The sequence below is a fragment of the Gopherus evgoodei genome, chromosome 7, assembly GCF_007399415.2.
Source record: "Gopherus evgoodei ecotype Sinaloan lineage chromosome 7, rGopEvg1_v1.p, whole genome shotgun sequence".
NCBI lineage: Eukaryota > Metazoa > Chordata > Testudines > Testudinidae > Gopherus > Gopherus evgoodei.
In genome coordinates this window covers 123,125,300-123,413,657 of record NC_044328.1, presented here as the reverse complement: position 1 = coordinate 123,413,657, position 288,358 = coordinate 123,125,300, and the positions used below count along the sequence as shown (strand labels likewise).

Below are 288,358 nucleotides of genomic sequence, written 5' to 3'. Positions count from 1 at the left end.
TAGCTGTTGGCTGAGACAGAGTCACCTGAACCAGTAGACCTAAGTTTACCAGATGAAGGTGTGAGATATTCTAGCAAAGCCTACCGTCCTGCAAAGACTGTGACCTTGTATTTGATACATGGAGGGACACATTTGCAAAATCCCATACATTTATCTGTGCAAAGCTTAGATGTTAGAAATGGAAAAGACCATCTGGACTATCCAGTCCATCTCCAGGCCAATGAAGGATTGTTCCTTACACTACGTGTTCTGGTGTTTTGTCTAATCTGGCATGAAAAGTTACAGGCATATAATCTCCCACTTCCTTTGGGATAATTCTCCACTTTTGAGCCCTCCTCATTCTCTAGGAGGCTTTCCTGTTATTCAGCTTAAATTTGTCCTTTCTTACTTTACCTTGGTACTCCTAGTTATAACTAGTTTTTGTTGCCAGCTGTTTTCCTCCTAGAGCATAGCTTTTTATCTACGGGTTGGCAAGGACTCTGTCTCTGGTGCCTGGGCTCCTGCCACATTATCTGATACATCCTCACCTTTCCCGGCAGCAAGAATGGATTGATGGCTAAGCCAACTTACATAATTGACTGAAAATACACTTACTAGAAGTGGCAATTTTGTTTGGGTCTCAGAACTAGTGAGTCTGTTAAAAATCAATTTTCCCTATTAGCCCATCACTAAACAGAAGGCAGTTTAGAGGTCATTGGAGCATTAATGTTATTCTCTGTGCAGAAGGCTGATATCATGATCAGCAGGGAAACCAAGGTTCTTGACATTAGTGCCATTTTAACCATCACCAAAACAAACAAAATCCCTTTTGTCAGTAAAGAGGGAACAAGCAATGTGAAAGGGTCTTGGTTGTTCAAATAAACTATCTTTGTAAGACGTATCAGTACACAGAAAAATACACTGCTCAGCTGTGTTTTCTCCTGATTTGCTTTCCATCTTTTCTAAGTGTATTCCACAACACCCTTCCTTCTCCCCTCCCATCCCCCTTACCCAAGCTACTCATGATTGACAACCCATCAGGTTGCTCTAGAAGGAAGGAGAAAGATGGTGAGACCTAGTGTTATATCTGATGTGTCACTTCAAACACAGCTCAAGGCTTCATGCGTTCCATACCTGAAGGGGAAGTAGGCAAAGTAAAGGACTACTTTTATGTGACATTGAGTTGGGCTTTTACAAACACGTGGCTAGTCTTTTAAAAATGTGGTGCTTGTTCTGAGCTGAAGCTGTGATGAGCTTATCACCACAAGGAATTGGTGTATGTGTTTGTAGCAGGGTGTGGGGTGTTGAAGGACTGCGCTCCTTCCAGAGCACATATGAGGGTCGTGGAGATCTCTGGTAAGCTTATTAGCATGCAAATAGGCTCTTTTACTGTTTTTCATGTTTTCTCTGTAATGCTTTTTACTTTAAGAAACAAGTTGTCTTGTATAGGAAGTACTGCATGGTACCTCATAAATGCATCAATTACATGCTCGTCTCATAACGCAAACCCACAAGGGAACCAAATTAAGGTTGCATAAGGTTGAATCATTTCTGGCATCTCCTAATTTTTGAGTGCTTGACGTTGCAATTCTGGATGTCATATGTAGGTAGCAACCTCTTCCTGGATTGATTGACTTCTTGTGGGCACTGGGAAAGAAGTGAATCACTAGAAGGGACATGAATGAAAAGGATCTTCAAAATGAATTCAATTCTGTCACATAAAAATGGGCCCATTCTCCACTGGAAAGTTCACAGATAGTTTCTGAACTAGTTTTGGTGGGCTGGGCCAGTTTTTTTACCTGCCGCGTCAGCAGGTTCAGCCAATTGCAGCTCCCACTGGCTGCGGTTCGCCATCCCAAGCCAATGGGGGCAGCGGGAAGTGGCACGGGATGTGCTGGCCACGGCTTCCCGCCACCCCCATTGGCCTGGGATGGCAAACCGCAGCCAGTGGGAGCCGCGGTCCACCGAATCTGCCAACACGGCCGATAAACAAACTGGCCCAGCCCGCCAGGGTGCTTACCCTGGCAAGCCACGTGCCAGAGGTTGCCGACCTCTGTTATAACCAGTCAACAAGGCAAATCTCTGTGGCCCATTCATTCTGTGAACTCTCTGCAGAGACTTCCAACAGCAATACCAGTCGCAGTGGCATGGAACCATTTTTCTGTCCCTTTTCTGTCTATGCAGCTGTTCCCTTAACTGATCCTTCAGTTCTTCATTGGGCTTTGGTTGTATTTCATCCCTGCTCTCTCAGTTTGTACTTTGTGCACCTTCTCCCCAGGGAATGGTGATTTTGCTTTTTCCTGTCTCTGATCAAGGACTCTTATCTCACCCCTTTCCCTTCTACTGTAGGGAATTTACCAAATTTCCATACAACATGCAAAGCTTCCAATTAGAAACACATGTGGGATACCCCACAGCCCCGCTGAGGGACGAACCTCCCCTACCACCACCGTAGGTGGAGCCACTGAGTCCTGTGCCCGCCCCTCAGAGGTCATGGTGCAGACCTGGAAGTATAAAAGCTCACCTGCAGAGCTCAGTCGAGGCCCAGCCACTGCAGGGGCCAGATGTCTGAGGCCGCTGCCAGCCGGAGCTCATACCCGGCCAGCTGAGCTTGCCCTGCCCTCCCTACCCCAAGGAGGACTGGCCGAGCCTGCCCCGCGCCTGCTACCCCGAGGAGGACTGGCCGAGCCTGCCCCGCGCCTGCTACCCCGAGGAGGACTGGCCGAGCCTGCCCCGCGCCTGCTACCCCGAGGAGGACTGGCCGAGCCTGCCCCGCGCCTGCTACCCCGAGGAGGACTGGCCGAGCCTGCCCCGCGCCTGCTACCCCGAGGAGGACTGGCCGAGCCTGCCCCGCACCCGCTACCCCGAGGAGGACTGGCCGAGCCTGCCCCGCGCCAGCTACCCCGAGGAGGGGCCAAGCCTGCCTCTTGCCAGCTACCCCGAGGAGCTGCTGAGCCTGCCATCGGCTACCCACCCAGAGGAACCGATGGTGTTTGAGACCGCTGGTGATGCTAAGATGACTCAGGTACCCTACGAGGGGAAGTGTGGAAGTAGCCCGGGGGCAGCCGACCCCAGTCTGGCTGCAACACTGCCAGAGCCAATGTCAGTGTGTTGCGGCCAGGATCCCCACTGACAGCAGCGAGTCTCTGCCACTGCAAGGGCCCCGGGCTGGGACGCAGTGGAGTGGGAGGGTCTGCGTCCCCACTGCCACCCACTCCGGGGTGGCAGACTCCCCCTCCCCCTGGCCTGAGGAGGCCGAAGCCTGTGAGTACTGCTCAGCCCTGCCTAAGGGCCTGAGCACCCTGACTCAGCGGTTGTTATCCCGCCCTGACCTAGGCTGGTTTCGGACTATTGACTCAGCTCCGCCTCAGGGTCTGAACCCCCCTAACCGAGTGTGCGTTATTCCCCATGGCAGCAGAGCCACCGGCCGGTGAACTAGAGCGAGGCGGTGGGATACCCCACAACCCCGCTGAGGGACAAACCGCAGCCGAGCCGCACTACAGTAACTAAGTGAATAAGTTCCCTGCCTTCGATGTGCTCTTTTCTAGTCCTGAAGTTTGCCTCCTCTCCCTTGACTCCATTTGTTCAGGGCATTGGTTACGCTCCCAGTAAGAAGTTAAATGTTGCATTACAAACTTCTGGTTGCCAATAATGAATTTGTTTTGGCTTTGCCAAAATTATATAAATGGCAGCTTTTGCTCTGAAAGCAATTTCATACTCAACTAGGAGCTGAATATCAGATCTGACTTTTGAGAGGCTCAGATCTGATGGGCCCAGATTAGTAACACCGCTAGGTGGGAGACCGAGGTTCAACTTCTATTCAAGGCCAAACACTTGAAGCCCAGAGAGCCAAACCCAGCCAAATGCACAGGTGAATCTAAGAACTGTAATTGGTGTAATGCGCGCACACACACACACACACACACACACACACACACACACACACACACACACACACACACACCCCACAGCATGTAGGTTACATCGACTTAGTCTCTCTCAGATTCAGAGGGCCTGATCCTCTTCTTCCTTTCCATCAGCTTTACCCAGATGTAGCTTTGTTTAATGCAATGGAGAGTGGCACTGGTATAAAAAAAGGTGTGAGTGAAAGGACAGCCAAGCGTACACTCCCTTACATGCCAAGCATACACTCCCTTACCATTCACCTAGTGGTCCGTAATTTACACATCAACTCGGAGTGGCCAATGTGGTGTAATTTACATGCTGAGAGGTTGAAATAGAGGGGTGCAGCTGTTGTTAGGGCACTGGACTGGGACTCAGGAGAACTGCTTTAAATTCCCAGCTCTGCAATAAACATCCTGTGTGACCTTGGGAATGTCACTGATTCTCTCTGTGCCTTAATTTCCCATCTGTAAAATAGGGATAATACTACTTTGGTTTCATTTGCTATCTGTTTTGTGTGTTGCTCTTTGGGGCAGGGTTTCTTTCTCATTATGTGTATATGCAGCATCTAGTATAGGGGTGGGCAATCTGGGTAAGGAAATTGTATGGGGGGTCATGAATGCTCATGATTCCCAACCAATGAGAGCTGCGGGGGTGGCACTTGGGGCAAGGGCAGTGTGTGGAGCCCTCTGGCTGCTCCGACACATAGGAGGCCGAGTGGGGACATGCTGCTGCTTCCGGAAGCCACGCAGAGCCATGGCATGTGCAGAGCAGGGCAAGCTCCAGACCCCATTTCCTGTCGGGAGTTTGAGGGCTGGATTAAAATATCTGAAGGGCTGGATGCAGGCCCTAGTACAATGGGGCCCCAATCTCAGTTGAAACCTCTCACACTACACAAGGAATGAGAATAAGAATTCTATAACAACAGCGCTGAGTCTGTGGGGTTTTAATGGGCTCTAGTTAACTCGATATTAGATTCTAGGGCTGGAAGGGACCTCAAGAGGTCATCGAGTCCAGTCCCCTGCCCTCATGGCAGGACCAAATACTGTTTAGACCATCCCGGAAACACATTTATCTAACCTACTCTTAAATATCTCCAGAGAGGGAGATTCCACAACCTCCCTCGGCAGTTTATTCCAGTGTTTAACCACCCTGAAAGTTAGGAACTTTTTCCTAATCTCCAACCTGAGATTAGTGTTATCTTCTGGTGGATGGGCTCCAAACAGCAAATATTGCAATACGTACTAGACACCCTTAGATTCACCTCTGAATTTGTTCATGTATACTTAATCCCTGCGAAAAGGAATTCATCTTCCAAAACTCAACAGCACTCACTTCTGGAGGATTAAAAAATGAGAGACTGCAGCTATTCCACAGTTCTACCAGGTCTTTCTTATTTGGAAAGATTGTGGCCACAATGCATGGCTTCTAAGAAGACCAGCATCTGTTGTAACTTACATTCAGCTCATGAATATTTGTATGGGCCTAGACAAGTGGCCAGGGTAGGAAATAAAAGCAGATCTGTAAATATACCACGTCTAATATATTAGTAACAGAGTAAAATTGCCCAGGGTCTTTGCTGGGATCACTGGAATGATTCAACTAAAAGTGATTCATGGCTATTGCCCCGGTCTCCTGCCAAATAAACATTTTGTGTCTCATCATCAGACCCAAGCATCTGATGCAAAGATACAGTACAGAAGAAAAAAGCATAATTTGGCCATAAAGATGTTGCAATAAGTGTTGTTATATAACTGAAATGCCAGCTTCTTTAGTGCATCCACCCACTCCTTTTACAACCTGTTAATATTTTTCTGAACTTTCATGTTGTATTCTATGCTGCCGCCTCTGCAATCTTTTTGCCTATTTTTCCTGCCAGAGCCACAAGAATAAAGCTGTCAGCATTGCTACTAAGCCATCTTTCTTGTCTGGCAAATTGTCTAGTGGAGACTATAACCTCCTGGATGCTCCACTGTATAATATAACTATCCTGTCTTAACAAAACAGAATTTAAATATTCTTTAGATACACAATATCTGCAAGCATCTGTGCAGAAACAAGCTAAATATATTTCCTTGACATTTTTTTCCTTTTTTTTTTCACTTTTCTCCACTGGGAATGGCCTAACCATTCATATTAAGCTGAACACACATCGACATGCTTAGAAAGATGTTATATAGCTTTTCAACTGAAATATCTCAAGGTGTTTGAACTGCAATAATAAATATGGCTGCTCCTCAGGGAAGAAAGAAGCAGCAAGAAAATTCCCCAGAAGACTCTGATTAAGAACCGCAATGAGCCAATGGCAGCAGTAGTTATGCTTTGAATGTGATTGGGATTTATGATTTCAATTAATGCTTGAGAGCAATTTTAGGAAGTTATTAGCAAGCTACTGGCTATACAGAATATGGTTCATTTGTGTATTCCTCTAATTTATCTGTTTACAAACACAGGGCGATTCCAAAGTGGGGTAAATTGGCACTGCTCCCTTCAAGCCAATGGAGCAATGCAGATTTACACTGGCTGAGGATCTGACCCATATAATGGATGGTAGGTTTTATTATATCAGAGGAAATTGAGCTGTACCTTTATATCTGAGGGATCCAGTAGGAGAAATATGTAAGGGCAGAAAGACCAGTCTGTCTTTCTCGTTTCTTTCCACTATGTGCTCCAGGAAAGGCCTAGGGCCTTGTCGTCAGCAGGAGTAAATCAGGATAGCTCAACTGAAAGCAATGAAGCGACACTGATTTACACCAGCTGAGGACCTGGCCCATAATGCGGTCCTTTTGCAATTTAAAAATTAACTGGAGAGGTGAGACAGATATATAGATTGAGCTTTAATGTATTTTAAATGAATACATTTCTCCACGCCTGCCTCATATTTAAGAATTAAAACTTGCTTTAACACTTAGTATTCTGTACTTAGTATGATTAACTATTTTCTTATTATTGCAGTAGTGCTGAGAAGCCCCAGTCGGAGATCAGGGCTCCATCAGGCGAGGTGCTCTACACAGAGTCCCTGCCCAAAAGTGCAGGTCTGGATCCTGCAAACAACTCATGAACATGCTTAACTACATGCACCAAGTAGTCCTATTCAGGGGCAACTCCAGGCATTTTGCCGCCCCGAGCACGGCAAGCAGGCTGCCTTTGGCGGCGTGCCTGTGGAGGGTCCGCTGGTCCCATGGCTTTGGCGGACCTCCTGCAGGCACGTCTGCGGGAGGTCCGCCGAAGCCACAGGACCCGCAGACCCTCCGCAGGCACGCCTGCGGGAGGTCTGCCGAAGCCGCTGGACCAGCGGACCATCCGCAGGCAAGCCGCTGAAGGCAGCCTGCCTGCCGCCCTCATGGCGACCGGCAGAGCGCCCCCAGTGGCTTGCTGCCCCAAGCACGTGCTTGGCGTGCTGGTGCCTGGAGCTGCCCCTGGTCCTATTGAACTGAATGGGGCTATTCACATATGTAAAGTCACATACATGCATGAGAACCTGCAGGACAGAGGTCATAATTAGGGCCCTACAAAATTCTCAGCTGTAAAAAATGCATCATAGACCGGGAAATCAGGTCTCCATCATGAAATCTGGTCTTTTGTTACTTTTACCCTATAGTAAGTAAACAGCGTTTCTCAAACTGGGGGGTCCTGGCCAAAACAGGGTCACAAGAGTCTTCTTTTGCACTGCCTTCAGAGCTGGGTGGCCGGAGAGTAGCAGCTGCTGGCCAGGCACCCAGCTCTGAGGATAGCCTCCCACCAGCAGCATAGAAATCAGGGTGGCATGCTATGGCATTTCCACCCTTACTTCTGCACTGTTGCTGGTGGCAGCACTGCCTTCAGAACTGGGCAACCAGAGACTGGCCACTGTCCACAGCACATAGCTCTGCTAATCCCTCTGAATAGCCAAGCAGATGTCCTGACAATTGTTCCCATAGCTTGAAGTAGGACTGACTGCTTCTTGGATCCCTCCCATGATTTCTATTGAGCATGCACAGGACGGGGTAGGCAAAAGGTAGTAGGATCCTGACATGGGCACCAACTGAGTAAGGGTAGGAGAGGTCCAAAGGTCTGAGGGATCCCAAGGATGCTTAATGTTCACCTCACTCCTGTAAACTCAGCAGGGCTTCTCAGCCCGACAACTGGCTGGGAACTCTCTGACGTGAGCCTTGCTACCCCGCTCCTGCAGCTTCCCCTACAGAGGGGTGTCTAGTCATTTCACCATTCTGAATCAAAGGTGGATCATTCAAGCCAATACATTGTCAGACACGATAGGGTTCTCTGTTTCCTGTTACTGTCACAAAAAGTGACTAAGAAAGTGGCACATTAGGTGCGCACACTGTTACCCAAACCACCACACTGACCTCTTGTGGCTACACCTTGTCCTCACTTCGCCCTTCCTGCTCCTTCCTACCCATTTTCACTAAGGCTTTTAAAACACATACAAGATGGCTAAGGCTCTGACTGCCAGATGCTGGGACTGGATAACAGAGGATGGGTCACCTGATCATTGCCCTGTTTTGTTTAACTCCCTCTGAAGCATCTGGCATTGGCCACTGTCGGAAGACAGGATGCGGGGCTAGATGGACCATTGGTCTGACCCAGTGTGGCCGTTCTTATGTTCCTTATCACTTTAACAATACTGGAATAGTTAAAGCAATACAACCCTTCTAGGGTGGGTGCAGTTCTATCAGTATAAAAGTATAGTCTAGTATAACTTATTCCCATATGGGAAGGGGGAAAGCTATATTGATATAATGCCTTTATACTGGTGTAACTGCCTCAGCATACATATTTCAGTAAAAAAAAAGTCATACCCCTAGCCAAAATACTTATACCAGTATACAAACCCCGTGTATATACCAGACCTCATTGCGTCTGATCTGTTTATTTTGTAAGCTCTTTGAGGCAGGGACTGGGTTCTCACACACTTTTGGGGATCACAGAAATAAATATAATGATAAGAAGGTTATCATCTGCTAAGGTCATTACTGCCAGGGCTGAAAAACATCTCTGTCCTCATTTGAATGCAACTAGTTTTCTCTGAGGAACATTTTACTTCTCACATGTATAGAGTTGCTAATTTTCTAATCGCACAAAACTGAACACCCTAGACCCATCCCTTCCCTGAGGTCCAACCCCCCACTCACTACATTCCCCCTTCCTTGGTGGCTCACTCTCCCCCATCCTCACTCACTTTCACTGGGCTGCGACAGAGGGTGGGGGTGCGGGCTCTAACTGGCGGTGCGGACTCTGAGCTGGGGCCAGAAATGAAGGGCTCAGGCTGTGGGACGGGGCTCCAGGCTGGGGGGGTCAAGCCAAGAGATTCGGAATGTGGGAAGGGGCCAGAGTGTGGGAGGGGGTATGGTCTCTAGGCTGAGGCTGAGGGATCTGGAATGTGGGAGGAGGCTGTGGGTTGAGTCAGGGGGCTGGGGTGTGGGGGGTATGGGCTCTGGGCTGGAGCCGGGGATGAGGGGTTTGGGGTATAGGAGAGGGCTCCAGGCTGGGGGGAGGCAAGGGATTTGGAGTGTGGGAGGAGGCTGCAGGTTTAAGCAGGGGGTTGGGGTGTGGGAGGGGGTGAGGACTCTGGGCTGGGGCTGGGGATGACGGGTTTGGGGTGCAGGATGGGGCTCCAGGTTTAGGGAGGCTCAGGGCTGGAGCAGGGGGTGGGGCTCGGTGTTGGATAGCTGGCTTACCTCGTGTGTCTCCCAGTCAGCGGCACAGAGGGGCTAAGGCAGGCTCCCTGCCTGTCCTGGCTCTGCGCTGCACCCCGGAAGCAGCCTTCAGGTCCACTCCTAGGCAGGGGCGGCCAGGAAGCGCCGCACACTGCTCTCACCTGCAGGCACCACCCCCGCAGTTCCCATTGGCCACAGTTTCCAGCCAATGGGAGTGCAAAGCCAGTGCTAGGGGTGGGGGCAGCGCATGGAGCTCTGTGGCCTCCCTGCCTAGGAGCCGGACCTGATGGCCGTTTCCGGGGCACAGTGCAGTGCCAGGACAGGTAGGGACTAGCCTGCCTTTGATCCGCAGCACTGCTGACCTGACTTTTAACGGCCCGGTGCTGACCAGATCTGCCAGGGTCCCTTTTCGACCAGGTGTTCTGATTAAAAAAACCACACACCTGGCAACATGGGTGCAAGAGAAATGTATCAAAGCTTTGTGACAGTTTTGAACTAGTACGGTGGTTGCCAATGAAGAGTCAACATTACCCAAAGTTACCATGGAATGGTGTCTTGGGCCTGGTCTACACTGGGTCTGGGGGAATCAATCTAAGTTATGCAACTTTAGCTACGTGAATAACGTAGCTGACGTTGACTAAGTTAGATCTACTCACTGCAGTGTCTTCACTGCAGTGAGTCGACTGCTGCCACTCCCCCGTCGACTCTGCCTGCACCTCTCGCGGAGTCAGGAGAGCCCTCGGTTGTTGATTTATCGTGTCTAGACTAGACACGATAAATCAATCCCCACTGGATTGATCGCTGTCCGCCAATCTGGCCGGCAGTGAAGACATACCCTTGGGGCTGACGGTATTTGCCAGTGCTTAAAAGAAAAAAATAAGTATCGGCAGTATTTCAGACACCACTTCATAGGAACTGTGTTTAATAGATATCTTTTTAATGGTCACAGTTCTAATTTATGTAATAAATGCAAGATGACCCCTTTCCATTCACTGGTGAGGTGTAACTCCTCAAACTGCAGAACAAGGTCATCTGGGCCAATGTTTTTAAACTTGAGTGTCTACAGTTAGGCACCATAATCCATATTCAGGCCCCTAAGAAAACGATCAGATATTCAATAGTGGTGATTGCTCAGATCCCCTGTAGAAGTCCATGGGAATTGTGGGTTCTAAGCACTTCTAAAAATCTGAGCAAATACTCAGAAGTCTAAATCCCACTCTGAATGCTATACCTGAGGGACCCACCTTTGAAAGTTTGGCCACAGCGTGTCATGTACATTTAGGCCTCATTTCAGCAAGGTACTTAAGCACATGTCTAATGTTGATCCCACTGACTTTGGTGGGGCTACCAACACGCTTAAGGTCAGAAGCCAAAGGATAAAGGGCCAAATCCAGCTTCTTCTGCAGCCATGCAAAGCTGCTTAGCAAATCAGCCACTGGTGATAGTTCTTTCTTGTCAGAGACTGGGACGTAGGTGGTAGAGGTTAAAGCCAGCGTAAGTAGACAGGAATCAAAGGCCAGATGCCAGAGCCAAGGGTCAGAGCCAAAGTCAGGAATCAGAGCTGCGGGACAGAGCCAGGTTATCTGAGTGAGATGAGGCGAGGCAGTGCAGGAGCTATCACAGGCATAGGCAAAGGCTTTGAGCAGTCACTGAACTGGTACTGCGGGTGGGCTTCAAAGCTGGTCTGCTGACTCTTCCAACCAATTTAGGGAGCGTGGCCAATCAGGCAGCTGACTACAGGCCAGCTGGGATCATTAGATCACCTGGAGACTGGCTCTGGTGCAGGCCCTGCTTCCTGACACCTCCCTCTTGACAAAGGTACCAATGGACACACAGGAGGAAACAAAAACTCCTTCTGTGATTAAAGGCCATATGGCCTCTTCAAGGTCCCAGTCAAATCTCCACCCACCCACTTAGATTTCACTATTATTCTCCATTATTTGCAATTATTTCAGAAACCTGAAAAAGCCAGTTCATTTTCCCTCCTGATTTTTGTTTGTTTTGTTTTGTTTTTCCATATGGCAAACACGTAGATGTCCCCCATGTTTCCGATGGAGCTGACATTGACAAGGCTATTTTTCTTTAGCAACTCATATAGCACCTTGTTCTGCCAAGACATCTCTGTTTGTGCATCAGCCCCATCAAACGTTGTTAGCACAGGTCTGGGAATAGAGTTTATTAGTTAACTGCAGCTGCAGAACAAGCAGACGGAGTAAAGCCCATTTTTCTGTGAGGATCACAACAATAATGACTTTTTGTTGGTGCTTTTTATTTTTTAATCTATCTTTCCCCCATGTTGTAGTGATAGATTTAAAAAAAAGCATATAACATATCTTTGTTAAGAAATCATGGCTTCTATCATTTAATTATTCCTGCTGTTTGCTCAAAGAGAGGCTGGATTTTAGTACATTGAATGATTTTCCCCTGCAGTTTACTTGATAAAGGTGCATGGTAAAAGTGTAACTAAGTGTAAATTTGTCTAAAAGATCTGCTCTAGGAATTATTTTGGGGAAGTACTGTGCCTTGTGTTACAACGGAGGTCAGACTAGACAGTGGGTCTCAACCTTTCCAGACAGCTGTATACCTTTCAGGAGTCTGATTTGTCTTGTGTAGCCCCAAGTTTCACTTCACTTAAAAACTACTTGCTTACAAAATCAGACATAAAAATACAAAAGTATCACACTACTACTGAAAAATTGCTTACTTTCTCATTTTGTCTGCATTAAATTTTAGTTTGTCCTGACTTCATTCATGCTTTTTCTGTAGCCTGTTGTAAAACTAGGCAAATATCTAACTGAGTTGATGTACCCCTGGAAGACCTCTGCGTACCCCAAGGGATACACACACCATAGATGATCACAATCTATGGAAATCTATGAACTGTCAGCAGGCTACTAAGCAGGTGCAGATTCTGTTATAAACTGATTGAGGGCAGTTACTAAGGATGGCATCTAAACAGCACTTACAATCTGTAAGACTTTCTCCAATCTCATTTGACACGTAAGGCTGAGGAACCTATGGGAGTTAGGCACACAAATCCCTTTGAAAGTTGAAGGGATTTAGTCCTAAATCCTTTTCAAAATTCCAGCCTCTATTCAATGAGCAAAACCCAAGATGGTAACTCAGGTCTGATCCTTCAACGTGACTGCACGGGGATGTATGCTGTTTTCTGCAGGAGTGCACCTGTGCACAGACAATTGCATGATTTGAGCTTTTTGTTTAAGAAAATTCCCACTGACTTTACTGGAAGTTTCTCTGAGTAAAAACCTCAGTCCTTGCCTTCATAATCGAGTCATACACTGAAATAAGCATGTCTGTATTATATCCAATGCTAATTCCATGGGTTATTCTTGCACCAATTCCTTTCTTATCTTATCTTATCTTCCTGCTCTCTTTAAAGTCTTTGCCCTGAACCAATAGCTCTCCATACGTGGACCTACCCTTGACTTCTAAGGGAGTTCTGCACATAGAAGAACCTTTTGTCACAATAGTCTGGTATCAAAACTGCAAATACCTGAGGTAGCTTCCGGATTGTAACTGTGGATTTCATTGCCCTATTCAAAGCTCAGCCGTTTAATTGTGTCTCCATTGTGCACCTTTCTCTCAGGTCACTACACCTGTCCGAAGGGAAAGGGAGACAATCAGATACTCGCGTTATAGAATATTAAGAATCCAAAGCACTATATATTGCTCTAGCTCTCACAAACACATGGCATTAAACTGCTGATTGCTATGAGACTCATAGTCTAGGAAAAGAATTTAATCCAGTCAGGCTTTTGATATTAAAAATGCACCTAAGAAACATCCTGGTTAAGAGGGAAAGGGGAATGGAATTTTAACAGAAACAAAAGAAAATCCTGAAGCTAAAGCCAGAGGGACTTTTGCAGTGCTCTTCTAGGGAGTGTTTTACAATGACAGTAAAGAGGCAGCGTGGTTTAATGGGTAGGGCATTGGACTGGGACGAGATTTTGTTCTCAGCTCCGCTGCACGACTTTCAGCAAGACACTTCATCTCCCTGTGTCTCCATTTGACCTGTTACCCTTTGTCTGTCTTGTCCATTTATACTGTACAGAGTAGGGATTGTCTTACTGCATGTCTGTACAGTGCCACCTCAGTGGAACCCTGATCTCAAAGCACTTTCCCTGGAGAATCAACATGATCCCAAATGCTCTCCAGGAAGAGAACATTTATGTCATGAAGTCACAAGAGACTTTACATCCAAAGAACAAATTATTCAAGCATTTAAGCCATCAGCTGCTCAAGGTGCCAGGTTCATCATCAGACAGTGGCTGCTTTGCACTGCTTCAGTGACACCAAACACCCATAGCCCAGTTTAGCAGGCCAGTTCAACTAGCTGTATGGTGCTTTGCATTGGCAGAGCAGTGCAAAATGGCCAGGCTGTATGACTGACTCTGGCCCCTGTTGTATCTCTTAGATGTTACTGGGTCACTGATCTGAAGATTAGAAAATGGCTAGAGATTTCAAAAAAGACTAATACAATGACAGGTGTACAAGAATCATGGAAAGATCTGGACCTATTATTACACTGGTAAGTTGAAGCTAGAATGAATCCCCACCCACCACCATTTCTTCACTAACCTGACACAACATTCCCTCACACTACCAGGTATGTCTACTCCTCGTGAACCAGCTAGTACACGGTTGGCCCTATACAATTAATTCAGATAATATGACAAAAATGTCCTACCATAAGTACATGGAATTACTGTGGTACCAGCCATCACCACAGCAATGCTGATTTAACCTTTATCGCTTTCTCAACAGGGAAAAACATCACTTCCTGTATAGGCTAAGTGCTATTGTTCACCACATTTAAGCTGCAGTGCCTGGTGATGACAAATTGTAGCTCATGAGGGAGTTGGTACCATCCACCTCTCACCCATTACTTCTTTTTATAGAAATGTATTTAGTTATGTCAAGAAAAATAAAGGAAACGCTGCAAAGATCAGAAAGATGATTCAAGCCCAGGGAACCCAGGAGGGGTGATGGCACATTTCTCTCTCTCATTACAATGTATATCATGAGCACCTTCAGGTTGGGTCATAAACAATGTACACAATAATCTTTAAGGAGTGGGGTTTTTGTGTTTAAAGTCAGTGGAGCTATGCTTACTGACGTTAATGAAGCTACACTGATTTGCTCCAGCTGAGGATCTGGCTCTACCTTTTTCTACCTTTGACTGGCTGCTTTTCCACCCATTTCCAAAGGTTTGTTGTTTAGCCACAGAAAGAGGGCATGCAATAGCCAGCCGATCAAACTACAAAATATTGCAGTAAGTCATAATACAGCAAAGCACCATTAATAACAGAATACCATACACAACTCGTTAAATCTTTGATGCCTAATTTTTATGACAAAGATTACAATGGGATCCTAACATTGTATATTATTCTTCCAATCCACTGATAAACACCACAGCCTGAATGACGAGTGATGGAAACTTAGTCTGCTCTCAGATTGGATTTCATACCAGTAATATAAGCAATTTTCTTGGAAATAAATTGTTCTTTCTGAAACAAACAAATGCTCAGCAGGGAATGGCAGACTCTTGGAAGCAGAGATCTGTAAACAAAAACTGAAGCGGTCAGTTTGAATTTATTTGTATTTGACTTCTATGTCTAATAGAATCCCACAATCTCCAAGTGGCTGTGCAAGCCAAGTTTATCAGTCTGAACCATCTTTAATTCAGGAATTCTAGAAGCCAATCAAAAGCTAACACAATATGTAGGGCAGATAAATCTTAAAGGACAGTTTGCAGAACTCTTTATTCTTGAAATAAAATTGACTAGTACATCCATATCCCAAAAGGTGTTGTTTTATATCTAGATTTAACAGGTCTCTGTAGAAGAGCAGGTACAAGAATATTTTTCAAATTTAAAAAAATGCCAAAACTTTTATTAAATGAATCTAGAAATGATCAGACTGAAGATATTTAGAATACCCCAGTATCAACTACATGTATTGAACAGTCCGAATATATGAGTCTATCTATACTTTTTTTAAAGTGTCATCTCTAATTTCACAATAATTACTGGTACTACACTTTATACAATCTTAAATAATACAGGACATCAGTTTGAACTTCAGTTCTCTGCTAAAAATAATAGCCCCAGTAATTCCTAATTCATAAAAAATAGCTGACAGGTTTATTATGCTATAGATTCCTGAGTACACAGAAATTCTCTTATTAGGACGACTTATAGGGTCTGGGATGAATAAGAGATAATCTGATTTATTGACTTTTAGAAGGGCATTTGTAAAAGGGAGTTGGAATAGTTGCGAAATGCCATGAATCTGATGATATTATTGGACAGCCTGGAAGAGAGAGGGAGAGAAAGAGAGACATAATGACTTTTAAACCCAAATGTAGACTGAGAAAAAAAATCCGCCAGCTCATCCAGCATTGATCTTTTGTACATATTAAAAATATATCATAACTGTAGAGTTTAGAAATGTGTGTGCAGACACTATCATACCCATGTGTGCAGATGTGCTATTGAACAGCTGGGTGTCCAGATGGCCTTTTCCATGCATAACTGCAATAATTGCACATATAAATTATGCACACATTTATTCATGCACAATTCATAAACAGGAAATACTAAAAATCTGGTCCTTAATTTTTAAAAATCTTTGGGACAGCTACTAAATGATTCTCCCCCCCCTCAATTTCCCACTCTTTGCAGAAGCTGGGGAAACCTTCAGAAAGAGGGATCTTTAATGGTAAAAGACGGTTACTCACCTTTGTAACTGTTGTTCTTCGAGATGTGTTGCTCATATCCATTTCAGTTAGGTGTGCAGGCGCCGCGTGCACGTTCTTCGGAAGACTTTTTACCCTAGCAACACTCGGTGGGTCGGCTGGGCTCCCTCTGGAGTGGCGCCGTCATGGCGCCGGATATATACCCCTGCCGACCCAACCACCCTTCAATTCCTTCTTGCCGACTACTCCGACAATGGGGAAGGAGGGCGGGTTTGGAATGGATATGAGCAACACATCTTGAAAAACAACAGTTACAAAGGTGAGTAACCATCTTTTCTTCTTCTAGTGCTTGCTCATATCCATTCCAATTAGGTGATTCCCAAGCCTTACCTAGGCGGTGGGGTTGGAGTGAGATGTGGCAGAATGCAAAACTGCTGAGCCAAAGGCTGCATCATCTCTTGACTGTTGAACCAGAGCATAATGCGAAGCAAAGGTGTGGACCGAGGACCAGGTCTGCGCGACATATTTCCTGGATTGGTACCTGAGCCAGGAAGGCAGCAGATGAAGCCTGAGCCCTGGTAGAATGTGCGGTGAGATGGCTCGAGGGAATATGAGCCAAGTCATAACAAGTGCGGATGCATGCCGTCACCCAAGAGGAGATCCTCTGGGAGGAGACAGGTAGGCCCTTCATTCGGTCTGCCACTGCGACGAAGAGTTGGGGCGATTTACGAAAGGGCGTCATCTGTTCGATATAAAATGTGAGCGCCCTATGGACATCTAGGGAGTGCAATTGTTGCTCCCGTCGTGATGAGTGTGGCTTTGGGAAGAAGACCGGAAGGAAGATATCCTGATTGATGTGGAAGGCCGATACCACTTTAGGGAGGAACACTGGGTGTGGTCGCAACTGCACCTTGTCCTTGTGAAACACAGTATACAGTGAGTCCACCGTGAGAGCCCGAAGCTCGGAGACTAGTGTGGCCGATGTAATGGCTACAAGGAAAACTGTCTTCCAGGACAGGTATAGCAGCGATCAAGTTGCTAACAGCTCGAATGGTGGAGACATAAGTCTGGTTAAGACTAGGTTGAGGTCCCAGGTAGGGACAGGGCGACGTACTTGAGGATATAGGCACTCCAAGCCCTTGAGGAACCTGGAAACCATAGGGTGTGAAAACACAGAGCAGCCACTCTCCCCTGGGTGGAAGGTAGAAATGGCCGCCAAATGCATCCTCAATGATGATACCGCTAGGCCCTGCTGTTTGAGAGACCAGAGGTAGTCCAGGATGGTGGGGATCAAGACCTCGGTGGGAGTAACATTTTGCGTTTCACACCAGCAAGAAAAACGCTTCCACTTGGCCAGATACATAGACCGAGTGGAAGGTTTCCTGGTATCCAGGAGTATTTGTTGTACTGAGGCAGAGCAGTGTAACTCTGACTGGCTTAACCACACAGGAGCCATGCCGTGAGGTGAAGGGACTGCAGGTCTGGGTGGTGAAGTCTGCCGTGGTCCTGAGTTATGAGGTCTGGGTGAAGAGGCAGGGTAATTAGGGTGGCTATCAACAGGTCGAGCAACATGATGTACCAGTGCCGCCTGGGCCACGCTGGGGCGATCATGATCAATCAAGCTCCGTACCTGTGGAGCTTTAGCAGGACCCTGTGAACCAGCGGGAACGGTGGAAAGGCGTAAAGCAGTTGGCTCGTCCACAGTATCAGGAAAGCATCAGAGATCGAGCCCGGAGAGAGACCTTGGAAGGAACAGAACATCTGGCATTTCCTGTTCTCGTGGGAAGCGAAGAGGTCTATGCGGGGAAATCCGCACTTCCGAAAAACAGAATGAATAATGTCCGGAAGGATTGACTACTCGTGAGAGCGGAAGGATCTGCTGAGTTGATCCGCCAGAGTGTTCCGAACCCCTGGGAGAAAGGACGCTACCAGGTCTATCGAGTGGGCTATACAAAAGTCCCAGAGTTGAATGGCTTCTTGACAAAGGGGCGAGGACCGTGTGCCCCCCTGTTTGTTTATGTAATACATGGCCGTTGTGTTGTCTGTGAACACTGAGACACAACGGTCTTGCAGATGCTGTTGAAATGCTTGGCTTGCAAGGCGGACTGCTCTCAACTCTCGGACATTGATGTGCAAGGCCAGCTCCTGAGATGACCAAAGGCCTTGAGTGCGAAGATGTCCGAGGTGAGCACCCCAGCAGAGAGATGACGCATCTGTCGTCAGGGCCATAGAAGGCTGGGGCAGATGGAATGGCATCCCTGCACACACCAGGGAGGGCATCAACCACCAGTCGAGGGAGCCTAGGAGTCCCGGGAGAACCATGAGGATCCTGTCTATATTGTGTCTCCCTGGGTGGTATACTGATGAAAGCCAAGTTTGAAGGGGATGTAGGTGTAGCCTGGTGTGCTTGGTCACGAACGTGCAGGCAGCCATGTGACCCAGGAGGCCAAGACAAGTTCGAGCTGAAGTGGTTGGGAATTTTTGTAGGCCTTGTATAATAGATATCATTGCATGAAACCACGGCTGTGGTATGCAGGCCCTGGCGAGATTGGAGTCCAGAATGGCCCCAATGAACTCTATTATTTGTGTGGGAACCAGAGTAGATTTCTCTAGGTTGATCATCAGGTCTAGTTGGATGAATAGGTCCTTGACGATGCCCACATGCCACGTTACTCGGGTCTCAGAGGCCCCGCGAATAAGCCAATTGTCGAGATACGGGAAGACGTGTATGCGTCGACGACGGAGAGAGGTGGCGACTACGGCCATACACTTTGTGAACACTCTTGGAGCTGTGGAGAAGCCAAACGGAAGGACCATAAATTGGAAATGTTGATGGTTGACCACAAACCTGAGGTACCGTCTGTGCGGAGGATAAATGGCAATGTGAAAATATGCGTCCTTCATATCGAGGGCGGCATACCAGTCTCCAGGATCCAAGGATGGGATGATGGTCCCCAGGGATACCATGCGGAACTTCAACTTTATCAAGAACTTGTTGAGTTCCCGCAGGTCTAGAATTGGTCTGAGACCTCCCTTCGCCTTGGGGATTAGGAAATAGTGGGAGTAGAACCCCTTTCCCTTCAAGTCCTCCAGTACCTCCTCTATAGCTCCCATGGCAAGGAGGGACTGTACCTCCTGCAAGAGGATTTGCTCGTGAGAGGGGTCCCTGAAGAGGGACAAGGATGGGGGTTGGGGAGCCGGGTGAAATAAGGTGAAGGCGGTATCCAAATTCTACTGTGCATAAGACTCAACGATCTGAAGTTAGTTGGGTTAAGGCAAGGAGGAAAGAGGAGAGGTGGTTGCAAAAGGGAAGGAAAGGATCCTGTTGAACAACTGGTACATCGCCCTCGGGTGCACCTTTAAAAGTTTGGTTTAGGTCCCGCGGGTGATTTGGCCGTGATTCTGACCCCCTTAGGGTCCGGACTGCTGTTTACGATTGCCTCGGCCACGCCTCCTGCCGAAGTCCTGCTGCTGTCTAGGCAGGGGTGTAAGGGCACTGAGGCTGGGGCCGGAAGGGTCTGTGCTGAGTCTGCGGTGTGTGCATCCCGAGCGAGCGCATGATCACCCTATTGTCCTTCAGACTCTGCAGCCTAGGGTCAGTCTTTTCCGAAAATAGGCCCTGACCTTCGAAGGGCAAGTCCTGTATCGTATGCAGCAATTCAGGTGGAATGCCTGACACCTGAAGCTATGATAATCGCCTCATGGTAATTCCTGAAGCAGAGTTCTGGCCGCGGAGTAGGCTGCGTCTAAGGAGGCCTGGAGAGAAGTTCTCGCCACCTTCTTTCCTTCCTCCAAAAGGGCCGCAAACTCTTGATGTGAGTCTTGGGGGACTAGCTCTGTGAATTTCTCCACCGCCACCCAGGTGTTATAGTTATAGCGGCTAAGCAGGGCTTGTTGGTTTGCCACCCTGAGTTGGAGACCCCCCTCAGAGTAGATTTTACATCCCAATAAATCCATGCACCTAGCCTCCTTTGCTTTTGGGGCAGGGGCTTGCTGGCCATGGTGTTCCCTTTCATTAACCGACTGGACGACAAGGGAGAAGGGAGGAGGGTGTATGTATAGGCACTTGTACCCCTTAGAGGGCACCATGTACTTCCTCTCAACTCCCCGAGCCATGGGCGGAATAGATGCTGGAGACTGCCAGATGGTATCAGCCTTCCCTTGGATCATCCGAATAAATGGTAAGGCCACCCTTGTGGGAGTGTCAGCCGACAAAATATCTACCACCGGGTCCTCTATCTCCGGAACCTCCTCCAGCTGGAGGTTCATATTCAGGGCCACCCATCTCAGGAGGTCTTGATGTGACCTTAGGTCAATTGGAGGAGGGCCGAGGAGGATGTCCCCGCCACCACTTCATCTGGAGAAGAGGAAGAGGGAAAGGCCAGGGACAATCGGGTCCTCCATTGTCTCATGGACTTGGGCGACATCCAGCTCCGGTGGGACCTGAGGGTCTGGTGCCCGAATGGGAGTGTCCTCCATAGCTGCAGGAGGGGAGCGGCTAACAGTAGCCTCTGGCACTTGGTGCTCCGATGGTACGGAGCGTGATGGCACTGGAGGTCCACCTTGGGCTTGGTGATATGTCAAAGGCATCCAGAAGGACCACTGATGAGGTCCTTGGTCTTGAGCCTGGGTCTCTTGGAAGACACGGCTGGGGACATCTAAGTCATGGTCCTGTGCATAGGAAGCACTGTCCGCATTGGATGACATAGATGCATGGTGAGACAGCCAAGGAGGAGCTGAAAACCTCTGAGAATGGTCTCCATCCCAGGGTAGTCTGTCTGTACACTGCAGCGGAGAGCGGTACCTGGCACTATACCAGTACTGGGAACGAGGCCGGGACCTGCGACTGGAACGGTGCTGGAAGGTCGACCGGGACAGCTGCGAGAGGTGCGGTGCCATGAATGGTGCGTGAGCTTGATCGGTACCAAGAGTACCGGGCTGGCGAACAGGGTCTTGAATGGTGCCGCAAGTGTGACCAGTACTGAGATGGAGAACGGTACCGGGACTGCGAGGGGCGTCGGGACCGGGATCGGTGATGGGACCGAGAACACCGGCGGGACCGCGATCGTGATCGGTGCCTCTCAGCAGTGCCGACGGAGGATAGTCTCAGTAGGGCAGGCTTGCCTACGGACTGGATAACCTGCACTGGCGGTGCCGGGGGTTGAGGCAGCGCAGACTCCGTCAGCGCAATCAGTTCCCTTGCCATAGAGAAAGTCTCCTGCGTGCAGGGAATAGTAAGCTCAACCACTGCGCGTGCCGGGGAGCTGTCAGGCACCGGATTTGACGGCTCTTGCAGGACCGGAATCGACGGTGCTGAAGATGTCCGTGCTACAGCAGTTGTCGGTGCCGGGCAGTCTGACTTAGGCGGGTGCTCCGACTGTGGAGTGGACACAGAAGCCGCAGGAGTCTTATGTTTTTTTTACCCACGGGGAGAGGGAGCAGTGCTGAGCAGACATCTGGGCCGGCGATGGTTGGTGCCGAGGGGCCTTAGCGGTACCAGTGCGATCCGGTACCGAAGATGCACTTCTCCCCAGTGTGGACTGCCCGGCGCTCGGTGCTGATGGTGGAGGAGTAAGAGCTGCCTCCATCAGGAGCTGTCTGAGACGAAAGTCCCGCTCCTTTTTGGTCCACGGCTTGAAGGCCTTGCAAATGCGGCACTTATCTGCGAGGTGGGGTTCCCCGAAGCACTTAAGGCAGGAGTCGTGACGATCTCCTGTAGGCATCGGCTTGTGACAGGCCGAGCACTGTTTGAAACCTGGTGAACCGGGCATGGGCCTCAGCACCGGGTGAGGGGAAGGGGCTAATCCCCGAACCCCTCTTAACTATATACACTATGTTAAAGAAAATAATAAACTAACTGCAAGTATAGAAATTTGAACTATATACACAGTAACAATGGGAAAACTACAAGTAACTAGGGAGGTGGAGATCAGCTAAGCCTCGCTCCACTTTTCCAATGACCGACCAGGGCGGTAAGAAGGAACTGATGGGCGGTTGGGTCGGCAGGGGTATATATGGCACAATGGTGGCGCCACTCCAGGGGGCGCCCAGCCGACCACCGAGTGTTGGTAGGGTAAAAATCTTCCAACGAATGGGCATGCAGCGCATGCACACCTAACTGGAATGGATATGAGAAAGCACTCAAAGAAGAACCCTAAGTACCAGAGTCGTCATCTTCCATATGTGTTCAAATCCTTCTCTTGGTGGAGTAGGGCTCTGACATTTGCTAAATCACACTGCAGCACATCCATAGTACCAGATCACATTCTGATGTCTACCACAAAACATCAGTGCCTTGCTGGCAGATGACTTATTACAGGTATCCAGCTTGGCATCATCATCACAGCAAATCCCAGAGGGATGTAGCCTCCTTGCAGCTGGACTGCCAGTCAGATTGACCTCTAGCTAGGTCCTTAAGATGAGCTGTCTGGATGATCGATCTGTGTCCATCATGGCATGGGTGAGCTTATCATACCACTGAAGCTTTTGGCAACCACATTACCACCAACCATGCAGCAACATTCCCTTGGCCAATGCACTTTGTAATTTATTCGTCTTCTATCCTAATAATACATCCACATCAAGGAAGCCATTGAAACTGAGCTGTTGCTGATGAAGGCAATTGTTGGGTTCACTTTGGACTCTGGAAGGAATAGGGTTGGAGACACTATAGACACCATTTTTTATTTCATGGAAATGGTTTGTGGAGTCTAAATCAATGAGAAAAAGCATTTTCCATTTAAACCAGAACAGTATGGCTTTTTCTAGGGATTATTATGTTAAAGTGATCTAATCTCGTATTTGGCCTCTAGCCTTTACCAACACAGCTAAAGGTAACGTGGCTGCTGATCCTAATTTCTGCTGTGAACTCAGAAGAAATTTTATTGTATAAAGTGTGAGCATGTCTGAGATTGTGTGTAGGGAGAATGATTTCATTTAACCCAGTTATAGGTTTCCTATCCCAACATAGCTACATGCAGTACAAAAAAAGTCAATATAAAAAGCACTGAAGTCAATCAAAATGAACCCAAGCAGCCTGAAAACATAGCTAGGGAGAAGGCAGGTGCAGGAGGAAGCCCAATAGTCTTCTAGGTCACAAAGGTGTGAATAACTGAGGCTAGGTCATTCTCCACCAGAATGTGATGGAGTCTCCTAGCCAACTGGAGATGGCAGAAAGTGTTACTTGTAGAAGCAGTGAATGAGAGCTTAGCAGCAGCAAGGAATCCAGGAACCCTCCTAAGATACAAACTGAATTGACAGTTCTAGGTGTGTACCAAAGGAGACCGCACCATGGCTGCAAATTCTTCAAAATGCTTTCCTCTATCCTCCAGTTTTTTATTCTTTTTGCCTTCTGTTGACAGTTTCTCGGTTATCGGTCATGCTACATTCATGCAGATTGAATGGGTATGGTGTTTATGGGACAACACCACTGTAGTTCATTCACTAGCGTAGTTCATTCCCTTTTCAAACAATTGGAACAGACATCATGAAATCACAAATTTACTCTATTTGTCCAGTCTCTGGTGTGAATGATCTGGTACAATTCCCCATATGAATTCAGTGTCCTTCATGATCTTCAAATAATTGAGGCTCTACCAGGTTTGATATTCTAAAGTGGCTAGTGATTTTTATGTGCCTCAGTTCTGTGGTACCCAGTTGGAGAAAAGTTACAAAGGCTTGAGGTTCAGAGGGTGGGACCTCCCAGAAACAGAGGCACTCAGAATCGCCAGTCATGTCAGGAAATATTGGCCAGGAAGACTGTCAATGATTCGATGTTCATGGAGGGAATTAAAAATTTTGGCTTATGATTTCCAAGCAAATATTTATGTAGATCAGAATCTAATTATCCTGCAAATATTTTGTGCAAATGAAGACTTTGTTATCTGTCCAACCGCTATAATAAAAATTGCAAAACCTGTGAACAATGCTTCAAAGTAGAACGCTAAGCTGCTATTATCTCGATGGCAGATTGCTGATTTTTACAGCCTTCTAAGTAATAGGTCTTTCAAATGTGTAAAAGAAAGCAATATTTGCACTCCAAGGACGTGTTCTGTTAGTTTGAAAATTCTGTCAAAAAGCTCCTTTCCTCAGAAACATCCCTACCAACCAATGGTTATCCAATCACAATTCATTTACTCAAGAACTGCAGTTCTGCTAGAGAGCAGAAACCATTCTGCCTTGATAATAGTCACTCCTATCTGGGGGTAATGTGTAAACATGGAGCGAGTACTGACCTTTCAGGATGCTTTAGCCAAATGAAAGATCAAAGCTGGGATAATTGCAGCCAGAATATTTCTTCTAGTGTGTTCAGTGTGAAATGAAAGCTTCTTCTGGACTAATGTTAAGATATTGCACCTGATCCTTACTAAATACAGCCCATATTGGGAAAGTAACTAATGAAGCATCTTGCTATTAGTTTGGATTAGTTGCACGTGCTTTGGCCTTCCACAAGCACAGAGAGCCTATGGATTTATGTAATGAGAACCCTTAAAGAGCTCAGCTCTCCTTTCATGTGCTAGACTGTACATCTCTAATACTGGACAGAAAATTATTTAAAACCAAAGAAGAGGAAAATAGCCTTGATTGTCTCTTCCCCAGGGTGAATCATAGCCAGGAATAGGACAGTTCATTATTTATTATTATTCAAATGGCAAGAGTACCTAGAGTCTCCAGTCAGGTATTAGGGCCCCACTGGGATAGGTAGTGGTAACAGGGGGCATTCACCTCTTGAGTGCCTTCTTGCAGCTGGCTGTGGTGCTGCAATCTTTTCCCCACTCGTAGGGCCCCCTGTAGGTTGCTGACCTTGCTAGGCGGGTCTTCAGTAGCTCAGCCCTCCAGACAAATCTCACAGTCAAAAATGGACGCTTTCCAGGGTAGCAAAGAGTCCATCAAACTGCTGTCACCAAAGTCTTCAGCTCAGTCTCTGGGCCCTGCTAATCCAGCCCTTCCTCAGGCTTCTAAAGTAGGTTTGTCCCCTTCTTGGGGTTTAGGCTACTTGGCTAGTGGGAGAACTCAGGCCCACCCACTACGCTGGGTCCCAACCCAGAGAGCCTTTAACTGGTTGCTGCTGCTTCCCTGAGCTTCTGCCTACCTAGTTTCTTTACCTTTAAATATTACTTTAGGTTTACGGAACTCAAGCCCTTTCTCTCCCAGGCTCAATAAATGCAGCCAGTCGAGCTCCTTTAGCCAGAGTGGATCACCCTGACCTGCCGGTCCCAGCCAGGGACAGATCATCTCAGGCCCTGCAGCTCTTTTTAACCGAGCCTGCTGGCTCTGATTAGATGCTTCCATTCAGACTCTCTAGGCCGGCCTGGACCCGACTTTGCTGCTTTTTCCCGGGGCAGGGTGTAGTTGGACAGCAAGGCCTCCAGCAGGGGGCCAGAAAGGGCCAGGTACACCCCTCCACAGTGCTGTGGATACAGGTACTAGAAAGACAGTCTTTGCCCCAGAAAGGTTACAATCTGGAATGTGGTGAGACACAACAGGCAGGGAAAAACAAAGAAACTAGGTGGAGGGTCAGGGTAACAATAAAACGATTGTACTTATATAATAAACAGCATTCAGTGCATAATGGCTGCCTACCTATTGTCAAGTGTTTTGTAGGCATTATGGCAAAGGTGAATTTTTAGGAGGGGTTTAAAGGAGGACAATGGGGTGGCCTTACGGGTCTTTATGGGATGACCTGGGTGGAAGAGCTGTGGTGGTAAATCAGCCAGTGTGGCCCATTTGATGGAGCACTAGACTGGGATTCAGGAGACTGGGAAATGTTCTGGCTTTGTTACTGGCCTGCTGGGTTACTTTGCACAAATCATTTCCCTTTGCTGTGCGTTAGTTTCCCCATCAGCAAAATGGGCATAATAATACTGATCTCCTTTGCAAAATGCTTTGAGATCTATGGGTGGAAAGTGCTATATGAGAGCCAGGTATTAATAATATAAAGTTGTTCTCAGTGACATACTGACTGTGGAAAAATTGATCTAATCACAAGATGGAGTAATGGCTAGCCCCACTTGCTCAGGTGTATCATAGCCAGAAATCCTGCATAGCTCAAGATTTCACGAAAGTTTGTACATAAAATCAAGGACTGTGGATACTCTGTGGGTCTTGCTAACTCTCCATTTGAAAAACCTTCCATTATCAACCCACAAACATCTTCATTTTAGAATGTTTTTTCAGCTACAATTTTCAAATTCCTCACAGCACCAGTATAATAATTTCAAAAATGATCTGAATGCCTGCTGTGTTTTCCTGTGGTGAGCCTCAACGTCACATTCAGATACATGACTGTGACAGAGTGCTGGGCAACAAGAGGTGAGCCAGCACTCTAGTCAGTGCTACTCTAACACTGAAGAACAGACCTTGTTAAGAAGAGCTGTGCCTACTTGCTGGGTGGGGGAGAGCTGGAAGGCTAATTAAACCATTAGGCAGAGGATACAGAAAGGCACAGGAAGGTAGGAGGAGGGGAAGAGGGAACAGACAGAGAGGAAGAGAGAGAATGCTCTTTCCTGTGTGCTTCAGGAGCTGAGGGCCCCCCTACGACAGAAGGAGCAAGGCTGTATGATGGACAAGGATGGTGGGAGCCAACATTATTCATAAACTGCATCACGTGTTTTACCAGTGTAAAGGTCTTTGAGCTGTTTGTGGACTTGAGCAGAGGCAGGAGCGAGTGGGCCCTGCCACACCTACATCAGCAGTAACCATTGACTTCCAGTCTTCAAGGCTGGGGACTATTCAGTTGAATGTCGTCATTCATTAGAGTTAAATTGTTCAGAGTGGCCTGATGCAGAGGTGCGGGACACCGTCACCACTGACCTAGAGAGTGTCTACACAACAAAATTAAGTTGACCTAACTTACGTCGGCATACAGTCACAGGAATGCCATCACTTGTGTGTGCCTACACTTTGCTTCTTGTGTCAGCAGTGCGAATCCCCACCAGGAGGGCTTGTCTTGATTGTACTGTCTGTGCGGGCTATTGTGGGATGGCTTCTGAAGACCAGTAACAGTCAAAGTAAACGACGTCTACATTGAAATTGTGTTGACCTAACTACGTCAACATTGACTCTATGCCTCTTGTGGAGGTGCAGTTATTCAGTCAGCGCAGCGGGGCAGTTATGCCGGCAGGAGTGAAATTTTAGTATAGACACTTACATAGTTAGGTCACCATGAGCTGCCTTGTGTTGACCTAACTTTGTAATGAGACCAGGCCTGAAAATGTAGGTGAGCAGCACCACTCAGGACCAGGCCCAACATTGTCATGGTTCAAATTGTGTGAATTAGCTTTAGGGCATGTAATTTTGGGCACTCAACCTCCTTGCCCCCTACCCCATTCACACACCCACACACACCAAAGCTCAGCAGCTAACCAATTAGAGACTCTGGGTGAAATCCTGGCCCCACTGAAGTCAAGGTTCCATAGGAGAATTCACTCTGGTCAAAATTTTGAACAGTGGCTAATGACTTAGGGTGCCCAATTTGAGATGCATTAAAAGAAAGATGATTTTTTATCACTCTGAAATTAGCCCCCTTTAAATTGTATCACATTGAGCGGCCAGAAATTGAGCTCCTCAATGAGGAATCAACTTTTGAAAATCTTGGCTTCTGCATTACAAAGGGCAGCTGTTAAATATTCTTATTGGAAATTATTTCAACTCGTTCTGAACAGAAAACAAATAAGGGGGAAAGGCTAGCACATAGCTCTGTGTGTTAAAAGTGAAAGCCTTGTTTTGAGGGGACAATGCTTACCTTTGGATAAAAGTAGCTGACCACCTGGTGTGTCAGTCTCTTTCTCCACAATGAGATAAAGCAAAGGAAATTGAAACAGCTCATGATCAGGCTTAGATGAATATGTTAGACAGCACTGAGATAATATCTCACATGCATATGCTACAGCACAGCTGCAAGTAAAATTTTTTTTTTAAACAGCAGCCTTATTTACTCTTTCATCAGCATGGTTTTTTTTATTATTTTTCCATAACGATTGATAATTATCTAATATATTTTGTAAGCTGCAGTCCATTTTCAGTGCCGAAATGGCACTTAGACACGGATTGACTCCGATTGGCTTCGCCACCTGCTCCATGGAGGAATGGCCATCATACGACTTTTAATCTTGTATGAAACAAAAAGATTAAACTGTCAATATTAGGATGAGCCACCATGACCGGTGCCCTGATGGAATGGCGCTTCAGAACAGCTCCTAATGATATGTACGCAAGGAATAGATTTTTCCTTATAATGCATATAATTAGAGTACAGAACAAAATGTTATGTTCAAATTCATGACATGCACAACTAATAAAGGAAGAGAGAATGAGGCCCCTGGCTATTTATTTGCATGAAAAAGCTTCAATATAGAATATACTTTAGAGAAATTAGTTTTTAATCTAGGTGACTAGATGAGATTTTGACCCTGAACTGTTTTTGAGTTGACCTGTGAGAATATATGCAGAAATAAAACTGAGATGCCTATAAGCCAGACAAGCATCACTTTTTTTCATTAATTTCTGACTGTCTCATGTACTCAAGAAAAGCAGAAAATCACTACTTTTAAAAGCTCACCTTATGTGAATTTGCTCTGATGAGACACAATCAAAAAAAGCTGATAGCAATCTTAGCAGGAATGTATTTTTTGCAAATGTGGACATTCAAGGAGTTAGATACATTGATTCAGCAGTGATTGCCCTCGCTTGACCTATATAAAAGAGAAATCTACAACTGTAGCTTTTTATGAATATATTAAGTACTGCAGCTTGCTCTCCGAGCACAAGTCTATTACGCAGAACTATTGTTCTTCAATTTTAATAATAACTGATTCAACAAGTCCTTGAAGCAAAGCTTCCGAGCACAACTGGTTTTTAAACACCATCATTTGTTTAATGGTGGATAGAGCAAAGACACAACAATGGTTTTTATACATTCTGAGTTGGAGTATAAATTTCACACGTCCTGAGGGACCTGCCTCCAAATGGGCCTGCTTCTCCACTGTGCTGCACCATGGGTAGTTAGTTGCACCAGTGCCAAGGGAGGAGAATAAAAGACTTTTTTTTTATGTGAATAGTGGTAGCAGCTGGATCATGGCCCAGGACCCCATTGTACAAGGGGATGTACAAAAAGATGGTCCCTGGCCCAGGGACACTACCATTCTAATTGACTAGGGTGTTTCTCTCATAAAGGGCAGCATTGTTCTAATGGGAAACATATGGGACTAGGGAAGCAGGAGGCCAGGGCCGTATTCTGGCCTTTGCCTAGGACTTTTGATGTTCCGAAAGTCACTTCTCTTTCAAAAGGAAGGACGTTTCAGTGGTGCTAGCATGAGACTCAGGAGTCCTGGGTACCATTCCTAGCTCTGCCATACACATCCTGTGTGACTCTTGATTTCAGTGGGAGTTAGGCACGAAATACTTTTGAGGATCTTGGCCATAGTCTCTCTATTCCTCACTCCCCCCATCTGTACGAAGGGGATGATAGCACTTCCTTACCTCACAAAGGTGTTGTGAGAATAAATACATTCAAGAGGGTGAGGTACTCTAATACTACAACAATAAGGACCATAGAAATAAGATAGGTAGATACACTTTCTGTGCCTCAGTTTACTCATCTGCAAAATGAGAACAGTAATTGTCACCCACATTCATAAAGCACTTGGAGTTCTGAGGATAAAAACACTATGTAAGGCCAAAATATTATCATGGAATCAGAAATGTAGGACTGGAAGGGACCTCAATAGGTCATCTAGTCCAATCCCCTGCACTAAGGCAGGATTAAGTATTATCTAGACCAATGCTTCTCAAAGCCGGTCCACTGCTTGTTCAGGGAAAGCCCCGGTGGTCTGGGCTGGTTTGTTTACCTGCTGCGTCCACAGGTTCGTCCGACTGCTGCTCCCAGTGGCCGCGGTTCACCACTGCAGGCCAATGGGGGCTGCAGGAAGGGCAGCCAGCACATCCCTCGGCCTGCGCCGCTTCCTACAGCCCTCATTGGCCTGGAGAGGTGAACTGTGGCCAGTGAGAGCCGCAATCAGCTGAACCTGTGGGCATGGCAGGTAAACAAACTGGCATGGACTGCCGGGGGCTTTCCCTACACAAGCGGCAGCCCGACTTTGAGAAGCACTGATCTAGATCATCATTACTTCTCATTATACTTTTTAAAATTTGTCTAGGAGAGAGGAAGGCTGGTCTTGTGGACAGGACAGTAGACTGGCACTCATGAGTCTCCCAAGAAATCCACCACCACCACCTCAACTACTGCAACATCCTTGCTGCGACTAATACTGAGATTTTATGGTTTCAGATGCTGACGTTGGTGTTGTTTCTGCTACCTGCAGATTCCCTGGCCATAGATTTGGATACACCTCTCCATTCTCTCTCAGTATTGATACAATGGAGTAATGACTACGTAGGGAGAACCAGGCTCAACAATTATTTCTGTAAAAATTGTCTAATTAGGGACTGGATATCATTTGCCACACATACCCATTCCAAATTCACACTGGTCAGCAATGTTTGGACTGAAGTGCATAAACAGTACCAAGCTGTGAGGTGTGGATATAGCAGCCATGAACTTGAATAATTCTCCGTAAAGCTCCATGCAAAGACTTATGACTCATGTACAAAACCAAACAAACTCAGAAGATCCTTCTTTCATATGCCAGCTTCTCCATCCACCATTGTGTCCCTCCACATATGCATATGAAGGGAAATGGATAACAAGAAATGAACCAGCACTGAAATTAGCAAAGGTGGCTGGATACCAGAGTAAGGGTTCAAGAAACTGTAGAAAAACTATCACCTCCTGCCAGTACTTGAAATATATACTATATTCCTAGAACTTTAAGAGACAAAGACTTTTCCTCCCAGAGCCTTGTAACATACTATTTGTTTATCTACTGAGAAAATATATGATCTACTTTATGCAACACTATCATGTTTGTCAGATCTGCACATGTATAAGTCCCTGGATCTCATTCAAATTGTTTTTGTGTTTGTCAAAGACAAAAAAATTACGTAAATTTAAAAGCAACCATATGATCCTATTTAACAACTGAATCACTGAGGACTGTTGGCCATCACCGATTGTGCAGGCCTGTGATTCTTTGGTAATCAACAGCATTACATGCAAAGACAATAAAAATCACAGGGGAGACAGGCCAGAGTGAGAACCACAGTCACGTTAGACCACAAAGGTGATGGCAATTCAAATATGTGCCCAAGAAAAGGTGCTACAATGCTGCTCATTAGGAGAAGTCCTGAAACCAGAGAATAAAATACAAAACGAGGACATGTATCCATCCCTTCAGACTCACACACACACTAGTTTTTATGCTGGCAATTCTGAGGGAGTGGTCTAGTCCTGTGAGGTAATGAGCACCCTCAGCTCTTATTGTATTCATTCTACCTGTCACGGCAGATCTTTGAGAGGTCCTGAAGGCCTTCTCAGAGGTGCTGTCAGACCTCTGTTCTGTGCACTCAAGTCTCACTGAATTCCCTGAGAGGTGGGGGAACTTAGCAACCTCTCAGAAAGGTTTCAGATTTTTTATTTTTGAAAAGTGGCACATTTTTGGTCAAAAATATATATATGAAAAAACCTTTTTGGTGGAAAAATTGTGGAATTCTTTTAGGAATTTCCAAGATGACTATCACGGTGGTAGTCAAATTTCAGTGGGATGTGAGGATGCTCAGCAGGAAACTCAGCTAGGCCCTAACGTGTTTCTAAGGCATCTCTTACTGCAGCACATTCAGTCCCTTAAAGGAGGGTAGCAGCACAGGATTGGGCCCTGGCTTGGATAATATCATCTCCCTCTTATACAGAGTTTTCTTCAGTAAATCTCAAAGCACCACACAATCCCTTTTATGTCTTTGTCCTCAATATCTCTGTAAGGAAGAGAAGTATTATCCTGACCATTTTACAGATGGGCAAACTAAGGCACAGAGAGGTTAAGTGACATGCCCACAGTCACACAGGAGGTCTGTGCTGGAGCAGAGACTTGAACCCAGGGCTGCTAAGGCATAGGCTAGTGCCACAACCACTGCCCAAATTGCCTCTCTTTTTGAAAACCAAAAGGCAAAGATTCATAGAAAATGTCTGTGGAAGAAAGCTGAAGGCTCAGCCTCACACTTTTTATTCAGGGCAGATATCAAGGGACGGAAGAAAACCATAATGTAGAATATCTGAAATGTCTGGATGAAAAAAGTCCTATTAAGTAAGCTGGTCAGGTACTGCAGGTACCTATGTGTATCCATGCCATGAAATTATTTGCTTTTTTCAGTTAACCCATGGTGCTTCTTACAGCACATCACTGGGTACTCAGTGTGTCTTTCTTGGAAAGCCGAGGTTATATAAAGCCAGCTTGTCCAGAAATGATCACTAAAAACAGAATACAGTGGAACATGAGGTTTAAGAGAGGTTTATTTTCAAAATGCGCTTGAAAAAAAATCTACATTTTTGTATTTCTGCCGGATGCAGTTTCTTTCTGACAGAGGCTGACATGGCAGTGTGGGATTGTACATCTGGTTTGAGGTAATGACGGGCAGCTTAGCTCAGTGTAACAAGATGTGTCAGACTGGGAAAAGCCCATAGTGTCTTCAAAGCAATTCCCCACTCCCATAAAATGGTTTTCTTCTAATCCACGGTAGTATCAGGGGAGTGCAGAGAGATGAGACCAGTTTAGCAAACCTGCCCGGGCTCAGAACCCTCCAGTCCCCAAACATTCCCTCTGTAGGGGTTCTTGCTTTTAGCATGTCACTGACTGGTCCATGTTTTCCCCATTCCCTTTTGCATCACATGGAGGGATCATTGGAATGGAATATCTGCATGTTGCCTCGTGGTATCCTCGCTGGGACAATGAGAGGATAGTGTAAGACTACACACCAAGCCCTGAGGTCACAGAGAAGTTCCAGTGTCTTTGGAGTCACTTGTGGACTCATCCAGGTGGAGGAACGGTAGCCTCGAGAATGGTAGAAGTCAGGCCAAGACACTAGGGTGGGGACCAGATCTCGGGCCCTGGTTTGGGAAAATGGCCAAAAAAAGGGCCCAAATGGCACCTCTTCCCAGCTGCTTTGTGACGGATGACACCCGACTCACAATTAGGCCCTGATTCAGTAGAGCAGATGGGCATGTGTTTGGACACATACTTAAGTCCTACTGACTTAACTGACATGGGCTTAAAGTTAAGCAGGCACTTGAGTGCCTCGATGAACTAAGCTTTTAGTTCATAGATTAACAGATTCAGAGATTCCAAGGCCAGAAGGGACCACTGTGACCATCTAGTCTGACCTCCTGTATAACACAGACCAGAGAACCGCCTAAGTAGGTCTTCAGGCAGAAGCCAGATAGAGCTCTCTCCTCCATTCCTAGGACTCCAGAGAGAAGAGAGAAGTCAAATCAAGGTCTCATCAAAACCAACGAGAGTTTTGCCTTCAGCTTTAATAGGCTTTCAGGACAGCATTTAAAATATAAAACCTTGAAGCTCCCTGGTTTCCTACCATAAAATGTCATGTATATATATAACCTGATCAGAATGACTAGCAAGCAGATGTGAGAGTTTCTGGGTATCCCTATGTGTCTGTACAGCACCTAGCACATTTGGGGCACTACTGTAAATACAAATAAGCAGTGGTAAACCTACGTCATTTTACATGGATTTAAAAATCATCTTGGCTTACAAAAGCAGGGTATGTAGACAGAAAATAGATTTGCAGCATTGTAATGAGGGTATATAAAGGGTTTACTAAAATGGTGTGTACATGCATTGTATCCACAGTTCTTTTATGGTCTAATTACTATGCAGGCTCATGTTTGAAGTCTGAACAGTAGGGAAACTAGTTGGAAGGTGTATGCTGGGGCTACATCGTCTCATTATGCCACATGCTTCCTCACTTGGAAAAATCATCTGTGACAAGCCACTTTCCTGGGTGCAGAGCTCAAAAGACACCAAGAGGCTTGGGGCTCTATGAAAGGTATTTGATGTCAATTGCATTTGACATATGCAGGTTTGATATGTTCCCTGCTCCTAAGTGATGCCAAAAATGCAGCTTAGGAGAATAATATAAAGAAAGAGGACACAGATATAAACCCTTTCAGATAATTGCTCTTAGTTGTTGCAAGGTGACCTTCATCCCCCCCACACAGACAGCTCATTGGTTAGAGGGCAAAACACAGATCCTTCTCCATCTCATCTGGGTATGCAAAATGTATGTGATGTTACTGAGAGAAAGTAATTATGACTCCGTGTATGCTTTTCAGGTAGACTACAGGGTAGCCTTTATTTGTGCATAAGTGTAATTGTCCTCATATTTCCCATCTAATTACTGTCTGAAGTGCTTAGCATAACCGTTCAGTAACTGCATACTAAGTAACCATAAAGATGGGTGATGAAATAAATACATTTCCAAAGGGAAAACACACCCCATTTCTTCCCTGGATGGTGCCCTTGATTCAGGGCATGTGGCCAGGCATCTACATACAAATATTTTACTGTTAAGGAACCACTCTGTTTAGTTTTATCATCAGATTATTTAGCAAGCAATCAGCAAGGTACTATGAGAACCATATCTGTGAATTCATATTTCCTGTACAAATGTTTGAATGAACCAGACATCTTCCTCATCTCATCTCTGAGCATTCCCTTCAAAGGTTTTGATTAAGTAAACCCTGTATTGGGCCATTAACTGAGTATAATTAAATGAGAGATAAGGCAGGACATTAATAAATTGAAAATACTCTATGGATACATTTTAAACCTCTAGATTTTCCCTGAAGTGCTTCCTTCAGGCAATTATGCAAAGACACATAGTAACATTTACATTTAAGGACCCTCAATTATTCTGCTGTGACACACAGAGTCTTGCTTTCCCCATAAATCTCTCATAAGGCATGAAATGGGCCTGCATTGCAAAACACACACAGGTGTGGCCTGGAGCAGGGTGGGAAATGCTGGAGAATTTCAGATTCATGGCTGCGATGATTCCTTTGCCTCTCAGTATAATGCACAAAACACAGATTGTACAGACACCAGGGGCATCAGCTGGGATTGAACTGCGAGTGTCAGTACCAAAAAGACAAGTGCCTACCAAGGCCCTGATCTTACACCCATTAGAGCCAATGGACGAGTTCTCAAATGAACGAAAGAAGTAAGAGTGAATTGTCCAAAACCACGTAAAGGAGGGACAGAGATTTTCAATAGGAGTCACCACTTTGGAATATCCCATCTTAAAGCCTTGGGTCTCTGAGTAAGTAACAAGCTAAATATTAATGAGCTGGTGGGTTTATTTGTTTGTTTTTGAAGTGATCACAGTAGCGTTGCAGAGCTCTTGGTAGCCTAAGGCAAATGGGTTATTATAATCCATTCATCCAATCCATTCCGTTCCTGTCACCTTGGTATCTAAGTATTGTTTCTTGTAGAGCTCACCTCATTCCCAGTGGATGGAAGGCCAAATCACAAACACCCACCACTCACACACCGGCACTTTTCATGGCAGTCTCAGCAGAGAAGCCAATGAGAGAATGAATGAGAAAACCCCTTAGGTTGGGGTCAAGAGACACCAATGCGGGGGCCTCATTCAAAGCCAATATGAGCCAAACCATTTGACAGATGTCAATGGTTGGTTTTAATATATGAAGTCAACTCTCACTGAAGCTTGGTGCCAGGACATTTCCACAAAATGTTGCTGTGAGGTGAAAAACTGCTTTTCACATAGAGTCCCCAAGCAGAGAAATAAATAGGAAAAATAAGCTTCTTATTTTTACTGTCTCATTTTACTTGGTGGCCAAGCAGTGCAGTGTCACAGATCCAGGATGTTACTACTGCTGTATCTGGGCTGATGAACGTTTCAGAGCCTCTTAGTCCCTCATCAACATGTCCATCAAATATAACGAGGTCAGAGGAAATAGATTTGTTTCTGTGTGTGTTTATCGTGGAGTGCAAGGAATATTTATTTACGTGCATCCCCAGCTGCTCAATGTCCAAGTGTAACTTGCCTAACATCAGTGACTTTTGTTTGTGACAGAATCCCTCACCAGAGGCCCTTAAGCAAAGTGAGCAGCCATGGGATAAGAGGGGAGGTTGTCTCATGTAGAGGCAGTGCATAGAGGGAGCATGGGCCTGCTGGGGGTGGTGAGGGAGAAGGGCTTTGTCCTCCTCTCCTTGCGCCTTTCCTCCAACACATTTGACTGCTCTCTCTGGCAGCCAGGCGGGGAGCGGGATGGAGCCACTTCTGCCTGAGAGAGCCTGGCTGGGAAGCAGCAGCCGCTGCTCCCTGCCTGTGCTCGGCTGCCAGGGACAGGGTCGAGCGAGCTGGAGGCCCCCACCCCCACCCCCCAGCATGCTTGGCCCCTTATTTATTGTTTGGTGAACAGGAAGTAAGCAGGTTAATTTGGCATTAGTGGCCAGACATCTTGGGATAAGATAGAAACCCCTTAATAGAACAGCAGTGAAAGGGGCTCACAACCTCTCTGAAACTTTTGTAACAGAGTCTTTGGAGATTTTGTTTGTCCTAACCTACTGCTTCATTCAGTCGGGTAAATATTCAGGATGCCTCATCTCTTTCTGTTCTTACACTGCACCCCTCACAGGAATAGCGCACTGCCTAGAGCCACACCAATTCCAGTTTTAAGAAAGGGTTAACAGCGCTCCTGCTGTAATGGTTTTCCATAAAAGCAAACGATACAGGATGGTACAACTGCAGATGAAAGTCCCGGCCCACACTTTCCCTTTTATAATTCAGCTTCTTCAAGAGGAGGCAACCAGTGACGCCATGGCTTTCAACACTGACTTGGACAGTTTAACAGTGCTGGTGTCTTTAAAAACTCACCATTCAAAGCAGTGATCCATTGTCCAAATCCATAACTCTTCAGGACCCCGCATAGGTTTTGGACCCAGGCTCTCCAGGGACCTCCAGGAATCTGCATTGGTTTAGCAGAGTATAGGATCTGCTGCTGCTACATGCATTGACTTCCAACCAGTTGGACCAGGCCAGTGAAGTGTGGAGCATTCTAGGTCTTCTGGCAAGCGGCCTAGCAGGGTTGGAGTCCTACGCCCTCTCTCTCCTAAACCAAAGCCTCCTCAAGGAACAGAGAAGGCGGCCTACCCACAAGCGCCGACTCCGTGGGTGCTCCGGAACTGAAGCACCCATAGGAAAAAAAAGTAGTGGGTGCTCAGCACTCACCATCCATAGCTGTTCAGTCGTGCTGCCAAACAGCTGATCAGTGGCCGCTGCCAAACAGCTGTTTGGTGGCTCAGGCAGGGACTTGGAGGACAGAAGTGAGTGATGGGTGAGTGGGTGCCTCAGGGGAAGAGGGTAGAGTGGGGTGGGAAGAGGTGGGGCAAGGGCAGGGCCTCAGGGGAAGGGGTGGAGTGGGGGTGGGTCCTCAGGGCGGAACAGGGGTGGAGCACCACCCCTGCAGAAAGCTAGAAGTCGGTGCCTACGGGCTTACGTTCTGGGCAGCATGGGAAGGGGAAGAAAAGATTGTTCATGCTGATCTGTGCTCCTGCTCAGGGCTGTGCAGAGGTTTTCGGGGCCCACAGCAAAATCTGAAACTGAGGCCCCCTTAGCCTTCCCCCCAAAACAGAGTAGACCGTCGCTATAATGAACCCCTGAGGATCAAAGCCATTTGTTCGCTATAGTAAAGGGTTCATTAGAGCAAGAGGGGCTAGGGGGCAAAATGCTCCCCTAGCCCTGTGGCCAGAGGAGATCTCTGCTCCGGCTGCAGCCCCAGGGCCAGAGGATCAGTCAGCCTCCTGTGGCAGCCCCATGGCTGGAGGAGCTCTCAGTCCCCACCACAGCAGGCGGGGCTGAAGGTGGGATCCAGGAACCAAAGTTCATTATTGTGAAGGGCGTTATAGCAAGGGCCTAGTGCATCATTGAGGGAAGGCGGAGGTGGTGGGTGCTGTCCTGTGAGCCCACATTGTACTCACCCTGTAGCGGTGGCTCAGTTCCTGTCCCACACGCTGGGCCGCACTCCCATTCCGAGACCCTGCATGCCAGGTTGCAACACCACTCAGTTTGGGGGTCCTCTCAATCAGGGGGCCCAGGACAACCCCCGCCCCCTAGGCAGCATTGGCTGCCAAAAGAACCCTGGAGAGCTAATAGCAGCTAGAGTAGTTTACAGCAACCTTCAGGGGGCTTGGCTGGCATAGGGAAGGCCCATGAAAGAGGCATAAAGCTAACTTTACCGCCACCTCATCTTGTGGCAAATGAAACTCAAGAGGAGTACAGGGTCTGACCCACTATCCTTAGATGAAAAATAAGTTTGAACTCCTGGAAAATATCACACATCAGTCTCTTTCTAAAGGACAAATTGAAGGACATAATAACAAACTCACTGCAGCAAGCTCGGCAGAGAAAAAAAATGGAAGGGTTCAGTCCAGTTTAGTTTCCTGTATAATGAGTTTCCAGATTCCTGCAGAATGAAGTAGAAGACTTATTCCGAATAAATAGAATACCCACTGCTAAGATGTTAAAGACAGATACTGATCAATCTGCATCACCTGAAAAATATCTAATTTGCCAGCAATTTATAGGGCTACTTGACAAACTGCAATTTGGCCTCATATATTGTCACAATGTATCGCAATGTGCTCTAGAATGATGAGCTAGCCTCTGGCTGTGCATTGGCAGAGTGTGTGTGTTGTGCGCTCAGCAATATGGATCTGAAATCTACAGCGCTCTTTCCCTCATCAAAAAAATACTACAAATGTGCAGCAATAATGGTCCAGAATTCCACAATCCTAGTTCTGACTTCATTTACCTGGGTACGATTCTCATTAACATCGTTCACTTTTCCCTATTCCAATTGAGATCAGGGCCCTCATGTAGCAGTCATTGTACATTTACAGCCTCTGTCTCAAAGATCTTACGGTCAAATAGAAAAGACAGACAAATGGTAGGAGAAAAGATACATTATCATCCCCATATTACAGAGGGGGAACTGAGGCACTAAGACCTACAGTTTGAAAACTGGCTAGTGATTTTGGGTGCCTCAATTTTAGGGTGCCCAACCTGAGACATCTTTAAAGGGCCTGATTTTCACTGGGCAGGTGCTCATATTGTTCTGAGAACCAGTGCCCTTTAAGGTGTCTCATGCTGGGCATCCAATACCTATTGGAAAATGTTAGCCAGAGAGAATAAGTTACTTGCCCCTGATCACACAGGAAGTCTGTGGCAGAGCCAAGGAGAGAAGTCAGATCACCCGAGGCCAATCTAGTGCCTTCAAGGCTATTCTTCCTGTAGGGTTGCTACTGAACTTCGCTTCATAGCTGTTTAATCATTACAATTGTTGGGCTTTCTACTCTTCTCTCTTAAAGATCTTTTAATAAATATTTTGAATATCAAAACATAGCAAAAATTCCATGTTGATGTTTCTTAGTTAGAAACTTTCTTAGAAGTTCACTAGAACAAAAACCTATATGTTTTCCAAGGTACAAGAAGTTTTCTATGCAAGCCTTCCTTATTATTCAATGTAATCACAAATAAAATACACGGCTGTTTCAGACTTGGTTCCTACCTGAAACATATCTTGTAGTTGAACAATGTTTCTTTTCTCCTGTATTTCTAGCTCCACAACGTTGCTTTTATTTGCCAGACTTTGAGAACAATGATCTATCCATCCCTGTCATGCATATTATGTCAAATTTATAACAGCAGCTTTTCAGCATATTTTCAGTCAAGGCTTCATTCTTCTTAGAGAGTCTGCAAATGAACAATAGTTTTAGTTACAAATGTTTCCCAGTGAGCCAGCGCTCCCGACAATAGAATTGAACTTACTGTATTTCTTGCAAAATTCTGACACTGATACAACTAATCATTATGACACATTGCTGAGAAATGTCATTTTGCTCTGCTGTAGATATATTACCAGCCCAAAGTGAGTAGGAATGATGCTGAAAGTCATTCAACTCTTGACTAGCGCTAGTAGTATATTTTCATATCCCAGTAGGGATGGGAGAACCCAAAGAATTAAGTCTCACATAATTAAAATCTGGACCTAAGCAGAGGTTTGCCCACAGAATAAACAACTGAAATATGAAATAGTTGATTTTAAATATATAGGTGTAGCACATACATCAATACAGAGAACTGGAAAATAGTATGCTTGCTTGAATTTTCTTAAATGAATTTCCTTTTATTCTATTCACACTCCCTTGAGTTGTGAACAGTTGTGAATTCACATTGGCCCCAGTCCAGCAAAGCATTAAATGCATGTTCAGTTTAAACATGTGAGTAGACCCACTAACTTCAGTGTGACTAGTCACATGCTTAAAGTTAAGCATGTTAAAGTCTGCTGACAGAAGTGTTCTAGTGATCAGTTCAGATCCTTATATGGCCCTCATCATACTAGTCCCTGTGGGTACGTCTACACTGCACAGCAAGCCTCTGACTCAGGCTGGAGCCCAAGTCACCTCTCTGTCCACACACAAATCAGTCTGACTCAGGTCAGCAAGCACTCAGAACCAGGTCCTGAGACCCTCCTAGGGTGCAGGTCAGAGCCAGAGTTCCTCTGTGACTAGGGTCCAAGCCCTGTCATTTCCCCCATGGATGTGGCTGAAGCCACAGATCCAAGTCAGAAGGTCTGCATAGTGCAGAATGGACGTGTTAGCACAGCAGTGAGACTCAGGTTTAGCAATTCTAAACCCAAGTTTACATACAGTGTGGACTCCCCCCTGAGTCTACAAGCCAGGGTCCATTGAACCTGTGTTTACAATGCAGCGTAGACACACTATGAATGTCTTATAGACAATAATGATTTTATGCTCATACTCTTCTGAAATATTACTTTCCCAGTGCAGAACTTAGGCAAGAGAAATCAAGAACCCAACCTGTACATTCTTAGCTTTAAACACACGAATAATGACACAACTAGGACTATTTTAAGTGTCAAGGGCGAATAATCAATAGTACTTGTCAGAAGAAGAAAAAAACCACCACCCATCTCTTCTACTGCACTTCTCATGAGTACACCTCAAAGGGATTTACAAAAGGAGTGCAGTATCATTTTCCCCATTCTACAGATAGGGAAACTGAGGCACAGAGAGGGCACATGATTTGCCCAGGTCACTCAGCAGGCCAGTGGCAGAGACAGGAATAGAGCCCAGGTCTCTCAAGTCCCTTAAGAGTCCTCTCCACTTTACCTTAACCCCTGAGGTTGAACATCCGCTACAGTTAGATGAACGAGAGATGACTTTTGCAAGGTGGTCAGCGCCTTCAGCTGCCATTCGACTCCAGAACAGAAAGGCCATGGGCTCACAGCTCAGCCTTGGTCATCTGCACCAGTTGCTGGGGCGATGGGAAGTTATCCCTGTGCAGAACATATTGCTGTAGGATATGCCTTCATAGCAGAGTTAGCCCATGCTCTTGCCCAAGCTCCTCTCCCATCCACACAGAAAACCCTATTGCCCAAGTCTAGTGCTGCTTTCCACCTGGGCAAGCTCGCATGGTGATGTGGTTAGAGCCTAGGCCCTGCTTTCACTTTGACTAGTAACTTTGCAATGAGGATTCAGGCTAAATCACTCCAGCTGATAATCCTCCCATGCCTTCCACAATTCCCCCTGTGTACCCAGGAAGAGAGACGAGTTCTTCCCATAATTTACTGGGAAAAAGAACCACAGAGCAGCTCAGTTACTGCAGCACAAAGAACCCTGGGATGTGCCCCCAGGTGCCCTATCAACATACATGGGTGAGTGCACCAGAGAGGACAGAGTGACTCGAGAGCGGCTTTGCAGTGTGGCTGCACAGAGCTGGGCTGGCTAACAGGGGCACTCAGACCTGGGTGCTGATTACCCAGCCTAACGCTGCAGTGAAGACAGACCTATGGTCTACTCAGAGTGACTACAGCTTAGATGAGAGCAGTAAGAGCCACTCTGGAGAGAAAGAGTCACAGCCTTCTGAACAGATGACAATCACAAAAAGTTCTGGTCTTTGTTGCAATATGATTGAGAGGACCTGGAAGGCTGACAAGCCCTCCAGTTGCAAACTGAACTAACAGACAACAGATACCCTCCTGCAGTCAGAGGGATGATACCATTGTCTGGGTATATTGAACCTTTGCTTAAAGAAAAAGGCACAGGATCTTAGATTATTAGGATTGGAAGGGACCCAAATAGCCTGCTCAAGGATTGAGCTCACAACCCTGGGTTTAGCAGGCTGATGCGCAAACCACTGAGCTACACCTGCCCCCCTGCTTAAGTGCTTTTATGAAACAAGATGCCTTGCTGAATCAAGGCCTAAAGGAATCTCTTCCAGTAAATGACTCAGGTCTGTCTACACTACAGCTTAAGTAGATGTAAGTTATGTCACACTCAGGAGTGTGAAAAAACCAGCCCCCTAAGCAACATAATTTACATTGACTTAATGCAATGTCTACACCACGCTGTGTCGGTGGGAGGCGCTCTCCTGCCAATTTAGCTTCTGCCTTTCTTGAGGTGGATTAATTACGTCAACAGGAGCGCGCGCTCCCATTGACATAACGTTGCTTCAGCAGACACGCTAAATCGTTGCCCCTGCATCATTCACAGTGGCCCTGATTTAGTGCCGTAGTGAAGACAAGCCCTTAGTCAGTTCTTCACCAGTCAGAAAGGACATAGATCCCAAACACAGGCCATGGCTGGAAGCCTTCCCAGCATGTTAAGAACCTCAATGAACAACACAGGCCTAAAATCAACCAGAAAAATCTCTCTGAGACCTTGCTCTTCTCTCTCCAATGCAGACAGTCCCTGGTTCAGCGCTGTACATGTGTAGCACCTTGCCTGTCAAAGCTTAAGATCAGAAGCTGATAAAAATTGTCTTGCTGAAAGTTTTTCATCAAAACTGAAAATTTTTCATGGGGGGAAAGAAATCAGTTTTACCACAGGAAATTTCAAATCATGTTTTTTAAAAATTCAAATCAGCATTCCAAACAAAGCCAATAAAAACCTCTTTTAGTTTCCACTTAAAATGTAATTTAATTATTATTTTTTAAATTAAAAAAAATCTCAAAGAGAAAGAACATTGTAATTGAAATGGCAATTCAAAATGAATCAGTTCAAAACTTGCCTGGGGGAAACCAAATTTTTTCTCCCTCAAAATTTTACACAAAGATTTTTGTTCAAAATTCTTATGAAGAAAAAAAAATCATTTCCCAATGAACGCTGTGTAAAAACGTTTGTTTCCCCTTTTCAGTTCGAGGGGGTAGGTGGGGCTGATATTTATGATCTGCTGACAGGTATTTCTGGTTGACAGTTTAATAATGTATTGACTTTGTTGCATTTGTTTAATTTATTAGGTACCAAGGGGCCTTTGGCTTTGATGCCCTATAAATAAATAATTATAATTAACCCCCGCATTTCACTCCTTTTAATAAATGTCAAATGGGAAATAGCAGTGGAGTTACAACCAGTTCCAGTGTCAAGAACACTTATCCTAAAGTGTGAACAGGGCCCCGAGAAAGCTCTTAATGCCTAAAATATGGAAAAACATTTCATTGTCTGCTTTTTATGCAAACTTCTGTATTTTTAAGTTAGTTTCCAAGACTGTCCAACATTACCTAGAGGCATAAGAGATGGCAAGCAAAGTAGCCCAAGAAAAATAGACGAAAATGAATATTATCTCTTTGTTGCTGTATCATTTTAGCTAAGGTGGATGCAACAAAGAAAGATAATCATCCCATTTATCATTGTTAAGGCTTTGAATCTGTCACAGAGGTCATGGATTCCGTGACCTCTGTGACTTCTGCAGCAGCCAGCAGCAGCAGTTTGGGTGTGTAAGAGGGAGCTCAGGACTAGGGGTGGGGGGTTGGGGTGTGGGGCAGCACTTATCTCAGGGTGAGGGGCTCCCCGGCTCCCAATGACATGGCCATGCAGCTCCTAGGTGGAAGGGCCAGGGGTCTCCGCGCGCTGCCCGTGCCTGCAGGTCAACCCTCCCCCACAGCACCCGTGGGGACCCCGGGCTGTCCCCATCCCAGAGCACCCAAGGCCCCCTGCCCAAGTTTTAGTTAGGATTATATGTTAAAAGTCATGGACAGGTCACGGGCCGTGAATTTTTGTTTACTGCCTGTGACCCGTCCATGACTTTTACTAAAAATACTTGTGACTAAAACATAGCCTTAAACATTAGCGACGACTGACTATTTAAGAGCTCGGTGTACTTTTAACAAGTCAGCACAGGAAATCATCTCTAGATTTACATAATGTTACCAGCTGCCCGTGCTAGGAGTTTAGAAAATTCCACCAAAAATGCATCATTGTTTTTCAGAATGTCTATGGGGAGTTTATCCTCCTTTTAAATTTCTTTTAAAAAAAAAGTTCCTATCAGTGGTTGCTGAAAGATCTTTTCTATACCTTAGGGAAGGGATTGTTGGCTATATTTCAGAAGCCCCTGATTACAGCATAGTAATGCAATATGTTTATACATTTATTTCAAACTAATACTCTGATTCTGTATTTTACACAGAACTGAAGTATACATTGCAAAAATTGAAGACGTACACCCAAAAATGTTATATTCAGGTCACTTTTGGATTCCATCACATTCCTGTTTTTAATGTGCATTTTCTCTCTCTTCTCATGAGACAAACCACACGATCTCAAAATAAAAATGGATTTTATTCGCAAGTCTCTGAAAATGTATTCCTGCCCTCTTTGGTGCTATTTTTGTTTGCTTGCAAATAACTAGTTTCTGCTCACATTTTCTTTTATAATTTCCCCCTGTATTAATTGCACACGTATTGCAGGCTGTATTACCAATAATTGATGAAGCTAGCAACAGTCGCCCAACAAAGCAGTTATTACATGCCTCATTCAAATAGGCTATTTGATATTGGTAACTAATTATTCAATTTGCATGTAATAAGATTCAAAAGCCCTTCTCTATCAGATAGAGTGAGAACTACTCTTATTTTGGTTGACAAAATGCATGTGTAAGATTCCCAGTGCCTTTTGTCAGGAATTCATCAGGGCAGATGTATTCCTTCTATTGGGCACCATTTGGTTCGTTATTCTTAATGTTTAATGGCAGAATAATTGGACCAAATGGTGATGCATGCGCCAATAAAAATATTTTCATCAAATATTTTATTGGCTAGTACTATAGGGTGGAGTGATAGCTCAGTGGTTTGAGCACTGACCTGCTAAGCCCAGGGTTGTGAGCTCAATCCTTGAGGGGGCCACATAAGGAGCTGGGGTAAAATCAGTACTTGGTACTGCACCAGAAGGCTTTTGTAGAAGGTGGCAATGTTGGCCAGCCAGGGGCTACCTCTGCACCTAGCGCAGATTTGTGTCCCTTTTGTATCAGCAGAGCCAGGGTAAAGGGACCTCAGGTCAACCCCGAATCATAAAGCTGCTCTGATCAAGGGAGTTGTATGATATGAGCTACCTGCTTGCAGTCGCTATGCAAAACTTCACCAGACCACCCCTGTTTTTAAAGCAACTAACATGCCTATGTATATGCATTGTGAAAATCCCACCTTATCTGCAGGAGATTCCTCCCAGGTTAAATTCACTGTAGCACACCGAATTTTTTGTGTGGCATTTTAATGTTCCAGGGGTTAAACTTTCCAAAGTGTCTGTGTGTCTTATTAAGAGGCTATATCCCATTGCCTTTTAGGTTTTGTCTCTCAAATCACTTAGCCCCTGATCCTCAAAGATATTTAGATGCTTAACTCCCATTGATTTAATTGAAATCAGTGGGAGTCAGGCATCTAAATGCCTCTGATTATCTGGGTGATAGGCACTTTGGTAAATGCTACCCCAGGACAGTGCTGCATAGGGTGACCAGACAGCAAGTGTGAAAAATTGGGATGGAGGTGGGAGGGTAATAGGAGCCTACATAAGAAAAATACCCCAAAATTGGGACTGTTCCTATAAAATCAAGACATCTGGTCACCCTAGTGCTGCATCGTGTTATCCCTGGAATCATTGCCATGAAGGATATCATGTGCATGGGAGGGGCTGCAAGCATTTTGGCGGACAGGACTGCAATTCAAAACTAATTGGAGAAATGGTCTGAATTCAACAAGATGAAATTCCATAAACATAAATGCAAGGCATGTCACTTGAAAGGCAAAAATGCACAGCTACAGAATGGGGAATAACTGTGGTAGCACCGCTGGAAAGGACCTGGTGGTTGTAATGGACCACAAATTAAATATCAGTCAATAACATGGTGCAGTTGCCAAAATAAAGCTATCATCATTCTGAGCTACATTAAGAGCAGTGTTATACATAAACATGGGAGGCAATTGTCCTACTGTACTCACCTGGAGTTTTACGTCCGGTTCTGGGCACCACACTTTAGGAAAGATGTGGACAAATTGGAGAGAGTCTGGAGGAGAGCAACCGAAATGATGCAAGGTTTAGACAACCTGATCTATGAGATAAAGCTAAAAAATTGGCATGTTTAATCCTGAGAAAAGACTGGATACAGTCTTCAGCTCTGTTCAGGGCTGATATAGAGAGGACGGTGATCAATTGTTCGCCATGGCCACTGAAGGTAGGACAAGAAGTAATGGGCTTAATCTGCAGCAAGGGAGATTTAGGTTAGACGTTAGGAAGAGTAATTGGAAGAGTAGCTGGAACAGGCTTCCAAGGGAGGTTGTGGAATCCTCATCATTGGACTGGTTTTTAAGAACAGGTTGGACAAACCCCCGTCAGGAGTGGTCTAGGTTTACTTGGTCCTGCAGCAGCACAGGGAATGAACCAGATGACCTCTTAAAGTCCCTTCCAGTCCCACATTTTTATGATTCTATGATATTTTGGATATTTTATAGCTATACTTGCCACCCTCCTGGTTATTCATATGCATTAATCTGCAGTGCCTTGTTGTCCCTTTTCCTAGCAAAGGAGCAGTTGTATCAGAGCAGGTTCTCACCTGGACCCTCCTTTTTTAAGCAAACCCTTACCCAGTCTGCAGGCAGATGCTGGTACCTGAGGGAGACTTAGCCCTATGCTGAGACTTGTCTTAACAGAATTGTCTTATAGTATTTATGATATTAAGGATGAGGTATTCAAAGCCACCTAAGGGATTAGGCTGCCCAGTTCCTGTTAGATATTAATAGGAATTGGGCATCTCTCTCATCTAGGTGGCTTTGGAGAGGCCACCCTAAGTAAACATGAAGAACACCTGTGCAGAGAGTGATTATTCTGAATGTGGCACAATGAAAATCACCCTGACAAGCCATGTTCATTGGGAACTCAGGAGCAAGTACCAGAGGATTAGAGTATGGGTGATAGCCCCTTTTCTGATCAGTCTTGTTTGAAATGTTGATATAACACAGTCCATTACTATAGCAACATTCATGGAAAAGCCTCTGAGAACATTTTCCAACCAGGGCTGCTGTGGTTAAGGCAAGTCACAGGATTGGGTAACTAAGCTGCCCGGTTATCTATGTGCAGGGTGCCTCCTGTAGCTGTCTTCCCAGAGAATGAAAGGAAATTGCAAACACACCATACAAGAGACAGCCCAGATAGAAACTGTTCATTGCAAGAGCACTGAGGTGAAGAGGCAGCAGGCTCCAGTGGACAGGCCGCCGGACCAAGACTCAGGAGATGTGAGTTGTATTCCCAGCTCTGCCTCTGACTTACTGGACAACCTTGAGCAAGTTACTTCACCTCTCGGTGCCTATTGCCCCTCCTATTTTTGTCTGTCATGCCCATTAGATTGAACGTTCTTCGGGGCAAGGACTGCCTCTTGCTCGTGTCTAGCAAAACAGGGTCCTCATTTCAACTGTGGCGGCGAACATGGATGGGATGTTAGGCAGTACAGAAAGTACTTCGGGAGTGAAGTCTGCAAAACAGGATCAGATCAGTGTACTGGGGTGGGAGGATGATTTGCAAGTGTGTAGAGAATTTTATAAGGTAGGAGGTGAATTCACCTATACTGTAAGGTCTCTGGGCATATCGTGTCTTCCGTGTTACTTGTCTGTAACCTAGTACAATGGGGCCCTGATCCATGAGGGGTGGGCGTTCCTAGATGTTATCATAATATAAACAATAATAGTCCATTTTTTAATGGACCAGAAATGGTCAAGAGCTGAGGCGATGGGGCTACTTTCTTTCCGTTTCTGGGAAATTCCTGTAGTATCTTAAATAAATCAATAGGGGATGGATGTTTTTAAAAAACTGAACAGGAGATCAGGGAAAATCACAGAAGTGGTGACTGGTAGTCCCCATGCCCAAGTAACCCAGGCACACAGACCTGCTATCCCATCCACAAACAGCCCAGATGGCATGCCAATACACAACCATTGCTCAAACCCTGTACCCTCACTCCTGACCATACTTCTGTTGGTCTTGGATGCCTGTGAAACTGGCCATGCTGTCCACAAGAGAGTGGTGGCATACAGAAGAAGTTAAATGGGCTCTCTCTGGGGCACCTACAACCACTGGGCCAGAGCAGCATGATGGGACTCCTGGTTTAACTGTAATAATCTAATAAATAGTAAAGTAGAATGACACCCGAGTGAAGAACTCTAAAGGGAGTTATTACAGGAGAGATTTAGCAGAGCTGAGGTAATATTAAAGTGATGCATTTTTAAAGCTTTTCAATTAGTTTATAATCAGTGGCATCTGCCAATTTTGAGAGGCAATGACTTATAATGTAGGGATAGAAGAGCACGCCAGCCACTACTGAAGATAGTGCCCCTCAGCTCAGCTGAGCAGAAGAAGTTGAGACCCAGGGGTGATCCTGGAGTGGTGCAGGGCTATAGCTCACAGCTAAATCCAGGTCTGAATTCTTATACAGCGAGCTGATGTCAGAGTCTGGATTCATTACAGGCCAGGAATAGATGGAGGCTGAAATTTAGCAGAAGGGTTCTAACCATCAAAGTGGCACGTAATAGAAATGCATCTACTGCATGTAGCTAGTAAATTTAGTTCTCCTGGGAAAGGTGGGGTTTCTTTGTTTTTTTTTTTTTTTTTGGCCTGTTTGCTTTATTTTATATTTTTCAGGGAAAACAACAGAGTTTCCTGAGAATAGAGAGATTTGGGGGAAGAGGACAGAAAAATTCAATAAAAATGTTTCTGTGAAATTTTAATAAGAATATTTGGCTTGTTCCTCATAAAGAAAAAATCTTTTAGAGTTGCAATGGTTCAAAGGCATTTAGTTTTCCTGCAGTTCCAAAAGCAAAAAGTTGAAAATATTTAGCTAAATGTTTTCAGCGTTTGGTTTCCTGACTGAAAATCAAAAATATTTTAGGAAAGTGGGCATTTTCCACAAGTTTTGTTTACTCAAAAATCCAAATGTCCGCTGAAAAATAATTTCAGATTAAATTTTTTAACCAGACCTTGACTACAAACTCCTACACGCCACCGAAAGAAGAGTTGAAGAATGATCCAGGGGGGTGAGGGGAGGAGAAGGAAGATTGTTCTATACATTAGGTCTCCAGTGCTGTCAGACCAGTAACAGCCCTGTACACACTCCTTGGAATTGCAGTCCTCAGTGAACTGTGAATTGGCATTTTGTTTGCAGACTTAATAGTAGATAGATCTATAATTAGATAATTCAGTACCAAAAAACAGGATTGCTAGGGGAATCCATTAGTAGGTTGACTTAAAAGAAGAACTGAGGCTTTACACATCTAATCACATTTAGCCTAGTAACTGGCTAGTATTTTCTCTCATCTTAGATCAATACTTTACACAGTCAAAATAGTAGGCTGAATTTCCCTCATATTGCACCAAGTCGTAACGAAGTAGATAGTTTATTGTGCCATGCTCCAGCACGGCTCTTTAACTTAGCTTTTAAAGGCCAGATTTTTAAACATTGGCTTTTGGTTTCATGTCTGCATTTTGGAAGAGCATCAATGGACACCTGCTAAGACCAGGCTGAATATCTGCCCTGATTCTCTGGTAAAGGTTATGTCTAGTTTGATTAAATGAAAGAGCTTCAAGACATTTGCCCAGTTTATTCTCATGATTTCACTTGGTTGTGCTGCTTTCATAATTCTCCTAGATACCTGTATCGATGGGTCTCAATGATTGGTGCCAGTGACCGGTTGAAGAAGTTGCTTTTAGAATCTTGTCTTCAGAAAATGGCTTTGATGTCATTAGCAATATCTGCCAAAGGAAAATGCACTGGGATAGCTCTTCAGCTGGTGTAAATAGGTGTAGTTCTTCCATTGACTTCACTGGAGTTATGGCAGTTCACAGCAGCTGAGGATTTGGCACCCTATGGCTAAGATTTTCAAAAGTGACTAATGATTTGGGGTACCCAACCTGAGCTACCTTAAATAGGCACCTTTCAGATCACGTTTAGCAGCCACCCTCTGAAAATCAGGCCCCTCTTGGATGTTTCGAGTTAGGTACCTAAAATCACTATCAGTTTTGGAATTCTTGGACTTATGTTTTTTGCTGGCTATTAGTAAATAAGAAGATATAGTTCATACTTATCATGAAGTCACGGTTTGGAAGGAGTAGCTGGAAGAGGAAACCTAAGGAAGAAACGATGAGCCTGCTTCCACTTTAAACAGCTTAATTGAAATGATCCATTTTCAAATAGATCAAGTTAAGAGGAATGAGTTTGGCTCTCATCAATGTGACAGTGAATAGGGCCTGGCCATGACTGGCAAGGGAAAAGGGGTTAGGGTTTTCCCTAAAAATGGTTACTACTTTTGAGCTGCTGAGTTACAATTTTATTAAGAACCACCAGTATGGAGTTAGAGACCAGAGGGGAAAAAAAGATTAGTGACCACACTGCTGGTAGTGAAGGCTGTGAATGTGATATACGCAGAAGGTCTGAACTACCTTCTTTTTATGCCCATCTTTACAAGAGACTCATGACAGCATGAGGGTGCTTCTGTTACACATGCAACAGATAGCTGAACAAAAGGTAGTGCACATGAAAGTTTCACTGTACAGGCTGCAAACAAGGACTTCACTTCTCATGCTGCCTTGTTTTCAGATCTTAGCAGGATCTGGACGTGGCTGGAGTGGCAGCTCCAGTTTCCATCCTCCTCCTCCTCTTTTTTTTTCCTTTTTTTTGGTGATTTTACAAACCATTTGAAGAGCTCAAATTTAATGACAAAAAACTGAAATCAATCATTGCTATGGGACACGGTCCTGGCAAACCAGTAAGTGTCCTTTGAAAGCAAGCTGTTTTTCAAAGGCCAGCCCTGGGAGGGTGAATTAGGGAACTTCCCAAGTAGAAAAATGGTTACAACAATCATGGAAGTGCTCAGCAGGTTTGCGGACAGAGCTTTCCATGATGGCTATAATCCAGAGGATAGTGGAAAAATTAATCCAGGGAAAACGTTTAGAAAATCAATAAAACTGAAGTCCTAAGGCTGAAGAGTGCACATGCAGAATTGAAATGGACTGAATTACAGGCTGTTATTGTCCTAGAAGGTTTCTTCTTGACGGGTGAGCATTTGGCCCTCTGGACATAGGCATGAAAGTGGCAGTAAGTAATATTCATCAAAGTAATAAAGACAAGCTAAATTCTGTTGTGGGTGACATATCATGTCTTGGAAATTTTCCTCTGTCTGGTGCATATTCTCCTAAACAGATTTAAGAACTGATGGCCAGATGTTCATTGCACAAATTTTGGAGGATTGTGTTGTCAAACATCCCAATGGGGCTGCAGACAATAGTTATGTAAAATTAAATACAACTGATTGCATCTTTTGTGCTGTGTTTTGCATATGCCTGTTCGGATTACAGATGATGAGGGATTAACCTCAGCAGCTGGAGTTCAATTTTTAATGCAATCCAGTAAGGAGAAAGCATTTGGGAGTGTGGTAGATGGAGCCACTGGTACTACAGGGGTTGCAATTTACCACAGAGTTCACAAATTCACCAACTTTGTATTTTATCATATTTCAGTCAAAGAGAATAACTCAGTGGGCAGCTAAGTTGTGAGACAGACAATGAGGAAAGGTCAGGTTGTGGGTGTCGAACAGTATTGCATTAAACATTTGTCTTGTCTTCTTTAAGTACCAGAAAGATGGAGGTCTTGTCTCCCATAGCAACGTCTTCATAGCCAGATTCTCAGCGGATGTAAACTGTTATCATTCACTGAGGCCAATGAAGTGACACTAATTTCCACCAGCTGAGAATCTGTCCCACATAATGATCATTAGCATGACATGTGTAAGAGATGACTGTAGCCTACAGGAACATCTGCATTCTAACAGAGTGACTCTCTCGGTGGACTGGGTCATAGGTGGTCAGAGCAGGAGTCAGAGCTATTGGTCAGAGGCCAAATGCCAGAGTCAAGGGTCAAGACAGAGAGTTGAAGTCATGAATCAGAGTCCGAATGCTGGAGCCAGTGGGGGAGGAGGAATTAGAGTAAAAAATCAGAGCCAAAAGGTCAGAACTGTATTACCAGGAGCCAAGGAAGGCAGGAGCAGGGCTGGTTCTGAGGCAGGAGCGAGACTGGAATAGGATGGGTGCAGGACAGAGTTTGGGCTGAAGCTGTGGAGGAGTCGAGCAGGAGCAGGACTTGGAGAGATGAGCACAGGGAGGCAGAGTCCGCGGGCATGCGCATTGAGCAGCCAGAGAGCTACTGCTGCTGGTAGGTTTAAGAGCCAGCCTGTTGGTTCCTAAGGCAGAGGAATCCATCAGACAGCCTGGCTGGCTCGGTAGGGCATTAGGCTACTGAGCAAGTGAAGCTGATGGCCTGACTCCCAACAGACTCCACAGGCTGGGCTTTATCACCATGGCGTGTATGTAGAAGTGTTAGTGGGGCTGGCCCAACAGAAAGGTGTTTGCATAACCGTCAGTTCGGTTGATATCAGATTTCTAGGATCATTTTTAAACTTCTTTCTACTGCAGGAAGAATATAAAAAGTGTCCGCACAGACTCCTGCTACCGCTAGCATGACTGCAATTGTACACATTTAAGAGAGTAGCAGGAAATGAATAATTTATTTTCCAAGAAGGCATCTTGGGTTTAGATGACTCAGACATGGCTGAATCTAGAAGTGCCAGACTAGGCGGATTTTGTAGCTGCCACTGAAGGGTTGAAGCCTGGTTAGCAGAAAATCAGCTCAGGAGTTTGAAAGTTATTCAGCAAGGTCACACATGGGTATGAGGGGCTCGAGTCACTGGATGGGACCCACTGGTGGAAGCTGAAGGATCACAGCTGAAGGTGGAGAGTTTGATTAGCGAGAGGATGACCCAGTGCAATCCACTTGCAACCCCCACTCTGCAAGGCATCCCAGTGCCTGAGAATGCAACCCAGAAAATGGATGTGGCCAGCACAGAGGTGGCAGGACTTGGTTACTTCAGAGATGTGCTGATGTCACATGTCATGGGCACCTGCTCGTTCTTTCTGTCTCTGCTATTTCCATTCCTTTGCCAAGGACCAGGAGATTGGACAGGAGGTGGTAGCTGCGAGATTTTCTGTGCTGGGGGTTGGCCTTTCAAGGATAAGGCAAACTATCTTGCTTTGCAATGGGAATGGCTTCTTTGAAGGTGGCATTGGTAGTTCTCACTGGCAGCAGGCAGAGCTGCTCCTTATGTATCTCTGACTACACTGCTTATAGTCACAGCTCTGCAAAAACCTATTAACATGCAATTATTATTTTTCACTGGTAAGCCCCTTGCCCCCCAAAACCCTGATGTGGAAGGAGAAAAAGACAGCATGGGGCAGAGATGTTGAGAGGCCCGAATAACACAGTCATGCAGGGCTGCAGCATGAGTTATGGCATTGCTTGTTCCTGCAGATGGAAAGTCCAACCACTTCTCTTCCTGTCCCTGCTTTGGGGAAGGGGGAAGCGGTTGCACTATTCAGGTCTCCTGAAGACCTCACAAGGACCCTCCGACAAAACAGGAGAAGTATCAGCCTGCTGAGCTGGACTTCAAGACAGACCCAGTGCACAACAGCTCCCCGTTGGTTTTGGCATAGGCAGGAGGAACTTTGGATGTGGCTAGACAGGAGTGTGCTTTTGGTCCAATATTTCTAGTGCCTACAGAAGAATCAGGATTTCAACATCCTCCTCCCCTCAATGGCATTCATAGAAAAGGGCCTTTTAAAGGATATAACCCAGTTCATTTAGTTGCTGTGCAATCCGCCTCTCACTCCTCATTTGGCAGCAGAGGGGAGGGGGAAAACAAAGGCTTTTGATGTTCAATAATGTCCCTGCTATTCTTATGCTGAGATGCACACGGAGCCCACCTGTGCTTCAGGTTGTCTGTTTTTGCTGACCACGTTCCCCCCAGTCCAGGAAATTACAATGGCAGGAGATTTACCACCACCACATTGGAAATAAACTTAGAGGGAACAGCTCGGCTGGGCTGCATCACCTTTTGCTGCCCAGCAACTCCTTACGTCCATTAGAATAGAAAGATCAAATTTCTCATTTTCCCATTGCTATGTCTAGCATGACACGAAGCCTCTTACCTTTGATCCCCCCTGAGCCCTCCTTCCCAAAGTCACACACAGATACTATGTCACTGTCACCTTTCTGATGGTAGCTGATTGCTTGCATGCGTGGAAGTGTCACTTCGGGCAAGGTAAGGAATTCAGTCTCTAAATCCCATCATACGGTAATTCCCAACAGTGTACAGTTCCTGGAGTAACTGCCTTCTGTCGCTAGCTCCCCTACTTTCCTGCCCTGGTAGATTTCAGCAAAAATGAGCCTTGATTTAATTGAGAATTTAATGCCAGATTGTGCCCCGTTTGCTCTCACAAGAGGATGAGACCCAGATCCAGCACATCCGGTCTTTGAGGACGCGTAAGGAAAGGAATACTGGTTCAATTTTTCCCTGGGTGGAAGCCTCCCTGAAAGGATTTAGCTCCAGGGCTTGTTAGTAGAATAGAGTGGGGCTATGGGGTCCATAGCATCCTCCTCCCAACCTCATGGGGAATCCCAGTGTACGGTATTGTTGACTCAAATGATGAGAAGCCCCCTCTGCTAAATGACCACTAAACCCCACTATACCACCGACCAAGAGTCTGTCAGGGAACCACGCTGCCAAGCAGAGGGTGTGAAAGAACAGGAAGCCTGCAAATTTAAGGGGGGAAAGCCACTCTGCCTATTCTGAGGAGGGGGAGAAAACACTAGAACTATTTGTGAGGCTCCCTGTCCCCTGTGTGGGATGAACCGGCCCTTACTCATTGATGGCTGTGTTGTACCTCTCCATGGAAGTACTCACAGGAGGGGCAGTGTGGAAGTGGAGGTTGGAAAGGGAATGGATGTTCCTCTCACGGGGACTTCACCAAATCTTCCCTGTAAACAGGGAGGGGACTGTAGAGGAGGCACGGGGAGAGGGGCCTGCCCCGCTCTGCAGCTCCTGGGAGTCTGTGAGGAAGGGCCCTTCCTCCTTCACCCCTCCCAATCCTATTGATAGTCGGCCCTTCCACATTGCTCCTCTGGCACCCCTCTAATGGCATGGCTCCTCTGTAGCACCCCACACCTTTGCGCACCTCCTGCTCTAGGTGGGATGCAGCAGAGACCGAATTAACCACCCCTCCAAGCAGTCTGAATTTATGCACAGACATTTATGCACAGACAACTGCTTAGACGGCTGCTGACTACAGATTTAGGGCACAATCAGTGCAGACAGCCTCCTCACCCTTCCAATCCCTTTGGAGGAGGAGCTTCCTCAGAGAACTTGTATGTTAAGTAGCTGTCATTACAGGCCAGGTGGCACACTCCTATCTCTACACAAAAGTCACAGAGACAGTCACCGTATGGAAATGTAGTCAGATGGACCTGGATCAGATGGACCTTTCCTCTTTCCCTGCCTGAAGTGGAAGGGGCGAGCAGGCCTCAAATGAAACTTCTCCTTATGTCTAAGCATTTTTCTCTGTTTGACAAGCAGCGCACCATGAGACAACCCAGGTGTACGACTAATTGCTTGAAATCTGAAGATCGTGCTTACGAGGCTGAACAAAGCCACTGAAAGGTTTCAGGACTGAACCAACAGTGCATCTATTTTCCTGATGAAAGAAACCTGACATCAAACCTACTACAGCTGGGTTAGAAAAAAAGTTTTAAATAAATGGGATCGGCACAAATTTTGCACCACAGTATGAATATACATATACTGATTTCCTCTGGGTGACAGGCAAATCCTGCTACTTTACTTATGAAAGGGCCTCATTAAGCAGAAAAAAAATTGTTGGTGCAACCTGTTCCCTTTTAAATTAAACATATTAAAGTTGATAGATGCTCCTCGTTCTTCGCCCTGCCTGTTATGCAGGGCAATAACAGTGTTCTTTTTGTTAAGATAAATCTTGCGTTTGCATAATCTGATTTTCATTTCCTGACAGCTGGACATCATTCTCTGGGAACTAAATGAAAAGCTGTTTTTCTCAAGAATAAAGTCTCTCTCTGGCTACAAAGAACCCTTCCAGCCATAGAAACCAATATATAGGCACAGATAATGACTGAACACAGCTGAAGATTACTGCACCCCATTCCCTGGTACATTGCTGTTGCTCCATTTCACAGCTTGAGCGGAGTAGGGAGAGCAGGATCTGTGTTCCTGGTACTCCTCAAACCCACGTGACTTAGGGAAGGGAGGAAGAGTTAGGGTGTGTCTACATGAAGCTGCAGCAATGGGCAGGTGACACGATCCTCACCTGAGTTACCTGGAAGGATCTGCAGACCTTGTGTAAGAACCGTGATTAAATTCCTACCCCAGATCACTGCAGATGAAGCTTGGCGGGCTGAAGTGCAACATGGCATGTTTCACAGATGCTGCCATAACTGTCCCAGTCATTTAATCCTTCAGTGGCTGCGCCACCGTTGACTTTGAGGGGGTGTCAGAAGCTACCAGCGAATACTGATTTCCAGCTGGTGTTTCTGGTAATGGGTCTTTCAAGTTAATCCGTATGAACTCCCAGGACTATGTTGTTCCCCTAAAGGAATTGTGTCTCTTCTTGCTGGTGCTTTCTTGTCTTGACAGATAAAAAGTATTCAGTCTTTGTCAAGGTCGTCCCCCCAACTCTGAACTCTGGGGTACAGATGTGTGAAAGATCCCCTAAGCCTATATTCTGCCAGCTTAGGTTAAAAAGTTCCCCACAGCACAAATTCCTTTCCTTGTTCTTGGATGATATTGCTGCCACCACCAGGTGATTTACACAAAAATTCAGGCAAGGGTCACTTGGAATCCCTACCCCCCCCAAAAAAAAAATATCCCCCCAAGCCCCTTCACCCTATTTCCTGGGGAGGCTTGAGAATAATATACCAACTAATTGCCTTAGCAATTTGAGTACAGACCAGACAGTTTATCTTCAGGACATTAAAATCAATCAAGTTCTTAAAAGGAAAACTTTATTATAAAGAAAAAAGTAAAAGAATCACACCTGCAAGATCAGGATGGAAGGTAACTTTATAGGGTAATAAAAATATTTAAAACACAGACGACTTCCCTCTGGACTCAGCTTCACAGTTACTAAAACAGGAATAAAACTACCTTTGGAGCATAGGAAAATTTACGAGCTAAAGCAACAGATAACCTAATGCCTTTCCTTGTCGTACTTACAATTTCTGTGATTTTAGACGGATTATTCCAGGTATATTTTCAGGAGATGTTGGAGCTGCTTGGCTTCTCTCTCCATCCGACCGGAGTGGGAACAACAAAGAGAGACACAAACAAATCCTGCCCCCCTCATTTTTGAAAGTATCTTCTTTTCTCATTGGTCAGCTGCCAATTAGGTTATTTGAGCTTCTTAACCCCTTACATATAAAGTAATTTAGTAAAGCTGCCAAGGGGGGATTTTATGCTACTCTTCTTTCTATGTTTATGACAGTCCTCAACATGTGCGGCCGTGCCTAACCAAAAAATTCTGTTGAATATGCGTATTAGTGTCTTTTCATACCGAGGTGTCCTGCACTTTGTTATCATGAAGACCTCCAGTACTGTTCCCTGTAAGCTGGCTGGCAAGACAATCCCGTTATCTTTATACACCAGCAAATAGGTAGCTACATCAATGGATTCAGTGGTTCCTGAACTGCGCTGAACCTAACCAGGCTGGGTTTCCTTCAGTAGATCTACTGGCACACCAAACATAACTCAGGGTCCTTAGACTATTTTTGCCAGATGTCATCACAAGACCAGTCTGAGTCTGTTCTCACTGCCCTCCCCTCAATTTGTTCAAATGCAAATCTGACAGTGATCTTTGAAGCATTACAGATTACTAGGAATAGATGGAATGGGCCCAAGAATTTAAGCTTCACAGCTGATGATCTCTGCCCCCTGAGAGTCTTTGAGATGCCAGCTACACTGGACACCGTCCCCAAGATGTGATTTTTCACTAGCTTCACTTCCTGGTCAGTCACATTAATTGCTCTTACACAGATCTTTCCTTTTGGTCCTGCTCAAAATAGAGTTCCGCTAAACAGCAATCCCAACTGGATATTCATAGCTTCAAACTCTCCTACAGGTTCACTGCCGCAGTCCTTTACCCACAGGGGTATTATTGCACGATGTCCTAGCTTCACCACAACTTTATTCCGAGCTATTCATCTCTGTCACTCTGTAGGCATGGCCAAGGCACCTCTAAGGTTCCAAGATTTGCCTGCCAGAGTCCACACTTCCTCTTACCTACATCCAAAATGGATAGCTGAATATTGTCCAGGAACAAATTTGTTTGACTACTTTACGAGGAATCCATTCCCACTACAACAGCACTAGAAATATCCATCACCACAACAAAAGTCTGTAACACCCAGCTGTAACTTCTTCTTTGGAAGAACTTTAAAGAGATCTTGTCAAACCCTAGTACAGTGTCAGCGTGCAAGGATTTTCATCCTTTTATTCTTGTTCTAATAGGGCCCTGTCCTAGAACCTTTATTAACATATAGTGAAATCTTATGGCCTATGGGACACTTTAAATCCCATTTAAACCCTCAAAACAGACATTAAGTGGGACTTCACTGTGCTTAGATCTTGTACTGGCTCTCTGAACAAGGTGAAATTTTATCCAGCTTGTTCTCACCCACAGGCATATTCCTCCTGAGTGTTCTGAGACTACTTTCATGAGTACACGTGCCAGGTTAGCCTTTCAGGGCTCAATCCTGCTGAGGTGAGAAAATGGCCGCAAGTTGAGCAGCTGCCAAGGATGGTGAATGCGGTTCTTACCATTCTGTGACCCGACACGCTGCAGTAAAGATAATCGGTCTCGCACCAACACTGTGCAGAATACCGATTTATAGCAGCACAGTTAATGTGACAGGAAATCTGATTCAGGGGTTCCTCTGTTAAGTTACAATCTGAGCCCCAAACACTCATGCAGGATCTGATTAGCCAGAAACGCTGCTCCTCCTGCCTCCACATTCCACCATAAGAGGCCTTTTGAGCACACTGTGTGTTTATGCATTTCTACTGTGGTTATCAAGGAATTTGTGAGGGAAAACAAGGGGAATGTTAAAAGATGGAAACATACTATGAAAATGTCACATGAACCTATGTTCTGAAGCAAGTTACATACAATGGCGTTTGACACCATGTGTGCCTTTGGCTGGCGTTATTCAGATGGCCTCTGCTTTGCAATCTGCCTTCCAGTACTTGTTGGGATTCTTATGAAGTAAAATGACTGCTGTGTCACTAATGTCATGCATGGGTTCTGCCTTAAACACTACGCTTCGACCCCCACTCCAATTCCGTCCGGTGAGTTTGGCCACTCAGCACCCTTGTGCGCATACTGAAGCCAGTTGCTGAGTGCCAAACCTCAACGGTCACCGTCTCCATATGGCTCCACAGTCAGTGCCCGGCAGGACTGAGGCTATGCATCCAAAAGGGGGTGGGGAACGAATGCAAAGACAAATTACAAGTAAGAGTTTTGATTCCAATTCCTTGGCACCAGCAGTTTTGGCACGTTTATTTTGTGCAAAGAACGTCACGTCAAGGACATCAAACAACTAAAGAGTGAAAAGTACTTTTGAACGCAGCACGATCTAATGACTGGAATGAAAAAATGCTGCTGAATTTGGTATTTATAATCTTCAAACTGCACCAGACAGTGCTGTCAAACCACGGCATCTCTGAAGTGCATGCATTCTCCAGAGTTTATATAGTTTCTGCATGTTGTCCTCAAAACAAAAATAAGGTTTTTGTAAGTGTGTAGTGCACTGCCCCATTCTGTATGTGGATATTGGGTATGAAGCTAGGACAGGACTGGAAACACCTTGGAGGCATACAGCTTAAAAACAACCAACCAAAATGATTAAAAGCCTAAGATCACACAAGGCAAAATGCCTAACATCACACAAGAATTGCCCATACGGAAATAAATCCACATGGGCTTCAGTTCACAGGTCCATAAGAAGGTGCAGAAATGGAAGGGCAAAGAAGTCAGCAGGCAAACAAATCAGTCTTCTTACTCTAAAAAGAATAAGCAGAGTCATTAATTGGGTTGACTTTTGCATTTATTTGGCTAAATATTTGGTGAATATGAAAACATTTTAAAAAATTTCATACTAATGTGCCAAATGTTATACTCTTTATGAATTTAGAACCAAAAAAGGTAAGTTAGTGTGCCTCTTTCACTCATTTTTTATAGACACATTCCAGTGACTGTTGCAAATTACTGGATCAAAGTAGAGAAGATGCTCATGGTAAGGCAAGAAAAGACTTTCTGTGACCAGTATTAAAAGATCATTTTAAATTTCAAGTACTATTTTCCCCATTAAATGCAAGAAACTGATATTCACTGTTTAAGGCATGGGGGAGAAATACAGGATCAAGATTTTATCCTGTTGAAGTCAATAGGAATTTTGCCATGGACTTTAGTGAGGCCATAAAGAACAGAGAGGAGCATTTATTCACATGTTCTGGGAAAGTAGGCAGCTCCGTGGACATTAAGATGAATTTTAAAATGAAAAACTGGATCTGTTTACAATCATATTTACCACTGGGAGTTGAGACAGCCATATTAAGTTAAATTACTTCCCTCAAAACCTAAACTCCTTTTCATGGGTTGCTAAATTTAATTACCAGCTCAGTATATTTAAAAAAATTTAGTAGAAAGTTTAAATACAAACTCCTAGGGAATTCCGTACTGTTTCAAACAGCACTGGTAGCAAAAAACATTTAATTCCAGCTACCTCAAAACTTTCAAAATCACTGATTATTTATTATTATTTTAAAAAGCTATGAGTAATATGAAAATTTGGATTAGCAGCACAGGTCCAATCAAATACTGACTTCTCTCAGATCTATATGCAGCTTAACCTGAGTGAACATATCTATTTGTATATATTGGAGACCATAAGAAAGCTAGAAATGGGACCTTAACAAGGAAATATTTACCTTACCACTTTACTGACTGACACAAAAATATTTTTATTTTCCTGTACTTAGAATATGTCATCATACTGAGATGTTTCTGGTAAGTGTTTTTTTCTTTATTTTTTTTATAAGTAGCCCACTGTACAATCATTTACCAGATCCTCATTAAATTAATCAAATACTTATTATCTTGAATTGAATTAGTAATTTTCTTATATGAACAGTAACTCACACTAATATATCATCATTAGAATAGTGATAAACATATTTTTTTCCTTGGGCAACAGCTGAAGGAAGAGGAATTAGGTAATTGCAGAATCTAGCTATACTTGTAGATCTACATAGATTAATAAAAAAATCATTTCTGAATACAAATGTTGTCATGGAAATGTCAACACAAATTTAAATGACAAAGTATTTTTTCCCCAAATAAAGCAGAGTGTTGATTAGAGCGGAGCAAATAATTCACAATGAATAATTTATTAGACAAATTTTACCTTTTTCCCCATTTACAAATTGTTCAGAAACAGATCATGACATGCGCTCATTGGTACATTACTCAAAATTATTCACAAATTTCAGCAAACAGTTTGTGGTCTGCAACGTGTACTGAGTTAGTTAGTTACTCAAGCCACATGGTAATGTCTTCTGTTCCCTGATTGAATGATTTGTGTAAATAATCAACAGCTTGAATTATTATAACAGTACAAATGACTACACAATCAAAATAGGATTTTTAGTGGCTATTCAAGTACCGCAACTTAGAATTTGCTTGTCTAAAGTATTTGCATTACTAAAGCTTGAACATTCAAATGTTTGTGAAAACTGAACAAGTTTTTTTTTTTTTTTTTAAAAACAGCAAATCAAAATTCTTTGTTGGAAATAAAATGACTATTTTGAGAATTTTTTTTTTCTTATTACTCACATAGTGCTGCTATTGATTCATACGTTACACTGAATATTCAGAATTGCAATATCTCCTATTACTTAAAGAGTTTATTTTGAAAAGTTGGCAGCCATTAGATTAACTACATACATACACCCATAGATACCGCAGGTCACTGTTACATTTGGACGGACTATACTTAATTTCATCTCCAGTGGCTAGCACAATCAATTGAATCACATTTCATCTGTTTACTGGTACAGTATAAGAATGGAAGGTCCTTTCACCACAACAAATAGTAGAATCCATTTTTCTTCCTAATGTGAGGTATACTTTTTATATTTGAATACAAAGATGATATGTTAAGGCATGGAGTGTGATACACCACAAACTATCTAAGAAGAAAACAAATCCTATACGTCTGGAAAAATATATTTATTGTAAGCAGATTTTTTTGTTTGTTATTGTAAAAATTCATAAAAATACGATCAATCAATTATTAGGATTTACTTCTGCCTGCTGACTCTTTAGGACATGAAAAATGAACTAAAATGTTTTTCCAAAAAAATGCGCAAACAGTATTTGTTGGATTAGGGAACAACTCTATTGACAGGAATCAGTAAGTTAACTGACTATACCTCATTCACAAACCCATCAACTACATTATTTTGGAAAAACACACATGCAAAAAAACCCAGGAACTCTGTGGAATTAAATGTTAATTAACATATTTCTCAATCCAGAAATATGCAGATTGAAGATTCACTAATTTTGCTACCTTTTGGATATGTCAGATAGGTAAATTCAGCAATACTGATGACTGCTTCAAGGAACCGTTAATAATTCTGTCTGCAACAAGAATGTGAATATCACTTTTGTGAATCACAGCCCCTCTGCAGGCAAATATCTTCAAGGAGTCATTTGTTTTCCACACTAGCCACTGCTTTCTTTGCTGCATCCTCAAGGTCCCTTGCAGAGGTGATTGGTAACCCACTTTCATTCAGAATGCGCTGGGCCTCATGAACATTCGTTCCTAGAAAGGAGATTGAAAAGGTTAACTAATGAATACATGTTGCAAATGCTTTCTATTAACCCTTCATCAACCTAGTTTAAATCATTAAACCAGATTTCATTTTGCTTTACAGAGAGGGGAGTCACCTAAGGGTCTGAGCCCAGGAACTCCTAAAATCTAATTCTAACCCTGACAGTGCTTACTTCTGTGGCCTCAGATAAGCTACTCTCTGATAACAGTACTTACCTATCTCACAGGAGTGTTATGAAGGCCCAGGGGTCAATCCAATGTCCACTGAAGTCAATGGATAATTATCCCATGGATAATGGACCATGTTTCATTCCATTAACACTTGTAAAACATTTTGAAGACGAAAGCACTAGACTCAAGTTAGCAGTATTGTTATTAAAAAAAACACCCCACCATAGTTATAAATTATAACTCTAAAACCCACCTGTGATGGCCTCAAAGGAGTAAAATTATTATTACTACTTTGATTTTTTAACAAGCTTGAGGTTTCTGAGCAATCCTGAGAATTTGACTGTTTGGGAGTACCTGACGCAGGAAGCCAAGGAGTAGTCTGACCCTCTGCCCATAAAGTACTTCTGCACCTCTGCTTAAAGTCCAGGAGGGTAGTGGAGATGGAAGAACATTCATTTGTAAATTATTTAGAAAATGAGCAAGACATTATCCTTTGTTCCTTAAAAGATACCAAATACTATAATATCATTTGTAAGACTGTACAGCTATTGAACCTATGTGCTCTGTTTGTAGACAAACCCTTCAAATACACTCAACAGAGCGCTCTCATAGTCAGGAGAAAAGGCTATAAATTAAGAGAGACATTTCAGGGAAATGCATGTTTCACACTGTCAGACTCTCATAAAAGGCAAATGGAGAGTTAAATGAGAAATGATTAATGAAAAGAGATGACTGATTGTCATTGAAGCCCTTCGTTTATTGAAGCTACACAGGGACAGGTCCTTGGAAATGTTCTGGCACAGTGATCACATATATTTAGTGTTTCCCCAGAAGTCTCTTGCCTGGTTTGATGCAATGCATTTGGCACCTCCTGGAAACACCAAACTGAAAATTATGGGCAGTTTTTACTTGCACTGCATGATGGGTGAGACAAAGGATTTAGAAAATTACTGGCAGACTCTCTCTCTCTTAACCCTTTCTGAGGATTTACTAAGCACAAACTGAACATTTAAAACATCCCAAGGGAGACGGACATGACACTTACAAAGTAGGCTGCCAGGCAACTGAGACCCCAAAATGGAGGATTGTTAAGAACTAGGAAAACTGTTCACAACCATCAGTGTGTTCAGTAATGTTAAGTTTATTCTCCTGTTCATTCATTGACTGCCAACAGGCTCTACTTTTTACCAAGAGGTTCTCCATATGTAAAACAACACTGGGTCAAAACAGTGCATTATAGAAATACGTGAAAGAACTGGGAATTTACTGAAAATTATATTCATATTCAAAATTGCGATCTGACTATGAAATCACTTTGCCCGGTATGTTAAAAGTGTGCCGGACATAATGGGACAAATTCGCCCCTGATTTCAGGCATCACAGATGCTCAGATATGACAGAGATGGGGGCCACAGAGTTCCCTAGACATGTAGATTAAATAGACCCTGCAACTCATCAGAATATGAGCCTGTCACTAAACTTCCTGAGTTCTTGATGTCCTCTGTTGTTGCTATGAGTTCCAAAGTATACGTCTTCACCCTCAAAATCCTCATGCTTCTGTAACCATGGGCACACGTCCACTAGAGCCGTCATCACTAGAGCCCAATATGGAGTGTTCATTCTCCTCTGGGGACTGAAGAGATCTCTCTTAACACTCCTAACCTTTCATTGTTGGGGAACACTTGTGAAATAGTCATGTGACCTAAGGCTGCTAAGCACCAAGGTAAAAGAACCATGTTAATTTTGCCAGATATAAAGTCCTAATGTAATAATTGCACTGACCTGTGCTTAGGAGTGAAAATATAGATTTTAACCTTAAAGATTCAATATTTTCACAGTTTCAACAGCCAGTAAAATCTCTCACTCTGAACTGTGGAAATGTTTCACTATTCCCCATAATTTACACCCGACTTAAATGTATATGTTCTACAACCCTATTCAGTTAAATCAACCACTTTCCATTTGGAGTCCAAAGAAAATCCAGGGACACATTTGTGTAGAACACTGATGTGCTGGACCTATTTCTTTAGCATCACTGAGATGACGTGTTGCCAAAATGGCGCACATCCACAGAAGCATGGTTATTCCAACTTTATTGTATGGCAATGAAATGTGGGCACTGGGGAAGGCTGGAGAATGGTGGACTGACGTTTTTGATTCTCTCAGTCTTTGTCAGCTGCAGTAGCAGGACAAGATCAGAAACAGGGGTATTCATAGCCAAACCCAACAACTGCCTCTGTTGGCATTGGTTCAGTTTCAGTGGCTTTGGTACGGTCCTATTGCTAGGATGGAAGACCAACAAATTATGAAGCATGTTTACCAAGGAATGCTGCTACACATCTGGCAATCATGTGAACACCAAAAACTTCAGTGGTGAGATAAGATCGCCTAAGTGAGAGCACAAGGACGGTAGTCATTTTAAAGACTACTGCACACCACTCACAAATGTGCCAGGACATTTCTGTAGAACACGAAGATAAACTATAATCAGTGTGTGTCAGGAAAGAGGTAATTTCTCAAGAAACATGCTGATTTTTTTTATTTCCAAATTAAATTATCGTGACATAATTTGGATTGCACTAACTTTCTAGGATTTCATGTCCTTTTTCTGATTATCTTTTTCCTTTCCTGATTTCATTCTTTTTCATCCCAGCTCACCATCCTTTTTCAGAACAGAGTCACAGGTGAATGGTGAAGGTTTCTGACTCTTTCAAAACAATAAAGAGTAGTTCAGATTCCGCCCTGGTTATAACCCCTTCATTTGGGAAAACAGAGCAGTGAAGAAAAATCTGGACTTTTCAGGCCCTTTTCTTCAACAAAGCTAAGTGACCATTCTGAAAATCGATGCATTAAGCAACATACAAGGATCCCTCATCAGGTGTTTAGGTTGCACTGGTGGAATTCACACTAGGGACTGCATCATAAGTTGTCAGCATAAGGACCTGAACTGATCCTCTTAAAGAGCAGATTCTATAACTCTCCCTCCCCCACACCAAATTCCTTGTTCATTTGCCTTGTCAAAATGTTTAATTACTTCATAATTCCTACACCTACCAAAATGAATTGTAATTATATGTGCAGTTAGACTTTAATTACACTCTTAATTATTAATCATGCTGTAAACATGCTCAGTAGCATGCAACTTTCTCTTCGGGATGCTCATGATTTTAAAGTGTGATTTTGCTTAATACAAACATGGAGAGATTTTTTTTTATTATAATTATACAATCGATCGAGATAGATAATAACTCTATTCTGCCACAAGCAAGAGCCTGTTTCTGCAGTGAGCTCAAGTCAAGGGTCCCACTCCCTCAACTGACAGAGGCCAAAGATATCTCTGTAGCAGCAGGTCTGGTTACTTTTGTGATCAAAGAGGCAGATGGCTGGAGAAGGAATAACTAACTGTCTGCTACTGTCCTAGCAGCACTGGGAGAAGAGGTCATGCTTTCCATCCCCATGCACTGCATGGACAGTCACAGCTTGTCTACAACGGTCAATGACAACTAAGCAGAATCTGAAATCTATGACAGAAGGGAGCCCTGCCTGCTCTGTAACGTTTAGAAAAGTTCGGTAGAATTTCATAGATTATAACCTTGACATAGTTTTTTTTCCCAACCATCCTGTAGTATTTAAGGCAGAAATACATATCTACAAGCAGAAGAACCCTTCAGCATGGTTTTAAAAAGCCTACTTAAAAGGTATCCTTCGCTATAAAATTCTTTAGGTTTTTAGAATAACTTGTATGGAATCCCTTTTAATTTCTAATGAACCACGCAGGATTAATCTGGCACACAGATACAACAGCGATAACCTAATATAACTAAGATTAGCCAGATGGATTGATAGATAGGCTTCTATAGGACTTTTCCATAAAAGGAATTGGGGGGGAGGGAGGTGAGATAGAGTGAAAGACATTTTGCTGGCTATTTTCCTACAAAGCAAGAACATTATGCTATTTGTGGTATCCGAGTATTTAAAACTAACATTTTCTCTTCATGAATTTGCTGAGGTTAATCTACCGACAGGTCAGAATGGGAACAGTACATTAGATGCATGCTGCACCACGTTGATTGCTCTAGACTCTACTTGACTAATGTATTAACAAAATCAATACAAGACACAAGCTAAAAAAAAAAAAAGGTTTCAAGCAAAAGGATGGAAATAGGAAGTTGGAAAAATGAACCAATCGTTCTCACAATCAAAAGACTGTGATTTTGGTACATATGAAATACAAAACAGACTTTTAAGCAGGACATACAAATAAAGATACTTTCAACAAGTATGCTGTAAATGACTGATATTTTTTGCTTCCGGAAATTCAGTTTGCTTTTGTTATGTGATAGACATTTTAGGAAGATGGATAAAAGAGAGAACTTGAATTATGTCTCTAAAACATTCTGAAAGCACTGGAAATGGATTTTAAAAACTAAATAATCCGACAGCATTAGAAAACAGGCTTAAAAACTAAAGTAAAATGCCTTTTATGGCAGTGGAAATTAAAGCAAAAAAAAAAAAATCCTCACGAATCTAGTCTAACATTAACCTCCTGCCACTGGATGGTGTCAGAGAACTGTAAACAGAATTCTAGACGCAGGCTATCAATATAATCTCCCCTTTACTTATGCTATAATCTGCTGTATAACAGTGAAAATGCACAATATTACAGGCTGCTTTTTCCTTGACCCCTATTATAAGAATGCTGTTCTAGACAGGGAAAGTGAACCTCTCTTTATTTTCTCTCTCTCAAGTTAATATCAGTGTCACTCTATGGATTACCCTGCAACATGTATTTTTACCAGCACATCTTTGCACTCCACTTTATTTCAAATACATACTTTTGAATCCTAGGCCCAGAAGGGTTATAGTGTTTGCTGTGTGTCATGTCTCAAATTCACATTTCTGTTGTCTTGCAGTACTTGTTACCACTAAGCCACCAATTTATTACATAAATATTTATTTTCAGTAATGCTACCTTAAAAGCCTACTTATAATTACTCTTTTTAGATATGTTTTATTGCGACAGTTTTAACAATATAGGAAATCAGTTTATATTGTTACAAATGTATCTCTTGGTATGTCTACACTGAGATAAAAAACCTGCGGCAACAACTCTCAGAGCCTGGTTCAGCTGACTTGGGCTTGCGGGGCTTGGGCTGGCACCCAGGCTCTGAGACTCTCTTTCTTCCTAGGTCCTAGAGCCTGAACCTCCACACTGCAATTTGATTAGCCCACAAGCCTGAGCCTGCGTCAGCTGACCCCAGACACCTCCAGGTCTTCTACTGCAGTGCAGATACACCCTCTAGAAACTATCGATACTCAGGAACATTAAAAGTTTGAATGAAAAAAAAAATCCATGTTTTTATAGCGCTCATGAATGTAGTGTTTGGCCATGCACATGAACTAGAAACAGAATGTGCTGCCCTTCTGAAAGTTGAAGTTCAGGAATAGGTTCAAGATTTCTGCAGTGACATCCAGCCCTTACCGGGAAATAGGGGAGAGAAAGTGTTTGCATCTGGGGGTGTGCAGGAAAGCGAGAGAAATAAACATTGACATTGTTACCAGGTGTTATTGCATAGCAATGTTTCAATCTTATGACACTATGTGGTGGTATAAATCAAGGGCATTTCATCTCCATTAGTATACATGCAGTTTCGAGTTAGAAATGCACAATCTTGAGGCTCTGGAAGAGTCAAGTGTTTGGAGTGGAATATAGAGCCTTTCACTTAGTCACCAGCTAATTTTGGGATTAAGTTGAAAATTATTGCCAACTGAAAAACCACCAAACAGTCATGAATTTGATAGCCTTTGGTTACGTTATCAAGAAGAGATTATCTTCCATGACTTTACTGCATAAATCCTTTAAAACTTTCTATTCTGACATTCTTTTCTCCATTTTCTACCCTATATTTTCACCATATCATTTTTCAAGTTGAATTTTCAAACTTAGGATGTCAGAGTGGTGTTAACATTAGGCAAAAAAATACTTTCAAATGTGTGTACATAATATTGTATGTTCTCTTCTCCTGTTAATCACAACAATTTTGGGCACTCATATTTTTGGTAGATTTACATATGAGAATAGCATTTGTGCTCACATACGGGATAACAAACAACATTCAAATATTCAAATAGGGCAGATATGTAACTACTCTATTTGTGCGTGAAAACAGTTTCCATGTGCAACTCCGAAATTCTGAGCATGCAAAATTTTAGGTCTGCAAACGCATAGCCAAAAACTTGGATGGACAATTTTGGAAATGGAAATTTAGAAGCCAGTTGCACCTGTCTGCCTTTTAGCATGGACCATACACAATAACAGAGTCCACTCCCATTTGCTCCTGTCCTTATGGACACATTTGAAAATAGTTCACTTTTTGGAGGGAAGAAAGAGAGAGAATGTCGCAGATTCTCAACCAAAAGGCAGGAGAATATTTCATTTTATTGTGACAAAATTAATCTCTTTATTCTTCCCTACCCTCAGTTTTTTTTAATTTTTGATCACAACAATGAGCTGCATTTTGGCTTTAGCCCAACACTGTCGGTTATTCTATGTAGAAACCAGTTGAAACAGAATGTTATATTAAAAGAGAAAAAAAATCCTCTAACTGCTGCAAGTTCTCAGTAGAAAAAATGTCTCTCATGTCTATAAAAGTTAAAACCCAGAACGTGTGTTTTTTCCAGTCACCCACGAGCCTTTTAAACAAAAATAATCCTGCGTCTCAGCTGGTGAGTTCTTTTCTGATAAGGAAAGTAAATACATGTAATTATAAAGTTACCATTTTCAAAGAGGACAGTAATCCTTTCTTTATCCACTGGTAAAACAGCTTGTAATTATTATACAGCTGAGAACAAAGATTTGTCCACAAAATCCTGCTAAATCAAGACAGATTTGACTGATTAAAACTTTACTCATCAAGACATTTGTAATACATTGCATGTGGGCAAAGAGTCTTTAAAGTGCAGGCCACAAATCTGTTAGATTTATGGGAATAATCATGAACCTTCTGTTGGGAAAATGTACAAAATGGAAATACAAAAATGTGTGTTGGTCTCTCTTTCATCCAATGAAATGTACAATAGTATCAGCTTTGTTTTAAAATGTTTTGGGGAGCCCTTATTGCTTTCACTGAATTGATTATTAATTCAGAATCATTTTATCTTCATACAAAGTGGTGGGTGTTCAAAGAAGAGCAACATAGATGATTGTGGGGTTGGAAGGATTGACTTTTGGAAGACAGATTAAAAGAACTGCTTATGAATATGTTGGCTGAATGATTGATTAAGGAGACAGGAGAGGAGGCAGTCACATGAGAAGGGTCTATAAGTAAAATACCCAAAGGCAGTAAACACCACAGAAGTCCTTGCTTAGGGGGATGCAAGAGGTAAAACTACGACAAATAAGATGAAATAAAAGCTACAGTAGGACTAACAGCGATAGCTATAGTATTATGGTGGAGCAGTCTCCAAAGGGAACAGGAGTAGTTCCATCTCCCAAGACATTTAAACCAGCCTCGATAAAAAATTAAGCGTATCCCAGGAACAAATACTATAATGGAAGGGAATGATGGACTTACTGATATTTTTCCATCTCTAACCATGAAGATCCAGTATTGACCCCAACAGACTAAGCAACACACATCACTCTGAGATAAAGATCCTAGACCCAATGGGGCCAATTTGGGCCCTTGCACTGGTTGTCATAAACCATGCTCAGGTGGTGGGATAGAGGACATACAGGGGCCTGAAGGGGTTTTGGCTAGAAATCTTTCAGTGCAGGAGCAGCATAGGATCAATCAAGGCAGCCCTGCATTGCCTCTGCTTGCAAGCCCCATGAGTTACAGCATTCAGGGCTATGGAGCTTCTGGGCTGCAGCACAGGCCATAGGCAGCTGCAGGTTAGTGCAGTACTTAGGGTTGCTCTAACTTATACCACAGGATGCTTTAGTTTTCGCAGAGTTCCAGAACCTGGGTAGGGCAAATGTAGTGAAAACAACATGGCACAAGGTCCAGAGATACAGGATCACGGACTGTGCAAATTACAAGTAGACGAAAACATCAAGAATTCCCATGTGATGTATTAAACAGGCAATAGTTCTAAGATGAGTCATAAACATTGCAGCTTGGTTTTCCCTGCGTCCCCTAGATGGTTTAAAAGAAAATGGTAAAAACCAGTCTACAACTACAACTGTGAATTACCTGCTTCCAAACATGATAGCTTTTCAATTCCTAAACCAATGCACTAACAGCTATTAAATCAAGAAAACTACGGCTGCTCTTAGCAAAACACTAAACAACAAAAGTTGCATGAAAAATAATCAAATGTTGAGGCTTTACATACAGAATGAATTCCTGTCTCTTAGCTACCTTCTTTACTCTCTGAGTCACCCACATTAAATTACTTCGTTAGTTTGCCTTTCTTTAGGAACTAGGGAGTGTTTCATCATCCAATGAAATCCCTGGCAACCTATTTCTGTGCTTCTGTTCAGAGGTGTTTAAGGTTCTCCCGATCTGGCAGAGCCCTGGGCCTCCACTGATGGTCATGTTGCTTAATGCACTACCGGAAGGCGCTCAGATATTACGGAGATGACTGTGGTACAGGAACGTATACAAAATAGAAGGAATGAATACTACAAGCTTTGGCACCCCCTGATGTCATGTGGAAATGACCTATGCACAGCAGAATGACACTGAGGGATGTGCAAACTTAGCTTCTTCACCAAGGTGAAGAGAAGAAGCTTTTCAGATATGGAGTTTCACAGGGCCAACCTGCTACTTTAGAAGCCATGACGCTGTTCATGTAACACTCACGTTTTGGGTAGCAACCACCCACCCCTTTAACAGGAAACAAGGTTTGAGTGAGGCTGAAAAGCCAGAGGGGTTGTAAGGAGTCTGGAATCCTTCACTGCAAAGACACCGAGCGACACACCAGCCACTCTGCAGTTCCGAGGCAGGGGCAGTTCCTACTACAGCTGGTTGAGATATTTTCAAAATTTGGATAGAATTTCAAATTTTGGGGGAAAACATTTGAAAAAATATAAAGTATTCCCCTCCCCCCTCTTTTAGATTTCATTTCATTTATTTATTTGTATATAAGTTCTATTTCCTGCTATTCTGCAAGGAGTGATACCAATGGGTCAGAGTGCAAGCGTACTCATCAGCTATGCTCCATTTTCTAAGCTGGATGGCTCTAAGCCCTGGGCTGCCTACTGTAAATATAGGGGAAAGTACCTGAGATATAACGATATAGGTAACTGTGGGCAAGTGCTGACTTTTAAATTGTGCCTCCCTATTAACCTCCCCTCTTCAGGCACAGTCCAGAGGAAAGAGATGGGTTTTATATCAAACCCGCAAAGCCAAAGACTCAGACTCTGACAAATCAATTCCAGAACCAAGAGCCCTTCACTGAGAACATTCTGCCACCAGCCCTTCAAATCTGGGCAGTAGGCAAAAAATCACCCCAGTTGAGTCCAGCCACCACAGTGGCAAACAGGGAGAGAGGTGGCCTCACAATCTGTATGAGGCATTAAAACAGAAAAAAAGACAACCCAACACAACAAATAGAATAAAATAGACTTCATAGCAAAAGTCCTTAACGATTGCTATAATTCTGTAACAAAGTGTATTTGTAGCACAGTTAAATGATTGGGTTTGACTATGTCCTTGTAAATCTATAAGTTTGGAATACCATATGAATCAGTTTGCACACTAAATTTGTGAATTACAAAGATCATTAATATTCTGTCAAACTATTCACAGACTTTGATCTATCAAAAAGAGACCTATGCAGAGAAAAAACACAGTAGGAGGCTCAATGGACGAATCTTGCCTTTCAGGTTTTTATGTTAAGGTAAATTAATGTACTTGCTGACAAAATAACCAACTATAGCATGAATATTGATTTTTCTGAGGAAAATGCCTTTAAAAACACCTGTTATGAAGTCTTTCCAAATGTGTTTATTGAAAATGAATGATTTTGAATATATGAATGTTGATATCAGGGACCTCAGGTTTTAAACCTTGGTCCGTAGGACTCTTCGGAGCTACTAACTTCCAACCTGCCACCTAGTGACCTGCTAACTGTTGTCAGAATAGGAGCTGAACTCTGACAGGACCCAGTCCTGGAATCCAATAGGCAGAATGTTGGGCATCCTGACTGGTTCACAGCTTCTCTATAAACCAGCACAGGAACACGAAATTGTCCATTCAACTGGATTCTCCCTACTTTGGATGGCTTACTCTGCTTCCTACTTCTACTGCTGACCTCCTGGCACCCTGACCCTGCCTGACTCCAGACATCTGACCTCAGTTGGCCCTCTGGCCGGACGACTGATTCCTGCTCCAACCACGAGGTCAGACTGCCCATGTCCCGGTCACGACCGTTATGCTGGTTTCCACAGATTGCAGGAAACCAAAACACTATTCCTCTTACTGTCCAAAAAACCCACCAATCTTCCTTCCTCAACGTTTTCAGGAGACTTTTCAGAAACTGATGGAAGGAGTTGTGGGACTCTATTTTAAGATAACAAAATAACAAACATATATTAAAACGAGCAACTGCCGAGCCTCTAGACTTTTTAAAGCTTCACTAACTTTAAGGCCAGAAGGGACCATTATGATCATCTAGTCTGAGCTCCTGCATAGCACAGGCAATAGAACTTCCCCAAGAGATACCTGCATCAAACTTGTAATTTCTGGATGAGCGAGGGCAGAGACTGAGAACTCAAAAGTTAAGAAGCCTGTCTGGAACTTATTCAAGCTCCCATCCCCAAAGCTGCTGTGTTTTAAAAACTGAGCTGGAGATCTGGGCAGGAATATGTCAGCCAAGTAGAATAATGTTGTATCTCTTTTATATTGTTCTTTATTTTATTTTTGCTTATGGAATTATAATCGGTCTGTGTCTGGACACAAGTATACTGTAACTGTACTCAGTAAAAATTATTTGCAAAGGGGGGAAAAAAACAAACCATCCAGCAAATATACCCTTCCATGAAAACATTTTCTGTTTGGGTTGCAAGTACTATGAGTAAAACTTTTCTCATTGCCCTTCCATTTGTATTCGAGGCCAGGAACTATAGAAATATGTAGGAAGAGTTCATTTGTTGTATTACAGATTTATACAAAAGACCATAAAACCTGTAGTTAGGGCTGTAGGTAGTTTTTCAGATATTAAAGTATAACCAGACTAACAGATGAAAATAAACAAAACCAGGAAGGGGAAAAAGGCAACACTTTAATGACAGAGCCCCATCCTAGTAGATGGGAACAGAGATGGGCTTTGCCATGTTCTCTGAAGATCACTGGATTTGGGTGATTTTGGACCGACGGCATGAATGGATCCCAAAGTTCTGGGCTCCTCCGAGAGAATTACCTGCCAGAAACTCCCTCTCTTCTAAATCAAGGGGGTTACAGCTTGTGTGCCTCTGCTTTAGCGAAGAGGCAAATGCTGCAGTCTTTATTCAGGAAAATCTCCTACTCAAGTTTTGCCTGAGTAAGGAATGAAAAAAGACTGGAGGATATGACCTTAAGTCTGGTTTCAGGTAAAGTTACAAAGGTGAAGAGTTGGGTCAATTCTTATCGCATCTGAACTAGTTTGTGCATTCTTCACACGAGCCTGGAGAACAGAGTAAGCTGAAATGGAACACGGTGTAACTGAGTGCAGCTGAGAGCCGACTTTAGCCCCAAACCTTTATCACTCACCTTCAAGTCTGACAACCAGAGGCACCTTCAGTTCAAGCTCTCGACAGGCTTTGGTAATGCCATTTGCTATAATGGCGCAGTTCACAATTCCACCAAATATGTTGACCAGTATTGCTTCAACCTAAAAAAAAAGGGAAAGTGATACAGTCACCATTTTAGGCATTACTTTGTAAACAGGGGCATAAAGCACATCCCAGGGGACAAATTCTCCCCTTTTACACGTGTCAACAACTACTGAAATAAATAAATGGCACCTGTGTAATTCACGAGAACTTGCTGCTGGGCCACAAAAAAAAAAAAAAAGGTTTGTACTGTCTATAATGAGCTGATTGGTGGTCTTGGCCTACTGGTCAGTGGGTAGGCGTTCACACTGCAAAAACCATTAGTTTGGAGACTGGACTACTGGAGGTGGCCACTGGAAAAAGTTTAGGCTGAGCGGCTAGACAATGTTCTTAGCTTTGCCTATGCTTCAACCTTTATTGTGCATAGCCGGATTCAGTTTCCAGTGCAGTTCAATTAATTCCTGGAATAAGTAGGCACAATTATACAGGTTTGTGGCCCAACAATCCTAATAGGAGAAATCCAATCCCACAGTGGTGCACACAAGTGATGTAACAGACCCTGTGCTCGCCCTCAGCACAAGGGGTGAATTTCCAGGAAGCAGGGAGATGGTGCCAATAGAAGCCCATTTTAAGTATTTATTTTAAACCTAAAATAAGTAAAACTAAAAGTAAATGAAAGTTTTAAGCTTGACTTGTAAACAAACCAAAGATAAATATCCTCTGTGCATTAGATATTGTGCAGACGGTTAAGAAACATCAGAATGGGATATATTTTTAAGAGAATGCATTATCTTTCCTGCATACCATAAAAAGCAAAAGGCTACTAATACACTGTGTATGAGTGAGAGAGGCAGAGAACGCATGCATGTTTGTATTTGTGTGAAAAAATGATAGCGACTCATATTCTGTAGCAGGCACTTCTAATTTTCTTAGTAATTAAATTTAGCATGTGGATACTTAATGAACAGTTTGCACATATTCTATATTCAAAGTAGCACAGATAAAAAGGTGATATATTCGTCTTGACTTGATAAATAGGAGTAAGAAAATCCTTTATAATTAACAAGGAGACATAGGTAATGAAGAGAATTCATTACAACAGATTAATTGATAACACCCACAGAAAATGGCTATTCATCAATTTAGACGAATTGAAATTCCTGCATCCAATTCTCAATTAAATTATCCTACATTACATGCAAGACATTCATGGATGCTCCTTATGCCCCCCTTCTGTAATCATGCCACTCAAAGATAGCAAGAAACAAAAGGTGCAATATGCATTTTAAAACTAAACATAGTAACGGGCCCTGGGAAAAATATCTTTAAAATAAGACCCATTTAACTTGAGGTTTACAATGAATATAATAATGCAACAAGATCATCGTTCCATGTGGCATAATTCTGTAAAACATTTGACCATCTTAGTAAGGTACTAAAAATAATAGCTATGTATTTGATCATTAAGTAGGGGTGCCTTTTTAGCTAATGCACTGCAATTTGTATTGTTCACAATAGGCCACCCAGAGAAGATTTTCTCCCCTTCCGAGTATAGCTGGCATACATAGTTCATTTGAGTCCTGGTCTTGTGCAGGCATCAGCGGTGAGATGAAGGGGGGTAAAGAGCAAGGTGGTTCCACAGCGGTAGTCTTGCACCCAGTGGGAACATTTCACCAAGGACTGGAAGGGGCAAGAAAAAGCCATGGTCCAGCTCCCTTTAATCTAGCTACTGCAGATAACAGCTTTCATTGAGGTTCTATCCCAAGTATCATCTCTCTTGTGCCACCCCAGCACAAGCCCATCAGGGACCCTAACTACATATTTGGGTTACTAGCCCTCACTGAACTTTGTGCCACTACATCTACACTGCTATTGCTACCTGTGCCAGCCAGATTAAAGCTAGCATAGGTATGCCTACCCAGGCTACAATCACACCTTAATTTGCTGCATAGATGTATCCCAAATGAACATTTTGCTCAGCTTGATACGGTCAAGTTTCTGCTGTCACCAAATAAATTTCCTGCAGTTACGCACATTCATGTCTCTGAGCAACTGGGTTTAAGATGTCATTGCAGGCAAAATGTTATAATTAGCTCCTGTGATTGCAATCTCATATACCAAGATTGAAGGCCTGCCACTGTTAGCATTAGTTCCATCCTGGAGACATCCGTTTTTTGTTTTTTTTTTGAAAAACAACAACTAACACTTCCCTTACTACCAGGAATTGTTGCATTTTAAAAAACATTGGTTATTACAAGCACATGTAGTATTCATAGTACACAAAGGAACTCTAACCTAAGCAGAATTTTAATATGATTAAGAAGGCAATGGTACCATCTCATTAATGTTTCTTGTCACTTCTCCTGTTCTCATCTCTAAGTGTTTCTTCATGCAGCCCTGTATGTCTGGAACAATTCTCCATCTGTCCATGCACTAAGAATCCTCCCTCTCTCCTCTCAAATTTCCTAGTAAAAGCCACTTCTTTCGCCTAGCCTTCCATTATTGATCTACTAGGAAACTATTGGGCCCTACCTCTTTCCTCATCCTCTCAGTGTTTGCACTGAAGTCATGCAGTTTAGATTTGCTAGCTCCTCTGGGTAGCATCCTGGCTTATCTATGTTTTTTCTAAAGCACTCTGCACATCTGTGACAATTAAACTCCAATATCTGAATTTCTTCCGGAGAAGTGTTGTTATAATTGGGCTGACAAATTTATCCTAACTGTGAGCTCAATTATAAAAAGTATATGAAAGTTTATAAGAGGTTACAATAATCTATAACAACAAATATTGATGGAAAGTAGGTCAAGTGGCTTTCAAAAATGAATATTATAAACAGATGCAAGAGAACCAGATAGAGAGACTAAATAAGTCAAAACAACCAAAGGCCACGCTGATATGATTCAAAGACTGAGTCAAAATCATGCTTGGTAAAAAACAGGAGATGTGGAACCGGAAATAAATGAATCAGAATTGATGTGTCAGATATATAGCCTGACAAAATTAGGAGGGGACGGGCTATTCCACCCATCATTCCCTTTCTGGGTGCTTAAACGAAAGAGACTTTGTGGGGAGAAAGGACAGAAGAACAGACGGAGGTTACTGGAGTGAGCTTTACCATCATGGCTGCCATCCCCACTGTTTCCTGGGACTCCTGGCCTTTATCGTCCTGATCCTAAGAAATGTCCTGACCTAACCAGGCCAGAGAGAGGATCCAATGACATTGCCACCCCTCCCAGCTGCAGGCGAATCCCAACCACCACCTGAGAACAAACAGGATCAGACTTTAACAGAAGCGGCAGCAGCAGCTCCAGAGCATCTCAACAAATTTCTTCTCTTTTTATCCAAAAGGACAATTAAACATATGGAGATATACCTATCTAATAGAACTGGAAGAGACCCTGAAAGATCATCGAGTCCAGCCCCCTGCCTTCACTAGCAGGACCAAGTACTGATTTTGCCCCAGATCCCTAAGTGGCCCCCTCAAGGATTGAGCTCACAACCCTGGGTTTAGCAGGCCAATGCTCAAACCACTGAGCTATTCCTCCCACCTCTGATATCATCTAAGTGACTCTCAAACAAGGGTTTTTTTCTTTCTAAAACTCTTCCCAGCAAAAGAGAAAGTGAACAGAAATGTTGTTAAAATGAAAGCCTTACTTAACACATTACATTTCAAATGCTGTAACAGAAACCCTTCATTTCTGTTTCTTCAACAAAGGTTAAAGGTGATTCTTATGGTGTTTTTGCACCATGGTACTAAATAGGTTTAGATCTCTTTATACCAAATCCTGCACTTTGTTTAACACTCTTTAATATGGGACAGTGAATAGGTCATGTGAACACCTCAGATCCATGTACTCCATCTAAATTAATAAAACAGAAGTTAGGTACTGTAATTCAATATACAAGACAACAGCTGCTACACTAAGTAGTATACCTACACTAGCAATAACTAGCTATGTACGTAGTGTTATGTACAGTACTTCATCATCTGCAGTACACACTAGCTGACACAAGGAAAGGAACAGTCTCCTCATTATACCAATATATTCTCCTAATTCACTTTTAATCACTTTTCTCTTCTCCACATGGTTCAGATATATATCTCAATATTTTTATTTAACGACATCTTTCTATTTGCTAAATGCATGCATTTTTCATGCATACAGTCTTGTTTTCATTACAGATTTTTCCAGATATTATGGTGATCGTGTCAATGTGTTTTATATACTTCAGCTTGGGACATGTTGTTCTCAAATCCTTTCTACTTTAGAAACATACAAAGGCGAAAGCCCAAAAAATCTCTCTCTCACCTGGCTGTGTGTATGTATGCACACAGATGTGCGTGTGTGTGCGCATTCACATACACATGCTTGATTGGTTTTTGCAGGTGAAAAATGCAAAGACAAACAGCCTTTCAAACTATAAGCATACTAATCTTTTTGGCAGAGAGATGCTTATGCAAACAGATAAAATGCCATCCACCTGCCTCAAAGGGTGGTGACTGGGACAGCACCAGCTGAATGGGGGAGAACACAGGCTGAGGGGATGCAGGGTGCCTCCTCCCCTTCATAGTCTCTCATTGGGCAGCTCAGGGAGGAAGGGAGCTGATTGGTCCCTTGCCTTCCCCCTTTATTGACTTAAAACCCTAGCTTTGGCCAAGTGGAGCCTCTTTCTGACCATTCCAGCAGCCCCATCTTCCTCACCCAATACTGGTAGTCTCAGAGCTGTGTTCTGTGGATACTGCGGGTCTGACTGATCACCTGTTTTAGGATCAGTTTCTTCTCATAAGGGGCCAAACTGGCAAAGGCCCTGGAGTTTTTTGTCTTCCTCACTCATGCTGGAGGCACAGTTAAGTTAAATAGGAATTGGATTTAATCATTAGTGACAGTATTTGGTAAGGGTCTTAGTTTATTGCAATTTGCAGCCAGTTTCCAATGTTAAAGGAATAAAAAGAATAGTTCCCAGAAATAAAGGACCTGGAATTTTACTGATTGGGCCTTGTGCTTATGGGACAGGGGAAGACTTCATGGCCTTCGTGGGCTCAGGTTCTCCTTTTTCATACCATCTGTCCCCCTTGCTGCAGGGTGGGTGGTAGAATTTAGAAGAGTGAGCGGAGTCCTAGGGGTAGGCTGAAGAGGGTTACCCAGAGTTATGAGTTATGTGGTAGGAGCCCTGCACTGGAACCTCTTAAAATAAAAGGTGAGACTATGGATGACAGGGTGGGTAGCTCCTTCCCCCATGTTAAGTTTAATAAAGTTGAGGTTGGCTGCTGAAAATCCATGTGTTTGTCTTCATTTGCTGCCACGTCTACTTCAAAATTCCGTACCATTTAATGTACTGTAACTTTGTACTACAACAGTGGCACCATGCAAAAGACGCTTCTCTATCTTTTCTAAAATACGTTTCTAATTTGGGGACCGTTGTACCAGGCATGTGACAAATCAACTTAAGCAGTGTGTTGACATTATTAAAGATAAGGAAGAGGATTTTATGCCCAACACAGATATTTTAATTCCTAATGCAGAAATTCTCATTTAAGTATCTGCTTTTCAGTTTTCAAGTTGAATTCTAATCAGTTCTCCTAATCCATTGGCAGCTAAAGAAGGGGGAAAAAAATGCTGAAGGAAATTAGATGCAGCTTGGATAATTAATGTTTGTATGCCTGGCTTTAATAAAAATACGCTTTTAAATCAAGAGGAGTCTAAAAAGATTCAATCAATAAGAAACTGAATCAGGTGGAGAATTCAACCTTGGGTTTTATTGTAATCTTATAAATAAACCACAGATCAGTTCAAATGGTGCAAAGGGATTCACTTATAAACTCTGCTGAAATCTGTGAACATTGTTTACACTTGCTTCCCTACCCTGAGTAGATTTTGCAGTTCTAAATGACAGACTTCTGAAGAAACTGTAACAGCATTCAGATGCTGTGCTACGATGAAAAGATTTTTAGTACTTTATGTGCATGGAGAAAACCTGTAAGTGTGCAGATTGCGCAGTGGGGATTAAGAACCCACCCACTGAATACGGGGACAAGTACATATTAATATATACAGCATCTGATGCACCTAGAAGATAAATGCACATTTAGAGTAGTGCATTCTGCCTGCATACAAGATAGATCACCTTGAATAATATATTAATAATTAACATTGCTATCCAACTTCATGTTCTATAAGACAAGTCTATACTTCAGTAACCTTTAGTAGTGTAATCTAGATACAGGCATCTCCACAGGGCAAGACATGCATCCGACAAAGTGGGTACTCATGCTCCAATACATCTGTTACTCTGTAAGGTGCCACAGGACTCTTTGCTACTTTTACAGATCCAGACTAACACAGCTACCCCTCAGATACACAGAGCAAGTGTTTCCTTTTATGCAGACAAGGTGAGTGAGGTAATAACTTTTATTGGACTAAACTTCTGCTGCTGAAAAAGACAAGCTTTCAAGCTACACAGAGCACTTCTTCAGACACACACAGAGTAGACTTGTAATCTCCGTTGAGGCCAGCTACAACCAGTTTCGTAGCCTTCCAGTGAAGAAAAAGCAACGGGCAGTAATGTGAAGGCATTGTTACTGCTAGATATCAGTATACATCTAATCAATTCCAAGTTTCAGAGTTAGTGGTGGAAACTGAACAGGTTTTAACATGAGGACTATTAGTGCTAGATGATAGTATTGAGCCTTTTGTACATGTCAGAATACCTATTAATATGCAAAAACGATATATCCATCAGTATTTTGTGTACATACATGAACACGTATACACACAAAAATATGCATACACCTATTTTACTAACTATATATAAAATAATATACATATAATTATGCACGCATTCTGCATTGCCATATTTTAAATAATGCAGCTGAGAACTGCAGTTAATTACTTTTTGGTTAACCTGTCATCATGATACCAAACAAACCCTTCAAAAATGCTAAAAGTTTAAAACTTCAAAAAGTAAAAAAAATTAAATGCAGTTCTACAATTTTTAACACAGTAATTGTGCTAATGGATTACTGTTAAAGCTGTATGGCTCCTTGACAAAATCCAGTCAGTTATTATGTTGCAGGCAAGTAAGAACATTCACAGTGTGGCAAGCGGACAGCTTTTCTCTAGCAGTACTTTAAGTTCGGTTTGTACAGTTATATAATATGTAACTGCCTATTATGGAACTTCCTATGTATTTCTTTGTCTCTAAAATGTTCTGAAGTTTTAAAAAACGTAGTACAACTTTCAGTTATCATAAACTTAAGAATTAATATGAGGGGGCATCCATGAAGCATTCCCCAAGCCCAAAAAATCCATGTATAAATCTATAAACAGGACGTTTAGCTGTCTGTAGCTGGAGAGTTCTAGTCTGCCAAGTATCCTCTGAATTCTACAGTGCCAATATGAATATTGTATATGATGGAAAGACTGGAGAGAACACTTGTTTTAGGTGAAAAATTAGATATTTGCATGTTTCTATTTTTCTCTCTCTTCCTCCCCATTTTACTGTAGAACAATTACAGCAGACTTAGAACAATGATGCATGTTAGCACGCCACAGCAATGACATCTATTTAGTATCGAATATCTGATAGCTTGAAAAAAATACAATAAAATAAAAATCCTATATTAATACTATAATTATAATTCATCTTATCATTATAAGTGGAAAAATAATTTAAAGAATATCTTCATATAAACACAACAATCATGGATAGAAAAGACAATGAAGGGGAAGGCCAAAGACTTGGTATCTGGACAGGATAGCTGCAGACCTCAGAGAGACCAATTTTCATGACAGTTGATCCTGAATAGGGAAGTGACATGAAATCAGAAGACTATATCTATCTATCTAACTAGATAAGTAATTCAAGATGATGATGACTGCAATACTCAGGTCCCCAAAATCAAAACCGCTGCTGATGTTCTCTTTGTGAAATACTTCTACCGAAGACAAATTAATGTTATCTAATCTTGTGACAGCAGGAAAAACTAATCTTCTGGATTAGTTCTTCATCTACTACCAATGTGAGATCTCTCTCTCATAGACACTCACTCTCTCTCTCGCTATACCATAAACAATATTCTAAAATTACTGATATTGCTGGCTGACTTTGCGGTAATCTGTTGTTCTGAAGCTTGATCCATTTATTTTAGCTGAAACAAGCTGCTCAGCAAATGTCAGTAAAACCGTATCTGCAGTGAATTAAAAGCTACACTGGCAAAGAACTTCCTTAGAGCTTGCTGTGACCGAAATCTGACAAAACCTCTTTACACCTCCGGGCACCTAAACATATTGATTGACCACTCCTCTTCAAAGATAAATAAACTCTATTTAACCCTTTCATCAGCTAATGACATATCCAGAGACTGTGAAGCAGATAATACTTGATACGTTTTGTCTTCTTTTTTTGTGGGTGATTGTGGCAAAACAGTGGGAATGTTAACTCTAAGGCGTCATCTAATGCCAGAAATATTTTCCATATGTTTGAATGCTATACAGTGAGTTTGCGTGATAGCTGGAACATTTTTCAGGCTGAAAGGGCACTATATCACAGTTGATAGGTTTAAGTATGTAACAAGTTCGACAACAACTTCTTGTTAAAGATCCTAGCTTCAGGTCTGCGCATATATAATTTTATCTAACTGATTCAATTCAGGTGTCAGAAAAACAAATGAACAAGAAGGGCAGGTGAGCAGCATACTGGTGGGTATTGCTGGAGCAGCGAACCGCGGCCAGTGGGAGCCACAATCGGCCGAACCTGCGGATGCGGCAGGTAAACATGCCCGGCCCACCAGGGGCTTTCCCTAAACAAGTGGCATCCCAAGTTTGGGAAACACTGCATTAGGCGATGCAATGCTGAACCTAAATCCCATTTGCGAATCTAGTCACCTGAAGATGGGTCCAGGGGACAATCTTGCAATCTCCGTGCTCATTTCTGTCCGCTCCATTCTGATGTCAGAGATGCACATTTTTCCAAAGAGCCGAATATTCTATGTGTTTAATGTAGCTCCAGCAGCACACAGCCATCCTCCAAAACAAACAGGAACTTCTATAAGATGAGGCTCTCCAAGAGCATCACAAACCCTAATGACACAAGCCCTACAACTCTCTTATCAGGTAAACGTGCATTGCATTATTTTCCTGATTTTACTTGTGGGGAAACTGAGGCACAGAGCGGTTAACGAGTCGCCCAAAGTGACACAGGAAGCCTGTGGCAGAGCCAGGATAAGAACCTAGATCTCCCACCTCTCAGCCCTCTGTTTTAACCACCTGCTCTGAATGGGTATGTCTACATTGCAACAAACAGCCCGCGGCACCGAGTCGCAGAGCCTGGTCAGCTGACTTTGGCTGCTGGGCTATAAAATGGCAGTGTACATTCTCGAACTGGACCCCGGAGGGTCTCAAAGCCCAGGCTCCAGCCTGAGCCATAGCCCTGCTGCAGGCCTTTCCCATGTGTCTGATGTGCCTAGGCGTGACTATTACAAAACTCAATGTGGGTGTTGTTAGCTATACCATCTAGAATCGACTCCCTGCATATCTTATCTGCTGCAATAAACCACCTATATAAACCTGGGTGCTGCCTGGTTGCGTGTGATTTTACATATTTTTCAGCAAACGGAGAGCTCCAAAAGCAAATGCCAACTTGAAGGATGTCATCTGGATTTGCAACACTCGCTGAAGAATTCTGAATCCATAAGCCAAAGAATGGACAACACTGATCCACGTACTTTTTTTTTTTTTTAATCTGACAGATACAGTACGGATAATCTTCATTGAATAAGTAATCCAAGGAAATATAAAGCTATGCTCAGGAGACCTGTTCTACGCTGGGCAGCCAAAATAAAGAGACAAGTAAATGGAGACGCACACCATTGTTCCCAGGAGCAGAGCAGATATAGAAGTCCCACTTACAGCCAGGTCCAGACCCATGTTTCTGCTGAAATACAAAGACCACTGTAGCCTAGAATCATAGAAATGCGGGGCTGGAAGGGACCTCGAGAGATCATCAAGTCCAGCCCCCTGCACTGAGGAAGGACTAAGTAAACCTAGACTGTCCCTGACATGGGATTGTCCTACCTGCTCTTAGAAACCTCCAGTGATGGGGACTCCACAACCTCCTTTGGAAGTCTGATCTACAGCTTATCTACCCTTAGAATTAGACAGCTTTCCTTCACATCTAACCTAAATCTCCCCTGCTGCAGATTAAGCCCATTATCATTTAAAGGTTGTGCTGCCCTTGGAGAGTGCACAAAAGTTATTCCCTATTTTAATGTTATCTGCTCTTTTCTTTTTATTAAAAAGCAAACAAGAAAAAACATACACCCATGGGACAAAACTGAGCTCCAAGGGACATAAACGTTCAGTGCCATACACTGGCCTTGAATTTTGCGTCTCCAAAACTGCACCCACAACACTCGGTTTTGGGTATGCAAATAACACTTCTGTTCTAATTAGGCTAGAAGATGTATAACTCTCGATTTGCTTATTGGTCTGATTTGCATGTAACAGTGTTATTTGTATATATCAATCTGTGCTTTTGAGGGTGCAGACTCTTTGGGCCTCATTTTCAGAGGCCTTATGTACCCACAACTTGCACTAAAAGTGTAGGTGCTCAGCACTTCTGAAAATCAGATATTTAGGGTTCAATGTGGCCTTGCAAATTTAGAATCCACTTTTAAAAAATACATATCTGAGTATGAACTGATATTAGTTGGTTGTATCATACCTTAGCCATAGTGTTGGGGGATTGAGGGAGACTTTATGGCTGGCAACGCATTGAGAGAACTGCTATAACTTAGAGAAAAATGACAAATCAAGATTGTAGTTTTCAGTTCTGTGCTGGAATTTGACAAAGTATTTTTGGAGAACACATTTAATTTTGCAGAAGTAAGTATTACTTGGCACTACTACAGCATGTCAATGTCTGTACAGTGTTTTCAGCAGGTAAGGAATGAATCCTCATACCTATCTGAGGGAGGTAAGTATCATTATCTCCAATCTGCAGACAGGGAAACTCAGGCAAGGCAGAGAGGTGAAATGATTTTCCAAGGCCACACAAGAAGTTAGTGGTTGAGCTTGGATTATAACTCAGGTGTTCCTGGCTCCCAACACCAATCTCACTCCTTTAGACCACACTGCCTCTTAGTGGTAAATTGGCCTCCCTTCACCCTGGAGGTTTTCAAACTGGTTTGCATTTGAATGTTTATATTTTCTTACAGTCTGGCATGAGTATAGAGATCATGAAAAGCAGAGACTGATGCAACGACTGAACCAGGTAGAATGCCTCTCCAATTCAGTCCATCAAGCCAATGTATTCCTTACTATTAAGCCACTGTTCTTGACTATTCCAGACTGGGCTTGCACCATTTTGCCAAAGAGTGTGAACACCACATCTATGATGGATTACACTGAAATAACGACATCCACTCTACTTGTCTTCTTATCAATTTTGAATGTCGCTCTCTAATGGTGAACGTTTAGTGAATGAACTCATTCTAGACTTCTCAAATGGATCTGATGTAGTTAAGCTATTAAAAACTATTGCATGGATTTCAAAACGATTTAAAAAATATGCAAAAAACCCCCAAGCAAGACCATTCTTACCCTTAACACTTTTGTTATATCTTATTTTCCTACTGCAGCACCTAGACTGCAATGGAGACCTGGTCCCATTGCGCTAGAAGCTGCACTATACACAGCAAAGGAAAAGTCTCTGCACCAAAAAGCTTACAAAGACATTCTAGGAGTGGGGAAACATCCCCACTACATGGGCAGGGAACTGAGGTATAGAAAGATCAAGGGACTTGCCATAAGCCACAAAGGTGTCTGCAGCAGAGCTGGAACTGAATCCAAATCTCCTGAATCCCAGTCCAAATGCCTCAGCCACAAGACTCTTGCAAAGGTCTTTTTAACACAAATTTAATTCTATAACATCCCTTTCTACTGCTAAAGAACCACGACGTATGGCTCAAGAGCCACATCAATCCTACGTGAAAAGAGAAGTAAATGGAACCTTTGCACAAAAATCAATGGGCGTGCACGTCTCTCAGTGTTTTGCTATGGATCAGCATATGATATATTTCTTTATAACATATACTGGCACAGACATGTACATACAATATTTGCACTACAAAATATATGCAAAACAAGGGAAAGGAACACACTGGCCAACATTTTACTAAGATAAAAACTTAAAAAAAAAACCCAAACAAGATGCAACCTTATATATTATAGGTTACCCAGTTAAAAAGTATTTTTTAAATCGGCAGTCTTATTTTCAAAACTAGAAATGTTTCCCCCCTCTGGATTCTGGATGCATCCTTACTAAAAAGCTTTTTTTTTTTTTAGCACCCTAGAAAAGGTCAGCATTTTGAGGGTTAAAATAACTTCAATGGAAAGAAATTTGAACAGATTCTGAGAGCACTACAAATAAGTTTGAAATATATTTTAATGGTTTTTTTCACATTAAATTCAAAACTACTCAATTGCCACATAAATTATATAGATTTACAAAAATACAGGCTGGACATTATACTGAACTCAGAGCTTCAGTGTGATTACACCCTGATTTATTCATGAGATTTAGTCCAGAAGAGAGATATGCACTTTGCTAGCTACAATACTCAAAATGACGTAATAAAAGGTTGAAATCACACAGGCATATCTTTGCTCAATATGTATCTGTTCCCACTGATGGTTGGGATATGAACACTTATCAATGCCTTGAAAATGCTATTTTAACTGCAGGTTAAATGCAACTTGCCTTATTCAATGTTGAAATCTTACTCAAATCCACTAACTTTTCTTATTAGATCCCATCTAGTTTATTTACAAACAAAGATTCAGCATATGTATCATATTGGTGTGAAAGATTTAAACAAACATCAACATGAAATCAATTGCTCAACACATCCACTAGAGGACAGTGCAATTCAATATGGAAAAGGAATATAAATATCCCCGTGGAGAGAAGACCTGGGTTATTTCTTCTATTTAGAGCCAAACCATCTAATTTTACTTTATAAAAATAGTGTAAAATTTTTTTTTTCTTCTTTGGGAAGGAACTTCCAAAGTCTGAAAGTCACAAATTTAAAGAGGGCAAGTTATCTAAAAAGGAAAACAGGAAAGCTTGTGGTGCTGTGAAGAAATATGAATATAATCCCATTTTAAATGTCTTTTACCACTGTGAAATGGGTCAAGATTTTAAAGAAGTATAAAAAAGTGCATAATTGTTACCTCATCAGGAGAAAAACTCTGGTGGAAACATAGGAAAGAATTCAGATTCCCCAGCCAGGTGTTGACTGGCTGATGGGGAGAGGCAGGAAAATAGATTTTCTTAACTGCTGGGACTGGATGCCTGGCCAGCATTCCCACTATGCCAGGAGACAAATCAACCACAGCTGCAAACTATTTAGGCTCCCAATGGCTGCTATGATTGTGCTGTGTGCACTTTTTGAGATATATAGCACTAAGAACCATCACAAAGCTCAAAACCTCACTCCTTTCTGCTCCAAGTGCAAAGTGCATTTATTTGACCATGTCTTCTCTAATCTGAAACATGGCAAGAAGTGTGCGTGTGCACGCAGTGTGTATGATTCTCCACCTGGGGAGAGAAACCACAACATGGGACAGATGGTAGACATGTGGCTTAATGTACTGCTGGAAGGTGCTCAGATACTATGGTGAAGAGAACAGTATAAAAATCTGTACAGAATAGAAAAAAAATTGTGAATGGATGCTCAATATCTGGACTGCATATTAACAGTCCAGATTAGCATATTAGTAATTAACTTATTAGTTCAGGGATCCTGTTTGCTAAGGAAAGGACTGAAAACCCATCTCCTGATATAACTAATTTGGGACTCTACTGGATACTTTGTTCTAGTTAATTCACCTCTCTAGGAAAAAAGGGTTTCAAGATTCCAACTGCCATGTGTCTGCAAAGTTATTCTGCAACTCCAATGAATCATCTGAATTTCATGTGCTGAGCCAGTGCTCCAGGCCCTCCTCTCCAAGCCTGCCTGCTGCAAACTCAGAACCAGAATGCTCCACCATTTGATTTGGCTTTCAAGAGAAATAAAGGTTATTTGTTGGACTGGGAAAGATTGCTGAAAGAATTCAATGGTGGGTCTCTTCTGTCTCTCTGAAGGGATTACTTTGTGACCTAGAAGTCCTTTGACAGGAGTGAAAGAAGAGTTCAGATCTGGGGTGTTCTGTCACAGGCTGGGATGTGCTAAGCACGGGAAACAGGCCTAGCTCTCATGCAGACTTGTTTGTGACATTTTCTTCCTGGAATTCTCCCCTATTCCCTTTTGGTCACAATATGGGAAGAGATTCAAGAATTACCTGGCTCAGTTCCCTAGCTCAATGGAACCAGGAATGCTGGACTGTGTGTCACAGGTTCCATACTTGATAAGAGCATTTTGCCCAAGTGACCGTGGCCTGTGCTTGTGGAGCAGGAAGAAAAGAGTTGTATCCCCACTGTCACTAAGAAATTCCAAATGGGTATAGTGGGTAGCAAAGAGAAAACCATGAACTTCCAGGCTGCCATGGCTGTAACGGTATCTATTTTTAGCTTGGCACGCCTTGCACTGACAATAGTCCAAATGCTTTGTTTTGTTTACAGGATGACACACTTTGAGTCCTAGCACAAGGGAGGATAAGAACAAAGAATGGCCATAGTGATTCAGCCCAAAGGTCCATCTAGCCTAGTATCCTGTCTACCGACAGTGGCCAATGCCAGGTGCCCCAGAGGGATTGAACTTAACAGGTAATGATCTAGTGATCTCTCTCCTGCCATCCATCTCCACCCTCTGACAAACAGAGGCTAAGGACACCGTTCCTTACCCAACCTGGCTAATAGCTATTAATGGACTTAACCTCCATGAATTTATCCAGGTCTCTTTTAAACGCTGTTATAGTCTTAGCCTTCACAACCTCTGCAGGCAAGGAGTTACACAGGTTGACTGTGCGCTGTGTGAGAACTACTTCCATTTATTTGTTTTAAACCTGTTGCCCAGGTGGCCCCTAGTTTTTCTGTTATGAGAACAAGTAAATAACTTTTACTTATTCACTTTCTCCACATCACTCATGATTTTATATAGCTCCATCATATGCCCCCTTAGTCTCCTCTTTTCCAAGCTGAAAAGTCCTGGCCTCTTTAATCTCTCCTCATATGGGACTCATTCCAAACCCCTAGTCATTTTAGTTGCCCTTCTCTGAACCTTTTCTAATGCCAGTATATCTTTTTTGAGATGAGGAGGCCACATCTGTATGCAGTATTCAAGATGTGGGTGTACCAAGGATCTATATAAGGGCAATAAAATATTCTCCGTTTATTCTCTATCCCATTTTTTAATGATTCCTAACATTCTGTTTGCTTTTCTGACTGCCGCTGCACACTGCGTGGATGTCTTCAGAGAACTGTCCACAATGACTCCAAGATCTCTTTAGTTGTAGCTAAATTAGCCTCATCATATTGTATGTATAGTCAGGGTTATTTTTTTCCAATGTGCATTACTTTACATTTATTCACATTAACTTTCATTTGCCATTTTGTTGCCCAATCACTTAGTTTTGTGAGATCTTTTTAAAGTTCTTCACAGTCTGCTTTGGTCTTAACTATCTTGAGCAGTTTAGTATTGTCTGCAAACTTTGCCACCTTACTGTTTACTCCTTTCTCCAGAACATTTATGAACAAGCAGATGGGATCTAGCAATGATGCCATCGTTTTCATGCACCCTTTGTACCTGATGACAATTATATTAATAGGAAGCTAACTAATCCCCTAGTGTGACCCCTTACTTATACAACAGATTAGAATGCACAATGGGAGGAAAAAAACATAAAAAATAGAGACTTTTAGATAGCTTTTTGGAAAAGTATCAGATGTGAGATATTGCTTCATTAATATTTTCAACTGAGGGGATTACAGTAGCATTTCACTGTATGACTGCACATTTAGAATCAACATGTGGTGAGAGACATTTTTGAGTCAGAATGGGCCTCTACAACATAACTAGAGGAAATAAAATATTATTTAATCTCATTTGTCTCATTCATACCATTTATCAAGTGCCTATTATTTTGGTAGCTAAGCACCAACCGTACTACCTACTCTGGAAACCAGGTTCTATAACTGATGGTGAAAAAATTACACCAAAATTGCCCACCTATCTAAAGAGCAAAATCAGCCAACATAGCAGTTAGGAGTTTAGGGCCTAATCTTGCACAAACTTAATACTGGACTATTCATAGCAGTAGGAGGTATTTACAGTAATAAGCACCTGGAGGACTGTTCAATACTCAGGGAACATTTGGGGGCTGTGATGGATAATCAACGGAACATGAGCTCCTAGTGCAACAGCATGGTCAAAAGAGCAAGTACAATCTTTGGGTGAATAAACAGAGGAGTCCTGAGCAGCAGCAGAGAGGTTATATTACCTCTGTTTTTGGCACTGGTACGACTGCTGCTGAATATGTCCAGATCTGATAAATTGGAAAGGGTTAAAAGAAGAGTCACAAGACTGATTAATGGATTAGAAAACATGTCTGTTACTATAAAAGGCTCAAGAGAACTTTAAGGAGTGATTTGATTATAGGCCATAAATACCTACATGGGGAACAAAGATTGAATAATGATTTCTTCAATCTTGCAGAGAAAGGTATAAAGGTATAAATCCAAGAGCTGGAAGTTGAAGCTATAGTAATTCAAACTGGAAATAAGGTGTAAATTTGTAACTGCAAGAGTAATTAACTGTTGGAACAACTTACAAAGAGTCATGGTGACCATTTCTAAATAAAGATTGGATGATCTAAAAGATCTGCTCTAGCAATTCTACTGGGGAGGTTCTATGGCCTGTTTGTTATCCAGGAGGTCAGCATAAGTCGGGGTGGGCAAACTAGGGCCTGTGGGATGGATCCGTCCTGTTTTAAGCCGGTCCCTGAGCCGCACCAAGTGGCTCGGCCCCGCTCTGGCTGGGGCGCTGGGTTGGGGGCCACACCCCTGAACCTCTCCCCATGCCTCAACTCCCTGCCCCAGCCCTGATCCCCCTCCCACTCTCTAAACCCCTCAATCCCTGCCTGGAGCACCCTTCTGCACCCCAAACTCCTCATCCTCAGTCTCATCCCTGAGCTCGCACCCCTAGCCGGAACCTGAACTCCTTTCCACACCCCTGCCCTGATCTCCCTCCCACTATCCGAACCCCTCAGTCCCAGCCCAGAGCACCCTCCTACACCCCAAACTCCTCATCCTCAGAGCCCACACCCTGTCCTGCACCCCAATTCCGATTTTGTGAGCATTCAGGGCCCTCCATACAATTTCTGTTCCCTGATGTGGCCTTTGGGCCAAAAAGTTTGCCCACTCCTGGCCTAAGTGATCACAATGGTCTCTTCCGGCCTCAGCATCTATGAATACATATCATCATCCGGCTGTGCAAACTGAATGTAGGAGACTGACATGCTAGTTGTGTACACCCCAGAATCCCCTGTCTTAGAAAGATTACACAATATTTTGGCTGTGAATAGATCCTTCACAACTGAATAAAAGTTTCATATTATATTTAATCCAATATCATCCTGCATTTTGCTTCATGCACCTTAGGTTTAACTTCTTAATGAAATTGTACTTTGAAGCATTTTTGACATTTTTAATGAACCTGACGTTCAAATTAGATTTCTGATCACTAAACAATATTCAGTTATGGGAAAAATAAAAATAAAATAAGTAAAGGATTCATTATTTAAGCAATATGACAAAAGAGGCAGTATATTTCTCTACTATTTAAGCAATGTGCTATGACAGGGAATTCATTTCTGTACAATTGCATCATGCTTTATGTGGTGTTACAAGGTTAAGGGCTGAGTGACTCTAATCATTTGAAAAGAGCAATAATCTTCTAAAAAGACAGTTCCTGGAGTATCTTAATGCTGTGATAAAATGGAACTAGTGGAGTGTACACTCCAATATACAGCATGGATATAGTCAATGTAAATTATTGTTGAATTTTAGAAGTTAGAGTTTTACTAATTGAATTAATCCTTGTACATTAACAACACTCTAGGAAATTTACCAAAAATGTAGTTCTTTGTTTTTATCAAGATCATAAGTACCCATAACAAGGACATCAGACACCTAGACTGCAGCTTTACTGAAAATCTACAAGACATCACATATGATTTCTGATAATAGTGGAAGAATTCAAATCTGACAGCCCATTCCAAAGACCCACTTATAAATATGTATTACAAACAAAACAAGGAGTTTGTCACCCATGTATTTAATGAACATTGATATCAATTCGACATCACTGACTGGCAAATCTCCTTTGCTAATCACAATTCTAAAGCTACTTCGTCATTCATAAAGAGTATTAAACCTCTTCAACGACATTTTAAATCCTTATTGGAAATGGTCTTTGGGGAAGAATGGGCAAGAAATTGCGTGAATGCTACAAAACTGAATATCCAAATTATTTTAATTCCCTTCTCCCGCCCCCCAAAATATTCAGAGTTTTGGAAGTCACTAGAAACAAAGTAGAAACAGAAAACTAGCTCCCAATATTAGCATAACACTCCTAACTATGCCTTTACTGAGCTGTAGTAACACTATCTGTTTCTCACTCTACTGTCAAGCCTCTCCACAGCGCAGAGATTAGTGAACAAAGGGTACGTCTACACTGCAATTAGACACCTGTGGCTGCGGGGCTCAGGCTAAGAAGCCGTTTAATTGCGCTTTAGATGTTTGGGCTTGGGTTGCAGCCCCAGCGATGGGGCACTGGGACATACCCCGTTTTTTGGAGGGAGCAGGAGTTGGCTATCCTTGCACAGAGCAACTTTCAGGAGTGAGACATATATATGGCTTATGAGAACATCCACAGCTACATTAAACAGAGGAGAGGGGAAAAAAGAAAAAAGAAAATGAGCCGTCATGATTCAGGGCATCAGCCAACCACTAAGTGATGGAGTTAGAAATCAATTTCCCTGTAGAACGGTTCTCTGAAACTGCCCACTGTCAGAGACAAAACTAGGTGGATACAGGTCTAGCCTGGCAATTTCCATGTTCCGTAGACAATTGACCATCTGGATATCATGTAATTGTATCCCCAAAATTGCAAGTGTAAAATAAGACTCTTTTCCATGTTTAGCCCTAAAAACATTTTTTTTTTACTTTAAAATGCAACTTAGGATGCAAAAAACCCTCCCTGACAAACTCCCACATCATAACTCTTGAAAATGATTTGCCTTCTGGCTTTTTTCAGGACATCCTCAATCCATGATTTCATCTTTTCTCTGCACCAATTGGGATAGACACTTGCTTTATTTTAATTAAAGCGGAAAGTCTCACATAATCACAGGACTCCAGGAACTGGGGCTTTAACAGTGACACCAAATATTCTTAGACTTGTGATGAAATGTGTGGACATCTACTTTCTACTTCTATCTGCTGGACTCCACATTTTCCTTTCGGTAAAAGATTGGCCCAAGCATCATGTTTTAAAAATTGATGTCAAGGGAAAAATTACTGAATCTAAACCACAGCCCAAATTATTTTCATTCCATAACTGAATATATACCCTAGAGAAAAGTACAGTGTATTTACCTACAGTATCAAAATACTATATTTTGCTCTCATCCACAAAAAAATCAGATAAGGAGCAGTTATTTATCAGCTACAGAGACTCAGGAGAGCTTAATACTTTGTCACCTGAGACATATGTCTGACATGTATTCCCCATGCAGAGGGGAATGCAGCATCACAGAAACTCATATCTAGGTCAGACTATTGTTTTGATAGATGGAAACTTCTGAAAAAGAATTCTAAACTGGAAGAACTTTAATTAAAGCATAAAATGTATTGTCAAGGATGCTGAATGACATATGGTTTGCCTAACATATAAAACCTGCAAATAATTAAAAAGTGTTCTTCTACAATAACACTAGTAATCAAAAACCTTAATTATTGTGCGTATGAGGTTTTGAATTATTACCACGTCAACATTAGCAAATCAAAATGCATGCCCATCAACTCTTCACTGTAAAATTTATACAAGACTGCATAAAAACAGAGAGTGGTAATGTTTGAGTCGTGTGTCCTTGTTATCAATTACAATGATAATATTGTGAAAGCATTACAATCTTTTCAATTTAAGCATACTGTTTAATCAGGACACAGTGTTTGTCTAGAGACTGTAACCAAAGACTTGGAACTAAAGCCCTTATTTTTTTTAATGTGAAGAATTCGTTGCTATTCCACCAACAGGAACTGGACTTCATCAGATAAATGTAACTGTGACTCTCGCCAGATTTGTCACTATGATTCTTGGCCGAGAGAGTAGGTGGCGCTTTCGCACTGTCCTTCCAATGCGCTAGCAACCATAGGCAGACAAGGGATGTCCCACTCAGAGCTGGGGGAGACTGGGAGGCAGATTATGAGCCACAATCTCCTTCCCAGTCTGCTCCAGGGGCAGCATGTTGTTTGGGGCTGGAATCAAAGGCTCAGTTCAGTCCTTAACAGTATTTTTGTCCTGATTTTCCTCTGTTGGGACCCCCAGCCTCCCTTGCTATGTATATTAATACCGTGCACTGGGAGCAGAGTTTCTGGAAGATGAATGATCATTTTTATCTTCTGTGAGGTTATATAAAAGTAATTTGAAGTTTTTTCTTTAAATGGAATAACTGACAGTTTAAAAATTAATGATCAGTAAATCACATTTTTACATAGCTAGAGTGCAACGTTAAGGATCACATTATTGGGTGACTGGATGGCTCACAGGCTTGTCAGTAGGTTCTAGAGCTTTTTGAATTTTGTTAATCATCATAACATGCAGTTTGGGACTTTAAAAACACCACCACCACACTATTATGTGTTTTATTTGACCTCAGAGTTTCTGCATTTCAGTGTCTGGGAAAGAGTCATTCTCCCTGCAAAGAAACAAATACACAATACGATTTATCAGCTGCCTCACCCTTGCTTAAAGCAAAGCACAATAAAACAAGAGGGGAGTGTTCAACCCACAGCCCTGAAGTGATCTGAACACCACATCTGAACTGTGAAAGATGTCACAGTGCAACATTAAGAAACAGATGGAGTGAGCACAAAACAAAGCACAGAAAAGCTAGCGTGAAGGAACAGTAATCAAGGTTGTGATGTTCAAGGCAGACTAGGGGATTCAGACACATTAAACTTAGCCTTAGATACATCTTCTGTTATGTCTACACCAGTGGTTCTCAACCTATTTACCACTGTGGGCTGCATATGCAATTCTCTCTGTGTTATGTGTGCTGCAGCCACACAATATATATACTACCTGTATGGCCCTGAGGATGCCACATGGGCCACAGCTGCGTGCTGATCGGGCCACAAGACTATGTCAGCAAAACTTATGTCGCTCAGGAGTGTGAGTATTCCACCACCTGAGCAACAAAAATGACGCCGACAAAAGCTCATGTGCATAGTGCTACGTTGGTGGGAGAGCTTTTCCCGCTAATATAGCTTCTGCCACTCATGGAGGTGGGTTTTTTAGGCTGACGGGAGAGCTTCTTCACCACATGCACTACAGCTGCACCACTGCATGTATAGACTTGGCCTAAATCACAGGCTGCTTTGTAAATCTCAACCCAGATCTCTATGTAATACAACATTGGATAAAGGTCCCTCTATTAGCCCTCGGTGACCAATATTACCCTAGCTGACAAGGGAACTTGGTTACAAAATGATTTTGCAGTGAGGGCAACAGAAATGTAACCTGCAGACCCTCTTTCTCATGGAGATCTGTATTAACCACTGCAAATTAGGGCTTGGCCCTGCCCTCTGATAGGCTGTGAAATACTGTTTACGAGCAACTGCTTGGAAAGTATTTAAAATTACTGTCCTTTCCACAGGACTAATAAGCATAGCTTAGTAATGGTGAACGTTATTAGTCGCATGGATTGACTTTGAGGCGTATGGCTGAGATTCCAAAGTCACCTCTGGGATTTAGAGGTATATGACTTTTAATGGAAATTGGGCATCCAAATCTTATGTGGCCTTGAAAATCCCAGTAAAAAAATTACTCAAACTACTACACTGCACACACCACTGCTTGAAACTAATGTGACCGATCTTCTGTATCGAGTGGGGGGAAATGAATAGAGTACTAGTCAATATTCAGTTACAAAACTGACTATCAACTGTTGCCAAAAGCCATAATTTGCTATGGTGTTTTTAAAATGACACACCACCTCTACATTAAGATTTTCTGCAATGATCATTGCAATACTCAATATTGGTGATAAAAGAATATAAACACAAGATTACAGTAATTTCTTGTTTTCGGGACTCTTAAGAGGAAACTGATTAGGAAATAACATTCTGTAAAAAGCAAACATCGTATTAAATTAATTCTTAAACACATCTGTGAAGCAAATCCAACAAAAGCTTGATCTGCAGTAATAATGAATATCTTAGTCAATTTCTCAACCTCTAAGTAAATCAGACAAACAAGCAAAAGCAGATGAATGGTTTTACCCTGTAAAAGTGCAAAAGCAAAATGCAAAGTTTACTATCTTCTTGGGGCCACCTTTGATTTTCCACAGCTGGATGAGATCAGAAGAGACAGGGCCGGCTCCAGGGGTTTTGCTGCCCCAAGCAGCTAAAAAAAAAAAAAAAAAAAAAGCCACGATCGGGATCTGTGGCAATTCAGCTGGAGGTCCTTCGTTCCAACCAGGAGTGAGGGACCCTCCACCAAATTGCCGTCAAATAGCTGGACCTGCCACCCTTCTCCGAAGTGGCTGCCCCAAGCACCTGTTTGCTAAGCTAGTGCCTGGGGCCTTCCCTGAGAAGAGGGTACTCAAATTTCCCAGCTTTTGGGAATTTATTTCACAATCTTACCACGATGCTCTCTTCTCACATACACGTTATTATCTGTATTGTGTTAGTGCAGAAAGGAACGAATCAGGATCTGGGCATTGTTACTCTAGGGTCCGTACAGCTACACAAGAAATCACAATCCCTAAAACCAAAAGCTTACAGTAGAAACAGATAAGGGACGAGAAGAATATGATCTAACACACAGTGTTAGATTTGCATCGTAAACATTTTATATACTTTAAAACTTTTTTTTTCTTTTTTTTTTAAATTCAGCTATACCCAACTGAACAGATCCCGGGGAGGGATTTGAAGGAGAGATCATTACAGATCATTTCAGAGAGGTTGTTTCATACATAGGAGGCAGTTAACCAAAAACGAGTGTGTGCAGTATAGCAGGATTTACCTAAACCATCAGCTGAGAATCACAGCTGTTCATTTAAAACGGAGATATTACCCTTTATAAGGACACACTCCAAATGCACTATAAAGGAACAGAAAATGAGCTCACTATAAGCACAGCACAAACCTCACTGGTGGCACTGAGTACTGCTGTTCACCATCTCTTAGCCAGCATGCGGTGTAGTTTCTTCCAGCGATGAACTTCCATTTTATTTCAGTTGCCATTTTAGTGCTAAATTTGGTCTGCTTGGGAAAACTAATGTATATACTTACCATAAAAAACGTGGCAATGTGTGCCTGTATTCTCGCCAGTAATGGCCTAGTTAAAAATAGATTATTCGTGATAAAGAATAATGGAGGTGTACCCAAAGAACCCCGTGCAATGCCTACTGCAACTGATAAACAGACATTAGTGGGTGTTGGACTCAGGCAACGGTGGGCCATTGCTGATTGATGGGATATACAAGGGAATATGTACAAACCAAGCCCCTTTATACCAAGAGCTACAGCAACAAAGGAGACTTATGCTCCCCATTGCAATACCTAAATTTATGCTCTGCTGCCCAACGGAACTCTCAGCTGGGAGTTAGGTGCCTGGGCTCCATATGTGATGCATGGGGAGAGACGGGGGCCTAAAAAAGGGATTCACAGATGCTACCAAGCTGAGCTGCCTAAACTAGCCAGTAGGAAATGCAGAGGAGATGGGCGGGCCCTAAGCCCTAGCCTTCAAAAGGGCATTCGGTGCCTAACTCTAGACTGGAGAGAGATGCCTTCCTCCAGTTGGGATTCACAGGCACGAACCATCTCCTGGAGTTAGGCATCTAAACAGGTCACTCCTTTTCTTGCAAAAAATGATGGTGGTGGGGGTAGTCTTCTAGCCAATGGCCCTGTGGTTAAAGCACTCACCCAAGATGTGGGAGACCCAAGTTCAAATCTGCTTTCTACCTGTTCTAGAGCAAGGACTTGAACCCAGGTGTTCCACATTCCAGGAAAGTGCCTTAAGTCCTGGGATGAATCTCTCAGTGTCTCCTATTGAAGCTGTTCCACTTTACATAAAATACTTAACTATTCATAGAACCAGAGAGAAAATGACCAGAACAGTCTATTGCACACACCTGTGGACCCAGATTCCTGAGCCAATTAATATTTAAGTATTTCATACAAAGTGAAACAGCTTCAACAGGAGTGAAAGGGAGCCCCACTCCTGAATACCCCATAGCTTAGGGCACTCACCTATGAGACAGGGGCTCTTGGCCCCTGCTCTGAATTAGACAGAGTAAGGATTTGAAGCAGTGCCTCCCACATCCTGGGTAAGTGCTCTACCACCTGTATATTAGGGTGTCAAAGCAGAGCCACCACATCATTCTCAGCTGCATTTTGTGTGGTGCCCAATCTGGAAGACATGCTCTTAGATGGCCTCTGACAACACATACAGGGGTACTCCTAGTTTGTTAATCTGCCTTGGTTTAGGTACTGAGTGGCCTGGCAGCATCAGGAGGCAGGCAGCCATGTGCAGGGACACAGGCAGAATTTAACTGCTATGGGGACTTCAGGAGACTACAGGGTTAGGTGGTAACTATGCAGGTATTCTCAGGACCTAAAATTTGGATTTAGGCATCTAAAGTGGCAATTAGGTGCTTAAATGCTTTTGTAGATCTAGCTTCAAGTTCCTGTCCAGAAGGGCCCTGGGGAGAAAATGTCTGACACACATTTCCTTGGGGGTCATCAATGAATAGGACCCTACCCCACATTTTGGCCCTTTGTGTGCTCTCAAAGTACTCATTTATTTTGGAGATTATCAATGCGTCCCTTGAAATACAGCTACAGATGGCCTTTGTCAAATCAATCACATTTAAATCTTGATGCTGGTAAAAGCAGTTGAGTAGTCTTGAAAAGGTGTTGAAAAAGAACAGCACCAGACTACCCTTCAGCATTATAAATAGCTCTTAGCTTGATGACATCTGAAAGTGCTTACAAAGAGCAGAGCAAAGGCTTTTGGTTTGCTTCAGCCTAATTAAAATGTTTAAAAAGCATTTAATTACAATATGCCAAACAATACAAATGTAAAGATCTTTCCTACAGAGACTGCGTGATGAACTGAATTTATTTTTTTTAATCAAATCGTTGGCAAGCAGTGTGGATTTCTTGTTTGTAAACAACTATACTAATGCTAAACATATTTATTCATGGCTTGACAAGAAATATTGCTGTGTAATTAATCATTTCCCTATCTAATTTAGACAAAATAAAAAAACAAAAACAGAACTTGTACCCCTCTCCCATTATGAAATAGTCAGCTACACCCAAATGAATAATTATCTGAATTATCAACTATCTACACATGTGCAGCTCTTTTCAGTCCAAACAATGCCAGACCCTTGATGCATGTTGGTAATCTCATACACATTCACTTACTCTTTGCTTTAACTAAGAAAATCTCCTTATAAATTAAATACACTCACAATCATGAACTATTAAAACTATTGTTTCAAGTTATCTATTTTTGCAGGCTTCCCTATTTATATTCATTGCTAAGATGCCAACTCTGTATTATTTGTGAAGTGTCTGCTTGAGTGGGGGGAAAATGTTAAAGGCCATGGGTTAAGATTAATTCTTTGAAAATAAGGTAACACTTTAAAGCTGTGGAAAGTCATCGCTGGAATTAGCTCCTAAAACGGTGCCTAGCTTTGAAAACTAAAAGAACTGAGTTAATATAAAAATATTAATTAATACGTATTTAGTTTTACAAGTCTAAATAGTTTGAAATTGTAAGAGTGGTTTGATTTTTATATGTAAACATTTGTAGACCTCAAAGGTTGTGCAATATAACCTTTCATGCTATAACTTTCTCCCTGGTTCTCAAATGTAGCCATTAGGAGTCAACATGAAAACACAGCAAAGTAACATGTTTATGCAAAAAAGAGATTACATTTTTCACAAGGAGTTTCAATCGAAAGAAAAGGAAATTTAAACTCCTGATTGAGTGCGTTTTTGCATATAAAGGCAGTGCACCTATATTATTTTGGGGGAAGTTCTGTGGTCAGCATTATATAGGAGGTCTGACTGGATGATCACAATGGTCCCTTCTGGCCTTGGAATCTATGAATACATTTCTGAACTTAGAGGAGAAAAATACAACTACACTTACAAAGTTATTGTACACAAAAAGAATACTCTGATCTGTAAAAAGGTGCAGGCATATTACACAAGTGACAACTTTGACAAGACAAGATCTTGTGCAGCCAAAAAATTAAAATAATGAGACAAAAGCCCTTACTTTATGTCAGAGGCCTAGCACGAATAGCATCATTACACCACTACTTTCTGAATACTCCTTTTGATTCGGGTTGACTCTGGAGTTAACAAAACAACATATTCCATGAGGAAACTGCAAAGTCTGTCCAGCTTAAAAGACAAACACTTTGTTTAAATTTCAATATTATAAATGAACTACAGAAAGTATATTTTTGGCAGAGTGATGGGGGAACAAAAGGGTAGGAACAATTCAATTTTAGAATTCTCCTACATTCCTTGAAGTGGAAGGAATAATTCTAGAGTAACCGCAGATGATAATACATTTATTATGGAAGCCTCACATTGTCGTTCGTCTTCAGTGTCTGCTGCTGACAGATAGACTCATTTATAATCCTTTGCCAGCCTACAAATGGCAAACTCTTTTGAATTAGTCCCCAAACTTGAGCTGACCAATTCAATTCTCTCCACAAATGACTGGGCAGCATTTCAAAACTTTGCTTAGAGAAAGTAAAAAGTCCTATATCTTGGCTAACAGAGGGACTCCATGGTCTTTTCCTCAGTGTTCATTGGAATGTTGATTCTTTTGAGTTTTAAGGAAAATCTGGATGCACAGTAAACAAAAAAATAAATAAATACAATTACATTTATTCTGTAAAAAATCCCCAAATTCAAATCTTAACACTCCTTTCCACCCTCTCAAACTTCAGGGAAGTTAAGAGCCTGGTCCAAACTACCGTACATGATACTGTGCATCTCTAACTCCATAGGGAATTTTTAACAAGCAGACTCCAAGAAATTGCCATTGTCTAGCCCATTACTTGCTACAGAAAGAAGGCTTGGAGTAGACAAGACCTGAACACACAGTGAATTCAACAGACTTTTTGTTCATATTCATGATTATTTTCCTCCTCTCAAAGGTTCTCAGGTTCCCATTGTTCCCACCCAGAGAATGCAGTCCCATGGAAACCCTTTACTGAAAGGCTCTCAATGTATTTTACCTGAAAATGCAACAAAAGTTATGTTCAAATAGTCTGTTCTGGCAGCTACGACAAGAGGTGCAGCAGATTAGTACATTACTCCTTTGCTTTGGGACTTTTTTTTAATTTTTTTTTTTAAGGTTTTGTGAAATTAGTTTGATGTTCTGTCAAATCCCCCATGCATCAGTGACCAAATATCTCTCACAGTGTAGAGTAACTGTCAATCTGAATACCTGAAAGACCACTACTGCAATCAGAAGGGTGATGCAAAGCAGGATTGAAGAGCAATGGAAAATGTGTGTGTGATGGGCCCTAGCTAGGGCTATTAGAAAATTACTTTAATAAATACCCAAATGCTTTAGAGTCATATCTGTCACCATTTTTTGTTTTTTCCAATATTCAGATGCAAAAAACAAAACAAGGTTTGATACACCATGGGGCTTTTACCACTCAGAACTGAGGAAATAAATACATGAATGTCAAGAAATCATGGTTGCACAGAAATATTAAGCAATAGATTCACGCTTTTATACAGGTACCTCACAAGAGCCTATTGATGAAATAGTCACAGGGCAAAGCATTATGATGGATCAAAAAACTGGTTAGGATATAGGAAGAAAAGAGTAAGATTAAATGGTCAATTTTCATCATGCCAAAATGTTAACAGTGAGGTGCCTCAAGGTTCTGTAATAGGTCCAATGTCTAACACAAAATAATATTCACAAGGGGGAAGGAACACAAGCCAGAATAGGGAAAGAACAGGTTAAAGAATATTCAGACAAATTAGATGCATCCGAGTTTGCAAGGCCTGATGAAATTCATCCTAGAGTACTTAGAGAGACTGAAAAAACTGGGATTCTTGACCTTAAAAAATAGATGAGTAAAAGGGGACATGATAAAAATATACAAAATGAACAATCTAAAGAAGGTAGATGGAGGGTTTTTTTCCCTTCCCAATCTCATAAAACAAGAACATGTAGCCATTCAATTTAACTAGAAGTGACAAATTGAAATTTGATAAAAGGAAATACATGTAATTAGACTGTGAAACTCATTGTGACAGGAAGTTATGGCCAAGAACTTCAGAAGATTCAAAAAGTGATTGGACCTTCATCTAGTCCTGGTCCCTGTCAGAAGAAAGGATACTGGGTGATACGGACCTTGAGTCTGATCCATACTCGGTTAGACCAAAGGTCCATCTAGCTCACTGTCCTGTCTTCTGACAGTGACCAATGCCAGGTGCCCCAGAGGGAATGAACAGAACAGGTAATCATCACGTGATCCATCCCCTGTTGCCCATTCCCAGCTTCTGGCAAACAGAGGCTAGGGACACCATCCCTGCCCATCCTAGGTATTAGCCATTGATGGACCTATCCTCCATGAATTTATCTAGTTCTTCTTTGAACCCTGTTATGATCTTGGCCTTCACAACATCCTCTGGCAAGGAGTTCCACAGGTTGACTGTGTGCTGTGTGAAAAAATACTTTCTTTGTTTTAAACCTGCTGCCCATTAATTTCATTTGGTGGCCCCTAGTGCTTCTGTTATGAGAAGGAGTAAATAATACTTACTTATTTACTTTGTACACACCAGTCATGATTTTATAGACCTCTATCATATCCCCCCTTGGTCATCTCTTTTCCAAGCTGAAAAGTCCCAGTTTCCCATCTCCTCTCATACGGCAGCTGTTCCATATCCCTAATCATTTTTATTGCTCTTTTCTGAACCTTTTCCAAGTCTGATATATCTTTTTTGAGATGGGGCAACCACATCTGCACACACTATTCAAGATGTGGGTGCACTATGGATTTATATAGATGCAATATGATATTTTCTGTCTTATTATCAATCCCTTTTTTAATGATTCCCAACATTCTGTTCACTTTTTTGACTGCCACTGCACATTGAGTGGATGTTTTCAGAGAACTATCCACAATGAATCCAAAATCTCTTTCTTGAATGGTAACAGCTAATTTAGACCCCATCATTGTATATAGATATAGTTGGGATTATGTTTTCCAATGCGCATTACTTTGCATTTATCAACATTGAATTTATCCAATATGCCAATCCTGTGATCCTATAACAGTAAATTTATTTCCCCCTATTTGGATGTAGTCACAAAAAGGATTGTACTTTTCCATGTCTGAATAATACTGACAAAAACCACCATTCATGCAAAGTCCAAATAATCAAAGTCTGTATCACAAAGGGACAATCCTAATGCGTGTGCAAACTCTTAAGGAACCGAAGAGCCGTACAATTTTATATACTCTAAAAGGAGAAGAGATTAGGAGACACTGAACTACCGCTGTTCCATGAATTAAAGCAGAAAACAGGTGGGCTACTTCGCAGGATAATCAACACCGATACATTTATATTCTTATCAAGTTAGCACATTACAGAATCTAAAACATTTACTTGCTCACATATACAGAATGTTCGTTTCCAGTTACCTTCATCAAAAGTACCAAATATATGAAAACCTAATTAACTTTAAATGCTGTAATTCCACGAAAGCGAATGATTCTCTCATTGCCCTGATGATTTATAATATATTTAACCATGTCAAGTGCATGAATAATTGACGTGTTGAATTAAAAGTTAATTAAAATAATATAAGAAAATGAATATCAAATGTTAAGATGTGCCAACTGCTGAACAGTTGTTTTGTCTGTTATTCCATACCTGCCTACTACAGGATTCTCTGTACTTTCTCTGAACCAACTGGTAATGGCCACTGTTGGACACGTACCCACAGATGGGTCCAACATAGCATTTCCTATGTTCCTACATTATGGAATGAAAATAGGACAAAATTAAAGTAGAAGCTACTATAACTACAGTAAATACATTATATTAGTGTTTTGCAAATGTGGTTTATCAGCAATTTTCTTTTTAACAAGTTCTCAAGTCAGCCTTCCAAAGTAGGTGGTGTATCTGTTCTGTTTACACAGCACAAATGGGTCCTGTTAAATAACTAGGTAATACTAGATGCTACGGTAATACAAATACATTATTATGCTTGTTATTGTCATCACCAAAGGGTCTGAGTTCCAAGCCAGAACAGACAGCCAAAAATGTTCTCTGCGTTAGTGCTTATCACATGATTTTTTCTTGCTATCATTTTCTGACTTTCTCCCTCTCTAGAACTCAAGCTCACATGAAATTTCCCTTCCTGTAAAACAACAGTGTCCTAGTTAATCATCATTATATTCTGTCTACAATCTTATATCCTTGGTTTTGATTAATCAGGACATCGGCAAATTCAGCATCACTGATTCCCTCTTATCGTTGCAGCTGTGATGATGGCTTCCAGAAATATTGAATCTGGAAGAAAATGTTGAAATAATACTATACTTCAAGAAATGTCTCTCCTTTTCCTTCAATGTACATCTCATGCATACGTAATAAAGCTATTTTTGAAGTCATGTCTACTTCTCAGGTTCTGAAGTTATCCAGGTTCTTGTAATGTGCCCATCACTGTAGTATTGAAAATCTTCATCAAAATGATAGCAGAAAACAAATTCCACAAACCATTCTAGTGGAGATGGCCATGAATGTTCCCAATGGTCAAAGTGAAGTAAGTATTCAGGTTTCTCCAAACATTTTCAGCTGAAATAAAGAGCCTATCTTCAACTCTAACTGTGACAGCACAGTTGTCTGGCATAGTTAAGAACACAGCCATGTTCCAACAACATCTTTTCATTGTTGTGTGGGCAGACCAGACTGCGCTAAAACTGTTAGGGAATTGTGACACTCTTTAGGTCATGACATGCATTAATGAACACAGTTCTATAACCATGCTGTCCCAGCCATACTTCAAACAAAAATTGTTCTTTAGAACATGAAAGCCCTTAACCATGCCAGACATTTGGGAGTTGGCAGTTAGGCTCCAAGTGCAGACAGGCCCTCAGAGAAACCAAATGACATTTTACAGATTTTTGGACAGCACTTTCAGTTTTCCAATTATTAAAAGCATCAACTAGTAGTTGCCTTCTGTGCAATAAAATACTAAAATAGTCACTTGTTTCTCATCAATTTTTCATTTCCACAAGCAGAAGTCTTCTCTGTGACCATGCAGTGCCAGTACAGACACATTTCGCCAGCGTTCAACACTGGACACATACAGATTCCTTATTTTTCAATTTCACTGTGTAGCTTCCTGTGCAACTTGGACACATCAACCACAGCACCAGACAACTTTTCACCAGAAACTTTTAACTTGACATATACCTTTCCTTGCCTTAGGCTTAAACTGATTAATTCATCTTTCACTTGTGATAAAGTCTTGCATTTTAAATGCTTTAGTAAGAAGAGACAGCCTTCATGAACTGGACCAGAAAAAGGAAGCTATCTGGATGCTTTTTACACTTAAAATGAAAGAATATGGTAGAATCCAGAGTCATGCAATCCGAAATCGTCTATGATTTAAATTTAGCTATGTTTGTGTGTGTTCAGGTTCAGTTTTGCTTATATTCTTTTCAATGTTCAATATGGAGACTACGCTAATACTACAACGCAATATTTCAGTCCTTTCACCTCTCAACATTTGTCATCTACTTGTGGCTAGAGCAGTGATGAGAGGACTACAGGAATGCTGGGTTTAGTTCTGGTGTTCTCACTTTACAAAGGATATTGCAAATGGGAGACGTTTCAGAAAAAAGCCACAAGAATTATTCAAGGTGTACAAAACACACTTTGCAGTGAGAGACAAAGAGCTCAATCTATTAAATTATTGATGAGAAGGTTAAGAGGCAACTTCTACCTAGAGAGGGAGAAGATATCTGTTGCTTCTGGGCATCAACAGAATGCAAGGACAGGAAGTAGAAGCCAGAAAAATTCAAACTGTATATAAGGTGCAAACTTTTAATAGTCAGAGTAATTAAACTCTGGAACAGCTTATAAAGGGATGCAATAGATTTCCCCATCAAGTGAAGTCTTTAAATCAAAGATCAATGCTGTTCTAAAAGATATGTTCTAGTTGAATGATAGGGCGTCGGGCTCAATGCAGAAATTACTGGGTGATGTGTTATTCAGACTAGATGATCATAATGGTCTCTTCTGACTCAGCAACTTATGAATCAAGATGAAAACAGATTGGTTTTTCTTCTGCCATTTCTATGCATCTTAGAAACACCATACAACAAAATTATATTTACAGTTTTGCTTGTTTTTTCTACAGTTTAACTTGGATACAGAACTTGATCCTCAGCAGATGTAATTCAAAGTAACTCCACTGATTTCTCAGTAGAGAATTAACACCAGTGACACCAGCAGAGGGGCTGACCCATAGCTTTATCTATGGCAGTGCTCTTGTTCAAGTACCCTTTTTCTATGCAATATAAAAACTTTGCCCCTGAATTCAGTTTATGCCGTAAGTAGACAAAGAGGGTCTATTCAGAAACGTGAGCAGTCAAAGTTGATATGGATTCTTTGAGAACGGGTATAGTAAACTGAAGCTTTCACTAAACTGGATACACATTCTAGAGTACTAGATGCCAAAATACAGACAATTAGGAGAGTTACTGTAACACCAATAATAATGGTGCATCGAGAAGGAAACTAAAAAGGCTATGGTAATTTCAAGGTCCATTAGACACACAGTGGGTGGGGGGGAAATGAAATAGAAAAGGACAAAATCAGTAGAGAAAGAAATTTTAATTTCAAGCTTCTAAGCAGGTATTATGAATAATGCAAAGGAAAAAAGAATCCCCCCAAAATTTATGCTGTTAACATTTGGAAATTAGAAACATAATCGTTAAAGGGACACTACTATCACGATACAATCTCACAAAATACTGATAAGGACAACAACTTAATGCTCATGGCCCAATGACAATCAATTCATTCATGCCCTGGCCACTGTGCCTGCTACTTCCCCCTTCACATGTGAAGGACTCAAGGTGGAAGCTTATTGGCTGCATTGTACCCCACCTGTGTCTTTGGCTGAGGAGAGGACAGAAGTAACCTTACTGAACAATGCCATTCACCAACTTCCTTTCTTAGGACCTGATCCAATGCCCAGCAAAATCCACAGTCGCCTAGTGATTTCAATGGGTGTTGCACTCTAAGCAGGACAAAGGAGAAAACAAAGATCTTGCTCAGTTCGATGAAAGGGGACGTAGGCAAAGCAGTCACCCTCTTGATCTTTCCTTTGCTACACATCATGCAGGTATACAGTACAGGATGTCAAAAACACCGCTCAAAATTTCTTCCCTCTCTTCCCCAATTAGGATCCTTCCAGCTGCTAATGGTGCAAGTGTTAAGATTTACAAATTCATAAAATAATTTCATTTCCTATGACAGAAATAGCTACACAGCAACATCCTATTCAACACTAACACACTCTTGGGGAAAGAGATATCTATCGGCTTCTCTCACAACAGTGCTCAAGTGCATTGTTATCATGGTAGGACAGGCGGTGAGGGTGAGAAACTGTCAAGCTCAGAAGCTAAACTGACTACACACAAAATGCTATTCAAAAGAATAAAGTAGACAATCTGAGATGAGGGGAAAGTACTGTATTCCTCTACAATCTGCTTCATTTAGTGACCCTAGGTGTTATTTATTACAAAGGTAGGTAAAATAATTCAAAGAGGAATGGGGTTTTTCGGTTATCATCATCCCTTTATTATGTGCAAAGAGCCGTGAAGATGGGAAATGCTCCGTGTTACTGTACAAATGGTGTGTAAAAGCAGCCCTTTTGGAAGTGAAGAGAAACATCTGTTTCTAATTACCATTGTGCATCTACTATTCCAGCTGATATTATTCTATGCTTCTTTCAAGTAAAGAACAGGAACTGAAAGTAATTTGCAGCAGCACTGGTCTGATTTTCACTACTATTTCAGAGAAAATGAGCTAAAATCAACCCTTTAAAGCTTTTCACTGTACAAGATAAGTTCAGCACTCTAGAAAGCTGGTATTCCAATAGATGCATCCCCCACCCTCCATCCGTGTAGCTCTGAAGAGTGTTAGAAATACTCTTCAGAGCTGCATGGATGGGGGGTGGGGGATGCATTGCAGAGTGGACATTTGAAGACAATGAATGTGCATCCAAAAGATACAACCTTGGACATAAGTAAGGAGGAGAAGCAGCTTGAACAAATGTTTACAACACTTCTAAAGATAGAATTAGAGTTAAGAATGTATAAAGAATAAAGGACATTAGATATTAGCCAGATCCTATTATATCTATATGATAAAACATTCAGGCAACGTGCCAGTGCTATGTTACTCTGCGTGTTCTTGGCTATAAGCACAATCATTAATGCGCCAAAGGTTCATTTTTCTAACAATTATGTACCTGATGTTAATGGTCTTTATAGCTTAAATTGGTAATTAAAATCAGGTGTAGGGTAAATGTAGTCTGAGAAAGGACTGGCAAAATGTGGGGACTAATTTGAAGGTTTTAACGCTTTAGGACCATGTAGTGAATACACAAACTGCATAACATGGACATCACAAAGGTATCAGCTCAAAGCCAGCAACCCTTGTTAAATCATCTCCCCAAATGCCCCCCTCCCTCAAATGTTTATCTTGTAACAGAAATAATGAGCTCAGCATAAGGCACTCCCTAGAGATTAATGACCAGCTGAGGTTAATGGCCCTCAGCTATGCCTTGGGCCATCAACTCCTTCCAGCCAGTCATCAATCCCCAAGAAATGCCTTATGCTTCAATTGTTAGTGCTTAAGCATCAAGCATGTAAATTTTCCGAGTACTAAATCTCAAAAAGTAACATTTTTTCCCCTTCATATGCCAGTATTTCGCTAGTGCAGACGGGCAGATGAAATGAAAATGACTCTTTTATAGGGACTCTCTACAGCTTCACGAAACAAGAGTTGTATTTATTTATGCTTATTCATTTGGGAAGCTTATAAATAAAACCTCTTTCCCTTTCAATTCCGTAAATTTCCCATCTGACAAAACAGTGACCCAAAACCCCCCTCAAAAAGAAAATTTACCAAGCCTGTCAGCAGGGAAAAGTGAACCCTCTGGGAAACATGTTTATTAGTTACTTCCTGATGCAGAACAATCAGAGGGAGCACTAGAGCACAACACCATTTCCTACAGGTCCAACAGAAGAAAAAAAAATGGCATTTAAAAATGGATTAAGAGTAACACACCGCAGCCAGGTGCAGTGTGGTGTGATGGCCGTGACACTGGCCTGGGACTCAGGAGAGCTGAGAGCTGTTCTAATCCTGACCTGCCATCTAACTTTGGGAAAGTCGCCTCACGGCCCTGTTTTTCTTTCCCCTCCCACTCTGCGTCTGTCCTGTCTATTGTGACTGTGAGCTTCTTAGGGAAGGGACTGTCTCTCAACTACATGTTTGCAAAGCATCTCGCACAGCGAGATCCTGGTATCGGCTGGCATCTCTAGGTGCTACTGTAATACAAGCAACAATTATGGATTTGCCATGATAGACCACTGCACCTATCCAGAGTCCCAGCAAATCAGTGGGGCTCCTACATGGCTAGCCCCGTACTTTTCAACTATAAATGCCCAATTCAGCTGGTCATAATCTTTTATTTATTTTAACAGCTACTTATACTGTCACTTAATTTTTCTGAAACCAAAATTGTACAGCATGTAAAAATTATCCTCCCCGCCCCCATCTCAATTCCTTTTATCAGTATTTAGGAGAGTCATGATGTGTGGGAAAGCTTGGTGAATTACCTCAGACACAGTCCAATGGAAGAGCAAACTAAAAAAACAAAAAACAAACAAAAAAAAGAATTTTCTTTATTCAGTTTGTTATGTGGTCAATCAATTTTAGTCTATTCTAATATATTCACTCAGAAGGTCAATTATCCAAATGCTTCTAATTGGGGCTGCACCTGATCTTGGTAGCCAATGAACCATTAAAAAGGCATCTGTTCTTTATTTTATATATTTATTTTTGCAATGGTTTTCAAATTTCACATTCTTTCCTTTTTATACTATTCAGACTAATAAGACTTGCTTTACAAAGCACATTCAAGTTGGGTAAAAAAAAACAACTATTCTCTGAAGTCCAAAAGCAAAGAAAATTCTCTGTGGGGTTCACAGAGTCCATGAATATGACACACACAGCAGAGTTTCATTATTTCACAACCATTTACTTTGAGGAAAATACCACAACAGATTCTGGAAAATGTTGACATTACATTTAGCAAAAGACCATACAAAATATCAGACTATTATCATATGCATTTATATTGGCACTCAACTAGCATTAGCTGTGAAGAAAACAGGGCTACCTGTCAGACAACAACATGCACAAATTGGCAAGCTATTAGAATGCCAACTGGATGTATTCAATTAGAAAATTTACTACAGCATCAAAATGACTTGCTTTTAAGATAAGGCAGAAATGTTGTGTGTGTTGACTGGGGTGAAAAAAAACAAGACCGAAAATTAAACATACAAAATACTTTCTCTCACTTTCAGTTATAAAAGGCAACAAATAGAGTGATTAACAACAATAAAATACTTCCTGTGAGAAAAGTCAATATGCAGAAAGAGGTAAAGAAAAGCACTGTAGTCCAGTGCTTATAGCACAAGAGTAGAATATAGGAGTTTTGTACCTACGCGACTAGCTATGTGACTTAGACAAAACCCTTAGGACTGCAATCTCAAATTTAGTCACTGATTTTGGGTGCACTTGACCTGAGTCTGATTTTCTCAAGTATCGAGCACCTGCAGATCCCACTGATTTCAATTAAAATTGTGCCACGCTCAACATATGGGAAAAAAAGAAAAAACCCTAGTGTCCCCCAATTTGGGCACCAGAAACCAGTGGTTACCTTTGAAACCTCGGCCTTAACCCCTCTCTGCTTCACTTTCTCCATCTGTATGTTAGGATAATATAATACCTGTCTACCTCACAGAGATGTTGTAACCTGGGGACGCACTCAGGCACCTTAGTACAAGGCTGGAGAGTTTACTCCTGAGTCCGTCTTCACCAGTCCTGCCCAATGTATCGTGCAGTGCACTCCACTAGAGGCTCAAGTGGTTGCTGTGCCACTGTCTCCCTTAATCTGTTCTCTTAGATCCTTTCTTCCCCATAACTGTGTAGCACAGTGGAGTCCAAAGAAGTCAGCTGCACTAGGAGTACAATGTTGGGCATGGGCTTTTTGAGCCAGTTTTTTAGATAATTAAATATTCAGACTAAATATAATGAAATAACTGTCCCAATGAAGATAAAACTCATTGCTTCTAGATCCCTCACTTATTTGCCGAACGCTCCTTTGAAGTACTGTCATTTATTGCAACCTTTCAAGCCCACTGTCCTCATTCTCCACGCATGCATCATTCCCTCCCCTGCAAAATAAATACCCAACATAGCATATGGTTTATGGTATAATAGGTTGGGACTAGATCTCCTGCATTCTCATATTTAGCTCCTTATTTCTTCTGCTACTTAAAGTTTTATTTAAAAAAATTAGTCACCGTAATAAATTATTAGACCATAAAAGTTGTCTGTTTTTTACAACTCCAATGTTTAATCCTAGCATATGCAGTGTTGCCTCGCTAAATAATTTTGCTCCCTCCCCGATATTCACACCCTTCAAATATTTGAAGATGCTGGTCATGTTTCTCCTCCCACTTACAGCAAGTATTTAATTATTTTAGTCTTTCCTCATAAGCCAGTCACTCCCAATGTCAATTATTTTTGCTGCTCTTCGCCACACTCCTTCAATTTATAGATACATAGAAGTTTTATGAATGGAGTGAACCAGCCATCTATGTCTCTGGCCCAGTTTATTGAATCCTAAATGGAAATGATTTGAAGAGAAAGGAAAAATAAAGCTTTCCCCATCCACATGTTTACAGACAACTACCAAAGTTCACCATGGCCTTTAAAAATATTTACAAGAGGAAAATCCTGAATATTTTTACTACACTTTAGGGTCAGAAAGTTCTGATAGTGCTTGAGAATCTCTGGACTAGAGAATAGCAGCAATATGTTGGGGGGTACTTGCACCTGTTATGATAAAACTGTTTATGGAACATATGGAAAATTGGTGTGTGTGTGTGTGTGTGTGTGTGTGTGTGTGTGTGTGTGTGTGTGTGTGTGTGTGTGTGTGTGAGAGAGAGAGAGAGAGAGAGAGAGAGAGAGAGAGAGAGAGAGAGAGAGACTGAGAAAAAATGAAAACTATAAATTAACATGGGATGATGTGGGACCCTATGCTGAGAATTTAGAGTGACAGCATCTCTCATGGGAACCAGAAATAGATATGAACTATGCAGGCTCCCCCGAACAAGTTACAATAGTAATAAAGTATAGGATCCCACATCAGGAAATATATTATTTTATGTCATTTAGTTTGTTTAGCAATTTTGTTGCTGTTCTTTTTGCCTCTTCAGATTTTCCCCGTTGAAGGAAACTGGTTTCTATGGAAACAATGTTGCCATTGATATGGCATCCACACACTCAGTATATAGTCAGTTTACCTAGTGTTTGAAATGTATATGGCAGTTTAAGAAATCGGAGAATTCTGCGAGGTTATGATGACTGCTACAGCCCTGGCCAAGTCTCCTCTAGTGGACAGTCACCAGTCTACTGTACTGGACCAAGCCTTTGGATCCCATGAGCTTCCAGCTGGGACAGAGCCCAGAAACTGCCTCTAAGTCTGGCCTCTCAGGCACACTCCCAGGGTAGACTCCCCTTGACATCTCTCCTTGCGATGAGAGATACCACAGTCCAGCTGTCCCCAGTACTGAGACCAGTGCTGAATCTCCCAAGCCTCCCCAGGAGCTTATGCACCCCTGTAGGCACTCTGGGTTATAGTTTAACTCTAACATGACAGTTAAACAAGGAAACCAGGATTTGCAAAGTAACTTCTTAAACATACAGACAAACTCTACTCATAGATGGCACAAGAGAGAGACAGATCAAAAAAAACCTCCAGCACATAATCTCCCTCAGTTCAGTCTCACACTCTGTTGTGAGTCTCTGGTGCCTCCACTCTTTTTGCTGAGTCATCCGGCTCTGGTAATAAAATGGCTCCCCTTCCTTAGGAAATATACCACTTTTAAAAGCAGTCTGACACCTTTTGCTGTCCTGCTGGGATTTTCCAGGCTGCAATGCCGTAGGAGATCCCTGGCACAGAATTGTTAACAGTCAATGGCTGTATTTGTAACAACCCCATTGTTCTACCAGAACAGAGCTATCCAACGTTGATGGCTCCTCTATGGCCCTATTTCAGTTGCTCAGACACGGCTTGTTTTCTGCTACAAAATGGAAGTTCTAATCCACACGAAATGTTACAATCATAAATGCTATTCATAAAACCAAGAAAAAGTCATAAGCTTATATAGAGATACTCCCCAAACTGTCACAACGACCATGTGTGATGAGTGGTTTAAAATATATATTACATACGCATAGCTAACAGCTTGATTTCTGGGATGCGTAAAACAAATACCAAGCACTGAATGCTGGTTATATATTTTAAATTGAGGACACACTGCTATACCGACAAGGTTGTAAAAACCATTTTTGTTCCCTTTGCATTGAAAAGAACTATGTGATCTTGTGTAGTAAGGGCCTTATCTGATCTTACTGAGACCAGTGCAAATCACGAGTAACTGCAGCAATGTCAGTGGAGTGTCACTAGTACAGAACGGATTTCAGAGACAGGAGAATCTGGCCCTGTCTGTGTGCCAAAACAAATCCCTTTTCTTCCTATTACAGTTTTGAAATTTCATAGCTAATTCCTGTAAAATAAAAATTTCAGAATTATTGTCAATTCCAGGCACAGAATAATCATAGTTGTAGTGCTCAAAACAAAAGGCACTTTTCCCTGCTGACTGGCATTTCCACTGTGAGTAAATCTCATTTGCTTCAAAAGAAGAGCGGGGAATTGGGTCCAATTCACCAATGCATGGACACATGAATAACACTTACTCATTCACCTAGTTCCTCTGACATCCAGGAAAGCAGTTGCTTGAGTAAGGACCATGGGATTGGGCCCAGGATTTACAAACACTAAGAAATGATCATCAATTATTGAGCATGCAGGTCAAAAGCCAGAGAAAGTGTTCCTGTGACACTGTGAATCACTTGGAAAGTGTATGACATTTCAAACCCCAAATCAACCTTTTGTCTTTGGCACATACTATATTAGAAAATTCATGAGCAGAACTGGCAAATATTAACTCAAAGTCTCAAATCAATGGTAAAGTAGGTGGTAGATTGCAGCAGAATAAAAGCACTATGAAGCAGCAGGATTGGGGGAAGAGGAAAATGATTACAGTTAAAAGTAATTTGGGTCCCCTTTGTGACAGAGTGGGATATTTGTGTCAAATGATGAATGCTATGTCGTACTATGAGTTAAATAATAGCACAAAGAACTGAACAAGCCTGTCTTGCATTCTGAACAGCTGCCCTACCCAGGAAAGGTGCTTGACATCTCGTTGAAAGACTATCAAGAAGCTACCAACCCTGTAATCTGGGACCATTGACTTTGGTTCTCTCTCAACTGCTGATTCATCCCAATGTAACATAAGAACAGCCATACTGGGTCAGACCCATGGTCCATCCAGCCCAGTATCCTGTCTTCTAACAGTGGCTAATGACAGGTGCTTCAGAGGGAATGAACAGAACAGGTAATCATCAAGTGGTCCATTCCCCGAGGCCCATTCCCAGCTTCTGGCAAACAGAGGCTTGGGACACCATCCCAGCCAACAGCCATTGATGGACCTATCCTCTATGAATTTATCTAGTTCTTTTTTGAGCCCTGTTATAGTCTTGGCCTTCACAGCGTCATCTGGCAAAGAGTTCCACAGACTGACTGTGCGTTGTGTGAAGAAATACTTCCTTTTGTTTTAAACCTGCTGCCTATTAATTTCATTGGGTGACCCCAAGTTCTTGTGCTATGTGAAGGAATAACACTTCCTTATTTTCTTTCTACACACCAGCCATGATTTCATAGACTGCTATCATATCTCCCCCCAGATTATCTCTTTTCTAAGCTGAAAAGTCCCAGTCTTATTAATCTCTCCGAATCTTACCCGAATCATTTTTGTTGCCCTTTTATGTACCTTTTCCAATTCCAATACATCTTTTTTGAGGGGTAACCAGACCTGCACCCAGTATTCAAGATGTAGGCGTACCATGGATTTATAAAGAGGCAATATATTTTCTGTCTTATCTATCCCTTTCCTAATGATTCCCAACATTCTGTTAGCTTTTTTGAGTGGATGTTTTCAGAGAACTATCCACAATAACTCTACTCTTTTCTGAGTAGTAACAGCTAATTGAGACCCCATTATTTTAATATGTCCCCCAGTGTTAATTACTTTGTATTTATCAACACTGAATTTCATCTTTCATTTTGTTGCCCAGTCACTCAGTTTTGTGAGATCCTTTTGCAACTCTTTGCAGTCTGCTTTGGACTTAACTATCTTGAATAGTTTTGTATCATCTGAAAATGTTGCCAGCTCACCGTTCACTCCTTTTTACAGATGATTTATGAATATACTGAATAAGACTGGGCCCAGTACAGATCCCTGGCAGACACCACTATTTACCTCTCTCCATTCTGAAAACTGACCATTTATTCTTACCCTTTGTTCCCTATCTTTTAACCAGTTCCTGATCCATGAGAGAACCTTCCCTCTTATCCCATGACAGTTTACTTTGCTTAAGAGCCTTTGGTGAGGGACCTTGTCAAAGGCTTTCTGAAAGTCTAAATACACTATATCCACTGGATCACCCCGTCGACACGCTTGTTGACCCCCTCAAAAAATTCTAGGAGATTTGTGAGGCATGATTTCCCTTTACAAAAATCATGTTGACTCTTCTCCAACAAATTATGTTAATCTGTGTTTGACAATTCTGTTTTTTACTATAGTTTCAACCTATTTGCCTGGTAATGAAGTTCGGTTTACCAGCCTATAATTGCTGAGATTGCCTCTGGAGCCTTTATTAAACATTGGCGTCACATTAGCTATCCTCCAGTCATATAGTACAGAAGCTGATTTAAAGGACATACCACAGTTAGTAGTTCTGCAATTTCACATTTGAGTTCCTTCAGAACTCTTGGGTGAATACCATCTGGTCCTGTTGACTTATTACTGTTTAATTTATCAGTTTGTTCCAAAACCTCCTCTTATGACACTTCAATCTGGGACAGTTCCTCAGGTTTGTCACCTAAAAAGACTGGCTCAGGTTAGGAGATTTCCCTCACATCCTCCGCTGCGAAGACTGAAGCAAAAAATTAATTTAGTTTCTCCACAATGGCCTTATCTTCCTTGAGTGCTCCTTTGGAATCTTAATCTAGTGGCTGAAGAGATTGTTCAGTGGGCTTCACACTTCTGACGTACTTAAAATTATTTTTGCTGTTACTTTTTGAGTCTTTGGTGAGCTGTTCTTCAAATTCTTTTTTGGCGTTCCTAATTAAATTTTTACACTTCCCTTGCCAGTGTTTCTGCTCCTTTCTATGTTCCTCAATAGGATTTAACTTTCACTTTTTTAAAGGACGCCTTTTTCCTTCTCACTGTTTCTTTTACTTTGTTGTTTAGCTATGGTGCCACTTTTTTGTCCTCTTACTATGTTTTTTGATTTGGGATATATACTTATATTGAGCCTCTATTATGGTGTCTTTAAAAAGTTTCCATGCAGCTTGCAGGGATTTCATTTTTGGCACTGTACCTTTTAATTTCTAGTTAACTAATGTCATCATTTTTGTGTAGTTCCCCTTTCTCAAATTAAATCCTATCATGGTGGGCTGCTTTGGTATCCTCCATCCTCCAAATTTACAGGGATATTACATTTTATTATGTTATGGTCATTATAACCAAGTGGTTCAGCTATATTCACCTTTTGGACCAAATCCTGTGCTCTACTTAGAACTAAATCAAGAATTGCCTCTCCAGTTGTGGGTTCCAGGACTAGCTTCGCCAAGAAGCAGTCATTTAAGGTGTCAAGAAACTTTTTCTGCATCCCGTCCTGAGGTGACATGTACTCAGTCAATATGGGGATAGTTGAAATCCCCCATTATTAATGAGTTTTTTTATTTTTATAGCCTCTCTAATCTCTCTGAGCATTTCACAGTCATGATCACCGTCCTGGTCAGGCGGTCAGTAATACACAGTAACTCCTAATTTAAAGTTGTCCTAGTTAATGTTGTTTTGTTGCTGATCAATTAGAGAACATTCTCGGTTAAAGTTGTGCAATGCTCCCTTACAATGTTGTTTGGCAGCTGCTTGCTTTTTGTCCACTGCTTGCAGGAAGAGAAGCCCGTTCCACCTAGCTGGTGGGGGCTTGGAACCAGGGTGGACTAGTAGCCCCTCTAGCAGCTCCCAGCTTCCATAAGTTCCCTGTGCGCCAGCCTCACAGCAGATTATTAATTGCTGGCAGTTCAGCTGTCCCTCCCCACACTGCAGCGTGCTGCTCCTGCCCTATGCCTTGGAGCTGCTCCTGGGAACCTCCTGCTTGCTGTGTGTATGTGTAGGGGGGGGAGTGGGAGGCTAATGTCAGGGTGCTCCCTTCCCCTCTGCTCCTGCATCACTCTTACTCCTTCTCCATGGGGGGCGGGGGAACAGGGACACGAGGGCTCAGGACGGAGGGAGCTTGCTGGCCGCAGCTGCTGTCTCAACTTCCTGATCTACTTAAAAAGGCAATGTACTTAGACTGATGTCAGCATACTTAAAGCGGCAACGTGCATCTTTCTCACACATAGGATGTGTGTCTCTGTCTGCCATGCTGTCTCCCCTCCCTCCATTTGTGCTGCCTTGTAGAGTGTGAGGCTACATTAACAACGTGTCAACCCCTATTTACATTAATTCTTATGGAAAAATTGGGTTCGCTTAACATTGTTTCGCTTAAAGTCGCATTTTTCAGGAACATAACTTCAATGTTATGCGAGGAGTTACTGTATCCCTATTGTTATATTCTTATTATTCAGGCATGGAATTACTATCCATAGAGATTCTATGGTACAGGGTTTTTTTGGGTTTGTTTTTTTTTTTTTTACACTTCATTTGACTCTACGCTTTCTTTCACATATAGTGCTGCTCCCCGATCAGTACGACCTATTTTGTTCTTCTGATATATTTTGTACCCTGGTATTATTGTGTCCCACTGATTATCTTCATTCCACCAAGTTTCTGTGATGCCTATTATATCAATATCCTCATTTAATATGAGGCACTCAAGTTTTACCTATCTTAGAATTTGGACTTCTACCATTTGTATAAAAGCACTTAAAATTGTCACTTTGTAGCTGTCTGCCATTATGTAATCTAACTGAATGGGACTCTTTTTCATTTGACTGTTTCTCAACAAATCCTACACATATTTTATCACCTTTGTCACTAGACTCTCCTCCTTACTAGGATATAGAGAAATCTCCATGAATAGACCCCCACCCCCTCAAGGAATGTCTCTGTCTGAACCACATGTTCCTCTGAACCTGTTGGTTTCCCCCTGCTCTGAGTTTAAAAACCATTTAATAATGGAGTTATTTTTACACAGAATCCCCTTGATGGGCAAGCAGGACAAAAGAAAGGGTGAAGCTTTTTCGATGAGCATATAGCATAAAGAAGTGACCCTGCTTAGCTCTACCATCACTACATGTAAGGAGGACTTGAGAGACAGGGCAGAACAGACCCTGACCAGCTGGAAACGCTGACAAACTTCAGAATCATAGAAGGGATGAGAGAAGGTGCATCTCAGAACGTATGTTTTTTTCAAAGTTCTATAACTGTCAAGTGCTTTAAGAGTAAAGTCACTGTGGTTAAGAAATTTCTTTGCAACCCTGTGTTCCTTTCACATTGCTCCCAAAGGCCCTAAACTAGAGTCCAGAATGCCTACAGCCTAGGGAGAACTGTGACGGAGCTTGTATAAGTGATTGTGGGCTTGGGGGTCCTACATCAGCTAGACAGTGCTCCCCAAGTCCCAGTGAAAGGCTCAGACAAGATATCTGAGGCCAGGAGTGTACCTTAGACCCCCAGACCTAGAAACAGTGATTAGATTCTACCCAGACACAGATGGGTTGGAGAGATGTGAGAGCCAGTAATTGAGACAACTTGCAACATATGAGTGACTGTATATTGGGGTACTGGGCCAGGCTGACAATCTTGACCCACACATTCTCTATTTTCTGCTCAGATGCCAATATTTCTAAAAAGTATTTTTCTTTTATATATCACATTTCCTAAAGGAAGAAGAAAGTCCAGGTTGGTAGTCAAATCAGGGCTCAGACTCTGGCTGGGGCATTGATTGCACTATTTAAGCATAGCTGTGTAGGCAGAGAGTGCGCATCCCTTGCAATATGCCCCATCCGGGTTCGGCATACTCTCCCTCATGTCCAGTCAGCACAGGGGTGGCTGGCAGATGGAGAATGCCCTTCAGACACACAGAGGAGGCACACCTGTGCTCCAGGGAGTCCAAGGGCTGCAACTACACCCAACAGCTGGTGCCTTCCAGAAAAGTTTTGCATCCATGGAGCATCTCAACCTCTGCTCTTTTTAAAGCTGATATTGAGAGGCTCAATTGTTTGTAAAGTGCTTCGGCATATATCCAGGCCTGGGGTCAGGACAGCTAAAAGCTCTGAGATGAGGACCACAGTCAACAACTCTGTTTCTCGGTCACAACTGAACTTTCTACCGTAAGGATAAAGCTAATCTGTGGAGAAGACAGAGCTTCCCTGAGGTTGGGTTCAAGACTGTGGAACTCACTCCCACAAATGACCATCCCCAAAGTCACCATCTCCCACTCCAAGCCCAAGGTGCCCTTCCTCAACCTGCCTTTTCTAACCAATGCAGAACAGCACGTACATTGCAAAAATAAACCCCACCAGAACACATCACTACACCACACACACAATTCTCCCTCTGGGGAGAGGATGAAAAGATGAACCACATGACAGATATTAGTCAAGTCACTAAATATACTACTGAAGGACTTTCAAATACTGCCATGATCAGGATGGTGTAAGAACCTATTCAGAGTACAAGTTAAAAGCATTATTATAAAACTTTAAATGTTTTCACCTCAGCAACAGCAACTACAACCCCGCCCCTGAAAAACCTCTATTTCATCTAAAACGTTAATGCCTCAATGAACTACTACGTTAAAACCAACAGCATAGGGCTTAAGAGCTGTTGAGTACCTGGGCAACATCAAAGCCGGTAGGTTCGATAAACTATAGTCATTGTTTAGAGGCTTGAGGAGCATCACTTCCACAGCATTTCTGAAGTAATTTTCTCTAGTGACATGCTATGTTTTGTCTTACTGAACATTTAACCTCTAGATTTGGACAGCACACATTTGGAATAGGCACATTTCTTTAGGGAACACTAGAGTGGTTACTTCAAGTGACAGTTTTCTAATTATTCTGTCAAGCATCAATCTGTGAAGTTCCAAGTTCCTCAGAGCCCTGACTGACAGGGCAATCAGTGCTTTACTTAAAGCCTACGTATCAGCTCCTCCAAACAGCTCTGACCTGCCAACTGCTAAGAAAAGCAGTTTTTAAAAGGAATGCAAAATTTGACTATCACCACCACTCCCCAGTTTGTGCATATGTGGTACCAAAAATGTGCATGTACTCACCAAAAATTGCAGTGTCACCTCCAGAGCATATAGTGAAATTGGGAAGGAAAAAACCACAACATATGCTGCTTTCCCAGATTATAACAGTTTGTACAAGGGATTTTTCTTTGGAGCAACTGCAGCTGGTGAAAAATCAGCTTCAGAAACACAGGGGTAAAGGGAGATGTGGATTTTTTTTTGTTTTTTTTTTTTTACGAATCAGTTTCCAGAGCATTCCAATTAGCTTGTATTTGTCTATTTTAGGTCAAGTTTCTTCATACTGCTTTGGGCCTGATTCTGCCCCTGTATTTGTGATGAAGATTACTCAACCCAAACAACAATCCCATTGAAATCAATGGGACTAGGAATTTGTGGAGGAAGGTATTACTCAGTAAGAGAGAGAATAGGGAAACCAAGTACTTCTTGTGACTAATAAGGATCTTACCTAGTTTAGGAGATAATGGATACTATTTATCTGGTCCTGATGCTCTTACTAAAGACATGTAATGTAAAAGAACATATGCATAAGAAGGTTCTATTGCTCTTTATCAAATTCACTATTAAATCCAAAACTGAATCTGAGTTTGACCACTACATCTGAGCATCTCAGGATACAGCTAGCTTTGGACTGAGTTTGGAGCATAGGCAGTCATTTTGCACTCTGTAATCTCACGTTTGAGTTCCCTGATGTGGATCACTGGAATAGTTAATATTGATTATTCTTGGTTCTCATGCAGGTGACTCTACTCAGCATTTGCTTGGTATTTCAGTCACCAGGGAACTATTCCTAGTTGGTCACACTCAACCTTCTCCAGCGGTTGAATCTGGAGGATGCGATGGTCATGGACTAACCATGGTGTCCTACATCTCCCTTGGGCACTAAGTTTATGCGAGTGCTCAGAGAGTTTTTATAAAGGAATTTAATGAACATACAGTTTAGATTACCCTTTCAATAAAGGCTCACTTTTCAAATGCTGAAGTCCCAACTCAATGAGAAATTGAAACAATATCCATTTCTGTGCTCTACAGATTCTTCTGCAGTTGTGAGATGTTGGTAGGAAAGATACACTTCTCAATTTATTCTCAACTCTCCTAAAAGTACCAACATCTAATGTTTTGCTATTGTTTAGGTTTACTCACAGAAGTGTCACACGGGCATCCGGCAATATGAAATAGCAGAATGTTTGTCAATATTGATTTCCACAGTGTTGAAACTTGAGTCCTATTCAAAGTCTTCCTCCTCCTCCCCCCAACTGCCTTAGATCTAAAGCTAAGATGCAAAATAATATAGGTTTGGCAAAGAGCCACTCGTCATCAAGAATACTGTACTGGAAAACAGGTGGATCAAAATTAAGAAATGTGTGGTTAATGAAGAAATGAAATGCCAGCAAGTCTGAAGTAGAAGGCACAACAGGCGTTATTGTTAATGACAAGGAGCTGCATAAGATATTCCCAATAGAATCAATCCTTAATTTTATTTTACTGGAAAAAAGTTTATTATATACTTTAATCGGCATCAGGTTCTTGGACCTAGTTGTGAATCAAAACTTTGAGTAAATGGATTGCCTGTGATTTATGAAGTGGAAACCTCAGAATCTAAAGTCATACACCTTCCATGAATCCACATTATTTTGCAGTTGTCATTAGGCACGTCTACACCCTGGGTGCTATATAAGTCATCACTATGGTGACATGGTTAGTGTTGCATTATGGGCCAGATTCAGATATCCTTACTCACCCTCAATAGTGTATTATTTTGCAAGTGGGCTCATTGACTTCAGGGGGGCTACTCATGGAGGAAGGCGCTATGCAGTGTAAAGGAAACTACCAGAATCAGGCCCCACATGCATGGGTCCTGCTTGTTCACAAATATCACTTGATAGCATGGAGCTTACAAATTTGACCACTGATACAAGAAGTGGATTAAGAAGGGTCTTTGACAGAAGGCCAATAATAGTAACAATCAATGGAGAAAAACTTGTCCTGCTGGCTGGCTGAACAGCTGCTAATCACATGTTGTTCTGTGATACTAAGTAGAAAACATGCTAGCAAAACTAAAGCAGCACAGATATTTAATCATCATCATCATGGGAGATTGGTTTACTCTGCTGCTACGTACTGCAGGCTTGATTTTGGTTGAAATTGTTTTCATTTTTTCTCTTTAGTTCAATTACTTCTGTAATTTGCAAGACAAAGTAAAAACAAAAAATGTATTTTCACTTCTCTTCTAAGAAAGAGCCCCACCCCTCCAACAACAACTGCACAGGGTCCCATGAAATTCTGATTAAAGGCAAATCCTTCACAATTCAGAGAGCACATACTCAAGCAGTGGTCGAAGAGGAAAACCTCCAGGGAAAGCAGGAACTAAACATTCTGATAAGGTTTTTGTGACTTTCCAGCAAACAGTAATTTGCTCTTTTATATTTCTTCAATGAAAAGTCATGCATTGTAGTCCCAAACCTTTAAATCAAATGATTTTCTGGACATTAGGCATATAAGTCCCATTACCTATTATAAAATATTGACTTTGCACTTTCATTCATTTCCCACCAATAATTGATTTCTTTCTTTTTTGGGAGGATGGGGGAGGATATTAGCCAGTGACACACTTAATAGTATTCTGGAAGGGTCGCAATCAGGATTTAGTTAAATAAAAGTAAACTCTGCAAAAAATTTTGAGCTTTACTGTTAAAAAAGTACATTCTTTTGTCTATGACATCCTTTCACTTTTTCCGTGGCATGATTAATCCAAAATCTACCACCAATGGGAGTCATTTATATTTTACTTTAAGGCTTCTGCTTTAAAAAGATTGAGTTTACCTTGTCAACAGTAACAACGCTTTGTACTAACTCTCGTGGCTAATATTCTCAGTTGGAGCTCATTTGTGAATACAACTCTGGTATGTGTTAGTAAGCCAAATTAAGGATCCCCTCTGGCCCCCCTTGAAAGTTGCCTTTTGGTCAACCGAATATTGGTATTGGGGCGGCTCCAGGACCTAGCACGCCAAGCACGTGCTTGGGGTGGCATGCCGGGGGGGGGGGCGCGGGCGCTCTGCAGGTCGCCGGGAGGGCGGCAGGCGGCTCTGGTGGACTTCCTGCAGGCATGCCTGTAGAGGGTCCGCTGGTCCCACGGCTTCGGTGGAGATGCGGGACCAGTGGACCCTCCGCAGGCACGCCTGCGGGAGTTCCACCGAAGCTGCAGGACCAGCGGCCGGCAGAGCACCCCCCCCCGTGGCATGCCGCCGTGCTTGGGGCAGCGAAATGTCTAGAGCTGCCCTTGATTGGTATCATCCAGTAAATCCACAACTCCATGCAATCAGAAACATGATTCTGCATTTCTGATGACCTGACTGCTGTGAGACCTATGTTCTACGATCTGGACAAATTGGAGAAATGGTCTGAGGTAAACAGGATGAAGTTCAATAAAGATAAATGCAAAGTGCTCCACTTAGGAAGGAACAATCAGTTTCACACATACAGAATGGGAAGAGACTGTCTAGGAAGGAGTATGGCAGAAAGAGATCTAGGGGTCATAGTGGACCACAAGCTTAATATGAGTCAACAGTGTGATACTGTTGCAAAAAAAGCAAACATGATTCTGGGATGCATTAACAGGTGTGTTGTAAACAAGACACGAGAAGTCATTCTTCCGCTTTACTCTGCGCTGGTTAGGCCTCAACTGGAGTATTGTGTCCAGTTCTGGGCACCGCATTTCAAGAAAGATGTGGAGAAATTGGAGAGGGTCCAGAGAAGAGCAACAAGAATGATTAAAGGTCTTGAGAACATGACCTATGAAGGAAGGCTGAAGGAATTGGGTTTGTTTAGTTTGGAAAAGAGAAGACTGAGGGGACATGATAGCAGTTTTCAGGTATCTAAAAGGGTGTCATCAGGAGGAGGGAGAAAACTTGTTCACCTTAGCCTCCAATGATAGAACAAGAAGCAATGGGCTTAAACTGCAGCAAGGGAGATTTAGGTTGGACATTAGGAAAAAGTTCCTAACTGTCAGGGTAGTCAAACACTGGAATAGATTGCCTAGGGAAGTTGTGGAATCTCCATCGCTGGAGATATTTAAGGGTAGGTTAGATAAATGTGTCTCTGGGATGGTCTAGACAGTATTTGGTCCTGCCATGAGGGCAGGGGACTGGACTCGATGACCTCTCGAGGTCCCTTCCAGTCCTAGAGTCTATGAGTCTAGGCAGTAAGTCTCTCTCCATATGTAAAAACAACGAGGAGTCCTTGTGGCACCTTAGAGATACTGATACAGACTAACACAGCTACCCCTCTGAAACCTGTCTCCATATATAGAAACTTTCTGTTCTGTCATGACAACCGGGATTGGTTGCTCCACTATTACTGACAGTTCCTGGAGTTTGTCTGTCTACAGCCAGCAACAGAATGTTCTTTGTCCCCCAGCAGTCTTTCAGAGCTTAAATTTGGCAAGTTTTGGCATACACTGTACAGCAACTGTGTTTGCTCAGACTTTCATTAAACAACTAGGGCCTGATTTTCAAAACAGGGTTCACACAATTGCATGCGCAAAAAGGGGCATGAAAATGCACACCTCATTTCCATCTGTAATTATCACAACTACACATCCATATTCAGGTAGCTGTATATGCAAATAGACAGTTATATTCAACGGAGGCTTACTTTACATGCCAAATTTTGAAAAAAAGGTTCTCAATCTTTCTTCTCTTGGGAGGTGGGAGGCAAGGAGGGTGATGTTAAAGGTTTATAATAAGTGATCTCTTCATGAAAGTTGGGGCACCAATGGCTTGAGACTACGTATGGTGGCTCTAAGCACTTTTTGTGTATTGTTCATCATAAAGTGCTTAGCTTCAGTTGTGGTAGAAGTTAGATCTTCAAAAATTTAAGGTTCAAAATTATATCATAATTTCAAATAAAGTTTAAACGTGCAACTTAAAATTAATCTAGTTTACCAGATAATATTTATCTCTGTCTCCTTCACAATTCTCAAATACAAACATTCCAAGCCATCTTAGAAACATTAGCCATCTGAACAATTTACATATATTTCATTTGCATTCAAATGAACGTAAAATATAAAGCTATTCTTTATATTACTCTTTATACACTATTTATATTCTAATAGAGCTAAGATTTCTTCCCCAAAAATCTATCCTTTCAAATATAAATGTATTATAATTGTAAACACACTAGACGTACCATCTAAACATGCTAGTTCAATATTTTATTTTCACTGCAACATTAGTATTAAGCGAAAAATGAAAAAAGTATATTTTGTCACTCATTAGAAATACATCACGCTGGAATGTAAATAGTACAGAAACATTCACATACGATTACAAAAGTCCACTGATGGTGAATCCACCATCATCCTTGGTAAATTATACCAGCAGATAATTCACTGTTTAAAAAATTGCACCTTATTTCCAGCATGAATTTGTATAGTTTAACATCAGATCCTGTTCTCTCTGAAGCCAATGGGAGTTACTGGAAACAGAATCAGTCACTTATTCTCCACCAACAAATTGCTAAATATTTTATCCAACACAAAAGAAGGGTATTAGTTGGAATATCAGCTTTTTGTCACTAAATCTGTTAAGGGTGAATCAAATTCATGTTGATATATAGGCTCTCATCATATATTTCAGTGTGCGCGGGATTTCTTGACCAAATTTCAAGTTTAATTAAATATCATCATTTGAGAAACACTATTAGCTCTCCAGTTATCAAATAAAGATATTAAATCACATTTCCTTCTAACATGTTTGAAAACGCTCATGCAGCAAATGAAGGACAGTGTACTAAATCATAGTAAAATGTCCACTCTTAAAAAGGAAGAGGGGAAAAAATCATTTTTAGAAAGAAATTTAACGTACCGGGAGCAATAACAGAAAAGAAACCTCTTGTGGAAACACATAGTTGCTAGTGATTTACCTGGCACACAAATGAGTGAGACAAATTACTGTAGACCAATGAATGATAAAATGCTATCCAGAATGCTAAGATTTTGGATGGATTTGTTGTTGTTTTTTTTCTAACCTCCAAGAACTAGAACCAAAAATCCAAGATGTTTGCTCAAAAGCTATTCTATCAGAATGCTAGCTGAGAAAAAGAGATGTGCTCAGAATGTTAATACATGATTAATGAAGAAACCCATAGTTAAACTGAATGAAAAATAATTAACTCTGATATGTGCCAGTTGCTCCATGGGAATGCTAACTGATATGCACGGGCACAGTACTCCACTTACAGAACACTCCTCCAGTTGTGGAGAAAGACAATTCCCCACTGCTGGTTCCAGAAATGCAGATAAATGCCTATTGTGTTTGAAAAAGAAGCTTCAATTGTGAGAAAGATGCCACTCAGATTAGAGTAAAAAATAAGATCTAATTTGCTGAATGTACAAGTTCTTTAAAAAAAAAGAAAAAAAAGAAAAAAATGTTTCCCCGCTTTCTTTCTGAAGTGAGGTAAATCTGAATCTACCATGGAAACTCTTAATGAGTGAAGGGAAGAACACAGAAGTGAGAGAGGAGACAGGCATAGCCTCTCAGATGTGAAGAGTAGAAGAAAACTAAAACAAAGATATTCTCTTCTTTCAAGCGATTAACCACTTCCCTGAAGAAGAATCAAGAAGTTAATTCAGCTCCATGTAATAAAGATAATACATGCAGGAGACACTTGTAGAAAGATTGAATGAATGAGACACATAAATTGCTGTGACAGACCCAGGCCAGTGGGATACAGGAGTCTGGTAAAGGGCAAATATACTGGTCACTGGATGAGTAGTTTTCTGTTCCCTGAGTGACCAGAGCAGGGGCTGCACTAGAGTAATCAGGAACCTGCTAGAACCAATTAAGGCAGACAGGCTGATTAGATCACCTGCAGCCAATCAAGGCAGGCTAATCAGAGCACCTGGGTTTAAAAAGGTGCTCACTCCAGTCAGGGATGGGGGAGCCAGAGGAGAGGAAGTGTGTGAGAGAAGCTGGGAGAAAGAGGCACAAGGAGCTGAGAGTGAGAGGCTGTGCTGCTGGAGGACTGACGAGTACAAGCCTTATCAGACACCAGGAGGAAGGTCCTGTGGTGAGGATAAAGAAGGTGTTTGGAGGAGGCCATGGGGAAGTAGCCCAGGGAGGTATAGCTGTCATGCAGCTGTTACAGGAGGCACTATAGACAGCTGTGATCCACAGGGCGCTGGGCTGTAACCCGGAGTAGAGGGCGGGCCTGGGTTCCCCCCAAACTTCCCAACTCCTGAACAGACACAGGAGAAGTTGATCCAGACCGTGGGGAAGATCACTGAGGTGAGCAAATCTGCCAAATAAGCGCAGGACCCACCAAGGTAGAGGAGGAACTTTGTCACACTGCACATGATATCAACTGTAAACAAATAACCTGTTCTTATTCTAGGATCTTTACAGTGGCTCTTATTAAAATGTAAGACATCTACAAATCTATACACATTCAAATAATCATACAATATATTTTGCATTGATACCAGCCTTTTGATTGACACAGTTATTTCTATCAATCTTGCTTATTATTTCCTCATGCTGTTTGTTGCTGCCCAGCCCAGTCCGCTGGAACATGCTGCGGCCGCGCCGCACAGCCAAGCCCGCTGCTCAAGGGTAAGTGGCTGAGCCTGCTGGGACATGCTGCGGCCACGCCACCCAGCCCAGCCCAGCCCAGCCCGCTGGAACATACTGCGGCCACGCCACCCAGCCCAGCCCAGCCCAGCCCGCTGGAACATACTGCAGCCGCGCCGCCCGGTCTGGCCGGACGGAGCAGGCTGTGGCTGTCCTGTCCAGCTTGCCGGAACAGCTCCAGTCAGGCCAGATACATCCTCCCCTGGCCCTCCCCAGATAAGGTGGGAAGGGATGGGGACATTGTGGAGGTCCCTGGCTAGGAATGGGGTCATGTAGGGGGTGGTCATAGGGGTTACTCCACTCCCCCGCAAAATATTCCCCACCTGTTGCTGTCCCCGCCCGTCAGGGTAAGCAGCTGGTGCACCAGGACCCTTTGTTTACTTAGATTTACCTTGTGCCTGCAGACACTCGAGGTAAACAAACCATCTCGGCCCAGCTGCGACTTATCCTGATGGCCTGGGAGCCAAAGTTTGCTGACCCCTGAATTATAGGGTCGGCTTATGAGCAGGTTATTAAAAATTTTCATTTTTACTTATCCATCTTGGAGGGGCTTGGCTGATAAACGATCCAGCTTATGAACGAGTACATATGGTATTTTGAAAGAATAAAAGTATTAGCTATTTGAATATGACGAACATTCTCAAACAAAGCTACCTAGACAATAGATGACAAGATCCATGGTTATTTTTCAGTACTTTATGCTGTGTATATACATTATTGAGACAGCACCTAAAATGACAAAAAAAAACGAACAGCTGATTTCTACACTGATGCCTGAAGAAGAGCACTGTGTTACCGAGACCGAATGATAAAATAACTATTTGAGAGAGACAGTTCCTCATGTAGGTTTATCTCAACGACGGACAGATGGAAGTGAGGTGATCAGACCTCTTAATTTTGATGGAAAGAATGTAATCACTTTTTTTCTGACAGCCTTAACAAGCCAAATATTTAAAATTAATGGCTATTAAGACACACTTTACTCTACAGACTAACTTTACTAACCAGGTAAAGTACGAGTTCTAATTATATTTTATTTCCTACCAATATGACCTTTTAATTTGATTAGAATTTCATTCCTCCTCTAAATGTGCAAGATGGATTATCTGTAATAAGATTCATAATCAATTATTCATCCCACTAGACTGAATTACCAATTTAACTAAGGTACCCAAAAATCTCTTAACTTCTTATATTTATTCACTGTGAAGCGAGACAAATACACCTTTAAAATCTAAAGCAGTTTGTAAAGTATAATAAAGTAAAGAGTCAAATATTTCTGAGATTTATTAGCCCATTATGTTATATCCTTTAACTAAGCACTGAGGACACAGGCATGTATATATACATTGGTTCTGCTATCAGGTGTTCAGCAAATAAAGACTCCATCATTGGCAAATGTTTGACGAGATTGGCCTTAACTTCAATTATTTAAACAAGAAAAATCTCAATACCTGAAACCCAGCAGTCATGTTAGTCTTATGTCCCACCACAGATGAATAACAGACGAAGACCCCAATGGGCGCTTAATGAGATATGGCTTGAGACCAACGTCCCTAACCACCAGCCCCTTCCTCAGACAAATAACTGGGCAGGAACACGTGGTGCTTCTAATCTGTACTTGATATATAATGCACCTGCCATATCCATTTATTTGTTATATCCTGCTGCCCACTCATGCTTGACCCTGTATTCACGTATGAGGTAAACACTGGTCATGCTTTGACACCATTACAAAAAGGACTCCTGAGAAACTGCAACATCTACCCAAATTCTGCCTGCAGCCTAAACAATACAGCACCAACAGAACACTTACTCTGACACACACAGAGTGTGTCTACATGAACATTTAGTTCATGGCAAGCGGAGATGTGAATTCACTATGAAATAGCCTGCCGCAGACAAACTCTGCACATGGACCTTGCGGATTTATTAACGCACTGTGATCTAGTCCTGGACATTGTGGGGATTCACTCAGGTGGAAATGATCTTGGCCTTTTTCCTGGTGTACTCCTCAAATGATGTACGAGAGCAGATTTGGGCCAACTCAGAGATTTGCATCCAGGAGCTGTGACAGACTTCTCTGGTTTGTATGATGATTGGCATGATTGCTACAGCGACAATATGAAAGCTATTAATAAGTGTTGGAGAGACATTAATTGGGAAATTGGAGGGTTCATGGCTGACTCGAAAATGTGTACTGTATGGCACAGAAACATGACACTTCACTATTTCTCAGAGATACGGCGTAGTGATCGGACAAAGGTCAGAGGATTTTTCTCTCAAACATAGAACTGTCAATATGTTGAGACAGAAACCCCCTCTGTAATTTCTCTCACTGGCCCTGCCACAAACTCCACCCTTCAACCATTCTGAAATGCAGTCAGGAACACCATTCCACTATAACACAGTTGTCCTTCGTTCTAGGAACCACATGTGAATCAGGTTATAGGAGCGGGGAGAAGTAACAACAATAGAAACTTTTGCATAACAGGGAGGGAGGACTTCAGATATATGGTTGGAGATGGGGATTGGTAGCTGGGGAGAAGTATTGAAGCAGGCTGGTAGGGCCTAGCTGATGTGTGTGTGTTGGGGCCTGGAGGCACTGGCTGGTCGCATAGGTATGCAAATTGCAGGACATGATGTGTACAACTGCCTAAATGACTACTGACTCCTACCAACAACATATCCTAGTTTTTTGAACCAGAAGAGAAATTCAATGGCAAAACCCCCCTACATTAATCCAAAGTTAAGGTTGGTTGGTGGTACGTCATCCCCGTGTAGAACGCTGAGTTAAGCAAAACTCAAAAGTCTGAAAAGGTACATGTGAATGGGGCATATTGGGTCATTGCTGAAAGAGGACATGGGCAACATTAACTGCGCATTTCCTGGTTTTCAGACGTTTGAGTTCTGTCCAACTCAATGTTTTGCAAGGGTCTAACATATCACCAAGCAACCTTAACTCTGCATTAATGTAGCTTTTTGCCATTAATATATAATTATTTGGATTGCCTAATAGCCCCATTTTTAAAATGCAGTTACTTTTGATTATAAATGTATCGATTCAATACAATTATCTTTGTAAATCGTAAGTGAGATTGCAGATTTCCACAAATACTGGCAATATGCCGGCAATCTCTTAAAAAAGAAAAATCCTTTTTGAAATGAAAGTTTGTTTTTCTAGCGCTTCACATACATTAAATAGTGTGAAAGATGACTAGTCATTTCAAAATAATGCCTGCACAAGCGCAAGGATGTATGTTTTTAAAAAAACCAAAACTGATCAAGTTTTATTAGTATATATTGCAAACATCTTCTCACAGATACAGTACTGATGAAAATATGGGTATGTCTCAAGTTAATGCCCACTATGGCATCTGGACATCTTCACCATTGCATAGCCTCATTGCGTTCAATTAAAGATAAGGTATTTGCAGAAACCTGACACAGAAAATGTGACCTGCCCTATTCAAATCTTAAAAGGGCCTCTATGATCTAATGAGTCCTTTTCATCTCTAACTACTATGACCCTATGATAGGAATCTGACACTATCAAAAGCCTGAAGAGAGAAAGCATTACTGATCATACAAAATCTGAAGTAGTATTTAGCAATTTGACTCTCCTCTAAATATTCTATTGTTGTCCCAAACAAAAACTGTTTAAATTTGGTTGCTACATCGTAAACAACAATCATAGCCTTGTCTTCAAACAAATATTTTAACATTTAGGGGTCGTACATTCATCTGAGGGTGTGGTCAGTGGTGAGCTCCAGCCAGTTCGCACTGGTTCGCAGGAACTGGTTGTTAAATGTAGAAGCCTTTTTAGAACCAGTTTTTCCAGGACAACCCGTTGCAAAAAAGCTTTTAAATGTAACAAAGGCTCGGGCAGGTGTCCATCCGGCCCCAGCTCACCTCCCCTGAACGCTCCGCCCTCCTTCTCCTCCCCCTCCCCTGTTTCTTGCGAATCAAATGTTCGCGGGAAACCTGAAACAAACAGCAGGCAGGTAAGCTGGGCCCGGGGGGGGAACAGCACACGTGGCCCAGTCCGGCTCCACCTGAGCGCCCCTGGCTTGGGCGGCTCCGGCCCGGCCCAGGGAGTCAGGTCCCGCGGCGCCGGTCCCGGTGCCGGCTGAGCGGACCCGGTCCTGGCCCCAGGCAGCGTGGTAAGGGGGCAAGGAGCAGGGAGGGGGTGTTCGGCGGGTTGTGGGGGAGTGGATAGGGGTCGGGACAGTCAGAGGGCAGGGAACAGGGGGATTGAATGGGGGCAAAGGTCCCGGGGGGAAGTCAGGAAGGAGTAGGAGTTGGATGAGGTGGGGGGGCAGTCAGGGACAGAGATAAGGGGTGGTTGGATGGGGCAGGGTCCCGGGGGGGCCATCAAGAATGAGAGGAGGGGTTGGATGGAGTGGCAGGGGGCAGTCAGGGGACAGTGAAGGGGAGGATGGGTCAGGGGTTCCCGGGGGTGTGTGTCAAGGAACATGAGAGGTTGAACGGGGCACGACCCCCTTGTGAGGTGAGGAGGAAGGAACCTGTTGTTAATATTTTGGCAGCTCATCACTGGATGTGGTCTAACGGTCTGAAGAGTCATGAGACCTGGGTTCTATCCTCAGCTCAGTCACTTACCCTTGACCTTGGGCAAGTTGTTTTCATCTGTTTCTCATCCCACCCTCTGTCTCTGTTGTCTATTTTGACCGCAGTCCCTTCAGGGGAGGGATGGTCTCTCACTAGGTGTGCCTAGAAGACACACAGTGCCTAGAAGAATGTGTTCCTGAGTTCAACTGAGGCCTCAGGCACTACCGTAAGAGAAAAATAATAATAGCAGGTCACATAATTAGATCTAGTTGCTGAAGCATTTGATATTTACATAATTTACTAGCCTGAAACTGCCTGACTTTGATGTCAAAAACACAATCAGGGCACCTCTCAATTTTGTATTGCTATTTATTTATTTGTCATTTGGCTTCTACAAAAGCAACGCTACGTGTACAGTCCCTGTTAGGATGTGGCTTTGCAAAAAGAAAGGAGGCCATACTGAAAGAATGTCACTTCTATGGCACTTTACATCTATTATGTACTGCACAAGCCTTTAATTAATGCCCAGCTTCCCCATGAGGTAGATGAGTATTATAACCCACATCTTACAGCTGCCCAACATTAGGGGACGTTTTTAAAAATTCAAGCCTAAGTATTTGCCGCAGGACAAAGTCAGTGTTAGTGTCCACATCAGAACGCCTTGGCTCCCCGTCGAGTTCAGTGACTAGGCATTGCTTCCTCTCAAAGAAATCCACCATTTTTAGCATACAGCCAGTACATCATGGACATTTTTCACTACAACAGTTCTCCAACAATAGCTTTTCAAGGACTTAAAAATCAGTCCCATGCTTCACTCACATGCGGGAAAATACGCAAGGCATAAAGAAAACACTTTGCCTGCTGGGCAAAGAAGAGCAGGGTAATGAGGTGTGTAAAGGATGTATGATATTTGAAAGAGAAAGCAAAAGGGTTTCTAATGACTATATAAGAATATGGTTCTCTCTATATTATCCGAAATGACATGCAATCTGACAATGCAAACAAATCCGACGCTAGCATGCTGTAATACGTCTGTACCTGAGTGGCTGTTTACATTTCATTTCAACTTCACTGTATACACATTGACACTGGTAGCCGAGGGAGCCAGGAAGGTCATCTGATCCTAATGCTCAAAAGTCAGACATCCTTACAATTTTAGAAAATTCAACTACCAGTAATCAGTCAGTTACTTAAATACAGAAATTGACCAACAGGCTAGTCTTCTACCACCCTGATCTATTCCTATAATGGGCCCCTGGTTAATGTAGCCTTATTTGTTTTAAACTTTACATACCATCTTCCACCTGCAGATTTTAAAGATTATTTATTCCAACTAGATGCTGCTGAAGAGCAAAGAGGAAGCTGTTAAAAGCTCCAGTCCCCAACAGTTTGCTGATTCCCCTTTATTCCTATGGCTGTGGCAGAACTGTGGGAGGAATAGCAGCTTGGCCTTGACTCCCCTAGTCTCAGCAGCGGGGAAGAACAGTGGAAGCAATATAAATAGCCATATTTCAGAGCTTCAGTGGGTGTCATGGGATGAGCCAATGTACATAAGAACGTAAGAACGGCCGTACTGGGTCAGACCAAAGGTCCATCCAGCCCAGTATCCTGTCTACCGACAGTGGCCAATGCCAGGTGCCCCAGAGAGAGTCAACCTAACAGGTAATGATCAAGTGATCTCTCTCCTGCCGTCCATCACCACCTTCTGACAAACAGAGGCTAGGGGACACCACTCCTTACCCATCCTGGCTAACAGCCATTAATGGACTTAACCTCCATGAATTTATTTAGTTCTCTATTAAACCCTGTTATAGTCCTAGCCTTCACAGCCTCCTCAGGCAAGGAGTTCCACAAGTTGACTGTGTGCTGTGTGAAGAAGAACTTCCATTTATTTGTTTTATCCTCTGCTGCCCATTAACTTCATTTGGTGGCCCGTAGTTTTTCTATTATGGGAACAAGTAAATAAATTTCCTTTCTTCACACCAGTCATGATTTTATATATCTCTATCATATTCTCCTCTTAGTCTCCTCTTTTCCAAGTTGAAAAGTTTTAGCCCAGGGGTAAGCACGCATGCTGAAGTCGGCACGCAAGCTGATTTTCAGTGGCACTCACACTGCCTGGATCCTAGCCACCGTTCCGAGGGGGCTCTGCATTTTAATTTAATTTTAAATTAAGCTTCTTAAACATTTTAAAAAACTTATTTATTTTACATACAATAATAGTTTAGTTATATATTATAGACTTATAGAAAGAGACCATCTAAAAACATTAAAATGTATTACTGGCACGCGAAACCTTAAATTAAGAGTGAATAAATGAAGACTCGGCACATCACTTCTGAAAGGTTGCCGACCCCGTCCTAGCCTCTAATCTCTCCTCATAAGGGACCCGTTCCAAACCCCTAATCATTTTAGTTGCCCTTCTCTGAACCTTTTCTAGTGCAGGTCATTTTTTGAGATGAGGAGACCACATCTGTACACAGTATTCAAGATGTGGGCGTACCATAGATTTATGTAAGGGCAATAAGATATTCTCCGTCTTATTCTCTATCCCCTTTTTAATGATTACTAACATCCTGTTTGCTTTTTTGACTGTCACTGCACACTGCGTAGATGTCTTCGGCGAATTATCCACGATGACTCCAAGACCTTTTCCTGATTAGTTGTAGCTAAATTAGCTCCCATCATATTGTATGTATAGTTGGGGTTATTTTTCCCAATGTGCATTACTTTACATTTATCCACATTAAATGTCATTTGCCATTTTGTTGCCCAATCACTTAGTTTTGTGTACAGTGTTCCCTCTTTGGTCCATGATATAACACGCTGAGCTGGCCCTGGGCATTCACTGAACTGCAAGTCCTACTCGCTGTCCAGCTGGGTTCCTTCCTCTGCCCACCTCACCACCAGGATTACAATGTATTGCAGGTTAAATTCAACTTTTACTGACATTTGTGCAAACCCACTGCCCTTTGATAACGTTATCGTATTACCATAGCGCCTAGGAGCCCAGTCAGACCAGGACCCCATTGTGCTAGGTGCAGTACAAAAACAGAACAAAAAGACAGTCTCTGCCCCACAAAGAACTTGTGCGATTCCTGTGCCCTCAGTGGACCTGACAGGCACAACTGAGTCAAACTTAGTAGAAAGATCTTTTGAAGAGGCATAAGGAGGAAAACAATGCAACTCACTCTCCCAAAACTCGTTAGGCTCTGCAGAAGTGAGAGTTAACACAAGCGTAAAAACCTTACGTTTATCATTAACCTACAATTTTGAATACACACAAGGCACAAAACTCCTGAGTATGAAAGTGACATTTTCACACAGTAACGCCACACCTTTATGATAAAAGATAGTTAGCAACTGGGCTGATGGGAGGAACTATGACTTCAGAAACAACACCCTTGAGGAATTGTCTGCATATGTTTAATTGACCAGGTTGCTCTTCTCTCATTTACTACTCCAGGAAATAACTGTTCCCCGTCCCCTCCTGACTTGCTGCCATTACGCAGCACAGGAACTCTGATTTTTATGAATTGAACTCATACACTCCCACAAGATAAAGTCCAAGTAAATTAAACAATTTCCTGGTTGAAGTGTGAAGTTTCACTTTACTTTCTCTCCCCGAGCCCAAAATCTCTTAATAAACTCAAACCTTTGCTATGGTAGTACAAAACAACAACTCCCTTCTGCTACTACGTAATGGGCTGCAACTTTAAGAAAACTAATATTCAGAATCCCTCAAGCCCAAGTGATAAACTGATGGCAAATAGCTCTTCTGTAATAAGCAAGGATAACCTGTATTATCTGAACACAAAGCACAGCTGGAAAATAAGTGAATTGCAAAATATTTAATGATACTCTCCTCCTGAATTCTGTTCAGTGCCTCGGATGTTGAGAAAATGAAAAACCACGAGACCTCTGCTTCAAACACAACTGAATGTCAAAGCACATCAATGCCATTATTTTTCCTTCACTGAGATGGACAGAGAGATGCATCTGACATAAGCAAACAGCAGTGATAGGAATAAGAATGCTTATTTCATATTCATAAAACAATAATCTGTTTGGCCTAAGGAATGGGTGAAGGAAAAACAAATTAAGCTTCTCTTGGGTTTGGCATTAATTATTCCCTATATATGAGTTAACAGATGTCAATATATAATATTTTGCTTGAAAAATATTGGTTAGTCAATATATTTTTTTTCATATATGACAAGTAAACACTTGCTAACATCAACTGACTGGATTAAATTCTGCCATTGTCAATTACACCATTTAAAACAATAGGAGCTTCAGTTGTTGAAAGAGATTAATTTCAGTCCCTCTTTTCAGTGAAGTTAACTACTTTTCAATGCATCATTGCATTTAGATTCCACTGTTCAGGTCAGTGCTGGGGGTCAGTCAATGGTAAAACAGAACTGCTTATAATTTCTTTAAGGTGACTTTGCATCTGTCTACTTATACAAGCTTCTTCACTTTAATATCTGATTGTATTTTATCCTTCCTATGAGAGAGGCAAATATCTTCATTTTACAGGCTGGGAACTAAGGCAAAAGATAGATTAAAGTGACTTTCCCAAAGTTGCACATCAAGTCAATGTCTGGGCTGGGAACTGAACCCAGCTCTCCTGAGTTCCAGTCCAGTGCCCTATCCAGTCAACCACTGTTCCTACCCTGTCAATACCTTTTAGACTTTCAAGTACATTGGGTCCATCACCAGGGCTCCTAGAAAGTACTGTAATACAAATAATCAATAATAGGTCAGTGTTTTTCAACACTGGTGAAGGCAAAAGAAGAATTTGGTGAGAACAAGTAACTGCTCACTGATCAGCACTCCACTCTGCTCATCTGAGGCTGTCAAACAAGTCCCTTAGCACTGCTGTGGCACTGAAGACTGCAACTTCTTTTTTGCCTTATTGTGTGAGAAAGAAGAGCAATGAAATCCCACTGATGCCTCCCAGCAGCTTGGAAAACGAGGACAGAGAACAGAACCTTCCCTTCTTCATGCAGGTAGGCACAAGAAAGGGAAGAGAGCTCAACTTCTGCCAAGGCAGAGGCACCACAGGAATTTGTGCAAAGGAGACAGGTAAGTGGGGTCACAGGAAGAAAAACGCAGCCAGATTTTGGGCTGCTAGCGGGGAAAAAAAAAAACATTCAGCACCGCTTCTACAGCCAATCTGACAAATGCAGCACCGACTAGCTGGAAGACAGCAAACAAGGTCAGAATAGGATGAAAAGCTCAAATAAGACTCAAATTTTAAAGATGGTATTTCCATGGTTGGTGTTTTCCAAGAAACGTTACTAATTTCTTTTCTTAAATGCCGCCATTAACAAGCAGACTTAGGAAACCTGTCAAACTACAAGAACATCATGAACTTCTCCTCAAACAGAATGTTCTCAGCTTTGCACTACCCACTTCCTTCCCCAATACTTTATAACAAATATACACTTTAAAGACATTTAAAGAGCGAGTTTTGTTTTAAAGTATATTTGATCATTTTCTGGAAGATTTAATTTCTTGCAGAGTCCCCAGCCAAAAGTTCAGAACAATATATTGTAGTCAGCTGCCCTCAGGGCACCTTGTGGTTTATATAATTCTCAGAGGCTCTATCTTTAATAGGCCTGGAAACTCCCAAGAGCAAATTTTTATTTTCCTGGATAAGGTAGGAAACAGGTTAAAGCTTGTAGGGTAATTAAAAGTGACTACTGACTCCAAGTACTATACTAAACATCATAACCCAAAGGGATCAAAGCTCAATATTAGTTAAGAAATGGAAAAGGCTCATTAGATCATCATTTCCATCTCCCTGTCAATGCAGAAAATAGTATTCAGACTGAGGAAGGACCCGATATTAAACTGCCATTTGTTTACTGAAAAGAAAAAAAATATAAAATGTTTATTTTTAAATTGGCAATAAGCTTCTCTGTGACCATAAGATGCACAGCAATAAGGATGGTCACACATACGTCATGAGTTTAGCCACTAGTTTGTCCAAACCTGGTACAGTTGATTTGTGCCTGTGGATACGTCTACACAGCAACCAGACACCTGCAGCTGGCCAGTGCCAGCAGACTTGGGATCCAGGGCTCAGGCTGTGGGGCTCTTTCATTGCTGTGTAGGCTTCAGGGCTGGAGCCCGGGCTCTAGGATTGTGCAAGGAAGTCTACACAGCAGTGAAACAGCTCAGCCCAAGTCCCATGAACCCAATTCGGCTGCCACGGGCCAGCCACGTGTTTTTCTTTGCTGTGTACCCTGTGTTTAATAGGAGACTGATACACCGCTATATGTCCTCAGAAATCCTAATTGAATCCCAGACATTTTCTTCATAAATTACTGCTGAAAATGAAAGCTGAATTTCAGCTGATATCGTGCTGACTTGAAACAGTGTCACTGATGGCCATGGAGCCAAAAGGATAAAAGCTAAATCAGTGAAATCACAGGGCTGACAAGAGGTATCAGAAGTGCCTCACTGAAACCAGACAAAGCCCCTCTAGGTGACTAAAACATAAAAGCTGGGGAACATTGACTGGTGCGCAGAGACAGAGTCAAAGGATCTGAGGTTAATAACTTAAAAATGGATGATGAGCAGTAATTTCTATAAGATTCAAAATCTAAAGTGGCCAAAGCCAAAACCATCCCTTGTACTTATGCGCTAAAGCATTTGACATTCCTATTAGTTAAATGCCCTCCAGCAGATAAGCATCCTGCTGAAAACTATTCTAGAAAAAGTACTTGCCCACTGGGATACTAAGCAGTCAGGAGTGGGAAGCAAAAAGAAATGGTCAGAAAGTGAAAGAGAGAAGAAAGAGAGAGAGAAATAAAACAGGAAAAGGTCTACAAAGTAAAAAAATTCATTCAGTGAAAAGAGAGAGGCAGAGACACAATACACAAAGGGTAATGTAAAACTATAAAAAAAAGAAGGAGATAAAGGGACAAACAGGAGAAGGTTAAGTAAATGAAATGAAGAAAGGAAAAATGAAATAAAAAATATAGAGACATGAGCTACGGAGCATTCAGGCTGGTGACTTGCACATCTCGGGCTGGACTCTCACATGGTAAAATGGCACAGATCCATTGAGCTATGCCAGTTATCTCCACTGAAATCAGAGTGAAGATCTGGAGAAGGATGGTGATAGTCAGTCAGATATTAATGAGAGGTACAGAAATGCCTCTGAATAATATTAATTAATTAAACTGGATACATGTCTCATCAAAATCAGCACATGCAGAGCATGTAGGAAATCTGCAATCACAATAATAGCGTGAGAGCACATCTGACTTTATTCCATAATCATCACTGCAGTACGTTGTCGAGGCAAGACCACACCATACTTATCCGTGAGTCTCTATGTTGCAATTTAGTCTCAATCTCTACCACTATTCATCCCTTTGATTACTGTATTAAACACCCATCTCTGAATAATACAGACAAATGTCAAACCCTTTTCCTTTTTAAAAAAATCTGTGACTCTAGCACTCATAAAAGTGAGGGAGGATCTAGCAGTGCTGCCCAGTCTCAGGCATAGTGCAGGTATCAATTCAAATCTCTCCCTAGATAATTCTGCCAGCGCCTGCTTCCCACCTCCCCACACCCTGACCTGAAGCACCCTTGCTTTTCTACTTGTGTTCTTTCAAGCACAGACCTATTAATCAAGCTGATGTGTGTCATGGATTGTAAAATCCCCAACCCAGACTAGGTCAAAAGGGACAATCCACTTCCTTCATTTGTAACCTTGGGCACAACCAGACCCCTTTGCTGTTAATATTACTGGGGCAAGGGGTCACACACTCCGTAGTTTGCACACACCAAGGGCTCCTTGCATTCATCCATTCCCCTGCCCCACAAGCTCCCTATGGGTCACCCTCCCCTCCCCTCTTTTTCACGACTCCCTACAACTCCTCCCATTCTCCCTTCTGCCAGGGGTTCTGTGTACCCCACTATCTCCTTTCTCTCCTACGAGGGCTCCCCATACCATCAGCTGTGTATACACCTGTTATAAACAGATAGCTAAGGGTTAATGTCTCTTACACCTGGAAAGAGGTAACCTGAAGCATCTGACCAGAGGACCAATCAGGAAACCAGACTTTTTCAGGTCTGGGTGGAGGGAAGTTTGTGTCTGAGTTCTTTGTCTTGTGCCTATCCCCTCTCGGCTATGGGAAGGATTTCTCTATTTCCTGCTTTCTAATCTTCTGTTTTCCAGTTGTAAGTACAAAAGATCAGATAGTGATTTATATGTTTTTTTGTATTTTACATGTGTGTAGTTGCTGGAGTGTTTTGAATTGTATTCTTTTTGAATAAGGCTGTTTATTCATATTTCTTTTAAGCAATTGACCCTGTATTTGTTACCTTAATACAGAGAGACCATTTTAATGTATTTTTCTTTCTTCTTATAAAGCTTTCTTTTTAAGACCTGTTGGAGTTTTTCTTTAGTGGGGAACTCCCGGGAATTGAGTCTGTGCTCACCAGGGAATTGGTGGGAGGAAGAAGTCAGGGGGAAATCTGTGTGTGTTAGATTTACTAGCCTGACTTTGCATTCCCTCTGGGTGAGGGGGGAAGAGAGATTAGCTCTCGGTACTTCTGTTTTCCAAGGCTGGAAACGGGGAGGGTGGAATCCCTCTGTTTAGATTCACGGAGCTTGCTTCTGTGCATCTCTCCAGGAACACCTGGAGGGGGGAAGGGAAAAGGTTTATTTCCCTTTGTTGTGAGACTCAAGGGATTTGGGTCTTGGGGTCCGCAGGGAAGGTTTGGGGGGACCAGAGTGCCCCAAAACACTCTAATTTTTTGGGTGGTGGCAGCTTTACCAGGTCCAAGCTGGTAACTAAGCTTGGAGGTTTTCATGCTAACCCCCATATTTTGGACGCTAAGGTCCAAATCTTGGACTAGGTTATGATATGGTGTGCAGTGGTGGGATAGATAGAATTCAGAAGCCAGTAGGATTATTATATTTTTCCTTTCTCTGCTAGAGGCTTTTAAGCAGAGAGAAACAGTTTGGTTTTAAAAGGAAACAGAGAATTTTTTTTTTCTCTGCTCTCTCTTGCAGTTTCTGGCTTGCATATTAAGCAAGAACCATTAAGCTATGACAAACAGGTCTTTTGTCAGACAATAGCACTCCCATTAGGAGGCAAATACCAGCACTATACACATGCAAATAAAGTGGTTTTTCTGGTTTACTTTACATTGAAAAGATTAGCTAGAGGAAAAAAGGGAAAAAGGCACTGTTGCTAGGCAGACCCCAGGAGGCAACAGAGCCTGCAGTTCAGATAATAAACACCAGAGGGCACCCCAACACAAGAAAACAGGAACCATGCCTACCAAGACAAAAATGGAGGCCGAGCACAAATCAAAGACGCCGAGCACAGGCGAGAGATGGAAAAAAACAAACAGGAACTAGAAATAAAACAAAAAGAACAAGCAGCCAGAGAGGCGGCCTACAAAAGAGAATAAGCAGCCAAAGATGCAGACCACCAAAAACAGCTGGAACTCCAGAGGGAAGCCCACCGACAGGCCATGGAATTAGAAAAGGCTAAGCAAAACAGCCAACCCTAACAACCCTGCGCCAATGATTGTTCCACAGCACAGGAAATTTCCCACCTACAAGGCAGGTGATGACATTGAGGCCTTCTTGGAAAATTTTGAAAGAGCCTGTCTTGGGTACAGCATCCCTGAAGACCAGTACATGGTAGAATTGAGGCCACAGCTCAGTGGACCTTTAGTAGAGGTGGCAGCTGAAATGCCTAAGCAGCAAATGAACGACTATAAACTTTTTCAAACCAAGGCCAGATACAGAATGCGGATAACCTCGGATCATGCCCGTCGGCGTTTTAGAACCCAAAAGTAAAACTAGATGTGTCATTTCCCAAACACGCCTACTACGTTGGGAAAAATTATGAGGCTTGGATATCAGGACACAATGTTAAATCCTTGGAAGAACTGCACCTCCTCATACAAATGGAGCAGTTCTTGGATGGTGTTCCTGAGGACATAACACAGTACATGCAAGATGGAAAACCCAAAAATCTCACCGAGGCGGGGGAGATTGGAGCCAGATGGATGGAAGTGGCAGAAAGCAAGAAAGCTACTGTCAAGGGGAACGACCATAAACCCTACAACCGAGGGCAGCCAAAAACCCCACCTACAACCCAAGTAATGCCACAGACACACTATTCTTCCACCTCACCAGTTTCCAGGTCCAAGCTGGTAACTAAGCTTGGAGGTTTTCATGCTAACCCCCATATTTTGGACGCTAAGGTCCAAATCTGGGACTAGGTTTATGACAACACCCCTTTTCCCACTTCTCTGATTCCAGGGGTTCCCATTCTCCTCTTCCCTCCCATACCAAGGTCCCCCAATCTTTCCCCATCCCACTAAGATGTTTTGGGGTTCACCCAGGCCAGTAAAGGGTTCTGTCACTGCATACGCTGTAATACTGGAGGCCTTAATGCTGTGCTGTTGTGGCTCAGAGTCCTGACACCAGTAGCCAACCCACAAGCACAGGCTTCCATCAGCCTGCTTACAGCTTGCAGGGTGCCCCACCCTAGCCCTTCCGTTCCCAAGCATAGCTCTATGCACACACAAATACATAAACTCATCACGACAATCAAGTTCAGAACATTACAAGCTTTCATAAAAGACCTCACTTGAAATAGTTGATACACAATATGACTGTACAATTGCTCATTCTTTGGGGTTCAGACCCCTGTTCTCCCAATGTCACAGTGACACCACAGTGTGCCTTCTCATTCCATTCTTCACTCATAGCAGGGTGCTCCATTTTCCCATGGCAGGGACTCTGTGTGAACCCTAATTCCCCCATGCCAGAAACTCTGCCCCCCAACATTCCCACCATGCTAGGGCTTCTGTATGCCTCACTCCCCCACACTAGGGTCCCCCAGTCTGGGCCCTCGCCATGTCAGGGACCATCTACATGCTTCCATGACTCCCCTTCCTCCATTTCTGCTCTGCCCCAACTATTCTTCTTTACTTTGGGGAGACAGGTCCTTCTGGGTGCCAATATGCTAAATTCCGTTGGAAAGATGAGCAGGGATGAAATGGGTAATTGTTTTGCTAGAAGGCATTAATAAGTGTCATTGACCAATTGTTTGATCTACAGACAACTGCAGAGACTCTAGAGGCTATGGCGATGCTTGTGTGCTGGCAGGGGATTTGTGGACTCCCCATTATGCCCCTTCTGGTTTTCTGATTTAGCTAATGATGTTCTAGGCTAATGATGCCTAGAACATTCCCTGAAATTTGGAATTGATCATATGTGGCATCCAAAATTAAAGTAATAATTTTATATAGAGAGAGATCAACAGAGAAATGCCCTTGAGGTGAGCGTAAGGCCTTCAGAAGCTCAGCCAATTGTTTGTATTATAGCAGTGCCTAGAGATCCCTAACTGTGCTCGGCAGTGTACGAACACATGATAATGGAGCGCCTGCCCTTAGATAAATCAGACAAGTGGAATTTTATTCCTCCCATTTTATACATGGGGACCTGGGCCACAGAGAGATTAAATGACTTGTTCAGGGTCACATGGGAGGTTGGTGACTGAGCTAGGCACTGAAACCAGGTCTTACGAGTCCCAGTCCAGTGCCTTAACCATATGGCCATCCCATCTCATAGACCAGTGGTTTCCAACTCCAAGGTTCTGCAGACCACAGATTGAAAACCACTATTTTAAACCATCCTTTTAGTAAGTTATCCTCAAGTGTTTACAAAATCATCATTTCTATTTATTTAGCAAATTACTGATTTGATAAACAAATGTCCTTATATTAGTGCATTGGGAAACATTCTGTAGAAAGACAATTATTTTACCTTAGGATCAGCAGTGAGCAATTTGAATGCCTGATAGACTTGTGCTTCCTTTACACCTCCACCAAGATCCAGGAAGTTGGCTGGCTTTCCACCATTAAGGGAAATTATATCACAGGTTGCCATAGCAAGACCAGCTCCATTCACTGTAATTGTAAGAGTCAGAGGCTGATATTTTACAAAAGGGAATTCAGACTTGTGAAATGCGATTTAACTATCACACACCAGTTCAAGGCACAGACTAGTCCTAAAACTTCACTTATTTCCGGCTCCACTTGATTTGTTTCAAAAAAACACCAGCACTTGAATTTTTCAGGAGTGACTTAGTTGACATAAATGAACAAAATCATATGAAGGGCGTCCTGTACAAAAAAAACCCAACACTTCTGAGAAAAGGGATTTCATAATAATTAAAGAGGATTACGCACCACACATGTAACTGCACACAAATATCCCCCTCAGAGTAAAGGATAAAAGTTATTCTTAGCCCAGCAGAAACCCAAAGTGAAGTATCCTTCACTTATTACTGATCCCGTAATTCCCTTGCCACACTTACAAACCATGTCTAATTTCATTAACCTTGGTAAGACTAATACTGCAATACAAAATATTTTAAAACTGAATATTCATTTTAACAAATGTGTTCAAATCATGAAAATTCTTACATGATGTTCAAAAAGGATAATGCTTTCTTCTATTAAAAATGTGTTTCGACACACTGGCATCCCATATCCTTTGCTACTTTACATGCTGCTAGTGTTACAAGGACATTAACTCATCCGGGTGAGATAAATCAGAATGGTTCGGTACATTAAAGTTATTGCTTCTGTACAAAATAAGTCTTTTTATATCACATGTAATTTTATGCAGGTTTCTACTATACAGAAGAGAACCATAAGGATGAGGTCTCAGGCACTGAATACGATGATACTGATGGTTTAATGAGCTACACTTTTTTTTAATGTTAGTTCCTTTAAAAGATTAAGACCAATGCAGTTTCAATGCAATTAAATTGGTTCTACTGCAACCTGAGGATCTTTCAAATAAGTGGGTAGAGCATAAATCTAAGCACTATAATCTGTGGGCAGTAACAAAAGTTATATTACCTCCATACATCCACTCCTCCATCTCTGGAGGATAAACCATTTTAGCTAATTCGGATCAAAATGATGAAGTCAATTCTTTTCAAAATAAAACGTTCTGGCTTAAACACTTTACTTGAAACTGAAAATGTTTTACATAATTTAATTTTTTAGCTATTTTACTTCTATGAAAAAAGGAATTTCAGTTGAAACAAAGGTTTCAACATAACGCAAGATTTATCAGTTACTGTTTGACATGAGAAATATTGAGATGTCAAGGGAGCCAAATTTACATTGTGAGAAACCAATCCAGTTTGATTTTGTATTTTAAAGCCTTTTAAATAGTATTTTCTGAATATTATTATTATTTTTAAAATAATTCCCTCCACCTCCCCTGCACCCACTGTTGACATTTAGAAGGGTCATCTGGGCTAACCTGAAAATAGCAGCGCTAAACATGCACAGACTTACATATCAACCTCACCCCCTTTTTAAACATGTGTGCACTCCTGCCTGCTGCCCCTTCAATTTCAGCTTCGTGTTTGCTGTTGGTAGTACTGGTATTACCTATTACTACTATTACCTTCTTACAAAATTTGGTGAAGTGCAGGCAACATCAGCAAAACAATAAAAAGGACTATTCACTCAAAGTGCTGTCAAAAAGTAGAATGAAAATCAAAATACACAAATCAAGCAAATTTTATAAATTGAGAAATCATATATTTGTCTTTAATCTCTTTCAGTCACAGTAATACTCACTATATGACTAACAATCAACCAATAAGCTAACAATCTTAGGAGTCACTTGTAGCAGTAGCTACAGTGTCATCAGATGGAAATGTGATTTTTGAATTGGTGGTGTCACTTTAAAGAGTTCACTGGTAATAAAATAGGACCAGATCCTGAAAACACTTAAGCATGTGAGTAATTTTATGTATTTAGATTATTACTTAATTGTAAATATTTATGACAATACTCTCTGTAAATGACTGCAATCAGAAACAGATTAGTCAATTGATATTGGGGTAACCAATTAACAATTCAGAGTTTTCAAGATAATTGACCAAGACAGACTGCTTTTCTTACCAAAGCAAGCAATGTTCCCATCCAGTCCTATGTACTTTAAGTCGTATTTGGCTGCTTCATTTTCCATAGGCTCATTCTCAGACTTGTCATCCATGGCAAATATCTCTTTTTGCCTAAACTCGGCATTGTCGTCAAAGTTTATCTTGGCATCAAAGCAAACAACTAAATGAAGAGGGGGGGAAATCATCAAATTATGGATACTGAATGGTCATTTTGAATTCAGAAATTCACCACCGCGTGTGTAATATCACATAAAAGTGCAAAATTCTTTCATAATTATGTACTAAGGCCCTGATTTTGCTTCCATAGTAATCAAGAGAAGTTTTGGAAAGCAGGACTAGGGCCCTAAAACACATTTTTCCATAGTCCAGGCATGGGTGATGGCAGTGCACGCTTCCTCACGCAACAATGTCAAGGTGTCTTAAGTTATGGGTTGTGGAAACCACTTCTAGAGATAGGAGAACAGTTTGTGTTCCATGCTCATTTTAACTGCCCTGTCCATAAAGATGTCAGTTACAAGGGTTGTTTTCATGATCTATACAGTTGTAGTGACCCCAGCAAATCATTCCATCCATTATCAAACTTGTAGGTCCTCCAACCTCAAACTGTTACAACTTTTTGAAAAGATCATAATGGATTCAAAGTCAAATACAGAGTCATATATTATATATATACATATATACACACACACACTAAATAGCTCCATAGTAGATTAACTTTTTCTCCAGTTATATTCTTTATTTTACAGTCCATTTGGTTCCTTGCAAATTCTTCCTTTAAAGAAATTAACAACAGTTTTAAGTATACATTACAACTTTTTACAAATAAAGACAATGGGAAAGTACATACAAGGCTTTTCTTCAACTTGAACACCTGTTGCACTAAGCAGCAACTAAACAGGACTATATTTAATAATAGGTATGGGCTATTTTAATTCTAAGGGTGAAAACTGAGTTTACTGTGGCCGGATATGATGAACACTGACTGACTACTTTTATGGGTTTTGCAAAGGCAAACATCTTAATAGATTAAAAATGTGATGGTAAAAATAAGAATATATACAGATTACTTTATTATCTCAGCACTAATGATCTCTGTTTTGGATGTTTACTAGAAATTAATGACTGGCTAAAGCAGTGATGATTTAGGAATAATAGGTATGGGCTATTTTAATTCAAAGGCAAACATCTTAATAGATTAAAAATGTGATAGTAAAAATGAGAATATATACAGATTACTTTATTATCTCAGCACTAATGATCTCTGTTTTGGATGTTTACTAGAAATTAATGACTGGCTAAAGCAATTGATGTTTTGCGGCAACTAACTGCTTGGAAACCATTAAAGCTAGTATTATAATATTAAATGGATAGCAATGTTTGTCTGTATCTATTGTGTTTTCAGCTGTGTCTTGCCACTTTTGTGTGCACACAGACACACACACAGCAAACAAAAGAGAATGTCATATAGGAAAGTATTAGTCCTACTTCCTGATGGAATAGTTTTGTTTTAATTCTTTTGAATAAAAGAATTTGCTGCCCTTGACTCGCAATCAATACTGGAATAAATTGCAATAGCTCAAGACCAGTCTCAGTTACTGCAGTTTTGGAGAACTACTTACTAGGGTACATATGTCATAAATATCCCATGGAAGATTCTAGATCTTACCCTATAATAAATACAAAATTATGCAAGTATGTCATATGGGAATCTGCTAGAATAAGAAATACGTGAAGTTAATAACATGCTTTCCAATGCATTAATTTTTGTTTACAATGAATTAGGGCCTATATCAACATCAGAACCATACAACCAATTTCCCTTTTCAAATGCTATCTGGCTTATTTAATGAAACGATCCAGAGCTAGAATAAAATGCAGTTTTGGGGGCCTTTGGTTTTCCATTCTAAATTTATCTTAGACATAAACATTTTCAATGTCACATTAACAGAATCTTACTTCTGTGGAACATTCATCTTTAACAAAAGGCCATGCTATGCACAAAGTAGCAAGAAAAAAAAACACCCATTAATATTTATCAAACAATTTTCACCATCAAAAGCACATTGTTACACGCATGATAGATTATACAAATGAATTTTCCTTCTGAACAAATATCAAAGAAAGCTTCAATACTTATATTCATGGCGAGTTTTTGTTGTTTTTCTTAGTAATAAAAGATTTGGGGAGTTGCTAATTCAACAGCTTATACCAAGAACAATAAATAAATAAATATATAATAATAAAATAAATAAATATTGACAGTTATAGGCCTTTGACCCAAAAGTGTTAACAAAGGAATGTGTTACAAAATGAGACAAAAGGAAACACACAGGACAATGCATTTCATAACAGAAAGTCAGACATAAGTGAAAAATAAAAGCAGCAAAAAATAAGCCCAGCTGAATTGTTACTTTGATAAGAACAAACTCTCTTCATGTGCTGGATAAATTTTCAGGATAAATAATTGCAATAAGCTATTCAAATGTGCCTAGACACAGAAGGGTATGTTGTTGGAGTTTTGTTGTTTTTTGTTAAGTTTTTAAAGGATGAAATGCTGCGGGCATCCTCTGCTGTGAACAAAGCAGAAAACGTGCAGAGGCAGGAGCGGTGCCAGGGTTTCTGACGCCCTAAGCGGATGGCCATTTCGCCGCCCCCCGCGGGTCCGGTGGACCTACCGCAGTCATGCTGGCGGAGGGTCCGCTGCTGGAAAGGCTCCGGTGGAGCTGCCGCAGCGATGCCGGCGGGCGGTCCACTGGTCTAAAGGCTCCGGTGGACCTGCTGCAGGCATGACTGCGGTAGGTCCGCCGGAGCCTTTAGATCAGCACACCGTCCACCGAAATGACTGCGGCAGCTCCACCAGAGCCTTTCCACCAGCGGACCATCCGCCGGCATGACTGCGGTAGGTCCACCGGACCCGCGTGCCACCCCCCCGGCAAAACAGCACCTCCCAAAAATTCTGGCGCCCTAGGCCATTGCCTAGGTTGCCTAAATGGTAGTGCCGGCCCTGGGCAGAGGGAGAATTCCCTGCATCTCTGCCACTCAAGCAGTTCCTGCAGGCACTCCGCTCCTGCTCCCCTCCTACACTCACCAGGTATAGGAGTGGAAAAAAGTGGTGTGGTCACTGCGACAGTCCTTCCGAGGATTCCCTGCTTGGCAACCTTCTGCACCCTCAGTCATTCCTGAAAAGCTCAGAGGCTGTCCCAGCTACATCAACTCACCTCTTCCCAACTGACATGAACCTCATCAGTAGAAGGTAGTGATCTGGCTCCCTGCGTCAATCTCCCAGCTACAGAGCACTATCTGTTCAAGAGCATCAATACCTGCACTTACTCATTACTCACCTTCCCAATGCTCCTCCTCCCCATTGCAGAACCTACATGTGTAATGAACAGAGTGTTAAGGGTTAATGTCTCTTATACCTGTAAAGGGTTACAAGCAGGAAACTGGACACCTGACCAGAAGACCAATCAGAAGACAAGATACTTTTAAATTCGGGTGGAGGGAAGTTTGGGTGTGAGTTCTTTGTTCTTCTCTCGGAGGGTCAGAGAGACCAGACATTACTACAGGCTCTCTAAGTTTCTTTTCATATAGTAAGTAAAACAGGCGGTTTAGGCTTTTTAATTGTTTTACACTATTTGCATTTGTGGATCTGGCTGGTTAACTTTTATGTGTGTAGTTGCTGGGAATATTCTGCTTTGTATTGGTACTGGTGGGAAAGTCTCTTTCTGGTGTCTGTAAGCTATAAGACCCTGTAATATTTACATCTTGAAGTTACAGAGATAATTCTTTACTTTTCCTTTCTTTTATTAAAAGATTTCTTTTTAGAGAACCTGATTGATTTTTTTCTTGTTTCCCTTGTTTTATCCCAGGGGATTGGGATAACTCACCAGGACTGGTGGGGGAGACGGGAGGAGGGAGAGAGAGAATCTCTCTCTGTTTTCCTTGAATCTGTTTACCTCTTTGTGAGAGGGAAGGGAGATGCTTCTCTGTATGGTGATTTAAGAGGCTGGATCAGTGTCTCTCAGAATAGCCCAGGGAGGGAAATAGTGTCTCTCAGAATAGCCCAGGGGGAGAGGTGGGGAAATGGCTTATTTCTCCTTGTTTTAAGAACCCAAAGGATCTGGGTTCTTGGGGTCCCCAGGGAAGGTTTTGAGGGGACCAGAGGGTATCAGGCCCTGGAAAATTCCTGATTGGTGGCAGCATATCAAATCTAAGCTGGTAATTAAGTTTAGGGAAACTCATGCTAGCATCTCATTTTCTGAACTCTAAGGTTCAGATCTGAGAAAGAATGCTATGACAACATGCTACCTTCACTCTTTGCCCTAGCTTCAGGTCAGATGCATCCCCCGAGCATCAGACACTGGCCTCGCTGCTCCCACATGCCCATCAGATTCAGGCACAGCCGTAGCCTTTTATGCTGGAGTTCTCAACAGAGCGATTTCTCAACAATTCTCTAGCAGCAGAAGGTCTGCACAGCCGAAAGACGATCCATGTAGCAAATTCTCCCTGTGCAGCAATAAGGGTGACCAGATGTCCCAATTTTATAGGGATAGTCCTGATTTTTGGGTCTCTCTCTTATATAGGCTCCTATTAACCCACCCCCGCCCCCATCCTGATTTTTCACATTTGCTGTCTGGTCACCCTAGCAGCAACCCACAGCTTTGGGCTTATTTCGCATGCAAATCCTGAACCAGAGAATTCGGCCCTTAAGGTCTTCTAACTTAAGTGAAAAGTTTCTAGAAAAAAACCTTTAGTATGCAAATAGCATATTATTTGGTAATTGAGTCCAGCCTGTTACCAGACCAGGATTGTTCCCCAGTATTTATTTACTTGTTTGAAGATCTCATGCCTCTTTAAAGGTCTGATATGTTACGCCCTGTTCATCACAATCCTACTGTAACAAAGCTGCCACTTCCTGAGCAGTCTCTCCTGGCTGAAGTTCCCTTTGCAGCATCCTCCCTCTGTTCTCCCTCCTCAGGGCCCCTTACAGCCTCTCTCATAAGTCTTACACCCTCTGCCTGGGGCAGGTTTAATGCCCACAGACAATTTCGAACAGATTCCTACTGGCTCTTCCACCATCCACATGGAGCTCTTCACAGGGTCACTTCTCATCGCTGCCTCTCCCTAGAGTCTGCCTTTTCGCTCTCTTGCCAGTGTCTGCCCATTTGAGGGAGAAAGCAGTTGATATACTGCCCTCATCCAGAGGAATCCTCCGAATTGCTGTAAGAGAGGGGAACCCTGCCCCACGCTACACTACAAGGCTCCTGATCTGGGGCCTTAAAAGAACAACCTCCTGGGGCTTTCCCCTCATCCAACCCAAAATTTCCTGGGACTGCAGCCTCTCTTCTGTTATACCAGGCCATTTCCTGGGCCTTTGATCATTCCAACTCCCTGGAATGGGGTCTTCCGGCCTCCCTCTACTCTTAAAGAGCCAATATACCCCATTATACGTATCAAGAGAATTTGGACTCCACCTTTTGAAGTGATCCAAACAAGATAACCATTATCAGTGTACATTTCAATACCTTGCTCTTACTCAAATTATTTGACTACGCATCCCCATTTTAATGAATGGAAAAAACAGAGTCTCAGATTTTTAAGGCCAGAAGGAACCACCAGATCATCTAGTCTGACCTTCTGTATATCACAGACCACCAGCACCACCCAGCATTCACACACTAAACAAAAACCCTGTTCACCTTACTCCAATTCGTTCTAGTGAAGTCAATAGGATTTTTCACATAAATGAGGCAACCAAAATTTGGTCTAGTGGGGTTCCTGAGGGTAAAATTCCCCTTTATGTTTAAAACTTGGCTTCTGGTGGGAATACATTGGACAACAGTCTTGGCTTTGTACCACAGGAAAAAAAAGTTTCACAAACTGAGTGAAAACTTAATAAAGCGATGATAGATTGACAGGAATTTTACTTAAATGTATTAAACTGAGTAAGATTTATAAAATAAAGGGCATTAATCCATTTCTAGTCATTAGTGCATCTTAGATGAACTAGAAACCAAGCTTCCAATACTGTACTAAAATTCTCAAATTGTATTTTCCACTCTGAAATACTGTTGTTCGTTTTCCAAATGCAAAATCTATACAAAATACTTTAGGGTTTTTGAAAACAACAGAAAATAAAAACAAAAACAACCCCACCAATAACCACCAAAAACATGCTCTTGTATCAAGGCAGCATTTATAAATTTTGGTAATTAATCATTTTTTCGTAATTCAGTTTTATTTGACTCATTATACTCAAAACACACACATACACTTGATCATGATTATAATTCAATCTCTGAATTACTGTCACATAGAACTGTAAGCAAATTATTTCTACTGATGTTTGTTTTAAAAATGTCACTTTGTGATACTGCATGTTAATGTCCAAAAAGCTGAACAAAAAACAACTTAGCTGCAACAACACTTATCAAGTGGGGTTTTTGTTTGCTTAAGTTTCTAGTAGTCACTAATACCAACAGAATTTCAATCTAAAGCACAGGAAAAGTCTATTGTCTACTACTCTGCCAATTCTTCTGTGTTTGATTTAATGCATAAAAGATTGTTGGCCAGTTGGACAAAAAATTGTTAGTCTCTACTCACAACCGAGTTCTTGAATTTCTGAGCAAAGGGAGCCAAACTATATTAAAACTATTCTGTCTAGTTTTTAATGAAAATAAGTTTCTGTACAAAGTAACTGTAGACAATTAAAAAGCTTGTATTCAGCACCACTTCTCCCAAAGGAGCTGATGAAGATGCTGTCTGACACAGTGACTATCTTTTCCTATTGGAATGGAAGATTTCAACGCCATGATGACAATGCCTGCTGCTGTAATAACCCAAAATCTCCCCTCCACATTTTCTACCTTCAGTTTCTAATCTCTGGACCTCTATGGACAATCAGTCATATCCTGAATGCGATTTTACAGCTCTACATAGACAAGAAACATCCCTGCACTGACAACCACTTCCTAAAGGCACAAATCAAATCCCTCCCAGTTGCTAGACAAGTAAACACAAACCAGAACAATCTGCCCACAAAGCTTAAATTCCAAAATATCCTCACAGATAAAGCTACCCCACTAGCAAGCCAACCTGATTGCCTTCTATGATGAGATAACTGGCTCTTTGGATATGCGGAAAATAGTGGATGTGATATATCTTGACTTTAGCAAAGCTTCTGATACCGTCTCCCACAGTATTCTTGCCAGCAAGTTAAAGAAGTATGGATCAGATGAATGGACTATAAGGTGGACAGAAAGCTGGCTAGATTGTCGGGCTTAATGGATAGTGATCAACAGCTCGATGTCTAGTTGGCAGCCGGTATCAAATGGAGTTCCCCAGGGGTCGGTCCTGGGGCCGGTTTTGTTCAACAGCTTTATTAATGATCGGGATGATGGAATTAATTGCACCCTCAGCAAGTTCACAGATGACACTAAGCTGGGGGGAGAGGTAGATACACTGGAGGGTAGGGAGAGGGTCCAGAGTGACCTAGATAAATTGGAGGATTGGGCCAAAAGAAATCTAATGAGGTTCAACAAGGAAGAATCCTATGCACTGCTACAGGCTGGAGACCAACTGGCTAAGCAGAAGTTCTGCAGAAAAGGACCTGGGGATTACAGTGGCCAAGAAGCTGGATATGAGTCAGCAGTGTGCCCTTGTTGCCAAGAAAGCCAATGGCATATCGGGCTGTATTAGTAAGAGCACTGCCAGCAGATGGAGGGAAGTGATTATTCCCCTTTGTTAGGCGCTGGTGAGGCCACACCTGGAGTATTGCATCCAGTTTTGGTCCCCCCACTACAGAAGGGATGTGGACAAACTGGAGAGTCCAGTGGAGGGCAACGAAGATTATTAGGGGGCTGGGGCACATGACTCACGAGGAGAGTCTGGGGGAACTGGGGTTATTTAGCCTGCAGAAGAGAAGAGTGAGGTGGGATTTGATAGCAGCCTTCAACTACCTGCAGGAAGGTTCCAAAGAGGATGGAGCTAGGCTGTTCTCATTGGTGGCAGATGACAGAACAAGAAACAATGGTCTCAAGTTGCAGTGGGGGAGGTCTAGGTTGGATATTAGGAAACACTATTTCACTAGGAGGGTGGTGAAGCACGGGAATGGGTTACCCAAAGAGGTGGTGGAATCTCCATCCTTAGAGGTTTTTAAGGTCTGGCTTGACAACACCCTGTCTGGGATGATTTAGCTGGTGTTGGTCCTGCTTTGAGCAGGGGGTTGGACTAGATGACCTCCTGAGGTCTCTTCCAACCCTGATATTCTATGATTCTATGACACTCATTAACCACATCCACTGACACACTGTCACTCAAGTATCCACTCTTGTCCTATCAAGCCCAGAATTCCACATCATTCTCCGCTAAACTGCAGTAGAGGAATTGGGAGGGAAGAAAACATGAGCGTTGACAGAAGAAAACAAGTGCACATTATAAAGAGGTTCTGTCACAGGAATGTGTGTGTGTCTCTATGGTTAGATCATGGAAGACAAAGAAATTCCATCTCTCCTCCATCACAGGCTCTGCTAAATCTTCACCTGTTCAACTACTCTGGGCCAGCACTTCTCATATTTAATAGAATAACTCCCAAGCATGACATAGTATCAGCTAGCCCTGAAGCCATGTCCCCATTGACTTTCCAAATACTGACCACTATCTAACCACCTCCCATTTTGGAGCAAGCTAATTAGAAAACTCTCCATGGGCCATCTCCATCTTCACATAAACATAGCCAGTTTCTTGGATCCCTCCCTGTCAGGCTTCTGGCGAGGACAGCAAATAGAGATGGGGCTGATATTAGTGAAGGATGATCTTTTGCTGTTTATGAAACATATTTATGGGCTATGCATCTACAGTCCTATTGCCTGACTTCTCCACAGCATCTGGTATGGCCAACTATGGAACCCTGCTGGCTTGACTCAAAGAAATTGAAGGGGTTAGGGGATCATGCAAAAATAGCTTCAAAGATCCTTCTCAGGCCAAACCTAGAGAAAGGCACGTAGGAGATACTATCTCCTCCACCTTCAACGCCCGAGCTGTGGATCCCATAGGGATCCGTCCACTCTCTCATCCACTCCATAGTCAATTTGTGGAACTCCTTACCTGAGGAGGTTGTGAAGGCTAGGACTATAACAGCGTGTAAAAGAGAACTGGATAAATTCATGGAGGTTAAGTCCATTAATGGCTATTAGCCAGGATGGGTAAGGAATGGTGTCCCTAGCTTCTGTTTGTCAGAGGGTGAGGATGGATGGCAGGAGAGAGATCACTTGATCATTACCTGTTAGGTTCACTCCCTCTGGGGCACCTGGCATTGGCCACTGTCGGTAGACAGGATACAGGGCTAGATGAACCATTGGTCGGACCCAGCATGGCAGTTCTTATGTTATGTTCTTATGTTGTTCATCTCAGTGAAGCCATTAGAGCAGACTGTGAAACGTTACAGACCAAAAACGCCAGCAATAAACCAATGACATCTAGCCCCCTATTACCTTCACAGTTGACACGAACAGCATCATCTTTCAGCCAACCAGTGACATGGCTGGTATCAGCAACTGGACGAAGAGTATCTCAAAAGACTTAGGTGGTACTGATGGCGAGATGGAGGAACTGCCCCTTATGTAACGTTACCTTCCACCGAAGGCATCTGGTAATTAAGTCTGTTCAAATCCTCAGCATCCACATGAATACTTACTCATTCTCGATACCTAAATAAATACAACCACACACACAAAAATGCCATTTTTGAGATTCCAATAATCCCAAATGTGTCAGCTTTAGGCACTGCTATCCAGCACTCCTCACTTCACAGAAAAAAAACGTAACCCATCTGTTCATCAGACGGAGCTTTCTCAGCAAGAGGCCCATAAGTCTGGAATTAAATCTCAGAAGAGATCAGGATGAATATGAACTTCATGATCTTCAGAGTAAAATGCACAAGGCCATCTCTTTGGTCTAGCCTTCCCACAGCACCACAATAAATAAATACAAAATACATATGTAATCCCTAATAAATGGAGAGAATAGCCAGAGAAGAAACATATCCTTACAGTTACATGTCATAATTTTGGTAGGTTCTCTGATGCTAGGGTGATGGGTGCTGTTTGAGAACCTAATAGTCAGAATTAACAGACCTTCCAGATATTATGAGTATTAACTGACATATTCCAACAAGTTCTTTTGACTGTTCTCTCATGATGGTTGCAGGGCCCAAACTTTCTGATAGCCTCTTTGACAGGCCCTGGCAAACAGACTTGCAAGAGCTGCCAGGTCATACTACAGACTCTTTAAAAACGGATATCCTGTTGGAAGGAGTGAGCGGATTAATGCAGTGGAGGCCCATAGGAAGTAGCAAAGTGAGTACTGGTTACTTACAGGAGGGGGTACCTCAGGTTTAAAACAATCATAAGGAAGTACTTCTTGACACAACGCACAGTCAACCTGTGGAACTCATTGCCAGGGGGTGATGTGAAGGCCAAAAGTAGAACTGGGTTCAAAAAAGAATTAGATAAGTTCATGGAGGATAGGTCCATCAGTGGCTATTAGCCAAGATGGTCACAGATGCAACCCCACATTTTAGGTGTCCCTTAATCTCTGATTGCCAGAAACTGGGACTGGACTACAGAGATTGGATCACTTAATGAACTGTCTAGTTCTGTTCATTCCCTCTGAAACATCTGGCACTGGCCGCTCTCAGAGACAGAATACTGGGCTAGATGGACCATTGGTCTGACCCACCATGCCTATTCTTATGTTCATGTGTAGATAAATCTAAAAGAGATCGAGGCATGATAATGGGAATGTGTTCTAAGCACCTGTGTGTACATGCATTTAGCATTATTTTAATAGCAGCTTATAATATAAGATTGTAGGTTTCATTTAAATCTAAATAAGTATATGGTGAACAATTGGCCAGCCACTAGTTGCTATAATACTATCACAAAGAGTGGCATGGATGTCATATTCTACTTTGATAATACATTGTATTTATTGTAATACATAGCATTAGCCAGCCCAACAATCCCTACTTCCTTGTCTTTGAAAAATTCCATCATGGTTGTATAACACAATGGCTGATTGCCAAATGTGGATGCTGCCTATTGAAATGAATGAGAAGTCTGCTGTTCTTACACTCCATTGAAACACAGATTCAGCTTTGAGTTATGCCATCCTTTGCACTTCATACCATCTCCTTGCACCAGCAGTCTACTTGTCCAAACCCAAACCACAACCTTTTCCCTTGATGCCATACCCTCCTCAGCTTCCTCTCCACCAGTCCGTTACGCCACTCCTGAAATAAATCCTCTTCTCACTGCTCTTCCATGGAACACATCTCCCAAGAATCAATGCCTTTCTTTACAGCTCTTCCTGTCAGGTTAGATGCTGCTGCTCCATTCAATTCTGTCCTGAAGGTTTACCTGAATATCTTAAGACTTCTGCAGTTCGTTCCCATTATTAATGACTTGATGTAAAAGATTAGGGCGATATTTTTGTTCTCCACCACTTCCCTTAAATTCAAACATCCTTCTACTGCACCAAACCTAACTTACTATTATTTTTTCAAGACTATAATTTTTCAATGCATTTACAACATTGTAAAGAGACACGGGCAAACCCAGAGGAAACATAAATGGTGTATTGTACATGTCAGTAAATTGCTGTGAAGACAAGCTGGTGTAATTAATATACCAAGAGAGCAGAAAGGCAGGGTTATATCAGAAAAAGCCACCAACAGAAGACAAGATAAAGCAGCTTCTCATCTTTATCTTGCAGAGTCTTATTATTATACCTACTTCCACAGGGGAAGCAAATCCTTCACCTTCCCAAAAGACACAGTCAGGTGTGAACTCCATTAGTCCAATAGGTCTTCCTCTCTCCTATGCTCTGATATCTTTCATGTTCATGAACCTATAACTGCAACTTACCTGTACATTTAAGATGAACCTAAAATAATGAGTTTTTTCCTCTCTAGCCCACTAATTACAATAGCATGAGCAAAAATACTTTGCATAAAAAGTAAGAAAAAGTTGCTGTTTGTTACCAAGCAACATGCAGACGCTAATACTTTCAGTATTTAGATGACAAAGAAGCTATTGCCAAGTTAAAATCTATCATGGGAACATTTATGAATATTGCTTAAATTAAATTACACACTGAAATTAATGCAAAGCTGCTATTGCTTTCCATGCAATTTAATGTATAGTTTGCATAAAGAAAGAATTATAGTATATTCATTTGTTTTCTTTCATTTCTTACCTTGTCCTTCTGGAGTTTCACCAAAGGGATTCACTTCAACCTGAGTAGCATCAATTTTCAGGAAAAGGTTGTACAGCTTCTTAATTTGATCTGCTGCCTAAATTTGATCAAGTGATTTGTAAGTAGCATGCACAAAAAGGCAACAGTAAACCTTTACATCTATTTTTAGTATCTCAAATTACATGAAATCTCAAGTCCAGTAGAAGATTACAGCTGCTCTCAGTTACAGAATTACAGGAGTTTTTAATTCAAATGGAGTTTTACCTTACCAAAAATATTAAGAATAAAGCCTAAGAGTTTTGATAAACATTTTGTAAATGCTATCTTCATAGTATACAAACTGAGGATTTTCAGTAAAATGAACAGCATCATTAATATAAACAAGCTTAATTTAAGCACAATCAAAGAAGTTTTTGAGTTCATAATGAATATATTTTCTCCCATATGCTGATATTCCAGTTAAGTAATTATGTTAATGAGTCTAAATTCAGAAACTGAGAAGCAATGTGGATTTGATGAGTGCAGATTAATTGCTGAATCTGTTTAGAAAAAATATAAATCTCCCTCCTACATCAAAATGCAACTTTTCCCTGCAGAAACAACAACTGAAAGATTGGGTTTGTTTAAAAGTCGGTCTCTCCTGCTCCCCACTGCTGTTCTTTGTCCCCTCCTCTCTCTCTGTGGGTGGGAGGGCTAATGACGTAACATTAAGTCCCCAACCACTGTTTTCCTCTGCTGTTCCCCTATTAAACAGGTCAGCTAAGTAAACCAACCTTTCCACCTGCAACGAATTTGCATATTGCAACTCTATTGGTTGCAATGAGGTAGCAGAAAGTTTGGGACCCCAAAAACCACACACTCCAAAGCTTTTTTTCTTGGTCAGAGGTTCAGTTAATCAAAAACTCAAACCAAAACATTTGGGATCTTTCGGAAAGCAAGGAAGGGAACCAAATTAAAAACCAAACTTGATTTTATGTTGCTTCTGCCTTTATGAAAAACTCCACTACTACTGTTGGACAGTTATCTCAAAATACTATAGTCGCGTAACATTGAAGGAATGGTTGTGCTTTACATCTATAGTGTACCAGTACCAACTTCCAGGTTTCTAAACTTATTTGTTATTAAATATGTGCCAAATAATCTCTAAATGTAATTTTTTCATTTAATATGGAGATATACCTATCTCATAGAATAGGAAGGGACCTGAAAGGTCATTGAGTGCAGTCCCCTGCCTTCACTAGCAGGACCAAGTACCATCAGATTTTTGCCCCAGATCCCTAAATGGCCCCTCAAGGACTGAACTCACAACCCTGGGTTTAGCAGGCCAATGCTCAAACCACTGAGCTACCCCTCCCCTGCAAATTCTTGTTCTGTGGGCCATTCCCAAGCAGTTTGTTACCTGTGTTTAATATTTGAGCTATTATCTGTCTCAGTTTTAATTGGACACAGAAATATGTAACCTGTTTCCTAACTGGATGATGGCATAATTATTAGAATGAGATTTCTGGTGTGAATACTCATCTTTGAATTAAACATTCACTTCTCACAAATATGTGCATAAAATCAGTTTCTACAATCATTTCTGCCAATAAACTTGCTCAGTCAAAAATCTGCAGAAAATGAATTCAGAAGGTTCATGAACACAGCCAATGCAAATTCCATTCTGAGACATTTGCCAAGCTCTAATTGTGCGTGTTCTGTATGCACATATATTTGCACTTTCTTCAGGACTACACCAAATGGAACAAATCCTGCTCTCAGTTCTATGGGCGACTCTGACAAGGAATTGCGCCCCTGTGACTGAGACAATAATAGTAGTAGACATTAAATCCATATAAATAAAAAAAATACAATTTGCAAGCAAACTAATATACGATTACAACAATTAAAATAGAAGATAATGTAACATTAACTACACCTCTACCTCGATACATCGCTGTCCTTGGGAGCCAAAAAATCTTACTGAGTTATAGGTGAAACCACGTTATATCGAACTTGCTTTGATCCACCAGAGCACGCAGCCCCGCCCCTGGAGCACCGCTTTACTGCGTTATATCCAAATTTGTGTTATATCGGGTCGCGTTATATCGGGGTAGAAGTGTACTAGAAATTCATTATTGCATCCAAATTTAGCCATGCTCTTGTTTTTAAGGTATCAGTGAGCAAGCCTATAAAATTGGGATGACAGTCTCACGCCCACTCTGAGCCCTTTATAACAAGGAAAAAGGGCAGGAACAGTATAAGGGGGCTCTAAAAGCCTGGTATCAGGGCAGGAGTCCCCAGCACAGGCAATGAGTGTAGACAACAGCTCTTAGGCTACTTCCTCCAAGCTTTGGTGTAGAGGGCATGCCAGGGCAGGCAGAGCATCCTGGGGATGAGGTTGCTACCTGCAGAGCTAAGGAGAGTCCGGGCAGCACTGTGGGCCATAAGGCAGCTGTAAGTTATACGGCAGCCCAGAATCAAGAGGGCACAAAGGTGCTTAAAGCCACCGTAGCTCCCTGCCCCCTAGGCTACAAGTTCTGTGCTGAGACCCTAAGGGTATGGTCTACACAACAACTAAATACATGTGGCTGGTCTGGGTCAGCTGACTCGGACTTTCAGGGCTCAGGCTGTGGGCTGTAAACTTGCAGGGTAGATGTTCAGGCTGGGACAGGAGCCTGGGCTCCGAGACTCACCCCCATCACTGGGTTTCATAGTCCGGGCTCCAGCCCAAACCCAAAACATTTACGCTGCTATTTTTAGTCTCGGGCTCTGAGACTGGGTGCAGTTGGTCTTTCTGAGCTGTAGACGGACCTTTAGAGGAGCAACACAGAATCATACCCTAGAAGTAGTTACTATTCAGATGCACCTTTTTATTTACTGATCTATTTATTCCATTTACATACTTTAGTAAATCCCATTGAAGAGGTTATGGCACATGGAAAGAAACGTACACAACAGTTCAGTTTAACAGTCCCAGTATTGTTGTCAACAATTAAGTACCAGAACTTTGCAAGGGTTGAAAGGTTTGAGATAATCATTCATTCTCACTGAAGATACTGCTAAATCTTCAAATGTGCGTTAATCAACTTAATGATTATGCATTTGTTAATTGCACAGTTGGGATGGAAAATAATTAGAAGTGCTGTATTAAAAATGCAAAGATTCTACAGAAAAGGCATTTTGTATTATGGGGGAAAGTATGAAGAAAGAGCTTATGATTGCTGTCTTTTACACCCATTAACATTAATCCAAATACAGCTGTTTCCTATCTACAAAGTGATTCACTCCAGCACTGTATCTTGTGATATTATGTACTCTATAGAATTCTTGGCATAAAACAGAGATAAGCGCTGATGCATTGCAAATTCTACCCTCAGAATCCTCCCAGCAAACTGGCAGCTTTTGTTTGATTGTGTCTCAGACTTTAAAAAAAGTAAAACATTCTTCTGCTATACAAAACACCTATTTGTTGATTCTTGTCATATTGCATTTGTGATATTAAGGACCTGATCCAGCAAAGGGATCCATGTAGGCAATACATTACACCCACTGAAATCAATGGAACTCACAAGATCAAGGACTGAATCTATTTAATTTCAGGAACAATAAATTTTTTGTTAGCATCCATACCTACATCTAAAATAGGCAACACCTGTTATGAGAGAGGTTCAATTTATTAAGATACAAATGTTTTCAGCATTACCCTAAAAGGCATAAAGCCTCTCAGAACCAATCACTTAGCAGAACTGGCACCTCCACCCCCTTTGTCTGAAGACAACTGAACCCTTCCCTGTCAAGTTACCTGCTGTTGCAAAGGTCCTTTGAATCCTAAATTTTCTGCCATCTGCAATGCTTGGTTGTCCTTTACACCTTCAAAAATATCTATTTCCTCCTGTTACAATAAAGTACATAAAAATAATTAAGGTATTCAATCTAAGTAGAGATTTATAACTTGAAAAGAAAAATGCTTAGTATATATTTGCAAATTAGTAATTAAAGTATGGCAGTTTGCCAAAGTTCTCGGAGATTCAGGCTATAGCAGCTGCCTATAGGGTACGTTATAATTATCACACCATCTATAAAACAGTCTTTCCAAAAAACTATATAATTCTTCAGGGTGGCATGCTGACAAGACAATCTGACACGAGTTTTCATTTTTAATTACTGTACAGATGGCATTGATGAATATTTAGGCTGTTAATTTTTATGACATCTTCTGGAAAATCTCCAAGACAGTGGTATTGCTGCCCAGTAATATTACTAAGTTTATATAATTTCAAAAATGTGCATTAAATATTTTTGCTTTTTCCCCCCACATAATTATACATGTCTGTATCAATTATTTTCCCAAATGAATAGCTTATCTACTCATTATCAAGCCACAGAAACATTATAAATACTAGAATGCATTACTCATCATTCAGCGGTGAGTACATGTCAACAGTGACAACACAGTGGTATCTGAGGTGCAAGACTTAAATCTATACTAAGAGGAGGAAATAATTGATAACGTCCGCCTTTGAAATTAAGAGCAGGGTTTTTTTAATTGGCAATCATGGTATTGGCCCTAAGCCTGTCTGAACTAGCCTAACCATGCTTGCCAGTTAGTTAAAGTGAAACATGAAAGAGACTAAGACATATTTAGGAAAATGCTTCATATACAGGTAATGTTTAACATATGAAATTTAGTGCAATTGCCTCACTAAGACTTTGCCTAGATTAGGAAAAGAGGTCTAGGTTTAACACAAGGAGGTGCTGAACCTTCTTCATCTCCCAGGAAGAGGTCCCTATTTCATTACATGAAATTTTTATTTATTGTAACATCTTTCTGCAGAGGAAATTTTTTTCATTTGGAAATCTGATTACAATTTGAATCTGAAATGTTATTTTGATACCTTAAAGATAAGTTCCGGACTAGAAGCTGCCACTTCTTCTATGTCAACACCCCCCTGTGGACTGCCAACCATAACAGGTCCATTGCAAGCTCTGTCCATCAAAATTGCAAAGTAGGTTTCCCTCGAAATATCCAATGCTTCTGCAACCATCACCTAAAAATTAACATGGGGGAAAAAACCAATCTTTTTAACTGGTATATCTTGGCTGGTGAGATTTAACCATAATATTTTTCATTTGTTGTGGTAGCTGTGAGTACTAAATGTCATAAAATCCAAAGAGCAATTATGAATCAGAAGAAATGGATAAAATTTTACACCATTGTGAACTGCTAGCAGAGAATATAGTGGCTCATATTTCAACACAGTCTTAAAGCAGCTGCAGTTTTATGTTACAGGCACCAGATACTTCATTAGCCTTTTTCTTCTTGAATCTCTCAATTCCTATATCCAATAGCCATTTACATTAGAATATATAATAATAATTGTAAACAACGGTCCCAATCATCCCTTCTAAACAAAAACCCCAAAGCAGAGGATGACAACTGCTAGGGAGAATCTCAGCATTTCCTCTCCATTCTTTCATGATTCTAGCACTTAAGCAGGGGATGGGTGAGTATGTATAGCTTGCTAACCCTGTGGAGCTTCGGGATCCTGAGAGAAATAAGACAGCAGCCCTGCCGATTTCAGAGCAGCAGAACAAGCCTTAGTTGCTCTATGCTGCCCACTGGAAGTACTGCTTCCCAAGAAGATGGTCTGCTATTGATGGCCCAGGCGACATCTCCAAGGAGGATAGAAGGTCCAAGAGGAGGAGTTAAGGTTGTTTGCTATGGCATTAACTCCAGAACAGATTTACACCTAGCAACCCACCACGTCCCAAGGAGAGGACAGCTCTCAAGCTCTCTCTTCTTCTACTATAAAGGATCCCAAAGATACATGAAACAAAACTGTAAAGTATGTCTCCATATCATGGAGCTGCAACTCCTCCCCTTCTACACCCCTCACAACAGATCCCCATGCTTTTGCTCCCCTTCACCAGCATAAATGGGGGAACACATTCATGTCTATCTATGATTTACAGTTTAGTTTCCAAGGAAGTACGGACTTTACATTACACCTGTGTGCACTGACCAGCAGTAGGACCTAAAACAAAACACTGCTACTGTAAATTAATTATAACTATTCATCTCATGAATGAAAAAAAATGCCAGAGACATGGTAAGTGTCCATTTTAACTATGCTCACTTTTCCATCTGGATTGTTGGTAATCAGACCTACTACCTAGGGGGAGGGATAGCTCAGTGGTTTGAGCATTGGCCTGCTAAATCCAGGGTTGTGCGTTCAATCCTTGAGTGGGCCATTTGGGGATGGGTCCTGCTTTGAGCAGGGGGTTGGACTAGATGATCTCCTGAGGTTCCTTCCAACCCCAATAATCTATGATTCTAATAGCAATGACCGATGTAAGGCAACACTAACCAAAAGGAAGTTGTTATGGATGGACTTCCTGTCAGCCATTTAAAAGACTACGCACACTTGCCATGTTACTCCCCAAATTAACTCATTTTGGCACAAGGATATCAAATTACTTTAAATATTCATTTTAAATAACTTCACTGTATTACTATTAGTAGGTGCTGTTAGTTATCATGATAGGTGCCAGACTGACAAGCCCAGGACCGGACCTCTTGCTCTGTAAAAGCAGACCAAGCATGGTAGCAATGTATGCTTCTCTACCTCAACCCTGAAGTCCAGGGAACATCCCTGGGGCAGAGTGATTCGCTCTCCAGTTCCATTCACTCTCTAGATTCTCTACTGACAAAACCACCAAGGGTGGCAATGAGCCACATCAGATTGGTGGTGATGACTCTTAACATGGACACGCTTTCAATTGAAACTATAGAAAGGAGCAACTCAGTTCACTAAGTGGCCTAAGAAACAAGTATCAGATGAGAACGACTTACTGATGTGGTTTCAGAGTAGCAGCTGTGTTAGTCTGTATCCACAAAAAGAACAGGAGTACTTGTGGCACTTTAGAGATTATCACATTTATTTGAGCATAAGTTTTCGTGGGCTACAGCCCACTTTATCGGATGCATGCAGTAGAAAATACAGTTGGAAGATATATATATATACACAGAGAACATGAAACAATGGGTGTTACCATACACACTCTAACAAGAATGATCAGTTAAGGTGAGCTATTACCAGCTGGAGAGAAAAAAACTTTTTGTTGTGGTAATCAAAATGGTCCATTTGCAAAAGTTGACAAGAAGGTATGAAGAACATTCGGGGAGGGGGGAATAAACATGGTGAAATAGTTTTACTTTGTGTAATGACACATTCACTCCCAGTCTTTATACAAGCCTAATTTAATGGTGTCCATTTTGCAAATTAATTCCAATTCAGCAGTCTCTTGTTGGAGTCTGTTTTTGAAGGTTTTTTTTGTTGTAACTTTTAGGTCTGTTATCAAGTGACCAGGGAGACTGAAGTGTTCTCCGACTGGTTTTTGAATGTTATACTTCTTGGTGTCTGATTTGTGTCCATTTAACATATAACATTCAAAAACCAGGCGGGTCATTACACAAAGTAAAACTATTTCCCCATGTTAATTTCTCCCCCGCACACACATTGTTGCTCACACCTTCTTATCTCTAAGGTGCCACAAGTACTCTTGTTCTTTTTACTGATCTGGGCTGCTTATAAATCAATGGTTTTAAATAGTCATCTTAGATTACGGCTTTGTGTATACCATTATTCATGAAGTATCTATTATTTAATGAATGAAATACACAGTCAGATTTACTGCTGTGTAACTTTGCTGAAATCAAATCATAGCCACATTTGTTTAAACATAAGGCTCCTGGTGTCTAACGGTAGGGTGTATTCTATTGAATAATGCTTCCTTGGATTTCAAGGTTCCATGACTATAAATGAGAAAAACTTTTACCAATTTATTTGATATTCTACTAAATGAGTATATGAGGAAGAATGCACTTACCGTATCCCAGGCCACACTTCTTAAGAGAAAAGGAAAAAATGAGAAACAAGAAATTAAATAAAGTTCCTCTCTATCACCTGGGCAGAAGGGAGGGAAGATGCTATTTGTTTATGGACCTTTGACTGAAGACATTTTCATCCTTACAATAATGTTGCTTTCTTTTCCTTTGCTTTCTTCACAGAACATCTGGAGAGCTAAAGGAATAGTTCAAACAAGCAACTCTTCAAAAGCAGATTAAAGAAAACTAGAGTTAAAAGAAGCCAATAACAAATAATATAGAAAATTACTTTATTTTGTAAAGGTTTTTTAATTCAAGGCTGCTATAGAGGGAAATGAAAAGCCAGTATCCCGAACGTAGGTCATCTACCTGTCACTATTGTTAATGTAACAAGCATGGATATGGAAAATGGGCTTGGTTTGTTACAGTTAGAAATTTAACCTGCACCAGTATATTTGAAATGGTTGAGTCAGTTGCTTTATTGATAGGTCAAGCAAAACCACCCGTCAAAAGGCACCTGAAATTTTGGCATCAGAAACTCTTATCTGTGTTCTTCAGACAAAGTTCCCATAGCACAAAGGAAAGGGGAAAAAATGTTAATAGAAGCGTCACTAAAATACTGCTAAGTGATATGTTTAAGAGCTAAGGGTGGGATTTTCAAAGGGCACTCAGGGAGTTAGGAGTCCAGATCCCATTGAATTTAAATTAGAGTTTAGTGTCCAATTCCCTTTGGATCCCAGCCTCAGTCAATGATGGTTAGAAGATCATACAAAAACATGGATTCTTTAAATCAAAACAATCAAAAACCCTAACCTAAAAATGTTAACCTCTATAACTTCAGAAATAAAAAACACAGTAATCTACCTTATGTAACTGTTGTTCTTTAATATGCTGCTCATGTCCATTCCATTCTAGGTGTGTGCACACCCACGTGCAGAGTTGTTGGAGACTTTTGCCTTAGAGGTATCTGTAGGGTCAGCTGTAGCGCCCTTTGGAGTGCTGCACTCATGCATTGGTATATTAGGCGCCACTGGCCCTAGACCATCTCAGTTCCTTCTTGTTGGAAACTCCGACAGAGGGGCAGAAGGGCGGGCAATGGAATGGACGTGAGCAACACATCTCGAAGAACAATAGTTATGAAAGGTAGGTAACCATTTTTTCTTCGAGCGCTTGCTCATGTCGATTCCATTCTAGGTGACTCACAAGCAGTATTCCTGTAGATGGGCTACGAGTTTATGGTTGTGCAGCTTGCAACACTGCTCTACTAAAGCCAGCATCGTCCTGGACTTACTGGGTAAGCGTGTAGTGAGACGTGAACATGTGAACAGATGACCGAGAACTGCATCTCAAAACCACTGCTAAAGTGACCACCCTCGCAGCCAAATCAGCTACGTCCCAAGACCATTTGGAGGGAGCAACATGTCGCTGTAGTATCTGCCTCAACAAGAATTCGGGGCCATCTTCTCTACCTCTAGGCCTAAGTTTGTGGCCACCTTTCGGAGCAGGGCTTGGTGCTCCTTAAAATTGTCCAGTGGGCTAGCGTGAGAGGGCCCTGCAACAGCCTCAACTGGAGAGGATGAGGACAACTGGACTACCAGGGGAGGGCCCAAGGCTTCATCCTTCATGTGGGAAGGAGGTTTTGGGCACGTGTTCCTTCACCCCAGCATCCGATTGTGCTCTGCACACCAATCCTGGTGCCACTCATGCTGTCTGTTACTTTTTTGAAGCAGCTCCCAAAGATTGAGGTGAAGGAGGCATCAGCATAACCAACACACCCCAGTAGGGCCATTGCACTGGCCACTGGCCCTGCTGTCAGGGCAGCATTGTGGAAGTGGATGTAGCCGCAGGTGCCCAATCACACCAGTGCTATCTCCGCGAGGGGCTGAACTCCCTTTCTGTGCTGAAGGAATCCCCTTCTGGTGACCATGGTGGGGCTGAATCTGGTGGCTAACCATCACCGTGGATGAACAGTGCCTTAAATAAGCAGATCAGTGCCGGGAGCAGTGCACTGGGGAATGTTCCCACAGTCTCGGTGCCAGTGATCTAGGTCAGGGAGACAGTTGGTGGGAGGGTGACCAGTGCCAGCCATACGGTGACCGGCGTCTCAAACTGGGTGAACCTCGTCAAGAGGGCCAAAACAAGGGGCATGGTGATGGCAATCTGAAGTGATGAACCAACAACAAGGATTGATGTGGAGACCTAGGGCATGGCAATGGAGAGCGCTGCCTTGGCTCCAGGGACCAGCGGCATTCACTCACCTTCTAGGAGGATACTATGACTGGCTGCCCTCATTGAGAGTCTTTGCTGGGGCCATTGCAACGTGCAGTGCCGACTGCGCTAGGAGAGTCCTTTGCTCTCTGAGCACCGGAAGGGCCTGGGAAAGCGGTGGCTCCACCAAGAGCCTGGGACCCCTACTGCTCCCTGGAGTCAGTGGTAGATCCTTCGCGGGGCTAGAAGGCCTCAGGGGGAGACACTCTTATTTGGTTCCAGGATGGGCAGGCAGCCTAAACATGGCCCTTTACCTGATGCCTCTTGGTCTTTCTTGTTTGGTGCTGGGTCACGCTTCTTAGATTTCTTCTTGGGCATCAGCAAAGGATAGCAGTGCCAGGTAGAACCTGATGTTGGGGGATGTATACTGCACACAAAGGCTGAAGTACTGGGAGCTGAGTCCATCTGGGACGGCCCCAAGGCTGGCGGAGAGCAGCCTCCATGAGGAGGGCCCTCAAATAGATGTCACGCTCCTTCTGTGTTCTGGGACAAAAGCTCTTACAGATTTGACATGTGATTCCCTTAAGCACTTCAGGCAGCTGCTATGGGGGTCACTAACAGCCATAGGCCTGTTACAGTAAGCACAGGACTTAAAACCTGGAGACTGGAGCATGTCTCACCTTGGGCAAAGTCCCCGCCAGGACCCTAACATATAACTACAGTACTTAACTACTTTACTAGCTAATTACTATCAACAAAACTATTTACAAAGCACTAAATCAGAAAGCAAAGGAGAATCTGCTAACCACTTGCAAGGGAAAGAGCTGGTGGTTAGAAGGAACTGAGAGGGTGTAGGGCTGGCGGCGCCTAATATACCGATGCATGAGTGTGGCACTCCAGAGGGTGTCACAGCCAACCCTATGGATACCGCTAAGCCAAAAATCTCCAACAACTGTGCACGTGGGCGTGCACACACCTAGAATGGAATCGACATGAGCAAGCACTTGAAGAAGAACCTTGAGTTGTTCAAGATGATAACTGACAGGCATCCACGGTACAGAATTATCTTTTTTTCAGGTAAAAATTCTAATTTCTTCCATAGATCAGTGTAGAATACCTAGCAGTTTCTTGCAGGTAGAATAGGGTTAGAGCAAAGGGAAGAAGTATGTAAGGGGAGAAAAAGGTACCTTATCTTTAAAAGTCCCATCTTGGTAAGAAACAAGTGTCAGTCATGTAATCCTTGGTATAAAAATGCAAACAGAAGTCTGCAGTGTCAGAGACTGCCCCATTTCTTACTAATGAGGGGCATATGCCAATGGTTAATAGGGAATCCCTTCATTAGTTCTTCCTTCCTTTTTTAACAATAAAAAGATGGAAAAAGTGAGGAAATGGAAGAAGGGAGCAGGAAGAATGGAAAAGTGTTTTTTACTCCTTCTCACTACACAAGAACTAGGGGTCACCAAATAAAATTAATAAGCAGCAGGTTTAAAAAAAATAAAAGTAAGTATTTCTTCATACAATACACAGCCAACATGTGAAACTCTCTGCCAGAGGATGTTATGAAGGCCAAGACTATAACAGGGTTCAAAAAAGAACTAGATAAGTTCACAGAGGATAGCTCTGTCAATGGCTATTAGCCAGGATGGGCAGGGATGGTGTCCCTAACCTCTGTTTGCCAGAAGCTGGGAATGGGCGACAGGGGATGGATCACTTGATGATTATCTGTTCTGTTCATGCACTCTGGGGCACCTGGCATTGGCCAATGTCAGGAGACAAGATACTGGGATAAATGGCCGTTCTTACTTTACGAGATGCCTAAGTCCAAATACCTTAGTAATATTCCTGAATTGATGAGGAAGCTCTCCCAGCAAAATCACTGATAAATCAGGCTCCTCATCCAGTTCCACCTAAGGCTTGGAAGACTGTCATCATTCATTGACCAGCCACATCAAAGGGGCTTTGACACATCAGTGGATGAAAGGGAAGAGTGGACTAGTGGCCACTGTCTCTAATGGTCAGCAACTCTTTCACTCCTCCCTAAGGAAATTGTCATCAGAGTCTATCTGCTTTGAAGTGAATGACTTAGCCTTCACGGTAGAGTTCATTGCTACGTTTGGACTCCCACTGTGTAACATTTCCCACCCACCTTCGGTGAAAAAGGGGCAGTAGTTTGTATCTGCAATGTCATCTAAGTCAGGTGGGGCAAGAGACAGAGAATTTGGAAGATAAGGTGAGATAAGAAGTGCCAGTCCTCCACATGTAATTCAACTTGGGCTTTTACCTGGTGTTCATGTGACGTAACCGACTGACTCCATCATTCCAGGCCAATGCATCAGGAAACATAGAATTTGGGGTTTTTTTCCTCGTATTGTTCTGCTTTGCTTATGGTGAAAAGTATGAACATTCATTATCCTATTTTCCACAGCAGTTTTATTTAAAAAATATCCTGGGAAAGCCATTATTATAAAGCCACCCTGATAATTTCATATTTTCTTGCTTTAACATTTAGCCTTCTAACAATCTGCCTGTAAGTTAAACGTCTAATTTCACATGGAAATCTAAAATGGCCCTTTGATACTGAATCATATACTAGAAATGCTAATTCTCTTATTGCTTGGAGAAAAAGCACAGATATCAGGTTCTCTAAGTTGTCATGATAAGCAGAAGAGTGCCTGCTCAGATAACCAGACTCTCCAAAATCCAGGGTGCCATAAGAGGATTTTATGTAAACTCACAAAATAGCTGCCAAGTTCTAAAGGAGCCAAGGGGACTTCTGTTTATTTAAGTAGTATGAATTTTAAGACGCACAGCCACGTTTTAAATACTACTGTAGGCACATAAGCAGAAAGAGACAGTTCTACATTTGAGAACTCAATTTTGGATAACAAACTGCACTTTCTACATGACTATTCTACCTGTAGAACGTTTTTGACCTTTAAGATTTATCCTTAAAAATGAAGTACAATATTGCTATCTCCTAGAACTCCTGCTCATGCCTTTCATCACTAACACCTGCTGATGCTGATGACAGAAATTACACCCATTGTCCAGATGCATTGTGCAACTAAGTTCCATCACCTGTGTGGAGGTGTTCGAAATCACTGCCTGAGAAATAAGGTCACAAGTGTCTGTGTTGCAAATTTGCAAAATTTGTCCAAATCCACTTCGCAACAAATAGCTATTTTTTTTTTTGTTGCCAGACCTGAGCAATTTATCCCATCAGCGTGAACGGTGATGCTGGTTTATTCAAGGACTTTTCCACCAGCATTAAGAAACAAATCCTCACCATTGGGACTTAAACAAAAAATGCAAATATAAGGTCCTGTTTACATGGCAGAGTTTTACCAGTTATATTCATATAAATAAACCAATATAATTATATCAATATAACGCCCTGTGTAAACACTCAGAAACAAGAGTGGGGTTTTTTAGGTTAGCCCAAATGCTTTTCGATGAGATAAGAATGTCTTTCCTTACTAACTTGTAATTTTGTTAAAGTAAATTACAGGACAAGACTTTTTATATTCCTGTTGCAATAAAACAAAAATGCCTACTATCTCCTGAATCTCTACTGCCATAACTAAATGCAGAGGTTACTGATGGCACTCTCCTCTGCTCAGACAGCTACCTTTTATTTTTGTCTCTAAGATCGACCACACATTTTCTGTGCATGAAAATTTCTATGTGTTAACTTTTATCCTGGAGTTACAAAATTCATTTAGCTATCACATACTATGATGAAATTCTATCCTACAACAAAGATTGTGGAGCCTGGTACTACAGTGTGACACTAATACTCTGAATGACTTGTAATTTGTGTAAATTGCAACTAGTTCCAAGATGCTAACAAGAGCAAAGTCTACCTAGAAAGTAAAGGTTGTTCCCCCACACACACCCTGTTATATATCTTTTAAGAGGAGTCAATAGCTTTTCACAAAAACACTTCTGTTGAATTAGAGAGATGCATCATTATAAAGGTCTATGTTTTCTCCAAAATCTATTGAGTAATGAGGGCATAGCAGTCTAGTTACCATTATTTACTTTTCATATTTGTATTCACTTAGTATAAAGTAGGGCTAGTGTGTTTGCTTGGCAATCTCATAAAGCCTAGATAAATCATTACTATTATAAAATGCTTTTATAAAATGTACAGTAAACTGGTTATTGCAGTACAATTCAAGAAAACTTGTGCATGTGATGCAGATGGAGAACATGTCAATTTGCTGAAATGCCCCAAAACTCTGCAATGGTAAACATTTTACATTTAGAACAAAATGACTACCTACGATGAAAAACACAAAATATGTGGGCTATCAATCCCTTACTACTATGCAACCCTGCAGACAACAACAAAATGCACATGCACATAAGAAATCCTAGATCCACATTAAAATATTTTTATGTCTACTGTAATATGTTTCCACATATCCTTGCTGGACAGCAAAAATACACTTATTCTATTCTATATACATACTTACACTGTGCTAATCATTGTACTATCTGAGCACCTGATGTTCTTCTTCATAGAGACTTTAAGGTCAGAAGAGACCATGATCACCTAGTCTGACCACCTAAAAAATCTCACCAACCCATTCCTATAATATTCCCCTAACCTCTGATTGAGTTACTGAAGTTCTCAAATAACGATTTAAAGATTTCACGTTTTGCTGAGAATCCACAATTTATACTACTTTAAACCTTAAAGTGACCCATGCCCCATGCCTCAGAGAAAGGTGAAAAAACCCATCTCTCATATGGATACAGTCTCCAGTCAACTACAATAATTTGTAATAATCATTACACTGAATTTAACTTTTTCTCTCTTCACAGAACAATTGAACAGATTGATTTTCTTTGATTTATTCATTGCTGGATTTTTTTCTTTATTACAATCTCACTGGCTTGATATCTGAACAACATCGTTTAGGTGAGGTTGGTTATATAAGCTACATAGTATTCTCCGTCTTCCCTGGTTGGATGAGAATACTTTATGATTATTTTATCTGGTATGAATTTTCATGGAAAGCAAAACGCAACAGGAACACTATTTAAGGAAATGACAATTTTCTTTAAAAAGACAATCAAATATTCATGGGAATTTTTGGCACTACTCATCCAAATCTAGTCACTATGTTTCCATGATATACTCTATCCTCTTGCTCCTGACACTATATATTTACAGAAGCATTGTGCTGAAGGACAGAAAAGAAGCTACAAGTAATACGTCTTATCTTTACACTACATACTGTATAGAGCTTTTTGGAAATCAACTATGTAAGAGCATCTTCCTACTCTCTCTACTAAATTAAGTTACTGTACTTTCATTTAAATAATCCAGTCTGAAAATACAGACCTTTCATTTTCTGTTGATTTCCAATGAAATTAGAAGTCTGTTTTGTAGATTTGACCATTTAAATGAAGGCACAATCTTCTAATCAGATTGTGCGGACGGGTGGCGGGGGGAGGGACACAACAAATCTTCCTCTGCTGGAGTATTTCAAGCAGTTCACTTAGCACAAAAAGGAATAAGACTAAGGCGTTTACAGAGGAAGAGAGCTTTCACCACACAATATTCTGAGAACAGCTGTAAGCTGAGAAACGTCTCTCTTGTGTTTATTATCAGAGTTTCTGAGAGGTAGTAGTAATTTTTGTTTCTTCTTTTTATTGTTTAAAATTAAACTTCTATCAGGAACTATAATAGTCTGCTTTTCTTCTTCCCAGGAGATATTGCTAAAGACACATAACAGAACGTTCCTCAAACACTCAACAAAAAGCATCTCTTCAGCTACATGTCCTCTTTCTCTGTCAATGCCAAGACACTGGCAGTGCATTAGCAACTACTTATTTTTTTCTTCTACTCATGCCAAAAAAGTTTGCATAACACACTGTCTCCTGGCATCAAATAGACAGCATAGCTCTTCATTATATGCCCTCTCTCAACAAAGCAAAGTTAGAGACAAAAAAATCAGAACATTTCCAGTAGCAGCCTTACTTATTGGATTTAATTTCATTACAGGATTTAACTGAAGGGTGACAGTCCAATAAAGCCTGGCCTGAATGTTTCTCTTACTTAGGCCAATAGTTAAGGACATGACCACCCCCCCAAAAAAGGTACTTTTGGCATCCTAGAAAAAGCAATTACCCCAAATGAGAAAATGTAATATTTCTCCTTTTGAAGTCACCTACCAAAAGGCTTATTTCTGCTACAGCGATCAGGTTACAATTTTCTAGGCATTCACTTCATCATACATAGCAAAATGAAGTGTACGTCCTGGCCAATTTCAAAATATTCAGTGGTGAACAAACATTTAAAAAGAAGCAAAGATGACACGTTTTCCATTGTCACATTAATAGGATGCAATCAATCAGGCATTTCAATAAAAAAGGAATGGAAAACACAGTGGCACACACTACAGCACGTTAGTTTACAGTTGCAACTGAACAACCTTCAATTTTTAAGGAAAAGGAAAAAATATCTTACTTTCTTAACTTTAACGCCATCCTTTGGAGTTTGCTTTGTTGCGAGATTGTACCCAATCATCTGTTCAGCAAGCTGCCCAACAACCTTAGGGCTATAAAAGAAAGGAAAAAGTCAATTTACTAACATGTATTAAAGATATTTTGATCAATTAAAACAGTCGTTGCAAACGACTCAATACTATCAGTAGCATATTACTCACGTCTTTCGAATTTTAGAGACTTACTCTTTAGTTAGATGGACCCCTCCTTTCAATCCACTATTGAAAACACCTTTTCCTCTCCCTCCAGCTAGGATTTGAGCCTTTAGAACGATTTCTGTTGCCTCTGTAAGGGGAAAAAAAATACATTGTTGTGCTATTAAATATCATTTATTGATCCATAACAACTATTAACCTATTTCAAAAAGCAAGTAGTACAGAACTGGTAGAACATATTTAAAAACAAACTTACTAAAATTCAAAACTACTAGATAGTCTTACAGAGAAGTCATTTTTGTTTATAATACAACACACCAAAAAAGTGTTAAAGAACATCCACCAGTTACCTATTAGCTAGCTAAATATGTTGATATTTAGACAAAACATTGTCAATAATGAATAACCTGCATAATAATCCCTGCAACTTGCATCGTTTGACTGCCTAGTTTTTAGAATTGTTTTTAATACCTGGACCAGCGCATATGTCCTTTGAGTGGTCACATGTGCACAGGCAAATGTTTATGGAGAGAGAGTAAATCTCAGCCCCTGATCGAAGCCCAAACAGGAGTGTGGATATGGGGATGCAAGGAAGAATCCAATCTCCAAGTGCAGGCTGGGTAGGGAGCAGCTGGTACATTAATCCCTAGGGTACAGTAGCAGCTGCTAACCCTACATGGGGGTTTTGGTCCACTTGATCCAGTGGCCAAACCAATGCCCTTTTCCCTGGTCTCAAGCTCCCCACTTTACAGTGGAGTAGGGAAGGTCCAGCTTTGCCGTGCACAAGGGATACAGAATGCCCTAGGTATTAATCTGTATGTGTCTCCCTGACCCCTGTGCAACAAAAACAGCACAGTCCTGGGGCCTCGTACACCCTCTTCAGCCCTGGGTGACGTTCACCTGCAATAAAATACCCTGGGCAGAGGTAAATGGCTACTCCAGCCTCACTCCACCCCTCCACTCAATGTGTGGCCTTGTACAGAGAAGCAGCTGCTCTCATCTCACTCTGTCTCCTTCCCCTACAAAGCCTGTGCACAGGGAAACAGTCCAGCTCATGCAGCATCATGCCCAGAGTGTAACAGCCGCTCTCCTAGAAGGTGCTATGTGCACAGAGACCATTCTGGTCCTATTTTCCAGACTGTTCTCCTTGCCTTGTGGCGACTGGCCCAGGAGCTCGGAGAGTTGTTGCCTGATGGGTGGAGCTGTGAGGGAGCAGCTGGGCTGGGATACTTGGCAGGCAGGGAAGGTGCGACACTCTCCTTCCCCAAGCCAGGCTGAACCCTGTGGGGAATGGGGTGTAAGACATCTAAATTGATTGAACCTCAAGGGGGGAAGGTGCAAAACTGGGAGCACATTTGTCTCATCCACTTGTTATGTCTTCTCTTTCAGGCTGTAAACTTCTGAGGCAGGGACCTGTTTACTAGGTTTGCACAGTGCATATTACAATCGAGTGCAGCATGGTTGGACTCTTTAGCGATTAATGCAACGTAAATGTTAAATAATAATAGTCAAGGTTCCTTCCCCACTCTGAACTTTAGGGTACAGATGTGGGACCTGCATGCACACTTCTAAGCTTAATTACTAGCTTAGATTTGGTATCGCTGCCACCACCCCCAAGGACCCCCTTTTTCCCTAGGTAGTCTTGAGGGACTTCACCAATTCCCTGGTGAACACAGATCCAAACCCCTTGGATCTTAAAACAAGGAGAAATTAATCATTCCCCTTCCTTTCCCCCCACCAATCCCTGGTGAGTCCAGATCCAATCCCTTTGGATCTAAAAAACAAGGAAAAATCAATCAGGTATTAAGAAAAAAGGCTTTTAATTAAAGAAAAGAAAGGTAAAAGAAAACCCTCTGGGAGAGATTAGCATACCAGCTACTCTCACAGACAACAGATTCAAAACACAGAGGATGTTCCCCTGGGCACAAATTTAGTTACACAAAAAAAAATGCTCAAATACCCAATTTGATTCTACCTCAATTTGCATAAGACAGGCTACAAAGAAATAAACATAAACCTATTTATTCCTTTCTAAAACTTACTACTCTGATCAGAGGCTGGTTCCTTGAGCTTTTTCACTCCAGCTGAAACTGAAACTCTCGAACAAAGAAAAAACTTCCCTCCTTCCTTTTGAAACGTCTTGTTCCCCCATTGGTTCCTCTGGTCAGGTATTAGCTAGGCTAGGTGAACTTTTTAACCCTTTACAGGTAAAAGAAGGATTAACCCTTAACCATCTGTTTATGACAATAATAATTAGGGGGGGACAAATTTACCCAAATGAATCCAACAGGACTTTGCACTGCAATTCCACTGAAACCTCATATACTCATTCTCCTAAACTACTCCTTTCTCATCAGCATGGAAAAGCTGCAAGCTTCCAAATTAACTACGTCAGGCAAAGAAGGAAGCAAGTTTCAGATTTGAGACTTCCCGGATCCATTCTCAAAGAATGTCCTGCCCCTAGCACTCCCCATTTTTTGGACACTGTTTCTTCACAGGTTAACACACAGTGTCCAAAAAATGTTTTATTAATGATTATTAGTCTCAGGTTTTCACAGCTAACAGGATGCCCCCACATGTGTTTTGAAAAGATGAGGTCTAGATATTAATGCACTATAAAGTATTATATGGAAAATGCTCATGTTTAAAACTGTTTCATGTTTTGTTCTTATGGGATCTGATGCAATTCCTGTTGAAGTTTATGGAAGGCTTTGACTTCAACGGGAGTTGGATGGAAGTCATTAACTAATGCATATATTTTGTGTATGTAGTATTTGCTCAGTCACTATAGTTGACACTATTTACCTGAACATTTAACCACAAGTATAAATACGCAGTAAAACCTCAACTTTTAGGCTCCTATTACAAATAAATATTTTTCAGAGATAGCTAAATGTAGTGTTGATAGGGAAGTGATATCTGGCAATGACCACACACACACACACAATATCATTTCATAATTCTAATGTGATAAAGTCCAGATTTAGAGTTAGATTCTAGACTGAGGTTGGGACAATCATCAGGAAAGAAAAATAAACAACAACATTTTAGTATTAAGACTAAAACACAAGTTTTTTCACACAGCTAGTAAAAGTAGCACTCCAAAGAATCTGATTTTCAAGCTTCTCAAGACAAAATCCCCATGCTAATCCATCCAATAACATTTGGCATATATCATTCTGACCCTTAAAAATATTTTCCTTGAAAATACTTCATGCATTTCAACATATTCGCGTTCCCAGCTCTCCTATTATTCATACCACTGCAAGGCAGATAACAAGGAAATTTAAATGCAACAAAGTTTTATATCAGTGTTTTCTAAGCATACAAATTATTAAGATGAATTAAACTATAAATCATTTTCCAACCCACAGTAGCAAAATCTAAAATCACATGGCTGCTATGACAAAACATCCAAGCTGGCATTGTTAATGGACATTACAAGCATTTAATTAGATTAGTTTTAGTCACTAACCATCCTGACAATGAAAGCTTTGTATTTCCAATGATAAGTGCTGTCAATTATGCATGTAATCATTACCCTTTGTACCATAGGTCGTAAGGCCACCAAGTCAATTTCACTCATAGCTTGCATGCTATACAATGAACTAATTATGTTCATTTGGCTATAACAAAGTAAGAGAGCTGAATTAAATGCATATAATATTATAGTCTGCTAAAAGAATATCTAGGCAATAAAATAACTGCACAAAGACAACTATCGACATCATAAATAAGTGCATTAAAAAGTAAGAAAAACCATGTAAAGGTTAGACCTCAAGTACTAATCAATACACCAGCTCAGCAGAAAACAGTGCAGCAGGTTCTTCTTGCCTCAGGGGAAACCAACATGAAGAAATTTAATTTAATAGTTATTTGCCCAAGCTCTGGAAAATGAAGTAAACCAGCCAAATCTTATTTTACAGAAACTAGGCTTGATCATTCAGTATTTACCAAGTTAATTCACTATTTATTGCCACCATTTCTATTTTATTTAAAGATCTGATTTCTAGAAAAGCTCGCACAAATTTCTATTTTTTTTTATGTTACGTCCTGCCTGAATTCCCAGATTGCATTAGGAAAGATTATCCCAGACAAGAAATGTAATTTTAGTCAGAATATATAAATTGATTTAACTGTACTCACAGGATAACTTCTAAAAGAAGCATAGATTCTAATAGATTTTGTATGGAAATATATTACACGTATATTCAGACAAGAACGTTATAATGAATCTATTCAGTTATCTATTCAAACTGTTCTATCAAAGCTACAAGCAATTGTAACTGCACAAATCTGTGCAGTTATAAACTTATAAGACTTGAAAGAGACCTAGCGCAATTGTCATAAACAGATAGTTAAGGGTTAATGCCTCTTTTACCTGTAAAGGGTTAAGAAGCTCAGTAAACCTGGCTGACACCTGACCAGAGGACCAATAAGGGGATAAGATACTTTCAAATCTTGGTGGAGGGAAGTCTTTGTTTGTGCTTTTTGTTTTTGTTGTTGTTCGCTCTTGAGACTAAGAGGGACCAGACGTCCATCCAGGCTCTCTAAATCTTTCTGAATCAGTCTCTCATGTTTCAAAATTGTAAGTAATAGTCAGGCAAGGCGGATTAGTCTTATTTTTGTTTTCTCAACCTGTAAATGTCCTTTTTTCTGCTGAGAGGATTTTACCTCTGCTTGCTGTAACTTTGAACATAAGGCTAGAGGGAGTTCCTCTGGGCTATACGAATTTGATTACTCTGTAAAGTATTTTCCATCTTGATTTTACAGAGATGATTTTTACCATTCTTCTTCAATTAAAAGCTTTCTTTTTAAGAACCTGACTGATTTTTCCTTGTTTTAAGATCCAAGGGGATTGGATCTGGACTCACCAGGGATTGGTGGGGGAAAGGAGAGGGGATGGCTAATTTCTTTTTGTTTTAAGATCCAAGGGGGTTGGACGTGCGTTCACCAGGGAACTGGTGAAGTCCCTCAAGGCCACCCAGGGAGGAGAGAGTTTTGGGGAGACAGGAAGTGCTCTAGACACTAAAATTTCTGGATGGTGGCAGAGTTACCAGATCTAAGCTAGTAAATAAGCTTAGAAGTGTCCACGCAGGTCCCCACATTTGTACCCTAAAGTTCAAAGTGGGGAAGGAATCTTGACAGCAATTAATAAAGTAACGTCAATAGTTAAAAGCATGTTCTGTGCCACAGTATAATGCAACATTTTCAATAGCACTTTGCTTTGCAACTAAGGTCTCTCAATCAATTTCTATTTCTGTCTATTGGCTGATAAGTCTTTGTGTGAAATTAATTTAAGTGTTTTCTTTACAGTTACCAAAAAAAGTCAGACTGCTCGTTAAAAGTGCATAGGTTTTGTCACTAATTCAGCAGTAAATATCTCCAAACTGTTCCACGCAGAATACAGAAATCCTTCTGGTGACAGCCTCTGTTCTTAACTAATTACAATTTGAATAAATTTAGTATCAAAGTCTTGAAAATGTTTTCACCAGATTTTACTTTTATTTTGTTTATTTTGTTTCTCAGTTAACATTATTCAAAAATGTTATTTCTGGTAATTTTCATGTCAATTTGCCTTTCTTGGTTCTGGAGAGATGCATTCAAAATATTTACGTACATTTGTTTCAACAAAATCTACCGGATTTCTAGGGCATTTCTCAGAGTTGAGGATAAAAGTCTCCAGTCCTTACTTAGGCTGTGTCTACACGATGAAGCCTATACTGGTATAGCTATGCTGGCAGAACCCTGTCTCACATGCACCACACACCAATGGAAGAGGTTTTTCCATCGTCATAGCAACACCACCTCCCTAATTGATAGAACTTTTTTCCATTAACATTGCTGCATCTACACTAGGGCTTAGGGTGGCATAGCAATATAAGTCAAGGTTCCTCTCCCTCACCCCCCACTGTAGTTATATTGAGCTAATTTTTAAGTATAGAGAAAGCCTTAGGCAAAATTCCCACCGACTTTAAGGACCTGCAATTATAACAAAAACATAAGTACATTCCTAGCAAATTAATATTATATCTAGATGTTGACATAGATAAAACCTATCTATTTTTTCAAAGACAAAATTTAACATGTTAACATTTCAAAATGCAACAATGCTCTAAGGAACAAAAAACCTTCATATTGTATTCTACAATACATCTCCCTCTTTTCTATTAGTATTGTGAATACAAATTGCAGTGCTACACCTTGAAATTGAAATCGGCTCAGTGCTATAATGAAAGCCTATTTTGAATTAATAAAATTGGACTTGCTTTTTGGGAACTATGATTATTCCAGTCCCTTGGAACTGCCTGCAGCAAAAATGAACAGCTTGTTTTCAGCCCACTGCTGTGTATATTTAGCTACTGGTTTCTTGATCACAAACAATGCATTGAGGACTATGGTTACACGTATTACAGAACTTGATAACTTTCCATTCCTGTTGATAGGAATATATGATATTAAATTAAGAATGTTAACAAATACATGAAAATTGGCTGTAGCTTATCGAAAAATAAACCACTGTACAGAAAGAACAACATATGGCAGGATGTGTGGTTGATCTCACATAACAATAGCAATCATGTGCCTGGTCAGATAAAGATCAAAGAACAATTTTAAACCTAAGAACTTCAAGGCTACGTTAATAAGGAATCACATGAGATGTGGTTAGAGCATGGGACTGAGAGCCAGGACCTCCTGATATCAAATCCTGACTGTACCCATGACTTTCAGCACACCTTGTAATCGGTCTCTCACTCTCTCTCTATAAACCAGGGATAACACTACTTACTTATTTCATAGCGGTTTTGTGAAAATTAATTAACATTTGCACCTATTTTAAAAACACAGGTATTATTCACTATTGCCTTATTCTATTTTTACCCCTATGTAAGGCATGTGAATACACTGCAGGAAGCAAGAGAAGGTGGTGAATTAAAATCCACGCAGTGTTGTATAAGTTCAACGGAGGATAAAATTATGTTGTAAAATTTGCTGCAGTAATATCTATTGTTATGAGTTTGGTGCACACAGCAAAATAGATGCAAGTAAGCCAGTGACATGGGCACTCATAGACTCATAGACTCTAGGACTGGAAGGGATCTTGAGAGGTCATCGAGTCCAGTCCCCTGCCCTCATGGCAGGACCAAATACTGTCTAGACCATCCCAGAGAGACATTTATTTAACCTACTCTTAAATATCTCCAGAGATGGAGATTCCACAACTTCCCTAGGCAATTTATTCCAGTGTTTAACTACCCTGACAGTTAGGAACTTTTTCCTAATGTCCAACCTAAATCTCCCTTGCTGCAGTTTAAGCCCATTGCTTCTTGTTCTATCATTGGAGGCTAAGGTGAACAAGTTTTCTCCCTCCTCCTGATGACACCCTTTTAGATACCTGAAAACTGCTATCAGGTCCCCTCTCAGTCTTCTCTTTTCCAAACTAAACAAACCCAATTCCTTCAGCCTTCCTTCATAGGTCATGTTCTCAAGACCTTTAATCATTCTTGTTGCTCTTCTCTGGACCCTCTCCAATTTCTCCACATCTTTCTTGAAATGCGGTGCCCAGAACTGGACACAATACTCCAGGTGAGGCCTAACCAGTGCAGAGTAAAGCGGAAGAATGACTTCTTGTGTCTTGTTTACAACACACCTGTTAATGCATCCCAGAATCACGTTTCCTTTTTTTGCAACAGTATCACACTGTTGACTTATATTAAGCTTGTGGTCCACTATGACCCCTAGATCTCTTTCTGCCATACTCCTTCCTAGACAGTCTCTTCCCATTCTGTATGTGTGAAACTGATTGTTCCTTCCTAAGTGGAGCACTTTGCATTTATCTTTATTGAACTTCATCCTGTTTACCTCAGACCATTTCTTCAATTTGTCCAGATCATTTTGAATTTTGACCCTGTCCTCCAAAGCAGTTGCAATCCCTCCCAGTTTGGTATCGTCCGCAAACTTAATAAGCGTACTTTCTATGCCAACATCTAAATCGTTGATGAAGATATTGAACAGAACCAGTCCCAAAACAGACCCCTGCGGAACCCCACTTGTTATACCTTTCCAGCAGGATTGGGAGCCATTAACAACTACTCTCTGAGTATGATTATCCAGCCAGTTATGCACCCACCTTATAGTAGCCCCATCTAAATTGTACTTTCCTAGTTTATCTATAAGAATATCATGCGAGACCGTATCAAATGCCTTACTAAAGTCTAGGTATATCAAATCCACCGCTTCTCCCTTATCCACAAGGCTCGTTATCCTATCAAAGAACGCTATCAGATTAGTTTGACATGATTTGTTCTTTACAAATCCATGCTGGCTATTCCCTATCACCTTACCACCTTCCAAGTGTTTGCAGATGATTTCTTTAATTACCTGCTCCATTATCTTCCCTGGCACAGAAGTTAAACTAACTGGTCTGTAGTTTCCTGGGTTGTTTTTATTTCCCTTTTTATAGATGGGCACTATATTTGCCCCCTTCCAGTCTTCTGCAATCTCCCCCGTCTCCCATGATTTCCCAAAGACAATAGCTAGAGGCTCAGATACCTCCTCTATTAAGTCCTTGAGTATTCTAGGATGCATTTCATCAGGCCCTGGTGACTTGCAGGCATCTAACTTTTCTAAGTGATTTTTCACTTGCTCTTTTTTTATTTTCTCTTCTAAACCTACCCTCTTCCCGTAAGCATTCACTATACTAGACATTCCTTCAGACTTCTCAGTGAAGACTGAAACAAAGAAGTCATTAAGCATCTCTGCCATTTCCAAGTTTCCTGTTACTGTTTCCCCCTCCTCATTGAGCAGTGGGCCTACCCTGTCCTTGGTCTTCCTCTTGCTTCTAATGTATTGATAAAAAGTCTTCTTGTTTCCCTTTATTCCCATAACTAGTTTGAGTTCATTTTGTGCCTTTGCTTTTCTAATCTTGCCTCTGCATTCCTGTGTTATTTGCCTATATTCATCCTTTGTAAACTGACCTAGTTTCCATTTTTTATATGACGCCTTTTTATTTTGTAGGTCACGCAAGATCTCGTGGTTAAGCCAAGGTGGTCTTTTGCCACATTTTCTATCTTTCCTAACCATCGGAATAACTTGCTTTTGGGCCCTTAATAGTGTCCCTTTGAAAAACTGCCAACTCTCCTCAGTTCTTTTTTCCCCTCAGTCTTAATTCCCATGGGACCTTACCTATCAGCTCTCTGAGCTTACCAAAATCCGCCTTCCTGAAATCCATTGTCTCTATTCTGCTGTACACCCTTCTACCCTTCCTTAGAATTGCAAATTCTATTATTTCATGATCACTTCCACCCAAGCTTCCTTCTACTTTCAAATTCTCAACAAGTTTCTCCCTATTTGTTAAAATCAAGTCTAGAACAGCTTCCCCCCAGTAGCTTTTTCAACTTTCTGAAATAAAAAGTTGTCTGCAATGCAGTCCAGGAACTTATTAGATAGTCTGTGCCCCGCGGTGTTATTTTCCCAACATATATCTGGATAGTTGAAGTCCCCCATCACCACCAAATCTTGGGCTTTGGATGATTTTGTTAGTTGTTTGAAAAAAGCCTCATCCACCTCTTCCACCTGATTAAGTGGCCTGTAGTAGACTCCCAGCACGACATCACCCGTGTTTTTTACCCCTTTTAGCCTAACCCAGAGACTCTCCACACTTCCGTCTCCTATGTCCATCTCCACCTCAGTCCAAGTGTGTACATTTTTAATATATAAGGCAACACCTCCTCCCTTTTTCCCCTGTCTATCCTTCCTGAGCAAACTATACCCATCCACACCAACATTCCAGTCGTGTGTATTATCCCACCAAGTTTCAGTAATGCCAATAATGTCATAGTTGTATTTATTTATTAGCACTTCCAGTTCTTCCTGCTTATTACCCATACTTCTTGCATTTGTATATAGGCATCTAAGATACTGGTTTGATCTTGCCTCCCAGCTTTGCCCTGACCCTCCTTCCTCTCTGCCATTATAGCCCGTGCTCCCTCCTGTTTCCAACCCATCTCCCAGGTCTTGTTCCCCACTTACCTGTGGGCTTTGCACAGAACATTACAGTGTAATGAAGGAGAATCAAGGACAGGACAACTGAGCCTCCTACAGAGTAGTGTCTCCAATCACACTATGGCTCTATTGACCCTGGTGAGCACTACATAAACTTCATACAAAAAGCTCTGGATGGAAATGAATGTAATCAGCACAGCCAGAAAAATCGAAGGGCTATAATGTGGCTGGCTTCACATAGGTGGCAGAGGAGATAAGAAACTTCCCTCTCATATCCATGAGAGGAGGCTAGTCAAAATGTGGTTGGGACGGACAGACACTACATATATCTACCACTGCCACTCCCCAAAAGCCAATGTGTAATGAGGACTCCTGCAGCACTCCCCTGCCCCCACTTTGCATGCCCCTCAGCATTGGCTGTGGCAGTCACATCCCAGACCAACCTCTCAACCTTGAAAGAGTAAATGTTCAAATTCAGGACTTTCTACCTATTTTCAAGATAGAGCTAATATGTTTCCCAAGAGGCTAATATGGCTACACCTTCTTACTTACCCTTCTTCTAAGCTTTAAGAGGGATGCAGTGGTTTAGACGCACTCCCACAAATTGCCAGCTAAGCAAAGTGAGATGTGAAATAGCAGCTGCCCATATTAAGACATATCTTCCCCTCCTCCCTCCCCATCCCTGCTCCAAAAAACACACAGCAATGTGTTCAGGTGTGTTAAAGGTCTACAGAGAATGTTAAACAAGTTTTGTTAGTCTTTTAACTTAAACTTCCTTCTCTGTCCTTCTCATTCTACCCTCCTCCCTACCTCTCGCACAACCATCTTTCTAAACGAGTGTTTTCCACTACCTTTGATTTTCAGACTAGCTTCTGAAATAAGTCAGATAAATCATCCTTTTTAAAACTCCGTACTCTTGAATATATTGTATATTTATTACTAAATTATAAGCCTCATTAAAACCTATAATGATAAATTTGCCAGTCCCTTGATCCTGTCACTGATGTTATTAATTGCTTTCATAACCCTTACTACACACTTCATCAGTGATAAAAATTTTAAAGCTAGATAAAATCAAATAAGCTAAGGCTCACCCTTAATACCAGCCTCTTAAATCTTCTCAAAATAAGTAATCAAGTATCCAGATTTTCTTCATTTTAAGATAATCTAAAATAATTGTATAATAAATGGGTCTTCATTTGATCTAGGAGCACCAATTTCAGATACTTATACACCTAGAGACATGGGTTCTGAGGAAAAAGTTACATGTGATCATGTAATTAATGACTATCACAATGTATACACATACACAAGGGTGCAGAATTAAGGTTCACTCCTAGGGGAATTCTGTGTCACTGCATGCACACAGAATTCATCTCCCCCGCAGATTTCTTTCCTTCCCCATAGAGAATGATGGAGAAGCAAAGGGAAGCTGCAGGAGCTGTCACATGCATCTCCCCAGAAGCGAGGGCACAGGGTTTCAGGCACCGGGAGCTGTTCGTGGTGAGGTAAATCACTATGTGTGGGGGGAGACTGGTCTGGGGATGCCTCAGCTAGTGGTTCCTATCCCGCACTGGGCTTAGCTCATAGACTCATAGACTCTAGGACTGGAAGGGACCTCAAGAGGTCATCGAGTCCAGTCCCCTGCCCTCATGGCAGGACCAAATACTGTCTAGACCATCCCTGATAGACATTTATCTAACCTACTCTTAAATATCTCCAGCGATGGAGATTCCACAACTTCCCTAGGCAATCTGTTCCAGTGTTTAACTACCCTGACAGTTAGGAACTTTTTCCTAATGTCCAACCTAAATCTCCCTTGCTGCAGTTTAAGCCCATTGCTTCTTGTTCTATCATTGGAGGCTAAGGTGAACAAGTTTTCTCCCTCCTCCTGATGACACCCTTTTAGATACCTGAAAACTGCTATCATGTCCCCTCTCAGTCTTCTCTTTTCCAAACTAAACAAACCCAATTCCTTCAGCCTTCCTTCATAGGTCATGTTCTCAAGACCTTTAATCATTTTTGTTGCTCTTCTCTGGACCCTCTCCAATTTCTCCACATCTTTCTTGAAATGCGGTGCCCAGAACTGGACACAATACTCCAGTTGAGGCCTAACCAGCGCAGAGTAAAGCGGAAGAATGACTTCTCGTGTCTTGTTTACAACACACCTGTTAATGCTGCTAGTCAACAGGTCGGTAACCTCTGGCATGTGGCTCACCAGGGTAAGCACCGGGCCGGGCCAGTTTGTTTACCTGCTGCATCGGCAGGTTCGGCCGACGGCGGCTCCCACTGGCCACGGTTAGCCATCACAGGCCAATGGGGGCTGCGGGAAACGATGTGGGTCAAGGGATGTGCTGGCTACGGCTTCCTGCCACCCCTATTGGTCTGGGACCGTGAACAGTGGCCAGTGGGACCCACGGTCAGCTGAACTTGCCGACATGGGAGGTAAACAAACTGGCCTGTCCGACCAGGATGTTTACCCTGGCGAGCTGCATGCCAGAGGTTGCCGACCCCTGTGCTAGTCCTTCCTCTCCTCCACACATGCCCTCCCCCCACCAAGCCCCCGCCACCCGCAGTGAATAGCGGACAGAGGACTTTGCAGGGGAGGGGAGGGAACAAGCAGTGGGGACCCCATGCACCCAGCTCCCCCCATACATAGATCCCTCTACACCCAGAAAACCCCCACTGAGCCACCCGTACCTCAACTCCCACCCTGCAGAGCACCCCCACCAATCCCATCCCTTCTACATCCAGACTCTCACTGAACTACTCTCCCCTGCATCCAGAGCCCCACCCCTGCACCTAGATCACTCCCCGAGTCCCTGGCACCCAGACCTTCATGCTGCACCTGAGCTCCTCTCCCCTCTCCCGAGTCCCACTCCTCCTGCATCCAAATCCCTGCTGAGCAACTCCCTCCTGCACCCAAACCCCGACCCCTCAGACCACCCCCCATTGAGCCCCACACACTTTGATCCCCACTACGATTAGTCCCATCCCCCTGGACCATCCTGCCAAGTCCCCCTAAACCCAGATACCCCCGAGCTCCCTCAGCACACACCCAGCCGCCCCAACCCCTGGCTGATCCCCAACAACTTTCACCTGGACTCCCCTGTAGAGTCCCATTCCCCCTGGAGCCAGAACCCCCCCAACAAGCCACTGTGCATCCAGACTCCCCCCACTGAATCGCATGCACCCAGACTGCCCCACACAGAACCCTCTCACCCCACACTTGGATCCCCACACACTAAGGCCCTCCACACTTGGATCCTGCCATGCTTAGCCTGCTTGCCCGAAACCCGGAATGGGGGCCAGGTCTGGCTGTGAGTGTGAGACTTTGTCCTTCTCATTTACCTACCTTGGTGCACCTGGTGCAGAGGAACAGGGCCCCAGGGTGTTTCCAGGGCAGGCCCTGCCCTTGCACTGTGTCAGGATGAGGTGCAGCCACACTGCTGAGTCCATGGTCCGGGGGGAGGGTGATCTCCCACTTCTCTACAGCCAGTGGCCTATGCTTCCCACTGCCATGCTGGAGATTCTACATTTATTTACTGACAAAATATGCAGAATTTTAAAATATTGTGTGCAGAATTTGTATTTATTTATTTGTGGGCGCAAAATTCCCTCAGGAATAAAGGTTGCACAAGCTTTTATTCATTCAGGCAGTCTAACTTTTGAATGCTTTACTTTGCAACATTAACTTGTTTCAATGTACCTTTTGGATATACTTGGATTAAACAAACAAAGTGACTAATTGTCACCCCCGTTGACAAACTCAGTTGAGGTGACATGGATTGGAAGGGCATGAAAAAGGAAATTTCCTTTTATGCCTAAATGAGGTCCCTGTGAAACAAGGCTGAAGTACATCGATGATGCAGTGCAGGAAAGCTTGCTCTGCCAGCTCTCACACCGCATCTGTTCTGTAATAAATAAAGTGTCTAATGCTGTCAACCTGGCAACTTGCAGGACCAAGCATTTAATCTAAATTTGTTTGACAGGTTATGCAAACTCTGATTATACTGACCACTTCCCACTGTATCCTGTCAGGGATCATCTTAACATAAACTACCCACTGCTACCTTTTTAAACATTCCTTTTGTTCTGTGTTAAACTGTACTAAAATATAACACCACATTTGTGACCATACTACATATTAGCTAAAATACAACAGGACATACAATACAATACAGAAATAAAACCCCTCTGTCCACACATACCCCTAGATGTCACCTGCCACCTCACACTGCAACCCATATGTGCTCTAATCAAACAGTTACAACCCATACTCAATGGGGACCACATCCCGAAAGACATCTTTCCTGCACTTCCTCTTCTGGACTTCAAACAACCTCATCATCAAAAGCAAGCTCCCCACAGACCAGGACACACCAACTCAAAGTGGCTTCAGACCCTGCCAGACCAACATATGCAAAACCTATAGACATCTCTCCACTGCTACAGTGATCAACATCCCCTATAACACACCTTTCAAGATCCATGGGTCCTACACATGCCTATCACAATATTTAGCGTACCTTATCCAGTGCACAATGCCACTACAACTATGTGCGTGAAATCAGACAATCACTACATTCTTGAATGAACACGCATAGGAAAATGACAAAAAGACAAAAATACCACATCACCTGTGAGATGTACACTTTTCACAGAGTGATCACTATATCTGACCTCTCAGTCCTCACCCTCAAAGAAAACCTGCACAAACACCTGAAGACGAGCCTGGGAGCTTAAATTCATAACATTGCTAGACATTAAAAGTCACGGACTGAATAAAGACACTGGATTTATGGCTTATTAAAAAAAAATGTATGACCCACTAGCCACCCCCCTCCATTTGCCACCACACACACTATGAATGGAGAGATGTTACCAGTCCATTTCACTTGGAATGTTCCCTTGAAAAGTGCTATGTAGCTAAACAATCTGTTCCACCTTGTATTTAGTTATCACACTCGGAGTACCTTTCCCAGATCTGAAGAAGAGCTCTGTGTAAGCTCAAAAGCTTCTCTCTCTCACCAACAGGAATTGTTCCAACAGAAGATATTATATCACCTACCTTGTCTAGCCAAAATTTCCTCATTTTGTGGTTTTGGGTATGCAACTGGATAAATTAAAATCAGTTTAACCAAATATACTGATAAATTAAGTGATACACTATGAGAATGAAGAGATACATACATTCCCCCATTAATTTAATTTCTATTGTTCAGTTGACTCATGCCCTGCGATTTTCTTACTTTATTATATCTTATTTTCAGCCATTAGAGCACCTTTAAGACTGAAAACTCTGATAACATATACACAACTAATATTGAAATTTTTCCCTTTCGTGATCTCATTGATGAGTAAAAAACCCCGCCCTAATACTTCTTTTTGGGGAGCAATCCCAGGACGTTTCAGCATCTCCATCACAAACTGACACCCTGACCCATCTCAGACTTAATTTGTGCATATGCACAAGAACCACTGTGATTTAGGACATATTCTAAACTGCAAGTGTTTAAAAGCTGGAATCTCTGCTGGTTATAAAACTCTTCCTGCATCTCCTGATCTTCTATTCTTCAAATGTAGATTTGGAACTTGTCTATTTTCCATGTGGATATATATAATATAGGCACATTAGCTGAATATTTCAAAAAGAAAATATAACTTTTTGAAGCCTGATTTGATTTAAGAAACCTGACGGTTTAATGTGGTGCTGATTTGGGGGTGAGGGGAGGTTAGTAGATGTCAGCAGGTATTTGTGCTGAACATGACTTTTTCTATTTTTGAGGAAGGAAGGGGAATATGGGGCATATATTAGGATGTGTGAATTGCCAGTTTTCTCTTTGAAGCGGTGTCTTTTAAAGTTCTCAAAACTTATAAGATTGCCGTTACCCAAATATCTGAAAACTTTTTTTTTTTTTTGTTAAACATGATTTTGTTTTAATGCAAAAGTGGTTATCAGAGTCAGGAAGCTCAACTGCATCCTAAAATCCTGACTGAATATCATAGCAGCCTTCATTATATGCAGTTGAGAGAACAGATTTTATGCAATCTGTAGTGCTGAAGTCAAGCAGTCATTAAGAACAAATACCACTCTTGCCCCTAGCTGCAATATGTACACCTGTTTTCCTGGAATGTTTTCAAAATTTCATTCTTTGTGATTATGTGCAGAGCTCTGGAAATAAAAAAACTCTCTTTTTGGACTTTTGATTCTGACTCCTTTATGCATTACTGAACTGCAGAGTTGATCTTGGGAAACTTGTGCCTAGTGAAGCAAATACAAAAACCAGAGAATTAACATTGCTTTGTGCATACTTCACTTTTAGGCATAAACATTATTAAAAAAAATAGCAAGAAATCCTTACGTGCAGTATACAGCAACTGTAAAATCTGTGCAACTACTCAGAGAAGTCACATGTCAAATCAATACGCAAAGATAGATTACAAGGTTACTGCCAAATCAAGAAGTTTTAACAAACTGATACCATAATACACATAGCATGACAGCCAAATACAAAGAGAGATTCCTAATTTAGCCCTTTCATAGCACATCTGGCCTGCTCCGCCTTGCATGGTGCTTAGTAGACTCAATTCCATCACCTTGAGAGGGCAAACTGAGGAGGCTGAGTATGTCACAGGATGGAGATCTTTATTCACCATTTCTTCTGAGTGTTTCTGTGTACTACTGAGCTGGGCCATTTTCCTGGGAACATGTGGGCGCTAAAATTATCTCCATGTTGAACTATGGTGGCTTAACAGACCCAAGGGCAGAAACCAAGTAAGGAAGGATGGAGATGGCAATGGATTTACATTACAGCTGCTACTCATCTCCACATACAGCACTTGTGGTCCTTGCTTCTTGGCCCTGATCCTGACATAACAGAATAAATGTCCGTTAGAAATCAAACACCATAGAGTTAGTCCAAAAGTTGCATTTTAGATCTTTCTAAACTTGGGTTCTGCATGCTAGCAAAACTTGCCAACCTGTGACAGTATGGAGACAGCAAAGCAGCCACAATATGGAAAGTGTGAGAAAGTCTCAAGCAGAGAGAAATAAATATAAATACAGAAAATACAATGGGTGTTAAGACCTGGACATTTACCAAATGGGAAATTTACTGCCGTATTTCCCATTTGGAGTGCTGCAAATATCACAGATACCATAATGAAAACAAATACTACATTGTAATAAACTTACATTTTTTAGTAGGGCCTATTGTACCTATTAGACATCTGATGCTGGGCATAAATCCTGAGTGGAAAAGTAGAAGCAAAGAATGAAATTCATTTCTGTGCAGAGGGCTAACAAAAGATCTATGCAGCACTTAAGTCCTCTTTTGAGGATACAAGTGATGCATGGGCATTATACTGGGCCGCTGCTCGGTGGGTGAATTTCACCCAAAGAGAGTGAAAATAAAAAAGGGAATAAAAAAGAGAAGAAACATCTGATGTCCATTGGTTATGATGTTCCTTTCTTGTCTAGTGGAGGCTGAGTAATTGGAGATTTCTGGTGAATAGCTCATACTCATGTCTAATGCTTCCAAAAATCTAGCTAGTAAGGTGCATCTAAGTTTGAAGTTGACAGAGAAAACCCATTGCATAAAGGCAGTTTTCTAGATTTAAATGAGAGATAGTCTATGTGAAACAGAGAATTAAATGTAGACTATTTAATTAAAGGCAGAAATACTGAAAGCAGAACTGAAGGTATATTTATTTTGGAATATATCGTATTGCATGGTTTGCCAGGGGAAAAAATCCTTCCAAGGATTACTGATGTTAAGTTTTCATGGCAGCTAGCTTTTCATTAACACACAACTAATGCATTAAGCAGTTCAAAAAGAAATATTTTGCCCCTAAGGAAACGGTACATATTAACTACTGCAAGGAGATGAAGTTTCATATGCAGAATGCACCACTGTTTTAGATGCTTTATCATCCTGTTTTTGTTTACTCTTGTTACAGATGTGAAATAAAAGCAATGGCCAAAATAACAATAGAGAATAGCTCATAAAAGAGACTTGGAGCAGGAATTAGCTGATATTTATTAATCAATATGTAAGTCAGTGCGTATGCTATGTCACTTAAAATGTTAATGTTCAAGAAAAAGGGACATCTCACTCATTATGATGATACACTGGTGAAAGTAAATTCAAAGCTTAAAAACTGCTTTTAGATTATCCTAATTGCTGAATGTGCATGACCCGAAAAGTTTGTTTTTGTTGTTGTTTTTAAGAGCTACCAATTTATACAACCCTTTCACTCTTCGTGGAGATTATGCCAGCCGTTCAGAACATAATTATTTGGAATACATGCCTGGTTCAAATATTAACTGAAAATCATTTTCGGCTCTCCATAAAACAAAGCATCTTCAATAGCTTAAGATATGTTTTCATATGCTGTATGCATGTGATGTCATTTAAGGCTGATACTTCTCTTTGTTAATACTGCTTACATTTAAGAAAGAAAACTCAAATGTGTTCTTAAGTCCGACTGACGGTGTAAGTGCTGTACGTAAAATGTAGTAAAAAAATCAAAATTCAAATTTAAAATGTATACGAATTTAAAATACTGCATTTTGTAAGTAACAGCACTCATATCTTTGACAGATATGACTGACATTCTTCTCTCCTTCTCCAAGTTCTATCTGCACAGTATATAGTATTATTCATATTTCTTTACATGAAGTCCTGCAATACTTCCTGTAACTAGGTTTCTCCTTCCTGATCTACGAGAGATACTGCGGAGCTTGACGTGAAAACATAGAGAAGCACCAACATCACTTCCAACAGTACTGGGAAACAGTAGTGGGAGCTCAATATTAGATACAAGGCAAACTTCAGTATTTTCCTTTGCACTTTAACAAAGGTTCAGGTACAGCGGTGTGAGAGTATGGATTAGTTTGTCCTATTGCTCCCATTGCTGTATCTGTTCTGTGAATAAGCACAGGACTTCACTCTCCAGGGCATTAAGTCTGACTCTTCTCACGAGCACTAACACTCAGAATGAGAATTTTTAAATTGTTTTTTAAAAGTTACAGAAGGAATTAAAAATATGCAGTTATCCAAAGTAGGCTATAATTTTAAAGGGCAACCTCCCCTTCTGCAACCATACAATGTGCTGGCAGTTTTTTTCATCACAGGCACAATTAGTAGTAGTGCTAGTTCATCGTAGTTACATGCCGACAGGTACAAATCACTTTACCATGTGACAATTAATATTTTCACCCACTTTAATTTAAAGGTGCAAAAAATGAAGGTCCAATAGCTGCATGCAAAAAATGGCACTCACAGAATGGTAGGCTGGGAGGGGTTCAGATGAAAAAAAAAAAATCAGTCCCACTGCACTCTTAAGGTATAATAATTGTGGAGTCTTTCATCTTTAAGGCCTATTTAACATCAAATTAATTGAAAACCGCACTTGCAGCTGACTTGATTTTACAAAACAGACGTCATTTAATATCTTGAATTCATTTTAAAGGAAGACTTTAAGCTACAGAATGCAAAATAATGAATACAAATATCCAACACCTTATGGACTCAGTTGCAAAGATTTTTCAAATATTTGGAGATGTTTAGGATAAAACAATGAGAGGTTTAAATTTGGTTACTGCACATCACATAGAAACACAGGTCCCGATATCAAAACCATGCTATAAACCTTAAATCATTCTGGAATGCTGGACAAGGAGGGTTCAAGTAGTTTAAAATGGCAAGAATAAATAAAGCCTTTTATTTGTGAAATATCACAGGACATATTCAATTAATTTAAGTGTACAGAAACCATTTTCAGAACCACGTCTTGTGTATTTAATTTCAAACTGTGGCTTGATTAAAATTGTACCAACTTTTACCCTCTTCCCTGTCCTTTCCTGACATTTCTGTACCCATTTAAGTTTTCTTTATGGATTTATAAATAGTTGCTTGTTGTTATACACAATTACATCATGCTGTGTATGAGGACACCCCACAAGCTGTTAGCTTTATTAACTTAATAATAGATTTCAGGGTGTGATTTCCAATTAATTTCATTTTCAATATGAATATGAAGATCCATGGGAAGCCAAGATTACAGAGTAGCCATATGGTGCAAAATAACTAACAATTAAAAGTCATTTTCTAATTTGCGTGCACTAAAAAATATAATAAGAATTATAAAAAATACATATGGTTACAATGCCATGGAGGGAATTAAAAACTTCAGCAGTGTCTGTTGATATCTAGCAATACAGCCACATCCTTTTCATGTTAGCCTAAAGTCAAATGGTCAACAATAATGCAAGCCAAAATCTAGAATCACAACTATCAAACAGCATGTCTGCATGATGAGTTAGTGCGCGGCAAACTGGGGCACAAATCTACAGTGCATCCAACATGCCGCACGTTAACTGTTCATGTGGACCCTGTGGCTGTGCAGTAAGACCTCCAGCTGTTACCCAAAACTCCCCATAGAACTTTAAGTGAACAGCAGCAGGATCCACACAGACAGGGTATGTCTTCACTACCGGCTGGATCAGCAGGCAGCAATCAATCCAGCGGGGATTAATTTATCGCGTCTAGTCTAGACACAATACACTGATCCCCGAGCGCTCTCCCGTCGACTCCTGTACTCCAGCTCAGTGAGAGGCACAGGCAGAGTCAATGGGGGAGCAGCAGCAGTTGACGCATCGCAGTGAATACACCACAGTAAGTCTATCTAAGTACATCGACTTCAGCTACGTTATTCACTAGCTGAAGCTGCGTAACTTAGATTGATCGGTTCCCCCCACACACAGTGTAGACCTGGCCAAAGTATGATCTTAAGGCCCCTGTAATGCACATAGGACTCAACAATGGTTTAAGGTGGGTCCAACTATGCCAAACAACTTGAAGGTCAGTCAATACTGTTATAATCTTGGGCTCAATACTGTTCTGGATTTGGTAACATCCCTGTCTTGACCTCGTAACAGGAACGCACAGCGCACATGCTGTCCAGAAAGAATGGATGGTCTTGAGGTTCAGATGCTAGGCTAGGACTTCAGAAACTCAGGTTCAAGCCTTTGCACTACCCCAGACTTCCTGGTGACCTTAGGCACTCTCTCTGTGCCCTACATCCCATCTGTAAAGTGGGGAAATAGTATTTCCCTACCTCACAGGAATGTTGGGAAAATAATTAAATATATCAAAGATTATGAGGTGCTCCACCATCATTAGGGAGCCACATAAAAGGGCACTTATCACTTTATCATGTCATGGGGACAGCAGAGACATGACACGTTTCTAAACAAAAAGACAAAAAAAATATCAACCAGCAAACAGGTTATGTGCTCCTTTCCAAAGCATGCCTATTTGTAAATTTGTCACACACAATTTCTTGCATTCGAAAATATTGTAAACTATAATTCTGTCAATTCTCAAAGGTGCAATTTTGTCAAATTTATCTTTCATGAGAAGACATTTAAAGGCAAATATCCAAGATAAGCCAAAGAGCAGAAAAATCTATAATATCCTTTCAAAATTCACACTCATGTGGCTCCATTTTTTTCCCCTTAACCACCAGCTACTTTTCCTACTCCCTCCCAAGTTAAACTCTCAACTTAAAAATATCAAAGCAAGGAATTCACTAATCTATAAAACATGTAGAATCAATTCAAAATTTCAAGAATAGTTTTTCACTGTGTATAAAATGTGCAGTGAACAATTTTATTTTCCTTGTATTGTCTGTTGTATTTTATTACAAGCTTCTTCATTAACTCAGTCTTTTGTTTGTTTTTGTTGTTGTTTGGTTAAAAATAGAGGAATAGTCTCATAGACTCAGACTCTAGGACTGGAAGGGACCTCGAGAGTTCATCGAGTCCAGTCCCCTGCCCTCATGGCAGGACCAAATACTGTCTAGACCATCCCTGATAGACATTTATCTAACCTACTCTTAAATATCTCCAGCGATGGAGATTCCACAACTTCCCTAGGCAATCTATTCCAGTGTTTAACTACCCTGACAGTTAGGAACTTTTCCCTAATGTCCAACCTAAATCTCCCTTGCTGCAGTTTAAGTCCATTGCTTCTTGTTCTACCATTGGAGGCCAAGGTGAACAAGTTTTCTCCCTCCTCCTGATGACACCCTTTTAGATACCTGAAAACTGCTATCAGGTCCCCTCTCAGTCTTCTCTTTTCCAAACTAAACAAACCCAATTCCTTCAGCCTTCCTTCATAGGTCAGGTTCTCAAGACCTTTAATCATTCTTGTTGCTCTTCTCTGGACCCTCTCCAATTTCTCCACATCTTTCTTGAAATGCGGTGCCCAGAACTGGACACAATACTCCAGTTGAGGCCTAACCAGCACAGAGTAAAGCGGAAGAATGACTTCTCGTGTCTTGTTTACAACACACCTGTTAATGCATCCCAGAATCACGTTTGCTTTTTTTGCAACAGTATCACACTGTTCACTCATATTAAGCTTGTGGTCCACTATGACCCCTAGATCTCTTTCTGCCATACTCCTTCCTAGACAGTCTCTTCCCATTCTGTATGTGTGAAACTGATTGTTCCTTCCTAAGTGGAGCACTTTGCATTTATCTTTATTGAACTTCATCCTGTTTACCTCAGACCATTTCTCCAATTTGTCCAGATCATTTTGAATTTTGACCCTGTCCTCCAGAGCAGTTGCAATCCCTCCCAGTTTGGTATCGTCCGCAAACTTAATAAGCGTACTTTCTATGCCAACATCTAAATCGTTGATGAAGATATTGAACAGAACCGGTCCCAAAACAGACCCCTGCGGAACCCCACTTGTTATACCTTTCCAGCAGGATTGGGAGCCATTAACAACTACTCTCTGAGTACGGTTATCCAGCCAGTTATGCACCCACCTTATAGTAGCCCCATCTAAATTGTACTTTCCTAGCTTATCTATAAGAATATCATGCGAATCATATTAATTCCATCTTTTAATTCTATTCTTTTTATTAATTAATTAATTAATCAATTAATTCCATCTTTTAATTCTAAATATACAGCAAGAGGAGAACATGCACAGAACTCTATGGGTTCAAAGGTGAATATACATGTTACAAATACTATTATTGTCCATGATCTTATTCATATCAATAGAGGCATTAAAAGATAGAAGAAGAAAAAGTTCTGATGTGGTCCAAAGAATAGTGCTTCGAGAATACTTTACAAATTCTAATATTTGCAGCAGGATGGTGAGAACATGCTGCAGTCAGCCAGGTAGATTAAAAAGACAACTCTGAAAGAAGACACACACTAGAAATGATGTACTGTAAACAATTTCTGTTGAGGCTAGATTTTAATCCTCCTGTGTATTTTCCACACACAGCAAAGGGGTGTAATGGCTCTATTGGGACAAAAAGGGACAGCCTACACTAACAGATATACAACAGACAACATTTGTTGAAGAAGGCAGCTCCTATAGAACAAAACGAAGTCCAACTGTGGGGAAATATTGACACAGTTGTACACTTCTGTCAATCCTGAGTACTCTCTTTTCCAGCACAACAGATGTTGAAAATAATTATGTTTTGGAGGCAAACATAAAAGTTCTTCCAAAACACACACCCTCTGTAAAGGAGATATGAAACAGCCATTTAGTGTTTATAGTCTCTGTATGCCATAAGCATGTCTCCTGAGTGTAAGTGAGGCCAGCTGTGGTTTTGTGCAAACCATGGATATCAACAAAGGACTGCAAATATCAGACCATTCTGGTATCATGAGGCTTTTTCTATGATGCCTCAGGTAGGTACAACCATGGCACTGATTAGGTACAGGGAAATATTTAAGTACCACCAAAATTTACTCATTTCCTGACATTGGCTCAAAAAACAAACCAACCACAGGGTTCAGGTTTCCTCCTAGACTGGTGGGGAGAGAGAGACACTCAGATTTAAAGGGACTACACATTCGAGTGGCTAGGGACAAATCTCTTTCAAAGCTGCTAGATCAGCTCACACTCTCTCAGATGTTCTGACCCTGCTTCTCAACCTCTGCACTCAGCAGAGACATATGGAGGGAAGATAAGGAATCTGTTGGCTCTGCAGCTTTGGGAGTGAAGGAGGTACCTTGAAATGTCACACACATGAATTTAAGAGAATAAGGAATCTGTATTTGAAGGTAAATTTATTCTAGTCTTACTCATATAATTTCATTTGACTCGAGTATAACAATGCAGGCTGTGCCTTCTGGGCTGGCGAATGCCATTACAGCCACAAGCCTTACCCAATCTCTGTATATCTCGCTTCCTGATCAAACGTCTACAGGTCAGGTACAATCGGCCGGTGTATTATTTATTTATGAAAATCTAAACTTATCTTTCCTTAGAAGTCTATTTTAAGTGGAAATTATTATTATTTGTATTACCGTAGTGTCCAGGAGCACTATTCACGGACCTCTGTGCTGGACAAAGAATGGTCAGAGACTATTTTACAAATCACACACAACAGGGAAGATGAGCCTAGAACTCTTGTCAATCAGTTCCCAACTAAAGGCCTTTGACTCCTGAGCTAAAGGAGGATTTTAGCAGCTATTGCTCCTGATAGGTCCTTTTTTCTCCCTTTGGTTCAGTTCTAGAGCACATCATCTCCATAGACACAGAGAGCCCATACATTGCAATACCAGAGATGGAGTGTTCCATCTGTGAAAAATTACCTTATTATACTGATGTGTGTTTCTTTTCCACTGTTATTGTGAACCCCTGAACAGTCATCCTGCATTTTTGTGGCAGTTCAGTTGAATCATTGTAACATAAGTCAACACATATCTGACACTGCATCTTGTAGACCACATTGCTGGAGACATACAAAAGTAAGTCCTGTATCTGGATTCTCCCCCCCCCCCCCCCCCCCCCCCCCCCCCCCCCCCCCCCCGAAGGCTATACAGTATTTGACATGCTTGATGCAGGAGCACATATTTGGCAGAGTCAATTTATATGGTTCACTGCCTGCCTCTTCTCTCGCTGGCATTCTGTTGAATGTTTATTTCATACCAGCATTTGTTTTAGATTTTCAAAAACTTGCAAGGTGGGTTACATGATGGAGTGTAAGGAAAGTGCTGATGTGACATGTTACGCTGCTGAAATATGACAGGAACCAAAATTCAGAATGACATTACTTAGAATAATCATCATCATAAGGAGAGGCCAAAATCATCACCAACACCTTGTTGTAAAACATGATTTCACAGAGACACACCCCAGCACTTCAAGTTTGCCCATTTTGCTTTTAAAAGCAAATCTGAAAAATCAAACAGGAATGACAGATGCTTAAATTAATCATCATCCAATCTCTACTAAAAACTGAGGGCTCAGCAAAGACAATTTTCTAAATAGTCACATACAGAAGGTCTTGTTTTCAGTAATTAAAGGGAGAGATCTTGAAATCTTTCCATGATGCCTATAACTAATTAGATGATTAATGAAGGCTATACAGAGAGGCAGGTGGTGTTGATCCACATACGTTTTAAAAATGTACATAAAATTTCCACATATTTCACAGTATTCCCCTCCCCTCCTCTGCATATGCTGTCATTCAAGGTCCCGTGGCAAACTTGGACACCCGTATGAGTCACACTGAAGTACAACTGAGAGGTCTGGCCACAGAGATCAGATTGCAGGGCTGGTTCCTTAGATTGTAAACTCAAACAGAAACCCCCTCCTCCTAAGTGCTTGTACAGCACAGGGCAAAAAACAGTCCTCGGCCCGATTCAGACCTTTTGGCAACATCATAACAGAAACAAAGTATTTGGTTTTTAAAAAGTCAAACGTTTACCAACAGGAACCTCAAGGCCAATATGATTATTTCTTTACATAAACATAATGGAAACTGTGGTATTTCAACTACTATTTGTGCAGTAAAATTATATGCATGTCTCGACTGCACTCAGATTATTTTGTGACATAAAATAATTCATATTTCCCCCCAAACTGGCATTTTTAAAACAAATTTCCCTTCCACTTGAATGCTAGCTATATTAAATAAAAGATCTACAGAACTAGTGAACATGCTCATCAGGTATTTTTCAAATATAAGTGTCATTTGAAAACATTTTCCATAGTATCACAAGAGTCTATTTCCTATTAAGGACTAACTCGAGAACATAATATTTTTAGAGCTAAGCTGCTTCACCTCATTTTTATAAAACTGAAATTGCTAAGGTTATACAAATATAATGAAAGTCTATTCCATAGATTGTGACAACATTAACAGTCTTGGTTAGGTATTGACAGATTTTTCTTTAAAGCAGACTCTAGCACTTCACTTTTAAAGCCAATTGTGTTGGATAAATAGGAAATAAAATCAGATAATGTGCACAATAATTTTCTTCTACTTCATTACCGCTCATCCGAAACTGAACGTCTACAATCAAGTCATTTTCTTGAGCTGATGATTGTAACGCTAACCTGTTTTTCTAATATTCACTCAGCTGACACTTGCAAAGCCCGGTTTGCATCTGCCTATGGAACTTCTGAGCAGCATGAATTAAAGTGAGGTTAGCTTCTTAGCTGCAGCCTGAAGAAAAGGTGAAGTATCAACAGATTTCTGGTTTTGAACATAGGGAGTTGTAGTCAAAGAAAAATGGATTACTACTCCGTTAAAAACATAACCATGGGATGTCAAGGATTAATGGCCTGTGTAAAGTAAAAAGCTCCACCCTCCAGAGAAGGCCATTTGGTATCCTAAAAAGGTCAAAGCAGGGCAAGAACACAACAAAGCATAAGGTCCATTGTCCAGAGAGAGAGAGAACATTTTCTGTGTATTTGTAACCTGGAAAACAGGGAAGAGAGGCAAGAGAGGGATGGTGGGAAAGAGAAGCAAGTTGGAAGGTGATGACCCTGAACCACCTTGTGAAGTAAAGTAATTTCTCTCAGGAGCGAGGGATGTTTCCCAGCCCTGGATAGTGGAGCTCTAGAGAAAAGCTTTAGCCACCTGTACAGAAAAGGTGTTGATGGAGAGAAAACGACATGTGAGGCTCTGACCTTGGCCATCCAAATTAGTGAAGTCTGCTCCATTCAATAAGCAGTTCACAAAGCCTTCCACTGCCCTGGGATAGTGAACGAAGAGACAAGGAAACGGGTGTGGGTAAAAGGAAAATGAAGATTGGATTACAGTACTTTCAAAAAGAGCTGTAGCACACATTGTTATCCTGCCCAAAAGACAAAGTAATGAAGCTTTGCAAGCAATGTTCCCTCCAATCCATGTGCAGAATGAATTTTGTTATGTGCACCAATATGGAGGTGATGTGTGGCAGGGCTGGGGCTGATGGGTTCGGAGTGTGGGAGGGGGCTCAGGGCTGGGACAGAGGGTTGGGGTGTGAGGGGGTGCAGGCTCTGGGGTGCGGCTGCGGATGAGGAGTTTGGGGTGCGGGAAGGGGCTGAGGGCTAAGGCAGAGGGTTGGGCTGGGGGAGGTGCAGGCTTTAGTGTGGGGCTAGGCAACAGGCGCCTCTCCTTGACTGCAGCAGCTCCGAGGCTGGGGCCAGGTGAGAAGCACCTCTCCCCACCTGCATAGCACTTAACAAACAGCCTGTTGTGCGGCCATCCAGCTTAGAGGGAACTTAGATTGCAAGATCATTTCCTTGATGACATAAACCAAGCAGGCAAGTTGGCAATTTTCTGTTGACAGCTCCAAGGATTTATCTCGTTATGCTATAAATTAACTGAATGGATAGAGAAACAAAAGTCTCGAATCGTGATCCTGAATGGGATTATTCACAAGTGAGGTGCTACAGGATAGAAATATAGGCCTGGAAGGCACATTGACAGATCATCTAGTCCAGTCCTCTGCACTAAAGCAGGACTAAGTATTAGACAATCTCTGACAGATGTTTTTCCAACCTGTTCTTAAAAATCGCCAGTGAAGGATTCTATAACCTCCCTAACTAATTTGTTCCAGTGCTTAACTACCCTAAAAGATAGGAAGTTTTTCCTAATGTCTAAACTAAATCACCCTTGCTGCAATTTAAGCCTATTTCTTCTTGTGCTGTCCTTAGTGGTTAAGGAGAACAATTTATCACCCTCCTCTTTTCAACAACTTTTTACATACTTGACAACCATTATGTCCTCACTCAATCTTCTCTTCTCAACTTTAAACAAACTCAGTTTTTTCAATATTTCCCCACAGGTCATGTTTTCTAGACCTTTAATCATTTTTGTTGTTCTCCACTAGGCTCTCTCTAATTTGTCCACCTCATTCTTGTGCCCAAAAATGAACACATTACTGCAGCTGAGACTTTGTCAGCATGGAGTAGAGTGGAAGAATTACTTTTTGTGTCTTGCGTACACTAATCCCGCTAATATATCCCAGAATGATGTTTTCTCTGTCGCAACAGTATTATGTTGTTGACTCGTATTTATTTTGTGATCCACTATAAAACCCCAGATCCTTTTTTGCAGTCCTCCTTTCCATTTTGTATTTGTGCAACTGATTATTCCTTCCTAAGTATGGCACTTTGCATTTATCCTTACTGAATTTCATCCCATTTATTTCAGACCATTTATCCAATTTGTCAAGATCATTTTGAATGCTAATCTTGTTCTCCAAAGAGCTTGCATCCCCATTCCGCTTGTTCCACAAACTTTAAGTGTACACTCTCTGTCATTATTCAAATCATTTATGAAGGTATTGAATAGAACCGGAACCAGGACAGATCCCTGTGGGACCCAACTCTGTATGTCCTTCCTGCTTCACTGTGAACCATTCATAACTACTCCAAGTAGTTTTCCAGCCTGTTTTGCACCCATAAGAATGGCCATACTGAGTCAGACCAAATGTCCATCTACCCCAGTATCCTGTCCACCGACAGTGGCCAATGCCAGGTGCCCCAGAGGGAGTAAACCTAACAGGTAATGATCAAGTGATCTCTCTCCTGCCATCCATCTCCATCCTCTGACAAACAGAGGCTAAGGACACCATTCCTTACCAATCCTGGCTAATAGTCATTAATGGACTTAATCTCCATGAATGTATCCAGTTCTCTTTTAAACACTGTTATAGTCCTAGCCTTCACAACCTCCTCAGGCAAGGAGTTACACAAGTTGACTGTGCGCTGTGTGAAGAAGAACTTCCTTTTATTTGTTTTAAACCTGCTGCCTATTAATTTCATTTGGTGACCCCTAGTTTTTGTATTATGGGAATAAGTAAATAACTTTTCCTTATCTACTTTCTCCACATCACTCACGATTTTATATACCTCTATCATATCTCCCCTTAGTCGCCTCTTTTCCAAGCTGAAAAAGTCCTAGCCTCTTTAATCTCTCCTCATATGGGACCCATTCCAAACCCGTAATCATTTTAGTTGCCCTTTTCTGAACCTTCTCTAGTGCCAGTATATCTTTTTTGAGATGAGGAGACCACCTCTGTACGCAGTATTCAAGATGTGGGCGTACCATCAATTTATATAAGGGCAATAAGATATTCTCCTTCTTATTCTCTATCTCCTTTTTAATGATTCCTAATATCCTGTTTGCTTTTTTGACCGCCTCTGCACACGGCATGGACATCTTCAGGGACCTATCCACGATGACTCCAAGATCTTTTTCCTGATTTGTTGTAGCTAAATTAGCCCCCAACATATTGTATGTATAGTCAGGGTTATTTTTTCCAATGTGCATTACTTTACATTTATCCACATTAAATTTCATTTGCTATTTTGTTGCCCAATCACTTAGTTTTGTGAGATCTTTTTGAAGTTCTTCACAGTCTGCTTTGGTCTTAACTATCTTAAGAAGTTTAGTATCATCTGCAAACTTTGCCATCTCACTTTTTACCCCTTTCTCCAGATCATTTATGAACAAGTTGAATAGGATTGGTCCTAGGACTGACCCTTGGGGAACACCACTAGTTACCCCTCTCCATTCTGAGAATTTACCATTAATGCCTACCCTTTGTTCCGTCTTTTAAGCAGTTCTCAATCCATAAAAGGACCATCCCCCTTATCCCTTGACAATTTACATAAGAGCCTTTGGTGAGGGATAGTTCAGTGGTCTGAGCATTGGCCTGCTAAACCCAGGGTTGTGAGTTCAATCCTTGAGAGGAGCACTTAGGGATCTGGGGCAAAATCAGTATTTGGTCCTGCTAGTGAAGGCAGAGGGCTGGACTCAATGACCTTTCAGGGTCCCTTCCAGTTCTAAGAGATAGGTATATACCCACTTTCTAGTAGGTTTGCCTAGGGTATATTTCCTTACTGTGCTTATAGTAAGGTCATGTGAAACTGTATCAAAAGCCTTACTAACGTTGAGATATATCACAGCCTAACCACAAGGCTTGTCACGTCACCCTGTCAAAGAAGGATATTTGGTTGATTTCACAAAACTTGTTTTTGACAAATCCAGGTTGGTTATTACTTATCACCCAATTATTTTCTAGGTGCTTACAAACTGATTGATTATTTGCTCAACTATCTTTGCAGACACTGAAATTAAGCTGATTGATCTATAATTCGCTGGGTTGTCCACTACCAATGCAATCATTTTTCTAAGCAATTTGACCACTTGCATAAATTAAAATATTGTTTGGTGTCAGGAATTAAGATTTACCAAGTGTAGCAAACCAGTGTAATTTTCATTGGTAGGAACAAAGTCTTGTTACTAAGACTTAAAAGATTAAAAGTAAATGAGAATGTTCTAGAACAAAAATGTTTATTTGATGCCAGTGGCTTAAATTCCATGCATATCACAGGACACAAAGCCAAATTCAAATTATGTAGAATTGACCTTGATAGGCAAAGCACTTAAGCACATGCTCAGCTTTTAAGCATGAAAGTAGTACTCTTAACTTCAAAAATTCTGTTTAGATACTTTTGACTCAATCAAGTATGATGTAAAAAGCGTTTTTACAATATTTGTGAAAATATTCACATACTGGTTTCACTCTTATTAGTTTTGTTTTTGTTTTATTTTTATATTTTCAATACCATATTAGCCCTCAACGAGGACAAACTTCTTCAAACGTAAAAAGCTCTTGTTTAAAAATCACAGTGGTAAGACTTAAATTTTCATAACTGATAAGTTATGTCCATGTCTATCTTGAAACATCTTTTAGACACCTAATTTTCAAAAGGGACTAGTACCAACCCTTTGAAAAAAATTAAGACCCTTTTAAAGGGTCTCAAAGCTTGACACCTTAAAATTAATTACTTTTGAAAATGCAGGTTGTCTCTATTTGAAAATAGCATTCTATACATGTGATTTTTCCTTTTTCTTTCTCCCCATTTCCTCAAGACATACCAAAGTACTGACCTCCAGATAGATCCATCCAACATATGATATTTACAGCTCCAAACAAACATACTGAAATGAACATTCCCTTAATGTAGAAACTGACCTGTTTATTTCAAATGTATGGTCATATAGAGTACTGCACATGAAAGCACATTAGTTATTGGTCTATTTGAAGCTCACATTTAAACTTCAAATAAACATACTGTACACATTTATGAATGTTATTTAAATTATAGGTTTTTTTAAAATCATGGCAATTTAATGTTAAAACAAAGTTAAAGAAGGTGTATTCAGTTGTAAAGTTCAATTTGTGCTTTTTACATTTAAATTCTCAATCATAAAGTTGTAATACAGGCCCTGATTCGAAAAGGCACTGTAGTCATGATTCAAACCCGACTGAAATGAAAAGGAATCCTTTCACTGACTTCACTAGGCTTTGGATCAGCCCTTAAGCATGTGTTTAAGGCCATCATTGTTCAACACAGTACTTACACGATTAAAGTTCAACATGCTTAGGTGGTTTGCTGTATCGGGGCCAATTCTGTACTCATGCGCTTCTCGTCCCATGCCTATCTGAGAGATTCATAGATTCCAAGGCCAGAAGGGACTACTGTGATCATCAAGTCCGACCTCTTGCATAACTAGCCACAGAACTCCCCAAATACAATTCCTTTTGAACTAAGGCATTTAAAAAAAATCCAATCCTGATTTAAATTTAATGGGATAAATTGTGTCCATAGTATGGGTGATATATAAAATCTGCCTTCAGAACTCATATGTTAAACAAGATCAACTCTCCAAGGTTAATATTTTTAAAATGTTTACATATGAATAAGACAATGAACACAAATTTTTTCTTGCTCTTCAGAAAGTTTGCACAGTCCCTTTCCTTTCTCATTTTTTTCTGCTGACACTTTAATCTCCTCTTATAAATATGATCCCATAAAAGAAAATCACATTTTATTTATTAAAGGAAAAAATATGATTCACTAAAAAGCAGAAAACTCAATCTCCATAAGGTTTCCCTCAACAGGGACTTAAATTACTTTTTAGATGAAGATTCAAAATGTGTATCTTGCAATGCATTTGAGAAAGAATAATAGTCTCTTAACTGTACGTTACTGAATATTTTCCCCTTGTATCACATAAGCTGATAACTTAGACCAGTTCTACACAGGTAAAATCAATGACAAGTCTTTGAAACATGAGTATACTGCAATAAGAAGCCAGACATATCTGAATAATGTTTGCTTATACCTTGGCACGTAAGAAATGCACAAAATTCATCTAAAGCACTATTTTACAGTTTTTACATTCAAGTCACTTACTCCCAACATAGTTGGTTCAGAGGGAAAAAACTTTACTCTTCTGTAAACGTACTCTACTTGGAAAAGTGCCTGTATAAAGCACACCAGGGAATACGGGTGCAAGCAGAGCATCACACCTTGCCCTTTGTTTAGACTGTCAGTTTTTCCTTTTCATTTTCCTTTGCACTTGAAGAACCAAAAATTGATTTTCCCAGTTGAGCTAAAGTAGAAAAAGAACACTGTTTTATTAAAGATTCTTCGTTTCCCCGCATAAGACTATTTCTTTATTTATATACAAAGAAACTCTGTCTTTTTGTTCATGTGAAAAAATGCTTTCAAGAAAGGAGTGCTCTGACATGTTAATTCAATACACTGTGTGTAATTTAAAAATAGGAAAGGAGAAAAGATGATCATTGCAAATATTGTAGACTTCATAAAGACTTTGGGGCAGTTCTCTTATCCTTAGGATATAATGATAGCACTGGTTTGTTTAGCGATGAAAACATGAATGAAATCCTGGCTCTGTTGCAGCTGATGGCAAAACTCCTTTTGATTTCAGTGGGGTCAGCATTTCATCCCATGATTTTAAAATCATACTCTAAAGATAATATGGGTTTACATTACTAGTGAAAAGGATTCACCAACTAACAAGTTCTGCAGGCTTGGTGTAACAATTTGTAGGGCTTGCAAAACCTCAAATGCCACAGAATTTCCCCATGCCTAATTTACAAGTAATATGAAGATATTCAGTGAGAGAACATTTGCATAAAAATATCTTTTCAGAACAAGCAAGGTCTTGGGAGCCACTATTTCCATCAGGGCTTAGAGTACATCCTTTCCAAATAATGAAGTACCAAAGGAGGAGGCGTTGACCCTAAACAAATGTTATTAACTCCTTCCATTGATATCAGTGGGCTCTTAGATATCTTCCAGTATTCCACAAAACAAGCCATCTACCACCATGTATAAAGTAATGCTTATTGGTAAGGCAAGAAACGTTGTATAAATTATAGGCTAATTACATCATTACATGGATTTCCAAACACTAGACAAGCACTAGCATCACACTGGAACACAATTACTCTCAGAGTATATCTACACAGAGTTAGTGAGCTCCAAGCTTGGATGTAAGTCTGCACACTGGAGCTGTGTAACGCAGTAACTGGATGTGTGGATCCTGTTACTACCGTGCCACAGAAGTTCCATAGAGCACTTTGATCTACTACAGTGTGAAACTTTAGAACTCGCAGTGCATTGTACAAGGGTACGCATGGTGATTTAGTGCACAGCATGCTAGTGCGCTGTAGATTTACAGCCGAGCTTGCCAGGCACATACAGATATGCCCTTAATACAGGTTAAAAATCACATTCAGAATAAACTGTTGGATATTTTGGGGAAGGGCGAAATCCTTATAAGAAACAATTTCATCCTTCATCTCAGACGTTACTGAAGATATCAGTGAACTGCAGACTCTCCCAGGAGTCTCTTCTATCATGTTCTTTTAGCACCCGAAGATATTTTAGTCCCTAACCTACTGAGTTATTGTATTAATTGGGTCAACAAATTTATCCTAATTGTGTGCTCAACTGTACAAAGTAAGTGTAAATCCATAAGATGTCACAATAACCTGTAACAAATGTAGATGAGAAAAGGTGCTAAAAAAGATCAAGACTGAATTAGTCCAAACCCAAAGGCCTACTGATACAGTCCTTTAATTATGTTAAGATTATGATTGGTAAACAAGAGGAGTACAGCACTGGAAATCAATGAACCAAAATAGGTGTGCTGGAAATTACATCTATTGGTAGAAAAAATAATGAGGGAATCGGCTAGTCCACCATCACTCCCTTTTGGAATCCTCAAAGAGAATATGGGAGAAAAACTGGCTACTGGATTGAGCTTCACCATCATGGCTACCACCTCCAACATCTACTGGGACACAGGGCCTACGTCATCTTGAGATATGTTCTGGTCAGACTGGGCCAGAGAAAGGGACCCAGATGAGAGAGGGACTTTACCGGCTCAATCCCCACCACCTAGGATGTCAGATTGTTAGCTCTTCCCCTGCCCCGCGTGTCCTTTTCCTTTCCTATCTCTCTTCTTTTGCTTTCCGTCTGGGTCAGCCACCCAGCACTGTATATTTTGCAACACTGCTGTAAACCTGTGAACAGAGAGAGGCACCTAAAAGCAATGCCCTAAACAGCTCAATGTTGATACAGATTTGCCAAGCCCCAGAGTGGTTGATGGCTGTGCTGTGCCTGTTTTTTCCTAGGAGTGAGAGAGAAGCTGCAATTTCTATCTTTGCTGTTCTTTACTTTCTCCTTTGGGTGTGTTTTGTCTTTTGTCTTCTATGAAATGGGATTGACTTTAACAAAAACAACAACTTCAGCCCTTCTCAACTCCCTTCTCTTTTCCCCAAAAGAACATTTATTAGCATCTTTAACACCATCTAAGAGACTGTCATACAAGCGTTTTTTTTCCTTCAGAAAAGGAACGTAAATGAGGAATGTTGTTAAAATTAAAGCCTTACTTAATACTTAATATTTTAAAAGCTTTTTTCCTTCTTTTTTCTGTATCTTTAATAAAAGGTTAAAAGCATTTGTATAGGTGTTTGCACCATCATGCTATGCAGGCTGAGGTCTCTGTATATCAAACACTGAACCTTGTTTAAAATTGTTTAATATTGGACACTGACTGGGCTATGTTAACATCTTGAACTCTTTGGGCTCATTTATTCATCTAAGTTAATACAACAGAGCTGCTCTTGGCATCATAGTGACAGTAGCTGACCTTTCGACACTGAGTCAAGTAGGAGATACTGAGGCCATTCATCCTGGTATTAGAGAAGCAAGACTTGTGCTTTCCTCACTGATGAAGTGATTCCTTTAATACTGCTGGCAATGCTCTGGTGAATCCTAGGCAGCAATAAAACTCAAACTGCCCCCTTGCTGTTGGTGGCAGAAGCTGTAGATGCTCTTTTGCTACTGGTAGGATGATAGATAGGTCCGACAGTATCTAAATAACAGTGATGGTGAAAGTCAAAGAAATGAAAAGCCAGCATTAAATATGTGCCCCACTACCCTTCAACTTGGAAGATGAGATAGCAGGAGCAGCTATGATGGCTGGAAATAAGGTGAAGATCAGCAAAGGTCAGTTTTATTCAGGTCTAGCTCAGGAAATACAGATCTGTTTTTGCTTCTCTTTGCAGTACTAGCCATTACACTGGGAATCAATATCCCTGAGGGTTTTTAAAATACCCACTCCAAACTGCAGAGATAGAGTGTCGTTTACTGACCATTCATCCACAATGTAAGCATAGAACTTCCAGCTGAAGGATATGGAATGGAAATTTCACTTCCTTGCTCAAGAGGAATTTGAAAACAGGGAATAAACAACAACTGTGGATACAGAAAGAGCAGAGAGTCAATTCAGATGTTTTTGGATCAGTAAAGTGGAAGGGTGCTTTGGCACATTACAGGTCTTGCATTCGCCCATCTGTTATATCCAAAATGTCCATTTTTCTTATGCGTAGAATGGTTAGAATACCAATCAGCTGAAAGAAAGCAAGACCCAAACAAATGGATGTTACATTTGTCAGAAGCAGAGAGCTATACACCAGTTTTATGACTGTGGTCCAGTAACGCATTTCTAGGTTCAGATATGCTGCTGCTTAAGTGACATGTGAACTGAATGTAACCCTAAAAAAAAAAAAAACGCAACCAAAAAAAGCAAAAAAAAAAAAAAATACAATGGGCAAAGCACCTTATTTGTGTTTCTATTCTGTTTAGGTACAGTAAAGAATAAAGACAATTGTACGTTATTTTTATTATTGAGTCTGCAAAAAACCCAAACACCTATCTAAATAAATTACGTCATGGACATGTGTATCTACATATTTGTTTCTTTTTCCTGAAGTTAATTAAGTATTTTAGAAAAAAATTGTCAGGGCGACCATGAGCAAGAGGTCTGCACTTTGAGGCCACCAAAACATTTGTTGTGGAAACCCCTGCTCTAAATGAATCAAAATACTCACACTTCCTCTCATTTTATAAACGTATGTCAAAAACTTTAAAGGTCCCGTCATGAAGTGCACAGGCCTATTACGAGTAACCAAAAACTGGGTTTTCAATTTAATGAAGTTTTTCTCAAAATGTGTCCACTTTCCACAGAAAGTCTGAATTTTTAATTGAGAATCCAAACCTCTTAAAACCAAAATATTTTTATTTGGCTTATGCTACAGTGCCTCAGGGAAGCAGTAGTTCAGTCTTCTCATGTCCCCATTCCCCTTTATGGGTCAGGCTCCATGACCATATTACATCCTCCGTTATGCACCACACCCACAATCTCCCATGGTGCACTGCCTCCCTTCTCCATGAGGGAGACCATGGTGAGAGATTTTAGAGGAGACTAGGGCACGAGGACCCAAAGTACAACTCCCATGAGGCATAAGCAGCATTCCCGCATCATCTTTTTTTGTGATTTTGAATTTTTGGCCAAAAAATCAAAATTTTCCACAAGGAAAAAAAATTCTGACTACGTTCAGAAATTATGAAAAAGTTTTCAGCCCTTAACAATGACACCAGAAACAATGATTGACCTAAGCTATGGCAGAATGTACAGGATACAGAACAAAGCTATGTAATATTTTCACCACCATATTTGTTGTAACAATACATAATCTATTTACATTTTTTTAAATCAAATTCCGTAAACTATCCTAGATGTATTTTCCACAAAATATTTTGCTGGACATTGTATGAAGATGTTCTTGACAGCTATAGTCTCATTTAAAATACACTGTAATGGAGGCAGTTAGATAATATCTCTCAATTGAATCCACCAGGGTTCTGAAGAAACATTTTATATTCCAAGTGTTGAAATGTTTTACTTTTTTTCAACTGCAAATATTTGAAGTAATATTGATAAACATTTTAAATTCACAGTGCCTTCTCAAGTATGAAGCAGCAGATTAAGGAAATGTCAGGACATCCTTAACTTTAAAAACTGCTTTACCATTTTAGGTAGAGTTTAGCTAAAAAAATTTAAAAAATAAAATCACAGCTTCTTATGCTGATCACATTTCTCAACTCAAATTGCTCTTATCTTTAGAGCTAAAGCAGCCTCTCTAAGCCATACCAACCTTTGTAAAATACCAGTTAAGATTACTTTACAGCGTGGGTGAAAAGGAGGTAGTGATCCCACACGAAGCATGGAAGTTTTCTCAGCTGCAAAAGATCCAGAAGGTCAGCATTCAAATGCACATCTTGCCTGGTTTGAAACCATAGGTTTTTACAGCAGGTAAACGACGATCCCAAACAGAATAGCCAAGAGTCTTGCACATCAATCATGGCCCTCCTTGATCTCCTCGTCTGATGAATAATTAACCTAATTTTCCTAACCTCCCCACAGAATTAAAATACTTTCATTCCAGCTGACCCATCCTGTACTGTTCCCAACAGTTACATGGCATCCAGAATTGCAGATAACATTCTGGGCATGAGCTCACCAACCTTCAGGACAGCCCTAGCATTTGTTCTTATTTACTTTTAATTCTTCCATTGATAGTGCCCAAGTTTCATAAAAATGAACACAAAGGTAAAAAAAATACTAACAATATTCTTTCTGCATGCACTGTCACAGAGAGTAGCAAAAATTCTAGCAATTTACAGTATCAAATGCAATGCTTAGGCTGCTGTTCAAAGCCCCAGTCATTCAATCAGAACCATACAAAGCCCCACTGAAGTCAATGGGGGTCCACACAAGAACAAGGGCCCGTGGCATGGATCCGACTGCAAAATCAGGGACAGAGTCTGTTCTATACTTGATTGTGGGGGAATAAAGATTGACTGAAGTCTTTTCTGTAAAATACTGATCTCGCCAAATGCAAAGATGATATACTATAGGAAGTGTTTTTCAAGTGGTGTTGGAACCTGCCCAAAATCACTGTCAAATTCCAAAACCTTCGAACAAAGGGTGGTTGAGTATTCTTTAGAGAGGTAGCAGGCACCACCTTTCCCCCAACCTTCTATCACTTCTTTCTTATTGTCTGCACTGGGTTTCTGCCAACTTGCTCTCAATCCAGGCACTGGGAATGCAGACAAAACACACATCTGTGTTCAATAAAAAGAAAAGAGAAATAGACCTGCACGCCATTTGCATACTGATGGTGTCACAACTCAAAACCTCTCTCAGTATCTTCCACAGAAAATTCATCCAGGTGTTGAGCAAAAAGGGCAACAGAAACAAATTCTGCAGAATCTCCACTCACCTAATGGCAAAGCAGATGAGAAATTGGCCAACACTACCCCGTTAAACGTCTTAGAGAACAACAAACAAAACCACCCAATATCATTTATCCAAGATGGAGTCTGCAGGCCAGATCAACCCTACTAAAAGCTGCTGACAAATCTGAAAAACTCAGCTTAGACAGGTGAACTTTATCTACTCCTAGGAGGTGATCAACCACCAATGACACCAGTGCTGTCTTCCTGATACAACTAGTCCAAATGCCAGACAGATCAATATCAAGAAAACCGAAGAACTCCAGATAACACCAAGCTGTCAACCATTAACACTCACCGAAAGAAAAGGAAGACTACAAAAAGGGTGATAATAGACTGAAATTGCTAAAAATCAAGTGATAGAGTCAGAGTCACAAAGTCCAAGGTTAGAAGAGACCACTAGGTTCATCTAGTCTGACACTGCTCATTACCCACACATTAAACCCAACAACCAAAATATTACAGCCCAGAGGAGACTATATATGTACCACATGCAGAGAATAGGCAGGACCAAGGTGCACCAGTTTACTCAAAGGGGGGAATTCTGCACCAGTGCACACGTGCAAAATTCATTTCCTCCCTCCCCCCCCCCCGAAAATACATGTCGATATTAAGGCACTGTAATTATACTTTCACCCACCAGGGACTGCTGTGGCACCAGGGGACAAGGCAGCCAGCTCAGCCAGCCCAGGAGACGGAGGAAAAGAGGCTGTCCTCCTCACAGCACCTTGCTCGCAGGGCCAGGTGAGGAGTCACTGGATGTGGGGAGACAGACAGAGCTGGGTACACAGGGCTGCCGGGAGGGGGGGTTCACAGACTGGGGTTCAGAAAGGCTAGTGCAGGGGACAGACTGGAGTGGAGAGACAGGAGCTAGTGGGGTGACAGCATTAAGCCGGGGCTGAATGGGAATGTGGGTGCAGGGCTACGTGGAAAGGGGGGACAGCTGAGCAGAGATGCAGAGACAGACACATGAAACAGAGGCAAATGTCTAACTGAATGGGAGAGGCTAGGATCCCCAACTCCTTAACAAGCCCTCCCCCCCTCAAAAAACCCCTCTTCAATACTTTTCCTCCCCACACCCAACAACCCTTCAAGTTCACACCCACGCTCCTTCCCAGAAATTACTTCCCTCTCCCTCAGCTCCTCTGTTTCCCTGACTCCCCCAAGCCCTTGCACAGCTTCTGAGCGATGCAGGAAATATGTTTATGTATTCTAGTTTAAATGAATTATTACTCAAACTCTGTATTCATTTACCTATTAAGGAATCTATTCATCAAAAACATTTCCTGAATTTTTTGTTGTTGTCTGTATTGTAACTTGCTGACAGGTATTTTGAAATACCAAAAATAATTGAAACTGGCAATATTATATTGTGGTATATTGACAAATAAAATATGCAGAATTTTAAACTATTGTGCCCAGAATTTTTAATTTTTTGGCACAGAGTTTCCGCAGGAGTAACCAGTGCCTGAGCCCTTCCCCCCGCCCCACCCCCATGGCAGGGAAATTATTAAGTGAGATATACTCAGATAATCCAGAGAAGTGACTGTACAAGGACACTGCAAAAGAAGGTGAAAAACATTTGCAATCTGACTTGGGGATAAATTCTTTCCCAACCCTCACATATGGCAACCAGTTAAACCCTGAGCACGTGAGCAAGAACCTCCCAGCAAAGCACCTGACAGAGAGAATGCTTGGTGCCAATCAGAGCCCTCCCAGCCATTGTCCAGTTTCCATCTGTGACCACACCTGATGCTTCAGGGGAAGGAGAAGAGAATACACGTTAGTGGGGGAGGGCGTGAATCCCCTCCCCGCTCTTGCAGGTGGCTGAAACCCTGATGCATGAGCTTTTAGGAACATAAAACCATAAGTAAGCCCCAGGACTGCTGAGCAATCCCATCAAATCACACTATAAATTTCTTCAACTCTCTCTCCAAACAAATTAAGTTGTTTGCCCCCACTAGTTCTTTTGGTACGCTGTTCCAGACCCTCATCTCTCTGATCGTGAGAAACCTTCATCTAATTTCCAGCCTGAATATGTTCATGGCCAGTATGTAGCCATTTGTTCTTGTGCCAACATTATCTATTAGCTTAAATAGCTCTTCACCCTCCCTAGTGTTTACCCCCACAATGTATCTGTAGAGAGCAATCATATCCCCTCGCAGCCTTCGTTATACAAGGCTAAACATGCCAAGCTCTTCCAGTCTCCTCTGATAAATAGGTCCTTCTGTCCCTTGATCATCCTAGCTGTACTTCTCTGAACCTATTCCAGTTTAAATTCATTTTTCTTGAACAGCTGTGACCAGAATTATACACAGTATTCCAAACTAGGTGCCTTGTACAATGGCATTAATACTTCTCTCTCTCTGTGTCAATACCTAGCCTAAAACAGCCTGGCCCTAGGATCACATTTGCCTTTTCAGGGCATCACCACATTAGTGCCTTTAGTCATTCTGGTATTGACCCACGTACTTAAATCTCTCCCCACTCCACCACTTTCAACTGATGAGACCCCATGTAATAGCAGAAATTATTAAACCTGAAGTTTAATAATAACCTTGACTTCCTACTATTGAATTTCATCCTATTTCCATCACTCCCATCTTCAAGGGCACCCAAATCTTCCTGTATAATTTTACAGTCCTTCTCTGCATTAACAATGCCTCCAAACTTTGTATCATCTGCTAATTTCATTAGCACACTCCTACTTTTTATGCCAAGGTCATGAATAAAAATATTGACTAAGAGTGATCCCAAAACTGACCCTTGAGGAACTCCACTAAGTAAACTCACTTCAGTCCTAAAATTAACCTTTCAGCCCAACCAGTCACCATCTTGCTTTTAGCCAGTTCCTTAATACCTTACAATTCCTGTACTGAATCTCCATCCTCCTTAATTTAACTAAGAACTTCCTATGTTAAATGCTTTACTGAAGTTTAAGTGTACTTCCCTTATCTACAAAAGATCCATTATTTTCTCAGTGAAGGAAATCAGGTTAGTCTGGCAAGATCTACTTTGGTAAACCCAAGTTGCATTGCATTCTCTTTATCATTTAATTTCATGAACGGAATTATTCTTTCCTTCACAATTTGTTGTAAAATCTTGCATGCTACAGAGGTCAGACTAACAGGTCTATAATTACCCAAATCACTTCCTTGCCTTTCTTAAATATAGGTCCAATTTTAGCTAGCCTCCAGTCATACGGTGGTTTCTGCACCATGGGTTTTAACTATTTGATGAAGGAATCTAGTAGTCATACCATGCTGTTTGTAGGTATTCAAGTTCTCCTCACCTTGTACTAGCCATAGGAGGCTCCAACTCAAAGCTGCACTAGAGCCTCAATGAGAAAAACGGCATCAAAATCAGAGGGGATGTGGATGCTGCATTTGTCTTCTCCACAGATGAACCTACCACCCCATTGGCCACCATTCTGGCCAACACGCTGCGGATTGAATAGGAGACCTCCAGAGCTAAAAGAATGAGCTGCTATAGCTTGAGCTAAAGAGACAAAGCTCTGCATCTGGAAGCTACAGCAACTCATACCTTAAGTAGATCAGCACAGAGGGTACCTGTAATACAACACCAGTAGGTTATATTACTATGAAGACAGACAGTCTTATCCACAAAAATAAAAAATTTCACAAGAAGAAGAAAAAAGTTTCCAAGAGAGGCAGCCTGGATTCACCAAGCTGTTTTCTAGTAGAACTCTTCCAGATGGTTGAGACTTCATAGGTGCTGCTACAGCGCAGAACAGAAACTTTCCTCACTTCCACCAAGCCACACTTGAAAAATCTTATTTGTGCTTCTACTGAGCCAACTCAATGTAATTCTTACCACTGGCATTCTCCTAAAAAGCATCTTTTACAGGCCCTCTGAATACAAGGTCAAATGTGCAGATGACATATAGAGAAAGAACAACCGGGAGATGCCATATTCAATTATCATTGTGGACCTAGCTACCAAAATAACTTGGGTTTATTCAGCTTTTTGCAAATTTTACTTATGTTACTCAGAAATCTGCTTGATAAAGTGTATTCTAAGTTCAATATCAGCTATATATCTTCTATTGAGGGACTATATTATGGAACTTGTACGCAGACAGGTTTTCTGATTCCTGTGATGCCAAGTCAGCTCAGTAACTACATCAACACAACCACAGTAACGATGCTCATGTAGAGAACTACAAAAAGAATTCTGCTTCCTGGTGTGTCAGGTCTTCCCACCGCATGTTTAAGGGCTGCTAACTGAAAAGCAGTAATGCCAGTGTTTGTTCTACAATTATATAAAATGTTTAGTTGTGCACTTCATTTTTATTCCACAGTGCACTTCGCTCAAGCAATGGAAAATTTAAATATATGTAAAGATAGACTGAACTGCAGGCACAAACCTCATTCACTGCCTCTCTAACTACTTGAATACAAATAAAAACAGGTACTTACAGACACTTTGATTTGTACCTGAAATTCTTTACCAGTACCAGAACACAATTGCAACCTATCCAGGGCCAATTTACCTTCGGAAACAGAATCACAGGCTCCTCTCAACTGGATATTTATTCCATAATTCAGTAAATATGTGGCAGTAATAACCACTTTTCTTCCCTAAACAGAAGTTCAAAGACATAGAATCTGAATACAAGCAGTCATGATGGCAGGAGAGAATGCATTAGGAGTCTGTTCCAAAGTCCCCTGAAGTCAATGGAAAGCCTCCAACTGATCTCAATGGGTGCTGAAACAGATCCTTAAGCTGGGAGAACTTTCCCACATATTAATCACAAAAGTTCGTTATTTTCCAGGGTTACCCACCCCCAACCCAGAACTCCAAAAGAAGCCACATTAAGACAAGTCATGAGAGTAAAAGGGCAAAAAATATGGCTTCAAGGGCAGCGTGACAGATTCTGTCTGCCTCATGACAAATAACTGCCACCAGATGCAGCTCACCCTGACCTATATTCAGTGTTGAGCAGTGTCTTCTGCAACACTTGCTTGTCAAAAAGAATAGGGTATCTGTCCCTGCTAAATTACCTTCTCCAAACTCTTAGCTATCCAAAACTGTTTAAAAAAGAGAGCTGCAGTTCTATTTTTTATTTTTAAAGAAAGGTGGGTGTCTATCGAGGAGTTGTGAATGTTGGCACATCTTTAATTAAATATAAATAACACTTTCAAAACTGCTCAGGTCCAATTGCTTTTCAGTGAGCCTTGGGCTCCCAAATTATTTGCACGTTTTTGAAAAGGATAGCCTGTATCTGTCAGGACACAGAATTAACCATTATACACTGCTTCCTCAAAAAGTTGATTACCTTTGCTGCAAATGGGAAAAAAATTTAGAAGCCAATTTTTGCATGCACCGTACACACTTCATCATCCAGAGCCAATGCTAAGTACATTTCATTTGGGCCAAATTTTCTGAATGCATCCCCTAGACGTACAGAGAAGGGACACTTTAGCATGAGAATCTCTCTGTGTTACAGGAAGAGAATCAGCTGTTTCTATAGCAGCATTCCCACAGACAGCACTCTGTGGGTCCCAAATCGGTGTGGCAGAGACAGTTTGTGCCACAGACAAGGGGATGTGCCTCATTTTCCACTGGTCTTGATGACCATGGCTGGAAGGTAATACAGTTTCAGCAGGTACTATATTTCCTATTTATCTCTCCAACTGGGATCTACTACTTTAGGTCTCAACTCAGGACAACATCCCTATTCAAGGCAGCACTTAAGCATAGACTTTATCTAAAGAACAGTCTTAAGTCCAATTTTAATGAAAGTTAAGCATGTGCTTAAATGCTGTCCTGAGCAGGGATAGGCTTAACTATGCGCTTAAGTTCTTTTCTGAATCAGGGCTTTAAAAAGGGGGGCCCAGCTCAGCTTCTGGCCTTAGGAGCCCTAAAATGGATATTTTCCCCGGGAGGGAGAAATTAGATCCAGAGTTTGCTGGGGTTTTTCAAAGTTCAAGGATATAGCATTCCAGAGCCTACATGGTGTATAAATTAAGACCACAGAAAACTACTAAAATGCAGTAGGTTTGTGACTAGATACTGAACAACAGACTGCATCCATCCTTACCACAGGACGGTTCTTAGTAATGAAGCACTGAGTGTTGAAGTTTTGTTCAGATGAGGTTTAAACACAGATATTTTGCAGATGAAGAAGCTGAAGCACAAAGAGACCAAAAGCCAAATTTTCAGAAGTGTCCACTAAATTTAGACACTCAGTTGTAGTCACTGGGAGCTGTGGGTGCTTAGTAACTGCTGAAAAATCAGATCATGTGTGTTTCAAGTTGGGGACCCAAACACTGAGGTACTCAAAGTTAGCGGACGCTTCTGATAATCTGGTCCTCAGCCTCTTTGTGCCGAAATTCCACTATCTGTAAAATAATGGTTGTGTTAAACCCATGAGAGCAAAGTTTTGGCCTAAGTGATTTGCTTAAGGTCACAAAGTGAGCATGTGGCAGAGCTGGAAAAACTTTGAGATCTCTTCATTCCTAGTCCAGTGTTCAAGATAATACTCTAACACCAACCCCTCCCAAAGAAACCAGTCCACTGTACTTGTGTTAGAAATAACAAAAAGTAGGCCAAGTGACATCAAACTAACAAAGTCACTCACTGTTTCTCTCTCTCTTGCTCTCTCTCTCACACATACACACACAGCCTGGTGGCAGGGAGTTATTATTGGAGGACCCTTGCCTCTGGAATTAACCCCACTGGTTCAACCGACCTTGAGAGCAAAGAGTGAAATCCTTGCCCCAACGAAGTCACTGAGATATCCGTCACTGACTTCAATCAATCAAAACGTTCATTCCAGATTCTCATTTCAATTAATCCGTTTTCACATCACAGTACTGGAGTTCAAAAGAACTCTGGTGACCTTCATGGGGTGGTGTAAGATTCATCCAGCCTAGAGGCCGATCTTCTACAAGCAGTCCCAATACATTAAATGCAACTAGTCTCTGATTTTATAGCAGTGCAACTCCCTTGTCATAATAGGAGTTACACTGGCACAGAATCAGGCCCATGAGTATCATTTTGACGGACCTAACCTTTACCATTGACTGATGTGATTGGGGGTTGGAGATGCATTTTTCTGACACTGTTCAGTAGGTGAACTGCTTTAAAAAAAAAAACAACTGAGGCATGCTGCCAAAAATATTTTTATTTTGGAAAAAAGGTACAAATACAGAGATCAGGCTTAACATGAAATAAATAGAGCTGTCTTAAAGGAGAGAGCACTCAAAAGTTAAAGGCTGGCTTCTGGACAATAACCATTATTTTACATCTTGTCTATATAATTCAGTAAAATAAAAGTGACAATTAAATGGATGTCAAAACAATCTGACAACTCTTTCAGTACTGTTGTAGTTTATGCCATTAGGAAACTTCTTATCCATGTACACTTGGGACTATACACAGTCAGCTAGGAGAGAAAGAACACAGAGTTTTAAAAAACAGACCAAGACTCATTTACGTCACAACTCGGAGGAACCACACAGCCTGAAAGACAACACTTTGTTTGAAGTACACTGTTAAAATGGGGTCACTATGAGTCTGGGTGGGTGGGAAGCTGGAGGAGGGTTCAGAAATTTCCCCCAATGTCACAAACAGGTATTACAATAAGGCTTTACAAACTAAAAAGAAAACAAAACTAATATCTGTACATTTTCCAAATTAAGCCAAAATAAAACTCCACCCCACCAAATATAGGCATTTTCTGACTTAATAATAATCAGCCCAAATCAATTTAAAACAGATGGCTACTGAGAAATGTAGAAGGTGCAATTTCTCTCTCCTAAACAGCTGTTAAGAGTGCAAAGAAAACAATGTTGTTTAGTTTTCCATATTATACATAAAGCTTGTCTAATGCTTCTAATTTTATGCATTAAAAAAATGAAAATTTCATGCCGCTGCTTCTCAGTTATGCATCTGGTTATTGTTGCAGCTGCAGGACTATCTTTGAACAGTAAAATATGGCAGGACAAGTTAGGAATAAAATCATTTTGTACCTGACTTCTTTTAATAACGTGTTGTATTTCTTACATGCCTTTTTAAACTTTTATGTTGAGAACTATGCTTTCTGTAACTTTGTTTTTTGTTTTTTAATAAACACGACTCCTTTAAAAATATTTAACAGCTAAGAATCCTTTCTATGACACACAAAATATGAAATTGAGTATCTCATTTCTAACTGATTTTTTTCGTTTTGTTTCTTCCAACCAGTTATTTTGATAATTTGATCAGAAATCCAACACAGAAAACAGTAAGTCAGCACAACATTAGTGTCAAACACCTGAAATGAGATTTTGATTTGTTAGCCCCCTACCCTCTTACTCATATTACTATAAATCTACTGAATATGAAGACATTTGATGACTAAAAATAGTTATAAAACACAAAACACCAAAAGCATACTTGAAGTTTGCTTACTGTTGCCTCACATATCATTTTCTAACAAAAAGTACAAATGGTTGTTCTGTTTTACTTTTAACCAAGCATTTAAAATTAACCCTTTGAAGAATTGTATATTTAAAACATTAATTGCAAAAATATTTAACTTTAAAGTGGAAAGAAAGACGGATTTAAATCCTGGCAACAAAATGTAGACTGAACTTTTCTAACATTTTTTTTGTACTCCTTTTAAAATAAACACATTGCAATTAAGTAACAAAAGTTCAGGGGCAAATTTTCAGAATTTAGCTGTGCAAAATGCATTAACTTTTGTGCTCAGAAGTGGCCATTTCAACTTTCAATTGGTCATTTTCATGTGCAGTTAGAGCAACGGCCAGACCAACAGGAATTTTGCACACATATGTACAAGCATTTTTTCATGATCAGATTTCTGAAGATCTATCTAGTCACCTCAAGCAGCAGCAGGAGTGGAGCCACTGCATAAGGAAAAGCAAAGGGAGTCTCTGTGCAGCATGTGCCAGGGACACCACGCTGCCTTAATTCACTCGTGACCAATGTCCCGTATTGCTCAGCTCTGCCTCTGTGAAACAATGCTCAACAACATAAAATGGTCAGCTGAAGGGGGAAAAAGGAGGCTGTGAAGGAAAAAAAAGGGGGGAAATAGAGGAAGCAGAAATGCAACATTCCAAAAAGTTGACAGAAGACCAACACAGAAAACCCCGTCACACCCTGGAAAAGGGAAGGGGGGAGCGGTAACATTTCAGTAAAGCAGACTTCAATAAAAACAACCTTTAAACACAACTCCTTCGAATCTCTCTGATTGAGGTTTTCCCAGTAGATGGGGTAAATAAATTGGATCACAGACATATTGATTACTCAGCTGCCCTCGAAAAATTACATTAGAGTAAATAACAGTACCGTGTAGGTTGTTACTTTCATTACTCTTATTCCAGTTTAAAAGTGCCACTAAATGATGCAAGTAGTAGAGAGACAGGGAGATGTTAATCCTTTTTCTGTTCCATGTATCACGGGTAGCAAAACACTTTCTTATTCTGGAAAAGCTGCCCAACAGCAAACTATTGTAAGGAGAACATGTAAAGAGAAGACTATTCTCCTTAGTAATAACAACTATTGGTAATCAAGTGCCAGCAGCGGGCATGAAACTTTACATCTCTGCCTGGGGCAACGTATACTGTAGCTCAAACATGGAGGAAGCAGCTCAGTCAGACAGACTGTTTGGTGGCAGCACGATCTGGAGATGGTGTAGAATTATTGCATTATTATCAGCAGGAAGAAGGCTCAAGGAAGGATATGAAGGGGCAGGGGTAAGTCGTTTAGCACTAAAAAGGGAGGAGACTTTCCCAAGTATAGGGGTGATGAAGAAACCAACACACACCAGAGGAGAGAAGACTACAAAAGGTGTGTAGTGGAAAGGGCTTGGACCAAGCAAAGGGAATGCGGAAGGGAGCAAGAGGAAATGAGAACAGAGATATAGGCAGGGGCAAACTGTGGGGTCCAGAAACAGAGGATGAATCACCTGAACGAGATGCAGGAGGAGCCAGTATTCAAAGGAAGAGACAAGGTAACAGAGTGACTGCAAAGGAAGAGGATTAGATTACTGAGGAGGGGTGGGAGAACTGTAGAACCACTTGAGTTGCTCCCTGGTTTCACCACCCACAGAATATGAAATCCAGAGTCATGGGGAAAATAAATACTTGGTTTTAAAAATAAATTATGGAATGGAACTAGCTGGGGAAAATAGCTGATTTTTCCAGTTCAGTGGCAGTTCTGGAGGGCATGGGAGAAGAATCAGCAAAAAATTGGTTTGGATTAAACCAAATCTAAACATTTTTGGAATTCTTCATGAACTAGAAAGTGCATTTGGGGTTTGTTCCAGAGCAGGGATTTGAATCTGGGTCTCTCACGTCCCAGATGAATGCCTAAAGGTTATAATGGGGCAGAAACAGCACCACCATCCCCTTCTGGGCATCTGGCTGTTTTGTGAATGGCTGAAATGTCTCACGTCAAATCTGGGAAGGGTTTAGGTTGGCCAAAACTTCATTTTTTGTCAAATAAACTATTTATTCAAAAAGTTCTGCCCACGTCTTCATGAAAAAGGTTACTACACAGAAATGCCCAAAATACCTGCTAAATATGTGGTGGTGAATATTTTAACTGGAAAACCAGATGCTCCAGTAGTACTCTCAATATTATCAAAACTGATCATATTTCACAGGAAGAACAGTTCCAGATTATTTCATGCCTAACTGTTTCAAACCAAACTGCAAGAATTTGAACATTAAACCAAACAAGAATTGCCCAGCCTTATGTGAGTTGTACGCAGTTTGTTACACGGGTTAAATAGCAACAGTGGAGCAATCATTCTATATAATTCGTTACAGGGAGATGTTCTCAGCCATGTGGAAAATTCTAGCTATCCAGATTCTTTGGGAACTTTACACTATTTTGAGTTTAAAAGGGATCTTATATTAAAGACTGCAGTTAAGAAGCACTGAATCATAACAGCAATGTTCTGTATTGAGAAGTAGGCTCCACATTTGTGGAAATGCTTTTCTTCTCGTAAGAAGTGTAGCTATTGGATATTATCAATACTGTTAATCAAAAGGTTAATGAGAATTCAAAGCATTAGGAATATCTACACACATACTAGCGTCTTTTCCAGACAAAACTAATTCAACAAGATTGGTCAGAACAGCGTATTCTATTCGGGATAAAGATGACCACTGACTGAGCAGACATGCTTTGAATTAGTATTGGACTTACCTACTCTGAACTCTTCAGTTACCTAGTTTCTCTTAATTAAATCACTCAATCATTCAATGAAACTTCTGGAAGCTGCTTTCATCCATGTTTAAATTAAATGGCAAAGCAGCACTGTAAGGGAAGGATTAAATACAGGGCTCAAAATGGACCAGACCACAGAAGGTCAATTATCCAGCACTTCTTTTTTCCAGCATCCTATCTTTTTCTGCAGAAACTCAGCTTTCTATTAAAGAAAGAAAAAGGTCATTTCTACACTACAGGTGCTACAGCAGCATAGCTATGGCACTGCAGCTACACACTTGTGACCCTGTTATGCATAGACGCAGACTACAATGACAGAAAGGGTTTCTGATACTCCACTGCCCCAAGTGTTGGCAACTAGGTCGATGATGGAAGCATTCTTCCATCGACCTAGCTGTGTCTACACCAGGAGTTAGGTCAATATAGCTATGGCACTCAGATGTGTGGATTTCTCACACTCCTGATCACACTAGCTATGTCGATCTATGTTTTAAGTGTTGCCCACGCCTCAAATGCTAGTTCAGAAGAAAACCGTGCAACCATGAAACAAAATCAATGCAAATGACCCACTCCTATCAATACCCGATGGTAGGGAACTCAGATGTCCAATGGCAATAAGTTTTCAACATTTAACTATTCCACAAACATCAAAGGATGTATTTAAAAAAGAGATCGCAGATCTGCACAATCAACTCCTAGTAGCATCTAATTTTGATATAATTAGTGGATCATGTTTAAAAGAGTACAACTCCTCCCTCTTCCCCCCCGGCCCCCAATTTGGCCCATGGAAGTAAAAGGCTAGAATGGAAGACCTGTGTACATTAAAATGTATTGCAACTTTTTTTTCCCTATATAATCTGATTCTTTTGTATTTGAAACTGAAGGGTGTACTGCTTTTCAGTATTCGCTGGAAATTAAAATGAATGCTTTATGGAGTGTTATCCAACTGCATTAATGGCAATGCGAAAATGGCAATGAATATTTAAGACTTTCCCTTTCATTTCTGATTTCCATGTTTTTAAGATGGGGGAGGGGAATGAGATGGAGAAGAAAAGGGGATAGGGGAATCGTGGGGAGAAGTGGGAGCCCAGCATGCAGCATCCCCTCAGCAGCAGCTGGGGCTCCCCCATTAAGCAGGATAATCAAACCCTCACCATGACGAGCGCCAATCACCTGCATTCCCTGCAGAGTCCCATTGCCCCTGCACCTGGAACCCCTCAATGAGCCCTTGGGCATCCAGATCTCCCACTGAGCTACCCCCACCTCCAGATTGCCCCACACAGAAACCTCTCATCCCACACTTGGATCCCCCACACACTAAGGCCCTCCACACTTGGATCCTGCTGGGCTGAGCTTGCCCACCCACACCTTGAGCATCTGGCACAGGGGGACAGGGCCCTGGGGTGTTTCTGGGGCAGGCCCAGCTCCTTGCATAGTGTCACAGCCAGGCGCAGACTCACTGCCGAGTCCCTGTACTTGGGGGGGGGAGGGGAGCTTCAGAGTGATTTCCCACCTCAGTGCAGCCAGTAGCGTGTGCCACACTGGAGCCACATTTATTTGACAAAATTTGCAGAATTTTCCAGATTATTAAAATATTGTGCACATGATTTTATTTTTTTTTTGATGCAGAATTCCCTCAGGAGTAATGTGTGTCAAACTCTGTTTGGCTGGACATTTGAATTCAATTAAAAATGCACAAAAATAGCATTTTAATTTTTTAATAAATAAAACTACCTTAAATGTGCTTGATACATTTATAAAATTTTTATCTAAACATGTTTTGCATTTAAAACTGATTTATTAAACAAACGAAGTATTCTCTGCTAGTAAATGGAACTGATTGTTTCTGGTTATACCCTGCCCTTCAAGATGTTAGAATTAGTAGATCTCATCCTCTCATGATCTAGTTTTTATTCATAGATTGCAAAAGGAAAATAGAATTTCCTACATTTTCAGCTTCCAACTGGTTTCTTTGAATGAACTGGTCATTAAACTGAATTACTTGAATAAACTGAAATGAAGAAAATATTCTCTCTGCATCTGTAGAAGAGGCTTTTGCTGTCAGAAGTTGATTTTGCACTTTCACACAACCTCGCTCCCGGTCCTTAGCCAGTGACTACCGCCAGTTTAGTGGTTTGACTTTCGTTAAAAGTGGCAGCAAATAAGTACTGATTAATATTAAATTTTTTCATTTAATTTAAATGATTTTAATAAGTTTAGGCCTTAACGGGTGTCCATTTCAAATTTAATTTTGATGTTTATTTTTTTAAAAAAACTAATTTAAATAAAAATCTGATTAAAATCAAAACAATCTGATTTAAATAAAAAACATGATTTTTTTTAAACATCAATTTTTATCCACCTTGGGTAATTGCATTACACAGACAGACTAAGAAATGCCATTGAGTTGAGCAGAAGGCCTCATTTTGTTTGGCCCCAAATCTATTGGAAAATACAGTCTCCACTGTATTCCATCTCTGTAGCTTTTGCATGGTTAGAACTCAGCAAATCTTTCAGCTGTAGACCCAAGGTACTCTTTCTGTACTCATGCCAAGATAAAAAGATATACTGCTCAAAGAACAGAACAGAGGCTCTTAGTATAACTTTTCTTTCCACAAGGGTATTCAGTCCACGTTTTTAAAGATGTCGTTTGAACCACATCCTACGTAAAACAATATTTAGTCATCTGATACTAGACTAATTTTAATCTCATAATGATCCTGCACTGTTTTCTTTAATATCTGAATTTGGGGTTACAAAAATATAGACAGAAGGCTGAAAATTCTTTAAATGCTCTTTCAGATCCCTAATGCCCTAAAGACAAAATGCATCTCTCTGATACAAGTGGTCTAATCCATTTGAAGTCAGTGGGTGCTGTGTGTGCATATGAAGTCAGAAGTTGGCCTTCAGTTTGGTCATATGTCATCTTGGGTGGCTTCTGAAGAAACATTGTAAATAAAGTATTGTCTGCATTTACTCCAAACATTTCCTCTACTCTATTAGTGCAAAGGAAACAGATACTGTAATTTGAAATGTCTGAGGCAATCAAGAGCGTAGTTTCTATTCAGCTGTCTGAAAGAATGTGATCATTTGGTTTCAGATTAATTTCAGGTGAAAGCTGTGTTATATTATGAAGAGTTCCTTTGTGAGTATCCTACAATAGAGGCTATCCATATGTCATTAAAGTTCCCTTTAACCAGCTTGTTCTCTTCCACTGTTCTGTCATCGACTCAGCTGGCTGTACAGCTTGATCTGTTTTACATGTTGTAGTCTGCCTTCCCTGTACAACTTCATTCCTTTTTCTTTTTAACCTGAACTGCTGTGTCACGACTGCCAATATCATGCTAAAGAAGTAAAGGACGTGTCAGAGAGGAATTAAAATATGGCAGCAGACTGTGCTTCCCCTTACTCCCCTCTGCTTCTTGATAGAAATTACCTTCCACTTCCTTCATGATTCAATAGACTTTAGACACACTAAACAGAACTTTCTTCTTTCCTTGTATAGTGAACAGTCCCCAAAGAAAAGTAAGTTATGTACTCTACAGTAAAAATGACTATTATTTATATATAGTAAAAGCCGCTGGGATTCCACGGTTGCGTTGCTCTGGAGGTGTCAGGAAATACAGATAATAAATACTTAAAATAATTTTCTATGGCCCTATCAGAAAAGAACCAATCCCAGTTGAGGGGAAAACAATCTTTCACAGAGTTCCTCTCAATATTTGACCTAAAATATGGATTTCTGAAACACTCTTTGAAGAGAGAAATTTTGTTTAAGATATTGGCTAGTGATTCCTCGGTCTCCAAGAGGATAAATCTTCAGATGCAAGGACTCTCAGACCCTGTCATATAGCAGAGAAGGAAGGGGGGGGGGGGGAAGATCCTGCCATGGTGCAGAAGGTGGGATGAAAGAAAGGGGAGAATGAAGAGCACATAGAACTCCTGGTGGTGATGGGGGGGGGGTTGCGCGGAGAATTGGGGACACTAGTATGCAGAGAGAACAGGATATGCAGGTCGCACGTATACTGGAGGTGTGAATGAGGGGGCACAAAGAGACCCAGGCATGGGGGTAAAGGAAGAAATGGGGACACAGGACATAACCCCAGTATGAGGAAGGATGTGGAGGATTACAGGCATCCCGGAAATAAAAGGAGATGAGATGGGGAAGTGGGGGGAAGGCTGCAATGGAGCAAGTTGGGGGGAAGGTCACAATGGAGGAATGTAAAGAGCCCCTGGTGCATGCAATATGGTTGGCTTACAGAAGCTACAAAGAACACGTGTGCATACACGCATGTGAGAGAGAGAGTGTTATATAAACAGAGAGGGGTTTGGGTTTTTTTTGTTATCTTGAATCATAAATACATGGAAGAACATGTATGATGAAATGGAGATAAAGAATATCTTCTCTTGATATAGAAGCACCAGAAGTATTGTTATAACTAAACTGAGACCCAGAGAAAAAGGACTTGTGTGAGAATGTAGGAAGAGCTCACTATGGGCAAAATTCACCCCTCTGAAATGCTAAGTCAGCTTCTGACAACAGTAGTTTCTACTGCAGATGCAGAGAGACTATTTTCTTCATTTCAGTTTCCTCAACTAGCTCAGTTCAATAGCTAAGACAACGACTGGGAGTTGAAAAAGCAGGAAAGCTTGTTTTTGTCTCCCTATATATATATATATAAACAAAAATGAGATGTGAAAAGATGAGATCTACTAGTTCTAATATCTTGAAGGACATGATAACAGAAGCAATCAGTTCAATTCACTAACTACAGGTACTTCCTTAATTTAATAAATCAGAAAGGTTTAAATGTAAAACACATTTTGATTAACTTACTTTCCTCCCATTTATTTATCCACCAACTTTCGGGTATTATTTAACTAATAAAATATTTTGTGCATTTTTAACAGAAGTCAAATCTCCATTCAAATGCTGTTTGACACAAATCATAAGCAAAGAAGAAATGCCTTTTTCACCATTTTCTAACATCAAAAAATATAAAAATTGAGAATCTGAATAAATGTATAGTAATTTATGTAATGACTTAAAATACGTAGCAATATAGTGTAGCTTTCTGATTATCAAAAAAGAAATCTCAAATTTAGTCTAGTATAAAGAGTGCATTTAGTTGCAAATAAATCTTTTTTATGTTTACCAACTAAGGAGAATCAACCTTTCCAAAGGAAAATAGCTAAAAAATACATATGCAAAACAAGATTAAATTCAATTATTTAAATCAAGGTTCCCTGCTCACTGATTTAAACCATGATTAAAATTAGTGATGATTTAAATCAAATCCACGCTGGCCTATACACCACCTACAGCCCACTTAAGCCCCATTTGAAGGATTTACGTGATGCCTTTTGCACAAAGATGAATTTTATGCTGTGGGACAACTTAATAGTCATCGTCATCAGAGGAAAGTCTATGGTTCAGCACAGAACAGAATCCAGTTTCCAAACTTCACAGTCTTGTGTCTTAACACCACCACCATCCTTTTAATTCTAAGAATGTGACACCTTCAGATCAGCCAGTTACCATGTGGTATTCAGAATCACTTCAGCACAGCATTTTCTCCGATAGATCTTGCCTATGTTTTTCACTCTATATGCACTTCAAATACTGGGTGGCACAATTCCCGTGAAATTTCCTCCTGTACCCTATAACACATCTTCTGCACAAACATCTCAGACATACACTCTACCTAACACATAGCACAAAGGCAATAGATTTTTTGTGATTTAAAATGAAGCTTCTATATATTTAAATTTTAGATAGTGTAATCCAGTAATGCTCAGACTGACTCACAAGCCGCAAGTGGCTCTTTTAATGCGTCTCCTGCGGCTCTTTGCAGCACATGATTTCAGAATACCGTGATTTAATTAACAACCAATAAGGATGCTTTTACCATGCTATTAACCAACTGTAGCTGAGAAAATACTTGATCAGTCATTTTGCTGTGAGAATAATATATATATTTATTTTATATTATATATATTATTGTGTGTGTATATAGAGAGTAAATAAAACAATCAATTCACAGTCCTGAGGCTCTTTAGGGTAATGTTGATCGATAATTTGGCTCCTGAACAACTGACGTCTGAGTATCACTGCTCTAATCCATACATAGAATAGATGGTGCACAATTCTGAATTTGCAGTATTGAATACTATTGGTCAGCAAGCATTGCATGACATTAATACATTACTATCACTCAAAGGCATAATAAAGACAGTCCACTCCTGTGACACTTAGATTGAGCATGTTGAACCAGTAGAGGACTTATTTTGTTCTGCAAGTGGCAAGCTGGTGTTCATGAAGCAATGACAGCTTACACCCAGTAAAATCAAATGCAGAATCTACCACTGAGTAAAGTTTCTTACAATGGATCTTATTATGACAGCAGCATCTAATTCCTGAAGATCCTTGGAAACGGTTTGATTTTTACATATCAAATATTTTTAATAATGCTATTTTTAGCTTATCAGCAGCAGCTCATCCATCTCCTCCTTCCTTTTCAGAAGAAGAGACTTGTCCCCAATATATAGAAAAGCATGAAAACACAACGTCTGTATTTTAATATTTGGATCATATATAGTATTTCACACAAACAACAGACTCTCAAATCCCTCAGCTTGTTCTGTGTTGAAGAGAGGTCCTTAACTGAGGTAGTTTGTTTATCCACTGAGTTTCTTTACAAGGCAGACCAAGCAAGATTGTGGTATACGTGAAAATACTACAATCTGTTTCTTTTGGAAACTTAGAAATCTTGACTTGAAACATAAAATTACATAATGCTGAGTTTTCTAGCATTCTGCAAATAGTGCCTCCTCTACAACAGTTACACCTGAGAATTGTTTAGTATGAAAAAGCACAAAATCTTTTGAGCCCAGTTCTGTGTTCCTTGTAAAACTCCCTTGGAAGTTAATATGAATGATGTCGCTTAAATTTTCTTGACATCTGCCATGCTTATCTTACTGGAAAAAACTACTGATCTTTTAACTTATTTAAAAATCCCTTCTAGATTCCATTCTGTATTATTAATATGTTTTCAAAATCTTTCCAAGGAAATTACTATTAATGTTCATGTTAGAGAGTATTTATCATAACAGAGGTACAATAGAACTGCTGATACCCAATTATTGTATAAAGACTTATCTTTTTACATGTGTGTGTATAATGCCTTTGGTTTATTAGGGTTTGAAATACAACCCTAAAACAAAAGAGGAAACTGAAAGATTAAAGTTTCATGGCTCAATGCCTTACAGAATTATCCTGTATATCAGAGGAATTTGGTGCACACTACTTCAATTTCACTGAGACCTGAGGCCTTGTCTACACTTAAGAGTTTGCCATGCAGTTAGGCCAGCAAAACCCAGTGTAGACAAGCTTATACCAGCAGACAAGTCCGTTTGTCAGCATAGCTTACAAACAGTTCTCTGAGTGAAAGAATGACTTTTTTTGCCAGTATAATTATTTGTCACTAGATCTTTCGTCACTACAGAAATGTTGCCAAAAAAAAAAAAAAGTCACACTCCTAACAAAACTTTAAGTGTAGACTAGGACTTGGAGTGAACTAAATTTTAAGTTACTTCACCTATCTTCCCTTATTTCAGAAGATATCACTAAAAAATAAAACGCCCATTACCTCGTCAGTTTTTCTTATTAAACTAAAGCAGTTTCTAGGTTAAATGAAAAGGAGATGCAACATGTCAGCAATAACAGACATCTACAAACAAACCTAAGTATCCTCATGGCCAGTAAAGGAGGGAAAAACAGCCCCGGTAATTACTATAGTCCTTACAAATTCACTAAGTACTAACACTGATATTCGATTGAAATAACTGTCTTTACCATCCAGTTCAACACACATGAAAAAAAAAAAAAACCCATGACATAAGATTTAGAGATGATACCTGACAAAGGTATTTCTTATGCCATTCTTTTATGGGACTTTTAAGACAATGGTGTAATACTACACAATTTCAGTTTTTCATTTATTTCCTGTAGTTTTGTAACACATACATTTGTGGCCCAATTGCTACATTGACTTTTTTTTAAAAACAGTGTGACAAAAATAAAGCCATATGAAAACCACCATCAAGCCTCCATCTCTCTTAAACATCACCCTCATCAGGACCCGCTCTCTTCAGCTGCCTAAGAGAAGAGAATGAGCCTGGCTACAATCCCTGAAGGTCAACAGTCTCTGACTATTTTTGAAACAAGGGTGAAAGCCTGTTCCACAACTGGCTCTGTTGCCAGCCCCCTATAATAAACAGAGGAATCCAGGTGGAGTTTGCTTGTTGGCCGTAGCTGCAGCAGTATAGCATGGGGGAATTGCAGTATTGCACACTGTACTTGGTCAAGTCATGTAATTTTTCTGTGAATAAAGTGCAATAGTCTCATACTAATTGTTAATACAGGATCAGATCTGAACCCTTCCTTACTCACATACTTTTAATCCTATCAGAGCATCTAAGAGAACATGCTTCTCCTGGATTCACGCTACTGGTCTGTCGTCCTTCCATTTCAACAGAGGTTAAAGAGTCTGTAAATGGATATTTCGTGCTGTGACAACTAGCTTTTATTTTTCACCTGGAAATGCGTGGGTAAGTGTTTGAAAAACTGAAAATAATCCAATTTTTAATAAAAGACCGAGCACATTAAGTTGAGGATAGTTACCATATGTCACATGATATAATACTTAACATTACTCTTCATATAACTGTGTAGTAATCATAAAAAGTTGCTTATCGGAGTGCAATGCCTTGTTCTCTAGCCATGTAATGCTTGCTGACCAATAGTCTGAACAAGGACCAGGTTTGGGGTTAGGAACTCACTTCAGAAATTCCATCTATGGAATACCTCCCTGTATATCTCTCTCGAAGACCTTCCAAAGTGGCCTCCAAGCCTTCTTGTGATAACTTTCTAATCAGGTCACTTCATTTTTGAACTTTTTAGTGTCTCCTGTAGGTTCTTCCTTTTCAATTTGCAGCCAGTTTTTGGTGGACCATTCTTATTCAGTTATGTAAATCTTTTTTATTGTGCCCTTTGTTGGATGACCTCAAGTGATAGCGATGCTAGTGAAGTGACTGAACATAAAACAGATAAATATGACACTGATCTGCAACTGTAATGTAATGATCAATATACCACCATCAGAACTTACGTTGTTGCTGCTGGATTTTCAAACCACACCTTATGACAAAATGACAGCACAACATGGAGAATGAGGAGGAGGATACTGTTAATTACTAAATGGATCAAAGAGTGTGTCAATCATTTCAATATGCAACCGTTCTTCATAGTCTAAAGCACAATTCCTTAACTGCACAGTAACTCTCTATTCTTCTGATGCAATTATATAAAATGATAAAAGAGTAAATCATCACTGACTGATGGAAACATTTATGTAGCTGAAAGTGTTGACAAGCTAGCCAAGTTCAGTAATAGCACTGCATACAGTTCACATTCTGCAGGTGGATTAGCAGAGAATTAGTTTCTGCTTTTATTTTTATTTTTCTTTCCATGATAAAAAATATTTTCAATAGTTTTCTCCCTAGATCAATATTCCTGTGATTTACATGCCACCATCAATGACATCATTAATATATTGTAAATATGCCAAAAACAGTTATTCAATGGACTCCCATCTATTTTTACAAGCAAGTAAGCTTAGACAAGCTTTTATTTTTGTCTATTATAAATACTTTTCTTTTCCCCCATTTTCTCTTTCCTGATTTTCACCCACATAGCACCTCGGCTCAAGTTAAATGCAGGCGGCTATAACACAATAGCTCTACTGCAACCAATACTATAAAAAGTGAACTTTTGAGAGAGAAAAAGAGTTTAAGAAATGGCAGACAGAGTGTCTTAGGGATGCTGAATTTGTGTCTTATCTGATAAAATTACCACAGCACAGATTTTTGCCTCTGTTACCTGGGGAACCTGTCACTATCGCGACTGTTAGGTAAAAAGGATGGATGGATTTGGGATTACAAAACAGCATCCTAGATTTGCATTGAGAACAAAAATCCCTAGAACTCCAGAGCAAAAAAGAATTTCAAATTTCTTTTGGGGGTTAAATCTCTCTATCCAGCTCCGAGAACAAGAAGGGCAGAAGCAGTATGGAACAGAATGTTTGAATGCATTTGTACTGCTACCTTATTAAAAAAGGAATATAGGTAATCTCTATGAAAATGACTGTGATTAGGATACCAAACAACTTACTGGCCTTGACTATCCAGTTATAAAACTTCAGTCATGTTTCTCAAAATAAGCATGAAATATAAAGCAGCCCTCAGAAGGATTAATTGTGGAATTATAGAATCATAGACTTTAAGGTCAGAAGGCACAACATAGGCCACAGAATCTCACCCACCAACTCCTGTATCAAACCCCTAACCTATTATCTGAGCTACTGAAGTCCTCAAATCGTGGTTTAAAGACTTCAAGGTGCAGAGAATCCTCCAGCAAGTGACCCGTGCCCCATGCTGCAGAGGAAGGCAAAAAAAACCCAGGGCCCCTGCCAATCTGCCCTGGAGGAAAATTCCTTCCTGACCCCAAATATGGCAATCAGTTAAACCCTGAGCATGTGGGCAAGATTCACCAGGAAAGAATTCTCTGTAGTAACTCAGATCCCACCCCACCTAACATTCCTTCACAGGCCATTCGGCATATTTACCACTAACAGTCAAAGATCAATTAACTGCCAAAATTAGGCATCCCATCATACCATCGCCTCTATAAACTTATCAATCTTCATCTTGAAGCCAGATACGTCTTTTGCCCCGACCACTCCCCTTCGAAGGCTGTTCCAGAACTTCACTCCTTTGATGATTAGAAACCTTTGTCTAATTTCAAGTCTAAACTTCCTGATGGCCAGTTTATATCCATTTTTTCTTGTGTCCACATTGGTACTGAGCTTGAATAATTCCTCTCCCTCCATAGTATTTATTCCTCCGATATATTTATAGAGAGCAATCATATCTCCCCTCAGCCTTCTTCTGGTTAGGCTAAACAAACCAAGCATTTTGAGTCTCCTTCCTAAGACTGGTTTTCCATTCCTCAGATCATCCTCACAGCCCTTCTCTGTACCTGTTCCAGTTTGAATTCAGCCTTCTTAAACATGGGAAACCAGAACTGCACACAGTATTCCAGATGAGGTCTCACCAGTGCCTTGTATAACGGTACTAACATGTCTTTATCTCTACTGGAAATACCTCGCCTGATGCATCCCAAGCATGCATTAGTTTTTCTCAAGGCCATATCACACTGGCCACTCATAGTCATCCTGTTATCAACCACCTCCTCTGTTACTTCCAACTGATGCGTCCCCAGCTTATAACAAAAATTCTTATTAATCCGTAAATGCATGACCTTGCAGTTTTCACTATTAAATTTTATCCTACTACTATTACTCAAGTTTACAAGGTCATCCAGATCTTCCTGTATCATATCCAGGTCCTTCTCTGTATTGACAAAACTTCCCAGTTTTGTGTCATCCAAAAACTTTATTAGCACATTCCCACTTTTTGTGTTAAGGTCAGTAATAAAAAGATTAGATAAGATTGGTCCCAAAACCGATCCCTGAGGAACTCCACTAGTAACCTCCCTCCAGCCTGACAGTTCACCTTTCGGTATGACCTGTTGTAGTCTCTTCTTTAACCAGTTCCTCATCCACCTTTCAATTTTCATATTGATCCCCACCTTTTCCAATATAGCTAATAATTCCCCATGTGAAACCGTATCAAATCAAGGTAAATTAGATCCACTGAGTTTCCTTTGTCTAAAAAAATTTGTTACCTTCTCAAAGAAGGAGATCAGGTTAGTTTGGCATGATCTACTTTTTGTAAAACCATGTTGTATTTTGTCCCAATTACCATTGACTTCAATGTCCTTAACTACTTTCTCCTTCAGAAAGTTTTCCAAGACCTTGCATACTACAGATGTCAAACTAACAGGCCTGTAGTTACCTGGATCACCTTTTTTTTCCTTTCTTAAAAATAGGAACTATGTTAGCAATTCTCCAGTCATACGGTACAAACCCTGAGTTTATAGATTGATTAAAAATTCTTGATAATGGGCCTGCAATGTCATGTGCCAATTCCTTTAATATTCTTGGATGAAGATTATCTGGGCCCCTTGATTGAGTCTCATTAAGCTGTTCGAGTTTGGCTTCTACCTCAGATGTGGTAATATCTACCTCCATATCCTCATTCCTATTTGTCATGGAGACAGACAGTGATCTGAGAAACTATCCAAAAAGGAACACTTCTCACTCAACTGCTGTTAGTCTAATTCTAACTCAGAAGAGTCAAAAATCAATAGCAAGAGGCTCCAGAGAAGAATCTAAGATCTGAATTCCACAAATTCAGGAAAGGTAAACTTCACATTTACTGACATTGACTTGCATTACAAACTTGAGACCAAATTCCAATGCACCCAGTGAAGTTGTATACAAATAACTCAAGGCAGAATCTGGTCTCACGATATTTTAAGTTTTTCTTTTAATATACAAAGTTTTTTTAATATCCAAAGGTCCATTCAAACTAACAGGATGCATGGTCATTTCAATGAACAAATCTTGAAAAAAGTTATTTCAATTATTCTAGTATTTCATCAGGCAGATTAATATTTTAGATACTTTCAACCGGCATTTCTTTCCCTAGCTGAACAGAAACATGTTAATATGAGACTACTGTATTGAAATACACTGAAAAATTCTCAAAATGAATGCATACAGAAGTATTCTGCCTTAACATTTGCATTGTCATGTTCCATGCTTTTCTAATATTAAGGTGCACTTTTTAGACAGAGATTGCTGACAGTAAGAATCTCAAGCACATAATCAGCAAGCTAAAATACTGCACAACAAATCACGATAACATCTGCACTTTGAGACAAGCCATGCTTTAAAACCTAGCTTCTTAACTGGTTTCAACAACAAACATGTACGGGTATTACAAAAGGGCTTCTTATTCAGACAATTTTTTAAAAATCATATATATCAGACACCTAATATGTGTCATCATTGTTAGTTTAAGTTGCATAATGACCAAAATGAAAAACATTTAATGTTCGTTTGAAATGAATTTTTAAAATAGGGTTTAATATTTCTGTCAACATCAAAAGGTTTAAATCAGTTTCAATTACTGAAAAGTCCACAATTCTAATGATGTTAAGCAATTCACCACACCATTGTATTAATACCATCTAGCTCCTGGAGGTCAGTTCAGGTCTCTGATATAATCATGTTAATTTACTTTCTTCTGTGCAAGATTTGAGAATATTTACCTAAACGGTACATTTATTGTAAAATAGCTTATGAATATCAGAAACATCAGACAAAACACAGCTTTTTATTGCTAAACAGACTATTTCTGGAAAACCGACTATCCAAGAGTAATATGATGGCTGTGATGCCAATCTGTTCTGATTAAGAACTGTAAGTAGAAAAAAAAAAAAGGAAAAGCTGCTATCAAATATACTAATCAGATTTTTAAAAAATGCTTAAAAGCAAGGTGATTTACCAAACCACATTCTCTTTGAATAGCACTGCTACTCTGTCATGCTTGAGTTAAAAGTCCCTGTGACACAGGAACACTGTGTACTTCCATACTCTGTGCCAAATTCTTCCCGCAGGTACGCCACAATGTTGATAGAGAACATGAACAAAGCACAGAATTTGGATTTAGCACATCTGGGTTCCTTTCCTGGCTTTTGTCACACACCTTTTGTCACTCACCTTTACATGACTCAGATTCCACGTATGAGCAAACCCACTATACACAAATATAAATCTGTTTAAAAGTAATTTTATTGACACTTCTTTTCTTCCTTTGTTAGAACAGAGTTTTGTCTGAAAACAAGGTGGTTGTTTTTTAAAGATGTTCATCTGTTTCTGTCCCTTGCTCTCAAAGTCATGACCCTGCTCATGACATCACAATGATTTCTATAGCAGCCACTCATAATGTTGCAATCTTGATTCTGAATGTATTAAAACTGACATAAGCAATGTTAAAGACTCCATGTTATATGCTGTTTACAAAATAACATTATAGTGGAAATAAAACCAAACTCTGAAAAATATTGCTGTTATAAAGCTCACTTCACATGTGCAATGAAACAAGCACTTATTGACTGCACGATATTTCAAATCTCTACAATAAACATCAAATTTAAGATTGTGTGCAACTAATATAACTTATTACAAGGCAATTTATTTTCCAGGCTGGTATCTAGTGAAGCAGATATCACCCATTACTAGTCAACTTACTTAGTCTCTTAGCAGCCTCGAGGGCATCATTCGCAGAGTCAGCCACGAAGAATCTCTGAACTGCAACCCCATGGTCTGCCATCAGTTTTTTACTCTGATATTCCTGCAGGTTCAGCCATCGTTTCGGGGTTAACTGAACATCCTACAGAAATAAAGAGAAATAACAAAATGCTCATTAAGAACAGTTCATGCAACAGTCAACTGAACTATTAAGCCTCATGGTCGCCTCAAATTAACAACAAACACAATTATTTAGGAGAAATGGAAGAATGTGCATCATTTTATGGAAATGCCATTTCAAATGTGTGGCTAAAACATTCTGAAACCTATCAAAGATACTAAAATGCTGCACAAGGCTCACAGTGATCTTGGCTGGATGTCTCTCTTATTTAAATCAACACAGGTTTTCAAATGTACTAGGTTTGATTTCTACAGTATATTTATGGTTTTATGCATTTCTGTGCTACCTAAGAATACTATTATAAAATTGTTACATTAATAAAAATATACTTTGCTTTAGTTTAAAGTTCACAACATACTAAATATTAAATAGTTGTCTTACATACAAGAAGTTTCTCAGACACTATATACACACTGTACACTTGAGTAGGAAAAAAATCAATTAAGGGTTAAATTTTCGAAGTAATAATAAATCCCAACACATTTTAAAAGGTTTGGCAGCTATTCCTGATTGGCTCTGTTTTAGTGACCTTTTGTTAAAGGAACTAGCAAATTACCAGTGTGGCCATATGAGTCCAAGAGTAGCAGCAGAACAAACAACTTCCCAACCTCACCATATAAGGTTTACAAATTATTCATACTTTCAGGTACATAATTATACATATGTATATGCATTATATATACCATGGGTGGGCAGGGGGGCTGGGAGAGAGATAGAGACTTATGCACACAAAACCAAAGGCCAGCAAATCAAAAGATCCCAAGCAAGTGCCATAGATGCACCATTGAAAAGTGCAGAAATGGGCATTTCAGAGTTGTGAACTCAAAGGAGTGGGCCTGAGGTCTACTCCTTTCTACACTGTACTGCTACATGGGAGCTGTTCCAGCTTCACCCTTTTTAGCTGGAATGCCTCAGCTCTTTCTTTAAAGCTTCAAATACTAATATTAAAGACCTTGCCGGACTATTGCTGAAGATTGTGAACAATCCTCTCTACCTTCCTCGTCGAACATGAACAGCTTTGATGAACAAAGTAAAAAACGTGGTGCAGTATTCTTATGTCAATCACATCAGGTGGCTGCCCTGCCTGGCTTCATTTTACACTCTCCAAATATAGCTGGATTTTGTTTTTAGGCTAAGGGAATTTAGTGGTGGTGAAAGGTGCCAGAGTGACAGCCCTGGAGACTGAAGTCCTATTTATCCACATAATGGATACTGCACAGACAAAATGTAAGCATGCACCACCCCCTTCCCCACCACATACCCTCCTCTCCCCCTTAAGGAGCCTCAACACTGACTTAGGCCTGGTCTACACTGGGGGGAAATCGATCTAAGTTACGCAACTTCAACTATGTAAATAACGTAGCTGAAGTTAACATACTTAGATCTACTCACCATGGTGTCTTCACCGTGGTGAGTTGACTGCTGCCGCTCTCCCATCGACTCCGCCTGTGCCTCTCACCCTGATGCAATACCGGAATTGACAGGAAAGCACTCGGCAGTCGATTTATCGTATCTAGACTAGATACGACAAATCGACCCCTGCTGGATCAATCGCTGCCCGCCTATCTGGCAGGTCGTATAGACAAGCCCTTAGAGGCACCACTACCAGAAGAGAATACGTCTCCATGTCCACTGCTAACAATACCAGCCATTTAGTGTCTGAAAGCACCTAGGACCCATTGGGTTCCAGAAGAAACAAATAATTACAACAATTTAGTAATAAAACCTGCTTCAGGAAAACCACTTGAATAGATAGCTTTGCCATCAAAGCTGTGCAACCTTCTGGACATTTTTCCTCTATCCCATAAGCCATACCACTTATCTGGATAAGTTACTCTAGATCCAACTTTCCTTGCTTTTGTATATGTTACACTTCCATTATTACTATATTTTTTTCTTTATATATTCCATGATCTAAAGTAAAAAATAAATTTCATGTCATTTAGGCCCTGATTCTGCCAAACATTTGTACATGTTTAACTACAAGCACATCAGTAATCCCACTCATATTAAACACGTGGGTAAATCTTTACAGAATTGAGGTTTTATATGTTCCCAGATCAGAGTGTTACAACTTACAGTGAATATGGAACAACAATCATTGTCAACACAATTTCTTTAAAAAATTAACTTTGGTTACAATTTACAAGGGGAATGTGGAGTGGGGGGAGACATCTGAAAGTACTACAGTAACCTGGATTTTAAATGTTCCATGACAAACCAACTCATGCTCCCCTCTCATGCACTTAACCAAGCACGGCTATATTTATAGAAATATCTGCAGGCTGGCTAACATTTCTTCTTGGGATCCACATTAAAATGGGCAAACAGAAAAGGGAAGAGTTAACTGAAAAGGGCCATCAGCCTGAATGACAGCAGTGCTACCTGGCAGTGGTTTAATTACAATCTGTGTCATGCAGAAGACACTCTTCTCCTTATGGAGAGATGAACTGCTGCCCTGGTGGCAGATAAACCACCATTAGTTTCTCAGCTAAAAAGAAAAAGCACTGAAGGCATGCTGGCACCTCCCAGCTGGACAGAACAGAAAGGAATATTTATTATATTAATACTTGGCTCTCTAAAATCAGGACATAAAACATTGATTATTCTTATATAGTTTTATACTAAAAACAAAAAATGTTAATGAGTCCACCTTTCAACAATATACGGCTTTGTGCAGTACTGGAGTTTTAGATATTACATTATATCAAAAACAAACATGCATCTGTTTGAACATAAGACACAAAAGACTGATATTAAAGACATGTAAAAGCCAAGTACTTTTATACAGGAAATGTGAGGTTTTGTGTATTACAAAGTGATTCTTGCAGAACTTAAACAATTACAAATGGCTCAGAACTCACATTTTAAATAACATGAGAAGTATTTTAGAAGAATAAAATGCTTATAGTGAATACCTACACTAACCTGGTTTTAGGTAATAATTCCACCATACAAGTGTCTCAACTTGTTTTCTATTTCTCTATGATCTTCAGAGTCAATACATTTACTTTTCGATTTATACACTATACCCAATAATTCCTGCATCAAGACCTCAATTTCTATTTGAATTGTAGCATATCTTTTAGAAAGAGTGGAGGAGGTTTCTTAGGCCTGGTCAACACCGGGGAGTGGGGAAAGGGGCAATCGATCTAAGTTACGCAACTTCAGCTATGTTGAAAACGTAGCTGAAGTCGACATACTTAGATCTACTCACTACGGTGTCTTCACTTCAGTGAGTCAACTGCTGATGCTCCCCCACCGACTCCACCTGTGCCTCTCGCCCTGGTGGAGTACCGGAGTCAACAGGAGAGCGCTCTGAGGGTCAATTTATCGCGTCTAAACTAGACACGATAAATCAACCCCCGCTGGATCAATCGCTGCCCGCCAATCCAGTGGATAGTATAGATATATCCAGCACATTAAAAAGCTCCTCCTAGCCTCTTTTCCTGTGTGTGTCTGTTCAAGCACAGTTATAACATTAAAATCCTGGGGGCTTAATTTTAAACTCTTCATTTGGATTCGTTTTCAAAATATTCCTACGCTGAATTCATTCAACAAAATGTTAATGTAATCTGCTACAAAATAATTGCCACCAGTATACAGTTCAATTTTTATGATGTGTAAATATACATATCAGATACATACACACATGCAGATTGGAGTGAAGGATTACAGAAAGAAATGCATATCCCCAGGAATTTAAAAGTGATGAAACAGAGGTATACAATACTATATATCACAAGCTGAGGGAACTACTGTCCACTAGATGTCAGTTTTCCAATTTAAGGAGAAACAGCTACTTATAAGATTAAAAAAAGGTGGCTGATCTAAAGGTTGGCAAATATAGACACACAAGTGTTGTAGCTCAGTATTGTAGAGGCCAATCATCGTCAGAGGAGTGCTAAGGAAGGGTTTGTGCCTTACTGCATAGTTACACTGAGGATCAAATATGAATTGTGTAATTTCTTTCTTTTTTTCCACTCCCTTTCCCCAAACACCAGTGTAAACCTTCCCAAATATTACTTGATTTCTGCTTCCAACTAAGGTACTTATCTCATGAGCTCTCATTTGCACTGTCAGCTGCCAGGCATCCCCTCACATACCCTACTAGAGCAGAAGCCAAAACAACTGCAATGAAAATGGAGTCCCAGAGATGATTAGACCCATTAGAGGTGACCTTGCAGCATGTAGCTACTGATCCTCTGCCTTGCCAGATGCAGTCTGAGATAGAAATTGGGGGGGAGACGAGAAGAGGCTTCGCATCAGCCAGGACCTTCAACAGCAAGTGACTGAGCCCTAATTTGTGTGAGGCAAAGGAGAATCCAGATGCACTACTTAGGCCCTAATCCAACAGAAGAGCAATCCCAGTTCCCTGTGGAACTAAGTATTGGGGAAGTTAATATCTAGTTTAAAAAATCCCTCTTGGTCAAGGGGTCGGAAGCTCATACCCATAACTCCAGTGAATACAGTAGGTTTCGTATGCTTTTAAGTCACTTCTTTAAATTCCTCACGTGCCTGATTAAGCTCCTGCCTGCCTGTTCAGGTGCATCTCATGCATTGAAAATTCTGGCCATTATGTTATCTGATAAGCCCCAAAAGAATAAGTTTTTGTTTTGTTTTTTTACAAGTCTTCAATGGGCATAACATTATATAAATGCTAAACATTATTTCAGCTGTAAGAGAAGGTAGAAGACAACTATCTTGGAATAAAAAGCTTGACCATACCAGCTGGCTTTGAGACATTCTGCTGTGGTTACTAGCTGTATTTGAGAAGTACACCTCTTTGTCAAGGCCTACATCCCTGAAGGCAGTCCTCATGCTCTCTCTCTCTTGCTCAATAGGGACTGACTTACCAGATACAAAAAAAATAAGCTCATGTCTTTTAGTTAATTCATTTATCATGCCTTGCAAATATCATTCAAGTAAAAAGAACAAAATTTTTACCTTAACCTTCTTGAAAGGTTTTCAAGATATTATTCAAGGTAACAATTCTATTCTCATTCAAACTAGACTTTAAAAATTTCTCTCCTAAAATATGCTACTATTACCAATGAACGGAACAAGTTACAGTTTTCATATTTCAATAGTGCTTTATCACTATTGGGTTTTTTTTTTCACCTCCAAACAAAAATGTTTCCAAGGAAGAGTTGTTGCCGTTTCATATTCCTGTTTAAAAAAAACAGATAAGTTATCAGCCTCACTTTGACAAAACATTTTGAAATTTCAAACTAGTGCACAGATAATCATTGTAAGCAAAACTACCTCAAAGAAATTCTTGTTTTCTATGCTCTTTAATATCCACTGTCATAACAGAAGATTATGTTTGAATTTACTCTCAACACTAAAATGATAGCTTTTTATGTCACTGACAGAGGAAAGTTTCTAGGCAAACCAAAAGAAAACATTAATGCTCCACAAGTTTTTCAATTTGATAACAATTACGATCTCTGCAGAAAAAAGAAAATCATTACATTTATTACAATTAGTAAATTAAATGTATTAATTGCTAAGGCTATTCAATTAGCTCTCTCTGGTTGGATGCAGCAAGCAAGTACTTTCAAAACAGATGTCATCGGGAAGGCTTTACATTGCTCAAGTATAAAGCAACAGTAGGTATGAAAAATGATCTTCCTGAAATATTCCACTGTCACAAACAAAAAGCAAAGTGAGGTTAGTGGTTAAAGCATGAGGCTGGGAGTCAATTCTATTCCCAATGCACTACTAGCATGTTGAATAACCTGGGCAAGTTCCATACCTCCTTGTACCTCCACCTTCAAAGTTTTCAAGTTGCAAAATGGGTATTAAAAAAATCTTACTACCTCACATGAGTGTTGTGAAGCGTAACTAATGTTTGATAAGCCCTCTGGAGAGCAACAGATAAAAAAAAGGTGTTGCACACGGTACACAGTGAGATTTGTTCTTGTACCACCATCGGAAAATAACATGAAAAAAAAAAGAAGAATGATCCATGCCAATATTATGAAGTCAGAGCTGAGGTATGGAGATGGAAAGAGCAAGAAGAGCATGGTTCAGAATCAAAAGAACTGGCAAAATGGATAGCACAGCACCAGAACAAACCCCCGGAGAAATAATGAAAGACTATACTTCTATAGCAGAGGCACACCTTCGTTTGCAAACCATAAAGTACGGCGCAATCATCTTACTTTAACTCTGAATTTCAACCAAGATGGGCTTTCAACCAGGATTTTTCACAACAGACAAAACTCCATGCGATGAATGAACTAGTGAAGAGAATGAATGAAAACAGCCTACTATTATATACATTTGTTGCTTACCTATACACTTTAGAAATCAGTGGAAACTGACTCCATATTAAAAGCTCTGCAAAGGGACATGAAAAAGTTACATTAAAGTTCTTGAGAAACAGATCTTTTGCCTTGATAAGGGCAGGCAAAAGACAGTAATTACAAGGATTGAGTGAAGGAAAAAAGACATGCCCCTCTCTAAAAGATCTTGTGTCTTTCAAGAACATCTTAAAAGTGAAGACCTGGAATCATTTGTTATGGATTACAGGCTAAAGAAAAAAACACTGTGATAACCAACAGCAGAAAAGACACTAATCTTAAAATTAACTCCCAGCTCTAAGTAGTTCTCAGTTACACTAAATACATGCTTGAATATAAAACAGAAAAATTTATCCTAATCAGAATGGAAACAAAGACCTTTGTATAGGTGGGACTACGGTGAATAGAATCAATGAAAGCCTCCAAGTCTTTACTCCTCACTTTTTCCCAGGGCTCAGAAGACTCTATATACAAGTCCCCTCAAATGCACTTATTCCAAGTATTCTCAAAACCTCATCAACATATTGTAGTCAGGAAAAACATCCCAGGGATCACACACACTGCATACCATGATGCATCTTATAGATAAAAATAAGATACAGCACTGACTGAAGTTACCTGTGCTATTGCACAACTGTACAGCCTTAAGACAAACAACACAAAGGGCTCTATGGTAACAGGTTTTAAAAGAAACCTTACATTTTCCAGGCCGATTCTTTCCCTTGAGACTTATTAGCAGGATGCTTTCATGTGGCATGGAATGCGACTGTAACATCTCCTGCCTGCCAGTTCTATTATTTATTCTCCCGCTCCCCTTTATGCCAGAGCTCTACTGCTGTGGACAATCTAGTTGCCCTCAGCAGTATTAAGATGCACTCCCAGAGGCACCAATGCACACTTGTCCATCCATAAAAAACAAACCATAGGGGAACCAGGCTGTGAGCAAGGATCTGTGAAAGTCATTTGAAAGTCTCTTTAAAGAAAACCTGAAAGGCTGAAGAGGGGAAGAGTAAAACAAGGAAAAGCACAGACTATTTTCTTATTTCTGTTCTCCCGCTTCCTGCTTTCCACCCATAGCCCTTCATCTCTTTCCACCTCCTCCCTCTACATTTCTGTCAGAAAAATCAAAGGAAAATCCCTGGGAGTATGCCATATATCTTTCACACAGGGCTGCATTTGGGTGGAAAGCACCACTTTTTAATAGCTGAAGATACACTTGGGTTTTATGCCGTTTACTTCTTAGCAATCTATTTCTTCACTGTGGAGTTGTATCGCAACATGAGACGTGTAATCTATTTCATAGGTATTTCTGTCACTCCAACCTATCAAGGAAGCACTGGAAAAAGTCAATAAGTGGACCTTGCTGTAAAAGCCCCTGAGATTGTGTGTGACATCTTGAATTTTGCATTTTTGTCTGACAGTAAAGAACTGGGAGAACTCGAGCCTCAGTATTTGTTGATGTGAAGCATTTTCTGCTGGCTGATATTGCTTCAGAAGATTGCCATTTTCCAAATGAAAACAATTTCTTAAAGCACACTTTAACCAAAAAAAAAAAAAAAAACACCCTCAAATTCAAAATCCTCATCACTGTAAAAGCATCTTCATCTTAAATCTTAACATTTTCTGTTGTTTTCCCAACAGTCCAAAGAAGGCTTCATGGTTAAAGAAAACAAAAAAGAATTATTTCTAATTTTCTTTCCTTTTTCTGCACCTAACCCTTTTTGTATATTTAAATTCAAGTTCATTTATCCAAAAGGGGAAAAAGCACAAGTCTCCCTTTACAGAATCACATAAGTGTAGGTCATCTAGTCCAGAACCTCTCACTCAAGGCAGGACTATGCAATAACTCGACCATTCCTGACACGTGTTTGTCTAACCTGTTCTTAAAAACCTCCAATGACGGAGATTCTACAACCTCCCTAGGCAATTTGTTCTGGGGCTTATCTGTGTTTCTAACCCACAGAAACTAAAAACCCAGATAGTTGGATAAAGTGAAACTCAAGTTACAAGAATTAATCCCAGCGAAGAACATTTTTACTAGCATGTAAGATAACTGCCATTCACATCTTTACTGCAGGCTTCTAATGGAATCAGTGTTACTACTAACACATTTTTACAAGAGCCATTATTTAGAACCCAGATACATCAGGTTTGTTAAAAGTAGAGCAGTGCTTTTTAGGGCAGGGCAGGGGTCATTTAAATCAAACTGCGGAAACAGGATTTTTAAAAAGGGGTTGGTCAAAAAATGTTATACTTAACCACTATGAGCATTAGTATACTCAGTTTGTGACACATTTGAAAGTTGTAGTTGAAAACTTAATGTCTCTCCACTGTAAAAAGCGTTCCAGGGTGATTTTCTTCCCTTCTTTTCTTTCCCTGGTCTTAGAAGCTAATATAAGAAGAGAAAAACTAAAGAGATAGAATCAAAGATTCAGAAAGATATGCACCTGCAAAAGCAAGGAAAAAATATGAGAGATAAAGAGGAAACCCTTCCTCTAAAGGCACCATAAATTCACAATTCTCACTCTAGGGTTAGTATTCCTTAATATTAATCCATAGATACTCAAAGAGTTCAGAGATTTTTTTTTAATTTATGGGGCCAAGACAGGTTTTCATAGAATCACTATTAGAGGTAACTGAATTTCCCCTTCTTAACAAACCTGCTGTGAGTTATACCTGTACATATATAAGTTCTGTATATTTTGCTTGTGGGCATGTATACTTCACAAACACTACCATTCAGATGAGAGATCTTTCGTTGTTGTTTGCAGGTAGTAATAGCTGTGTTGCTCCCAAGATATTAGACACACAAGGCAGGTGAGGTAATATCTTTTATTGGACCAACTTCTGTTAGTGAAAGAGAGAAGCTTTTGAGTGACACAAAGCTCTTCTTCTGAAAGCTTGTCTCTCTCACCAACAGAAGTTGGTCCAATAAAATATATTATTACCTCACCCACATTTATCATTCAGATGAGTTACATAGGCACATTAAAAGGGAACGTAAGGTATCTTTTTCTGAGCTCCCCCCACCCCCAAACCTAAATATATCAGGCATTTATTGGCTATTTTTAGAGAGTAAAAAAGACTGTTTACACTGCCACAATCATCTCTATTTCCTGCTGTTTTGTTTGTATAAAATGCTCAGGGCTAAAGGTTGCCTCCCTCATCTCTCTGTAATAGGAGCATGTTATCTCAGGGATGTCAAATTAAGTTCTTTCCCTACCCAGTTTCCTGTTGCTTGAGATGTCACACGGTGATAGAAATTAAAAGACAATTAGAATATGAATAAGAACAACACAATAATTAAACAGGAGTGGAACAAGAAGCATATCTGACAGAAGGAAATAGTTTTCATATATAAAAAGACACTTGGAAATAGCAGTCAACAAAGATATTTTAGTCCTTATCTGTATGCAGCATTAATTACCATCAGACTCTCAGGATCTTTCAACTGACCCACAAGGTTTCTTCCAAGTGTCTGCTTAAAAAAGCAAACCAAAAAATAAAACCCCTTATTTTTTGTGCATTTGAACAGGAAAAACTGCCTTAATATATTCAAAAAAAAGTTTTCAAATTGTAGGGTAATTGGCTGCTTGGGAAAAGATACTATCTTAGTTCTCCACAGGAGGAAATCTTCCATTTAGCCACAAAACGGATACAGGACAGGTAGTGCAAGCTCCACCATGCCGCCCCACCACTATACCTGAGAAGCTTGTTTCGTTTCAAGTTCATTAAATCTTTGGCCTCTCTGCTGAAACTACTAGCAATGACTCCAAGTATGCTGGCACCACATGCTCACATTTCAGATGCCAACTCACCACGAAACAGACTAAAGAGTACCCCAGTTCATCTCACATACTGCAGAGAGACAGCTATTAGATATCCAGCTAGCAATAACCTGGACAGGATTTGAACTTATGACTCAGCAAAGAGGATATATAATTTATTATCCAATCCATTGTGCTAGTCACTTTGCATTGTTTTTCACTTACTTTCAGTAGGTTAATTTCTACACAGCCTTTCTTACCTCAAAAAAGTGTGGAACTAAAAGCCGACTTCATACAACCTATTCAATGTACTCTGATATTCAGAAATGGCAGCTTTCAACCTGCAAATGTTGAACAAGTTTTGGACTGGAAAAGCAATTGATTGTCCTTGGCTGATAAACCAGTTTCCAGATCCCTGCCTGTCCATGACAGATAAAACTCAGCCAAACACATAACTATATAGCCTTCAGCTCAATCAGCTGGTAGCTGCTGGCTGGCGATATCTTGTTGAAAAGTGTCATTATTTGTGAAAATCGTAGCAAGAACTGGAGAGGATCAAGTAAGACTTTCAGCCAGTTACCATCCTGCTTTAAAAGCCATAGATCTGTAATCTTTAAATACCACATATTCTCTCTAAATATTAATCGGTTGGTGTGTTTTTTCTTGGACAAATATTAAAGTATTGTATAAATAGCAAGGGGGAAATCTTAATAGGATGGATTCAGATAAACATTCAAAGATTCAGATCTACTTTGGAAATTTGTTTAAGAATAAGAATTTCAAAAATTATTATGTAATTTCCTGCGTAACTGTACATACAGTTACATCAACTGAGTAAACACACTAAATATTGGTGGATATAAGTGACAATTTATACATCCCAGTATTCATTTGCATGTATAAACTGAGTTTGCATATGTACTTCTGGAAATCAGGCACTTTTTTGTATAATCTATTAAAGAGGCCCTGCTTCTGGACTTCAACCTGCAATTTACTAGTGTTCGGTTTAAAACAATGTGCACTTACCAAAATATGAATGGCTATTCTACGTGTACAAGGTTACTAAACCAATTTTATCAATTAATCAGACAAACTCTTTAAGGCAGGGACTGTCTCTTACTATGTACTTCCTACAGCATAGAGCCGAAAGGGGCTGAAATAACTGTTTCATCTGTGTAATAATTATAATAATAATAAATAATAATGTGAAGTTTGAAAACAACACCAATTAAGGAAGATACATAAAGTACTATGGCATCCATAAATGTTCAAATTTTACAAATAGCATGTAACCAGATCAACTTTCGAACGCTTAGCTATACAACCTGGAAAAAAAATTTTGGAGAAATGCATACACAGACAGACAAAAGGAATCTATCAATAAAACTGCACTCGCCAGGAGGTGATGCAGAAGTGATTAAACAAATTCATCCATTAGTATTACTAATGTCAAACAATGACTGCTTACAATGGGGGTTCTCAAACTGGGGGTCAGGATCCCTCTGGAGGTCGTGAGGTTATTACATGGGAGGCTGTGAACTGTCAACCTCCACCCTAAACCCCGCTTTGCCTCCAGCATTTATAATGGTGTTAAATATATTTTAAAATGTTTTTAATTTATGGGGAGGGTTGCTCTGAGAAGTTTGCTATGTGAAAGGGGTCATCAGTAAAAAAGTTTGAGAGCCACTGGCTTACAACATAGAATTCTTAATGAAAAGAGATTTATTTTAAGCTCTTTCACGACATGTATTTCCTCACTTTCAGAGTATTTTACTGAAAACCTACAGGCATTTCAAAATAAAGATCTAACAATAAACTGCCAAAACCTGTCTATTCTGGTTTTTTATGCTTCTACATAGCTAAGGTCCTACCAAATTAACGGTCCATTTTGGTCAATTTCACAGTCACAGAATTTTTAAAAATCATCAAATTTCATTATTTCAGATATTTAAATTTGAAATTTCACAGTGGTGTAACTGTAGGGGTTCTAACTCAACTCTGAAGGCAGCAGCGCAGAAGTAAGGGTGGCATGGTATGGTACTGCCACCCTTATTTCTGCACTGCTGCTGATGGGCCAGGGCTTTCAGGGCTGGGCACCTGGCCAACAGCCACCACTCTCCTGAGCTGCCTTCAGAGCTGGGTGGCCGAAGTAAGGGTGGCAATACTGCAACCCCCCTACAGTAACCTTGCAACTCCCCCCACAATTCTCTTTAGAGTTGGGACCCCAGTTTGAGAAACGCTGGTCTCCCCTATGCAATCTGTATAGTATAGGGTAAAAATACACAAAAGACCAGATTTCATGGGGAGAGACCAGATTTCACAGTCCGTGACTCGTTTTTCACAGCCATGAATTTGGTAGGGCCCTACACATAGCTAACACTGGGAAGACAGGAAGGGGAAATAAAATTTCATGAATCTCCAAAATCTTTTAAAGCTTTCGTTCATTTAAAAATTCTCTTACTGCGGTAGCTTACTCTGTCAGTTTCAGGAGACCGAAGAGTTTCCAGTTTAGCTTTACACTACAAAGTGGTTTGAAAGTGACTGGAGGGGCACAATCTGCTAATGAAAAGGCAGCTTTGAGGGGAAGGAACAATTTAAAATAGCAAAGAATCCTGTGGCACCTTATAGACTAACAGACGTTTTGGAGCATGAGCTTTCGTGGGTGAATACCCACTTTGTCAGATGCATGTAGTGGAAATTTCCAGGGGCAGGCATATATATGCAAGCAAGCTAGAGATAACGAGGTTAGTTCAATCAGGGAGGCTGAGGCCCTGTTCTAGCAGTTGAGGTGTGAAAACCAAGGGAGGAGAAACTGGTTCTGTAGTTGGCAAGCCATTCACAGTCTTTGTTTAATCCTGAGCTGATGGTGTCAAATTTGCAGATGAACTGAAGCTCAGCAGTTTCTCTTTGAAGTCTGGTCCTGAAGTTTTTCTGCTGCAGGATGGCCACCTTAAGGTCTGCTATAGTGTGGCCAGGGAGCTTCCATCCCGGCCACATCACACGATCCTTTGTCTACAGCCAAGCACTGAGGTACAACCGCATCTGCTCTAACCCCTCAGACAGAGACCAACACCTACAAAATCTCCACCAAGCATTCTCAAAACTACAATACCCGCACGAGGAAGTAAGGAGACAGATCAACAGAGCCAGACGTGTACCCAGAAGCCTCCTACTGCATGACAAACCCAAGAAAGAAACTAACAGGACACCACTGGCCATCACATACAGTCCCCAGCTAAAACCCCTCCAACACATCATCAGGGATCTACAACCCATCCTGGACAATGATTCCACACTTTCACAGGCCTTGGGTGGCAGGTCAGTCCTTGCCCACAGACAACCTGCCAACCTGAAACATATTCTCACCAGTAACTGCACACCACACCATAGTAATTCTAGCTCAGGAACCAATCCATGCAACAAACCTCGATGCCAACTCTGCCCACATATCTACACCAGCGACACCATCACAGGACCTAACCAGATCAGCCACACCATCACCTGTTCATTCACCTGCACGTCCACCAATGTAATATACGCCATCATATGCCAGCAATGCCTCTCTGCTATGGACATCAGCCAAACTGGACAGTCTCTATGGAAAAGGATAAGTGGACACAAATCAGATATTAGGAATGGCAATATATAAAAACCTGTAGAAGAACACTTCAACCTCCCTGGCCACACTATAGCAGACCTTAAGGTGGCCATCCTGCAGCAGAAAAACTTCAGGACCAGACTTCAAAGAGAAACTGCTGAGCTTCAGTTCATCTGAAAATTTGACACCATCAGCTCAGGATTAATCAAAGACTGTGAATGGCTTGCCAACTACAGAACCAGTTTCTCCTCCCTTGGTTTTCACACCTCAACTGCTAGAACAGGGCCTCAGCCTCCCTGATTGAACTAACCTCATCTCTAGCTTGCTTGCATATATATATATACACATGCCCCTAGAAATGTCCACTACATGCATCTGACAAAGTGGGTATTCACCCACGAAAGCTCATGCTCCAAAAGTTTATAAGGTGCCACAGGATTCTTTGCTGCTTTTACAGATCCAGACTAACACGGCTACCCCTCTGATACTCAATTTAAAATAGTCATCTTTAGCAATTCACACCCATCTTCTCCATTCCAGGTGCCGGTTCGACCTCCTCACTCCCCACAAACTAACTCCCCCCTCCCCATTTAACTTAGCAGATGCACAAGATTTTTTTTGATAATTTCAAATAGGAAATCTCACGCATACTTTGCCAAGAGTCTGAAGTCATCAGAGAGGTCAATCAGAAGGTTGGACAGACAATGTTCCCAGCCTAAGTCTAAGTAGTAATGGACAATGAAGAAATACTCTTCCATGCTGTTTTTCCAACTATATACAATACCCAAACAGAATTGTTACTTACAAACATCATAAGACAAAAACAGTATTTGTCCCAGTTAAGAATTACATTAGGCTAGTTTCACTGACTACTCAATTAATGTTTGTACAGTTCTTTGAAGATAAAATGATATTTAAATATAAATATTATGCAGGATTTTGCCTTGCCTGGGTTAGTGATGAGATTTTTGATAGCTCCACCAGAAAAACAAGGTAACTTGAAGGACTTATTTTCCCCTAGCAAGAGTTTTTAGGGCAAATCCATAGTCTGTACGTTCACAGTCAGTAAAAGAAAATGCATTTGTGGGGTTTATTTTATGAGTTATTGTTTGAGCCACTTTATTTGGACAAATGTAAAAGGAAAACAACACTCAATTTCATGACTTGCAGTATCCCTTCTTTATTCAAGATAGAAAACCAGTATTAATATCATGAAGTGAAGATGGCCATGTTAGAAATATTTGATTTTAAGGCTGGTCAAATGAAATACAAACTAATACCTAACATCTACCCGCCCAATTCCGCTTCACTGAACCAAATATAGCTATAACTTGTGCCTCATAGATTCTGTGTGAAGCAGCTCTACCAAAGCAAATGATCTGCCATATATTTATAGTGTCCAGGATTATAAATATGGAACATTTCGTAATGGGTTATATTGGAAACAAGTCATCTAGGGAGCAAAATATCAGGGGGAAAATCCTTAGGAAGTGTGTCTTAATAGACAACAGCATCTACCTTTAGTATGTGTTATCTAAAGCAAAAGTACCTAACCAAAAATGTATGTGCTTATCTATCAGATTATCTACTGTTTCACAATTTATTTCATTAGTTTATGTGCTATGATAGGTAATACAAAGAAATCTTTATAGTTCCAAGTGTATGTGGAAGGAAACAAATATACAAAGACGATGATGAAAAAGTGTACTAGTCATCAATAAAAGAAGAAAAGATTTCTATTACACTGTGAGCTGTTCAATAAATGTAATTACAATATTGTAGTAGAAGTTCATATCAAAAGGAACAGCAGGAAAGATAACTGGGGAAGCTTTCAAATGAATCAGTGTTAAAATATTAGGCTTTATTCTGTATACTTATACAAATGTGTGGCATTTAAAAAACAATCTCTGATTTTTTTTTTTTTTTAACACTTACACTCTGATGTCTGAAAACTAACAAGAGCTGGATTGACACTGAATGAAAACTTTGAAAATAAACAAAAGATGTATCCGACAATGTTCATTTAAGAAAAAAGTTCATCTACAGTAGCTAAGCTATCATACATTTAATTAAATAAATGTATGTTTATGTATAGATATATTTTTTATTTAAATGTACTTTCTTGTTTACTTCCTGGTATGGTAGTAGCCAACATACAAACATTTCAAACTAGAAATAAGCTGCAAATTTTTAACAGTAAAGGTAATTAACCAATGGAACCAAGGAATGTGGCAGGGCACCACTCATTTGAAATCTTTAAATCAACATGGGATGTCTTTCTGAAAGATGTCCTCCAGTTTAGCCACAACATTATTTGGCTTGTGTCATAAAGAGATAGCTATGGGTTAATGTCTCTTTCACCTGGAAAGGAGTAACCTGAAACACCTGACCAGAGGACCAATCAGGAAACAAGACTTTTTCAAATCTGGGTGGAGGGAAGTTTTGGGTGTGAGTTCTTTGTTCTTTGTCTTGTGTCTGACCCTCTCGGCTCTGAGAGTGATCTTTCTGTCTCCTGGCTTTCTAATCTTCTGTTTCCAAGTTGTAAGTACAAGGGTAGTAAGACAATAAGTTTATATTTTTTTTTGTATTTACATGTGTGTAGTTGCTGGAATGTTTAAATTGTATTCTTTTTGGATAAGGCTGGTTATTCATTTTTTTCTTTTAAGCAAATAACCCTGTATTTGTCACCTTAATACAGAGAAACCATTTTTATGTATTTTTTCTTTCTTTTTATAAAGCTTTCTTTGTAAGACCTGTTGGAGTTTTTCTTTAGTGGGGACTCCAGGGAATTGAGTCTGCAGCTCACCAGGGAATTGGTGGGAGGAAGAAGTAGTCAGGGGGAAAATCTCTTTGTGCTAGATTTACTAAGCCTGACTTTGCATACCCTCTGGGTGAGGGGGGAAGAGGGATTAGCTCTCTCGGTACTTGTGTTTCCAGGACTGGAAACAGGGAGGGTGGAGTCCCTCTGTTTAGATTCACGGAGCTTGCTTCTGTAACTCTCTCCAGGAACCCAGAGAGGGAACACCTGGAGGGGAGGAGGGGGAAGGGAAATGGTTTATTCCCCTTTGTTGTGAGACTCAAGGAATCTGAGTCTGGGGGTCCCCCAGGGAAGGTTTTGGGGAGACCACAGTGAGCTAGGCTCTGTATAAATCCCTGGCTGGTGGCAGCTTTACCAGGTCCAAGCTGGTAACTAAGCTTGGAGGTTTTCATGCTAACACCCATATTTTGGACGCTAAGGTCCAAATTTGGGAAAAAATGGTATGATAGCTTGACGCAGAAATCACTGGATGAAGTTCTGGCCTGCACTGTCTCTCTTTCGTAGGAGAACTAACTAGGATGATTCTGTAGCAAATCTTATAAATCTCTGTATTTCAAAACGTAACATGGGTACACCATGTGCCCCACATTGATGAGACTTCTTACCCTTCCCAGAGATAGTCCAAATGCAGTTGTTTAACATTGTTTTAAGTACCTGTAACTTGAATGTTTATCAGTTTAAACCATACTGCCTTCATTAGTATGGCCTTGACCAGGAGACAGCCCTGTAATACCGCACAGAGGAGAAAGAGGGCATAGTCTTATCCTATAAGAACCACACTTAAATCTCCTCCAGGTGGAAACGGAGGTTGCCCTCCTCTGACCTAAAATAGCATGAAAATATGACAAGAGTAATGTATTTTTTTAAGTCAACCACAACTTTATGAACAATCCTATTATCCATGAAGTCATCTTTTCATTCAGAGTCTCCTGTAGGTTCAGCAGGGGAAACTTTTAATATTAAAGTCCTGATGTTACAACAATTTTTTTAAAAGGACTTTTGAATAGCACTTATTTTGAAATGAACTGAAGAGGACAGATACATACAGCAGGCTCCAATTAATAATTATAAGCCTTTTGGTTCCACTTACCCTTTTAAAGTACACCATGAACATTGTTGCACAGTAAATATAGTCTGCCTCAGAAATGGGAAAAAAAATAGTGACACTTGCAAGTTCTTCAAGGGCTAGAACACGTTGATCAATAAACTGCAAGGACAATTTACTGTTTTATACTGCTGAACCGTATGCTCACTCTTCGGAATGAGTGAGACCGGTCACTACAATTGTCACGGTTTATGTAACCATCTCAACTTCAAATTACACAAGTAATAAGATTGTGAAATATGCCCCCTAAACAGACTGCCTTCTGAAAGCTAGACAGCCTATTCATTTGGATAATTATTAGCATTCCTAATAGATGTGTACCTTCTAGAAACAAGATGTTGAAGTCAAATAACTAAGTTAATCTCACCACACAGAAAAAGCAGAAAAACGGAGGGTTTCGTTTATAACTATGTTTTAATGAACGTTTCCAGTTTTAAATAGCAAAAAACTGGTTTTAAAACATTATACTCAACCAAACATTTGAGAGCAGAACCAAGATTTTCAAAGCTAAAAGCCAAGACTTAAGCACCTAAACAAGTGGCTGGATTTTCACAAGTACCTAGTGCTCGCAAATGCCCATTAACCTCAGCGGGATCTGCTGTGCACTCAGGGCTGCTGAAAATCTCCATTTGTGTGTTTAAATGTGGCTTTAGCCCAGATTTATATCAAGTACACACTGGAAATAGTCAAAGCTGACCATATTTGCAGTCTTGAAACTTTCTTGTGAGGAACTGGCAGACCTTAATGATCTATGTATCTTAGGTAGTTCTATGGCCCCCATTATTTCAGTGTGTGATCTCTTCATATTCATTAATATATTTACCTTCATAACACTTCTGTGAGGTAGGGAAGTATTAACATCCCCATTTTACATATGGGGAACTAGGGCAGAGAGAGGCTAAGGGACATGCCTCAAGATACAAAGAAGTATGTAGCAGAGAAGACACTTGAACCCAAGTCTGTCTCGTGTCCTAATTAATGGACAACAGTCCCTCCTCTCTGGAACAATCACCCAAACTCACTGGGGAGTTCATCCCTTGGAGTAGCAAGACTTCAGAAGAGCTACATTTAATATGATTCAGAGAGATTTTCACATACATCAATAGTGGCTTATGTTGCTAATTTAGTACTATCTCATGCGCTCAAACTAGAGCTTAGTCTTCTATCGGACTTTAGACTCAATGGAAAGCCAAATTTCCTCTTGTCATTACAAAGAAAGCTGTTTTGAAGTAGTTTAACAGACGCCTCAGCAGACTACAGATACAAAGTCAAGAAACACAGCACATTCCAGCATGAAACATCAAGGAAGTGACAATCTAACAGAAATCAAGGGAAGTGCTTACCTGAAATAGAGACATTTCAGTTCCACAAAGTGAAATTATTTTAGCTGAAAAGAGTGAGAAAAGGAAAGACATTTTGTGCTCTTGTCCATTTTCCCCATTAGTTAAAAGAAGCTGCTCTTTTTCCCAGTCTGCTTTAAAAAGGGACAATGGGAGAAATGCTCATTCCAGCACAATCTAAGAAAGCAAGGACATAAGCCAAGGACTGAAAACCCCAAGTCATCATTAAATTCAAAAAGTTTAAATAGCTAATTTGTTGCCAGTTGACTTTAGCAGCCTCATGAGAAGTAGGCAGCCACACATTATCAACAGAACCACATTTTTAAAGATGATCATTACAGAAACGTTCCTGCATCACTAATTCATCACCTCCTACATATGAACAATGGAAAGGCAGCTGTGTTGATCATAAAGGTTATAAAATATTACTATACTGGTTTTAAACAGTTCAATTACACAAATACAGTTAAAATACGACCAGTTATTTTTTAATTGCTATTAAAAGATATCCAGTGGACCTGCAACTCAGTCTCCAACTGTGCATGCATGGTTTGCACATGCATACATCAACATGAAAACCTGCACATGAAGCAGAAAGAGACTAACACCTGTGCGCACACACAGGATGGTATGTGAGTGTGAACATTCAATTATATTCTAACATCTGTGTTCACAGGTATCACTTTGGCATGCAAATCTTAGTGCCCTTAAGTATTTATATCCACAGCTGGAGGCTAGATTCTGAAAATCAAGACCTACAGACCTGATCTACACCACTGAAGTCAATGGTGGGGTAGAGTTGCATTCACACACTAAAGAATATGACCAACTTGTTTCCCACTCACCCATCTATTGTGTCTGAATATTTTCAGTTTTGGTGCATGCTACTATTAAATTCTAACCTCCCTAGAGGAATGTTAATTAAAAAATAAAAAAGTGTAATAAACAGGCAATCTATAAATGTACTGCAGTGTTACATGGCCCTAAAAACAAAAGCAGGTATTAAACTTTCAACTCACAATTCCTCTTGGATTGAGAGTGTGGTTTCTCTATATTAATCTCTTCAGAATCTGACTGACTTAAACAGCTCCTAAGGTCAGAAGGAGGAGGTAATTGGTTTTTCATCTGTCGGGGAAAAAATGACTAGAAGCAATATCTGCATTATTCTCTCAATTAAATTTTTATCATGTATTCATAGGCACTTTAAGTGGGAAATAACATTATTCTTTCCTTCTAATTTCAGCTTACAATAAAAGCAAATACTGGTTTTGACTTCTGTAATATTATAAAACCAACAAGTATTTAAACTAATACCCAATAAATATCTATATTAATACTGTGGGCAAAAATATGGCCAAATTAGCCATGCTGACTACTTCTCTTCCAAAAGACAAAAAACTAGCATCCCACAAACAGCAACAAGGCTACATTTGCATTCACAGCTTCAAACCTGAACATTTGCACTCTGCTAGTAACAAGAAAAGAAGGGGCAAAGAGGTAAGATTCAGCAGAGAAGAAATAAAATGGTGCACAAGGACACCAACAATAAGCAACAGCAGTTACTGCTCGTCTGAATGGACAGATTGAAGCTGGAAAAGTGACATAACTAAACAAATATTAGGAGTCAGGTGTTGATACCAAAACAAAAACAGGAATCAAGTTGGCTCCATGATGGAGATGGGTGACTTTGACTCAAAGCCTCCTTGTTAATGGAAGCAAGAGTTATGCAGGAGAACATCCAGTATTGCAAGTTCATGTGACATATGACCTTCACAAAGCCTATGGCTGGCAGTTTAAAATAATAATTATAATAATAAAGGCACCAAAACACAGAAGAGACTCTAAAAGATAAATCTGAGTACACTGTGTAGAGGAAAAGAACAATACTGTACAGCTTCATGAACCAGAAGTTCAAGTAAAGAGAAATAAAGAACCAGCAACAACACTTGAAGACTTTGCTGTCCACTGACACGTGATTAGGAAAAAAAAATACGCCAGCTTGGTAGAAAGGCAAACAATGAATCACTTAAGCAAAGTCCAACATAATAGAAAGTCCCCTGAGCTGGCTGTCTCCCAACAATAAAGAGTAGGGGGTGGAGGGGAGGAGGGGAAGAGAAACAGTGAAAGAACAGAGTAGTTGGACATGGTGACTTTCACTGTAGGTCTCTCCCTCAAAGATGGCCAATGTCCAAATGTCCAAAAATACAGCAGTTTATATCTACTGGCTGTTTTGTGGATTATCATAAATCAGTCATCTATTCCAGTTCTTACTGGACAAGTTTGCCTTTCCCAAACTGCTCCACCACAATGGACATGTGGGGGTCAGAACCTAAAAGACAGAAGAACTGAATGGATATGGAGACTAACCTATATTCTCAGTTCTACAGATGATCCCTGCAAGGAAGAATGAGGAACAAGTGACAGGCAATATGATGAAGCTTTACTGCTACAGCTTGTGCTGCACCTATTCTGTGAATAAACATGGCTCTCACTCTGGAAGATTTCACAAATGCTAAACTAACTTTGATCACAACAAAAGCAACGTGTGGAGATCTACAATGCTCAGATGCCTGGAAGCCCATCTACCAGCAAAAAGCTGATCCTTAAAGGAAAACTTATAAAAATCCATTAATTAGATAAGAGAATGTAGAACACTGGATTATCTACTTAGTCATGCACAAGAGTTTTAACTTCCTTTTAGTTCTCAGTCATAGTTGTAGGGGGGAGGGACAGCTCCGTGGTTTGAGCATTGGCCTTTTAAACCCAGGGTTGTGAATTCAATCCTTGAGGAGGCCATTTAGGGAACTGGTGTAAAAATCTGTCTGGAGATTGGTTCCGCTTTGAGCAAGGGGGTGAACTAAATGACCTCGTAAGGTCCCCTTATTGGGGGGCAGAGACAAGAATAGCTCAGTGGTTTGAGCATTGGCCTGCTAAACCCACAGTTGTGACTTCAATCCTTGAGGGGGCCATTTGGGGAACTTGGGTAAAAATCTGGGGATTGGTCCTGCTTTGAGCAGGAGGTTGGACTAGATGACCTCCTGAGGTCCCTTCCAACCCTGATATTCTATGCTTTTTAAATGATATTTAAAAGTGCACAAACCTACTGACAGGAGAAGCCAACATGAAATGCATTAAGTAGAGCCATTACTTGTATTACAACTAGGTTTTAAAATACTCCCAAGTGTTTATTCTGTCTGTTTCCATTTAGGCTATGTCTACTCTACAAAGTTAAGTCAATTTAAATTACATCGACATACAGGAAGTACGTAAGTAACCCAGTTGCATGTCCACATGACACTCCTCGTGTCAGTGTCAGCGAAAAACATCCACAGTACAGCCCTTGCATCGACAGAGAGCAGTGCATTGTGGGAAGCTATCCCACTGTGCAGCTGGCCGCAGGGTGTTTTAGGAAGGGGTTTGCAATGCATCACAGGGGAAGGTACAGAGTCACATGTTGCAGGTTTCTCAATCCTATCCTTCTATGGGCATCCTACTAGCTTTCTAGATGCTTTTCAACTGCCCTGGTAACCTACGAGCCAGCCATCTCTGTCAGAAAGCATGGATCCTGCACTGCTCTTCAGTAGTGTGCAGCACGTTATGAACACAAGACTGTAAGAGAAGCTCAACAGGAGGAGGCACTGTTCAGCTGAGGGAGGCCTGGAAGGAGCATTTTGACAGTGAGCCACATACACTACTGTGGCTTACTGTTAAAATCTACTGCTGAGCCTGGCATTGTTTGCAGGGTGCAATGAACCTTATAATGATTGCTATGCGGGCCCGACGCTAACAATGCACAAGCACCTACTGCTATTGTCGTGAATGTTAGCAGCAGCCACCATGTGATGGAGAATAATAAAGATAAATTCGGTTTTCGTAAGTAGATTTTTATTCCTGTAGTAAGATGAGGCCCTGAAACCTAACCTGTTGTGTCAGAGGCCCAGTCTGAGGCCTGAAGCCTGAACCGAAGTACTTCCAGGCATTGCTAAGCAAAAGTTGGGCTGTGAGCCAGAGGCAGGCCTCACTCACAGAAATGGTGAGGAGAGGAACTTGTGCCAAGATGACATCAGGACACTCCACAGACATAACAAGGAACAGGCAGGTGCATCTTAAAGACAGGACAGCATGATGGATAGATCTGTTTGTCTGAAACAACATGATCAAAAGGGAGACAGCACCCTAATGAGCCTACGGGCTGTACCTCAATACGTCAGGAGGGATGAGTGATCTGTCCTGTAACTGTATAAAAGTAGATCCCGGAGTGCACATCTTTGTCCAGCCTACGGGGCAGTGGAGTGTCCCACCACTGACTGAGCTGTGTCCATTGCCAGGGGGCACAAATTTGTAGTATGTCCTGTAGAGTCTATAGGAAACTATTACTGTGCTTCATTTGACAATAAAACTAGCTCAGGTTCCTTCGTACCTTACTAGAGTCTGTGTTAGTTGGGGTTCTCTCGGGGTTTGCTGTGTCAGCGATCTGCACAGAGCAGGGGCAGCACACAGAGGGAACACGCACGCACACACACATCGAACAAGAGCACAGCACCACACCCAGAAGCTACTGACAACAATTCCCATGCAAACATACCTATGTAATGCTGAGGTAAACTTCAGACATACAGGGGAAAGTATTTTTAAAGGGGATGGAACAGGGAATTCACAAACACATATATCAACAAGGCTCTCACAGCTGGGTGTATGTGCAGCTGTCATGTTTACTGTCCCATGGGGTGGACTGCCTCAGGTACTGCTGCAACCCTGGAAGATGCATGGAATGGGGGGAGGTCCTTGTGATTCTCTCCCCCAGCCTCCCTACAGTGATTTCTCCCCACAGATCCAGCCACAGACCCCAGCCTCCTCACCCCACAGAAGCGTGTTTGCTGCGTGGAGCCGGCATACTCAGCTGGGAAGATACAACGTGAGCTGTCCATGCCAAGCAAACAGGAAGAGCCATTTCAAAACTTCTTGGGGTCTTAAAAGGGGAGGGGCCCATGGCTGTGTATCTGGCTACAGGAGAGCAGAGTTCAAAACAGTGACCAGAATGGCCTCAGTGGGCATTGTGGTATACCCCCGGAGGTTGCTTAGGATGACCTAAGCAATGCAGTGTCTACACTGATGCTGAGTCTCTCTAACTACACACCCTAAGCTCTACACTGTTCGTCCAGGTGGTTTTATTATGTTGGGGTAGCAGAATAATTAAACCAGCAGGAGGAGCACTGCAGTGTGTACACCTTCATAGTTAGATCAACATAAGCTGCCTTATGTTGATTTAACTTTTTAAGGTACACAAGCCCTTCATCTATCTTCATTTGTTAGGTCTTCAGTATGAGATCACTCAAACATTTTGACTTAAGATATCTATCCTCCCGTCAGCATACATAGAATTTAAACACAAATTAAGCTTAGCAGGAGTGACAAAACCTTCAAGTCATTCTGCATCACATTATATGCATTCTGTTGACATACTTCTCCCCAGTCCTCCTCCCATCGTTCCTTCTTCCCCATAAGTGCACTTGTTATTTCCCTGACCAAATCTTGTTACTTCCTTTCCATTGTATCCCTCCCCTCCAACAAAAAAACGACTGGACTGGATCATGTGGTGATTTCCATTTTAAAAAAGAGTCACTACATTCTATATCTACCTATACATAAACAATGATTAAAGGTCTAGAAAACATGACCTTTGAAGGCAGATTGAAAAAAACTGGGTTTGTTTAGTCTGGAAAAGAGAAGACCGGGAAGGGACATGATAAAGTTTTCAAGTACATAAAAGGTTGTTATGAGGAGGAGAGAGAAAAATTGTTCTTCTTAACCTCTGAGGATAGGACAAAGAAGCAATGAGCTTAAATTGCAGCAAGGGAGGTGTAGGTTGGACATTAGGAAAAACTTCTTAACTGTTGGGGTGGTTAAGCACTAGAATAAATTGGTGAGGGAGGTTCTGGAATCTTCATCATTGGATATTTTCAAGAGCAAGTCGAACAAACACCTGTCAGGTGTTAGATAATACTAACTCCTGCCATGAGTGCAAGCGACTAGACTAGATGACCTCTCGAGGTCCCTTCCAGTTCTGTGAAACACTTAGCTATTAAAGCGTTCCTTACTTATACTAGCATGGCAAAAGCTATTTAATTATGCCAATTTTGTGAACACTATAAGGTTTTTAATAATTGGAGATATACCAATCTCCTAGAACTGGAAGAGACCTTGAAAGGTCATCAAGTCCAGCCCCCTGCCTTCACTAGCAGGACCAATTTTTGCCCCAGATCCTAGGTGGCCCCCTCAAGGATTGAACTCACAATCCTGGGTTTAGCAGGCCAATGCTCAAGCCACTGAGCTATCCCTCCCCCCTTCTGCAGTATAAACTTTTTTTTCCCAAAAACACAGACATGTAAAAAAGTGTCTAAACACCCATTTTTATCCAAACACCTGCTAGCCAAAAGACTAAGCCTACTTCCCAGTGTGTTAAACGCCTGTGACTTCATACCTCCTCTCACCAAGGCCAGTCTCCGTGCAATTTAAAGGAATGAAACAGTTAAGACTAGTAGTTAATTGTCAGATGCTGCTCAATATGCTAATTATAAACATGTAATGATGGAAATTAATACATCTCTCTCGCTTTTAGGATTGCATCTTTGCCCTCCCAGCTTCACTCCATGGTTCCTCCCCCGCCCCCTCCTTACAGTGGAGCATGGTGTATTTTTTCCTGCATTGTTTTCAGTCTGTTCCTCTTTCCCTCTATTCCTTTACTTCTTATAGATTCACAGAGTTAAAGGCCTAAAGGAACCATTAGATCATCTAGTTTGACCTTCTGTATGTCACAGGCCATTAAATTTCACCCAAGTACCACTGAATTGAGCCTCAACTTGTGTTTGACAACAGCATAACTTCCTACAAGGCATTCATTCTTGATCTGAAGACATCAAGAAATGGAGAATCCACCACTTCCCTTGCTAGTCTGTTTCTATTGTTAATCCTCTTTAAAATCTGTGCCTTGTTTCTCACTTGAATATGTCTGGCTTCAGCTTTCAGCCATTGGTTCTCGTTTGCCTCCCTCTGCTAGATGTGTCTTCCTTCTTTATTGTGTTCTCTAACTCTCCACTGTTTTCCACTCTTCCTTCTCCCCAATAATTTCTCCTCCTTACCTATGCTTTTTTAAAATGTATCCCATCAGTCACTCTCCAACACACATAACCAAGTGTCTACTTGCGCACTTTCTCCCCATTTACACAAGTTCCATAATCCATCCTCTGAAATACAGGACTTACTAGACACCTGGTAGACAGAGCACTAACCTACTAGCCAAAGACTGATATGAAAATTAGGCATCCCAACTGCCCAGGTGGGAAGGCATGCCTACATCTCCTACTGAAATAAGCTGGGTACTAGGATTCCTACTCTGGAAGGCTACACCTTCTATGAACAGGCCTCAGATACACACGCCCACACACCCAAAGGCTGAGGGAAAAAAGCAGCAGCATTCTCTCTGTTCCCTTCCCCTACCCCAGAGCCTCTTACTTCCTAGGGGAAGGGAGACACTGGGGACTAGTGGAGATTTCTGTGGGTTTTTCTCTCTTGTTCCCTAAAGCCCACCTTTTAACATTTCTCAAAGCTTTGCCAAGCAGCAGCAGAGCAAAACTGGATTTGAAACAGCAGCACCACACTGCATCTTGGCATAAGTAGAAGCAACCAGGGCAGCAGAGGAGAGTCTGGAACACAGCACTGAATTGGTTTATGTTCTGTTCAACCTTTGAAGATCTTTAAAAAAATCCTTTGTGGTTGCAAAGATAAAGGAAATTTAGGATTTTCAGAAGGGGCCAGTTCTCGCCCAGGAAAACTTCCTATTAGCTACTAGAGAGAGCATTTCTCAAATCCTGAGACCTAGCATCACACACAGTGCAACTCCCCAGTTTTCCAAAATGTTTCAGAAACATTAATACCCTTTATAACTTGAATATTCCAAGCTGCTGCCATTAGAAATGCAGGAAAATTATTTAAACTTTGCAAATATCTAAAGGAAATGAAGCTTGTGGCAGCAAGGGGAGGACTGACAATCCCTTAATTATACAAAAATATAAACACATTTACCACTTTTAACTGATCTTTGCCAGTTACTTACTACAAGAAACATTTTAACTTCAAGGTTTCAGGACCATTTTTCATTGTCTCTCTCTGTCCTGCTATATGCTCGAGAACTGATTTTGCCTTGTGCTCCTTGGTCTTTTATAAGCACTCTGATTGCAAACTGATTGTTCCCTAGTCCAACCTTTTCACTCTTGGCAATAATGTAGTTTGGTGTTATGTTCCTAGATTACAGAAATCATTTGGATTACACCTCAAGAAAAACATGCTGTTCTTTTCTAGTGATGCCTTTAGGTCACATTTTAAAACTGAGCCTTTAGATTTACCTGACATGGTGAGGAAGCTGGGGTAAGAAAGTACTTCTAATTCATGTTAACGCCTTAACTACTTCAAATTTCATGTAATACTCATACTGTAAGTCCACACAAACCCATTGTATACAGAGGTATTTTATGATTATTCCCCTCGAACTCAGTCTTCCTTTACAGTCAATAATAAAACTACCAATGGTATCTCATAGGCTCAGGCTTGCGCCACACCTTGAGAGAAACCCTGCCAGGTTCCCATTTCTGATCCAGTTTGTTACTAGCTGATTGACAATTCCTCCATTGGAGTGGTGGGTGAGCTTCAGCTGAAATAAAGTTGGCAGGACCAGTTCCTGCATTATCTGCCCACTCCCACACTGGTAGAGGGGACATGTCGTGGGTAACGAGAGGCAGGCTCCACGCTGCCAATACTCAAGTAGCATAAATCTGAACAGCTGCTGGGCCATGCATATCAGCCCACAGACTCAAGGAGCCATAGCTGAATCCTCACAGCTCCCCCTCTTCCATACCAAGTAGATTTTTGATGCAGGAGAGCATCAAACTCTTTATTTACATGTTAACAGAAAAACTGCAAAAAAATCCCTCAGGATGGCACACTGTAAAGGCTGGCAAGTCATATGATACACTGATAATACCTAGCATTTAAAGTATAATTCTGAGAAGAAATGAGCACCGACAATGCCCAATGAATTCATTGGAATTTGTGGGCACTTAGCAACTCTAAAAAGCTAATCTAAATAGAAATGTGTTAGCCTTATCTTATGCACTCCTGTTTGAAATATTTTGGCCTAAACGACTTGCCTAAAACCACACTGTAAATAAATAAATAAAATAATACTACCACCACTACTTAGCTCTTCTATAGTGCTTTTCACATAGTAAGCAAATCTCCTTTACTACAATGAGGATGTCAACAAAACTAAAGACACTTTACTGGCCTCCCTAAAAATAAGCTACATATCCCCAGCAAACAGGCAAGTAGAATTTTACAAGGCTTGCTAAGTGTCATATGCAGTGTTATTGTAGCCATGTCAGTCCCAGAACATTAGAGAGAAGAGGTGGTTGAAGCAAGATATTTCTATTGGACCAAATTCTCTTGGTGAGAGAGAGACAAGATTTCAATCTTACACAGAGCTGTTCTTCAGACCTAGGAAGCTTAGGCTAAGTCTACACTACAGATGTTACCGCAGCTCAGGTGTACCGCTGCAGCTGCACCGCTATAAGGTCTCCCTGTAGGCCGACCCCCCCCCATTCAGCCCCTGGCTCAATGCTGTAATTCTGAGCCCACGTCAGTCTGTTCCCCAACTAGCCCTTCTGAACCTCAATCTGTGACACCCCCGTCCCACAGTAGCCCTGTGTTCCCCACTCTGTCTGTTTTGACCCGCATCTGGGGGCAGAGTGTGGTGATGAACACAACTGGCTGTTCTTTCACCACAATGGCCTTCGGTGGATAAAAGGCGGAACTGCAGCACTTCTCGGGCATAAAGTCTTTTCTGCAGAAAAAAATTCTGTGCCAGATAAGAATTCTGCATGTGCGCAGTGGCGCAGAATTCTTCCAGGAAAAAAAAACCTGCAGTGCTTCAGTGAAGACGCAGTTATGCCAACAAGAGAGCTTCTCCCATCAGCATAGTTAATCCACCTCAGCAACAGGCGGTAGCTTTATCGACAGGAGAAGCCCTCCCATCAACATAGCACAGGGGTTCAGTCAGAATAACCATGTCGCTCAAGGGTGTGGATTTTTCACACCCCTGAGCAATGTAGTTGTACCAATGTAAGATTGTATGATCAGTTGGCAAGAGCAAAACGGGCCAAATGGCCAGTCTGGACAAAAAAGTGGGATGGAGAGGAAGATTCGGGGGGGAAGGAGAGCCAGCAGCAATGCCAGCCCTGCACGGGGCGGAGGGATGCACCTCAGGTCAGTGGCGACACCAAGTGGTTCAGGCCAGCCTCACAGAGCATCCCATTTTCACCTTGGGAAATATGGTCACCCTACCTATGAGTCCTCATTCTCAAAGGAAACCTACACAACACTTTCAAAAGACGAGTCTGAGAGCTTAAATGCATAACATTGCTAGCCACTAAAAACAATGGACTGAATACAGACACTGGAATTATAGCTTATCACAACAATCTAATATCCTCACCTCAGCCAGCTGCCTTCCCGACCCCTTCCTTTCCTCCCTATGCCTGGAGGCGTGTTAACAGGCCACTTCACCTTGAATGGTCCCTTGAAATGTGCGTTAACTACTTTTGCTAAACAATCTGTTTGTTTATCTTGTATTTAGCTCTGAGGGCTTGTCTACACTTACAGTGGTGCAGTTGTCCTGCTATGGCACTTAATGAAGATGCTACCTGACAGGAAAACTTCTCCCATACTCCACCTCCCAGAGAGATGGTACCTATGTCAACAGGAGAAGCCTCCCTTCAACACAACACTGTCTACACCGGGGGTTAGGTCGACATAATTATGTCGCTCAGGGGGAAGGATTTTCCACACTCCTGGGCAACACAGTTACACCAACATACATTCCTACGGTAGACCAAGCCTGGGTAAGTTTCCCAGACCTGAAGAAGAGCTCTGTGTAAGCTTGAAAATTTGTCTCCCTCTCCAACAGAAGTTGGTCCAGTAAAAGATATTACTTCACCCACCTTGTGTTGCTTAATGTGACACAGCCACATTAAATCCGAAAACATTTGCAAAATGAATAGTTACGACAGTTTTTAAACAAACAGGATTTACAAAACTTCAACATATAATAAATCAGCACTCAGGCTGTTTATTGAGCATCCATATGCTTACAACTCAAAGGCCCTCGGAGCATCTTCACATTTCTAGACCCAATTTTCACTGCTTTTAAATAAGCCTATTTTCTGGATAAAATGTAAGCATAATAAAAATTCACAGATTCAATTCTAGTTTGTCAATGGACTAGCTATCAATAGCACTGTTTTACATTAGTAATTATTTTTAGTCAAATTATGGCCATTTTACTTATTTAAAATTCAAAGCTTTAGGAAAGGCAGCTTTCCTGGACCTAAGAATAGGGGCTTTGAAGTAGCTACTGAAAATAGACTGCAATATACAACTGTGTAATCAGTCACAGAAAATACTGTAATACGTTCCCTGCCTTTACAAAGAAATGATTGTTGGTGATATGCATTACTAATTGAAAGAGTGAAATGAAGTATCTTCTCCACATAAATTAGAAATGTTCCTTTTATTTTAAATATCTTAAGGGGAAATTTAATATTTTTGCTCTCATCTTATAAAATGTTTAACTTCATAATTTTTCTACAAGGTAAAAATTACACTTTTATGCAAAATATAACATTGAAGAAATGCTTTGCATATTTAATACAGCCAGAAGAAAAAGAAAATCCAAGGCTGTTTTACCACCTACAAAAAGATAAAACATTTATGATGTTCAGACTACGCTTTCCTATGAATTTTCAGTAAACTTACTTCAACCCAATTTAAACTTTCTGAATTCTTAAGAAACCCAAGCAACGACCAATTAGTTGGTCAGAAATGCTTCTGAATTCCTAACTCAAGTAATCATTTTATCAACAAAGCTTTTCAATACTGCTGTACATTACAGAATATATTTTTTAAAAAGTCTGTTAAGGAGTTGTAACGTTATCTGATTAAAATATGAAGTTATATAATTGCAACAAATCTTGTACAAAGGTTGCCAAGCAAGGTGTCCCTGGAAAGGTTATGATTTGCTGAATACAATTATGCTATTTGTATGCATGTATCATTTTTGTATTTGAAGTTATGAGCATTTGCTCTATACCTTTATTTCAAATATGTTTGCACTTGGGGTAACGCCCACAAGGTATTTAGCCTGCACATCTTAAAGAGACTATTCAAATTAAGGGGCTCATTAAATTAAGCGGCTTAACTCACAATGGAAAATGGAAGACACCCATCCATGCCTGATGGACTTTCATGTGAACAACTAGAGTATAGGTTATGCCCTCTGCTGTTAGTGAAATTATGCATGTACATGTGACTTGACCATGTGATTCCAAACACCATATTGCTACCTGTAATTTTCCACAAGCTGTGCTGAGGGCTTTGTTTGAAACAATGGATTTCTCTCCACATGGCAGAAGCTATAAAAGGCCCTGAAAACATCTCCATTATACTAATGGGAACATTCTAACCAAGGGATTGAGGATCTTCCAATTATTTGGAAGCAAACAGAGACTTGACTTAAGCCAGCAGTTTATTCCATCACTGCTACAAGCCTGAACCAAGAACTTTGCATTTATTGTAAATATTTGATTCCATTAACCAATTTTAACTTTCATCTTTCTTTCGATAAATAAACCTTTAGATACTAAAAGATTGGCAACAGCGTGATTACTGCGTAAGATCTGAGTTGTATATTGACCTGGGTGCGTGCCTGGTCCCTTAGGGGCAGAACCACCTTTTGATTTAATTAAACTGGTTTTAATAATTACTCATCTTTAAGTGTAGTGCCTGGGTGTTGAATCCAGGACTGGAATGCCTAAGGAAACTCCTTTTCTGACTTCTTGTTAGCCAGTGTGGTCAAACAGAAGTTTACTTTTGTTGCTGGTCTGATATATCTCAAAAGGAGAATAACCACCCATTTTGGGGTGTGCCAGCCCTATTTCTCAACAGTTTGTCCTGAATTTGATATTCTCAGATGTGACCCACAAAGACACGGTGACAGGAGTCATTGACACTTTATGGAAAACTTAGATAAATATTCAATTTAGAAACAGTGTGGCCAATATGTTCCTGTATTCTCTTGTGTTTACTAGGGAATCAAGCATAAAATGGAAGTATTTTAAGAAATTTTCTGCTCCTGTTCTGAATTACTTGAAGTCACATACTAATAATCTTTATGGTATCTAATCACATCACCACTGTGGACTATGATGTTGAGCAGCTAGCAGCATGACATTTTTAAACAATAAAGATGCAAATATCCATTGTAATAGATAGGAGAAATAGAGGAAAATATAATACATAAACAGAACTGTCCAAAGTGTACTTTGACATGCAAGTCTGTTCACTAAATCCAGGTGGGTTTACATAGCTCCCTTTTGTGAAGTATCAGACTAGATAGTTTCCACGGACTAGACTGAAATATGCTCAAGTTAGCATAGTACATCCATGAAGGAATGCAACCTTCTGATTTCCTGAGTTATTCAGTGGGGGAGAAACTGAAAAGTCAAAAATTATTGAGTGAGGCAAGCCCCTAAATAAGGGCCACACAGATACTGGTGTGGCTGGAATAGGGGACCAAATGTTACAAGCATTTTCCACCTATCACAGGTCACTTTTTAGCAGTATTTCTCAATTAGTCATGTTGGGTATTGGAAAACCACATGATGGAAATTTACACTGCTGTCATCATCAAATCCCAAAGCAAGGGTCTGGAACATTGTAAGCAGTGTTAAGAACATAAGAACGGCCATACTGGGTCAAACCAAAGGTCCATCTAGCACCCTAGTATCCTGTCTTCCGACAGTGGCCAATGCCGCGTGCCCCAGAGGGAACGAACAGAACAGGTAAGCATCAAGTGATCCATCCCCTATTGCTCATTCCCAGCTTCTGGCAAACAGCGTTATCTCTTCATCATCAGAGACTTTGACCTTAAAGTAGATTTCTACATTTCCCACATCACTGATCAAACACGTCAGAAAAATAGACTTTTATTTTTAAGTCATCTTTAAAACAAAGCAATCTTGGTTCCTGGAAATGCAGGCACATGCACGGTATATGCTCAGTCATTTGAAATGATTGAGACATTTAGACCTAGGGAAGTTCATTGTACAATAAAAGCTAATCAGTGAACTGACGGAGTAGAAAGAGAAATCCTCCATCAGAAGTGTCTTCTTCCAGCAGCTAAAAACACTACCTACCTGTCAGCTGATAACATTACTGAGGCACTAAGTAACAGGTCACCTGCAAGCCCAATGCCAACCCACACCAACTTTGCATAAGAGACAGTACATAATGAATAGAAGAGCGAGAACACTCAGCTGTTGGTAGATGAGCCGATCAGTAACCGGACAGTCATAGACTCATAGACTCATAGGTCAGAAGGGACCAATCTGATCATCTAGTCTGACCTCCTGCACAAGGCAGACCACAGAACCCCACCCATCCAATTTTATAACAACCCCTATCCCAGGATCGAGTTATTGAAATCTTCAAAATCTTCAAACCAGTTTCATATTGGACATTTCAAAAATGGGAGTAAGGGAGGAGAGGGGAAGCGGCTCATGTCCTGTATTTGAGGACTGGAGTGGTAGTCAGGAGCCCCTCAACACTCAACGTGGCTCTGGCCCCAACTACATCTGTGGCACTAAGCATGTCACTTAACCTCTGTCTTAGTTTGCTCATTGTTATAGGAGTGGTCTATAAAAGAGATGTCTATATATATATATACACACACATATATAGAATGCAACGTTACATAAGGGGCAGTTCCTCCATCTCCCCATCAGTACCACCTAAGTCTTTTGAGATACTCTTCGTCCAGTTGCTGGTATCAGTCATGGCACTTGTCCATTTTTCCTTTACCAGACTCTTTCATGCCAATATTGTGTATCAGGAGATTTTTTATTATTTCTTTTGTTAAGCAGTAACTGCCTTCCTGGCTGCCATTTAATTGTTCTTTAGTCTCTGGACCCCATAGAGGAAGATCTAAAAGAATAATGAAATGTTTCATTGGTAATTTGTGCCCAGTGTTTAATGTACTGCTTCATTTTTTAGCCAAAAATCTTTGACAACCAGGGAGAGTTAACAAACATGCTCAAAAATCTCCCTTACCCTTACTTCCCTGCCAGAATTCATCTAAGTCTCTGACATCTCACAGAGAATTTAAGTGGACAAGAGTTAGGTACCATAGCTAAGCTAAACAACAGTAAGAATATTTCTTTTTTCAGCAACACAAATTGAGGCTACTGCTCGTTATCTATACTCTAGAGTTTACCTGTTCTTGTAATACCTTCCCATTTTTCATCTTAGCCAGTTTTTGTTCCTAAGAGCTTCCTTATTGTTCCTAAAGTATTCTGAATACACAACACACGACTGGGTGTTTTTAAAATTGCTGTTACTGAGACTCTTTCCGAGATTTCCAGACAAATGCAACTCTTCCATGTACAGTTTAATCATAAAAACCTAATTCAGTTTGGGATAAGGACATAAATTAAGGTCCACTGAATCCTGCAGGTCAGCATTCCATCTACTACACCACCTTTAAGATGAATCTCAGCTTTATTAACTTAAATTGCATGGGCACTATATAAAAAGTCACATTCATTCTGCAGAGCAAGAAAGCACACAGGGAAGTTGCAACATTTACAATGCAGCTTGTACAACCTCATTTAACTGATAAGAACTTGTATATAACCTTTGGTCCTTCACTGGCAGACAGCAAGAATCCATGACTTTATATTATGAAAAGACAAAAACTAAACCTGAACCATTAATTATGCAGGACAGAGAGGGTAGAAGCGAATGTTTAAATTACTGTGTTTTCCAGTGCCAATCAATAATCAGTACTACTCAAATTAAGTAAAACCTCAAGAAAGTGTGTTTCATGCAATACACACAAATGAATATATGACTTTCAGAGCACCAATTTAACACTTCATATTCACAGAACAGGCCTAATTTTGAATGCTGACTTACTATCAGGGACTTTATATTTCTGTAAGAATTTGTCACAGAATCATTAAATACACCAGTGGTCCCCAACCTTTTTTGTCTGGCGGGCATCAAATGATGAGCCACAGAGGACCGTGGCAGTGAATAAGCATCCGCCGACATTGCTGCTTGTCGGTGGAATTTCACCGACAAGCATCATCATCCAGAGGTGCTGCCGCCGAAAATCAGCAGCTCTGGATGACACAGCTTGTCAGCGGCATATTGGCGGATGCTCATCAACCAACCAGTACGTGGGTGCACTTAGACGCCATGGCGCCCACAGGCACCGCGTTAGGGACCCCTGAAACACATCATATGCTCTATGGACCCCAAGATATTAAAAAGGGAACTTTACATAAATTAAAAGAGTTGTTTTAAGACACAGTCCACTATGCATCTACCCAACACTGAGGATGTAATTATGATTTCTGCAGATAGTGACTTATATGTTGTCAGGTCACCAAAAGACAGACAAAAAGAAACAAAAGCTAATTCAATATGTTGGAAGATGGAGCACTGCTGCTGTTTGAGAAGTCTATGGGCAAGCACAGAGAGAGAGAGAGACTCAACCAAGTAGAAAGCTGGTAATTCCCCTGCAGACAAAGGTGATGTTCATTGAATATCTTTTGTTCTCTGAATCAACATACAATGAGATTAACAATGTAAAATAAATCTGTCCTTACAAATAAATGTTTGTGTATATAAATATGTTATCATTACCATCTGTAACTTTTCTGAATTCTCCCTTTAGACAATCAACAATATTTGGCTGTTATGTGAGACTATGTCATCAGCAGCAGGATAAATCAGAAAATAGAGATGCTTCAGGTTATCATATACATCGTCACACCAAGGAAGGATTTCTGCCTACAGTATGTGTTCAGTGCTTTGTCCAATCTCTTCTTTTAAATGGCACAAGCAATTGGGAGTACCAACCCTTCCTGCGCAACAGTCTAGCAAATGCCACTGTTAGAAAATACTTCAATATTCAATCTAAAGTTTTCTCTACTTAATTTCATCCCATAACTCCAAGTCTCTAAACTATTGATCTGATTTTTAATTGAATAAATATTAAATTATGGATCAGTGCATAATTACCAGCTTCTAAGTTACTGTCATAACCAGTAATGCTTATATCATGAAGCCTCACATTTTACTAAAGAACTTTGTGTAAAAAAGATGACAGTACAGATAAACTGGTTCAGCAGATGGCTAGAAGCTTGCTTCTTCAGCAGAGCATATTAAAGAACTGGATTTGCTGGAGTAGTTCCTTAGGGTATATGCTCAAAGCTGCGAAGTATATGCTTGAAGCTACAAAAAAGAGATTGGGTTGCCTGAGGGAACAATGCACTCAGATACTCAACTGAAGGCGTGGTCAGACACTCAGCAGGAGTTGGTTAAGTAACCACAAAACTGTACAAAACAATGAGCTGGATTTAACAAAATGACATCCCTAAAAAGCAAGGAATTGACAGTTCGCAATGACAGTCAACTCCTTAAAAAAATAAAAATAAAGGGTACAAAGAAAATATACAGGGAATAGTTACTCCAGCCTGACACAGGGTAGGAGAGGAATAAGTATATAAGGAGACAGTGGTTATTAAGGACCCAGGCTCAAACTCCTAAGCATTCTTCATGACATCTGTTCTGCAGGTCATTTGGTAGACAACAGAATCAAATGGAGGTTAAACAAAATTTTCTGTTAACCTAATGTTTTGCAAGAATATGGCATAATATTACCAAACATGTTACCGTGCCAGAGGAAGGGAAATAACCAAGGCAATAGGAGGGAAGTGACTTGGATATCTATACAATATAAGAACTCTTTCAAAGAGCACCAAATGAATATTGATTCTCCAGGGACTGTCTCTACCCATGGCTACAAATAGTACTTTAGAAAGTAGATTCGTACCAATAGTTATTCTTATACTAGGCTTTACAAACTGCTAATTAAGCCAAACCATACCCATGTGAGGTGACATTTGTTTAGGTGAACTGGTTGGGAATTAAGGCAGGGAGGATGAGTGTCCTTATCCTCAGAGTGCCACAATCAGAATGAGTACCCAGAAGTCCCTCTCAGCTCTCACTGCAGTGCTCTGTCCATCTGACTTTGTCTCACTCACACATGCTCTGCTAGATACCTAAAAGACAGTTTGAAAAGTGCTCAGTGGAAGCAGAATAGAAAGTAGATACATGGCAAAGTTCTTTTTGCCTTTAAATAAAGCTGTGGTCACTAGCACAGAGTCCCACTGTCTTAAAGGCACAAGGGTCTATCTGCATGGAATTACTTGCAAGATCAGGGCCTATCTAAAGTTAGATTTCCCAACATACATTATCTGACCAAGGCAAAAATACGTTTGCAGTAATAACCACTGCTTCCCCATACCATAACAGATTTATCATAATGTCCAATGGAACTGTCATGTCTCTGCAAATTAGCACAGGAGGAATGGGCCAAAGGTTTGTTCCACATTTTGTTTTTTTGCAAGGAAATCCATGAAAATCTGTGAGCTTTTCATGCACTGCATGCCTGCAGAGTTCAAGGCCTTCTAGACATAATACAACTGGAGCTCAAGGGCAAATCTGTCATTCACAACGAGTCAAACTGAAGTATAGTCTGAATCTCCAAAAAAGGTTTAAATAATTTACATGGAGCTAAAGACCCAAGAGGAAAAGTGTGAGAATTCTGCTTTTGGGCTATAATTTATTTTCAATATATCCATTTGTGGTATGGCAGAACATGAATTTTATTTGTATCACTACCTTCTTCAGATACTATTACGCTGGTTGGAAAGTCTTCTCCATTTGCAGAAACAATGGAAGACTTTTAATGGATTTTCAGTGGTTACCCTTAAAAACTTGCTAATTTTGCTAAGGCAACTGGCACGTTTTTACAGGCGACTCCTGTCACTAAATCATAACCTGACATTTTCAATGAGGCATGAAAGAGGGAATCTTTCCTAAAGATTTGACAAGATTTATACCATGGAAGGGGATTCTTCATGTTGGCAGAGCCTGAGAATAAGGATTCACAATGAATGCTCTTCTAGACATATATGTCATATAGTAGCAAAGAGTCTTTGCTGCTTTTACAGATCCAGGCTAACACAGCTACCCTCTGATACTTGATGTCATATAGTATGCACTTGGCACTAGAAGGTTGAAGAATTGCCTTGAGCAGTTTGTAATAATCCAGTCTCAATTATCCCTTGTTTATATTCATTGCTGAAATTTAGTTCACTGTTTCTGAGACTATTTTGAAAACACTCTATATTCCCATAGGACCCAACTCCCACTTCAAGAAAAGAGGAGACTTCAATCTTGCAGGCTCGCAGTGCAGTGGGTTCCATTGAAATGTGTCACAGAATGGTCTCTAGAGTATTTTTCAGAGCTCTTTATAAATATTGCTCCAAGAAGAGTGGGCCTGCATTCTCTTGTACGGGGACACTGCGGACAACTGAGATCCATGTCTTATTTTTCCTGAAGAATTTGATACGATATAATCTCTGTAAGCAAGAACCATTGCATAATTTATTAAAAATATAAGAGAAAGGAAGTTAGGAATCTGGCTACGAAATTTACTCTAACCCTTGTAAAAATGTAACAACCAACAGAAAGTTAATGTGTAAGAAAGGTCGTATCATTTCTGAAACCAGGAACTATGACAAAAGACAAGGCTAAATACTATATACTGCTCCTTTAAAATTAAGTTTTATAGAGGAATGTGTTTGTTCCTGAAGATTTCAAAGGCAGTACCACCCACATTCATTCAAATGACTTTTCTGTTCCAATACAGTAATGACCAGTGCAATCAGTTTTGGCAACAAGGAAAAGGATCCATGATTTTTGTATAGCACACAACACTCATTCTAGACAAAAATCATTTCTGCAAATAAATCACCAAGATTACAGGGTAGTGGGCTAAATTCCAGAACAAATATATTCACAAATGGATACTATGACAATAAAGAGCTCCACCTCAGACAGCAAGAGGGGCCTACACAGTCCTTGCTTCTATATACAAAGTGTCCAAATTAAGGCCCCAATCCAGCATATACTTTACTACCTGTATAGTGTCATCAAAATCAGTGAAATTATTCACAGTAGTTAAAGGTTACAAACATTGGTTGAAGGACTGGACTACAGACATTTTTTAATGAATTAGAAGCTAAATGGGGGGAATCATGGAACAAATGCAATAAAAACCTTTATAATCACTGTTCTTTATTTCTATTACAATAATATGCAGAGGCCCTGATCAATATTGTGCAAGACACTGAACATACACACCTGAAGGCATTGTATCCCATTTTGGCCCATTCTTGCAAGCGCTATAGGATCTAGTGCTTACTACTGTGAATAATTCTATTACCTTCTGTGGGCCTACTCACAGAACTGAGCCCTGTCACCTGTGGTAACAGTTTACAAGGCCCAGATCCTCAGAAGATATTTAGGTTTCCAAATTTCACTGAAATTAAAGGAAGTTAAGAGTTCAAATACATTTATGGATCTGGGTCTTATTGTTCAAACCGATCTACATGGACAAATCTCTGCACCCACCACTAAGCCCTACTTAAGTCAATACAGCTTCGGACAGGTGCAAACATCTGCCTCTGCAATTAATATCGCAGAATCAGGATTATACATTGTAAGCATCTTGTGCCAGCCAGGATCACATCTTTAGCACCAACAATGCTCTTGGGGCTAACATACAAGACTGACAGTAGTTACATTTGGATGAAAGTGTGTCCTTGGATATCAGTTTAATCTGTCAAATACTACATCCATGATCTTTTACCATTTAACTACTTTATAGAACAGTAAGATGGATATAGTTGGTACATAGATTTAAAACTGAACTAGGAGTGAACTGAACTGGGTGCTGGCTGGTGAGTCTTGCCCACATGCTCAGGGTTTAACTGATTGCCATATTTGGGGTCGGGAAGGAATTTTCCTCCAGGGCAGATTGGCAGACGCCCTGGAGGTTTTTCACCTTCCTCTGCAGCATGGGGCACGGGTCACTTGCTGGAGGATTCTCTGCAGCTTGAGGTCTTCAAACCACAATTTGAAGACTTCAATAACTCAGACATAGGTTATGGGGTTTGTTACAGGAGTGGGTGGGTAAGATTCTGTGGCCTGCATTGTGCAGGAGGTCAGACAAGTTGATCATAATGGTCCCTTCTGACCTTAAAGTCTATGAGTCTAATTATGTAATCTGCCTCTGGTTACAGATGGTCCAGGCAGACATAGAAGTACTATTTCTTTTCCATTAAGTGATGTTCAGGATCAACAGCATACTTTATCTGAAATAAAACTCACATAATACTGTACTACCAGGAATGACACCTGCAGAGCAGAACAGGACTGGAAACATGCTTTGTTAGCTCTAGAGGGCTTTGCTGCTGGGAAAATACTTAATACTCCGAAGCATGGACCAAAGCAAATATCTGTGCAGCTACTGACCTAATAAAAAAGGAAAAATAAAGCAGCTGGCTGCCAATGATACCATGTCTACAATGCATGTCTAATTTTATCCCCATGATTATTACTGTACACCCTTAGCATGCAGTCCTGGTGAACACCAAACTCCCATTAACTTACAGGGAAGTTTTGCCTGATTTAAAGACTATAGGAAGTGGTTCATTAAATGTTTCATAATGCCACTAAGACCACAAAACTATGGCATGTAGATCAATTATTGACCTTCTCAGGTAAACTAGTGTGCCCTGGACATCACAGACCCAACTGTTCCCTTAGTTATACAAGTGCAATTCCCACAGAAGCCTACAGGATTTATACTCCTAGAACAAAGAGCATCAAGGGCAAATGTGTTGGTCTTCCCATTTTATTTTTATTCCACCATCCCAGGCATGATAACATTACTAGAAATATAGTGTCTTTACTACTGCATTGTTTAAATGATGCATTATGCTGAGTTCTTCCACAGTTAAAAACAATTAACAATAGATTTAATTAAAATACATCTTTGTATTCTGCACCATCGTCAAATAGCTATTAACAAGATAATAATGAGCAGCCATGATACACTTTATATTTGTATTAAGAAAACGAGGAGCGGGCACCTAGGAGGGAAGATTTGCAGATGAAATAATTAGCCAAAACTAAAAAGTCTACTCTAGAAACCATCTGGAGATAGTTATCAGAAGGTAGTTTTTAATTTAATTTAAACCATAATATTCACATCCTGGTTAAAATTACACAAATGTTAATTTTGGCCTCATTAAGCAATACCAAGAAAATGGATAACAACATTGCTCAGACAGCCTTTTGTAATCAAACAGGCTCCCAAAAGAGGAACTCTCTTCAGTTTACCAGATTTCTACATAAATTAGCCGAAATGGGAAATCCGAACAAGCAGTAGGCATGTATTTTCAGAGCTAAATCTACAGTTCACATTTTGAAAAAGGTCATATAAGCCTTGCACATAGAACAGAAGTGAAACTTAGTAGCTGTCAAAGCAGCAAAGGATCCTGTGGCACCTTATAGACTAACAGACGTTTTGGACCTAGTCCCAGATTTGGACTTTAGCGTCCAAAATATGGGGGTTAGCATGAAAACCTCCAAGCTTAGTTACCAGCTTGGACCTGGTAAAGCTGCCACCACCCAAAAAATTAGAGTGTTTTGAGGCACTCTGGTCCCCCCAAAAACCTTCCCTGGGGACCCCAAGACCCAAATTCCTTGAGTCTCACAACAAAGGGAAATAAACCGTTTCCCTTCCCCCCTCCAGGTGTTCCTGGAGAGAGACACAGAAGCAAACTCCGTGAATCTAAACAGAGGGAGTCCACCCTCTCTATTTCCAGTCCTGGAAACGCAAGCACTTCCCTCTTTACCCAGAGGGAATGCAAAGTCAGGCAAGTAAATCTAACACACACAGATTTCCCCCTGACTTCTTCCTCCCACCAATTCCCTGGTGAGCTGCAGACTCAGTTCCCTGGAGTTCCCCACTAAAGAAAAACTCCAACAGGTCTTAAAAGAAAGCTTTATATAAAAAGAAAGAAAAAATACATAAAAAATGGTCTCTCTGTATTGAGGTGACAAATACAGGGTCAATTGCTTAAAAGAATATTGAATAAACAGCCTTATTCAAAAAGAATACAATTCAAAGCACTCCAGCAACTATAGACATGTAAATACAAAAGAAAAAAACAATAACCCTTATTGTTTTTATGAACAATACTCACAACTTGGAAACAGAAGATTAGAAAGCAGGAAATAGAAATCCTCTCATAGCTGAGAGAGCATACAGGCAGAAGTCTATAAGGTGCCACAGGATTCTTTGCTGCTTTTACAGATTCAGACTAACACGGCTACCCCTCTGATACTTAGTAGCTGTCAAACACAATAAAACTAGGCAAACAACTTTCCATTTGCTGATTTTGGCCATGTTAATAGTATGGTTATGCTCCTTTATTGTGATAGTGTGGACACTTCCCACAGCAACCAAAGGAGTTTTTCCATCAACGTAATCCTCCTTCCTGAAACTGCCATGAGAAGCAGCAGATAGGTCGACAGAAAAATTATTTCACTGAACTAGCCGTGTCTACACAGAGGGTTTAGTCAGTTTATCTACTGCACTCAGGAGTGGGAATTTCCCCACCTCAAGCACAGTTCTTACTTTGGACCTAACTTTTAAATGTAGATTATGCCTTAGGATGTGATCCTGCAACTTGTTATAGGTTTACATGGACAAAAGGAAGCATGATCAGAATCCTCTTGTTGTTTTCTTTCTGCAAACATAATATCATGTAAGTATTTAAGATTTTAATACACTCCCAAATAAATGACACTGCTTAAGTCAGAAGAAAGCCAAGTTCCATCAACTAAACAGGAAGATGTGTCCATGCTCACTGGAGGTACCTGGTTTTTTGCATATTTTTGACAAATCCTGCATATACCTCATTTGCTGTAAAGCGGTAGGGGCATAACCCTAAACATCAGATAACCTCTGTGCCACTATTAGGTTACTGCAGGGGGCTGCCCTTGACTTTAGGACAAGGGCTGCCGCTGACAGCACAGCAGGGGAGAGCGGAAAAAGAAGAAAACTTCTGAAACAGGAGGGTTGTGAACTTTGCAGATTTCAGCCTCTAGTCTGTATCAGCAAAACCAACAAGGTGTCCTTGTGGCATCACAGAGACTAAGACGTTTATTTGGGCATAAGCTTTCGTGGGCTAAACCCACTTCATGGGGTGCACGGAGTGGAAGCTACAGGAAGCGGGGATAAACAGAGAGCACTTTGCAGAGCTGCCCAGGCAGGGTGCTCTGATGGGCGCGCGTTAAGCTCCCACCACGGCAAGGAGCCAGGAGTGGGGGCGGTGCCGGGACCCCCCCTGACCGACCCGCCCACAGAGAGGGAGACATGGGGGGACAATCGTTGATCACCCCCCCAGGAGAGGGGGCGGGGGGGCATTGACCTGGCACGCGCGGGAGAACGGGGCACCCCCCACCCCCATTCGCACAGCCCGGGGCGGGCGCACTCACCGGCAAACTGCCCCTCAGCAGGGCGGAGCGGCGAGCCAGCCCCCGCAGCGCGGTCCCGGCCTGAGCTACCAAGGGAGACGCCATCTTAGCCGGGCCACGTGGGCTGCCCCGAGCCGGGGGAGGCGCCGCCGCAGCCGCCCGGCCCGGCCCGGCCCCTCCCTTCGGGCGCGGGTGTGTGGAGCGGAGTTGGGGTTGGGGGGTGTCGCTGTGGGGTGGGGGTTGTGTAGCGCGAGGGGGCTTTGGGGTGTCGGGGGGAGGGGCTGTGCGGGGTCTTGGGGTGTTATGGGAGGGGTTGTGTATTGGGGCGTCTGTGAGGGAGGGGCTGTGTAGCAGGCGGGGGCTTTGGGGTGTCTGGGAATGGGATTTGGGGTGTCGGGGAGAGGGTAGGGTACAGGGAGAGGGCTTTGGGGTGACGGGGGAGGGGCTGTGTAGCAGGTGGGGGCTTTGGGGTGTCTGGGAATGGGATTTGGGGTGTCGGGGAGAGGGTAGGGTATAGGGAGAGGGCTTTGGGGTGACGGGGGAGGGGCTGTGTAGCAGGAAGGGATTTGGGGGTGTCTGGGGGGGAGGGGCTGTAGCGGGAGGGGGCTTTGAGGTGTCTGTGGGGGAGGGGCTGTGTAGCAGGAAGGGGTTTGAGCGTGTCTGGGGGAGGGGTTGTGTAGCGGGAGGGGGATTTGGGGCATCAGGGGAGGGCAGTGTGCGGTTTTGGGGTGTTATGGGAGGGGTTGTGTATTGGGGTGTCACTGTGGGGGGATAGGTCTTGGGGTGTCACTACAGGGTAGATGCCTGTGTGTGGGAGAGGGTTTGTGGGTGTCAGTGTGTGTGAGCAAGGGGAGAGTGTTTGGAGTTAGTATAGGTGGGGGGTTGGAGGTGTCACTCTGGGTGGGGAGGGGTATGTTTGGGGGTATTGTGCAAGGAAGGGGCACATGTTTTGGGGTTAGACTAGGGTGACCAGATGTCCTGATTTTTGGTTCTTTTTCTTATATAAGCTCTTATTTCCCCCACCCCCGTCCCAATTTTTCACATTTGCTGTCTGGTCACCCTAGGTAGGGCAGAGGACAATGTGTTTAGGGGTCCCAGTCAGAATTCGCTCTTCTCATCCTAACCCTGCATTCTCTGGCTTTACAGAAAGAATTCATGAGGTGCTCTGCTGCTGCATGAGAGATCATCCATTCCGTACAAAGTGCAGCCTAGCCCCTGCCTTATACTTGTTACAAAGTAAAAACTGGGGACTAAATTTCAAAAGTGACTACTGATTTGAGGTACCTCCATTGTTGATACCCAAACTCAATTGTCTGCAAGTCCTGAGCACCTGGCTTCTGAAAATCAGGCACCTGTAAAGTGTCTCAGATGGGTACCTAAAACTTTATATACATGGAAGCACTAGTCACTTCTGAAAATCTTGGCCCCTAGACTTGAGGGAGAGGAAGACTATCAGAGCCAGATCCACCATCTTTATCTGAGAATAATATTCCCCAGTTGGGGAAACAGCTGAAAGTTGCAAATCTTTCCAATGCATATGTGACAGGAATGTGCCATATACAAAAATATGCAGGGCCTAGAGCCCTCACTGTGTACAGCAAAAAACACATTTGTGATCTTTCATAACAATTTAATATTTTATGATGCATGTCACTTAAACTGATTCTTCCTTCTGAAGATTTCAAAATGATATATAAACATTAGTTACCCTGAGAGGTAGGTAAGTAAATATTATCCCCATTTTATGTTACAATCTCTGTAAATTGTGGGATGAAGAAACGATTTGAAATCCCTTTTTCTCAAGACAAGGATGTGATAAGAGCCAAAGGAGAACCCTGCTGTGAATGCCTAAGGCTTATTGACAAAAAAGGCATATTCATCAACAAAAAGTTTAAGAAAGAGTTAGGGTTGAAAGTGTGTATCAGTGGATTCTTATTAACACCAACAACATTGCACTTCCTTTACAAAAATTCTACAATTGCATAATAACCCAACTGCTGGCAGGTCTGGAATTCAACAGCTACTACCCATATTTAAGTGAAATACTGTAATATACTTAAAGCTTTTGAAGATTCTGCTTTTGACTGTATTATAATGTGCAGTCCTCAGAATTAACATGAAAACTAGCATGTGCCTGTTCTTGCAGAGTATTGTGTATAGTATTCAGTACTCTGATGGAAAAAATATAATTTAATTTTTAGTTTCTTGAGTATGAATCAGTAAACACACCATTATCCAGCCACTCAAATTATTATGGTTCTCTGCATTATATATAGCAGATATATAAACTTTCAGACAATGTGTGTGGGTTGCATATACCAATAACATTTGATAGTCTGAAGAACACTTTCACACAGTAATATAAACAGTTAAGAAGTGTCTGCATTGCATTTTTTAAATTGCTTAGAATTACCAAACCAAAAAAGGGAGTGCAAAAATCCAGTCTCATTCAAAGGGCTGATTTCTAGATGCCTCTGTGCAGGATATAAGGAAGGAGAAGATGTAAAGATCTTCATTTTTCACGCCTAACCCCCATGTACCTACACAGGAGCTAGGCAAGATTAGGTCTGACTCTCTCCAAAGCAGTAGGCTTTACATCCATGTAATGCACCCAGAGGTCCTGCTTGGTGCCAACAGAGCATAGTCACAGGTTGGGGCCATGTCTGGGCTCCTGCACTCCCAGTTGCCTCATATTTGCTCTGGGTAGCACATGCTGCAGCTTTCAAACAGATCCTGTAGTCTTTACCTGGGTGAGTAGTCAGTGGAATTATTTATGTGAGTTAGAGTTGTAGGTTTGTGTACAAACTTATCTGCAGTGCATCTAAGGCTCTGTCTGCATCTGTCTTATGTAGTTTGCAGTGTTGTTGTAGCCATGTTGGTTCCAAGATATTAGAGAGACAAGGTGGGTGAGATAATTGTGACAGGGTCCCCAGGGTGCA

General features: G+C 41.2%; 1 protein-coding gene across 2 annotated transcripts; it reads right to left on the bottom strand.

Moving 5' to 3' along the window:
* Positions 1 to 60,519: 60,519 nt before the first annotated feature.
* On the bottom strand, positions 60,520 to 285,544 carry SUCLG2 (succinate-CoA ligase GDP-forming beta subunit). Of its 2 annotated transcripts, XM_030569524.1 has the most exons (12): positions 285,441 to 285,544; positions 282,261 to 282,404; positions 241,730 to 241,871; positions 177,478 to 177,577; positions 177,255 to 177,345; positions 165,573 to 165,725; positions 164,480 to 164,569; positions 160,696 to 160,792; positions 148,439 to 148,600; positions 146,274 to 146,416; positions 75,195 to 75,315; positions 60,520 to 63,318 (listed from the first exon to the last, which is right to left on the bottom strand). In XM_030569524.1, the coding sequence occupies exons 1-12, from the start codon at positions 285,522 to 285,524 to the stop codon at positions 63,203 to 63,205; spliced, it is 1,443 nt and encodes a 480-aa protein (XP_030425384.1). In that variant the 5' UTR covers positions 285,525 to 285,544; the 3' UTR covers positions 60,520 to 63,202. The 2 variants fall into 2 exon arrangements, with proteins under 2 accessions (XP_030425384.1, XP_030425385.1); XM_030569525.1 differs by lacking the exon at positions 282,261 to 282,404.
* Between the last annotated feature and the right edge of the window lie 2,814 nt (positions 285,545 to 288,358).

What these genes read in the sequence shown, in the direction of transcription:
- SUCLG2 (XM_030569524.1), bottom strand. Translation starts at nt 285,524, where the DNA reads ATGGCGTCTCCCTTGGTAGCTCAGGCCGGGACCGCGCTGCGGGGGCTG. An exon ending in GGGGTCCATCTAACTAAAGA is followed by an intron (nt 177,346 to 177,477) that starts GTAAGTCTCTAA and finishes TTTCTTTTATAG; the next exon opens with CCCTAAGGTTGTTGGGCAGC. An exon ending in TCTGGTTGTCAGACTTGAAG is followed by an intron (nt 63,319 to 75,194) that starts GTGAGTGATAAA and finishes TCTCCTTTCTAG; the next exon opens with GAACGAATGTTCATGAGGCC.